This window comes from Thamnophis elegans, chromosome 14 (assembly GCF_009769535.1).
Source record: "Thamnophis elegans isolate rThaEle1 chromosome 14, rThaEle1.pri, whole genome shotgun sequence".
Lineage (NCBI taxonomy): Eukaryota > Metazoa > Chordata > Lepidosauria > Squamata > Colubridae > Thamnophis > Thamnophis elegans.
Window position 1 is genome coordinate 21,374,917 of NC_045554.1, and position 288,358 is coordinate 21,663,274.

The window sequence follows — 288,358 nt, forward strand, 5'->3', positions numbered from 1 at the left end:
AAAATTCTTGAACATTTTCAAATTAAGTTTTAAAATAAAAGGCCACTCAGAAGCCTGAAAAGAATCCAGACCAAGAGTTTTATTCTATCCTCAGGCAGAAAGTCCCGATACATTTGGTATGTTATCTTGTCAAGAAGAGCAGATTTGAAAGGGCAGTTCAATGCTGGAAAAAGCTGCAGACGCAACTAGGTAAAGCATCTTACAGTACATTTCAGGGTAACACGTCACACCTTCCTCACTGGGCTGGGTAAAAGGAAAGGAAAACAAGTAGAAGCCAAAGAATTCTGAGTTTTTCATGAATTAGAATAGAATTTGGAAAGCAACAGTTTCGTGAAATACAGGACTAGTCACAATGGGTATTATACCTCTCAGTATATAAACAAGGGGAAGTCATCTTCTCAAACTTGGCAAGAGCATCCTTTAGTCACAAAATGGGACAACTCAGACATTTGTTAACGTCACCCATTGTTCTTCCAAATAGCAAAGTGCCTGGAATGAATACTTATTACTCTTTACATCAATTCACTGCCCTGCATATTCTAAACCAAACTGTTAACTATCTCAGTTGGTTAATACCAAACTTCAACATTCGGAAGACATAGTTGTTGGGGTACCACTTTGGTTAGTGGTGGTTGGAGGCAAGTCAAGCTACAGGTGAAACTCGAAAAATTAGAATATGTGCAAAAGTTCATTTATTTCAGTAATGCAACTTAAAAGGTGAAACTAATATATGAGATACTCATTGCATGCAAAGCAAGATAGTTCAAGCCGTGATTTGTCATAATTGTGATGATTATGGTTTACAGCTCATGAAAACCCCAAATCCACAATCTCAGAAAATTAGAACATTACATGCAATCAATAAAACAAGGATTGTACAAAGAACAATATCAGACCTTTGAAACGTATAACCATGCATGTACTCAGTACTTGGTTTGGGGCCCTTTTGCAGCAATTACTGCCTCAGTGTGGCGTGGCATGGAAGCTATCAGCCTGTGGCACTGCTGAGGTGTTATAGAAGAGCAGGATGCTTCAATAGCGGCCTTTCGCTCTTCTGCATTGTTCGGTCTCATGTCTCATCTTTCTCTTGGCAATGCCCATAGATTCTCTATGGGGTTCAGGTCAGGAGAGTTTGCTGGACAATCAAGCACAGTAATCCCACGGTCATTGAACCAGGTTTTGGTGCTTTTGGCAGTGTGGGCAGGTGCCAAGTCCTGCTGGAAAATGAAGTCAGCATCCCCATAAAGCTCGTCTGTGGAAGGAAGCATGAAGTGCTCCAAAATCTCCTGGTAGACAGCTACGTTGACCCTGGACTTAATGAAGCACAGTGGACCAACACCAGCAGCTGACATGGCTCCCCAAATCAACACAGACTGGAAACTTCACACTGGACTTCAAGCATCTTGCAGTGAGTGCCTCTCCATTCTTCCTCCATACTCTGGGTCCTTGGTTTCCAAATGAGATGCAAACGTTGCTCTCATCAGAAAAGAGGACTTTGGACCATTGAGCAACAGACCAGGTCTGTTTTTAGGCCAGGTAAGACGCTTCTGACGTTGTTTGCTGTTCAGGGGCGGCTTGACAAGAGGAATACGATATTTGAAGCCCATGTCCAGGATCGGTCTGTTTGTGGTGGCTCTTGATGCACTGACTCCAGCCTCAGTCCACTCCTTGCAAAAGTCCCCAACACTTTTGAATGGCTTTTTCCTGACAATCCTCTCCAGGCTAGGGTCATCCCTGCTGCTTGTGCACCTTTTTCTTCCACACTTTTCCCTTCCATATAACTTTCTATTAATGTGCTTTGATACAGCACTTTGGGAACATCCAACTTCTTTTGCAATTACCTTTTGAGGCTTTCCCTCATTATGGAGGGTGTCAATGATGGTTTTCTGCACAACTGTCAGGTCAGCAGTCTTTCCCCATGATTGTGATCCCTACTGAAGCAGACTCAGAGACCATTTAAAGGCTCAGGAACCCTTTGCAGGTGTTATGGCTTAATTAGCTGATTAGAGTGGGACACTCTGAGCTGGAATATTGCACCTTTTCACAATATTCTAATTTTCTGAGATTGTGGATTTGGGGTTTTCATGAGCTATAAGCCATAATCATCACAATTATGACAAATCACGGCTTGAACTATCTTGCTTTGCATGTAATGAGTCTCTCATATTAGTTTCACCTTTTAAGTTGCATAACTGAAATAAATGAACTTTTGCACATATTCTAATTTTTCGAATTTCACCTGTAGAATGCTTTTTTCTTCAGCTTAGCTTTGCTCACCCAACAGTGGTGACCCATCCATCCTGAATGCCAAAGCCTATTATAAACTTTAATCCTGAAGGATCATTGTTGAGATGTCAACTCGTGTGTGTTACATGGGGCACCAAGCCCAAGATTCACCAAGAACAAGACAGAACTACACTCTTCCTGGGGTATAAGAATGGCAAGTGATTTTAGAGTACTTGTGACCCACTTCAAAAAACCAGATGGCGTCTTATTAAATAAGGGCAACCTGAATGGGTCTATTCAGGAATGCTGTTTTCTGTGGATAGGAGGAAAAGATTTCCTTTTCTCTGTGATGGAGCAACAGAAAAGGCAATTTGCTTAAATTAAACCATTTTCTGGGTTGACAAAATGAAGCTAAGCACGTTGCTTCACCCATAACATGCTAAACTTCAAAAGCTTTTAATCAAGGTTAAAAGTCACATAATTCTATGAGTGCAGATGTAGTGGCTAAGTCTTTGGCCTGGTAATAGATGTTGAAACCCAGTCATCCTTCATGGAATACTCAATCTTGTTTACATGATCTTTATAAACAGGATGATATCCATTCCATCCTGCTGATGGCAGGGATCAATTTGGGGATCTTTTGCATGCAAAGATGATATAGAGGCAGTCCTCAACTTACAAAAATTTGTTTAGTGACAGTTTGAAGTTACAACAGCACTGCAAAAAGTGACATGATCATGTTTTCAGTTATGACCATTGCAGCATCCCCATGGTCACATAATCAAAATTTGGACGCTCATGACTGCAGTGTCCCAGGGTCATGTGATCACCTTTTGTGACCATCTGATAAGCAGAGTTAATGGGGAAACAAGAGTTACTTAACAAATGTGTTACTAACTTAACTGTGGTGTTTAACTTAAGTCTGGCAAAAAGGTTCTAAATGGGGCAAAGCAACTTTCTCAGTTAGCAAAAAAAAATGTTATCAATTGAGGTAGCAAGTCAAATACTACCTATATTGCCTATGAACTCTGGCCAACTCTCAATGGTGGTTTGTTTGTTAGACCCAAATATGGATAAAAAATACTTCAGGCTGCATTTTGTGGTTCCTGGAACCAGCATAGCTGCTACCAGACAGTCTGCTGCTTCCCCAGTCTCTTACTCTCCTGCTTCACTTTCCTTGCAAGGATTCTGGCCAATTCATCTAGAGTAGCCGCTGTCCTATTTCTGAGCCAAGTAACATTTGGCATAAGTCAGTTTGTTGACCAAGAGCATAAACAAGGTTTCACAACTACTTGATCATCGAATGGCTTGACTGCTGTAATGCAGCGTCTGGGGCTGTCCTTGAAGACCACCTAGAAGCTTCACCTGGTGCCAAAGGCCACAACGGCGCTTAAGGAGCTGGGCTGGTCAGGGCTGCAACTCGCCTCTCCTGACAGGCATCTGGCCAATTCAATCCTGCATGTTAATGCCGTCTGGCCGTCCTGTCCCTCCCCCCAAAAGCGGACCTGCCGCCTGGAGATCCCGATGGCCCGCCTGCCTTGTTCCAGTCTCTTGCTCCGGGCCGTCGGAGAGCGAGAGCCCTTCCTTCCACCCGACTTGCCGTTCGAATAGAGTAACGGAGTCGGAAGGGGCCTTGTGGGTCATCTAGTCCAACCCCCTTCTCACGCAGGAGACCCCGCACCGTCCTTGCCCTCCTTTATCCTTTAATCCTGGGATTAAAGCCGGCAACTCCTCCGATTCGTGTCCCAAAATCGCCGCCGCGGAGCCCCCACCCGGCCCTCCCCCTGCCCACGAGCAGCTACTGAGCGCCGATCGGGGCGGCCGCAGCGCGACGGGACGGAGACGCCGCCGCGGAGCCGGCACCACCCCTTCCAACCTCCCGCCCGCTGGCCGGCCGGAGCGAGGGGCGTGGCCTCGGAGCGTCCCGCGCTGCGGGGTTCAGCTTCGCGCTCTTGGCGCAGGCGCTGTGGTGCAGACGGGTCGCGCCGAGGGACAGGCCGTGCTGACGCGCTCCGTTTTCTGCGAGGGAAAGGCTGGGTTTGAGACAAAAGGGGGGAGGCGGGCAGGGAACATCCGGGTCATTCGCCGCCGCCGCCGCCGCCGCCTGAATCCGGGACACGCGCGGGGGTTGCTGCTGCCGCCGCCGCCGCCTCCGCCGGGGCGCTTCACGGTAAGGCCCGCGGGAGGCCCGGGGGGCATGACGGCCGCTTCGGGGGGCGCCGGGGGGGGCGAGCCGCGCGGCGCCTGTCAAGGTCAGCCGGGGCCTCGGCCTTCCCTCCCGGGGGCCCCGACGCCGCCTTAACCGGCCGCCTTTGTGTCGCAGAGTCCGTCGATCATGTCTGGCATCGCGCTCAGCCGCCTGGCGCAGGAGAGGAAGGCCTGGAGGAAGGACCACCCGTTCGTAAGTGGCGGCGGTGGCGGCGGGGGCGGGCGGCGCGGGGCGGGCGGCGCGGCTAACCTCCGGCTCCTTGCAGGGCTTCGTGGCGGTGCCCACCAAGAACCCCGACGGCACCATGAACCTCATGAACTGGGAGTGCGCGATTCCGGGCAAGAAAGGGGTAAGGAAGCGCCCGGACCGCAGGGCGCCTCAGGGCCCCGGGAGCCTCCGGAAGGGGAAGGAGGAGGAGGGGAGGCGGCGCCCGGAGAGAAAGGCGGCCTGGGCGCTGCGGTTGAAAGGAGCCCGAGGCGGAAAGGGCCCGGAGCCCCCTAAGAGAGCCGGCCTGTGGCGGCCTCCCCCGCAGCCTCGGACGCTTCCCCTGCGGCCCTCGGGAAAGAGGCGCTGCGGGCCAACGGCTCCCTCCTCCCTCTCTTGTGCTTTCCCCGCAGACCCCGTGGGAAGGAGGCTTGTTTAAGTTACGGATGCTTTTTAAGGACGATTATCCCTCCTCGCCTCCGAAATGTAAGTCTGGCAACCCCCGGAGCTGCCGGGTAGAAGCTCAGGACTTTAAAGTAAAGAGATGGAGCAAAGTAGGAGAATTTGCTGCTTCCCTTCTTTTGTATTCCTAGCTTACTAAGTTTTACATGGGCAGAGATTCTGAAATTCACTTTCTGGTAACTCTGAAGCTGTCCCGTCTTCTGTTTGTCTCTTCTGGAGGATTTATTTCTTTCCATTGGATATTTTGATATTTTTCATTTTTATTTTCATTTTGTTAATTGGTGCCAAGTCTAAGTGCTTGAATAAATATTTTGGTGCATGGAACAAATATATTTAGATGCATTTTTAAAAATTGCTGTACTTCAGTTTCAGCTTCTTTCAATCCTTTGGGATTCTTTCCTACCCAACTCTTGTCACCATCTTTAAGTTACTAGTCCTCTTTTAAAAGAAACTTGGTTCAAAGAAACCTCATTCAGACTATTTCAGAGCGTATCGGCTCTAGTCCTTAAGATCTAAGGGACTATAAATAAATTCAATTGGTTTACTTCAGAGAAGGGGGTTCAAACTGAGCATAGAGGCAAAGAGCATATTTTTGCTCCCTACAATTGATTGAAGCCCCACTAGCTTTTAAGTGTTTTGCCAAAGCCTTGTATCTGAACCAAATTTTCCTTTCTCTAGGCAAATTTGAGCCACCCTTATTCCATCCAAATGTCTATCCTTCAGGCACAGTCTGTCTGTCTATCTTAGAAGAGGATAAGGATTGGAGGCCTGCAATCACAATTAAACAAGTATGCATTTTGTTAGAACACGGACGTAATTTATGAATCATACTATATTGACTCAAATGCCTTAATTGTAAGACTTAATGATTTCTTAATATTTTAAACTCACAATTAACAGCTGAGGATTTAATATCTTGAAGAAAATATGTATCTGATTTTAATTCATGGTTTTGCAAGGTGAAAGTCTACTTTACAGTGATACTTCTTCCCTTCTATGCTCTTAGATCTTGTTAGGAATTCAAGAACTCCTAAATGAACCAAATATCCAGGACCCAGCTCAAGCAGAGGCTTACACAATCTACTGGTGAGTTTCCTTTTGACTCCTTTTCTTTTTTAATAGCAAACATAGATCATGGAGTTTGAGATTAAAATTGGTTTCATCTTAGGTCTCTGAACTACAGGTAGTCCTCCACTTACGGTCAACAATTGAGCCCAAAATGTATGTTGCTAAATGAGACATTTGTTAAGTGAAGTTTTGCACCATTTTACGATTTTTCTTGCCATGGATGTTAAGTGAATCACTGCATTTGTTAAGTTAGCAACCTGGTTGTAAAATGAATCTGGCTTCCCCATTAACTTTGCTTGTCAGAAGGTCGCAAAAGAGGATCACATGATCCCAGGACACTGCAACCGTCATAAATATGAGTCAGTTGTCAAGGATCCGAATTTGATCACTTGGCCATGGGAATGCAACAGTCGTGAGTGTGAAAAACAGTCACAAAACACTTTTTTCAGTGCTGTTGTCACTTTGAATGGTCACTAAATGAACTGTTGTAAGTCAAGGACTCCCTGTATCTCATTTCCTTTCCTTTCCACTATTCTTTTAAACATTCAAACAGGTGACGGAACAGATTCATTTTCTGCTGCTCTTGGAATAAGGGCTTCATTTTAAACACGGGCGTACCGGTGCCTACCGGGAGCACCGGCTACCGTTCTGGTACGGTGCTCTGAAGGGCCCACTCGCCATCCTTACCTGCATTTGAGCTCTTCGGGGCTTACGTGCACAGAGTTTATGGCGCCTGAGCAACGTTCTGCCAAACAGCTGGAGCGTTGTGGAGTGTTGCAGACAGTAAATACGCATGCATGCGCTGTGTACATGCGCGTGCTGTGTGCGTTCATGTGGTGGACCCATTGCACCGTACCAGTTGCACCGGGATCCGGAACTCCCCACTGGTGTGTTTCTATCTGTGCATATCTAGGTACATTTTTAAAAAGATTTATCTGAGGTACAAATGTTGCTGGGGAAGTGAGTCAGGCCCAAGAGGGGAAGTTGGCCTCAAAGCAGGAGGTAGGCACTGTTTGTAAGCGAGACCAAAGGGTGTGTGTGTGTGCGTGTGTGCGCACCGTTTGCAGGCGTATTAGTTCATCCCTGCCTCCGATAGAATTTGATTGATTTAAATGGCCACCCACCTTTATAAAACACCAATAATATGATCAGTCTTACAGTTGAAGAGATGAGAAAACTCGAGGCGCCTAATCTGCAACCTCCAGCCTTATTCCTATGCGATCCCCAGGCTCCAGCCATGGCATTTCAGGGCCTGGGGTATGTGTTTGTGCTCTTTATGGCTTTCCAGAAACGTAAAGAGGTGGAGGGAAGCTTGCTTGATCTGGAGAGGAAGAATGTTTACTGGATGGGACTGCTACACAACCGGTGCTCTGCCTCACTCCCACTAGGTGGCAGAATTTAACGGGAGGGACCCAAAGGTTGCCCTGCAGTGAGAAAGGCGCATGGGCTGCCTGATGGAATCAGCATCGCTTTGAATTGCACCCAGGAAGAAACTGAAAGGCAGTGCAGCTTCTGCAACCAAGTTGTCAGATGGGTAAAAGGGGAGATGTCCAGCACTGGTTGAGCTGCTGCATTCTGGGCACCTATGACTTCTGGGCAGTTTCCAAGGGCAGTCCCCGCAGAAGGTACTGCTGCAGTCCCACCAATAAGTGACCAAGCCATGGTTAATCATTAGCAGCAAGGCCTCCTTGCCCCGGAAAGGGTGCAGTTGGCCAGCAAGAGCTACCATTAGAAAAGCCTCTCTAGCTGTGGTTGTTCCCTGAAGCCCCAAACCCAGGAGGACTCCCCTGTCACACAGCAGTTCTGTCAGGGAAGGGCTACCTTAGAGTCAGAGGGGAAGGGGAACAGAGAGCGCAAACCCTGTCTTGCTGAGGTTGAGCTTAGCCGCTTCCTGCCCGCCACAGTTGCCAGGAACTGAGGGAGCACTGCATCAGCTGCCCAGCTGGGGTGAAGATGCCCGACTAAGTATCTTCAGTTCATGTAGATGTTAAAAGAAGTGGGCAGCCCAAACACTGAGGCAGTCCACATTGTTGTGGTTTAGGGCTAGACATCCCCCCCCCACCCCCCAATAGCCACAGAGAAAAGGAGAATCACTGAAAAACAGTGCTTCCCAATCTCTGCAGGTAAGCCAGAGGATGCCTGATCGTGATCTGGCCTAAACTCAGACTGAAAAGGGTGCAGGTGATCCACTTCATTCTGGCCCCTCTGCAGTTGAATGCCAGCCACCCTTTCAATCTCCCTCCCTAGAAAGCGGAAACTGAAGATTGGCTGGGTCCAAGGATGGCCTCTTCTAATAGGGTTGGGCCATTGCCCCCTTCAAGACAGGCAGAACCCCTCCCTCCCTCAAAGCAGCATTCACTTCAGTTGCAGATTTTGACAGAGAAGTTATTGACTGTTAGATTTATACTTACATGCTTCTTACAAGCCAACTCACTGTAGTTTACAGTGCAACAACAAGTGATATTAAACAGGAGCAAAGTTATAAAACAGAAAATAAAGCAAATAAAAATGTGTAAATCCAAAACAGTCGTCATCCCAAATCATAAAAAATATAAGAATGAAATGCTTGTATAAGGAGGTTTTCATTCTTAACTAGGGGAGAAACACGGCCGATTCTGACCGATTCACTAGAACCAGTAGCAAAAAATGCTTTAAAAAGTTGGGGGGGGGGGGAGGTTCTGTGTGCCCCGCAATCGTGGGAACTTTTTTTTCTCACTTTTTAAAGCATTTTTTCCTGCCTCATTGTCTGAAAACACCCCCACCCCCAGCTACTCCCACAGAACTGGTGGCAAAAAAATGTAGATTTCACCTCTAGTCTAACACTCAAAAAGCAAAGAGAAAAATTAGGTCATTCCATAAGAGCAGCCCAAATGGAAGAAGCGTTCTGAGGTTCTTTCCTCCTGTCAATTCACTACAGCTAGTCCTCGACTTACAACCACAATTGAGCCCAAAAAGTAAAACATTTGTTAAGTGAGTTTGCCCCATTTCACTTTCCACGGTTAAGTGAATCCCTACAGCTGTTACATTGGTAACATGGCTGTTAAGTGATCATTTGGTTTCCCCGTTGACTTTGCATGTCAGAAGGTTGCAAAAGGGGATCACGTGACCCCGGGACACTGACCGTCACAAATACGAGTTGGTTGTCAAGCATCCGAATGTAAATCACATGAGCCTGGGGATGCTGCAATGGTCATAAGTGTGAAACATGGTCACAAGTCACTTATTTCAGTGCCACTGTAACTTCGGTCACCTAATGAAGTGTTGTAAATGGAGGATTGCCTGCCCTCTGCTTCCTGGAGCTCTTTAGGGAGGATCCTCTGTGGTATTGCTTATCCAGAATGTGATCCCCCTCCCCCCCAAGAAGTGAGATCCCAAGAGCGGAGCAGGGTCCCTGAGCGGCTCTCTTGTTGCACTGAAGCCCCACTTGGAGAACAGGCGGAAAGAGGATGGGGAGCTTGTTGCCTTTAACCCAGCCAATGTGTTCAATCCCCTGCTTCTCGCCCGGGTTCTTGTGCTCATTCCTATTTTTTTTAAGCAGACATAAATGCAGACATAAGGTGAATGCCTCCCTAATCTGCGCACATGTGGCTAATCAAGAGCCCTTTGTAGTTTCCTAAGGCAACAGATGCTGAGAGCTCCTTTAACACGGGGGGGGGGGGAGAGGGGGAAGCAGGCATTCATGGGCAGAATCCCAAGATTAATATCAAAGATGCAAGTTAGGTAATAAAATATCCAGTCTGTTCCCTGAGGAGAAGCAGAAATGACGTTGCTATTGCAATATGCAAACCTAATCCATTCCTAACAGGTTCCACTGAACTGCAGTCTAGCCAGGATGGTTTAGCAGAATTTCTGAAACAATGTATTTATTTGAAAAAACTTTTTTAAAATTTTGAAAGTTAATTTTGAAGTATTGTTTTATTTTATGAAATTATGAACTACTCTTAAGCATATTTTTTCCGTGAAAAAGCTTCCTGCTAGGTGGATACTGTTAGGTATTCATAATTAAAAAGAGTTGAGGCCCATTTTCTATCTCGTGAATAAAGAGTTTGCTGCTAAAAGCCTTTGGGGCATGAGAAAACACCATTAAGGTCTCTGAGGCATCGATTAAAAATGAAGCAGTTTTTGGTTTGATTTTTGGAGATTCCTCCCCTTTAGAGTTCCTGTGCTTATTATCTTTCCCATTCTTTTAAATTATTTCATTATTATAAATAATTGCATTCAGTCTGATAACTGATTTTGCATCTGAAACCGATAGCATTCATACAAATTCATGCATATCAAAATTCTTAGGAGGTGTCTTCTAAAGTGCTTGTACTTGAGTCCTAGCCTGTAACTCCTGTCTAATTTCCATCTCCAGGGAAAGTGAAAATTAACTTAAAATACCAACAGTTTGATTTTTGTGGGGTTTTGTGCTAGGAAGAATCTGATCTAGAACACTTTATGGATTCTGTTCTTTAAGAATCGTTAGCTTTTTTTTCCTCTACATTTAGCCAAAACAGAGTGGAATATGAAAAGAGGGTTCGAGCACAAGCCAAGAAGTTTGCACCATCATAAGCTCCTGTCATCCACATCTTTAAAGGAAGGGATTAATTGGCAAGAACTTGTTTACAAAACTTTTGCAAATCTAATGTCGCTATGTACAATTAATAGTCATTTAGGGGAAGGGATTATATGTGTGCCATTTTCCATATTCACCACTTGTATACAGTTCTAAACTTGCTGAATTGTCCCCAGTTTTTCATACAGGGTCTCTTCCTTCAGTCTTTTGTATTTTTGATTGTTATGTAAAACTTGCTTTTATTTTAATATTGATGTCAGTATTTCAACTGCTGTAAACTATAAACTTTTATACTTCTATAAATTCACTAGTATCTCTAGTTTCTTTGCTCTCAGATGCAGGCACGCTTTAAAATGTTTTTTGGGGGGTTTTTTTTGTTTTGTTTTGTTTGGGTTTTTTTTTGCCTCTACTTGGCTGGTAAGAAAAAAAAACATGTCCTCCATTCCCTTTTGTTTTCTACCAATAAGGAATTAGATTGTTGCATAAATGCCTTGGATCCAAAGTCAGCTGCATCTTGATTCTGCGTCACCTCCTTTGTGTTTATGGAGTTTTGTCTGTGTTGCTGTTTAGAGTAAATAAACTGTTTCTATAAAGTTTTTTGTCTCGCTTTCTTCAATATTACACCACTGGAGAAACAACTGCTGTATGGTGCAGATAGCACAACCTGATGTGCAGTAGTTTCCATTAAACACCTGGTGAAGGGAAACACTTGCTGACCCTCAGAAGATGAGTTTGTCTGCTGTAGCACCATCCTAGGCGATCTGGGAGTTTTTAAGTATTTTAACTCTGCTTTTCATACATCTGTAAAATGCAGTTAATTTGTTTATGATTGCACTAAAAAGTGCAAAGAAAAAGCAGAAATGTTTGAAAAATTGAGAAATCTTAAAGAAAGCTTACTTAATTCTCTGACAGACTTGTGAGAGTTTACCAAAAAAAATATGGTTCGGTCTGGAACTTATCAAGATAAGCAAGATTTATCATTCTGTGACAGGAACTTTCCAGAGAACTCCAAAATATACCAAGGCTGCTTGGGGTATTTTCCAAGATGAATGATCTGAACATGAAGCACTGGGAGGGTTGGAGATGTGGTTCACCCCTTCTAAACTTTCTTGGTAAAGACCAAGAATCACTTCCAGAGCCCCACTGGATCAGGAAGAAGGTACGATTGGCACAACTCCAGCAATCTAGTCTGACATTGGGCAACCCCAGATAGATGAACATTTCAGTCAAACCTGGTTTTCTGATGGGGATGCCAAAAACTTTCAGGTTTTGAAAACGGACATTCTAGACTTGGAAAAAAGCATCCAATATTCTTGTTTCAACCCGTGTTCCAGGACACCATTGGACTTCCTGGCCATTCCTCAATTGGCTTTTAATTGCTGGGGCAAAAATGTGGGGAAAAGTGGATGGGTCAAAGCAGAAAATGCAGATTTTCTTGATGGATTCAAAAAATCTAAAGCCACATTGATTTACTGCATCAAACTACAAACTGGATTTATTGCTGTCTCTACACCTTTTTTGTGTTGTTTTTCTAGCACAAAAGGAAAAGCCTAAACATAGTAGTCAAAGAGTAGTATTTCTCCTAATCCTGCATTTGTTCATGAATTCCTATTCAATTAAGTAGCATCTCCAGGCAATTAACATACAAACACAAAATACAGGTGAAACTCAAAAAATTAGAATGTCGTGTAAAAGTTCATTTATTTCAGTAATGCAACTTAAAAGGTGAAACTAATATATGAGAGACACATTGCATACAAAGCAAGATAGTTCAAGCTGTGATTTGTCATAATTGTGATGATTATGACTTACAGCTCATGAAAACCCCAAATCCACAATCTCAGAAAATTAGAACATTACATGCAATCAATAAAACAAGGATTGTACAAAGAACAATATCGGACCTCTGAAAAGTATAAGCATGCATATGTACTCAGTACTTGGTTTGGGCCCCTTTTGCAGCAATTACTGCCTCAGTGCGGCGTGGCATGGAAGCTATCAGCCTGTGGCACTGCTGAGGTGTTATGGAAGAGCAGGATGCTTCAATAGCGGCCTTTCGCTCTTCTGCATTGTTCGGTCTCATGTCTCATCTTTCTCTTGGCAATGCCCATAGATTCTCTATGGGGTTCAGGTCAGGAGAGTTTGCTGGCCAATCAAGCACAGTACTCCCACGGTCATTGAACCAGGTTTTGGTACTGTGGTACTGGCCAAATCCTGCTGGAAAATGAGCATCCCCATAAAGCCCGTCTGCAGAAGGAAGCATGAAGTGCTCCAAAATCTGGTAGACCGCTGCGTTGACCCTGGACTTAATGAAGCTAAGTGGACCAACAGCAGCAGCTGACACGGCTCCCCAAATCAACACAGTGGAAACTTCACACTGGACTTCAAGCATCTTGCAGTGTGTGCCTCTCCATTCTTCCTCCATACTCTGGGTCCTTGGTTTCCAAATGAGATGCAAACGTTGCTCTCATCAGAAAAGAGGACTTTGGACCATTGAGCAACAGACCAGGTCTGTTTTTCTTTAGGCCAGGTAAGACACTTCTGACATTGTTGTTCAGGAGTGGCTTGACGAGGAATACGACATTTGAAGCCCATGTCCAGGATCCGTCTGTGTGTGTAGCTCTTGATGCACTGACTCCGGCTTCAGTCCACTCCTTGCGAAAGTCCCCAACACTTTTGAATGGTCTTTTCCTGACAATCCTCTCCAGTCTGTGGTCATCCCTGCTGCTTGTGCATCTTTTTTTTCCACACTTTTCCCTTCCACACAACTTTCTATTAATGTGCTTTGATACAGCACTTTGGGAACATCCAACTTCTTTTGCAATTACCTTTTGAGGCTTTCCCTCTTTATGGAGGGTGTCAATGATGGTTTTCTGCACAACTGTTAGGTGAACAGTCTTTCCCATGATTGTGACCCCTACGAAGCAGACTCAGAGACCATTTAAAGGCTCAGGAACCCTTTGCAGGTGTTATGGCTTAATTAGCTGATTAGAGTGGGACACTTTTGAGCCTAGAATATTGCACCTTTTCACAATATTCTAATTTTCTGAGATTGGGATTTGGGGTTTCATGAGTGTAAAGCCATAATCATCACAATTATGACAAATCACGGCCTTGAACTATCTTGCTTTGCATGTAAGAGTCTCTCATATAGTTTTCACCTTTTAAGTTGCCTAACTGAAATAAATGAACTTTTGCACATATTCTAATTTTTCGAGTTTCACCTGTATATTTCAAAGAAGTTTAGGGGGAAAAACACAGATCAGTGGAGATTTAAAAAATGCGAAATTCAGTCCAAACCACATGGACTCCAGCTATTTGCCTCATTATTCAAAAGCACCAGGAATATAAATTTTTATGCTAAAAATTAATGTTAGTGTGTCACTCTTGGCTCTAACAGCTATTTGCAGGCAGAAAAAACGCTGTTACTGCTTTGCTATCGCAATGCCAATACTTTTTATAGGATTGGTAAGGAACAGCCAGTCTTCCACTTATCCCACACTGTTATGGCCTCCTTTGTTCTGAAGTTTTTTTTTTAATGCTCACGTTCAAATGGAAGCTGCCAATGACACACTGCAGCCTTCTGAAAGATTTCATAGGAAAGCAAAGTGGATTGTTTGCTTGGATGGTGAGTTGCCAATCGTGACGCTGTGAGAATTATTCAGTCTCCAGCTGACTCACGACTTGCAGTTCTGATCCTTTGTGCCTGCTGCTTCCTATTTACATGAAGTTCTTATGGGTGATCATCAGGAGACCCTGATCCATTCATAGGATTTAATTTTGAGGCTGTCCAATGCCACAGTGACACTGGGTGGCTTACAGAAAAGTAAAAGAATAAGCAGTATATCGATGTGCAAGAAGAGACCTAGAGACAACACTTCAAAAATGAAACCCGAAAAAAACAACCCAAGTGGTGGTTCATGTTGTGTCTCAAGCAGTTTGCAGAAAGTCAAAGGGGTCATGGTGATACATTCTCCATTTAACTGAACAAGACACGAAGCATACTAGTAGTTTGCTTTCTGGATTAAGCGCCAATGTTTTTATGACACATTTAGCTACCTGAGACCCTTGCTCTAATAGAACAAGGTAGTACAATCACTTTGAGAAACAACTTTGCTGCGAGCTATAAGTGGAATTGTTTAAAAAAAATTGGTTTGGGTTTAAAATTTGTCCATAATGTGGCAAACGACAAAAGTTTTGGCCTCCATTTCACTGCACTGTACCTTCAGCCAAATTAGGCGCTAGAGCAGAAAGATCCCTCAGAGTATCGTCCTGGAGTCAAGTAAGGTTTATTGTGCAATACAATATTTTAGTTGCTATTTCATATACAGTTTGAGGCCACACAACTCTGGGTGGTTCACAATGAAGTAAAATTAAAATCTTTATCAAGAAGAGACGGATGACTGCAACGCATTGAATTCAAGGCCTGGAGAAGAACCAGGTTTTCAGCAAGTTGTGAAAATCAATAGCTTGGGAACAATATGGACTTCCAGGTATCGATCATTCCAGAGAGCAGGAGCCATCATTGGGCTTTCTGGGTCCTGTGACATTGCTAAGTCTACTCTGACCTCCAATGGGCAATTCGCTCAGGTAGCTGGGCCCTAACTCACAAGGGCTTTCACGAGTGCCTTGAATTGCATTAGAAACCGAACAGTAACCAGTGCAACTCATGAAACAGCAGAGGATGTGCCTATATTGTCATCCACCCATGACTGCCTACACTGCTGTGGGAGTGGACTAGCTGTGATTTCCAAATGGTCTTCAAGGGTGGTCCGATGTAGAGGATATTAGCAATCCAATCATAAGATGACCAAGGCATGAGTCATTTTCTGAAGAACTTATGGACCACAAATAGGCACAACTGGTGGACCAGATGCCCTTTCAGTCACTATTACTCCCTGCTCTTGAGCCCCAATCTGTTCTTCACATCCAGGCCCATCCAGGCTCCAGACACTGGATCAGCACTTTGAGAGTCACTTCAGTATAATTGGGTTCCCTCTGAAGGGGAGACAGAAATGAAGCCTGCATTGCCCCTCCTGTGCTCCATAAATAAGGGACTGTGGTATGACTCACAGAATCCTAGGGCCAAAAGGAATCTTGGCTGGCTGGGGGATTCTGGGAGTTGAAGTCCACAGGACCTAAAGTCGCCAAAGTTGAGAAACACTGCTCTAGGCCAATCCCTTGCCCAAGGCAGAAGTCCTTATACCACTGCAGACAAAATATTGTCTGATTTTTTTCTTGAAAACCTCCAGCAAAATGGAGCACCTACAACTCCAGGAGGCAAGTTGCTCCAGAGATTAACTCTTCTTACTGTCAGGAAATTTCTCATTTCTAGGTTGAATCTCACTCTGGTCAGCCATTCATTGCTACTTCTCCTGCGCTCAGGTCCTGTGGAGAATAATTCAATGCCGTATTTCCTGTGATAGCCTTCAAGTATTGGAAGACTGCTATCACGTCTCTCCTGAGCCTTCACTTCATTTGACTAAACGTACATAGCTGTTTCTTAGCTGTTCATTGTAAGATTTAGCTTTGAGGCCCCATTGCTCTTCTCTGCACTATCTCCAGGGCCTCAGCATCTTTTCTGAATTGTGGTCACCAGAACTGGATTCCAAGTGAGGTCTCATTGGTATAAAGCAGAACTATCACGCCCATGATCGTGATGTTATCCCTTTGCTGAATCAGCCTAGAATGGCATTTTTTTTAGCCGCGGCAGTACACTGCTGACTCACATTTAAAGCAGTCATTCACCGGGATACTTAGGCTTTCTCTCTCTGTTGAGCCAGATGCCTCCTAATCTATATCTATGCATTTGGTTTTTCCTTCTTAAGTGCGGGACCTTACTTTTTTCGTCACTGAACTGCATCTTTATTGGATAGGTCCCAGTGCTCAAGTCTGTCAAGATCCTTCTGAATCTTGCGTCTATCTTCCAAAGCAATTCCCCCAGTTTGGTGTCATCTACAAATTTGATGAGTTTTCCATTATTTTATTTATTTGTTTGTTTTTTAGATTTATTTATGATATTTATATTGCTGCCTATTCACACATGGTGACTCAAGGCGGCTTACAAGAATATAAAAATAAACAAAAACAATAAGAGAAAATCATATATAACAAAATAACCTCACCCCAGCGGCAACACATCATACGAGCCGTTTGATTTTAGCCCCTCATTTAGATCATTTATGAAGATGTTGAAGAGCACCAGGACCAATCGATGACTAAACACTGAATGCGATTGTTCAGCCAACTGTGAATCAATCTGGTGGTAAAAAAGTCTATTCCATATTGTTCTATCTTATAAAGAAGTAGGCCATGGTCTGCTGTGTCGCATGCCTTATTGAAGTCCAAGTATATTATATCCACATGATTTTCCTGATTCACTAATTTAGTCACTTTATCAAAAAGAGCAGTGAGTTTTGTTTGGCTTGATCTATATTTAACAAACCCATACTGGCTTCCAAATAATCACCTTGTTCATTTCTAAATGCTCACAAATTCACTGATCGGTGCTCTTTTCCAGGATTTTCCCAGGTATTGATATCAAGAAGATTGATCTGCAATTTCCCGGATCCAGACCTTTCAAAAACCATGAGAAGCCAGTTTCCACTGTAATTTTTGGTTTAGAGCATTTATTGTCAACTATCCATCCACAACATATTAAGAACTGAAACAACCAAAAGGTAGCGATATCAGATATGAGGAAGTTGCTTCTGGTTTTTCCTCCATCATCTCAAAACAATTCTTAGAATAATAATTAACTGATATGCTAAGTAAAAAAACAAGACCAGGATATGGATGTTGCATTAGTAAAATCTATTTGACAAGCAGTGTATTAATGAAGTTCATCACACAGCTCAATTGACAGACAAGACCCACAGGCTGAATGAAGTATTTCAGACTGGAAGAACATTGTCCAATTTGTATCCTAACTTTAGTAACAAACCTTGTTACTAAACTCAGTGAAACTTCTTCTCTTTGAGAATGCTCTTTTGCCTCCATGCAGCTGACTTACTGGCTCCAGAACAGTCTGTGTTTAGGTCCTCATCGCTGCTGCTGCTGCTGTCCTCAGGGATCTCCTCAGAGGAGCTCTCATCTGCAGCAGCAGCTCTAAACAAATGGAGATCAGGGTTATTCTAGAACAAATGATCTCTAGAGACTCTTCAAGAAATCCTTTAGAAAACTTACTCTGTGGTACGCCGAGGCCCGTTGAGTATAAAAAATTCCTTTCCTGAATCAACATCAAAAGGATCTGGGGGAAAAACATAAGAGACTGTTAAAATAAAAGTCCACATCCATTTGACCTACCAGAAAAGTAAGGTAGCAACTATTAATTTAAATTCCACATTAAATCCACAAATTCCAAACAAATGATAAATCAACAGCTTCTCTGACAGAGGTGGCTTATCATTCGCCAAGTAATTTTCAGGAACGGATCTGAATTTTTCTACATTAGCCTTGCTAGGGATGGGGGTTAAAATGGCCTTTAAGGCAGGGATGGAAACCTGCAGTTGAAGCCACCCAACTATGTAACTTTAAAAAAAAAAAAAGATTTTGTTGGCCCCAATTGTTATATATTACAATGAACTGATGTGAGCGATAAGTAAATTGGACTGAAGATTAAAGAGCAAATAACAGAACTATCTTTAAATGAGATGGATCATATTATAGGCCCACAGAACATAATAATTGAAATGATCCTAATTCATTTGTCTGCCTCACCCCCCCATCCCACGGTGTTGCATTGCTGTGGTGATGGGTTGCTCCTTGGGGTGGGGGGAAGGATAAGCAAATAATATTGGATGCGTATGCCAAGGATATATATTTCCAGAGGCTGCTAAAGCAACCGGGTGCCCACACTGGGCAGCAGCGATAGAGGAACTTGCTGGAGCCAAAAGATCCCTTGAATGAAAATGGCAAAGGTATCCACGGGAGAAGGCAGTGTGGAACCACTCTGGTATTTTCACCAGGAAAGCTACGTGGATAAAAAATATCACATGATTGAGCAAACACTGCTGGACGATGGTCTCTCAGGTCAGATGGCAGTGACAAAAAGGAGCTGGGGATGTTTTGGAGAACAACTGGCGTTTATGACATGGCTGGATTACAGCCTTCAGGATGCCAGGAAAAGAAAAAGTAAAGTTGCAAAGACAGAACTAAAGGGAGCGGGGGGCTGGGGGGGGAGGATGCAGGAAAATTCAACACAGTGAAATATGAATCAAACCAATACAAACTGACATCAGGCATGAAAAACATAGACAGTCCTTAACTTGCAAAATTATGATGGTGTTAAATACAAGGATTGTAAACTGCCCAGGGAGTGCTGTAAAGTAGTAGGTATGGAGTGGTATATAAGTGCTATTGCTATAGAAATCAAATTGATTCTATTATTACTAAAAGAGGTGGAGAAGCTCAATTAGTCTCAAAGAGATGGACAGATGCTGACAATGGAACACATCACACTGTCACAAATCACAAATTGCTTGTGTGCAAGCTCCAAGTTAACCTAAAGAAGAAGAAATTCGGTCAGCTTCCATAATATAACCTTGAATGCCCATCAGAAATTGCTTTGAAACCCTGATCTTCTTTGACAGAGAACTAGAAAAACATGGAATGAATTTAGATAACTTGTTAAGGATGAATGTGAAAAGAGCCTGCTGAAAAGGAAGAAAGCAAACTGGATGTTAGGAACAAACTGGAAATTGCCCAAAAGAGAACAGGAGCCAAAGGCAGGAAAGGTAACAAAAATCTCAGAAAGGAACTCAACATAGGGATTCAGAAAGCTGTTAGAAGAAACAAGCAGCAGCATTTGTAAAGGCACTGAAGAGGGAATCAGACATGGAAAGCAAGGGAAGTCTTTCAAAAGATCTCAGCAGGAGGCTCTGACCTTAAACTAGTGTGACAATGGACTGTAACGTATTCCAAAAAAATACGTTGGGAGGCATATAATGGAATTCTGTGCAGTAGACATGTCAATATCCAAGACTGTTTAAAGGCTCTTCTCTCGCACCCTGCTCGGTTAGTAGGTATCCAACAGAGTGAGTGGGACAGGCCAAGGTAAACTTTACAGAAGCAGAATAGGAAGAGCTTTGGAGCCTTTGAACTTTGGGGTTGGACAAAGCTGCTGAGGATACCGTGGATAGCAAAATAAATAAAATAAAAAATAAATATATTCAATATATCAGTACAGATACAGCATTAATGACATTTATTGTGGCTGCTTGATACCACTAAGAAATCCACTGTTTGTTCACCATTATGATTACTTCTCATGGATTATGGTTGAAAGATTCCTCACTTTTTCTCATTACATCAAAATTTCTTGGAATGTTAATCAGAATAAATAATAATAATTAAAATAAAATAAAAAATAAACCAATGATTCAAATCAATATTCAATGATTTATTTTTATTTTAATTATGTCAGCCTCTGCTTTGCTGTTGCTTCGGCTGCCATGAAACGGGGAGGGAGGGCATGGTATTTGGGAGGGGTTACTCATTGTGCTGGAGGAAGGTTCTGGAGTTCAGCTGCTGGTCGGACTGCACATGCGTGGGAGATTCCCGCCAGGACTAACGGCACCAACATTCCATCATTCCATCTTCGTGATGCCTTTTGAAGTTATCTCGCACCTGACACTTGAGAGAATTATGATTGGACTGTAACTGTGATGCCAAGGGGGTGGGGAATGAGCTATTCTATATATCAATCGCTTTCCGTCTAAATAATCAGATTTCGCTTCGCTATGCCTTTAATCATTTATAATTAGTAAAAGTACACTTGATTTCCACACATGGAGTCTCGTGGTCTTCTTTCCTAATTATCTAATGGAGAGGTGCTGACAAATTATTTATATTTATTATTTATTTATAATAGAGTTCTTAATCAAGGCACCAATGACCATTTGTCATATTTTGGACATATAAAGATAAAAAGGTAAAGGTTCCCCTTGCACATATATGCTAGTTGTTCCCAACTATAGGGGGCGATGCTCATCTCCATTTCAAAGACGAGCCAGCGCTGTCCAAAAACGTCTCCGTGGCCAGCATGACTAAATGCTGAAGGTGCACGGAACACTGTTACCTTCCCACCAAGGTGGTACGTATTTTTCTACTTGCATTTTTAAATGCTTTCGAACTGCTAGGTTGGCAGACGCTGGGACAAGTAATGGGAGCTCACTCTGTTATGCGGTGCTAGAGATTCGAACCACCAACCTTTCTGATCGACAAGCTCAGCATCTTAGACACTGATTCACTGTGTCCCTTTTATTTTGGACATATGTCCAATTAATGTGGACTATTTATCCCCCATGTATGTTTAAGTGATTTCTTCCTCTCTTTTATCTAGACCCAAATATTTAAGTTTACTTTAAAATTTTGATAAAAGCATCACTAATTTGCCAATTCAATTCCATCTCTTTTTCTCTAAGAAGCTAAAAAAACAAAACAAAAACCTTGGGATGTCATACCTGTTTCATCTTTTTCTTGGGGGTGGTTCAGAAATTCATTCTCAACACTTAAAACTTCCTCTTCACAGCTACATGCTGCATATTTCTCCAGGAGATCTTTGTTCAGATCAAGAAACACTTTTCCCCATTTAAATTTTCCCAAAAGAACTGTGGCTATATCAGAGAGTCCTAAAATAAGGAAAATTATCATTCAGCAATGATCAAACACTCAGTAATTTGCATATCTTACTGGTGAAATATATTTCTCAGTCAAGGTTACTAAAAGAATCTTATATATGAAGCTTTTGAATTTGAGATTTTATCCATGGGCCAAGACTTGTGCTTTGGTAGTCTATGTATCATGGCATTTTATATTTCTTTCTACTTTATATTTATAAACCACCCAGCATCTTGGATGGGATCAGTAATAAACCAATGCAATAAATAAAAAGAAATGATGCTCCACAGAGCAACTTAAATAATTATTATTCTAATCTGAAAGATAAGGAATCCAAACAATATTTATTGCAGCTCACCTACAATGCACAGGGTAGCTGCAAAAGCTTCCACACAAGTAAGTTTGTATGGCCGTCCATAATTCACTGGATTCGCAGCTATCAAGTAGGGTAACAGGCGGAGGTGACTTCCCTTCATCTTGCTAAATGGTGTTTTGTCCAGCTTTGCCCAAGAGCAGTCAATCACCGCAACTCCATTCTGGGATACAACCTCCCTGAAAATACACCTGCCGTTTTAATATGGGATATTTCTGTTTTGCTGCCTTGTCAGGAAATCAGATCAATTTTGCAGGCTGCCAGAAGAAAAGTGGTTGAAAAGCTGCCACCCTGCCATGAAAGCAACATTACAAAAACTCAAATATTTTAAAATCAATAACAAATGTTTAGATTCTGATTGTCAATTCAGAAAGTTTTCAGGAACCTGGAACAAAAAGCCGATTGGCGGAGCCAGCGCAGGGGCTTCCCCGGGGTTTTCAGGCGTGGAGCTGCCAAGGGAGCCGGGACCGCTTGAAGCTTAACCAGCAAAGGGTCCGGGAGGTATCGGTCGTTGGGCCATTAGCCCATCCGCTCCACCGGGCTCCTCTAGCAGGCGAAGAACCCCCCACAGCAGCCAATCGGCGCTCACCTGTCGGCGGGCGAGAGGAAACGGGCGGCGGCGGGGCTGAGCACCAGGCCGCCGAAGCGCTGCCCCAGGCGGAGCGTCCGCACCAGCCCCTTCCGCGCCAGCCGCCGCCCGGTGCACCGCCGCGGGTCGCAGTGGCCCAGGTCCCACATGGCCAGTGGGCACAGGCGGCGCTGCGTTCCGGCCGCGGCCCCCGCCTCTTCTCCTCCGCCGCCTTCGCCATCCTCCAAGGCGCCTGCGGAGAAAAGGAGGCGCGTCAGGGAGCGTTAGGAGACCGCCCGCCCCCGCCGCCCGCCGCGCCCTCACCGCCCAGCGCCTCCGGTAAGGTCTCCAGGGACAGCTCCCCGCCCGCTCGCCTCGCCCGCCGCCGCCCCCGGCCCATCTCCCGCTCTTCCGGTACAGCCAAAGGCTCCGCCCACCGTCGCCAATCGCAGGGAGCGACTCCGGAAGGGAACGCCCGCCGCTTCCGGGGACGCGAAGATGGCGGCCTGGGACCCCGCGGGGAAGAGGCGGCGGCCGCCCCGGCTCCTCTGGTCGTTGCTGCTGCCGCTGCTAGTGGGAGGTGAGGAGGTGCCCGTCCTGCCCCCGAGGCGCTACCGGGGCCTCCGCCGTGGCTGCCCGTCTCTCTCTCTCTCTCTCTCTCTCTCTCTCTCTCTCGCCTTCCAGGACTCGCGGCTGCCGGGAAAATGAAGGTGGTGGAGGAACCCAACAGCTTCGGGTGAGGCGGCCACGGACCTGGGCGGGGCGGCGGCGCTTGGTCCCCGCTCTCCGCGGTTCTGAAGACTTGTCTTTCTGTCTCCCTTTCCCGAGAAGGCTGAACAACCCCTTCCTGCCTCCGTCCAACCGGCTCCAGCCCAAAGCGGCGCCCTCCCCTATCTCAGGTGAGCCGGGCGGGGCGAGGGTCCGGGGCTGCAGGGCCTCCCAACCGCCAGGCGTCATTCCGAGCCCGGCATTTTGCGAAATCCCTGATCGGATATAAACCGCTTTCCTTTTCCAGGGCCCGAGCATCTTTTTAGGCTGGCGGGCAAATGCTTTGGTTACGTGGAATCTACGTAAGTTTGTTTAATTATCGTAGACGTGCATTTTAAAAATCGCTGCCTTCTAAAAACTGGAAATAAAACTGACTTATTTTGAAATTTTAGGTATAAATACGAGTTCTGCCCATTTTATAACATCACCCAACACGAGCAAACTTTCAGGTGGAATGCCTACAGCGGGATTCTTGGGTAAGAAGATCCAGCTCCACGGCCACCTTTCTCTGTTGTGTGTTGAAGGTGATGATCCAAGCTTAAAAATGCCCAGTTTGATGATGATATAATAAATGATAAGATAGTAATATTGCATGGAAATGATGCAGAATAACACCTTAATTTCTACATTTCCTAAGCACATTCTACAGTTTCATCTCATGTGTATTTGCTACCTATAAAAGAATACTTTGTGTTACAGTGAGGCTGAGAGATGGTGATAGTTTTAAGAATCTATGAGATTGACCCGTTTCCCCAAAAATAAGACCTCTCCAGATAATAAGCCCAATCGGACTTTTGAGCGCATGTGCTAAAATAAATCCTCCCTGAAAATATTGCAACACAGCAGCAGCCATGAGGTGACCACGCTTGCCATTTTCTATACCTCAAAAATAATAAGATCTCCACGAAAATAAGGCCAAGCACTTTTTCCAGGGGGGTGTCAAAAGAAATTGAGACCCTGACTTATTTTTGGGGAAACATGGTAGTTAACAGCTGTCTTTTTTTCACTTAAGAATGAATAAGGTATGTGTGCTTTGCCTAAAGAGGAGAAATTAAAGCTACTGGTTGATACTTTACCTTGTAAATTACCAAATATGTACTCACTGCTCATTTACGCATCCAGAGCCCATTCGATGTAATTAAAGCATACCTGAATTAAGTTACATTAAGTACTCACTTCAGAGTAAAGGTCTGTAATTTTTGGAAGAGGTGGGTGGGTTTCAACCTCCAAAGCAGCTGAAGACGAAGAGGAGGCAATGGATGGAAACTAATTAGGGAGAGAAGCAATCTAGAATTAAGGAGAAATTTCCTGACAGTGAAAACAATCAGCTTGCCTTCAGAAATTATGGATGCTCCATCACTGGAGGTTTTTTTAAAGAAGGGATTGGACAACCATTTGTCTAAAACGGTATAGGGTTTCCTGCTTAAACAGAGGTTAGAAGACTTCCAAAGTCCCTTCAAACTCTGTTATTCTGTTCTTAAAATCAGTCATTTTTAGAGATGTAATCAATGGGGTTGTGTAATGTACCCAACTACCAAAACATTCCAGTGGAAGTGAGAGGTAGGAATTGTGGCTGGAAGACAATTTTTGCAAATGTGGTTGCAGCTACAATTGGCAAGTGTTTGGAAAAAGTCAAGAGTTGGAAAGTGGTGGCAGGGCTGAAGATGATGTTTTAAAACAGAGGATGAAAATTAATCAAACCCACTGATTATTATTTCCTCTTTCATGTTGGGGCAAATGATAAACAAAGATCCTGAAAACAATATCAAGAGACTATGAGGAGTTAGGCATGAAAGCCAAAGAGATAGAAGCACAAGTGTTGTTTTCATCTGTACTTCCGACAGAAGGTCAACAGCCAATGAGGAAATGGAGGATTCTAGAAGTAAATCCTCTGGCTTAAGGGATGGTGCCTTCAAGAGAACTTTGGATTTCTAGACTATGGTTTACCTACAGGAAGGACTTCTGTGAAGTACCTCACAGGGACAGGGAAGAATGTTTGGAAAACAACTGGCCAAAAGATGCTGAGGCCATAGAAAGAGTGCAGAGAAGAGTAACAAAAATGATATGCATTTAGAAACTAAATCGTGCAATCACTGGCTAAGGATATGTTTAGCCTAAGAGGTGTAAGCATGGCATATTACCTCTCTTCCAATATTTGAAGGGTTGACAGGGAAGAGGGGGTTGATTTATTCTCTAAAACACTGAAGACAGGACAAGAAACAATGGATGAAAGTTCAGAGAGAGAGAGAGAACCTGGAACTAGGGGGAAACTTCCTGACAGAACAGATAGTCAACCTGCCTCCAGAATTGTGGCTTTCAGGAAAAATATTTTTTTTTAATCTTTCAAAAAAAAAATTGGACAATCATTTGTCCGGGATGGAATAAGGATTCCTGCCTAAGGTAGCGCATTGAATTAGAAGAATTCAAAGGTCTCTTCCAGCCCAAGATTCTATGATTTTAATTAGCTGACTTGATTGCTGTAACATTTCATCATTTGTGAGATTGATAGCTGAAAAATTGATGATATAATTTCTGGAAATCCCTAATTAACTATTTGAAAAGTGGTTTGGGGAGGCAACTAACCCTTTCACCTAAATACAGCATTATATTTACCTATGATTTGACAGTGTATTTACTGTATTGCAATTATTTATATATCCTGTCTCAGGATAAGAGTCCTTCACAGGTTTGGAAACAAATAAAAATATATATTAAGCAACAATTATAGGATCTTTTAAAAACGGCCCTATTTTGGGGGCCATAGGGTTGGGCAGGAAGTCTGGCTTGCAGGAGCCATTTTGGCCTCCCTTCTTTTCCCTCTTCCATTTTAAGTGCATTGCTAATGTTCATAACAGTGAGAATATGTTTTGTGCTCCTTGAACTAAGGGGAGGTTAATCAAGCAAATCTAAGTTGCAGGTCAATTTGGCCCATTATGATTTACATCCATAAATTCAATATTTCTATAGTATGAGTTCTTGTACACTTGTCAATGTGCACTTCGCTTCTGATTCTTGGATTAATGCTAATGTTTCCTGTACAGGTATAAGATAAAAAACTGCAGGACTCTTTAATTTTGCAGATCAAAAGAGTAGCTCTGAGTAGCTCCTTTTTGAGATCAACATCTATGAGTGGAAGTAAACCTTAACAATCCTAAAACGATACCATTGTTTTTAATATCAAAAGTTGCCGAGAGATCCAGAAGAATAAATGAAGACTTAACCCTGATTCATCCTGATATCAGGGTGAACTAAGAGAAGGTTCTAGAATCAGGCTTGAAATCAAACTGCCAGTGGCCTTCTTTGAAATATCTGAAGTATATTATTATTATTTCCTAGAATCTGGCATGAATGGGAAATTGAAAACAACACTTTTGTTGGAATGTGGATGAGAGAAGGAGATTCTTGTGAAGCAAAAAATAGAGAAACAAAGGTAAAGAATTTGACATAATAAAGAAACCAGCACATATCTTTACATTCTATATTATTTATTTATTTGATATTTTTCCCAAATAATTTTTTATTTTTTTCTCTTACATTCCATTTTAAATATACTTTCACACGATTGTTATCTTTACATTTATCATTCTTATACATTTATAATTTCATTTAATAGGTTATAATATACAGTTTGGGTTGCTTTATTTACCATCCCTTCCTCCTTTTGTAACACCACCCTGTTTTCCCTTTCTTTTCTTTCTTTATTTGATTTTTATCCTGCCCTTTTGTAAGCAATTTAAGCAGCATATTAGTGTCACCACCTGCTGTTTTTTTCTTGCAATAATAATCCTGTGGAAGGTAGGGTGAGCTGAGAATGCAGGACTGGCCCGATGAGCTTCTGCAGCCGAGAGTGGATTAGATTCTGAGTCAGCTTGCTCCTAGTTCAATACTTCACTTCCTATTTCAATAAACATTATTTTTGTATAATCTAGTTAGATATACTTTATTTATTTAGGATGTAAATATTCAACACTAAATAGTTTGCAACAGCATAGCTGTAATATCTAGAATGTTTCTCTATATCTGTCAAATATTGTAAATTCATTGAGCAGATTATATTAGGTCTCTTTACTGGTCTGTGATTTAGAGAAATTAGTTAAATTTATGAATTCTATTTATAAGTACTGAAATTTCTGCTTTACAGGTACTTCTTGTATGTGGAAAAAACAATAGATTGGCTCAAGTATCTGAACCAAGTACTTGCGTTTATTCTCTTACATTTGAAACTCCACTTGTTTGTCATCCACATTCTCTTTTAGGTGAGAAAATTCTTTCTTTGGATTAAAAGCAGAAAATTGAAATGATGCAATTTATACTCCAATCTTGACATTGTATATGTTCAATAAGTCAGTTACATGAAACTATTTTTTGTTCCCAAACATTTCTTGCTATGTCATGATCCCAAGAACTAAGGGCTTCTGTAAGTTAGCCTTACTTTTTGATATGAACTTTTCTAACAGACAAGCCCTGCTAAGCTGATAGCAACTGACCCAGTAACACTTGCCGTTCTATAGCCTTCGTTGGTGCCCAGAGTTGCCCCTTTTCACCAGGAAGGGGTGAGGATTGCTGGAAGATACATGCTGATTTATCTTGCTCAAAACCTATTTCAAGGGTCCGGGAACCAGGCCTTGTGAGGAAAGCTTCTATCTAGTTTTCCTAAATAAAAGACAGTTGAGGACTACTATTTTTATAATAGCTAACGCTTAGAAACATAAAACAAAAATGGCCCCAGATTGATTAGAATCTGCTTTAATGTAACCTCTAAAGAATCTGTCAGTAGCAGTCCCTGGACATGGCAGAGTGTGGTGCATCTTCTTTGTCCCTTTAAGTCACTAACGGGCTGTATTGCTGGGTTGAAAGCAGGGGAGACGTTTGAATGGTCGCAAGTGTTCTCCTCTTCCTCTGGGCCCCTTGCAGAGCTTCCAGTGGGAGGATTTCAGGGAATACCTTTTATGGCTCTAACCAACTTTTGCTCTTACTTGGGCTTTTTTTCCTCCTTTTCATGGGCACTTTTAAGCTACAGAATTAAATTGAGTCAAATCAATTTTGCTGTTTATTGGTGAGAATTTCTTCCAGAATATCTGATTAGTTGAGTATTAATCATTTTTTCTGGGTGCTCATAATAAAGATGCCTGAACAGTTGAGGTGCTAATAACAATGATGGTGATGATGGCCAATAGAAACTTCATACCCAATTTATTGTTTACTAATAAAGTAGAAGTAGCAATAATGATTACCAATGCCAAACCATAAAGATGTTTTAGTGACAGTAATGAAAACAATTTTAGTAATTATATAACAGCAAGCTCCTTTATTTCAATAAAGGAGAATATTTGTAGCTCAAGGTTTAATGAGGGATCCTTGGTTTTAGCTTTTCTGTACATTTTTTTTTCATTTTCATTACTTTAAAAAAAAACTTTGTATTAGATTGTAAAATGCAGAGTTGCTGTATCAGCAGCATGGGCAGCATGGAAATGTTTACAATGGTAGCTTGGTACTTCTCATTAATTGGTTCCAGGAGGCACTATTGGTATCAAAATCGATGAATATTAAACAATAAGGAATAATTTAGTGAGTCACAAGACAGCCATCACTGACATGTTCTAGCTTGTGCATTGAGTACCAAACAAATCATCAATACCAGGACAAAATGTTCATGTCAAAACATGTTGAATGCCAAATTTGATGCGTTTTAAAGCAGTACCAAGGTGCCACTGTAACTTTCTTAAGGGGGAATCAATTCTAGAATCATGGACGCACTCTAGATTGATTCTGCTTCTTAAGCAAAACAAAAAACTGGCAGAATCTTATCTTATAGTTATATAAATATAAAGCTTTGCTTAATCAAGTTTTGAAAAATTCTATAGCTTGTTTAGCAAGGCTTAATACTTTTATAGTTTATCCATTTATTAAAGGCATATTGCTGATCCAATTTGTGCATTGTGAATTGCCTGCATTATAGTCGACGCACTAACATTCCCTTCAGAATTCTTACCTTAGGTATTTTGAAAATCTGAACAAATATGTGGTACAATAAAAGAGAATATTAATAGCTAGTTGAACAGTGCAGTCCTTCTTGGTACTCTCTGAGCTCAGTAGTTTTCACTTGATTGCACTGAAGATGTTAGTTAGTTTAGTAATGAAATGTCTGCAAGAAAAAAACCAAGCTCAGAGAGAACTAAGGACCCCACAAATATATGGTAAATCCTTTGCCCAATCCAGATAAATCTCTGAAGTTCTGAATCAGTTGCTATCACTTGAGGTACAAAGGAGTGCCACTTCCTCCCTTGCTATTTGCACTCACCATTGAAACTGTGTCTGTGTGCATGCCTTCAAGTCAATATGGAGAAGTCTGCAGTTTTCTTGGCATGAAAATTGGAAAATGAGACAATACTTCTATAAAAGAATCACAGCTACTAACATATTTCCATCCTTCCGAGGTGGGTAAAATGAGGACCCAGATTGTTGGGGGCAATATGTTGACTGTAAACCCTTAGAGAGGGTTGTAAAGAACCTTAACTGCTATTGCTAGTGCTATTGCCTCGGTTTTTATTTGAAGTTTTGCTAATTCATTTATCTTTGTTACTTAGACAATGGGAAAATTGCTAATATTATACTTTCTATTTAAGTCTAGGATTTGTAAAATTGTATTTAAAAGCATCTCAGAATCAGTTTGAATTTTAAATTTATCTTTTTATTATAAGGCTTGACACATATAAAACATATCATTCTTAGTAGAGGTGGGAACCAACACCTTGGTTAAAATGAAGGCCCCAAAAGAACATCCCAGTGGTAAGGATGTTAAACATTCTACGTTTCTATCAAACACTGTTAAAAGTTTTAAATACAATGACAATCATTTTTCAAGTTTCTTAACCTTAAAGTTTGGGCAAAATGCGAAAAGCTTTAGCTTCTTATTTTACTCTTGTTTCTGTTTTTAGCTATCCAAAATTCCCTATATTAACTAACATTTTATAAAGCAAAGACCAATCAGAAATTATAAATATTAAAGGATTAAGAGTTATTAATTTAAAGTTGATAATTGATTAATCTCTTCAATATATATTTGGCTACTTCATTTATAATTTAAATCTCTTTAATTTAGAAATAAAGGCTCAAACTTTTATTTCACAAACTTTGAAGCAGTGTTATTAAGTCTTTCAGAAAGAAAGTGATTGGCTCAATGTCATGCTGACTTTGTGCCCAAGCCAGGACTAGAACTCATAATTTCCCAGTTTTTAGCTTGCCCCTCTTTTTATTTTTTAAAGCCACCTTTATTATTTTTATAAATAACTTGTGAACTTACCTACTAATTAGCAGGTAGTGAGCTTATCTACTAATCTTTCCTCCTCCTATTTTCTACCCAATAACAACCCTGTGAGAGTTGGGCTGAGAAAGTGTGACTGGCCCAAGGTCACCCAGCCAGCTTTCATCCCTAAGGTAGGACTACAACTCCCTGCCTCTTGGCCTTTTAGACAAAACTGACTGACAATTTAGCATCCATGGATCAAAAACATCCTCTGATTGTTAGAACATTTGTGAGAAAAAGGGAATACAATTGTCCTTATGGTGGTCATATTCCTATGGTTTTCTTGGAGTGGGGTCTGTAAGGTTTGAAAATTGGTAAAGTTATAAATCAAAGAAGAGTATTCACTGCTGCTAAAATGTCCGTATCAATCACTGGAAAGATTAAACTATGATATTAGAGGTCTGTTACCAAAAGGACTGGCCTATCACCGTATCAGAGAAACTGACTTACACTTTTCATTTCTGTACTGGTCAAGCTGAACTCAGTTATTCTGTTAAAGGTAAAGCTTTCAAGCAGTGTGTTTTATTGTATACCTTAAAATAATCAATCCATGAATATATTAACAGGTGGGAAGAATTGTTATAACATTTGTGTCCTTGAGTGAGCATAAGATTCCTCCCTAAACAGGTTCATTTTCCCTCGGCCAGCAAGCATGTGGCTGATAGTGGTACTTAATGGCAGCAAACGAATGGTAAAAGTGCTTGCATTGTAACCCTCTGCCTCTGTGAGTCTTTGAGGAAGTGGAATTCAGAGAGAACTCAAAGTACGATCATTTCTTCTTATAGTCTATCCAATCTTGCCTGAAGCTCTTCAGAGAAAGTGGGATGAAGTTGAACAGCTGCTTTATGATGAATTAATCACAAAACAGGTGTGTGCATTTTATGCTATACTAATACATACATACATACAGACACACACACACACACACACACATACATACATACATACATACATACATCAAGGTAAATAACTAAAAAAGTGACCCCTTGAGTCACATTGGATTTCTGCTCACTAAATGGATGGCTGAAATTTCCTTGATAATAATGTGGGCCTGGTTTTCTACTTACTGCCATCTATTCCTTTGCATTAATTTACCAGTCCAGCCTTAAGCTTTTGGATTTCTTGGTGGGAGCCATCCAAATTTAGCCCTATTAGGCTTCTGATTTTTTTAAAAAGTTGTACACACACACACAGAGTATATATTGTCTCAACTTGTTTAATGTAAGGCATAGAGTCGTCCTCTGAAATCTCTGTTAAAGTGCTGTTGGAGAAAGTCAGAATGAACCCAATAAATACAAATAATCAGAGGGTGGATTCAGCAGGTTCGCACTGGTTCAGGCGAACCGGTTGTTAACTTTTTACCCAGTTCGGAGAATTGGCTAATCCCACCTCTGGCTGGCTGCGCCCCTCCCAGGAGTCCCCCCACACACCCCATTTTGGCTTCCAGGTTGGTGCAAGAGGCCTTCCAGGCCCAAACTCCTGCTCTAGGGTGAGTTGGGAATGGGGATTTTGTATGATGATTTAAGAACCAGTAAAAGAGGAATGGAAAAATCCTTATCTGTAGGTCAGCGTTTTTGAGTCTTGGCAAGTTTAAGATGGGTGAACTTCATGCTGCATGGGAATTCTGGGAATTGAAATCCATGCACCTTAAATTTGCCAAGGTTGAGAAGCATGTGTCTACACTAGAGCTTAGGATTTTCCATTCTTGTTTTATTTAGAGTTTGGTGCAATTAAATAAATTAGTTTTGGTTTCGTTAACAAATAGTGATTAAAGCGGTAAGAACCATTATTGGACTATTTGTGAGAAACTGAAATTAAAAGTTGATCTGGTATTTGATGGTTAAATAAGGGATTATGGAAATAATGTAGACAAATGTTAATCTTAGAGTAAGAGCTTGATATTCTTTTTCAGTTTTTCTTCTTTTCCTCTTTCTTGCGCTTCCACTCTTTTTCTTTCCTGGACCTTTTTTTTTCAAATCTGTTTTTTATTTGTTTATCCCTTAGCTTTGTATTTTTTGATGTATGAAGGATCAAATATCAGCCATTATAATGCTACATTCCTTATTTACAGAAATCATATCAACATTTAGAGTGAAATCCACTGAGAGCCATCTCATATAAGGCAGACTCTGAGTCCCTCTAACCAAAAAGTGTTTATCAATAAAAGAGAATATTTGTAGCTCAGGGTTGAACTATGGGGTCCTTGGTGCTCTCTGACCTTGATGGTTTTCTTGCAGATGTTTCATTACCAAACTAGGTAACATCATCAGTATTAGAAGGGAGTGGAGTTTGCTCTTATTTTCATATACTCATGGCTTACCCTGTCAGTGTTGATTAGTTGCTTCACAAAAAGTGTTTTGATTAGTACCAGGTCTCTACAGCCTCAGGCAGAGAATGGCTACTCTGCACTCCTCCCTCAAATGTTCTTTAAAATGCAGAGTTTCCCAGCATTCCAATGTGCAAACTGCGGTTACTCATCCTAGAATGAATCCTCTTTACCAGGCGCTTCAAAATTTGCTGTTTGCTAGGAAGATGTGTAGTAAACGTCAGTCTACATTTAGTGTACATCTGACTTGGGGGATATTTCTTCATAACCAAACAAAGGTGTATTCTCTGCAGTTCTCACCCCTTGCTCCCTGGATCTGTATGTCACAAAGCAAAGCCCATATTCTATAATTAACCCCCGTGCCCCGTTTTGACTGGCAGAGCTGAGTGCTATCATGCCCCCTGGCCATGCCCACCATGACCATGCCCACTCAGCCGGTCATTAGGGCAGAAAACCGTTTGTTAAATTATTTGAAACCCAACACTGCAAATAATAATTCATATTTGGCTTCCATAAGGGCAGTAAAATACTTCGATTTCTATATCCACCTTATGTCTGCTGATGGTGTCTTGTTTATAGTTACTTATTGCCTGTGTGGGAGGGGCACTTGGGATGGTATGTGAGAAGGTAAAACCAAGAGGCTATGCCAGGCAAAAGGAGAGGCAGCTTAGCCCACAGTGGGAATGTGGGCAGGGGGAATGTTTCAGAAGGAACCCTCCCTAGTTTCTTGGGCTGTAAAGGCAACAGGGGAAATTTTTTCTTTCTGACTTGCAAGACTGTTAATGTAACCGTAGATTATAGAATAGAATGAGTTCATCTGGATTCTTGTCTGGATTACCTTACCAGGATGATAGTTACAGCCTCTGGAACAGCCTCCTCACAGAAATATACATGCCCCCCCCCCCCCCCCTGCTCTCTGAGGGTGCTAGAAGGCTCTTCAGATTTGGCTGTATCCTGAGGTGGGTATGTTTAGAAGAGCCCCTGCTGTGTTTTTCACTGCTGTGGTGGTTTTTCTCCTCTGTTAGGTTCTGTGGTGTTTTTAATATTTAAAAATTGTGTTTGGATATTGTAAGCCACTGAGAGTCCTCTGGAGTGAGACCACATATTGATGAGGACTTGAAAGTGTACATATTTTGCTTTATGAATAGTATCCATTTTCCATCTTAGTACCCCATTATTTGCAACAAATGTTAGACTTTATGACCTAACGAGCATTGATCTGAAAATTAATGTTTTCAAAGGTAATTTTTGTGTTTGACAGGGGAAATGGAATAAACAAATGCATAGCAACATAAACTGAAAACCAAAAAAAAAAAAAGGTCCCAGTTGAATGCTTCAGCCCTTGGCTAACTTTTAACCTTAAGCCACTGTCTTCTTCCAGAATGTTCTTTTCTTTATTAAAAAAAATGAAGGGGGAGGGGGGTAAACCTATAACAATTAAGCCTATAAACCTGGGATTTCTAGATCGTCTCCATCTGACCAGCCCTGCTTAGTTTCTGAGTTCAGCTGGAAATGTCTTCTGTCTCTTAATCTGAGCCTTCCAAAATGAAAAATTAAAGTATTACTTTTGTTTTCAGGGATACAAGAAAAGACTGAGAGAACTGTTTGAAGAAGGCTCCCTTTTAAAATCAACCAGAGAGAAAAAAGAGGACATTCAACTTCGACATTTGGAATTTGAGTCTGTGGAAAAGTGCAGCAAGGTACAGGATCTTTTCAGACAGTCCCTTGTGGTTGGCTGGGTTTCCTTGCTGTTTCAGATGCGGTTATTTTAGGTTGTCCAATTAATTCACATAGGAACATCAGTGAAAATGATCCTAAGGCCCAGAACAGTCTTGCTAATGACGGCTGAATTAAAGATAAATCTTCTTCAGAAAAACTGGAGATGATTTTTTTTTTTTTTGAATTCACAGCTTTTCCTCTTTGCTGTTTTGTAACTCTTGGACTTTGTATAAATCTATTCTGTTTTTGTGGTTAAACAATGTGAAGTTACTCTCCTTTTTTTTCTAGGAATATAAGCGACTTTCCAATGATCTGCAGAAATTGTCAGATTTACTAACCCAGCATGGAATTCCATATGAACCCGTCCTATGTAAGTTTGCAATATTTTTCCTTCTGAAGAACCGCCTTGCTTAATGATTGCCATATTACAACAGCACTGAAAAAGTCACTTTATGACTGGTCCTTTCAAACTTCCTGGCCTCCTTACACTCCTATGATTGAGGTTCAGGATCCTCACAGAGCTCCACAATCACATACAGCTGCCTTTTGCAAGCAGCTGGTTTCCAACAAGCAAAGTTAATGGAGAAGCCAGGGGTAAATAGCAAGCCATGGCCATGTGCTGCCTCACTCAACGAGCCACAGGGGACTCTCTTAATGTCTGTGGGGTAAGTGAGGTTGTAAGTCCATCTGAAGCCAGTTATGGTCATTAAGTGAGGATTACCTGTAAAGCAGTAATACATTTCATTTTCCAAAAGCAGGGAACAAAATATCTGCTAGAATTTTTGAATTCTTAATTCAAAAATTATTTTGAAATAATCTTAAAATTATTTCATGTTGGTTTAAGCACCAGAAACCTGACATTTAAATTTGATGCTGTAATTGAAGTTAATTGTAGAGTTGGAAGAGACCACAAGAATCAATCAGTTGAGCCTTCTGCAATGTGCAGTAAAGCCAATTAATGTATCCATGAATGGGACTATTTTGCCTCTTCTTAAAACTTTCCAGAGATGGAAAACCCACAAACCATAAGCAGATTCTTCCATTGTTGTATAGGACGTTTTTCCTTATACCTGAAACCCAGGTAACTTGAGATTTATATCACAGTTTCTGGTTTCCGTTTCTATGATGATGGGAATAGTAATTTTAGAAAAGATTACAACAATTACAATAAAAATAAATAAGAATAAAAATGTAGAAAGGGAAGAAAAGAAAGGAAAAAGGGAAATAGAAAAGAAAGAAAGAAATAAGAAAATATTTCAACCACCTGCAAATTATCCAGTTCACTCGTCCATGTCAGGCTCTAGAAACCAAAGAAGTATAGAGGTTCTTTTAAGCAGTTTCTTTTCCTTACCTACAGACAGATTTGTTTGCCAAAATGAAGCAGACAACTTCACCATTAAACATATACTCTAAGAAGAAGTTGAGAGAACTTGCTATGTGTTCCTCCTGGAAATCCAGACTATTATTTTATTAACATTTTATTTAAATTAGTAGAACACAATAAAATGTAGACATTAAAAAGTTCTATGTTTACCAATATCTAGGCCCATCATGCAAGCCACAGGTGACACACGGAGCCATTTGTTAGGGCATGCAAAGCGTTGCCCTGTCAGCTACAGCGTGCATGTGCGCGTTGGCCAGCTGACTTTGGCCTTCATTTTCAGCCATTTCTCGCCCTTCGGAGGCTTTCCTTAAGGGCAAAAAACAATCCAACACGCAAATTGGAAGTCCGGGGATGGACTTCCAGTTTGCGTGTTAGGCAGTTTTTCTCCCTCCAGAGGCTTCCCTAGAAGTTAAGGAATGGACTTCTGGTTTACCCATAGGACCATTTTTTGCCCTCTGGAGGCTTCCTGAAGCCTTCAGAGGACCTCCGGGAAAGGCAGGGGAGGCCATTTTCACCCTCCCCAAGCTCCTAGGAAAACTTCTGGAGCTTGGGATGGGCGAAAAAGAGGTCCATCGCGGGTGTTGCATGCATAGAATTATGGGTGTGGGCAAGCCTGTGCACAAATTGCGCTCCCCGTTTTTGGCACACAATGGGAAAAGGGTTAGCCATCATTGTTCTAGGCCATCTAGCCATTGAGGCAGGATTAGGTATACTCACTGTCTTAAGATATATTTATAAAAAAGACAGGATAAAAAACTAATAATAATAAAGTAATAATAGTAATTTCCACATGTTGAATAAGCAATAAGCCTGCCATCAACTTTGCCTTCTGATGTAGTTGAATACATTCTTGCTTGCCTGGCTTATTTCCCATTTTTCCTTTCGTTTCCTCTGAGATGAAGCTTTGCGTTCTCTGGGCATGGGGCCTCCTTGAATAGGGGGCTGCCTATTCAGCCACGTTGGCTCTTTTAGCCACCTCCTAGTTTTCTTCTTCGTTGGTATTGCTTGAGACCCAGCTATCTGTCAACTCGCAAAGCATCCCTGGCCTGCTCTTGAATTGCCATACGCAAGAGGGGGGAAAACTGGCACGGCAGCCACATCAAAAAGCACATTCCACACGTACCTTTCTCAAGGCTGGATCCCAGGTTACCTGCAGCAGCCAGAGCCCACGAAAGTGAATATGATTTATGACACACTGGCGGAGAGGGGGGAAACAGGGTTATAATTGGGCCATAAATTACATGGGGTCAGAGCTGGCTTCACTTGGGTATGTGAATGTTGCTCCTAATAAATAACTGAATTTCTTTTGAAAATTTAATTAGGGCATCTTTCGGAACCCTGACACTATCTTTATTTTCCTTTTAAAGAAGTCTCAGCTGACCCGAACAGATCTTTTACCACAATTTGACTTTTTTGCAATTTAATTTTTTTTCAAAGTTAAAATACAAACTCCCATTTTTTAAAACAGCAACAAACAAAAAACACATACAAAAAGACATTTAAAAAGTTGCATTAAAAAGAAACAAACACTTCTATACATATTATCCCTCCTAGCTAAATACCGATAAATATATTGCAATGATAGACTGCCTGCTGCCAATTACCTCCCAAAGACCCATTAGATCACACAGATTAGGCCTCCTCCGGGTTCCGTCTACTAGCCAATATCATCTGGCCACTACCCGGGGGAGGGCCTTCTCTGTGGCGGCTCTGGCCCTTTGGAATGAGCTCCCCGCAGAGATTCGGACCCTCACCTCTCTCCAGGCCTTCCGAAAAGCCGTTAAAACCTGGCTGTGTCGGCAGGCCTGGGGTCAATGAGTTCCCTTCCCCTCTCGAATCGTGTGGCTGTTGGTTGTTTTAAATGCCCTGTACTTTTTGTTGTAGTTTTTGTGTTTCCCTTCCCCTCCTTGGGTTTGTGCGCCGCCCTGAGTCCCGCCGGGAATAGGGCGGCATATAAATAAAATGAACCTTGAACCTTGATACTAGTTCCCCACACTTTGAAATAGATCCCCCAAAATTTTTACATAAGTTCTATTTTCACATGATTAACTCTGCCGACTGCCAGGAGTTTGATCCTGACAGGTTCAAGATTGACTCACTCTTACATCCTTCCATGGTCGGTAAAATGAAGACCCAGATTGTTGGGGGCAACATGCTGACATTTGTAAACTGCTCAGAGATATAGTTTCCACATACAAATTAAGCATTAAAATATTTTACACTATCTCTTTACTTCACCTTCATCTACTTTTAATTCTATTCACCCTTCATTTAGTCTTTTTTTCATTCACTTTAAATTGTTCTGCATCTTCTCCTGTGTGTTGCTTGGAGAATCCAAGCATGGGTTAACTTTGTCCATTAGCCAGCCTAGAGACTGAGTTATGAAATTGTTGACCATGCCTCCTCTGACTGGAAGAGTTCAGTTTTTTTTAACTCAGTCCAGCCTGAAGGTTTCAAGGTTTCAAGGTTTATTGTCATTTGTATGCCGCCCACTCCCTAGGCTTTCAAAGAAGACAAGGGGACATATAAATTTAAAAATAGACATACAATTTTAAAAAACTACACATCATACAAACTGCTTAGAGTGGGGCTGGATAAAAATCAACAGCCCGAGGCCTGCCGGAACAGCCAGATCTTCGTAGCTTTACGGAAGGCCGGAAGAGTAGTAAGGGTCCGGATCTCTACGGGGAGATCATTCCATAGGACCGGGGCAGCAACAGAGAAGGCCCTCCTGACATTGACCGGCTGATGGCACCCGGAGGAGGCCCAATCTGTGCGATCTTATCGGTCTTTGGGAGGTAAATGGCAGGAGGCGGTCTCTCAGGTAGCCTGGTCCTAAACCATGTAGAGCTTTAAAAGTAATGACTAGCACCTTGAAGCGTGTCCGGAGACCAATGGGGAGCCAGTGCAGCTCGCGGAGGATAGGTGTAATGTGGGTATACCTAGATATACCCATTATCGCTCGCGCGGCTGCATTCTGAACCAGCTGCAGTCTTCGAACACTCTTCAGGGGCAGCCCCATGTAGAGCGTGTTACAGTAGTCCAGTCTTGAGGTGACAAGGGCGTGAGTGACCATCCGAAGGGCCTCCTGGTCCAGATAGGGTCGCAACTGGTGCACCAGGCGAAGCTGGGCAAAGGCCCCCCTGGTCACAGCCGACAGATGATGTTCTAACGTCAGCTGCGGATCCAGGAGGACCCCCAAATTGTGGACCCTCTCTGAGGGGCATATAATTTCACCCCCCAGGCTAAGGGATGGAATGTCTGGACCATCCTTGGCAGGGAGCATCAATAGCCGCTCAGTCTTGTCCGGATTGAGTGCAAGCTTGTTCGCTCCCATCCAGACCCTGACAGCCTTCAGGCACTGGCACATCACTTCTACTGCTTCGCTGAGTTGGCACGGGGCGGACAGATACAGTTGAGTATCGTACACGTATTGGTGGTATTTAATCCCGTGCCGGCGTATGATCTCATGAAGAGATGTAAGTATATTTTCTCTAGGTTAATAGACAATAATTTAACTCAGATTAACAATAAATTTTCTGTTTTGAATTGTTGGTTAAAACTAGCAATTTAAATTTCCTGATTTATTGTATTTGGTGGTTGTAATGTATTATCTCTTGTTGTACTGCGTGAGTGGATTGCTATTCTGATGGACAGCCGCTACTTAAAAGGGCCGGCACCAGGTTGCCTTCCAAGGCTTAGGCACTGGCAAAATGGGTGTTGTTCCTTGAATGAGAATGTCAGTTGATCTTACCTGAACTGCATGTCTCAAAGGTGGCGTGGGAGTAGTCACAGCTGGGTATTAACACAGCCCATTTGCCCAGAGACTGAGGTAAATCTTGAGGCCACACCTCTGCTCCTCCTCCTGACTCCCCCAGATTAACTAACTTCTCATGCCCCTAGGCGCAGGGCGCACCTAACGGGTGGGAAGTGACTACTCCTACGCCACCTTCGAGACATGCAGTTCAGGTAAGACCAACTGATGGTCTCTGAAGTGGGGCGTAGGAGGAGTCACAGCTGGGACATACCAAAGCTAGATGTCCATGGGAGGAATCATTGGGCCTGACTCCCCCGAGAGTCCAGGACTCCCTGCAGAACCCTCCTCCCGAAGGCAGCATCCGCAGAGACGTAGAAATCCAGCTGGTAGTGTCTGATGAATGGCAAGGGCGACAACCAGGCAGCTGCTCTGCAGATCTCCTCAATGGGTGCCTGGGTGGCTCAGGCCGCGGAGGTGGCTGCACTCCTGGTGGAATGCACAGTAAGGCCCTCCGGTACCTGGAACCATCGTGCCTCATAGGCCTTGGAGATCGCCAGTCTGATCCATCTGCTTATGGTGGCCGGAGAGACCTTAGCTCCTTGGGTTAAAGGTTGGAAGGAGACAAAGAGCACCTCCGACCACCTGAAGGCCGCCGTGCGTTTCAGATATATGCGCAGGGCCCTTCTTATGTCCAGGTGGTGCCAGGACGTTTCCCTTCCCCTGGAGGGGTTCGGACAGAAGTCCAGGAGAACTATCTCTTGAGCCCTATGGAATGGAGAGTTGATCTTGGGCATGAAGGCAGGGTCGAGTCTGAGGACGAATCGGTTGTTGTGGAAGGAACAGAGATCTGCCCTGCTGGAAAAAGCGTTAAGATCAGACACCCTCCTGGCCGAGGTGATCGCTACCAGGAAGACCACCTTGAGGGTCAGGAACTGTAGGCTCACTTCCCTCAGGGGCTCGAAAGGTGCCTGGACTGTGGGAAGGTCCCAGGTGGGAAAGCAGTGGACTGCCAGGGGCTGAAGGTTCGCTGCCCCTCTGAGGAATTGCCTTATGATGGGGTGGTGTGACAAGGAACAGAAACCCGTCCCCCACCCCCAAACTGTGGCTAAGTCTGAGACCTGCCTCCTGAGGGTACTGTGGGCGAACCCCTTCTCTAGGCTGTCCTGGAGGAAGTCCAGTACCTGGGGCAAGGAGGCTGAGGTCAGGTCTATCCCCGCAGCCTGGCACCAGGTCGCAAAGGCGGCCCAGGACTTGTAAATGTGGGTGTGGAACTCCTTCTGGAGGCCTCAATGGTCCTGATGACCCTGGCGAAGAAGTGGGCTTCCCTTAGCTGCTCCCGCTCAAGCGCGAGATGGAGCCACTCTGGATCTGGGTGTTCCAGAGTCCCCTGGCGCAGGGCCACCTCCCCCTGTGGGGTAGCTTCAACATGTCAACATGTCTACCAGGTCTGCGAATAGGGGGCTACTAGGATGACCTCTGCCCTCTCTACTACTAGCTCCCTCAGGACCCAGGGAGGAAGAGAAGGGGAGGGAAGGTGTAGAGGAGGCCCGCCAGTCATCTGCAGCATAGGGTGTTGGTGTCCACTGCTCCTTGAGACGGGAACCTTGAGATGAATCTCAGCAGCTGGGTGTTCGATGGGGAGGTGAAGAGATCCATGGACGACCGAATCTCTGGCAGATCTGTTTGAAGATTCTGGGATGAAGCTGTCACTCCCCGTTGTCCACTGTCTCTCTGCTGAGCCAGTTCCCCTGTTGGTTCTCTACCCCGGAGATGTGCTTCGCCTGGATCGATTGGAGGTTCCATTCCACCCAGCTCCCCAGCCGAAGAGCTTCGTTGCACAGCGCTTTGGAGTGTGTGCCTCCCTGCTTGTTCACGAGCGCTTTGGCCACCACGTTGTCCATCAGGACCAGGAAATGTTGACTGAAGACTGTCACCTTGAAGTGCCGAAGGGCTAGGTGGATCGCTCTGAGCTCCAGCCATTGATGTTCTTTCGCAGGTCCGTTGGGGTCCAGTGGCCCTGTGCTAGTTTGGACTCCAGGTGTGCCCCCCAGCCGAACAGAGTTGCATCCATCGTTAGGACCATCCTTTCTGGTTCCCTGAACAGGAATCCCTTGCTCAGAGCCGGCGACAGCCACCAGCGGAGGGAAAGGAGCACCTGGGGTGTCACGGGGACTTTGAAGCTCGCGTCGCACATCCCGTCCCTCTGGTGTGGAAGTAGGAACCACTCTTTGGCATGGAGACGAGCCCAGGGCACGATCCCGATGCAGGATGAGTTTTACGAGAAGCCTGGATAGAAGAGCTATGGGAGCAAAGCGAGTCTTGCAGATCTCCTGAACCAGCTGAACAATACTGTTCCTACGCTCCTGTGAGCGTGGCACGACAAAACCACGCTCGACTAAAGCGCGCCCGATTAAACCACGTCGCTGACGTCATCAACAGGGCGACAACAGTGAGCGCGGAGAAAGAAGGGCGCTTTAAATAGCGCTTTGAAAGCAAGCCGATTCAACTTAAGGTAAGGGTTAGGTTTAGGGTTAGGGTTAGCTTTAGGGTTACGTTAAGGGTTAGGGTTAGGGTTAGGTTTAGGGTTAGGTTAAGGGTTAGGATTAGGTTTAGGTTTAGGGTTAGGTTAAGGGTTAGGGTTAGGTTTAGGATTAGGTTTAGGGGGGTTAGGTTTAGGTTTAGGGGTTAATTTTAGGTTTAGCGTTTACAGCGTGCTTCTGTCTCCGCGCTGTTGTCACCCTGTGATGACGTCAGCTATGCGGTTTCGTCAAGCGCGCTTTAGTCGAACGTGGTTTTGTGGTGGAACCTCCTGTGAGAGGAACACCTCGCAGGTCACTGAGTCAATGATGGTCCCTAAATGTTGGAGCCTGGTGGAGGGAGCCAGATGGCACTTCTTGAGGTTAATCGAGAACCCTAGGAACCTCAGGGTGCTGATTGTGATACCCAGATCCTCCTCGGCCCTGGCAGCCGACTTGGCCAGGATGAGAATATCATCTAGGTAGCAATGTAGCCGGACTGGGATGGAATGGAGGTGCCCTGCTGCTGCGGCCAATACCTTGGTGAAGGTTCTGGGGGCCGATGCTAACCCAAAGGGAAGAGCCCTGTATTGGTAGTGGGTACCCTCGTGGGAGAATCTAAGGAATATGCGGTGCTCGGGGGCGATCATGTGTAGGTAGGCCTCCATGAGGTCTATGGAGGCTAGGAAGTCCCCTTATTGGATACTTTCCAGGATGGACTTGAGGGAGGCCACCTTGAACCTGCGGTAGACCAGTCTGGAGTTCAGTAACTTGAGTTCCAAGATGGCTCTCATCCTCTCCCTCCCCCCCCCCCGCGAACCCTTGGGAACTAAAAACAGGTTTGAATACAATCCTGAACCCTAGCCCTCCCTCCAACCAACTCTACTGCCTTGATATCCAGCAGGTGTTGGATAGCCTTGCGCATGAAGGAGCGCTTGGATGGATTCCTGGAGGAGAAGATCCGGAACTTATTCGGGGGATGTGACCGGAACTCCAGTCTTAGCCCGAGCCTAACAGTCAGGAGAACCCACTCATCCGTGGTGATGTGCTCCCAGGTATCTGCAAACAAGGAGAGATGGATCACTTGGACCTGCGGAAGGGACAGTTTCCCCCCTCCCGCGAAAGGGCCGCTTATCCTGTGGTTGGAACCTGAATCTGTCCCTGGAATACTGCCTATCTCCCTGCCTGTGGAATCTGAGTGCAGAGTACCTTGGTTGTTGGAAGTCCGACTCAGGGGGACAATAGGAGGGCCTCCTGGGATAAGGAGCCGGCCAATGATCGGAGCGCCTGTTCGTGGGTGGGAAGACCTTACGTTTGTTCTTGTCTTCTACGAGGGTGGAGTCCCGCAATGAGCCAAAGAGCTTGTCTCTGGTGTAATCTGCCCCTGTCAGATGCCATTTTACTTGGGACTCGGCCTGCCAATGGCGCAGCCATAGTAAACGTCTGGATGCCACTGAGGAAGATAAAGCTCTGGATAATACTTTACCGCGTCTAGCGTGACGTTGGCTGAAAATTGGGTGGCTGCCATTAACTTCATAATGTCCTGCAGCTGTCTCACATCTGACGCCGGCGTTCTGTCCCGAAGCTCCAGCCATAGCAGGGTGGACCTGTTAAAAAAAATGTGACAACCGCCACCCAGTCGCCCATGTCATGGCCTGGAAAGTCTTGCGCATGACAAGTTCTGCCCTCCTGTCCTCCACCTTGAGGCAGTTGGAGATGTCTCCCGTCACCACCGCGGAGGAAGCCACTGGAGTGTCCACTGAAGGAACCTGTAAAGGTAAACCTGGGTGAAGGTAGCATTAAGATTGTAACACCTGCGGTCATTGCTCCCCGGGGTTGGGAAGGTACCTGGTTTAACCCACTGGGTCTTAAGTACTTCTAGGAAGAGGTCTGGGGTAGGAATCTCTTCCTTCTCTACCTGGGGACTGTGGAAGGGCCCCTTCTTGTTCCCATTTGTGCAAGGAGTGGCAGCGGCTTGGGTGGGCTCTGGGGTTGCTGTCCACATCTGCAGTGGCCCTGGCCTTGCATAAAAAGGAACTAAACAAGGCAGGACAGAAGAGCCCCGTGATATTGGGTACTTCAGGGACCTGGGAGTTCTCGTCTTCTGAGAACTCAATATCCTTCTGTTCTTCTAAACCTGACCCTTCACTGGCGGTGGAGGGTGAAGGAGACCTGGTGTCAGCATTGACTTCATAGTAATCAGGAAAGGAAACCACTGGACTCCATTTGAATTGAAATCAAGTGTACTTTTACTAATTATAAATGAACAGTTGCAAAACAAAGCTGAGTCTGGTTAGTTAGGCGCGAAAGCGGATATCAAGTACAATTCAATCCCCTCCCCTTGGCACCCCTGAACATAGTCCAATTATAATGCACCCAACTGTCAGGTGGGAGATAACTTCAAAAAGTCTCATCAGAATGGAATGCCGGACAGTTAGCCTTGGCGGGAAACTCCCTTCTTCCACATGTGCAGTAAGGTGGTCAGATCAGCGACTAGAAACTTCCTTCAGGACATAATGATTTCCCTCCCAGATACCATGCCCCCCCTCCCCATTTCAATGACAGCCGAAGCAGCAAGCAGAGGCTGACACCTGGACTCTCTGGGGACAGGGGACCCCAGTTGGTCTAGATGTATATAGAGCCGAGGTGGCGCAGTGGTTAGGGTGCAGTACTGCAGGCCACTTCAGCTGACTGTTATCTGCAGTTCAGTGGTTCAAATCTCACCGGCTCAAGGTTGACTCAGCCTTCCATCCTTCCGAGGTGGGTGAAATGAGGACCCAGACTGTGGGAGCGATATGCTGACTCTGTAAACCACTAGAGCTCTGGGACTGGTGCTTCATCCCTGTGGCGATCCCTTGTGCAATGGCTTTGGCTAAAACAGTGTGAAAGCTTTCTGAAAGCTCTGGCTAAACCAAGGGAGGGTCAGGGGGTTACAATGATGTCCCTGGGGCTGGCGATTGAAGTGCTAGATGATGCCTGGTGGGACTAGGGGCTCTGCGGCCGAAAGGATGCCCCTGAGGGGTGTGTAGGCGATAGAGGGGGTGATAGGGAGCTGTGCCCCCTGCCAGACCCTTGGGGAGGTCCCAGGGCTTCATGCTGGGCCTCCACCAGCGTGGAAAGCCTGCAAAGGGAGTGGGATCTGGAAGAAGGGCTGATGGTATCCCTAGCCCTCCTCCTCATAACCCTGGTGGTCCTTGCTGGGGATCTCCCTCCTTGCAGCCTTAAGAGGTGCTCTTCATGGAGACCTCCCCCTGGTGACTGGGAGGAACCCCCCTGAAGGTCCCCTCACCTGTATCCGAATCCCCTGTGGATCTAGGGCCAGCCGCTCCCCCGCTCCTCGTGGCCTCTGCCACAATCCTTACAGTCACGTTCACCACCTCGCTCCTGTTGTGCCGGTCTCGGCTTGGTTGCATGTCCTGCGCCTTTAAGGGTTCCTTGAGCCACGGTGCAATTGCCGGCCAACCGCCAAACAGCTGGACCCTCCCCGGATTACTGGCAGAGCACAGGCCCAAGGAACTCCCTCCCAGGTTCCGGTGGTGGCTTCTGAGCGCCCGTGACCAAGCCTGCCGACCACACGCTCCACTCACATGCTCCTCAAGATGGTCACAGTCCAAGATGGTAACCGCCGAACATGCGGTCTGAATCTGCTCCGATCGGTCATCTTCCACCGTTCCTTGGGCTTCCTGCAATCCTCCGCAGGCTGTGACTCGGAGATCGCATTGAGTGGCCTGGAGCCCCCCCTCCCCGCGATCGCCCAGCTGCTTGGAGGCTCTGCCAGCGCAGCAAGCTCAGCCTGTGCAAAGCTAGCAATCAGAGAGGTGCAAGTGAGGAGAGGAGGTCAGAAGTCGAAACAATGGAAAGGTAAGTAGTCTTCAAATCGAAGGGAGAGTCAGAACAGTACTCCTACTGGGCCAAAGACTGGGTTAATCTGGGGGAGTCAGGAGGAGGAGTAGAGGTGTGGCCTCAAGATTCACCTCAGTCTCCGGGCAAATGGGCCGTGTTAATACCCAGCTGTGACTCCTCCCACACCCTACTTTGGAGACTTCAAGTATAGGCAGTGGAAACCTCAAATTTTCTCTAAAATTCTGAAGAGCTACTGCTAATCAGAATAGAAAAGATGAATGGCTGTAAGAATGAAGTATCTCAGGTCTAGCAAAGAGGAGGACTGATAGCAGAGAAGAGGGGATGGACTTATTCTCCAAAGAACCAGAGGGCAGGCAGAAGTTATGGGTGGAAGATCATTAAAGAGAGATCCAACCTAGAACTATGGGAATTTCCTGACAATGAGGACAATTTAATCAGTGGAACAGCTTGCCTTCAGAAGTTGTGGGTGCTCCATCACTAATCACTGGAGGCTTTCAAGAAGAGACTGGACAGCCATTTGTCTGGAATGGTATGGTCGCCTGCTTGAGCAGGAAGTTGCACTAGAAGACTCCTAGGTCCCTTTCAACTCTATCAATATCCTATGACTTCTAAGATAGATTGACATTGTATAAAGTAGTTTTTTTTCCCCTGTGTTCTAGTTGGAAACAAAGATGGTAATCACATTGCACAAGTACTCGAGATAAAAAAGTCAGATTTTATCACTATTCCAAATGCTGACAAGCATGGAGATGCTGAAACTCGGTACAACGCCTTGTGAGAAAATTAAATTGTCCACTTTCCCAGATTCGGTAAAGTATTTCCATCCACATGCAATTTTTACTAATTTGATTATTAAATCCCTAACAATATTATTTTCTTCAACATTTATTCAGAAATTCTTTTCATTATTATGCTGGAAGGAAAATGGAATTGGAATTAGTTTATTTGTATGCCGCCCTTCTCCCTGAGGGGACTCAGGGCGGCTCACAATTCAGGGGGGAGGGGATAACAAACAAGTTATAGACATAAGACAATACATTATTAAAAGAAAGCACAACAGTCATACCATTCGGGCGGGGTTGGGGTCTTTAGCCCCAGGCCTGCTGGGACAGCCAGATTTTTTTTTTTTTTTAAATATATTTTATTCATTTTTCACATTCCATTTGCAATCATTTATATACAGGGTATTTACTATAAGAAAAGAAAAAAAAGAAAAAGGGAATAAAACGAACAAATAAAAAGGAAATACAACTCATCATTCACAACCCCCCCTAACCCTTCCATCCTCCATACACCCCATCTACCCCCTCCAACTTTCCTTTCTCCCTCTAACACTCCCCTCCTACTTCCCTTTCCCCTCAAACCTTCCTTCTCCCCTTACTCCCAGGACACCCTCCTTACATTCCCCTTACTCCTTCCTTACTCCTCCCTCTTCTTTCCCTCTACCTCCCTCCTTGGTGTATGCCTTTATTCGAGTGTTGTTTGATCTGATAAAATGAACCAAGGAAAAAAAAAAAGAAAAAAAAAGAACCGCCGTATATAAATACATTCTTGTTCTTATTAAGACTATGTTAACACCCCCCCACCCCACCCCCCACAAATCCCCATCCCTAATCCTCCCGACTTCCCAGGGCCCACACCTGGCACTACCTTCTGTCTAAAATATCTTGTATACATATGGATTAAAAAAAATAAAAGTAATATATCAAAAGAAAGAAAAACAGAAAAAAAAGAGAGAAAAGAAAAGAGAAAAGAAAAAAAAAAAGAAACCACTCTTTGTGTTGATCTCAGCCCCCCATCTTTATCTATGCTTAAATAGTATAAATCATTCTATCTGTATTTTATTCTCGTCTCTTACTTCTTTGCTATTTACCCCAACCTTCTGTAGATTCTCCCGTTCCTCTTCCTAAACCTCGTGATCCCTTCCGATAAAATTTAAGCAACGTGGTTCATGCCATATATTCAGATATAACTTTACAGACGAGTAATCAAACTTTCCCTTCTAGTAAAATTTAAACAGCGTAAATGATCTTTCTTAACCCCCTTTTCAAACAGTAATTCAAAATAATCTAGCCAAGCTTCCCCTTCTTAGTAAAATTAAGCAGCGTAGATCAAATATTACTTTACACAGGAATCAATTTCTATCTTAAGATAATTCCAACCGACTTCCTCTTCTAATAGGATTTAAGTAACGTAGTTCATTCCACATGCATTTTACCCTCATCCCTTACTTGTCTGATATTTACCACTATCAAATTTATACTAGCATTTGTTTAAAATGTAGCTCAGAGCGATTTCAACCAACTTTCCCTTCAAATAAAAGTTAAATAGCATGGATCATTCCTTGTATTCAAATAATACTTTCAGCAAGAGTCAGTTAACCTTCTATTTTAAAGTAGTCCCTTCTAACAAAGTTTAAACAACATAAATCATTCCGCATTCTTTTTACACTTATCTTAAGATAATCCCAACCGGCTTTCTGTTCTAATAAGCTTTAAACAACGTAAATTTTACCCTCATCCCTTGCTTGTCTGATGTTTACCACTATCAAATTTATGCTAACGTTAATTTAAAATCTAGCTCAAAGTAGTTTCACCCAGCTTTCCCTTCTGATAAAAATTAGTCCGCTTTTTCTACCGGAGAGAGGTCTCAAACCCCCATTCAGTCCTCAACTTTAGCAAGCATTTTGAAATGTCTAAATTCTCGATCTCCATTTTTCTGCTTCTCCGAGGGAGGAGGGGCTACCCCCTCCATCTTGCAGCCGCATGGCCGGCCGCTTGCCTTCTCCTTCCGCTTGTCTCTCCTCTCTTCCAAGCGCGTCAGGAAGTCCCGCCTTCAGAGTCCTACAATAGAAATCTTGAGCCTCCGAAACAGAGTTAAGACGAAATCTTTGATTCTCAAATGTAACCGTGATACCGGCAGGGGCCTCCCATCTGTATCGAATCTGTTGACTCCTAAGCTCCTTAGTTAAAAAGGTGTAGTCCCTTCTTGCTTTCAGCATCTGAAAAGGAATATCTTTGAAAACAATCAGGTCCTGGCCGTCAACTCGGAGACTGTTATTATGAAACTTTTGTACAATCGCATTTCTAGATTCTTTTGTAGAGAAATGTATAATTATGTCCCTCGGGAGCTGTCGCTGTTCCGCTATCAATGAGTTCTGGCGATAGATTTTCCGAATCTGCCAATCAAAGTTAAGTCCCGGGCTTCCCAGCGCATGGCTGAAGGCTTCAGCAAAGGTCTGTTTCAAATTCTCTTGCTCCTTTTCACGGAGTCCTCTGACTCTTATTGCAAATGCCTTCCTATTAAAATTTATCATCATAAGCTGTTCTTCATTGTCTCTAATTTTTTGTTGTAAAATTTGAATATTGGTAGTCAAATTAAAATTAGCCTTCTCCAGACTTTCCACTTTGTTCTCTATTTCAGCAGAGTAATCTGACAGGGCAGACACGGCTGCAAACGTATTCGCCTTCATTTGATTAACTTTAGACTTTAAATCATCATATAGTTCCAATACAAATTCCTTAATTTCTTGTTTAAAGGCATTAAACATTTTAAAGAGATATTCCTGTGTTAAAAATTCTCCAGTAGAGGGCATAGGAGACAAAGGCTGTGGTTCCAGTAAAAATTCTTTAAATTCTTTAGACACATTTGTAGCAAGACGCTTCTTTGACCTGGGTGCCATAATAAATAAACAAGTAAGCAGCGCTTCGCTCCCCTCTATTTCCAAAGAAGAAGAGTTTATTTTGTTAAGGAGCGGTCTGCAGGAAGATGAAACCGGCTAAGTACATCCACTATCAATCATCCACGGAGAGAAATCGCCATTTTGAAGTCCATTTAGACAAAGAAGTCTCTAAGACAAATGGTGCTGGTATTTAAGATAGTAATAAAAGCATAAATCTCACAGGGGTGGGACCCGCCCGTATCAACTCTAGCTTGAAAAAACTTTGTTTTGTCCTGGGGGGGGCTAGCCTGTCTGGGGCTGCCAAAAAAAAAAAGGCAGCTGAGAAGAACTGGCTGGAGATAAAAGCTCCGCTCCGGCTGGATCTAATCTCTTTCCACAGCCCAAAAAGAGAAAAAGGCTGTGGTTTACGAATAGACCCTAGCCTACGGAACTATCCTCCCTGCCCCTTTCTTAGCCAAAAAGGGGTGCTATCTATGATCTTATTTAGATATACAGACCAGATCTCTGAGGAGCTCGATGGAGCCCTCCTCGGCAACAGGCCACGCCCCCAGGAAGTCCGGGACAGCCAGATTTTAAGGGCGGTGCGGAAGGTCTGAAGGGTGGTGAGGGTACGAATCTCCACGGGGAGTTTGTTCCAGAGGGTCGAAGCAGCCACCGAGAAGGCTCTCCTCCGGGTAGTTGCCAGCCGACATTGGCTGGCTGATGGAATTCGGAGGAGGCCTAATCTATGCGATTTTATCGGTCTAGTGGAGGTAATTGGCAGTAGGCGGTCTCTCAAGTACCCAGATCCAATACCATGAAGGGCTTTATAGGTGACAACCAGCACCTTGAAGCGCACCCGGAGACCAACAGGCAGCCAGTGCAGCTCACGGAGGATAGGTGTTACGTGGGTGAATTGTGGTGCACCCACTATCACTCGCGCGGCCGCATTCTGGACCAGCTGAAGTCGCCGAATACTCTTCAAGGGCAGCCCCATGTAGAGCACATTGCAGTACTCCAGCCTAGAGGTCACAAGGGCACGAGTGACTGTTGTGAGAGCCTCCCGGTTCAGGTAGGGGCGCAACTGGTGCACCAGGCGAACCTGGGCAAATGCCCCCCTGGTCACAGCTGACAAGTGTTGTTCAAAAGTCAGCTGTGGGTCCAGGAGGACTCCCAAGTTGCGGACCCTGTCTGAGGGGCATATCATTTGACCCCCCAGCCTGAGAGATGGAACACTTGGCCAATTAGTGGGAGGGAAGCACAACAGCCACTCGGTCTTATCTGGATTGAGAACAAGCTTGTTAACCCCCATCCAGTCTCTAACAGCCTCAAGGCCCTGGCTCATCACGTCCATTGCTTCATTGAGTTGGCACAGGGCGGACAGATACAACTGTGTATCGTCTGCGTACTGGTGGTATTTTATCCCGTGCCGTCGGATGATCTCGCCCAGCGGTTTCATGTAGATATTGAAAAGAAGGGGGGACAGGACCGAACCCTGCGGCACTCCATACGTAAGGGGCCTAGGGGTCGATCTCTGCCCTCCGACTAACACCGACTGCGACCTGTCCAAGAGGTAAGAGGAGAACCACTGTAAGACAGTGCCTCCCACCCCCACCTCCCGCAGTTGTCGCAGAAGGATACCATGGTCAATGGTATCGAAAGCCACCGAGAGGTCAAGGAGTACCAGGATGGAGGCGTGGCCTCCATCCCTGGCTCTCCAGAGATCATCAGTCAATGCGACCAAAGCGGTTTCAGTGCTGTAGCCAGGCCTGAAGCCTGACTGGAATGGATCAAGATAACTGGCTTCCTCCAAGGACCGCTGGAGCTGAAAGGCCACCACCTTCTCAACAACTTTCCCCACAAAGGGGAGGTTGGAGACTGGACGGTAGTTGTTTAGAACGGCTGGACCCAAGGATGGTTTCTTCAGGAGGGGTCTCACCACCACCGCCTTTAAAGCGGGGGGAAAGACCCCCTCCCGTAGGGAGGCGGTAACAACCGCCTGGATCCAGCCCCGTGTCACCTCCCTGCTGTTAACAACCAGCCAGGAGGGGCACGGGTCCAGTACGCATGTGGAGGCACCTACAGCTCTCATCGCCTTGTCCACGTCCTCAGGGGTAACAGCTTGAAAATCAATCCAGCGATGGTTTACCAGATTATCCCTTAGTGCCTCGGCTGGTTCTGCAGAAGTGGAGTCCAGGTCCGCCCGAAACCGAGCAACTTTGTCCGCGAAGAATTGGACGTAATCCTCAGCCCTTCCCTGCAAAGGATCGCCCATATCCCTCCTATTTAGGAGGGAACGGGTTATCCTGAACAGGGCGGCTGGGCGCGACTCGGCGGAAGCAATCAGAGAGGCAATGTGAGTTCTCTTGGACGTCCTGATTGCGTGGATGTACTCTCTGATGTAAGATGTTAAAAGTGCTCGGTTCGATTCGGATTTACTGGATCTCCACTGGCGCTCTAGGCGTCTCTTTTGGCGCTTCATCTCCCGGAGTTCCTCAGTAAACCAAGGAGCCCTCCTGGATCCACTGCCTCGGAGCGGCCGTAGAGGCGCAATCCGGTTAAGAGACTCCGTCGCTGCCAAATTCCAGGCAGCAACCAGAGTCTCCGCCGGACTGCGGGCGAGAGTATCAGGGATAACCCCAAGCTCCGTCTGGAACCCCAAGGGGACCATAAGTCGCCTGGGGCGGAACCACCTGGTCGGTTCCTCCTCCCTACAGTGGGGGTTTGGTCTCCAAAAGTCAAGCCTCAGTAGGTAGTGGTCCGACCATGACAGGGGTAAGATCTCACTACCCCTCAGACCAAGATCACAACTCCACTGCTCCGAGAGAAATACGAGGTCGAGCATGTGACCCGCTGAGTGAGTTGGTCCCCGGATTACTTGGGTCAAGCCCATGGTTGTCATGGAAGCCATGAACTCCTGCGCTCCATCAGAGTGTTCACCGAGCGAAGGCAAATTGAAGTCCCCCAGAACCATAAGCCTGGGGAACTCAACTGCCAGCTCAGCTACCGACTCGAGGAGCGAGGGGAGGGCTGCTGCAACGCTGTTGGGAGGCAGGTACGTTAGCAGCAAGCCCACTTGACCCTTGAGGTCCAACTTCACCAGCAGGGACTCACACCCGACAAGCTCCGGAGCAGGGATCCTACGAGGTGCTAGAGACTCCCGGATAACAATGGCCACACCCCTACCCCTTCCCTGGGCCCGCGGCTGATGGAGCGCCTGAAAACCCTCTGGGCACATCTCAATGAGGTGGACTCCTCCCTCCGGGCCCAGCCAGGTTTCAGTAATACATGCCAGGTCTGCCCTCTCATCTAAAATTAAGTCCCAGACGAGGGGAGCCTTGTGAACAACAGACCTGGCATTTAGCAACAGCAGCCTGAGACCAGGGCCCTGACTACTCACGCCATCTGGCCTTGGAGTGGGACTAATAGGGCCGGAAGGAGGGATCTCTGTAACATAGCGAACCCTCCTTCCCCGGTAATGGCTCGCCCTAAAGTCCCCGCCATATCTGCCCCTCCCAGTTAAGACCGTAATGCTCCGGCCCACTCCCGTGTCCATAGGTCCCCCATCCTCCCTCAAAGCCGCCGACATCCCCTACAGGCCCTCCGAACCATACATTCTAAGGGTGGAGGTTAAACCAGGCCCCCCTAACACTTCTGCAGAGCACTCAGTGTAGGAGGAACCCGGTTATAGTCCCAGCCTTATCAAACGTACTCAATCATACAAACAAGCAATCCCCACGACAAATTAAAAACACAAATACAGCAATATAAAAATAAAAGTGGGTACAAACATACAGCCTAATCATACCTCAAGCACTCACCATACGTTAAAAAGTACGGAGCACTGCGATAGTGCGCTATCAAACAATGGTGTAAAAATGAAGAGAGAGCTGCTCCGCTCTTCTCCCTCTTCTATGTCCCAGAGAAAAGTCCACGGCTGGAGGACCATAAGTCAATGGTGTACAAGGCAGTCGCACGTGGAGAGGGGCAAGGCAAAAATGCCTGATGTTCACAGATAGAAACCGTTCAGTCTTACCCCCCCTTAAAGTCCCAAAGGAGATCAGCGGACCACGTGGAAGGAAGTCTCTTTCCTGAGATTATATAAGGTCCATAATCCGGTGGGCCAAGGTCTGAGGCTGGCCCCAGCTGCTCAAGAAGGAGGGGGAGAGAGCGCCGATTTTCTCGATACCAAGACCTCGCCCCTGCGGCCGCCATCATCTATCGCTCCTAATAAACGGCTAGGGAGATGGTAAAAAGGCTCCCCAATAGCTGGGGGGGGGGGTGGCGGCAAAGGAGCAATGTCTGAAGGCGGCTGTGATGATAAGGAGGTCAAAAGGTAGAAAAAGGAAGGGGCATCCAGGCCTCTTTTCTCCTCGGAGTCGGGAGCGCAGAATGATGGTAAAGCTGCTCAGGGCTCCGTCCTCCTTTCCACTCGATCACCAACCAGACAGACGAGCGGCCAGATCTTTTTCTCCAGAGGACCACAGGGCAAACAAGGCAGCTGGCAGCAGGGCGAGCAGAGTAGAACGGGGGGGGGGCGTCCAGGGGGGCTACGACGGCGGCAAAAACACAGCCAGCTGCCTGATCCGCCGCTCCCAACGATCTCCAACAAGTTTCCGATAACCCCCACCTTCTAGATCACAGGGGAGATGGGGAGATCAGTGGGCATTTTATGTGGGCAGCTTCCTTAAACCCTGTTTTTTTGTCTCCGTAACAGAGCCTAGTGTGTGAGGGCAGCAAAGGATGCCTTAAGCTGCCAGACTCCGTTCCTTTGTGGAGAATCGCAACTGGAGCCCCATTCAACAGCAAGAGCAAGATTGACAGATGTTTTACCTGTTCAACGCTCACACTGGTGCTGCTGTGGCCCTTCTTTTCTCAGTGGAAGTTGGGTGAATACCTTGGAGCTTTGAATAAAGATAGAGTTATGACCATGCCGCACTTTCTGTGTCCGTTGCTGACTTTGAGGAATAAGTTTCCTTCTTGCCCACAAGAAACAGATTTGCTAGAATTCATTTTGTGTAAAGCTACTTCAGTTTTAATCTGAATTACTGACATGCTTTCCTATACCAAAATGTTTCTTGACTGGATCCAGCCTGTGAACTTCTTTTTGATAAAGAGAAAGGGTGTTGCCAGTTCTGGAAGATGATAAAAAGGCTCCTTATGCTGATGGGGGAGGGGAAGGAGTGGGGATCAATGCCGTCAGCTTCCCAAGGACTGGACCGGACCCGTCCCGTCTGAGGCTTGTTAGGAACCAGGCCACACAGCTGGAGACGAGTGGCAGGCAAGCAAATGAAGCTTCATCTGCATTTGCAGCCACTCCCCAGTGCTACCATCACCGCCTCATAGGAGCGCAAACCCTCCTGCAAACTGCGCCTGTGAGGGATTAGCCGTGGGGGGAGGGAAGAGGCTGGGATGCCTTGAGGAAAGGATGGGGGGTTGGGAGGCAAGCCCTGCCAGCCCAGAAAGCGAAAGGCATCCCTTGAGCAGAAGCTCAGCCAAAAGAAGCCCAGGTGGAGAAGGTGCCAACTGAGGGGTCCATTACGTAAACCAGCGGAGAACCTTTAATTGGACACGGACAACGGGGCCAGGGGAGAAAGTTAGTTGCATCTTTTGTGCCAAGCAGGCCGGTTCCCCTTTGCTCCTCCTGTAGCCACTTTGCTTTCAGTGCATCCTCTTGGAAAGGCAGTGGGATGGAGAACATTAAGCAGAACCTGCCCAGAAATAGCTTCTACCAAGGTTCTGCATATGATGGCCCAACTCTTGTGAAAAAAGCTTTGTGCATGATCCAGGGGATCCTCAACTTTGGCAACCATTCAAAGCTGCAGTGGGCCTCCCCAAAGGCCCTTGCGACCCGGTTCCAAGTTCTGACAGCCAGACCCCCCCCCCCTCCTTTCACATGGTTGCATTTTGGGTGCTGGCATAAAGGCCAGCCTGTGCTTATGGCTGTCTGTAGTGTCCTCCAGTCACATGGCTGTGATTTATATTTTTGATGAAAGGAGGTGTTTACTTCTGGTTTGGGGCAAAAGTGCCCCATAGTGAACAATGGGTTTGTTTAATGTCTGCCACAAAAAAAGGTCATAAAATGAGGTCAGTCACATGATGACCCACTTTACAACTTCACAACTTATTTGGGCAAAAGAGCCGTTTGTCTGAGATGATGTGGGGATTCCCCCTTCCAACCCTGGGATTTTATCACCTCAATAAGAAAATGAGGGGCACCAGAGCTGCCCCCTTTGCCCCACATCAGGGCAGAGGATCCTGAAGGGCAACTCCTCGCTGCCTACAGGATGAGAGTTTTAACAGGCCTGCCTGGTTCACACAAAGGGAGGTCGAGGTTGGCAGCTAGGATCCCACCTGAAAGGGCCTGGAGAAGTAACGGCAGCCCAGGTGCCACCAATTGCTTTGCCTCCCCTCCCCCACTGGGTCCTGCATTGACGGAAAGGTAAGAGGCAAGGAAAGCAAGGCAGCAGGAGGTTTTATTGCCCCCAAATCTCCCCCCTGTGGGAAAAAGTATCAGACCGTTTCCTGTTTTTATATGAATCCCCGAGGCCTCTGGCTACACAAATAGAACCTCCAACCACGGAGCTCCAGAGGGACGGAGAGTCTGGCTTCCATTTCCTGCCGGCCACCTAGTTAAAAAGGGAGCTGCCGACTCCCTCAGAAAACTCTAAACTGGATGCGGGTTTTGCTCTCAACAGTTGAGACAAAAGCAAAAGTGTTTGGTGCTCAGCCCCGAATGCCTCCCGAAACTGGGCTTCAGTAAGGATCCACCCACCTTTGCTGCATTGGCTTTCCCCAGCTCCTGCAAGATCACACCCACCCACCCACCCCCACACAGGTGGAAGTCGACCGCAGGCACGTTTCATGAAAATACCAGGAGATCAGAGGTCTTGGGGACATTGATGTCAGGTTGCTGAGTTTCTTTCTGCCATTTCAAATAAACCATCATAAACGTGAGCTGGGCCTTCATTCGCTTTCAAACGCTTGATTACAGAATGGGGGGTTAGATAAACCAGCAGCCTTCAAGGGAGCCCAAAGCTGCCATCTCGGCTCCTGGGCTGAGAAGAGGCCGAAATGGCTGCAGCTGCTTTGCACCAGAGAGGCTGAGGCAGGGGAACCTTGGTCCTACACGAACTCTGTGAAGTCGTCCACGGAGGAGATCAAGCGCTTCCTCTGTCCAGTTTCGTAGGTGGGGGGCGGGTCCTGGGGGACACGGATGGAGGCTTTGGTGGGGACCGGAGGATGCATGCTGGGGAAACGGGCCTCTTGGAACTGGGTTTCTTCTCGGATCTGGAAGAAAGAGAGGCTGATTGCAAAGGCAAGACTTGTGGCAGCCCCTGCCCAGCTAGCTTCTCCCAAAGACACAGCTGCTGCTCTTTATGAGGTCTTTATGACTCGGGTGCCCTGTTGGTCTTGGGCATCCCGGGCTGTTGCATATAATTTTGGGATCTCTGTCTGCCATCCAGAGCCACTGTCTGAGCTACCCAGGTGAATAACCCTACCCTGAGCTGCCCTTCACTGAGCTCAAAGTGAGCAATCCAGGACTGTGTCGCAAGAGGTCTAGAAAGTGTGTTTCTTGCAGGACATGTTTGCCTTTTGTGGAGAAAGAAGGCTTGAGGGCTCCTTTGCCTGCTTAGATCTCACCAGCTGTTTGGAAGAAGCGAGTGGCTGCTCAAAAGGAGGAAAGAGGCTTCCTTACTCACCCTGTGCCGGAGTCGCTTGATGTGGCGCAGCCGAGCGATCCACTTGGAGGGATAGGTGTCGGTGGGGTTGGAGCGGCTGTGATGGACCAGAGAGGCCATCTGAGTAGAGAGAGGGGAGAAGGGACCTATGGAGCACACCTGAACGGAGGGGCTCTGCTGACTGCGGAATAAGCCAACCCAATCTGACAGTGCAGTGCATATTGGGATGAAAAGAGGCATCCTGGAGGCACAGGCAGGCCCTGGGCCCAGTGGCCCAAGCTGGAGCCGCTCTGCAGGGAGAGCCTGATTCTGCTGGGTCAGCTGCCACAGGGACAGAGCTCCTGGCAGCAACCATAAAGTCTTCCTTGCCTTCCAGCCAAAGGATCCCTCCGCTCATTCAGTGCTGTTTTGAAGCTCGAGAGGGCAGAGGGCCTTGAGTGACAGGAGGAAGAGCTGCTGCCAAAGCAATGGCCACAAAAGAGAAACTTGAGTTTGGGCCAGAAAAAGAGCCTCTCCTTAGTTCACATAAGGCTAAAGAGAGGGAGGGGGAAGCTCATTCAGACCGACAAGATTCAGTTCCTAGAACGTTACAGTCAGTCCTCCTGATCTCCATGGCCTTGGCTTCTGAGTCTGGTCTACCTTGTAGGGCTGGTGGAAGGGGAGAGAAGGCCCACCCAAAGGAGACTTACATTGGCATGAAGCGCCATCTGCCGGGCGACAAAGGGAAGGTTTTTGTCTGAGACAATCTTCACCACACTTGTGTCAATGAGCCCCTCCATGTCTGGGATGGCCGGGAGAGAGGAGATTACAGGGTGAGAGCAGAAACCAAACCCACTCAACCCTCCAGCATCCCTATATCCCTGTGTGAAGCCAACGGCATTTGCAACACTCTCCACTTTTGGCAAACCTGGGTACAGAGAGAGAGAGGCTGGGCATACCTTTACGGCACTGGAGAGTGAGCAGGTTGCAGTTATAATCCAGCGGTTTGATGATGACATGAACAAAGTTGAATTGGCCCTAGAAGGGAAAAGCAGAATCAGCACGGAGGAACTGACCTTAAGGAGGACCACCAAACTTTAGTCGCTTTTCCTTGAATAGCAATCACTTCTCTGGACCACCTGTGTAGGGCAACCTGCTTAGGAAAGAGATTCAGAATCAATCCAGAGTGGGAGTGGGCTTCTTGGGCCACCAAGAGTCCAAATGAAAAAATCCCCCCCCCCCGGACCCTTTCACTGACTTCACTCTTTGTTCAGAAGAGCCCTGATTGGTTGGAGATCTTGCTGTCTCTCAGCCTAGAACAGCAGAGGAAACTTCCCCCCACCCCCATCTCCCGTCCATCGACTGGCAGAAAGCCCCTCCTAGAGGTGGGCCAATCGGAAAACCACCAGCTATCTTGTCCAATCGGTGTCTTCTTCCTTACCTTGATGGTCCCCAGTTTGAAATCTTCCCCAGAATCATTGTAAATTATGGAAACAAAGTCATTCCCCAAATGTCGTTTCTTGTCACAGCAATTTTTATCCGAATCTTTGGTGGGCATCAAAGTGGCAATGTGGAAAATAGCTATAAAACAAGGAGAGAGGAAAATGGATGCAGATAGTAGTTCAGACCTCAAGCAGCAAACGAGGGATCCTCTGGAAATCCCTACTAAGCCGCCCTGAGTCCCCTCAGGGAAAAGGGCGGCATATAAATCCCAATAAACCTCTCTAAACCTCTCTACTTGGGCAGCTAAATTTAAAACAAAGGGTTTTCGGTAGATGGCTGGATGGAGAGCAGCCGTCTCCGTCCATAAAATGCTCCCAGGAGCCCAAGCTCCCTGCTTGGAGAAACTGACAGGACTGAGAAGTGGGGAAGGTTTTGCTCAGCAAAAAACTTTCTCGCTGAGTTGATCAGAAGGAAAAGTTAAGCTGCAGAACGTCCCCCACCATCTCAAGATCCAGTCAGCCAACAAGCCTCCTGCACCGAACGTTCCTCGGCTGGGGTCTCTGTTCCTTCATGCCAGCTCAATGTAGATGCTAACATCTGTCCAGCATGTCACAGCCAGCAGCACGGGCGTGAAGAGGCCTTCAGAGGGACTTCTTAGGCTACTTCCCTGCCTTGACATCAGTACAGTACAGTTACACCCGGCAAGGTTTGAATCCCAGAATCCCAGAATCTGAAGAATCAAATTGTCCTTGGGCTTCAAAAGAGCTCCTGAACAGCTCAGAGGTGGAGGCGGAGCAAACACAGGTCAGAAGCCGCCTCTCATACCTTGCATGATGTCGTCGTGCCAGCAGTAGGTGAACTGCCCGTCCTCTCCACACACGTCCAGGCCGCCCAGATAAACCTTGTCTGGCTGGCAGTCCTTGAGCTCAATGAGCTTGCCCAGGCCACTCAGGAACTCCGTGTACCTGTAGGAGCCGTGCTCATTGGACAGAACGGCCAGCTCGTTGCTGCTCTGCAGGACCAGAAGCAAAGCAGGCCCTCAGAGCAGAGCCAAGGCAAGAGGAGCCCAAGGCCACCCCAAGGGCTCCATCAGTTAGCATGTATTTCGAAACCCACAATGATTGGATTGTCACGCAGGACCGATCACGCGACTCCGGGGAGAGGAGGAGCTATGGTGGAAAAGAGGTCCTCCTCCAATCCAGTTGGGCAACTGGCACTTCCAAGAGAAGAGGGACCAGCTCTTCCAAAGAGGTTCTGCTTACTGTTACCAGACATGGCACATACCTGTCCTTCTCCAACATACAAGACGGCAATCTTGTGGGTGTCATACGGAGGGATCTGATCTAGAAGCTGAATGGAGTTCTCAAAGGTCTATGGATTAAAAGACAAGAGGGTCAAATCCAGCCTCCTGGGCCTTTTAAAAGACTGAAACAAGGTCAAATGCAAACATCCTCTTCACTGCTGAAGGCCTCCCAGGCACCTGGAGAACCTGCACAGGCAACACAACTCCCATGACAACCCAACTGCTTGTCTGAGCACAAGAGATCCTTTTTTTTGCCTTTCTTGCAATTCTCAGGAAGCAGGGAGCCACATGGGTCTAGTAGTCCAAAAGCCCAGAATCCGCTTCCACAGATACAATCCCTGGAGTGCCAGAGAAGCAGATGGGGGGGAGGGGAGCTGGCCAGACCCCTCCATTGGCTAGAAGAGCAGCAGCTGCAAAAACTTCCTTCCCTGCCCTGATGAGGAAAAGAACCAGCTGAGCCTTTTCTTCTTCTTCCTTCTTAACCTGCTACAGCAGCTGAGGGAGATGACAATGCCACAAATAATAAGTACACACACACAGTTGCAGCCTTGTGTGGTTGGTGGCATTTTGTTTCGTTTGCTACAAAACCTGAGCTGCTGCAGTCCCCCAGAAGTCACTGCAGACAGGATGGGGCCCAAAGAGACACGATTCCATCAACCCCCCCACCTGAACAGAAGCCATTAGTAGGCCCCCTCCCCCCACCCCAGGTCTCAAACAAGGGAAGCCACTGGGAAGCCCTGGGCGTCTCCTCCCCAACCTCTCCAACGCAACCTGGGAAATCAAGAAACACCTGGAAGCACCCAAAGCATTTGAGCCTCTCTGGGAAAAGAAGTATTTGCCCCCGAGAAGCATTTCTGGGAACACCCCCCTCCCAAGCAGAGCATTTCCCACCTGGAAATTACATTTTAGCAACCCTCCCTCTGCATCCACTCCACCCCCACTCTCTCTAGTGGCATTTATTGGTTCCACTATTTCACATCTTTCATACCACATGCTCTCTCCCCCTCTCTACGTCCTGCTGCGCTGTTTCATTGTGGCAGTAACAGGGTGTGTGTTTGTGTGTGATGAGGGAAGAAGGCAGAGAGCATGGACTCCTAGCAGGGGGCGCCATATCCCAGCTGCCAGCTACAGCATCTGTGTTGGGCAGCAGTGAGACAGAAAGATGCTGGAAGCAGAGGATCAATTACAGGAAGTCCTCAACTTACAACAGTTCACTTGGTGATGGTATGAAATTACAACAGCACTGAAAAAAGTGACTTATGACCATTTTTCACACTTACGACTGATGCAGCTTCCCCATGGGGACGTGGTTTACATTCGGATGCTTGACAACTGATTCACACTTATGACAGTTGCAGTGTCCCAAGGTCATGCAAAGTCAATGCGGAAGCCAGATTACAAACACCACTTTACCAATTCAACAGCTGTGGTGATTTAATTAAACGTGGCAAGAAAAGTTGTAAAATGGGGGAAAACTCACTTAGCAAATTTCTTTGAGTCGACATTTCTCACTTAGCAACATAAATTTTGGGCTCAATTGTGGTGATAAATTGACGACTACCTGCAATGTCATTAGAGACAATTTAACTAATTTATTTATATCCCACATTGACTTTTACAAATAACTTCAGATGTTGGACGTACCAAATGCCCTTCCTCCTAAATTTCCCCACAACAATCGGTGGTGAGGGAGGGGCTGACAGAGAGGGACCGTCTCTCTCCTCCACCCAGTTTTAATGCCTAAATCACCATTTTCCAGCCTGACGCCTGAACCTCTCGGCCAACTGGCTCTCTCGATGGCGAGAGCAGGAAAAGGCAGCCCTGGACCCTCCTTGTGCTTTCACCAAGAAAACCAGAAGGAGAGAAGAGATCAAATGGCTGATGATGGGTGGATCATCATGGAGAAATCAGCAATGAGTCAGCAATGATTTAATGATACAAAATCAATCAATGAGCCAACATGCTCAAACTTACTTCATTTGGCAGTAAAAGGGGCTTGTTGGATTCATCACCAAAGAAAGGAGAATGATACAACTGCAGGAACACAAAGCTGAAGGGGGGCGGGGAAAGAAGACAAAACCCATTTAGCTGCAGAAGAATTTAGGCTTTCGTGTCACTGTTCACTTATGGAAGACACAATAATCTACGATGAATGCTTTGATGTGAAAAAGGAAATGTCCTTTTTGGTTGCCTGCTCAAAACATTGCAAAGACCATGAAAAAGGGCCAAATGTCCACCCAGGATCCCTCCCATTTCCAGGCTCTTAAAAGCTTGAGCCAGTTTCCTGAGAGAAGGGAGGGGGGACCCTGGTCATTGGTAAAACTGGAGACGTGAGCCATTTTTCAGCTATTCTTCCTGGCATTTAATCTGGACGCACCGTTATTATGGCCAGAAGAGCCCACAAGGCCCCCCGAGCTCTCTGCCCTATTTCACAGAGGAAATGCTGGAAGGGCCTCTGGGGACCAGGCCTCGGCCGGGGAAGCTGCCAGGACCGCCCTCCAGGAAGTGCTGCCCTCCTTATCAACTCTAAGCAAGCAGGCTTGTCTTCTGCAGGCCTTTGATTTGTGACTCCCGATTCTGGGTTCTTGTTTCTTCAGTTCCTCAGAATCCGGGCCACTCTCAGCTCTCTTCAACCCACTGAGGAAAGAGGCTCCATTGCCTACAAGGGCCTGTGGGCTGTGACTGAAGGGAAGCAAAGCGAAACTGGGCCAGACCCCACCCACTGACCTGCTGGCCCAAGACTTTCCCCAGGTGTTCCTACCCATTTCAGGAACTGCTGCTCCTTCACCCCACAGTCTCGGGCAGTTCTCTAAATTCTGCCCTAGATTCCGGGAGAGATTCTGATGGAGGCTTCACAGAGGGGAAGCCCCATTTTTACCCTCACCTTGGGTTGATGCCTGGGACTTTCCCTGCGTTGGAGGCAGCTGCTGCTCTTCCCTTCAAGAGGTCTCTCTCCATCCTTTTGCCCCTCCTGGAGGGGGCCGAGTCAGAGATGGTGTATCCGCGCGGCCGGTGGCCAGTTGGGGAGTGGGGAGAAGAGGCGGGGGCCGCCACAGCCAACCTCATCCCTGCCGAGCCCTGGTCCTCTACCTTCGCCAGAGAGCCCCCCGCGGCCTCTCCTTCCAGCTGATCAGACTGAGACTTGGCTTTGCCTTCTTCGCTTCTGAGTTTCTGGGCTGACTCTTCACCACCTGGATCCTTGAGGACTTCCTGAAGAGTCTGGAGCTCCGGGGAGGAACTGGACTTGCTGAGGGTCTGGGAAGGCTGGAAAGAGAGTGCTTCAAAGGCCCGGCTGTCTTCCAGGTTCCTGGCCCTTTCGATCGGAATGCCAATGGCGGCCAGATCTTCTGCTTTTGGGGCCTTCTCCTCTTGGCTGGAGATCGACGAGGACTGCCAAGGCAAGGGGGAGAAACAAGACAGCTGCTCAGGGAGGACTCAGCAGGAGCACTCCACCCACAGGGCTGCCCGTAGAAGGCAACCCAGCCTCTAGAAGGCCACTTCCTTGCTCTCTCAGAAACGGCCGTTGCAGGGCCCAGCTCCATTTGGGCCACATACAGGAGGAAGCCCTGAAATTGCCTTGAAGGCTCTCCAACTCTCCAACATAACACAAATGCAACCACTCGGGCAGCCAGCAGCTGCCCTGCCTCTAACCAGCCAGGAAAACAAAGGGAGCTGGCCGTTTTTCTAGGCCATCAGTTTCACCATCAAAATATTCTGATCATTCGGATGTTCCTCCGAACAGGCTCCCCAAATCTACCATCTATAACATGGCTTGAACAATCTATAGCGTCTTCCAAGGTGGCTAAGGAAAAGAAATTAGTATTTGGCAATCCCTTCTGTACCTTTTTCAGAATGGGGAAAAATGAACTTGTGATTCATGGGATTGACAATTAAAAAAGGCAGACTGTGGAAAGAAGGAAATTATAGTGTAATCTTAGCAAGAGAACATAGAATAGAAATGCATTTATAACCATTGTCAACAAGAGTAGAAGTCCCTTCTTATACCACTTCCCAATGCTTTACAGCCCTCTCTAAGCACTTTACAGAGTCAGCCTCTGCCCCCCCAACAATCTGGACCCTCATTTTTCCCACCTCGGAAGGATGAGTCAACCTTGAGCCGGTGAGATTTGATCTGCTAATTTGCAGGCAGTTGGCAGTCAGCAGAAGTAGCCTGCAGTACTGCACTCTAACCACTGTGCCACTGTGGCTCTTAATCATCTTTTCTTTTTCTTATCATTTGTCTTTCCCTCTTTTCTTTCTTGTCTATTGACTATTTTTCTTATTTCTTTTCTAAAAAGTGAATTGTTTTTATCTGGTGAAAACTCCTTTAATAAAAATTGTGTTTAAAAAATCCAAAATAATTTACAGTGGCTTCTCTTCTATTTTGGTCTTTCTTCCTTTCTACAGAGCTCTTTACAGTGATTCCCCCTCCCCTGAAATTTCCTGACCATGAGAAGAATTAACCAATGGAACAGCTTGCCTCCTGGGGTTATGGGAGCTCCATCACTGGCCGTTTTCAAGAAAAGATTGAACAACCACTGATCCAGGATTCCAATCAGGAAGCACCCTAAGCAGCTCTGCCTGAGGGGCAAACAGGGCAGGGAGGGGCTGACTTACTCGGCCATAGACTCCTCGGCCAAATCTCTCCTCCCCCAGGCCTTGCCCCAAACAGGTGGCTTCAAAGTCTTCAATCTCTTGAGATTCAGGGTGGAATTCCACTCCTTTTCCATCTTCCTCTGGGGGGCTTCCTTCTTCTAGTACGACTGCAGATTCTGTCAAGAGACACAAAGAGCCAGGAATGACAGGTGGAGAAATATTTCCTGAGAGCAGGATCCTCTCTTCCTGCAACCCTGTTGTTTTGCAAAGTATCTCCCTTCCACTTCACCAGGAGGCTGTTTCTTCAAACAAAAATTAGAACAATCTAATCTACTGTTTTTCAACCTTGGCAACTTTAACTCTGGACTTCAACTCCCAGAATTCCCCAGCCTGTTCCTCCCACCGAGACAAAGGAGCAACTGCAGCAGAAAAATGCAAAGTTAGTCCAATACTGTTAACAACTTGGCCCAAAGTTGTGACATATATGGAATCTTGTTATGATACCGTAGGTACAACAGTCCTACCCCAGAGGCGAAACTCTTTTCCCAGTATTGATGAGGCCAGAAGAGAGGGCAGCTTGCCTACGACCAGCTTCAGATGCTTCATTCATGGCCAAACGGGAGACAAACAAGAAGCTGATGAGTTCCAACTCTGTTCTTGAGTGTTTTGCTCTTTTTAGGAGGCTTTCTTGCAATATGCAGAGATGCGAACAGAAACCAACACAAACCTTATTAAGATGTCACTAGATGTCAATGTTATTGAACCCTTGAATCAACCCTGTAGGACTTGGGGGTGGCTCTGTGGCCTGGATTAGATTGTGGCCTGGCTGCATTATGGGGTGCTGGGCAGGTCCTATTTTTGTTAATATAATTATTAAAACATATTTTAAAATGTTTAGTGATTTAGTATTAAAACCACTTATCCTTACTTGCTAATGTGATCTATTAAACTGTTCAAGCAGAAGACTTCTGGCCAACTTCACAAATGTCCCTGATTAGAATCAGGGGTTATTTTTAAGCAAATGGTCTATTTATCGTATACTTTATCTAATTTTCATAATGAAGTATACCTGGGGCAGGTGAGAAAGTAATGGGAAGGATAAGACTTGTTTTGCCCTGATTTCCTGCTATTATTTTAAAGTAGCAGCAAAGGTTTGACATCAGTGGCTACTTTTGCACTGAACCAGGGCTCCTGGCAGATGCCTCTCTCCCACCTCTTGCGTTCATACTGGAACTCCCTGACATCCAGCGGTTACAGGACGAGCTTTATAGCTTGAGACTGGAGCAGAATCGTATATAATATGTAATAGCATGACCACAAGGAAATGCAACAGAACATGGCAGAAAATAGAAGGGAAATTGAAGTGGCAAGAAAAGGTCAACGGAATTCTTTGGAAGTTTTGAGTTCCCAGGGAGCAGAGGCTCTGCCTGGCCCACCTTTCCTCCCCTTCCTACGTCCAATGATCGGTGAGAAAGAGGGCTAGCTGGAAGGACCAAGAAAAGCCTTAGGTGTGAATCACAGGCATGCTTCCTTCCACACCAAGCTGCCTTTAGAGCCAAACCAAACAGCAAACACCCTCCTTGAAAAGATGCAAATGTACCTGCCCAGGAAATGCTCCTGTACAACCCTCCTTGAGAGCTGGTCAGGCCCATGGCAGAGAAAGAGGCCACTGTGGAGGGAAAACCAAGGAAGGAGCTACATCAAAAGGGAAGAGAGGAGAGATGGAAAGACAGAGAAAGACAGACAACATTGGGGGTGGGGGGAATAACCGCAACCACAAATGAATATGTGAAAGGCTCGGAAGCAGAGATGGAGGAATTGGACCACCTGCAGTGGAAGATTTAGGACATAGGCATCTTTCAAGGTTTTCACTATAAATTGTAATTTCCTGCTGGGAAAGACAGATTTAATTTCCCACCATTTCAAGCTTATCAGACAATTATTTAGCTTTGATTCTAAATGTACTCCTCTCTGAATTCTTTGACTGCTGTAAGGATTGTTTTCCTTGAGAATTAGTTCCTATATAGGCACTTAATGCTTAAATACTGAGTTATAGTTATCATTATGTGAGCTAGCCAATTTGTGAGTATGCAAACATCCATAGATGTAGGGCAAATTGTGACTTTTTAAACATTTTATAATGTTTTGACAAAGCAGATATTAAAGGATTTGTGGAACTTAAAATAAATTCAATTTACCTCATAGACTATAAGTTTTATTATACCACACTGAAAGTACAAATTTAGACCTGATTCACTGTAATTAACTCTTAACTTAGTCACTTTTCTGAACTTGTTTTATTTATGATATATTTTCTGTGGCCTTTTTCTACTATATTAACACAGATGTGCATGCGCGCACACACATTTATGGAGTTTCTTATTACTTTTTAAAAAGCAAGCACAAAATATATTTTCATATGTACATTTTGTATATATTTGAGAAAACAATTTCTTCTCAAACACAATGTGTTTTTACATGCTGCATTTACTACAACTGATGTTCTGGGATGTCATTTCACATACACGTTGTTGGACCTTTAGATGGAAAACCTGCATCTTCGTGTATGGAAAAGTATCGATAGCAAAACATGCAGCATTCCCAGGCAATCGATACGGCTCCAAATAAGTACACCTCAGTTCCGGCTCTGATGTAGGCACAGTGCTTCTCCTGAAGCCCCTCTGAAGAGGGAAGGCGGGGCAGCAGTAGAGGCACTCATGGCCATAGGAGGCTCCCACTGCCCAAGTGCAACTTCTGGACATGAGAGACAGGCTGACTTTTATGGCTAAGGCAGGACTAGAACTCACCATCTCCCAGTTTCTAGCTGAACCAAATTAGCCTTTACATAGAATAAAAAAATAAAGCAGACCTACCCTGGGAAATTCCTGCAAACCTTAGCAAAGAAACAAGCTAGGCACAGAATAATGTTGAATGGCTCTGGTTAGAGGCATTGGAAGAGGAGAGCTGTGCTAATCTATGGTGGTAAAAAAAATCAGGTCTGCAAATCGACTAATTCATTTTTTATTAAAAAGCACACTTTTTAGTTAGAAAGATGCTAAAAGGGTCTTCCTGATATGGAGCAGGCAGCCACGAGCTAAGTAAAAAAAGTTTATTTATGGCCCCTCATTCAGATGAGGCTGCATCTAACCACTCAGATAGGTTGGCAGGAAATTCAGAAGCTGAATTATTTGCTCTAGAATACATTTTGAATGTTGTGATCCCATTGGGAACTGAGACATTGTTTTCCTGCACTTGATAGAATTCCTCAAGCTGCTTTGAGATGATTGCCACTGTCCACAAGCCAGACCAACAGTCTTGTCATCTCCTTTACATGGGAGCATCAGAACCACTGAGTCCCACACCAGACAAGAAGCTGCTCTGGCTGTCAGATTTCATGGTCAAGATCATGCACCACATGGAAAACACATTTACTGAAAGACTAAGAGATTTCCCCCCTATGTTGGAAGCAGCAAAGGATTTGCCAGTGACAACACTGTTGCCCGAGGGATGCCCAGTTAGGAGTCTCTTTTGTGTCCCCACGAAGTTGCCCATCAAAGTGGTACCCAAGTCCACATTCAAACTACTGGGTCGGCAGGAGCTGCAGCATGTGATGGGAGCTCACCCCGCCCAGTAGCAGCAACAGGTCTCGAGCGCAAGCCTGCTGATTTCTAACTTCCATGCCCCCTGACTGGAGATGATACAATGGGAAAAGAGGCATTTGACTGTCAATCCACCAGTAAAGCCACAGAAGGAGGGATACTGAGTGATTGCCATCCAGTGTCTGCTGGAGATAATAAACCAGCACAGCTGCCCATCTCTCAGCTACAGGGATGGGCCAATAAGGGAGAAAGCTCTTTAACTCCAGGAGATTGCTGAAGGGCCAAAGGCATGAAGGAGACACAGGGCTGATTTGTCCTGTGGCTGAAATCGCACACCAGCAGCCGGCACTCCTGTCTTCCTGGAGGAAATGAAGGCGCCTCACTGCAGCCAGTCAAGTCCAGGCTCTCCTACAAAGGAGAGGGCAGGGTCTCTTCTACGACTGAGCCCAGAGGGGAGGCTGAGGTTAATGGCAGCTGCCACGCCTGGGCTGAGCCGCTTGGTTGCCTCAGAGACAGACGGAGCTGGATCTAGAGGACCTGCTTTGGCTTGGCTGAAGACCTGGAGGAAGTGAGCAGGTGGAGCGCAATGGCAGCAGGACAGTGGCTGAGCCCTGCCTGACAAGTATCAGATGCAGGAGCACCAGGCCAATCAGTCACAAAAGTTGAGGCTGCCCTGCCTGGCATCTATAGGGTGAACGATGCACTGGAAGCATCGGGAGGGACTTACTCAGTGGTGGGATTCAAATTTCTTTACTACCGCTTCTGTGGGCGTGGCTTGGTAGGCGTGGCAGGATACTGCAAAATCCCCATTTTCCCCCCGTCAGATGGGACTCGGGAAGCAGAGAATAGCGGGACCACTCAGAGGTGGGATTTACTGGTTCTCCCAACTGCTCATAATTTCCGCTACCGTTTCTCCAGAACTGTCAGAACCTGCTGAATGCCACCTCTGGACTTACTTGTCCTTCTTAAACTTTCTGGTTCTTGAGGCCCAAACATCTCTTCCACTTCTGAACGCAGCTCTTTACTACAGGCCTTGCTACTAGTAGCAGCTCAGGACAAAAATTAATGAATCTACCCAGACCGGGCAGGACTGGCATCTCTAACGCAGCTTCTCAACCTTAGCAAGTTTAAGATTTGTGGACTGCTGGCCCCATAATGCAAGCTGGGGAATTCTGGGACTTGAATTCCACACATCAATTACCGTATATACTCGAGTATAAGCCGAGTTTTTCAGCCCACTTTTTGGGCTGAAAAAAGCCGCCTCGGCTTATACTCGAGTCTACAACTGGATCCGGCAGTGCTGTTGCCTGTTGGAGGAGGAGGAGGCGAACCAGCCTGCCACCGCCGGCCACCGCCAGCCCAGCCGCTCTTCCCGCCCCCTTCCAAGCCCCACAGTCCAGCGGACGCAGCAGAAGCAGCCCCGGGGCTCCGCTGCATTTTCTGGACGGGGTCTCGCAGGAAGGAATCCCCTCTCCAAGGGATCCCCGTCCAGAAAATGCGGGGAGCGGCAGCGGAGCCCTGGGGCTGCTTCTGCTCCGTCCGCTCCTCTCTGCTCTCCTGTCGCCAGCTGGTGGGGCTGACCCTGATCCATAAACACTGCCGAATTCAGCCTCGGATCTTTGTCGGGACCTCTTTCTGGTCCGCCTCTGAAGTCCATATTCTCCATAGTCTCTCGAACTGCTCCCCCCCACCTCCAGTTTCTTCCTAGTTTGATCCCACGCGCTGCTGACCTAGGAACCACATACCTCCCAGCAGTTTTTTCAGGCTGCTCCCAGATGGGAAGGGAGGGGGATTGTAAACCCCTTCCACACCCTGGCTCCTCCTCTTCCAGAGTTCGGGCTCTCTTTCTTTCTTTCTTTGAAAGAGAAGCCCAAATTAGCCAAAGGGGGGAAAGCGAGCGAGCGAGCGAAGCAGTGGGAGGGGGAAAGGTCCCTGTGAAGCCCTGCGGCCAAGGAGCGCTGCCTGCTTTTTAAGAAAACCTGGAAGGGGAAGAGGGTGGGTTTTTTCCCCCTCCCTTTTTCTTTTCGTTCCCGTGGCTCAGCCTCTCCTTTCCTTGGGGCCGTCACGTTTACTGTTTGCAGTTCCTTTCTTCGTATAAAAACCCCTCTGGCTCCAACGGGACCTCTTCCAAGAATACCGGGCGCAAAACTGCGCTCAGTTTCTGAAAGGTGGCCACGATCCCCAGTGGAAAGGCGTTATTCCCCTCAGTTGTGAGGGCAATGCTGCTCGCGACTTTCCCCTAAATGTTGGAGAAAACTTTTCGCCGCTGTCCTCCTCGGCTCATTTGGGAAGGACGATTGTAACAGGTTGAGATTTCCTTTCAAAACAAAACAAAACCAACCCCTCCCCCGGTCCCAATGTTTCAAACAACCCCCTTTCCTGCTGGGAAGAGCCCAGCCAACCCCCCGTCCCTTCCCATTCGAAAGGGAAGCTCGTATCACCTTCTAGAGAAAGTGGCAAATGCCCTCCGTGACTTCCTTGGTTTCTCTCCGGGCTCTGCTCTTCGGCATTGCCCTTGGGGAAAACTGCCGCGGTTTGTTTCCGTGAATATATTAACAGGCGCGCGGAAAGCAACTAAGCCAAGGAGCGTACGTAGTCCAGCCAAGCGAGTCTAGTTTCCTGGGGTCCCTTGCTCACTCGCTTTCCCCCCTTTGGCTAATTTGGGCTTCTCTTTCAAAGAAAGAAAAAAAGAAAGAAAGAAAGAGAGCCTGAACTCTGGAAGAGGAGGAGCCAGGGTGTAGAAGGGGTTTACAATCCCCCTCCCTTCCCATCTGGGAGCAGCCTGAAAAACTGCTGCCGCGCCATGCCTGCGCCCCAAACAGAGCTGGGTCCAATCAGCCTTTTTTCCCCTTTTTATGCCCTGTCTCAGACGTGCGGGCGCGCATGCTGTGAACTTGCCCACTTAGACATCGAGGTTGCCGCGTGCACTCTTGTATTTTCCCCTTCCTCTTACGTGCCCCCCTTGGTGCAGCGGGCTAACGCTGGTGAAAGGAGTGGGGTGGACACAACTGGTAAATTATAAACCACAGATTTTAATCCTATTTAATTTTTAATGGTATCAAATTTAGCTATAAAGAAGAGAGAAAGAAAGAGGGAGTGTGTGCACAGGAGTGTGGATTTTCTAAAAACCCCATTGAATCCAGAGGAGGGAAGAAAGAAAGAAAGAAAGAAGTGTGTGCACAGGAGTGGGGATTTTCTAAAAATCCCATTGAATCCAGAGGAGGGGAGAGAGAGAGAAAGAGGGAGTGTGTGCACAGGAGTGTGGATTTTCTAAAAACCCCATTGAATCCAGAGGAGGGAAGAAAGAAAGAAGAAGTGTGTGCACAGGAGTGGGGATTTTCTAAAAATCCCATTGAATCCAGAGGAGGGAAGAGAGAAAGAAAGAAGGAGTGTGTGCACAGGAGTGGGGATTTTCTAAAAATCCCATTGAATCCAGAGGAGGGAAGAGAGAAAGAAAGAAGGAGTGTATGAGGGTGGGAGATTTCCTAAACCCCATTGAATCCAGAGGAGGGAAGAAAGAAAGAAAGAAAGAGGAAGTGTGTGCACAGGAGTGTGGATTTTCTAAAAATCCCATTGAATCCAGAGGAGGGAAGAGAGAAAGAAAGAGGGAGTGTGTGCACAGGAGTGTGTATGAGAACGACAGCTCTGATGGTGATGACTGCGAACTCAGTGATGATGACAATGTCTATGCTGATAACCTCACACTAGCTAATGCTGAAGCTCTGTTTGGACATACAGATGATGAGGAGAATCCAGTTTTTGAAGGATTTTTAACTCTATGGTTTAGCTTGGTTGCTGAATGAGCTAAGGTTTTTGTACATTTAAAGTTATTGTTGATACCATATGGTTTTTATTGACCCTCTTTTCCACTTACAGAGCTAGTTATTATTTATTTATAAATAAATAATAATGTTATTATTCAAAACATTATTGGTATCTATTTTGATTTTTGAAATTTACCGGTAGCTGCTGCATTTCCACACCTAGGCTTATACTCGAGTCAAATAGTTTTCCAGCTTTTGGGTAAAATTAGGTGCCTCGCTTATATTCGGGTCGGCTTATACTCGAGTATATATGGTACAGGTTTTCAACTCAGGACTGAAGATTTGAACTCTATTCCTGACCTGCCAAAGGCATTCTAGGTGCAGAGGAGAGCCAAACTCCTCCTGAAGACCTGAGCTCTGTTCCTGCAGCTCCGTGTCTGCCTCCACCGAGGGGACATCCTTCAAGGACACCATACTTAAGGATTAAATATGAACTGCCCGTACAATCCTCCAAGAACCTGCACAGCATGTGGGCTGCCCCAGAGACTGAAGAAGCCAAAGTCAGCCAAGGCAGAAGTAGCCATTGGCTGGGCAATTCAATGTGCTTCCTATAGAGCCTCTTGTTGCCATGTGATCCAGCAGAAGAACCACAACTGTCCTCATCTGCCTGGCTAGAGATAATGCAGATTTTAGTTCCATGTTGGGAGAGTAGCAAGAAAGATCTCCTGCAACTTTTTATGGCCCACAGAATAAATCAAGGTAGGCATCCACATCGACTGAATTTACATTTGTATCTTGCATTTCTACATTAAAGGCTTGAACTTATTCAGGAAATGTTTTTGATGGCTTTTTAAAAGAGACTTTCAACATGGTTATTTAGAACTATCCTGAGTGAACCCCGTCTTTCTTTGGGGAAGCCTGAGGCTGCTCCAAAGCAGCTCCTCCGAAGTGAAGGCAGCTTGGGACAAGTCGTGCTTCCCATTGGCTCCACTGGGGTGGCCCCGCAGGCCTCCCGAGCTTGGCCTCACCTGTGTTGGAGCGCTGCAGGAGAAAGGGCTTGGCTGTTCCCATGGACAAGCTGGAGGAGGGGACTGAGAGGGACTTGTACAGGGCTGTCTCACGATGCTCCTTGAAACGCTCGGCTGCCATCAGGGCGTTGGAGAGCTCCTGCAGGGGCATGTTGTTGATGTCAGAAGAGAAGGGGCTCAGCGGATTTTCCAGGCTCATCAGCCAGCTGGTGTTACCTGAGAAAAGAGAAGAAGGGAGCCAGGAGGAGCCCCATCAAGCTGGGCTGCCTTGTCTGGGAAGAGAAGGACAAAACTCCCAACTAAGGTTTTTCCCTCAGAAGCTCCTTTTGGTACAATTGAACAATTCTGACCCATCTTCCCAGAATATCCAGATAGCCCAACTTGGCCAATAGCTAGACTGGCTAAAATCCAACTCCCCAAAGAATCTGAATCCTCCGGCCCTAATCAGGTCTGACGGAAGGCTGCCCTTCTAGGAACCAGGACTTCTTTCCCAGCCCAGCTCCAGACTGGATCCCTTTGAAAGTGCCAACAGGATCATCTTCTGTTCTCCACAATACTCTGGAACACGAATATCAGTAGAGCCCCCTGATGGAGAGCAGACTCCCCCCCCCCCTCTGCCAGCTGTCCCCATTTCCTTGGCAGGCATAGGAAGACACACTCCCGGTACTTAAGTTCTATGGAGATTTTCCATCACCCAGGCCCTAGTTGTCCCAAAGCGGCTTTTTCAAGAGACAACTGGACTTTCTGGTTTTTTTCTTTTTGAAGAAGTTTTGCTTCTCATCCAAGAAACTTCTTCAGCTCTGACTGGATGGTGGTGAATGGAAGGATTTATACTCCTTGCAGACAGCTGGTCATTTGCATGCTTTTGAATGCAAGGAATATACATCCTTCCATTCCCCACCATCCAATCAGAGCTAAAGAAGCTTCTTGGATGAGAAGGGAAACATCTTCAAACAAAAACAAAGGAAGTCCAGTTGCCTTTTGAAAAAAAAGCACCTTTGGGACTCCCGTGCTAGTTACCTGTTCTGACCCCCCTCTTCGCTCATTCACAAACGACAGCCAGACAGAACTTCAAAGGAAATATCTTTATCAGCCCTGGCTCAAGCTGGCTGCGAGCCCAAAATAAACGTAGATAAAGTCTCTGGCAAAAAGTTACACACCAAATGCAAAAACAAAACTCTTACAGCAAACCAGGTTTACAGAAAGCAAATCACTTATCTAAGTGCCTCTTTGAATCAGGTTTACAGAAAGCAAATCACTTATCCAAGTGCCTCTTTGAATCACGGAACTGAACAAACGAACGATGAAGCACAAACGTTGACTTCTGCAACTAAGGCGTGGCACCATCAGTCTTTTATCTGCAGAAGACCCTAACGAGCAACAGCTGCTCATTATCCTGCATCCCGAGAGCATCCTGAAACCACTCACTGATAGCAGCTCCAAAGGCTCCTACCGAGCCACAAGAGTTACCTTAGTGCACCTACCTGTGGGCCTCCGCACTGATATTTCTGCCCAGCCTTGAGTCAGGAGGGGGACATAAGCAGCCAGGTTGGCCTTCTCGGTTTGGGGAGCAGGAGAGAGCTTGGGGCGCCTGGAGTCCCGTGCTGGCTGAGAAGTGAGAGGCAGAGCCGTCCAGAGCACCAACCCGCAAAGCATGGCCTCCTGCAGAAGAGGGGGGCATTTGATTTCAGGCTGAATCAAAGCACAGGAGGAGCAACACAGAAGGGACAAGTCCAGCCTGGGCAACGAAAGGAGAAAGGGCCCACCCCAAGGCCTGGAGTTGGAAATGCATGCACAATTGTACCCCTGCCTTTCTCGGCCAGTATGGCAGGCGGACATATTTCAGCCTAGCCCTCTTTTTCATAACAAGCCACGCACTCACCCACACACCCTGCCAGGCACAGACAACCCCTTTCCCTCCAAGCTCGGAGGAGCTTGGCAACCGGGTTGGACCACGCCCTACCACCAGTCCAGTCCACGGAATGTTTCTGTTCCTCTCCCCTCCAGACAGAAGCCTCAGGGCAGAAGGAGAGAGGGAAGCGGTGCCTGTGAACCCCGGGGCGCACAATCAGGTTCAAGAAAGGCCAGGCCGCTGCTCTTCGCATCCCCTCTGGGGAGCCACCCAGGCCATCTGGCAGAAGCCTTGCCAGGAAAGCCCAGCCGTCTACCTGTGCCCTGCTTAAGGCAGAGGTGGCAACAGGCTCTGAAGTTGGATCCATGCCATTCCGTTTCCCAGATGAAAAGGGGCTGGGGAAGGGGTGGCTCAGCAGGCCCTGTGAAGAGAGTTACTGACTAGGCCGGCTGCTCTTCTGGGGACCCACAGGCCAGGGAGACACCATGATGCAGCTTTTGATAACATGTTGTGAGATCCAGCTGATAAATGAATTCCTCCTATTTAGGGCAGGGACTGGCAACCTGGTTCCTTCTGGACATTCTGGACTACAACTCCCATCAGTCAAAACCATTAGCTACTTTGACTGGGTTTTCATGGGAGTTGTAGCCTAAAGTCTTAGTGGCTGCCATCAAACTTTCGCTTTCAATTCCCAAGCAAGAGGCCAAGTCATTCCATGCCGCTGGCCCTGTGGAGGCCGCCAGCATTGAGGGGCTGGGAAGCTTCTTTTGCTCCTCTTGCTCGGACAAAGCAGGCTCTCCTGCCGGAAGGGACCCTCAGCCACCAGAACCAGAAGCCGAAGCCAGGCAGCACCCACTCTATTGCGGCTGGCAGGATAAAGGGGGGGGGGGGTGTCAGGATTTCACCCCAACATTCCCAGTTTCAGTTATCTCACTGCAGGACATCCTTCAATGGACCAGCAGAGCCTACAAACAACAATCTGATTCTTTGACACCATTAACAACCGCAATTCCAGGTATATTTTCCTGTCCCTAAATTCATTTGGGCGTTTCAGAGACTCAGGGACGCTCCTTACCTGACATGGACCTGACTCGGTTGCGGGTTCGAACCACCTGAGGGCCAGCCTGAGATTCGAGTTTTGCCGGGGCCTCCTTTGACTGTCTCACTTGCAAGCTGTGATCTGAACTGGGAATCCAAAAGGATCTTGATGTCAATTCATTAGGAAATAGGAGGGTCTGTTGGCCTGAATCTTAACCTGGCAGCATTTACAGGATCTACAGAAAGGCTTCGACTCAACCCTGGCAAGACCCCCCCCCCCCAATTTTGGCCCCCAGGCTCAAGCTGGTGTGCAGCTTGGAGTCCTCCTAGAGCTGGTGGTAGCCATGGCTGGGTGCCTGCTTTGCACAGGTTCACCAGGTACACCAATTTTGCTTCTTCCCGGACTGGGCGGCCTTGGTCACTTGTTTGGATTGCTGCAAGGCATTCTACATGGGGCTGCCCTTGAAGATCACCCAGAAACTATAAATGTCCTAGAATCCAGGGGTGCAGACAGTGATGGGAGGCCCTGCATTTGCCCATGGAAGACGACCTTTATTGCCAGATGGCTTCTGCCTAAGGACGTCTGCCCGCCCTACCAGATGAGATCGGGTGGGCACATGCCTAGTCCTTCCCAGTTCATGCCTTGGAAAGTCAGTCTAGCAATCAACTAGCAACTGCCAGTCAAACATGAAATGAGGGGGAAGATGGACTTGAGGGTTATGGGGAGAAAATGCTTCCAATGTCCACATCTGATAGATTATTTGTTGGGCAGTGGCATCATTGACATGCACATTTGTTTGTTTGTGATGTAAAGCAATGATGTAAGCAGATAGATAGAATTAAAATTGGCAGATTTGTTTACGGCACCATTTTCTGTTTCAACTGTGAAGAAGCCCATAATGGTGGCAGAAGATCCTGGAGAACACTGCCAAGACTGATGACTTAAAAGTCCCCAGACCCAGATCATTCTTTCGAGCTCCATCCCTGCCTTGAGATTTAGGCTACCTTTACAGTTGCAAAGCAGTCTTTCTCAGTCTTGGCAAGTTTATATATGCTGGCTGGAGAATTCTGGCAGCTGAAGTCCACGCATCATATTGATCTAAATAATGCCAGTGTTTAAAATCTGGACAAAAACTCCACCTTCCCTTGCAGTTACAACATTGTCGTTAATTTTCTGTACCTCTTAGTTTAAAAAGGATATGAAAAGCGAGCGAGCTGTGGGAAGCTTACCTGGATTCTGCACCATTGTGGAGCTCTCCATGGTCAAGGCCCAGGAGGGACCTGGTTCCTGTCCCAACACTTGTAGTGATTGTAACAAGCTTGTTACCCACTAGCCATGTCTTGGTCCTCCCTCCAGCCAACAGGAACTCACCTACTGGAGACCTAAAAGCCCCCAGAAAACAAGGATAAAGATGCTATTGAAGTCTCTCTGAATAAGGAGATTTCAACATTCACTGAAACTTTTCCAAAGAAAGCTTCTAAATCCTTCTCCCACCTCTGGAAGGAAAATGACCCAAAGAGCCAGGATTCCCAACTGATTTTCCACCCTCCCTGAGCAAACCATTTCTTCAAGCATCATTCTTGATTTGAGGTGCTGATAATCAGACAGAAGTGTTGCCTCCGGGCAGAAACTAGAATTTGCACCAACCCTGGTGCTTAATGCTTCGAGTGCTGGGTCTCGCTCCTGGGAAGAGCCCTGTGCAAACACCAGAGGAAAGCAGCTACTCCAACCTTTTGGGCACAGCTGTGAAGTTGGAAAAGACATATCGGGCCATCATGTCGAGGCAGGTCTCGGTGAGCTCCAAGTGGAGGGTCTTCAGGTTGTCATCTGCCTGAGCCATGGAGTTCTCATCAGCAGAGCCCAGGCTGGAACTGGTGATGGAAGTTTGTATCCGGCTAGAAAAGAGGGGCAGGGAGATTATAATTTGGAAGAACACATCTCCCAAGGGAAGAGGTCCCCCAATTCCATTAAGCATGCAGCAGGTGGAGGTGTGGGCAAATATATCCGATTCGGGGAGGTTTTAACTGACAGGCCTCACACTGGCTTGGGGAGCCTTGAAGCCAAGGGCCAGAAAGCAGATGCAGAGAGAAGAGCAAATGGGTGGCTATTTCATCTGTTCCCAGAAGCAGAGAAGGTTCAGCCGGATGGCATCAGATGGGAACCGGCAACAACTGACTGCGAGTCGTTTTCAGGACTCTTGTTTGTCCTTGATTGAACAGCCAGGGGTTCAGGGGGCTGGTTCAGGATTAAACCAGATAATTATGTATAAAAATGAATTTACTTATAAAAAAACTAAAGGAATCAAGCTGAAATACCTCAGAAAAATGCAAACAGAAAGACTCCCATTGATTCAAAGGTGGGAGCCAGAAATCAGTAAAATTTCTTTCTTCCAACCCACAGCAAGAGCCCTTGCAAGGCCCCCAGATGGCTTCTGGTTGAGATGCTCAACTCCACCCAGTCTGATATTTGGGGGAAACTTTATATTTAATATCAGTATTAAGTATTTAATATTAATTAAAATGTTAGCTTAATAGACTTAAGAACACAACTGAGCCCCAAATTTGGCTGCTAAGCGAGACAGCTGTTAAGTGGGTTTTGTCCCATTTTACTCTCTTTCTTGCCAGAGTTGTTAAGTGAATCACTGTGGTTCTCAACATGGCTGCTAAGTGAATCTGGCTTCCCCATTGACTTTGCTTGTCAGAAGGTCACAAAAGGGCATCCCGTGGCCCTGGGACACCACGGCCGTCCTGATCCCCTTAGGGTTAAATCGAAACAAATGTGCCAATCTTGGCCACAAGAGGCAGGGCCTCTTCCACTCATTCTGGGGATGGAGCCATAACCTGTCGGTGAAAGCCTGAGGGTCAGAGCAGCTTGAAATGAAATGTGCACCCAACACAGGGGTCTCCGCAAGGTCTGCCCCAAATGGAAAAAATGGAGGCTGCCACAGGGCATCAAAGGGATGCAGAGCTGCATTTGCACAATTTTGACTGCCATCTTATTTTACCATACCCTGCAGAAACCCCCACCCCAACAGTCCCCACCCCCCAAGCAGAATTATTTCACAAACAAGTTCTGAAGGTGCAGGACTTTGTTCAAGGCACATCAGCTTTCATATCTGAGTCCTGTTGCCTGCGTTTGTGTTGGCTCTTATGGCTGTCCATTGGTTGCTCTTTAACCTACATCTGACCATTGTTGTCTGCAGAAAAATCCCTCCACTCACGCCTTCTCCCCCAGTTCTTAAATCTCCCCCCCCCCCCAGTTAACTGGAAGAAAGTATGTGAGTTTCCAGACAAGGTCATCTCTGTGATGGGCTCCTCTGCAATTACTCTCTTGCTAACTAGGATTAGCAGCTAGGATTCTCCTCTACTCAGGTTCCCAATGTAGCTGTTGAAGTCCCCTCCTGCCAAACCCAACTGAGAAGCCAGCACAGATAAAATTTTGATGCCTAAGACAAGACTGGAGGCTCGCAAATCCCCTTTCTTTCTCTTCTTCAAAACTGGTTAATGATACAATAAAGCAGGTCAAATTATGGTTATCTTCCAAACTAGTGTCAAACATTGACTGACGGGGATCAGGATTAGCTCTGATAAGGCGGGGTAACCTGATTGAATATGATGCTTCATCAGGGCGAAGGTCAAGGTGAGGCTCAGCCTTCAGATGGCAGGGAATAAGTGGGTTTTTCTTGCAGCGAATGTTACATTTGCCTTGGATATGAAAGAGATGCATTCTATAGCAATAGCAATAGCAGTTAGACTTATATACCACTTCATAGGGCTTTCAGCCCTCTCTAAGCGGTTTACAGAGTCAGCATATTGCCCCCAACAACAATCCGGGTCCTCATTTTACCCACCTCGGAAGGATGGAAGACTGAGTTAACCCTGAGTCGGTGAGATTTGAACAGCCGAACTGCAGAACTGCAGTCAGCTGAAGTAGCCTGCAGTGCTGCATTTAACCACTGCGCCACCTCTGCTCTTCTGGATGCCTTCCTTGTTTTAAACTGCTTAAACCAAACACGGAGCTATGGAAGATTATGAGAGGGCAAACCGTGGTTACAGTTCATTTTCAAAAGATCTCAGGCTTCCACTCCATGGAATCTGCACAGGTTTTGAACTATGATATTATGAAGCACAGAGCCAGCAAACGGGATGTTTTCATTCTGGCCATTTGAAAGGCCATTTAAGCCAGAAGCAACTGCAACCTGTCATACCTTAAGAAATGGTGGTGGTGCATCTGGGCAAAGCACTCAAGCAAAGCCAAGCCAAACGGAGACCGTTAACCTGAAACATGCACCGACATGCGTTCAAAGCTAGTGGGAGGCTGGGCATTAGGAAGCCAAGCAGGAGTCTAACATGCAGCGTCCCAGCCCCCTTGGCACAGACCCCCTTGCTCCTCCTCCCCTGTCCCAGCATCTCTACCTGTGGGCTGCATGGTCAGACACACTGATGCTGCGGGAGCGGAAGGCATCAACGGCCGAGGGATCCTTCAGGGCTCTCACGGAAGGAGACGGATTCAAGTTTGGCCTGGCATTTTTGGCTACTTTAAAGCTACTAAGGGCAAAGCAGCATCAGAACCAGAGGCATGATTGCACAGCAAGGAAATCATTGGAAGGATGGGATGTGAAAGGCCAGAAAAGCCCCAGAAGACGGTGGAGAAAAGAAAGGAAAAGAAGAAAAAACAGAAGACAAAAGGCCAAAAAAAGGAGGGAAGGGAATTAAAAAACAAGAAAAACTTAACAGCATGAACATTTTAAACACAACAAGCCCATTTTGCTGCGGACTGCTCGGTGTTACCCCAACCCAAAATAAAACAGAACACAAACCAACCACACACAACCAGATGAAATTAGCGCAACTTAACACGAAGGCGGACTGAAAGTGGCAGCTGGGATGTTAAGGTGTGTAGCACAAGGGAGCCCCTTACACAGCCGAATGGGCAGAGACTTCAAAGTGCCCTTCACAACTGTGCCCCAAGGGACCCACAAAGTACAAGGCTCATAAGGGAGCCCTCCACTCAACAGGGCTGAAGCAGGACAATCCTAAGACTGAAGGCAGGAATGACGGCATTTCTCCTGCTGCCAAACAAAATGATTTCGCTTCCAAACAAGCAAGTTTTTCTGAGTGGGAATTCCCCTCGTCTAGACCCTAACAGGAAGACCACCCGAGAAAGACATCAGGAGCTGGGAGAATGCATTTCTTACCAGGCGACAAAGACATTCTTCTATCTCCTACCTGAGCTGCTTCTAGGAAGTCACAAGACTGACTACAATTGATTCATAGTTTGGGGTCTCCTGGCGAGTGTTCTGTTTAGAAGCCTTAATCTCTGACCAAGAGGGTCTCTCCTTTGGGGAGGAACAGAGTCCAAGAGGTTTTGGAAATAGTCTGTGGAGACTTTATATCCCAATTCCGACTGACAAATCAACAATATTTCAGCTTGATGAGAATAAAATATTCAGTCAAGTTAGTGGAGAGAGAGAGAGAGCCAAAAGGGGGAATTGTGCCTGTGAGGGAGATTGATTCAAAACATTTCAATGATTCTGATGTAACCTGAGTCCCAAAGACTCAGGGTCTCTGTCTGGCATCCCCTTCTGATGGCTGTCAGAACTGGGAGAGGAACTAAGATGCCTCTAGAGCACCTCAACCCCCTCAAAACGTGGGGAGAAGAGATCAGGCAACACAAGAGGGGGAGTCCGAGTTCCGCACTCGTTCCATGCCCCCAGCCAGCCAGAGCGAGTGAGCCAAGGCCGAGGGAAGCCCTTCTGGCAGAAACTGCCTTCAACTGCTGCCAAAGCCAAGAGAGAAGAGCCTTTCCTGCCCTTAGGACCAACTTACTTCTTGGGTCTCTCATTCAGACTGGTACTCCGAGCCCGGAAACTGTCTTTCTCTGGGGTGTCATCGAAGGAGAGGAGGATGTTCGACCGCAAGCCCTGTCCAAAAGAGGGGGGGGGGGGAGTGTGCAAGTTTGCAAGTTTAATAACATTTATATGCCGCCCAATCCCTTACGACACCGGGCGGCTTACAGTACAGAAATAAATAAATAAAAAATACAGAGAAAAAAAAGATAGATTTAAAAACAGCACACCATGCACTCCGTTCTAAATGGGGCTGGACCGTATTTTGGAGTCAACAGCCCCAGGCCTGCCAGAACAGCCAGGTTTTAATGGCTTTCCGGAAGGCCGAGAGAGTGGGAAGGGTCCGGATCTCTGCGGGTAGATCATTCCACAGGGCCAGGGCAGCTACAGAGAAAGACCTCCCACAAGTAGTTGCCAACTGGCATTGCCCGGTCGACGGTACCCGGAGGAGGCCCAGCCTGTGAGATCTTATGGGTCGTTGGGAGGTATGTGGCAGGAGGCGGTCCCGCAGATATCCAGGTCCCAAGCCATGTAGGGCTTTAAAGGTAATGACCAGCACCTTGAAGCGTGTTCGGAGACCGATGGGAAGCCAGTGCAGCTCGCGGAGGATAGGTGTAACATTGGTGTACCTAGGTACACCCGATATCGCTCGCGCGGCCGCATTCTGGACCAATTGCAGTCTCCAAACACTCTTCAGGGGAAGAGAGGATCCACTGGGTCTCAGCCACCTCCAGCTGAACCCCCCCCCCCAAAGGGCACCTGATGTCGCCCTGCAACATAGACTCTGGACACCATTGCCATGTCCCAAGGGCTGTTTTTATGTAACAGTCAGAAGAACCAAATCGTGCAAATTGGACTGTGCTTCCCCCTCCCTCCCTTCCTCTTCAGGTGAATGAGGGAGAGGCCCCCTTGCCCTGTAGCGGCTTTTCCTCCTGACCTCCAAGGCCAGTCCCTCTGTCCTCTACCCCTGGCTGGGGAATAGCCGGATCAAGCCGCAAAATCAACTCAAGCAAAATCTTCCCAGCCTCACCAACTGTGAGGTATGTCACAATGAGAACAGCCCCCGCCACAAAGGCCACGGCTGCAGGCTGGGAGACCCACTTTGGGAGCTGGAAGCCACATTGCTGAAAGCTGCCAGGATTGAGAAACGGCTGTGGTAGCCGGATTTTTCCTTGGTCTCCCTTAATTATGGAAGACACTCACCTTAGTGATATAGGGAACAAAGTCTTTCCGAAAGGGGAGCCGGCATTTGATAAACCACATGGCTATGACATGATGCGCCAGGCATACAATATACTGGTTAAACCTACAAACAGTTAAGAAAGGACGTTTAGTAGCCCTGATGGTCTGGGCCTATGGGCTCTTTGCCAGACAATCAATCAATTTATAAATCAATTAAACGCAGTCAATCAAATGAATAACCACCGCATGGGACAAGGCAGCCAGGCCAACCTGCAAATGGAAGCGCTACAGAGAAGTCTGTACGTGAAGTTCAGGCCAATAGGCAGGAGATTTGCCTGAGAAGAAAATTCACCACAGCCGATACATTCATCAACCAGCCTCTTCACCATAAGAGCTGCCGTGGCACAGTGGTTAGAGTGCAGTACTGCAGGCTACTTCTGCTGACTGCAATTTGGCAGTTCGAATCCCACCAAGCTCAAGGTTGACTCAGTCTTCCCTCCTGAGGTTGGTAAAATGAGGACCCAGATTGTTGGGAGCAAATACACTGACTCTGTAAACCGCTCAGAGAGGGCTGTAAAGCACTGTGAAGTGGTACAGAAGTCTACATGCTATTGCTATCCCCTTCTGCCTCTTTCAGTCTCCTAAGAGAAGGGGAAGGAGGACAAAGCAGCTGCATGCTTGGGACAACAGGAGGGGGCCATCTAAACCTAACTTCTCTTCTGGGGTGGAAAGCCGTTCTCAAAACAACTGTCAACAGAAAACCAAGGATCCCTTGCTTATGAGTTAACATGAAGCAGCCAGCTTACTTGGAGGGGTTTGTATAGGGCAGAGAGATGGCAAATACACTGGCGTACTGCTCCGCTGCAAAATTCCTGTAGAGATGAGGCAGGCGGGCCAGCGCTGGAAGGGAGAAGAAAATAAGGTCAGGTGAGAGGCCTCATCCTGCTCCATGCACATAAAGGAAATTCACATAGCCTGTTTTGCAAAATTCACACAGATGAAGGTTTCTGACTCAGGGCTGGGATTCTGTATCACCCTAAATCATAAACAGCAGCCTACAAGCGCAAGGCTGGGCCAAGCAGCTTAGCCTGCCCACCATGCTTATCTGGTCTCATGCATGGACAGGCCAGCTGGACTCCCAAGTACCCTTCTTGGCCAGGGAAAGGAAGTGGCATGCTAATGCCTGTTTCGGTGGTCTCTCACTCAAGTCCCAGCTACATCTGAATTTGGGCGCCTGAGCTAGAGTTCTATCACTTGCGGAGATTGAAAATATAACCCCAAATGCAAAGAGTAATTCAATGATCTCCAGAAACTAAAATGGTTTGAACTTTCCTGCACTTTCTCACTGTCAAAGCACCTGAAATTTGCACAAGGGCAACAATTTCAGAGACAGGGCAACTATTCAAGTATCCCACCGTCAAAACTCTTAGGAGTTTCTGAGAGTTCCCAAAGGAGCAGAGACTCGCTGCTTTTTGCTATTCCTCCTGAAGAGACAAGCCGACGCAGGCTCCAGGGGCCCCCACGACTTACTTGAAAGGAATTCCAAGAGAGGGATGGCCATGTTGGCTGTGGCTGAAATATGTGTCAACTTAACTATCAGGACTGGCAAAGCTTTGATGATAATATCCGGCATCTCAACGCTGCAGATCGACAATGCCACCACACACTGGCTGGCACAGCGGAAGATCAGCCCATGCTCCAGGCAATAAACCATCTCCCCCTGGGTGGAGAGAACATGATTATACAGGAGAAGGTACAACGTGGGCTCTAAAACATTCTTTATGTATTGATTATAGACTGTTTGGATGAGGGAGTTGACTATAATGGGTTTAGCATCCAAGATAATTTTTTAAAACTTTTTTTTAAAAGGTTCCTCCAATTAAATATTCTTCCAGGCATCTTTCTATGCTAGACCTTTGGAGGTCTTTGGAGCAACAAAATCACTCGCATTAACTTGGAGGCCGCTTGGGCAAATCCATTTGAAATGACAGGCTCTTGTCTTGGGGAGCAGGGAGTAGCTCTAACCTGTGGCTCTTGAGGACGCAGACTGAGACCCCTGTGGGATTCGCTCCACTGCTTGTGAATTAGGGTCCTGCCTTATGTGGTCAGTCAAAGCCTGCGTGCGTGCGTGTGTGTGTGTGACAGGAGACCGAGTCGGGTGGTAGTAAATATATTGGTAAGTGGTGGTGCTCCTCCTCTTGAAAGAGGGGCTACATCCCCTTCTCAAGAAATCATCCTCAGCTATTCGAGACCATCATCAGTGTGAGAAACGCCATGTCACTTTTTCAGTGCCTTTGCAACTCTGAATGGTTACTACTAAACGTATGTTGTAAGTTGAAGGCTGCCTTAATTCATGCCTTGTCACTAGGCTCTCTAGCAGGCCCATCCCTGCACTGCTCCAGGCGGCCTTGGGGAAAGTGCAGCAGCCCTGGCTGGTCACCCACTGACGCCTCCCACACGGCCAAGAGTTGTAACAATTGCCAGGATGTTCTGGGTATAGCTCAACCCTTTGAAAACCTGACACGACTCAAGGGTCGGAAGTCTCCTGGCCTGCCTTCTCCAAGGGGAATCTGCTGATCCAGTGAGAGATGCTCTTGTGGGATCCTTCCACCAGGGGAATGCTATTGGGAGAACCCCTGATTAAGCCTTTCCCAGTTCACTTCCTGGACGCCAACCACCTCTGGCTGCACTGACCCGGTGCTTCAGACCAGCCTCTGACGATGATTAAGGCCAGCTAGCCCGAATGCTGGAACCCTGGACTGACTGGCTATTGCTTCCTAGGCTGAGTTTGGCTTTTCACCTTCTCCTGTTAATGCTTATAAAGCCTCTGGGAATGAAATGGCAAAAAGCTATAAACAGCTATAAGAGCTATAAATGCAGGAGTCTCAGAAGCCCCCAAAGCAGAAGAAAGAGCACGTTCCCCTCGTCCCGTTGCCCCTCCGGCAATACCTGCTTCGTCTTGTCCAGGTAGCTGTGATAGGAGATCAAAGCAGTCAAGACTGGAACCACTGCCTGGTGCAGGTCGTTCCGGGACAGCCCTTCCGACACATCCTGCAGCCGCTCCGTCATCTTCTTATCGGTCAGCTGGGGCAAAAGAGACACCAACTTGCGCTTTCCAAAAACAATGTCACACGAGGGAAACCATGGACTGGGGGAGGGGGGGCAGCCAAACCTCTGGGCCTCTGAAGCCCTGGTGGTGTGCGTGTGTTTGGGGGGGGGGGGGGAAATAACACTCCTCAAAACCCCTGCTGAATGAAAAATGAACTGCATTCTTCATAGAGGAGGAAGAGAAAACAAATACATGGAGAATGATCAAAGTGAACTACATTTGACTTAAAATGTACTTTGCAACTTTGCAACTTTAATAAGACTTGTATGCTGCCCCTCCCTAGGGACTCTGGGTGGCTCACAACAAAGGTAAAGACATAAAAATATTAAAAATACAATTATTTAAAATAAGATATCATCCATTCAATCACGTGGGGCTGGATTTCCATCAACAGCCCCAGGCCTGCCGAAACAGCCAGGTCTTGGTCGCTTTACGGAAGGCCGGGAGAGTGGTAAGGGTCCGGATCTCTGCGGGTAGCTCGTTCCATAAGGCCGGTGCAGCTAGAGAAGGCCCTCCCTCGGGGAGCTGCCAGCCGGCATTGTCCGGTCGACGGCACCCGGAGGAGGCCCATCCTGTGCGATCTTATTGGTCGTTGGAAGGTGAATGGCAGGAGGCGGTCTCTCAGATAGCCAGGTCCAGTACCATGTAAGGCTTTAAAAGTAACGACTAGCATCTTGAAGCGGGTCCGGAGACCAATGGGGAGCCAGTGCAGCTCGCGGAGGATAGGTGTAACATGGGTGTATCTAGGTACATCCATTATCGCTCACGTGGCTGCATTCTGGACCAACTGCAGTCTTCGAACACTCTTCAGGGGCAGCCCCATGTAGTTTTTTCTTATGCTGGACCCACCCACATACTGTAGAATCTGGCCCTCAGCCTAAAACATGCTCTACAGCCCTGGACACAAACAGCCCAGCCCAAATTCCCAGAGGCCCAGCATATCCTTACCATGGAGCACAGGGCAGAAGACAGCTGATCAATACTGCAAGGGGAGGTTAAATACAGGACTTTATACTGCAGAGATTTGGGCAGCTTGTTCAGGACCTGTTTCAGCACCTTCCAGTCAGTCTCCTGAAAGGGAAGAAGAAGGAGAAGGAGGAGAAGGAGAGGGAGAAGGAGGAGGGGGAAGAAGAAGAAATAATAATAATAATGGAGGAGGAGCCTAGAGAGCAGCAAACAAGGGAGGGTGCTGATGCCCCAGGAAGGATCCTTTTTCTATGTGAATTGAGTTGTTCCTTCTCAGCATCCTAGCCGTTATTGAATCCCTGTATGGGAACATGTAACTGCAAGATACTAACATCCCCCACTCCCACCCCCACCTGACAGAGAAGAAAGAGTGCAAGTGAGGCTATGAAAGTTTGCTGCAAGATAACCGCAATCTGGCGGTTTATTACAACCTGTGTCTAGAAAACAGGGAAATCCAGTGCTGTTGGCAGAAGCTGCCTTGAAGCTCTGGCTCAATACTGAGAACTCAGACCAACTGGCTTTTGTCCCCTTGGATTCCTCACTCACTTGCTTCAAGCACTGCAGAAGAACTCCAAAGAGGAGCGAGTAAGACAGGTGACCTGTGCGGATGGTGGCGTTCTGAGGGGGCGCGCTAGGACTTCCCAAGGGAGGGGACAGAGGGCCGACAAGCTTTTTCTCGGGCTCCCTGCAACACAAGAGAAGACCATCGGTGTGGCCGGTTGTCCAGAGCTCCCGGGAGCTCCCCATTCCCTTCAGAAGACCGTGCTTCTTCCAGACCCTTTCAAATGAGCTTCCGGCTAGGACAAAGGAGAAGCCTTTGGGAGAAGAGGTAGCCGCTGCCCACAAGCTCTGGGAAGGGAAAGGCTGTAACCAAAGGAAACATACACCGAATCGCAGAGGCAGTAGGGGCTGAATCTCACAAGGCCGTCTTTGGTGGGGAGGCCCAGGCGGTGGAGAAGAGCGTCCGCACGAAGTGAGAGCAAGAAATCAAAAACCTAAAAACGGAAAGAACAATCCAATGTAAGAGCAAGGAGGAGAAGAAAAGGGCATTATTTTCAGTCATTCCAAGTGAAAAGAGCTCCTCAGCCAAGCTACCATTTCAGAAAAAAATTATTTCAGAAAGCATTAGATGGGCAGCAGAAAGAAATTGCCCCATCCCTCATGATCACAGGGTCCCTGCCTGCAAAAGTCAATGTCCCACTGCATTGCTGTTAAACCTCATTCCTCTTGTCTCATCATCAGGTTCAAACCTTCACAATGACACCCCGGAGACAGGCAAGGGGGCCGCAGTTAGCCTGGTCTGGGGATTCATCAAGAGAGCTCAGAACTTGTAAAAGCAAGACAGCAGGTTCAGCAGCAATGGCCACGCAAACCCTTTTGCTCCCCCTTTGCTTCCTCCCTCCAGCTTTCCCTGCAAATCTCTGGATCTGGGAAGGGGTGTGAGAGAGCATTTTCACCTGCAGGCGGATGCTGCTGGCAATGGGGAGGCTGTACTTGTGCTTATAGTGGAGCTGAAGGTGATGGACGAGCATCTCGTAGACCCGCATGGCGTGGCTGGCAGGCAAGCTGTACAACTTGGTCTAAGAGGAGGAGGGGGAAAGTTTTTGTCAACCTGGAGTTGTTCTCTTCTACTACAAAAGCACAGAAAGAATGGCTGAGGACCACATTGAATTCTTTAAAATATTCTCCTGGGAAGGGAAAAAGAAAGGGCGGGCAGGAACTTTACCTGGAAAATGACAAGTAAGCCAACGACGGCTGTTTTCACGTCTTCTAAGGAGGTTGAGTAAGAGAGCAGGTCTCTTTCTTCCAGGTCAGCAGGGGGCAGCAAAGTGTGGGAAGCCACCTTTACAGGAAGAGAGCAAGCAGTTTTGCTGAAGACAACAATGGGGACTTAAAGGGGTGGAGATTGGGCAGGCGGGCTTATACTGCAGCGGCACAACGTGTGATCGTGTAGCTCCCAGATCACGGTCAATATCTCTCTCGCTGGACAGTCCTTCTGGACCTAAACCGTCCCGTAGAGATGGTGATAGTGAAGGGCACATCCTGCCAATCCCAGGGACATTGCAAAGTCCCTGGTTGATCCAGGAAAAGCCTTTCTTTCCGGCAGTTGCGAGGCAGCCATGAAAGCTGCTGAAGTTGTGGACAGCTCCGATACAGAAAGAACAGGGGAAAGTGTGTTGTTTTGGTGAGAGGACTTTTATTTACTATTATTTGAGAGAACACCCTAAAAGACTATTATTAAAATTAAAATTGAAGACTTGTGGGAAATTATCCCATAATTGGCTGGGTGAAATTAGCTGGGATCAATAGGATAGGATAGAATATCTGGATCAATATCTATCTGGATCAAAAGGTCCCAGTGAACATTTGCCAAAAGCCATATGGAAAGAACAGTCCTGGGAAAGCTTTTAGATAAGGAAGCCGAATTCATTTCGGGTGTCTATACACAGATACACCAGAGATGAGAGGCCTCTATTATCTGAGATATAAACACACAGAATTAGCCTTGCATCCTTTTGCCGCCTCGTGTAACAAATCAGTCATTCCCATATGCCTAATGTAGCTCTCTGTACAATTCCATACCTCCTCCCTGCCCTTTCTGCCAGAATGTGTATCAAAGAAGTGATTTGTAACATACTGAGAGATGCTTTGTTTGTAATAAACTGCTGACTAGCTTTCTTTGAACTTTCCTAATAAAAAGTGTTCTGGCTTAGCCAGAAGACGCCATTTTCACCCAGTCTGCAGTGTGTGCATGTCTCATTGCCAAAGCAGCCTAGGAATTAGAGATTCGTGAAGTGGTCCATCGGATTGTGAGAGTATGCTTGTATTCCCAATGCAAGCTCCCTCTCGCAAGTGGTGACCTCCGACGTGATCCATTTCACAACGCCAGGAATCAGTCGAGGTGCGACGCAGGAGGCCCGGACAGGTCGAACGGACTCATCGCGTGCCCAACACCCCCATCTCTTACCCAGGCCAATCCGTAAGTATGGGGACAGATTTATCTAAAGAACAGGTGGTTCGCCTTAAGGAAATTGGACATTTGTCTAAAGAACAGATCGCTCACCTTAAGGAAATTAGACAAATAGTTGGAGCTCACAAAATTATATTAAAGGATAACGGAGACACATTCACGCTTTCCAAAAAGCAGGCAGATGAATTAGCATCTTTAAACCCCACTGCCCCTCCCGAGTATGAGGAAATAACAACAAAGGCTATAGGGGGAGAGAAAAGGGAAAGCAAAGAGGAGATTTTAAAGCAAACTCCTCAAGAAGAAAAATCCAACACCCCAGAAAAATCTGATATCCCTCCTAAATATGAAAAAGTAACAACAGAAATTGCAGAGGAAATTAAGGAAACAGAGATCAAACAACAAGTTCCTCAGGCAGAAAAATCTAATATTTATCCAGTTTTAAAAAGTACTGAGTACTCACTCGGTCCCCTCACTGCAGGAATGCAAAAAAAGAGAAGTGGGGAGGACGTGAAACTGAAGGACCTAAAATTAATGGCTGCTTTTCCTGTTGATTTTACAGGACAAAACCCTGTGTTCACTCCCTTGCCATCTAGTGTTTTAAAAGATTTGTCTCCATATGTGCAAGGTTTATTGCAGAGTTTGTCTGAAAATTATGTTTTATTGCCAAATGAATGGTACTCAGCAGCAAAAATACTTTCCACTTGGCAGATCATCACGGAATGTTTAAAAACTCATGAACAAGCCGTGATGGGGGGAACAGACACCCCCCTGCTATATTTGAAAACCTCTTTGCTAAATTCACACTCTCACTCAGAATCCAAGGCTTTCTTTTCCCTTGCATATATGCCCTTGAAGCTTCTCAACGTTACGCTTCTGTCTGTTTCACAGTCGGGAGATTAATTTTGGGGCATTCGGCCAGCCCCACACAAAAGGCTGTCTTTTATTTTCCTTCTCATTTCAATCTCTTGGCAAGTGAATCTGCCTGGCTCTTCCTATTTCTTCCGGTGATTCCGGCTACCTCTATTTCATTTCTTGTCTCAAGGAGTTCTTGTTACTCCCTTTCTTACTGACTCATCTAATTTTTCTTCTGATTACTTTAAGCACACTTTTCTGTCTGAGCACCTGAAACTTTTTCACAGATGTTTCATTTCTCAGAAACCTGCACTCTTTGCAGCTCTAATTACAAAAGCCCGTGTCAGATCTGAATTGGAATGGAGAAAAAATGTTTTTGTGCATGCATGAATGTGTGCCTAAGTTTTTTATGCACCCTCAAGGTAATTGTAGATAAGATGTTTTCAATCCAAAAGACAGGGATTTTAAAGTGTTCAATTTTGTAACAAATTTGCTGACTTTCTGGCCACCATCAGATGAAAATTGTTGCAGCTGTAATAGTTGTCTTTTAAAAGAAAAGTAAGAAATTTAGTAAGTAATGAGGTAAAGCCTGACTGAATGGGAAGACCTAGGTAATTGGACTTGATTACTTTGATGTAATGTCTGTTAAAAACAATTCTTAGGTGTCCATCCCAGGTTCTGTAATTAAGGCACGTACCGGTTGTTTTAAAACTGCATGTTAATTTGTGGGGGAGAGATTTGTTGTCTCAGTTTGGGGCAACCCTAACTTTGAAGTAAGGTAAAGAAAGAGTGAAAAAAGAGAGAAAAGAGAAAGTGAATAAGAGGTAAAGAGAAAGAGGAGAATTGAATTGAATTGATGTTTGAAGTTGTAAATGGGCTTTTGGCTTGAAGCCGTGAGGGTGAGAAGATTAGTTAGGATTTAAACTGCTCTCTGAAATTCCTTGCTGTTTGAAGAATGCATGACTAAGGATTTTGCATGTGAAGTTAATTTACACAAGCAGTTTGATTGCAGTGTTAATATATGTTAAATGGTAAAAGTTGGTATGCACGTACCTTGATTTCTTTCATATAAAGAAACAGTAAGTTGCAAAAGTTGTTTAATGGGATGTGTGTATACTCTTGTGATATCATTTCCAAATTTGTTGAGAGAAAGCATGTTTTAAAGAGCAGGATAGCCGTTTGTAGAATTGTTCAGCCCTGGGCTAACTTAAAGTGATTGCGTGCGTGAGTTCCCCCCCCCCCCCTTTCCCCCTGAGTCATTCCTTGGAGGGAAACAGGAGAAGGGGGGGAGAGAGAAGCTTGTTGAGAGAAAGCAGAGTGAGAACAAAGGAGAGTTTGTGAGAGGTTAGCCCAGCCATTCCCCCCCCTTTTTTCCCCCTGAGCCTTTCCTTGGAAGGAAACAGGAGAGGGGGGGAGACAGAGAAGCGTGTGTATGTAACTGCTTTCAGACCTAGAGGGAGAGAGACAGTAAGAAAATAGAGCTCATTGGCTTACATATAGCTCTTTGAACTGATGGTAATGAATGTTTTGTATTAAGAATAAATGAAATGGACCCTTTAATGAAACTAACATTAAAAAACAATGACCCAATTTGGATTGAACAGTGGCCCCTCCCCATTGTCAAGTTAGAAGCCTTAAAAGAAATTGTGCAACAGTTGTTATTAGATAAAAAAATAGAATTGTCAAATAGCCCTAGCAAAGACCTGGGTAGACAGGATGGTTTCACACGTTCCTATCTCAGCTGCTATTTTCAATACCAAAAACTTGCCTACAGGGTGTTTGCTGCAAACACAACAGAACAAAGTGTTAGTGATTGAATGGATACACTTAGCAAACAGCCCGGGGAGAACAGTTTCAACAAAACCTCTATTGTTATCCCAAATAATTATAAAGCTAAGAGAGAGAGCTCGAGCTACACTTGGAACGGATCCAGAAACCATTTATATCCCATATCCGCTACCTTGGTGGGAAAAATATTTTCAAATCTCAGATGCACTTCAATTGGCCTTAAGTGACTATTTGGGGACAATTAAATACCACTATCCCACAGATTATAGGTTTTTGTTACTGAATTTACAACATTTACAATTGACTTCCTTACAAAGTAAACTGCCAATTAAAAATGCAGTTACAGTTTTTGCTGACGGAACTAAGAACAGGGGTGCATGTGTGTATCAAATCTCAGGACAGTGGATAACTTACCACACGCACCCTCAGAGTTCAGCACAGCGTTCTGAGTTGGCTGCATCCATATTAGCATTTGAGAAATTAAAAGACCAAACATTTAATTTAATTGTGGATTCATTGTATGTTTACCAAGTGATTAATAACTTGTTTGATGCCTATCTTTCACCAGCCCTAGATAAGCAATTGTTAGATATGTTTTTACAGTTACAGCAATTAATAATGGATAGAAAATTTCAATATTTTGTGGCTCATATTAGGAGTCACCAGTCACTTCCTGGTATGCTAACAGAGGGAAATGATTATGCAGACAAAGCCGCTAGGGAAAGTTTTATTGGATTTGCAACTCCATGGGAAAGCCATGAGTATTTTCATCAAAATGCAAAAGCCTTAGTGAAGACGTTTGGAATTTCAAAAACTGAGGCTGTAGCGATTATCCAGCAGTGCTCAACCTGTAGCAGGCAAGAGCCCCCTAGAGATTAAAACAGATAATGGACCCGCATACAGTAGCGCTGCTTTCGCTACCTTTTGTGATCAATGGAAAATTGTCCATAAATTTGGCATCCCATACAATTCCCAAGGACAAGGAATTGTGGAAAGAGCAAATTTAACACTAAAAATGATGCTTGATAAACAGCAAGGCCCCTTTAAGATAGGGTTGCCTGAAATCCAAAACCGTTTCATGAAGCAAAGCCTTATACACACAGAATTTTTTAAATCTTACAGGCTCACCCATAGCTTCTACAGCCGGGGAAAGACATTTTCAGCGTAGTGTAGTTTCTCCCCGCCCTCTTGTTTATTACAGACAATTACCAGACCCTCAGTGGAAGGGCCCAGTGGAGCTCGTTACTTGGGGACGTGGATACGCTGCTGTGTAACTCCCGGACAGAGTGTTGTGGGTTCCTGGAAGATGCATACGACCGTTTCATGAGAGACCAGTGAAGACAGATGATAACAAGGATCCCGAAGCAAGCCTATCCCTTTTGTTTCAAGCCACAGACGACTAACATTGCTCCCTGCGAAGCCTGTTGGTGTTTCCATTGCTTCTCCTGTGAGCTGACTGCAAACTCCAGTGCGACATTGTGGTGATTGAACAGCTTTTTGAAGAATATTTTGATTACACAAATCCTTTCTGCACTACTACTTGCCTTCGCATTACCCTTACTGTGCAACAGGCCCTTGACAGTCATTGGGTTAACAACTATCACGTAAGATCTCTTGACCCCTCTTTTGATATCTAGTACTCAAGATGAAAATCCGTCCGGAACAGGTCATTGGCCGGTCATATGTTCCCAGAGTACGTCAGCCCCGATGCCCATTTTTCAGAGGACCGTCGTCTGGACAGGAAATGGGATTTTGGGATTTTGGGGCTCTTCCGATGTCTTGTAAGCATTTTCTGTTACACCTTTTGCTAATGATGTTGGGAATGGGAATTGTGCTTTTAATTACATGGGGGGCATGTGAATATGGACGCAAAAATAAGAAGGGAATAGTGGAGGATATTCAAGAAATTCCTTTCACACACAACCGCTCAACAAGAGCGATCATTCCACACTCCAATGGGGAAAACTGCAATTCTCAAGGGATATGCATCTACCCTCACAATACATACGGAGAAGCCAATACACAAGTTACCTTAACTTGTTATTTGAAAAATCCAGCTGCAGCATGTTTAATTACATGGCAATTTTTGCCTGCAAAATTCAAAAAGGCAATCCAAAATGTGAGAGGTATTTCACACCCGAAAGAGAATGGCTGCTCTTCACATACTAGAATAAAAATTACAGAGAATTCTATAGGTTGGTATCAATGCACACAATACCAAAAAGGGTTACCTAATAAAATAATAAAAACAGAAGTAACCTCAAGAGCAAGTATAAAATTTCCCCCGGTTAGTGAGTGGTTCTTAACACTATTGAGTTATCAACAAGAGATAGGAGGAGACAACTCTCGCCACCTTACAAAAAGAGAGATAAAAGAGGACATTTGCACAGCCTGTTTACAAAAAACCAAACAAGGCAAAACAATTTCCATGACCTTAATATATTATACTATGAAACCTGAATGCAATGGAACTTTAATACCACCATGCACACATAATAATACACAATACAATCAGTGCTATACACCAAATGGAATACAATGTTACTCCAGTCACTACTGATTGTCAATCCCATCACTGCACACCACTCTGCCTTTCTGCACAGGTAGCAGGTACTTTAGGCACCCGATACTATCATTATGGTATTGGTATAGATAAAGCAGGGAAGGATCCTTATGGATACATCATTGTTAAGACTGAAGCAACAAAATTGACAAATCAACCTGTAAAGTTTTTTTGGAGTTATGAGCAGGAGATTGCTAAACTCAACGATCTACCTACACCTCCAAAAGCAAAAAATATGTTTATTAATTTGGCTCAAGAAGTTGCTACAGAACTTATGTTAAAAAATTGTTTTGTATGTGGAGGAACCACTATGGGAGATCGCTGGCCATGGCATGTACAAGAAGCAAATTATACTGAAATAGCACAATGGAAAGGGAACTTCACCTTTAATAACAACTTCAATGAAACCTGGCAAGTTACCTCTCATATAATAGGTCACATATGTTATACCAGAAATAAAAATAATCAGACTAAAAGAAATAAACCTATGGGATTTTTAAAATGTTCTAATGAATGGGAAAATAACACTTGGGTTTCACAAACTAATATGACCAAACCTGAAAACTCATTGCTGGAAGTAACTAAGTTACGAGGACTTTCAGACCCTGAAAATGATACTATTGTGTGGAATTCACCTGATGGGTTATATTGGATATGTGGTAATTTTGCCTATAATATGTTACCCACGGGTTGGTATGGCTCATGCATCTTAGGGGCGATTCAGCCTTCATTCTTCCTAATGCCTATAGAGAAAAAACAAAAACTGGGAGTCCCTGTATATGATACTCTTGAAAGACGTAAACGTACAATAGATCTTGCTAAAGGGATAAAAATAGGTAACTGGAAGGATGATGAGTGGCCCCCTGAGAGAATTATTGCATACTATGATCCTGCGACGTGGGCACAAGACGGATCATGGGGATATAGAACGCCGATATATATATGATAAATCGCATTATTAGATTACAAGCTGTATTAGAAATAATTACAAATGAAACTGCATTGGCATTAACTAAGCTTGCAAAAGAAAGTGTATTGTCAAGAACTTATATTATGCAAAATCGTTTAGCCTTAGACTATTTGCTCGCTGCCGAAGGCGGAGTGTGTGGTAAATTTAATCTTAGTAATTGTTGTATACAAATTGATGATTCTGGAATTGTGATAGAAAAAATAACTCGAACTATGATACAAACTGCACATGTTCCTGTACAAACTTGGAAAGGCATATTGGACACTGACGGTTGGCTTGGAGGTATTTTTAACAATTGGAAGCAAGGTTTATTTTTTATTGGGATGATATTTTTGGGATTAACTATGTTGCCATGCATAATACCATTATTGAGATCCACTATGCAGAGTATTGCGGACGCTGCTATCCAGAAGCATCACACATTATTAATAAGTGTCAATACATCAGAATTAATAATCCCTGGATATCCAATGGAAGGGGGATTTGTGAGAAAGAAACAACCCATGGCAATTGCTTCCATTTAAAAAATAAAAAAGGAGGAGATGTGGGAAATTATCCCATAATTGGCTGGGTGAAATTAGCTGGGATCAATAGGATAGGATAGAATATCTGGATCAATATCTATCTGGATCAAAAGGTCCCAGTGAACATTTGCCAAAAGCCATATGGAAAGAACAGTCCTGGGAAAGCTTTTAGATAAGGAAGCCGAATTCATTTCGGGTGTCTATACACAGATACACCAGAGATGAGAGGCCTCTATTATCTGAGATATAAACACACAGAATTAGCCTTGCATCCTTTTGCCGCCTCGTGTAACAAATCAGTCATTCCCATATGCCTAATGTAGCTCTCTGTACAATTCCATACCTCCTCCCTGCCCTTTCTGCCAGAATGTGTATCAAAGAAGTGATTTGTAACATACTGAGAGATGCTTTGTTTGTAATAAACTGCTGACTAGCTTTCTTTGAACTTTCCTAATAAAAAGTGTTCTGGCTTAGCCAGAAGACGCCATTTTCACCCAGTCTGCAGTGTGTGCATGTCTCATTGCCAAAGCAGCCTAGGAATTAGAGATTCGTGAAGTGGTCCATCGGATTGTGAGAGTATGCTTGTATTCCCAATGCAAGCTCCCTCTCGCAAAGACTGAAGTGGTAAAGCGGCTAAATTAAATCACAGTCACGTTGAGTGTTTTTTTTCCCTTTTTAATATTGGAATTTGGCTGGATTTCTACAAACATCTTTTATTTTTAAACTGGACTGGGTTCCCCTGCCCCCTGTGAAACACGGAGTCCATACCTTCTCTATGATATCCAGCAAGCTGCTGAAGTGATGGGTATTGCAACCTTCAGCCAAGTCCACCAGCAACTGGGTGGCCAGTTTGCGAACTTGGTGGTCTTTATCTTCCGGGACATGAGACAGCTGGGAGATGACCAGATTGATCAATTCCTCCTGCAATCAGAGATAATTTCCCACTGTAACTAAGGTGGGTGGATAGACAGGTTTCTATGCTGTCAGGCAAAACCATCAGGTTCAGGAGTCTTGGATTTCTAGGTCCTCAAGCAGCCACACGTCATCTGACCTCTAGAACCCACAATCTCTTCAACACACGCAACCATGAATGTGCATTGGGATGTGCAAAAGACGTTGGGGAACGAGGGGAAGAGAGGTTGGGTGCAGAAATTCCTAGTCACTTAGGGGTCAAGAAAAGAAACTAAGGGAAGGATCTGCCCTAAAGGGAAGATTTTATAACTTGCAAGATTGATATCAGCCCTATATTGTACAGGTAGTCCTTGATTTACAACAATTGAACTAAAAATTTCTGTTGCTAAGCTAGACTGTTGTCAAGAAAATTTTGTTCCATTTTATGACCTTTCCTGCCACAGTTGTTAAGTACATGAACGCAGATGTTAAGTTAGTAGCACACTAAATGAATCTGGCTCCCCCAGAAGATCAAGAAATGTGATCACGACCCCAAAACACTGCAAATATGAGTCAGTTGCCAAGCGCCTGAATTTTGATCTTTGCTTCTGCCTTACTTTTTTTGTTTATAAACTATTGCTTTATCTTTCAGCAGTGTTAGTGAGCAATTGTGGCACTTTTACAACTGTTAATATTACTCCTGAGATTTTGAATTCAGCTGATTGCCAAGATCTCTGAGCATTTCACAGTAAAAATGCAGTTTTCTATAATTTTTAAATGCTGAACTAGTCTTTATTGATTGTTGTTTCAATTTGTGATTTTAAAAATTATGTTCTGCTGCTTTTACTGAGTCCCACCTAACATACTAAAAATCAATAGACAAATAAGTAATCATTATAAATTCACCACCTTAAATAGGAATTTGAGAAGTGCAAGCAGTGACAGGTGGGAGAAGAAAGAGAGCAGTGCATATATTCAGGGTTTCCAAAGGATCCAAGGATCACCTGATGGCAGCCAAAGAAGCAACTCACAGATGTTCCATTTCACTGCAGGAAAGCACTGAATCTATGAGACACAGACAAGAAAGAGGCTGTGCAGCTTCCTCAGACAAAAACAGACCTGTCCAGACCAACCAGATCAGAAGATCTGTTTCTAGCTTGGCCAAACACCTGGTCAGTTTGAGCATGAACACCTCTGCTTCTGTACATAGAACAATTTGCACACCAATTGTTTGTGCCTCTCTCCTCTGGCCCATTAACCACAAAACCTGACGACCTCTCTGCACAATCAGAATAAGAGGGAGACTCACCTCATAAAGCTGCCTGTTGACACTCAGCACGAAAGACAAAACATGCAAAACCTTTATGCGAACAGCACCCCGGCTCTCATTTCTAAACAGAAAAGATGGAGAAATAAAGTTGCTTTTCAAAAAGAGACCAAATCTATCCTTGCAACTCAAACTCTTATGGTGGGCAGCGTTGCTCAGCTTGTTAAACTATGAGCTAACTCTGGGAGTCATCTGAGCCTTTAGCAGAAACCAATCTTTGGTTTATTCAGTGCTGATGAGCTTCTGGGCTAATAGGACATGTTCCAATGATTTGTTATCCTAATTATAACATTTAACTTAAAACAATATAATAATTATAGAAATACTGCTACTAATAAAAGCATGCATCAATATAAGTATATGTAGTTTTTTCATCAGAAGTTACTGTATTGCACTTATGAGATGGCTTGATTTTACAGCAATTTTTATGGCGATCATTAAGCAAATCACTGTAGTCATTAAGCAAATCACTGTAGTCATTAAACAAACAATGTGGTCATTAAGCAAATCCAGTTTCTTCAATGGGCATTTTTTACCACTTTTTGCCAAAAAACAGCAAAAAAAAAGGTCATAGGTAGCAATCATGAGATCTCACTTTTACACCTGGCAACCGGTGCACATTTACAATCAATTGCCAAGTGCCCAAATTGTGACCACGTGACTGTAAGGGTAGAACAGGTCAAGTGTGAGTCCAGGTCATGTCACTCTTTCCAAGCCCATTTTAACTTTGGACCGTTGTTAAACGTACTGTGATAAGGTGAGAAGTAACTGTAAATCTTTGGTTTGAATGATTTGGATTTCCTATGCTGTAAACCATGCTTTGCACTTAGTTTCTCTCTGGGATCCAGACAACCACGGCCTCAACGTCCCTACTCTGATGTGGGGACGCAGCCACAGAAATGTAAGCAATGTGACAGAACATTAGGTCCAATGCAAGGTCCACAGACGTATCGGCTGCCCAAGTGTCCCAATCCTTGAGCAGCCACCGTCTCTTTCTAGGCCCTTTAACAAAAGAAGAGGCCACCATCACTAAGTCTCTGTAATTCCACTTTGGAATCATCTGAACCAGGCAGAAATTTCTCCTAATATTTCTTCAGTTATAATACGTTGGTTGGTATCAAATCATTTAGAGCCAAGTGAAAGTAAGTTTGCTACTTTATCTATATATTCGGTATTCAAACGGAGATCAGGTTCAACACCCACCTACCCACCCTGCCACTCCCAGTGAATGGAACTCACAGCTACCCACTCATCCTCCCTCTCGATCCAAGTGAGTGGCCTTCAGCTCCCAGAAGAGAGACGGGACGTTATTGCAATACATAATATCAAAGATCAGAAAGGTATGATTACATGGGCTGGAGTCATAAATAGCTCAAGCCATAAAGCAGTTCACAAACCACAGTGGCTGCATTCAGAAGGCGCAAACCGTTTTGAATGTGGGAGCTCAGTCCCTTCCTGACATGGCCTGCAGCAGCTCTTTGTGACCCTCACCTCAGCATCCCCATCCGGCAAAGCCTGGAGAGAGAAGAGGTGATGTGGAGCCACGTGGCAGTTGTTGGTCCTACCTGAAGAACCTGTCCATTAATCCCTGCAGGTTCTGAATCCAGCCGTCCTTCGCAGGATGGATGGACTGAGCTCGGTAGGTTATGAGGTTCAGAACTGAAGATTCCTTTCAAAAGGAAACAGAGAGGCAGCTGTGAGGGGGTGGGGGAAACGATACTGGAGTTCTGAATAATTTTCATTTTAACTCTCTTTTGCTTCTTATATAATTTTATATATAGTTTTTAGGTTTTAATATTTTACATTTACAGCAGCGAGAGTCCCTCTGTCAGAGATATGGGCAGTTTCTAAATTTGATAAATTAAATAAAAATAGCCTCCTACCTTTTCCCACTAAGATCCAAGCATTCTTGGATCACGTTTTGTTGTGAATCTCACCAAAGATTAACCAAATAACAACAACAACAACAATAATAACAACAACAACAACAACAACAATACTGATAGATTATACCTGCCCCGAAAATCAGGTGGCAGAGGATTATTACAAGTGAAGCAAATAGTTGAAGAAGAAAAACATGCACTGGCTGATTATTTAAAAGAAAGTCAAGAACATCTATTAATCGAAGTAAAGAACAAAAATCTACTGAAGGTCCAACAGACGAAACAAGAATACCGAAAAGATGTGATAAAATCAAGAATGGAGAGTTGGCAGAACAAAGCATTGCATGGCCAATTTCTGGAAAAAATAAAAGATAAAGTGGACAGTAAAAAAACTTGGTTATGGTTAACAGCAGGTACATTAAAGAAAGAAACAGAGTCACTAATCCTGGCTGCGCAAGAACAAGCTATCCGCACAAATGCCATTAAGGCCAAAATCGAAAAATCCTCTGATGATGCCAAATGCAGACTTTGCAAAGAAGTTGATGAAACTGTTGATCACATACTCAGCTGCTGCAAAAAAATCGCACAGACTGATTATAAATTGCGGCACAATTCAATAGCACAAACGATCCATTGGAATTTGTGCAAAAATTATAATATTAAAACAGCAACAAACTGGTGGGAACATAAGCCTGAGAAAGTCACCGAAAATCAGATGGTCAAGATCTTGTGGGATTTTCATATACAAACAGACAAAATACTAGCGCATAATACACCAGACATCACACTGGTTGAGAAAAATAAGGTTACAATCATAGACATCGCAATACCAGGTGATAGCAGGGACGACGAGAAGGAATATGAAAAAAATCACAAAATACCAGGACTTAAAAATCGAAATTAAACTATTATGGCACAAACCAGCAGTGGTAATTCCAGTGATAATCGGCACACTGGGTGCTATTCCAAAAGCACTGGAATTACATTTAAAACAGTTAAAAATTGACAAAATCACCATCAGTCAAATGCAAAAAGCCGCACTGCTTGGATCTGCACACATATTACAAAAATACGTTACGACGTCCTAGGCCCCTGGGTGTGGCCCGACTAGTAACCAATGCCAAATCCGGTGAAACAACTGGCCGCTGTGATACGATTGTATAATAATAATAATAATAATAATAACAACAACAACAACAACTCCGCCATTGCCGGTCCCAAGAACTCCGCCATTGCCGGTCCCAAGAACTCCGCCATTGCCGGTCCCAAGAACTCCGTCATTGCCGGTCCCAAGCCCGGATGAGAAAGGAGGAGGGTTGGGGTCAGGTTGCATCTGGTCCCATAAAAAAACCCCACCAACCCATACAATTTGGTGAAAAAAACGAATAAGAATTCCATACCGCATCGGTCGTTGCGCAGGTTAACAAGGGCCACGGCGGATGTTGGGGTCCCTGGACATCCTTCGACAAGTGGGCTACAAGTGGACCAGCCAACAAAACGACAAAAATATAGTGCAGATGAAAACCGTGCCATAATGGCCTGTTACTACAACTCAGAGCCAGAAAAAAAGAGGCCATTTAAAGCGAATGTATGAATTATGGAAACAACAATATCCAGATTCAAATGTTAGTGAACAACGACTAGCAGATCAAAGGCGATTTACTATACGGAATAAAGTGTTTAGTGAAGTTGAACTAGAGGAAATTCAGGCAAATTGCAAAACCCAAAAAACAATATCACAAGCGGAAATAACTGATATTCAAGACACAACTAAAGACATTATAGTAGAACTCCCAGAAGAAGCTCTCAGGGAGGAAATAACACTACCACCACTAGAACCAGTTATCACTGAACCAACTGATGAACTAACTCAAAAACAAAAAGAATTGAAGGATAAGATCATGGAGCATTTTCTGCTTAATGAGGAAAGGCAACGTTTACCATCACTAAAAACTGTGCCTAAGAAAATTTTGGCCCCTATCATGAAAATGGTTAATGCAGTGTTTTCAACAATTGAATCAGGATCCATCTTGGAAACGAACCAGTTAATGTACAGCGCAGCTGTAATAGTCACTAATGAACTAGGCATTAAAATCAAAGTACCTAGTCACACAACAGAAAAAGCATCAAAGCCAAAGTGGAAAATCCGATTAGAACAAAAAGTCAAAAAATTAAGGGCAGATGCTAGTAACTTAAAGAACATGCATGAGCAACGGCTTAAAAACAACAAAATCATAGATCGGCTAATCAGAAGATATAGATTGGATACAAGAAACATCAATGAAGCTGTAGAGATTGTAAAACAGCAGATAACAGCAACAGCTAGAAAAATTGAAAGATATGAGGCACAAATCATCCAATATAAACAAAATCAACAATTTCGATCAGACCAACGGCGTTTTTATCAAAGTCTTAATGTGAATGGTGACACCAAAAGTGAAAAACCAGAAAAACAGGCCACAGTTGAATTCTGGAAAGAATTGTGGGGAAATGCAAAGGACTACAATAAGGAAGCAAAGTAGGATACATGACTTTGAGAAAAGCATTGGCAACAAACAAATGCAAGTATTAGAAATAACAACTGAGATGGTCAAAAATCGAGTAAAAAAGGTAAAGAATTGGACATCACCTGGAAAGGACCAATTACATGGTTTCTGGCTCAAATATCTGACCAGTTTACATGCAATATTGGCCAGGCAACTGAATGAAATTTTACAAAAAGGCCAAATTGATAAATGGTTGACAACTGGAAAAACATACTTGATTCAGAAAGATGCAACTAAAGGAACAACACCTGAAAACTACAGACCAATAACATGCTTGCCAACAACCTTCAAATTACTCACAGGCATTATTGCAGATAACATGATGGATTATTTAGAAACAAACAACATCTTGCCAGTAGAGCAAAAAGGCAACAAAAGAAGGAGCAGGGGCACAAAAGATCAGCTTCTAATTGATAAAATGATATTAGAAAATTGTAAGAACAGAAAAACGAACTTGAATATGGTCTGGATTGATTACAAAAAGGCATTTGACTCACTGCCACATAGTTGGATCATAAAATGCTTACAAACAACTGGCATTAGCAAAAATATTACATCCTTTACTGAAAAGGCGATGAAACAATGGAGAACTGAGTTGGCAGTAGGGAATGAGATCTACGGAATGGTTAATATCAAGCGAGGAATTTTCCAGGGTGATTCACTTTCACCTCTTCTCTTCATCATCGCAATGATCCCACTATCAGTAATCTTTAAAAAAATGAAATTAGGCTACCAAACAGCCAAAGAAGCTGAAAAAATTTCGCATTTACTATATATGGATGATTTGAAACTCTATGGAAAGTCAGAAATAGAAATCCAATCATTGACAAACACAGTCCGAGTATTCAGCACAGATATTTCAATGCAGTTTGGCATGGAAAAATGTGCCACTGTATCCATAAAAAGGGGCAAAATCACTTCATGTGAGGGAATTGAAATGCCCAATGGCCAACTAATTAAATGCAACGAAAATGAAGCCTACAAATACTTAGGCATTCTGCAGTTGGATAACATCAAGCATGGAGAAGTAAAAACTATTGTCAGGCGAGAGTACACCAACAGAGTTAGGAAAATTTTGAAATCTAAATTGAATGGTGGAAATACAATCAAGGCCATAAATACCTGGGCAATACCAGTTATAAGATACACAGCTGGTATAGTTAACTGGACACAAGCTGATTTGGACATTTTGGACCGAAAAACCAGGAAACTAATGACAATGCACTACAGTTTACATGCAGGTGGTGATACTGATAGACTATATCTGCCCCGAAAATCAGGTGGCAGAGGATTATTACAAGTGAAGCAAACAGCTGAAGAAGAAAAACATGCACTGGCTGATTATTTAAAAGAAAGTCAAGAACATCTATTAATCGAAGTAAAGAACAAAAATCTACTGAAGGCCCAACAGACGAAACAAGAATATAGAAAAGAAGTGATAAAATCAAGAATGGAGAGTTGGCAGAACAAAGCACTGCATGGCCAATTTCTGGAAAAAATAAAGGATAAAGTGGACAGTGAACAAACTTGGTTATGGTTTACCACAGGTACATTAAAGAAAGAAACAGAGTCACTAATCCTGGCTGCGCAAGAACAAGCTATCCGCACAAATGCCATTAAGGCCAAAATCGAAAAATCCTCTGATGATGCCAAATGCAGACTTTGCAAAGAAGCTGATGAAACTGTTGATCACATCCTCAGCTGCTGTAAAAAAATTGCACAGACTGATTATAAATTGCGGCACAATTCAGTAGCGCAAATGATCCATTGGAATTTGTGCAAAAATTATAATATTAAAACAGCAACAAACTGGTGGGAACATAAGCCTGAAAAAGTCACCGAAAATCAGATGGTCAAGATCTTGTGGGATTTCCGTATACAAACGGACAAAATACTGGCGCATAATACACCAGACATCACACTGGTTGAGAAAAATAAGGTCACAATCATAGACATCGAAATACCAGGTGATAGCAGGGTCGCCAAGAAGGAACATGAAAAAATCGCAAGATACCAGGACTTAAAAATCGAAATTAAACGATTATGGCACAAACCAGCAGTAATAATTCCAGTGGTAATTGGCACACTGGGTGCTATACCAAAAGCACTGGAATTACATTTAAAACAGTTAAAAATTGACAAAATCACCATCAGTCAAATGCAAAAAGCCGCACTGCTTGGATCTGCACGCATATTACGAAAATACGTTACAACGTCCTAGGCCCCTGGGTGGGGCCCAACTAGTAACCAATGCCAAATCCGGCGAAACAACTGGCCGCTGTGATACAATTGTATAATAGTAATTTATAGTACTTGGGGATTTTAGAGGCCTCTGACTTAATGCATAATAAAGTCAAGGAATTTACTTCAGCCAAGTACATTCGACGAATTCGCAAGATATTAAAGTCCAAATTGAATGGAGGAAACATCATAAAAGCCATAAACACCTGGGCTATACCTGTGATTCGATACTCTGCGGGAATAATTGACTGGACCCTATAGAGTTGGACAATTTGGACAGAAAAACAAGGAAGCTTATGACAATGAATCATGCTTCGCACCCTAAAAGTGATGTTGACTGATTATATCTACCAACAGCAAAGGGTGGTCGAGGACTCCTACAAGTAAAACAGACTGTGGAAGAAGAAAAACACAGCTTGAATGATTACATCCAGAAAAGTGAAGAACCAATGATTAAGGAAGTAAATAAAGGAGGCCTTTTAAAGACAACTAAGTCAAAAGCTGAATATAAGAAAGAAGTAATTGAGAAGCGAGCTGAAAATTGGACAAATAAAGCTATGCATAGCCAATACTTGAAAAGTATTGAAGGTAAAGCTGACCAAAAGCTAACTTGGAACTGGTTAAGATCAGGAGCCCTGAAAAAAGAAACAGAAGGCTTTGTTTTGGCAGCTTAAGAACAAGCCTTAGCCACAAACTACATGAAGGCAAAAATTCAACATGTTACCACCAGCAGCAAATGTCACCTCTGTAATGAGAAAGACAAAACAGTCGATCACTTGATCTATACACAAATGCACAGAGTATGAGGAATATAAAGGGTGAACTAGAAATTCAAGTAAATAAGAGCAGATACAATATTGTTGCCATTACAAGAACTTGGTAAGATAGAAAAATGTGGGTTAGACAGCATCAACACCAGATCGATTTGTAACTGGCTGACCAACCAGACTCAATATGTAGTGCTCAATGGAACCGCATCTACATGGAGGGAAGTATTCAATGTGGCATCCCATGGCTCTGTTTTAGGCCCAGGACTCTTCAACATCTTCATCCATGATTTGGATGAGAGGATAGATGAGGAAACTCATCAAATCTGCAGATGACACCAAGCTGGCAAGAATAGTCAACACTCTGGAAGATAAGCTTAAGATACAGAATGATCTTGACAGACTTGAACGTTGGGCGCTAACAAAATGAAATTCAGTGGTGACAAAAGTAAGGTTCTACATTTAGGCAAAAGAACCCTAAAACACAAGTATAGTATAGGTGGTAACTGTCAGGGGATCGTTGGAGTCCTAGTAAACAATCACTTAAATATGAGCCAGCCGTGTGCTGCAGCTGCCAAAAAAGCCAACAAAGTTCTAGGCTGCATTAACAGAGAGATGGAATCAAGATCACATGAAGCATTAATACCACTTTATAATGCCTTGGAAAGACCACACCTAGAATATTACATCCAATTGTCATCGACATGATATAAAAAAGATGATGAGATTCTAGAAAGAGTGCAGACAAGAGCACCAAAGATGATTAGAGGACTGGAGGCTAAAACATAACATGCCTTCCATTGGCGAGACATCAGAGTCAGCTCGGGAGTTCATAGCTTCCATGACGGCTATGGACCTAACTCAGTTAATTCAAGACCCCACCCATAATGGGGGACACACGCTTGACCTGATTTTTGTCTCTGGGCAGTGGATGAATGATCTAGATTTAGGGGATATTTCTATCCAACTCTTGTCATGGTCGGATCATTTCCTCATCAGGCTTGACTTCCATACTGCTACACCTCACCGTAGGGAGGCGGAACCGACTAGATGGTTCCGCCCCAGGCACCTGATGGGCCCTGAAAGGTTCTTGATGGAGCTTGGGACTTTTCCTGGATCCCTTGCTCACAACTCGACCGAAGCCCTAGTGGAAGCCTGGGATAGGGTGGCCACTGGGGCTTTGGATCGTGTTGTGCCTTTGCGGCTTCTGACCCGGTGTCGATCCCGGGTAGCTCCCTGGTTTACTGAGGAACTCCAGGAGATGAAACGCCGGAAAAGACACCTAGAGAGTGGTTGGAGGGCCAGCCGGTCCGAATCTGATCGAACACTAGTAGGAATTCATATTAAATCCTACTTAGTGGTGATAAAAGTGGCAAAACGGCAACATTTTTCCGCTCATCGTGTCCGCAGATAACTGCCCAGCTGCCCTGTTTAGGGTGTCCCGCTCCTTACTTAACCAAGGAACTGGGAAAAACCCCTTGCAGGGTAGGGCTGAAGAATTTATTCAGTATCTGCAGGATAAAATCACTCAGATCCAGTCAGGCTTGGACTCTGACTGGGTAGATTCGGGCGAGTCAACAAACACCCTCTTTGAGTTCTATGGTTTCATGAATCAGATAGAGTCAAAACCATCTGGCCCTTAGCAGTTCTTGAAAGTAGGTAAATACAACCTCAGATGAACACCACCACAATTTCACACAATTTTTCTCTGTGTATGGTCTGACTTCGGGGGTTGCTGGAACATCCACTCCTGGAAGACTGGCACTGCCTTGAATGTTTTCCCTTGGTGAATAATCTTCCACTCTGGAGAACGATGGACTTTAAATTATCTGGAAATGGCCTTTATAACCCTTCCGAGATTGATGGGCAGCACCAATTGCTTCTCTGGAAACCTTTTTACTGATGTCTTCCCTCTTTGGCACTGTGTGAACACACAACTCAATGCTGGGGACCAGCAAGTGCCTAAAAGTTTGGCTTTTGTAGAGGTTGTCCCAATTGCTGATGCTCAGTTGATCAAGGGCCCCAGATTAGCAGCTCCTGGCTGCTATGTAGCCTCCACGTACCTATGGAAGTAGTCAGGGTGGACTTAAGTTTTCCACACAGGGCTTCTCCACTTTCTTTTTGTCAAATAAATGATGCCCTGTGTTGTTCTTCATCTGAGGCTGAATTCACCTGTTTTAAAGAACTGCTGAGGACCAGATGATTTGTACCATGTCCTGAGATGTAAAACTACAGAACTTAAAAAAACCTCCATAGAACTCCATGGACATAGAACTCACAGAGGGTCCTCAATTTATGACCATAATGGAGACCAAAATTTATGTTGCTAAGCAAGACATTTGTTTAATAATTTTTGCTCCATTTTACATTACATTACAACATTAAAAATGAAAACCAAAATGTCCCATCCAGAGCCAGTGAACTGTTAAAAGCCTTATTAACTGGGATTCTAGATTGGGTGAGAAAAAAAGTTGTTAGGTTGGTAACACCGCTTCCCCATGGACTTTGCAGGACAAAAAGTGATCATGTGACTCTGGGACCCTGCAACCATCACAAATATGAACCAATTGCCAAGTGTATGAATTTTGATCACCTGGCCATGAGGATGCTCAATGGTCATAGGTGTGAAAAATGGTCATAAGTACTATTAACTCTGAACAGACTACCTGACCGTTTTTTTCTACGTGGCTGTAGCAAAGCATTGCATGCCAATGCCATCCAAGACTCCTCAGCTGGCTTTGACCAGAGGGCCTGGAAGACCGTCTAGAAGTGCATTAAATCAGCAACTGTGTGAAAGAGCACTTTGGGGCCGAATCAAATGACTAGAAGGGATCGCTTGAGGGGGGACATTTCCCACCCGAAGCCTTACAGGCCTTCGGTCAGCACATCGCTCCACAAGTTCGAAGTATCTCTCTTTGGAGCCGTGGAAGTCATTCTGGTCACACAGCTCCTCAACTGTGGTCAGCAAATCGTGGACAATGGACTTCAGTTCCTGGCTTTCCAAAGTCTAGAAGGCAGAAGGAAAAAAACCTCTTATTTCAACACACTGTCTAGCAGCTGCTTCCATTAACCCCGCTGCCTAAGAATGGAGGAAAATGCACATTCTTCCTAGCTACAGTTCATAACCCAAACAGTTAGACTTGAGACTCAGCTGATTTCCCCCAGCAATTATTTAATCAAGAGCCTCTATTTCTGTGAGAGTTCCAGATGCAGAACAGACACCGGTTGCTGGACCTTCCAGAAAAAAGCAAACTTCAAGCTGGAAACCAGGAAACAGACACATTTTCTGACCTAAATTTAGAGCAGTTGCCTTTGAGAGTAAGGATGGTCTCTGGAATCCTTGTGTTGTACCTGTTTACCTTCCTGCCAATAAATATTATTAATCCGAGTTTCTAGTGTTATTCTGTAGATTAACTATTACAAATCTAGACAGCAAGAACAACCTTCAATCCACACACACCAGAAGTTCACAATTTGGTCAGCTGCATAGCAAACTCTGCTCCACCAGGGCACCAACCTGTAGCTGCTCGACCAGCCGCTGCATGATATCCAAAAGGAGGTCCCAGGTGACTGCCTGGAGGTCCTTGCCGTATTTCTTAATCAGCCTTGTTATGGAGAGGACGATTTCGTAAGACACGATGGCATTGGGGGCTGACATGGCCTAAAAGGAAAAGCCCCAGTCAAGGAAAGAGCTGGTGAGTAGAAGCAGCGCTTGCACTCTCCCCAGAATGGCCCCTCTCCTCGTAAATTTTAGCCAGACAGTGGTGGAGGTACTCTTCTGCTGGGGCGAGGGGGAAAACAGAGCAGAAGTGGTTGACTCTACTTAGGGATTTTTATACACGTGCCATTTTTATATTCTATTATTATGTGTAGCTGCTTTCATCAGTATTATTGAAATCCAAAAGCTGCATCATTTTTTGTATTTTTGTTGCCCAAAACCATCTGGGAAGAAAGTGGTAGACATATTTTATAATAAAATTAATAACAAATCTAAATAGTAAACAAATGCTAGTGTTGTGCAAGTAAGACTCCAAGCCAGCAACTAGTCTGAGTAGAACTGGATGTTTGTGAAACATTTCAACCAAGAGAGGAATCCAGATGTTTATAGTTTCCTTAGATTTCTACTCACTCAGCGCTCTTATGAGGCTCCACATCTGGGATGGAAGCCACTAAGAAGAGAACCTTGTGTTTAGGGATCTCTGAATCTATCCCCTGCCCAGGTTCTCTTCTCCAGCATTCATCTAATTGTTCCTCCACCAAGGAGTTCAGAGATCTGTAAAAGACTCCCTTACCCAAATTGTATCCTAGTTGCTGATCTGCAGGTAGGCAAGGCAACCAATCCTCAACCAGAGTGAATATTCGGTGAACTTTACATCTAAGCTGGGACTGGAATATCACTTGCTTTACTATCAAGAACCCACAGCAGCCTTTGCAAGCGGGGAACTTTGGGAAGAGTTGGGTCAACTGCCACAAAGCCTCTGGCTTATGGTTGTGCTGCACTTGGAATTATTTGGAATAAAATCCAATACATCTGGAGGGCCCAAATTTTAGGAGGCAACTCTACACTCCTGTTTCAAACCCTTTTCAGAGTCTCATGTTTACCTTCAGGAAAGAGGGCAGTACGGATGTTGGTGAATTTTTGAGAGACTGCAGTCTGTGTGCACCCCACAAGGCCATCCCCACAAAGAAGACAGCTCCCCTCAGGAGGACAGCATCTGCCATGTAGGTCCTGAAAACAGATAACAGTGGGAAGCATCCCTAATCTTCCTCACAAAAATCTGCACAAGAACAACAGGTCCCAGCTTTTCTACATTTCCTACGTCAAGCTGAAACCACATTTCATTTTTGTGGCGCCCAACCATCTCTCTGCGCTGACAAGGTGGTCCTTCTACGTGCCACAACTAAGGCTTGCTCCCATCCCTGAGAAAGACATACAGCCACATACCTATCCTCCATGATCCGACACATGTTATAAATGGCACTATGACCCAGGTGAGTTCCCAACAGATTCCGCATGAGCTGAAGGACAAATAAGGGCTCTTAAGCGTACGGAATCCCAAGAATTGTACATAGAAAGTACTATACATTTTGCAACAAAGACATGAAGAGAGCACCAAGCCTGATGACAAATTTTCCAACAGAAATTTAATGAAGCTACATTTACATCAATAATGTGCTGTATGGTAGATGACTTGACATAAAAGGTAACGGTAAAGGTTCCCCTCGCACATATGTGCTAGTCGTTTCCGGCTCTAGGGGGCAGTGCTCATCTCCGTTTCAAAGCCAAAGAGCCAGCGCTCTCTAAAAACGTCTCCGTGGTCATGTGGCCTGCATGACTAAACACCAAAGGCGCACAGTACACTGTTACCTTCCTACCAAAGGTGATCCCTATTTTCTACTTGCATTTTTACATGCTTTCAAACTGCTAGGTTGGCAGAAGCTGGGACAAGCAACTGGAGCTCACTCCGTTACGTGGCGCTAGGGATTCGAACCACTGAACTGATCTTTCTGATCGACAAGCTCAGCATCTTAGCCACTGAGCCACTGCGTCCCTTAACTTGGCATACTATCTTCTAAAACATCACCCAAACATTTTCAATGCAAAATTCCTGCTCTTTAAAGCACAGATATGTGAAGTTGAATTTCAGATGTGTTTCTGTTGCAAAGCAGCCAATAAAGGGCTGAACCCCTGATCTATAAGTGATCTGTAAAACCTGGTCTGTAAAACTGATCTGTAAAACCTGGGGGTGGAAACCTGGGGAGGAGTGGTGCTGGAAGAATTATGAGTAAAAGGCAGCTCTTCAGGCCTTCTACCTGCCAACCTGACAGCTCCAAAAAGGACAGAGAGAGATCCACTCTGCATTATCCCAAATATTTTGTATGGAAGTTCTACTAGGGCATTAAGGCAAAAGGAGGCTGTTTGAAACCCATCCCTAGAAAATACCCGTTCCCATCCTAGATCTCAAAGCAACTTTCTCTGGCGAATAGAAGGACCTGGGCATGTTTGCCTGGAGAGAAGAACATTACCAGATCAGAATATTGCTTGGTTCGCAAATCTACATGACTGAATTTGCTGTTTGGGATTGAATTTGCCTTATTCAACTCAACCTACTTATAAAAATAGCACTAATCATAAACAAAGCACATTATGGCTTAGTATAGGACATGAACCAGACCAGTATACCAGGGCTTGCTTAACTATCATAAATAAACTCACAACCCAAACAGATTCTGACCTGGTTGATAGGTAAACCCAGCAGCAGGTTCCTTAAGCCACCACCTCCCCCCCCCAAAAAAAAACCTCCATGCTGCTGAGTTTTTCTCCTGCTGCTCAGCTGCTTCCTGCTCTGAGCCCGGGAGAAACGCCTCACCTTCCAGCAGGGCTCACAGAGCTCCTTCACATTGATGGTCCAGCACAAGGTGATGATGAACATCGGGAGGATTTCGGAAGGCAGGCAATTGTAACACACCACGGCATCCAACACCTGCAGGGAAACCTTGAGGGAAAAGATTGGGGTGAGGAGCTTCAGAGAAACGGGATTTTTGTATTTCATTTCTATTCTATCTCAACAAAAATACAAACGACTAAAGCAAACCAGGCAGGCATTTGATAAAAACAAGCTAATGCCGAGGGAGCAGCAAAGAAACCCAGCATTATCCTCATCTGAGCTAAAGCTGCAGTGCACGCAGTTCAGACATGGGGCCCTTCCCAGACCTCCACCCAAGGACACAAGCTGCCAGCCACAAAGTGACCCAGTGCGTGAAGAGCCCGGTACAAGCAGGCTTCCAACTGCCCCGCCAAGAGACGCTGGTGGGCAGACTGAATTCTGTGGCTAATGGCAGGAGGCGGAGGGATGGGTTGGAAGGTGTCGAGGGAGAAAGAAACAGACTCAAAGTCTCATTGTCCCAGTGCAGACCTCTTCCTATTTTTAAGGGTCCTTTTATCCCACCCACAACATTTATGTCACTGCTCACCTTAATGTCAACTGCAGAAGAAGTCTGAATGCACAAGGCGCAAATCATGCTGAAGGAAAGGAAAATCTGGTTTAGTGATTTGGTTGGTTAGCTTTGTTAACTGAACCTCCTGGGCAGAAATCTTAAATGTACAACTCAAGCCTGCCAGAAACACTCACCCACCTACCCCCAAAATCAGGCTCAGGTATGTGAAGGTTCTTCACTAGTTTATGGCTCATAGTTCCCTTAGGCTGCCATCTCAGTGAACGCAGCACTTGTACTGATACTGATATACTTTCTCCACAACCTAGCCAGCAAAAGGACCTGGCTCTATCACAATGATCGTTTCAGAGCAACCTCCTCCAAATTGAGTTGTCTAGGTACATTGGGGCCACAGAATCCAGAATTCCACAGTAATCATGCTTCCCTATAAGCAAGGGAAGATCTAAAACTTTGCCTTACTTGACCATGCCAGCAATGTAGTCATCCAAGTAGCAGCTGTTGAATTTCACTAAGTTGATCAACACCAACAGAAACTCTGAAGTCAAACCAGCTTTCATCCACTGAAGAACAAATTCAGCTGAAACAAGCAGCAACAAGAAAAGGGAGAAAATGCCAGATGCTGAACTGCAGAAAACATTCTATACAAACGACGGGTCAATACCTCGAGCTTCTAAATGACCCACACAAAAATTCCCCAGAGAGGTCCTTCCTTGTAAGACCAGGAGGAAAAAACCTTGCTGGATCAGACCAGAAACTCAAAACAGATGATGAGCTTTGGTCACCCCCTTCTCAGTACAAAAATTTACTGCTGAAACAAGGGACCTACCTAATTCCTCTTCCAAGTATGTTATGTGTTTTCCATTATCAGTCAGTGCCTTGAATACCTCTAGCCGCTCATGCAGGTCTTCATTGGACGGATAATCTTTAATCACTCTAAAAAAATGAGCTCGGAGAATCCCCAGCCTTTCACCCTTCAGGATAAAAGAAAGGGGTATACATTTTTGAAAAGGATGCTTCCTTCTAATACAGTTGCTTGGGAATGCAACTTACCTGTCCCATAATAATTGCCTGCAACAGATGGAGGACAGCATGCCGGGCCTCAGGTGGTCGATCTGGCTGCAGCATATCAGCTACCGCTTTCCAAATAGCTTCCACTGCATGCTAGAGGGGCACAGAAATATCAAAGATAGTTGGCTCCTTTGGTTTCTTCAGCTAAAATTGCATCAATTATAAATGTAGATCCAACAGCAAACATTTGCCTATTAGGTAACTGTGATATTTGTATCTTAACGTCACAGGGCTAGTTTCTGATTTATTATTTATTATCTGTCCTGTTCTAATCCTACCAGAAACATTCATGCCTTTTTAAAAACACTTTCCATTCTGTTTCAAAGTAAATGGATGCTCTCTCATCAATATATTGTAAGATAGGAACCAAACACTGTAGAATTTCAGATCATGTCTATTCTCAAATTAACAGCTTCTTTCTGACATTCTCTTCCAATGCCATATAACTACCCAAAGCCAGATCATCTTGAGAAGAAATGAATAAAAATATCTACTTTCAAAAGAAAAAAAAATGAGCCAGTTTTGCCTTCCTTTTATTTATTTAAACTCTGAATTTGCTCTCTCCCCTTTTCTACTAGGGAAGGCAAACAGAAATTCTCTGAGTGAGCCATCCAGGGTCCCACCCTCCATTCATTCCAGGCCATCTATAAATGGGGATCCATGTAAGATGTACAGTTCAGCAGCAGTGGAGTGGATCAGGCATTGATTTATCCAAAGAGCAAGCCCTGCATACTCACCTCTTCAAATTTCTTAGTTTTTGCCACCTCACAGATTTGTCCAATTGCTTTTATCCGATTGTTTAAACCACATTCTATGCTCAGTTCCTGAAAGACAAATATAGGCTTAGATCTGCAGAAGCAGCAGCAGGTTCACAGACAGGATAGTGACTCTACAAGTCTGACCACATCAAGCAGTGAAGGGACCTGAACTAGCACTTTCTGGTTAAATAATCTTACACACAAGCAAGGGGAAAACCTGGCCTTCCTTGCTCATGCCCTGTCCTCTGGGGAGAAACTCTGCTCTTACAGGTTAACAAATCCCTGTTTGCTGAGTTAGAGAACGTACAACTATAACAGGAACCAAAACTTCTAGGCCACAGTTGCCAAGCAGTTTCCCGCAGGTACCAACTATCCCACCTGACTTGCATAGTGTGAATGAGCTCCTTTTAGATTGAGATTGAGATTTGTTTTATTTATATGCCGCCCTATTCCCTACAGGGACTCAGGGCGGCGAACAACTCAAACGGGAAAGGGAACACACAAATATAAGACAAGCATTTAAGATAGCCAACAACCACACCTGTCGAGAGGGGAAGGGAGCTCATCAACCCCAGGCCTGCCGACACAGCCAGGTTTTAATGGCTTTTCGGAAGGCCAGGAGAGAGGTGAGGGTCCGAATCTCTGCGGGGAGTTCGTTCCAAAGGGCCGGAGCTGCCACAGAGAAGGCCCTCCCCCAGGTCGTAGGCCGATGGCATTGGCTGGTAGACGGAACCTGGAGGAGGCCGACCCTGTGAGATCTAATTGGTCTTTGGGAGGTAATTGGCAGTAGGCGGTCTCTCAAGTACCCAGGTCCAATACCATGAAGGGCTTTATAAGTTATAACTAGCACCTTGAAGCGTATCCGGAGACCGATTGGAAGCCAGTGCAGCTCGCGGAGGATAGGTGTAACGTGGGTGTATCGAGGTACACCCAGAATCGCTCGCGCGGCTGCATTCTGGACAAATTGAAGTCTCCAAATGCTCTTCGAGGGCTGCTCCATGTAGAGCGCATTGCAGTAGTCCAATCTTGAGGTCACAAGGGCATGAGTGACTGTTGCGAGTGCCTCCCGGTTCAGGTAGGGACGCAACTGGTGCACCAGGCGAACCTGGGCAAATGCCCCCCTGGTCACAGCCGACAAATGATGTTCTAAAGTCAGCTGTGGGTCCAGGAGAACTCCCAAGTTGTGAGCCCTATCTGAGGGGCGTAGAATTTTAGCCCCCAGCCTGAGTGATGGAATGCTAACCAAATTTTTGGGAGGGAAACACAACAGCCACTCGGTCTTGTCTGGATTGAGCGCAAGCTTGTTAACCCCCATCCAGACCCTGACAGCCTCCAGGCACTGGCACATCACGTCGACCGCTTCACTGAGTTGGCACGGGGCGGACAGATACAACTGGGTTTCGTCCGCGTATTGATGGTATTTTATCCCGTGCTGTCGAATGATCTCACCCAGTGGCTTCATGTAGATGTTAAACAGGAGGGGGGACAGGACCGAACCCTGAGGAACCCCATATTTCAGGGGCCTAGAGGTCGACCTCTGCCCCCCAACCAACACCGACTGCGACCTGTCCAAGAGGTAGGAGAACCACCAAAAAACGGTGCCTCCCACCCCCACCTCTCGCAACCGTCGCAGAAGGCTACCATGGTCGATGGTATTGAAGGCCACTGAGAGGTCAAGGAGCACTAGGATGGAGGGATGACCTCCATCCCTGGCTCTCCAGAGATTATCGGTCAGTGCGACCAAAGCGGTTTCCGTGCTGTAGCCAGGCCTGAATCCAGACTGAAAGGAGTCCAGATAATCGGCTTCATGCAAGGATCGTCGGAGTTGAGAGGCCACCACTTTCTCAACAACCTTCCCAATAAAGGGGAGGTTGGAGACTGGACGGTAGTTGTTCAAAATGGCTGGATCCAGCGATGGCTTCTTCAGGAAGGGTCTCACCACCGCTATCTTCAATGCCGGTGGGAAGAAGCCCTCCCGAAGAGAGGCATTCACCATCGCCTGGATCCAGCTCCGTGTCACCTCCTTGCTGTTCGCGACCAGCCAGGAGGGGCACGGGTCCAGTATACATGTGGCAGCACTCACCGCTCCCATGGCCTTGTCCACTTCATCAGGGGCAACAGGTTGAAAGTCAGTCCAGAGATGTCGTTCAAGACCTTCCCCCGGTACCCCGGCTGGTTCTGCACAATTGGAGTCCAGGTCCATCCAAAGCTGAGCAACTTTGTCCGCGAGGAACTGGACATATTCCTCTGCTCTACCCTTTAAGGGGTTATCCGCAACCCTCGTGTTTAGGAGGGAGCGGGTCACCCTAAACAAGGCGGCAGGGCGGGACTCGGCGGACGCTATCAGAGCGGCAATATAGTTGTTCTTGGTTGTCCGTATTGCCGAGAGGTATGCTCCGATGCAAACTTTTAAGAGTGCTCGGTCTGACTCAGATTTACTGGACCTCCAGCGGCGCTCTAGGCGTCTCTTTTGGCGCTTCATCTCCCGGAGGTCCTCGGTAAACCAAGGGGCCCTCCTGGATCCACTGCTGCGGATCGGCCGTAAAGGCGCAATCCGGTGGAGAGCCTCAGCCGCCACCGAGTTCCAAGTAGTGACTAAGGTCTCCACCGAGCTGCGGGAGAGAGTATCAGGCATAACTCCAAGCGCCGTCTGGAAACCCTGGGGATCCATAAGACGCCTGGGGTGGAACCACCTAATCGGTTCCTCCTCCCTACAGCAGGGGATTGGTCTCCGAAAGTCGAGCCTCAGTAGGAAGTGGTCCAACCATGACAGGGGCAAGGTCTCACTACCCCTCAGACCAAGATCACAACTCCACTGCTCCGAGAGAAATACGAGGTCGAGTGTGTGACCCGCCGAGTGAGTCGGACCCTGGATTACTTGGGTCAAGCCCATGGCTGTCATGGAAGCCATGAACTCCTGTGCTCCATCAGAGTGTTCGCCGAGCGAGGGCAGATTGAAGTCCCCCAGTATCATAAGTCTGGGGAACTCAACTGCCAGCTCAGCTACTGACTCGAGGAGCAAGGGGAGGGCTGTTGTCACGCTGTTGGGAGGCAGGTATATTAACAACAAGCCCACTTGACCCGCAAGGTCCATTTTAGTTTTAAGTATGATTCTGGTCCCTCTAAGTTTCTCAGAAAATAAAAATGAAGCCCAGCTGCAGCACTGCTTGTACCCAGAATAAGAAAAAAAAGGTGGGGGGGGGAGATGACTTAAGTATTATCCTGAGGGAATAGGAAGTTTAAGATGCAATGGACAGCAGTCTAGTGAACAGAGCTTAGAAACTGCTTGTTTTTCATATACTGGTAACATTTTGTATGGATTGGAAACTCCCTACAGCAGCCACGAAGTTCAATGTGTTCTCAAAACTCTAAAGGCACGCATCAGCCTCAAAGATTGGGGGCCATTGGTGAAAGAATTACCTCTCCAATACGGTATCCTTCCCATCACAATCACAGCCCACCCCCAGCAAACAACAGTTCAGGATGTCCAGTTGTCAATATATTCTTTCTTTCCTTTCTCTTTCTTCCTTCCTTCCCCTCCCTTTCTTAAAATTGTTTGCCACCCAGCTCTCCACAAGACAACACTGGACAGCTTACAATATTAAAATGAAACTACAAATATATGTATAGATATATAAAATCACATTAAAAATTACAATAGACTACAAGTTTTAACTAAAAATGGGGGAGGGAGAATATTCAGGAGGGAAGGTGGGAATTGGGGCCCCATGCCAACTGCAGAGCCAGGTCTTCAGGCTCTTAGGGAAAGTCAAGATGATGGGAGCCCACCTCATGGGGCAAGAGGTTCCAAAGGGCTTTGGGGTTTAAGACACTCGTAAATCAAAGCTAGTTAACTCTGGTTAGTTACATAAAGCAATTCCATCAGGATGGTGTCACTGCATCCCCTCAGCTGCACAGTAATAGGGAGAAAGGGTTATCTTTTAAAGTAGAATACCCTTTAAATATAAAGGGGATTTAAACATATGTTTGTGTGTGTGTGTGTGTGTGTGTTGTATTTGTGCTGATAAATAAATAAAGGGAGACTATATCTATATCTATCTATATCTATATCTATATATATGTATCTATGTATGTATCTATGTATGTATCTATGTATGTATCTATGTATCTATGTATGTATATGCATATGCATATATGTATATATATGATATATATATATATGTATATACATATATATCTATATACGTTATGCATTTGTGCTGATAAATAAATAAAGGGAGACTGGTATAGATCTATTTCAAGCTATTTAGCTCTCATCAGCTAACTATACCCTTACTGGGATTCGAACCTGGGCTATATTACAGAGAAAGGAAGCAGTATGCTTCCTCCCATATTTGGGCATACCAGGGGTTGTGACACAATACACACACACACACACACACACACATATGTTATATATATTCATATCATGACTATCAGGATTTTATGCTTAGAGCATATAGTACACAGATATTGTCTTGCATCTGAAGACGATATGACTACTGGTAATTCATTTCACTAAACCAAAATCTATTAAATTGAGGATTTAATTTATTCACAAATTCTTGAGGAATCCCAATCAAAAGGCAATTTAAAGAATCTAAAAAATCTTTGAAATTAAAATCTGTATATTAATTTTCTTTTCTGGCATCTATTACAATTCTTGGCTCTTAATATAAGTTCCAGGTTTGGAATATTTCTGAATGTTACCTTGAGTATTTCTGCAGTGATGATGAATTCTGTCTGTTTTCCTTCAGATGACTTAGAATTGGGCCTGGATGACAGTCCTAGGAGGCTCTTAAACTTCTCCTTTAGCCCAGGATCTTTACTTGGTGGTTTTGCCATTGTTAACTAAGACAGCATCCAGGAAACTGTATGGAGAGAAGATTGCTTCATCAAGGGAAAATAGTTGAGATTTTCTCAATGTAACCCTCCTGAGATAGAAGCTTAAGAGAGACAAAGAAAAGTAGGCAATCCACTCTATGCATGCTTAAACATGGCATACAGGTAAGCTGCTTTATGGAATACAACATATATCCAACTTAGTCAGGAATTCTTCCCCTTTATTTTAAAAAAGCTACCACTGAAACAACCACCAAATTCTGTGCATAAAATGTTATCAATTTATATGAGGAGAACCAGTGTGGTGCTCTAGTTAAGAAAATGTATGGAAGAGCCTCAACTCCCTTTTAGTCCTGAGGCCATTGGCTGAGCCAAAGAGCCAAACTCTGAACCAAACTGGCCTTGCAGAATTATGATACCAGAAAGTTTATAGTGGGGAACTGAATACCTCTCGGTGGTCCCTCAGTTCCTTGGACTATAGTTTTTAAACAAGAAGAAAAAAAAACAAAGCCTTCCTCTTGAAATGGAACAAGGCAGTTTCATAAACGAGAACCTGAAAATAATTACATTCAGACCAACAAGTTTTCTTTTCACCATACTGAAAGGCATGACCATACAAATTCAAGGTATTTTAGTTTTAAAAAGATAATTACTACAGGTCTGTAGGTATTAGCATGCTGGTTATTTATTAAGATAAGTTGATGTTATAAATCTACCTTGTTTTCCGATTCTCAAAGTTCTAGAAATAGTCACACTGTTCTTCCCAAACACTAATGGTAGTTAATCATTACAATAAATCTTATTTTTCAGTCTGGATAGAGCACTTCAAACTTTATTATTCAACAACTAGTTAGTGGATTAATATTAATATGTGGAGTAATAATATGTATTCCACTAGTACTTATAAAAGCTTTTTGAGCTGAAATAATTGTATTGAGAGCATGAAAGATTGGTTTATTGATCTCATATTTATTGCTGGTTGTAAATAGCTTGTTAGTATTTTTAGAAATTATTATTTCTAGAATATTTCCAGTGTAGAAAACACAAAATGGCTCATAAGAATATGGTGTTACTGTAACAAAAAGAGAGCATTTTGGAAGTAACATGTCTCATAATTTTTACTCTATCACCTTTTCATTAATCAAGCTATGCTTCAGTGAGCTACTGTTTTAATTAGGTTTAAGAGTTATTCATGCATTCATTTCAGGAACGGAGCCCTTAAGCCATTCAGCATCGCAGGCACAGGAAGAGAGCCAGGTTTCTAGAGCCCCAGGAAAGTCCAAGGGCCATTCTCCTGTCCAAGGGAGGATGCTCCATGGCCGAAGCTACCCTTTGCTCCCTGCCAGCTGACTCTCCCGGCTGATGGGCTTTGCAGGAGACCCTCCTGCTCAGCTCGCTTTCATGGGACTAGATCCCCCCCCCCCTTATCCCTTCTGGGAACATACTCGGTGCTCAGCCCTCCTCTTTCCCTTCCCGCAGGCACCCAGGGAGGATGGCTGGGCCGAGAGGGCATGGACCAAATCTGAACGGCCCCCCGGCCCCCCACCAATCTCTAGCCCGGCGCCTGTTTCAGCCCTCGGCCATCTCCTGGCTCGCCTGGCTGCGAAGGCTTCGCGGGCGGCGAAAGGGACCACGAGCAGGAAACCCTTTATCCGCTGCCCTCCGCCGGCCCCCGCCCTCTCCTTCAGCCGCCGGAGGGCCTTTGCCAGCCGCGCTCCCCCCCCTCAGGCCGGGCCCTGAAAGGCAGCTGTGCCGAGGGAGAAGCCCGAGAGAGGCCGCCCAGCCCCTCCAGGCACGCGGGCCACGGCCTGCCTCTCCAGGGGCTCCTCGGGGCAGCAGCGGCCACCGACCCGCTTCCCTCCGGCTCTGCGCCGATTCTTCGGGTCGTACACGGCTGCCGAAGACCAGCGCGGCCGGTGCTCTCGATCCGAAGGGCGGCCCCGCTGCCACCCTCGGCCTTCTCCGGGAGTTGCAGCCCGATTTGCCGAGCGAGCCCCGAAGAGGATCCGCCGCCTGCCCCGCCTCCTCCCGGGCAACTCAGCGGCCGCACCGACCCCCCGCCCGGGCCGCTCCTGGCCTCCCCCCGCCTTTGCCTCCCCCCGGCGTTCCCGCGGCCGCCTCCCACCTCAGCCCTGCGGGAGAAGCCGGGGAGCCACCGGGGCGCCGCCGACTGACCGGCCTGCCTGAGGAGAGTCGCGGCGCTCCGACTGCAAATCCCGTAAACAGCCCCGCCCCCCCGCCAGCCGAAGGGCCGCTGAGCTTCCGGCGTGGGGCTCAGGCGGCGGCGGAAGAAGGCTCTGGCCGCGGTGCACTGTGGGGGCTGTAGTCCCGGGTGGGCGGGCCATGTGCGCGGGGCGCAGCTTCGCAGCCCGGCGGCGGCTGAGCAGAGCCCAAGGTGAGGCGGGGGAGGGGTTGCCCGGGGTCCCCCTCTGCTCCTCGCTGGAAAGGGGGGCCACGGGGGCTAAGGCGGAGCGGGGGCCTTATGCCGGGCACTCCCTCCGCCCCCCCCCAGCCGACCTCCGCCTAAGGGAAGGGGGCGACCGGTGGCTGGAGGGCATCGCCACTCTCGGGCTCCCCGCAGCCGCTTCCCCTTTTCTTGTTTGGGGCGCGGAGCGGCTGCGGGAGGCTCCGGCGCTCTGCCGCTTGGAGAAAAGCCGGCTGCCCTTGTGGGTGGGTGGGGGAGGCTGGGCGCCTTCTGGGGAGGGACCTCCGGAGCCCCACAGGACGGAGCTGACGCCCCTCCGCCGCCGCCAACCAGGCTTCCCAGTGGCAAAAGCCGCACCGGTGCCATCTCCGGAGGGTCCTCGGTTGGAAGGAGGCTCCGCTGGGCTTGGGCAGGCGAGGCTCTTTCCTCTGCTTGGCTTGGTTGTCCCAAAGGGCCTTTTTTTTTTCCTCAAGAGGCAACCGGACTTTCTTGTTTGTCTTTAAAGACGTTTCACTTCTCATCCATGAAGCTTCTTCGGCTCTTCAGAGAGCTTCTGAGGAAGCTTCTTGGATGAGAAGCGAAACATCTTCAGAGAACAACAAGGAAGTCCAGTTGCCTCTTGGGGAAAAAAAGCCCCTTTGGGACAACCAGGGCCTGGGTGACGGAGAATCTCCATAGACGTTAAGCACCGGGAGTGGGCCTTCCTATTCCTGTCAAGGGAAGGGGGACAGCTGGGGGGGGGGGAGGTCCGGGAGGACTGAGAATTTCCGCAGACATTGAGGATTAGGGGTGCTTGCCACCTTGAGTTATTTTATAAAAATAATAGGGAGAGGATACAAATAAATAAAACTCCAGTCATTGACAAATACTGTCAGAATTTTGAGAAGAGATAATAGCAATGGAATTTAATCTAGATAAATATGCTACACTAGCAGTAGTTTGGGGTGAAATCATATCCATTAATAGAATTAAAATGTTGAATAGCTAAACGATCAGGAGCCGTTAGGATGAAGCTTACAAGTACTTAGGCATTTTCTAGTTGGATTACATCAAGCATAAATTGGGCACAAATGTGATAAGGAATGCATTCAAGGAATGAGAAAAGTGCTAAAAACAAACATGAATGGTGGAAACACAACAAAATCATCAATGGTGGAAACAATAGCAAAGCACATACGCTATATTGCCAAAAGTATTTGCTCACCCACCCACATAATCAGACTCAGTTGTAAGCGAATACTTTTGGCAGTATAGTGTATCTGTGATATAATATACAGTTGCACTCATTAACTAGACCAGGGGTCCCCAAACCACAGTTTGTGGCCTAACGCTGGGCCATGCAAACAAGCAAAGAAGCCCCATCCATGGGATGCAGGCAACATGTGAAACCATGCCCCCTCCTCTCCATGGAACCGGTCCCTGGGGCCAAAAGGTGGGCCGCTGAACTGGCAATTTGGACCAAAAAAGAATGCACAAGGCATCACCTCTCCTTGGTGATATTGATACATTAGGCCTGCCTTGCAAGAAATGGATGCAGAGATTTACTTTGTCAAGCAAAATGTTTGTGGGAAAGAGCCAAGGACAAGCTTTGATGCAAGTCTTTTTCCTCATGAGCTTCTCAGAGCCTTCACGAGTGAGGGAGGAAGAAGGAGAGGATCGCAGTCGCAGTAGCTGGCCTCCCAGTTGCTACCCTGGTGTTCACCTTTGACTCTTCCTGATTCAATGTCTTCTCTTTCCTTTGGCCAAGTTTGAAAATTTCATCCTATCTTGTAGCTCTTGGATGAAATGAACCAAGAGCTTTTCTGACTCTCCCATTGCTTATTTGAGTGTGTCTGTGTGTTCCATTATGTGTCACAGCACCAACAGAAATCTGCATAAGAAATCTCCGGAGGGGGAGGAAAGTCGGCATTGCCTACGAACCCTCAGAGGGAAACGGGGCAGCAGAGACCCCTGAGCCCAAGAAGCAGAAATGGGAACCGGTCAACTGGGAGCAGCAGCTGGCCAACATCCGGGAGATGCGGAGGGAGAGGAATGCCCCAGTCGACCAGATGGGAGCTGGGGCATGCTTTGATAGGGAGGCTACTCCGGAGGTGAGCAGGGCAGCCAGGAAGCGGAGGAGGGCCTAGGCCTAGGGGAACCCCAAGCCAACCAGAAACACAGAGTCCCCCTGCCTCTCTCCCTTCTGCTTGGCAGGTGAAGCGCTACCAGATTCTGCTGTCACTGATGCTTTCCAGCCAAACAAAGGACCAGGTGACCTCCGCGGCCATGATGCGCCTGCGGGAGCACGGCCTGACGGTGGACCGGATTCTGGAGACTGACGAGGAGGTGCTGGGCCGGCTCATTTACCCCGTCGGCTTTTGGAGGGTGAGTGATTTGCTACGTGCTGAATGGAAGAGCCAGGGAAGCACGGTTAATTTGTACGTTAATCTACTCTCTGATTTCCATGGAGAACTTCTGCCACCCACTCACCCCATCCCAACCCTGTGAGGTCGGCTGATGGGGCTCAAAGCTTTACAAGCTTTGGAGCTTCACAATCCGTCTTAACAGCTTTGCCAAAAGAGGCCCTGGCCAATTGTGTGTGAGTGTGGCTGTTACATTCCTTACCAAATTACTTGGCATCCTCAGTGCGCTACAACTTGTTCCATCTTCTGCCTGCACAGAGCAGCCCAAGTAACCTCCTGCTGATTAGGAGATGCTGCTCTGCACATCCCAGGATGGCAAGGAGACCTGCTGGCAGAGGGTAAGGGTCTGCCTCTCTGTCCCCTTCGGTGTCCCCTTTGATTTCCTGGCCAAGCTTCACAATGCAGGCTTTTGTGTTTATAACTTTGCTTCACAAAGGAAAATTTAAGGGCAAAAAAAAATTCTACCAAAACATATTCTAATAAAAATATCTAAAATAAAAAAGTATGTATAAGAGCCATGGTGACACAATGGTTAGAATGCAATATTGCAGGCTAACTCATTGCTCACTCCGGCAGTTCAATTCTCACAGTTGACTCAGCCTTCCCTCCTTTCGAGGTCAGTAAAATGAGGACCCAGATTGTTGGGGCAACAGGCTGACTCTGTAAAACTGTGATTCCCTCTTTCACCTAGTTTCTTCTTCGCTCTCACATTGACAACAATCGGAAGCGGGGATGGATGGTATATCCGGGAGGGAATGGAATGCCAACCTGCAAATTATGAGGCCCTGCTGCTAACCCCAAGGTCACGCAGCACTGGTGTTTAAAAGATCGGACTGTTCCTATAACAAAATAAACGGATTTAATTGGGCAACGCAATGAACTGAGTGGGATGGCCAAGGGGGAAAAGCAAGTCCGACTATGTAGACTTCCACGTGGGAAACCCAGAGCTGGTTTTGCTTCTTCTGTGCCAATGTAGTGTATTCAATAAAGTTTTCCTTTTGTCCAAGGAATTCTCTAGCTGGACAGCTGACACTTAGAGAGGAATGTGAAGCACTTTTGTGTAATATCTAAGTCTAAGTGCTATTGCTGAGTGCTATGGCACATTCTGAACCTGTGAAATACATTGCCCTAATGTGGTGATGGTGACCACCAGCCTGGATGGCTCTAAGCTAAGGCAGGTTAGATAAAGAATGGAAAAGGATAATCTTTGGAGGGCTGCTGGTCTTGGACGGCTTTTCAAAGGGTTTAGAGAAGTCTATGGAGGATTATAGTCTTGAGACTTCCATGTTACTTCTAGACAGCTGTCTCCAAATACTATTTGAAGGGGAACAGTGGTGGAACAGAGAAAAAGAAGGTCTTTTTTTTGAGTTGCAAGAACTAAGTTCCCTTGGGGCCAGCTGGTTAGGACACAGTAGGAAAAGGATTAGCCTTGGTCTGATCTGGCAGGGCTGTTCCTCCTCCTGAGTTAGCTCATTGACTGACCTTTTCATGGGCTGCAGAACAAGGTGCGATATATCCAGCAAACCACAGCAATCCTGAAGCGGGACTATGCTGGCGACATCCCACAAACTGTTGCAGAATTAGTGAAGTTGCCTGGGGTCGGTCCGAAGATGGCCCACCTGGTGATGGACATTGCCTGGAATAATGTCTCGGGGATCGGTATGTCTCTTGTCATAGTGTCTCTGTCTTTTGGGGGAACAAGCATTCAGCTAATTCTCGCACATTTAGATTTCACGTATCCACTTCATATTCACTAATGTTCCCGTCTTCCAATCCTTCATCTTCCAATTTCTGTTCAGCTGGCATATTTACATCTGGATTGCCCAAACTTCAAAACTCAGATTTAGTTATTTATTCATTCGTTCATTCATTTACAAGCCCTCACTTTATGACCAGTCGCTTAGCAACCATTCAAAGTTACACAGCCCCGCTCCCCTTGGTTGCTTATGATCCTCTCCTGAAGTTATGACAGCCACTGCTGCCCCCACTGCCTCCCCCCTCGGCCAGCAGTCACAGGATGCCTCGGCCGTTGCTCTGCATTTATGGGCATTTGCAGCTTTAAATCCACAGCATTCACTTAATGACTGCCACAACAAAGTCATAAAATCGAATGGGTGATGTGATTTATGACCCTCACAACTTACAAGATGATGAGTGGTCTCCATTGTGGTTCTAAGTTGAAGACCACCTGTGTGTTTCAGTCAATTTACATGATCTTGTTCTTGAAACAGTTCCCTGGGCAGCCCCTGCTGAATTAAAACTTGGTCACAGTAATGCATGTAATGGGAGCCAAGGACCAGAACTGTCCCTACCAATCACATCCATCTCAGGAACTTCACACATCTCCTCCTAGGGAAACAGGCGTGTTTTTGAAAGTTTTCTGAAATGCCAGGAAGATCAGAGCCAGAGTGTGGCCTCAGCTGGGACACTATGCCTCCTCTTCACAGCCTGTTTTCCTTCTTACCTTCTGGGAGGGGCTTCCTGGTATCCGAAGCAGAACATCCAGATTCAGTCAGAATTTGTTCCCTGTAGCATCAACTTTGTGAACTCTTAAGTTTCCTCTTTCTACTACGTATTCAAAATGGGCAGTGAAATCTATCTATCTTTCTGGGGGTTGGCATGAAAGCTGCCTGCCGGCCACTTTTTTAGCCAGCCCAAATTTCAGACGGGAATAAATAAAAAGGGATGGATCTTAAAGGATGGTCACAAGCCATGGGGGGAGGGGGAGGCCGGAGGGGGGACATCTTGACTGGCATCCAGCTGCAAAAGCTTGTCCTACGGGATTGGGCAGCATATAAATTTATTAAAAGTTAAAGTTTGCGGCTCAGTAGCTCTGCTTGGAGTCTCTCTGCCACATGATGGAATTCTCCAGCAGGGGGCACTGCGGTGCCTTCTTGGCTCTTTATTCTGCCCTGCTTTCCTGAATGCTGATGAGCGATGGGGGGGGCGGGGGGGGGCTTTCATTTGAGGGAAATACAGCTTGTTGATTCCTGATGAAGGGCTCCTCGGCTGTGAGGGTAGTTGAGAAGGAGTTGTAGGGCAAAGCAGCCATTAAACAGATCAGCAGGGATGTTGGAAATGGTCTCCAGTTCGATTTCCTATTGACGATGAATATGCCATGGACAGTCCTGCTACTCCTGGGAGCCCCTTTTGGAGCCTTTCCTATCCAGGCAACTGATGTTCTCCTCCTTCCAGGGTCTCCAGTCGTGGTGGGAACTGGTAGAGAAAGCTTGGGATCAGAAAGTCTTCAGGTTTCTGCTTGTTTCTCCATCCGCTTCTTACTGCAGGAGCTTCATGTAGCCCTTGGCTGAATAAAAGGCCTTCAGCCTGTGACTGCAGGTTTTGTTCATGAGAGGGAGGAGAATCAGGGGGCTGAGTTGGGAAAGCGCCAGAAGGCCCTCTGCTTCAAGGCAGCGGCTAAGGTGTCTCCCCACACTGAGAGCCACAGACCAAATTGCAGGCTTGGATCATCTGACCCGGCCCTCTAGAAAACCAAACCCTTGTCAAATGTCTAGTCAGCCTTTGTTGAACTCTCCAGTAAATCCATGGCCTCCATTCTAAGATCTCCTTCTGTGGGCCAAACCGGGATTTCTCTACACTTAAACAAAGGCCATTTTGCAGTCTCAGCTGATTGATTGGGCTGCAACTGTCCTCCCAAGGGGATCAAATGCCCCCATTCAAGGAGCTGGGGATGCATCTGATTGCAGCAGGGAGGGGCTTCGCCCAGTCCTTGTTTAGGAAAGCCGCCTCTTTCTGATTTTGAACTACAGGTGTGGACACGCACGTGCACCGGATTTGCAACAGGTTAAAGTGGGCAAAAAAGCAAACAAAACTTCCAGAGGAAACGAGGCAAACCCTGGAAGAATGGCTGCCCAGGTGAGCCTGTCCAAACTGGCCCTAAACATTTCACTTCTCTCCCTCTCCCTTAGTCTCCGTGTGGGATCCCAGCTCCCATGATTCTTGTGCAAGGACATTGAATTAAGAAACTCCCACAATACCATTCCTTATTAAGCGGATGAGATGGAAGCAAAGGCCCTTCAAAACTGGTCTCCAGTTGACCTTTCCTTCCGGTATTGCCTCTTTAAGGGGGTGGGGGTGGGTTCTGTTTTTCAAGGCTCATCACATTTTCCTCTCCGGAACTGGGATCAACCGTGGAAAAGCTCAGGTTTCTCTGCAAAAAAATGGGGGTGGGGCTTTGAGCCAGTTTTGACTCCTGGTGAGTCCCCTGCAGTTTTCTTACCAACATTTTCAGGAGCAACCGCCTACGTGCTTTGAGATGGGACTAGAATTTGTGGACTCTCAGTTTCAAGTCTGGTGCCGTAACCACAGTGCCAAAGCAGCCTTCAATCCCGTTCTCTGGAATACAGGCTAAAAAATGCTCGCCTTAAGGTCTGCATTCCATATGTATCCACCAGCAGCACTGCTCCTTCCAATGGGACCGGCACACTTTCTCACTCGGAAGAGGGCAAGGCCCCTTTTCCACCATACTCCATCTTCCCATTTATTTCAGTGTTGTAGCAAAGGGTTGACTTTGGACCTACAACAACAGAATTTGAGTGTTCTCCTGTAGGAAATTTCTCACAGTTGTAGGACTTTGGTCAAAGCATTCTCTCTCCCATCACAATGGAGGGGGCAGACCTCAGTGCACCAGCCAACACCTCACTTGTTAATGAGAGTTAAAGAGCAGCTCCAGACTTGCCAGGTGTCCCCGAGGAATCCACCTAACCCTGGGGATTATTCATGGAAGGTGGCTCTAAAATGCCTCCTCCAACCCAGGACAAAGAGAAGAGTTCTGGTGGGGCAGGGAGCAGCCTCTGTGCTTGCACTTCGATAAATGGGGTGTGGTGGCAATTTCACTTCCCTTTAGTGTCGGAGACCAACTCACCCTTATTGCTTGACCCTCCAGAATTGTAGTTATTTCCTGGTGTGATGTCCCCTTGGGTCTCACCGGCTGGGAATTGTCTTCCTGCGACATCTGAGGGTGGGCTGCTTCAGGCATCGCTGGATATCAAAGTTGTGCTACTTTTTCTACCACACTAAAATGTTTTTTTCCTCTCCCTGCTCTGCTGCTTGCAGGACTCTCTGGAGTGAGTTAAACTGGCTCCTGGTTGGCTTCGGGCAACAGATTTGCTTGCCTATCCGTCCACGCTGCAGTGAGTGCCTCAATAGGAACATCTGTCCGGGATCCACAAAGTGCTGAGGAACAGCCCACCCCCACCCCCAGCCTCTTTGTCTCAGGGCTTCCGTTGCTTGGGAGAAGCTGTTTTCCACTAGGCCGAAACTTGGAGCCCGTCCCAGGAACTGCAGTGCCTCCTTGGACAAGGAGGAGGTCTCCCTGTCCGCCATCTCTGGGCACGGAAGTGCCAGACTGGGATTTCATGCTGCCTCTTGAGCCTCCATGAAAAGGCTGCTATCTGGGAAGGATGGACTTTACCCAGCAAGCACTTTTAATAAATAAAGTATGTGGGAAGAGACTTAGGCTGGCTTAATTCAAGAGGGGTGTCTGGAAGGAGAAGGAATGACTGTATAGATCTGGGGCAGGCAAGGGCCTCCAAGGTGTTTATTTATATTTATATTATATTAAATATAGCTGGTTTCCTCACTTAAGGAACAAAATCTCTGCAAATGAAATGAAAATAAACTATCCGGTAAAATGCTTGAAGCAGCAACAATGACACCACAATCCTAGAGAGCAATAGGGACAGATTGGGACAGCAGGGAGGGACAGATTGGGACAGCAGGGAGGCCCAGGCAGCGGGTGCCCAGCCCGGCATTCTTCAGAGAAAGACTGGTGCCCAAAGCAAGCGAAATTGGTGCAACCCAGATGCTGGAGGAGCCAAAGCCAGCCCATTGCAGAACTGCAGTCCCCTGGGCTTCTAACACCCCACCCCACCCCGCTGTTGATGAATCTAAGAGTTGGAAGGGACTCAAGAGGTCATCAAAATCAACTCTGCACACTGCAGGTTTCACTACACCAGTGTAGTGGACTTCAACTCCACAAGTTGAAGTCCACAAGTCTTAAAGTTGCCAAGTTTGGGAACCACTGCACTACACCATCCCCAGTACATGATGAATAGAATCTTAAGGGTTGGAAGAGGTCATTGTAATTGTCAGAGATGCTGGGAACTGCCAAGTCTGCCTCTTGCCCCAAAAGCCAACTCAAGCGGGCAACAGAGTTTAAGGATGTGATAGCGTTTAAGAGACCAAGGGAGCATGCTTGCTCAGCTCTTGACTAGTTTGTGCAGATGCAACTCTACAGACAAAGGGGCCTCATGGTTGAACTAGGACCAGAGGGGCATCTGTTCAAAGCCATGGAGAATTGGTAGGTTTCTTAAGCAAGGAAACCAGCCATACCAGCAACTCAACATCGGGAGGGGGGGGGGGGTTTGAAGGAAGAAGTGCTCCAACTCCTGACGCAGAGGGGATGTAGGTCTTACCATAAGGAACCCAGCAGAATCCCAATGAGGTGGCTGCAGGTTGCAGAGTGGCCTTTCCAGCCTTGCCTCGGCTTTGAGGGTTTTGGTTTCTCTGTCGCATACCAGACTGGTTCCCATTCCCCCCCCCCCTCAACCTCCTACCTGCCTGGAATCTGCATTTCCAATACTCTTCACTTGATGCCAGCAACTCAGTCATCTGGTCCGACATGCAGTCTCAGGAGCCCGCACCAAGGTGGCTCAGACTTGGAAGCAGTTACGACCATTCTGAGGAGAAGCCGATTGAAGTCTGATTCTGGGCAGAAAAGGCCATGTCTCGATGGGAGGGGGGGAGGTTTTGATGCATTCACACCCTACTACACCAACAGCTGAATGGACATAATAGGATCCTAAATGAATTGTCAGTCTACATTTTCACATTTTAAAACAAGCAAAAGCATCCGTTGTTACTTCCCAGCCACATTTGGTCTTTGGCAAGGTTGAGCGATGAGACTTCCTGCACAAAAAGATAAATCTAGACCCAAACTAAGTTTTGTCTGCTATCATTTACATTAGTTCATCAGCAATGAATGCAGGTGATGCTGCTTATTTTTCTAAACATTTTCTTGTGCTACATTGAAAACTAAAACTTAGCAACATTAAATGTTGCTAATTAGTTAATGCTAACATTAACTAAGGGTGGCCGCAATGCAGTGGGGTCATGACGCAATTAAGGCCCCTCCCTGTTTACCTGTGCCACATGTGCAACCCAAAAGGGGCTTCAATCCCACAGTGGTGGTGGTCTTCGTGCCACACAGAAGCCTGACCGACATCAGCAGTCAGGAAAGGCTCAGAGGAGAGAGGACGTTTGTGATTCTGCGAATCTTGAGAATTGTCAGAAAATGTGTTTGGAAGACAAGTTCAGGAAGGGGAAAAAATGGAAAGAAAACAATAACCAACACAACAAAACTTGCTATCCATGAGAAACCAGTTTTATTATTGACATTGTAGTATACTTTTTTAAACACAATGCAATTAAAATAGTTCTTTTTGTCAGTTTTTGTGTGAGAGAGAATTTCTAAAATGTGCAGAAATCAAGTTACAGAGCTGGCAGGATGGCAGAAGAAGAAACCCAGCATCATTCCAGGAAGCAGAGGGAAGTCCCTTTGGGAATAACGCAGGTGACAAGTCAGGATGATCGCTGGACTCATTTGGGGCCTTCATCCCACCCACCATCCAGGGAGCCTTCAGTCTGGAAAACTTACAAAGCCCCTGCTTAGGTTGGCACCTGCATACTTGTCCTCTGGAGAAAAAGGCCACAGGGCTGGGGCCCACCTTTTGCCCCAGCGTCTCTTAATGTGAAAACAATTCCATAAAACGATGAAACAGAAAAGGTGACTCAAAAAACACTTTCAATGCAAGCCATGAGAACTACCTGAAGAATTTCCACCTTAATACCAGTCTCCCCACACATTTTAAAAATGCACACCTCCCCCAGAAGATGCTTCTTCCACATTGGCATCCATCAACCTCCCCAGCTGCCTGTTGTGGTGGCTCCAGTTCCTCCAATGAAGAGCATCCCCTCCCCCATTAGATCAGCTGGACATCTCCAAGCCTGGGGCTCTGAGCCCACCAATTCTCACTAGGGGGAACAGAGCAGAAACGGGCAAAGGGGGACTCCTGCAACCGTGAAATGGAAGGGGGTGGGATTTCCATTTCTGTAGCCTTGCATTATGCACATTATCATGCCACATTTTTATGCTTCCATCACTTACAGCAGGACAGCTATTAAAATAATTTGGAATCTGGTGGTGAATCATTGCAGAGAAAGTGAAAACTGCAGTGACATTTTTCTCCCTGCTCATAAGTTGGTTCCGGGGCACCAGTTGGGGGGCAGGAAAGAGAAACCGAAGATGGCAGGAACAGCTGTGCACTGGAAGCCCTACCTCCTTTGCACATGGGTCTCCCATGGAAAGGGGAGGGGCTTTGGCTGCCATCTTGACTTTATGGAAAACACCCTGTGGGCACTGCTACATTTAAAAAAAACACCTTTAAATTTTTTTTTTAATCCATTATAACAGTGATGTTTGAGGAGCCAGCTTCTGTGATCTGTATCAATCCTTGACATCCTGCATGGACAATGGTGAAGTCAAAGATTAATGGAATCATTAATCTGAAATTTAGTTTTCTAAATCCAAAATTCTTGTTTAATATCTCCAAATTGGGACTTTCCACAGACAAGGAGACATGCACTGCTACTTGTTCTCAACCAAGATGGCATTAAGGACACTCTAGCCCCAGCACCTCTGGAGAGCCTCAAGGTGTAAAAGCTGGAGAGACAGACTTTCAAAAATGACAAGCATTGCTTGCTGCCTAACTGACAGGCACCTACCAGCCCCAAAGGGTGGACAGGACCACTGCCAAGCCTTCCCTCTCTCTGCCGGGATATCCCCTTTCTACAAAGACAAGACAAAGTTCCAGAGAACCAGACACTCGTGGCTTTTACTTGTCCTTTCAAACACAATCACATCTTCTACAATCAGATTCACTGGAAAGAAAACAAGAAAGGGTGAGGTGTGAATTGCAGCTTATGGTCTCCCCACTCCTAAAAAGTTCTCACTGGAAGCTTCTTAGTTTCTTTAACAGGAGAGCCAAATCTGGAATTTGATTCTCTTGCAATACGAAGCTTTTCTCAGCCCAGAGATTCTGTGGTTGAAGCCCGACTCCTAGGGGTATAATTAAGCAGTGGAGCCTCGCATAAGGGATGCAAATGCATCGTAAACTCATATATGATATATCGGAAGCCTCTTCAGAGCATCAGAGCCCTCTGTCAGGTCCCTGATTTTTAAGTCAACCCAGGCAGCGCCTCAACAAAAGGCCCCTCTGGGAAGAAATGCAAGAAATTGCTCAACCACTACCTTTTTTTCAAAGGAAGAACAAACTAAGCAAACGTCAAGTCCACCATTTGCAAAATATTCATAAAGCACCAAACATCACTCCCCCCCCCCCTTTCAGGAGTGCCAGGGAACAGTTTGTATACAAAAAAAGGCAGGGCTTTCATTGCACCATTGCAGCCAGCTCCTGGACTTAGGGGACCCCAGGAGAGCAATATTTAATCTCTGCCATCATTAAAAGGCAACTCCTTGTTTACATGCCCTCTGCTTTTTTTAAAAAAAGAAAGAAAAACTGCACCCCATTCAGCTAGCTTCTTAAAACTTTTTTTTTAAAGTAAAAAGGGTTGTTCCTTTTCCTGGGGAAGGCACAGAGAGCCCTTTTCCTTCCCTCATTAGCAAAGCTGCGAGGAGGCCCCTCCCTTCCTGCTCAGGGACTTGTTCTCTGGTGGGCATTTTTTCCATGCCAAAGACCACATTCAGCCTTTAAGAGTAGGGTAGGGTTCATTCATTAACTCAATTAGGTTTATATTTAGATTTAATAAATACTCCATATGGTTAAGATTATTTCTGACTTGCCACATATCCCTCCTGCCAAATTAATCGTTCCAATTTGGCAGCTCCTCTGAAGGTGTCTGGGGCATCACCAAAATGTTGGGAGCTGTACTTCTGTCCAGAGTGACCTCCACTTTGTGTCCACAACTCTTAGTGCCATTTTTATGGACAAGAGAGTTCTGCAGAAATTACTTGGAAATATTTGCCTTGGTTTTATGCTGTTCAGAAACACTAGAAACCACATTCCCACCAAAAGAGAATCAATTTGGTGGGAAATTCCAAATTTGCCTGCTCTGTCCTGACCTGGATCCAAGGCACGTTGGCATTTGCAGCCGAAATTTCCCATAGCAGGTGCCTCGCCAGGAATAAAGATGGAGTAAAAATACTCCTTGCCTAGAGGGCTTAGATGTAAGAGTTTCCCTGTGGGTTCCATTCCCTGGCTCCCTTGGAATGGTCAGTGGCCAATGACGACCACCAGAAACAACACCCTCCCCCCGTTGCCCACTGTCTCTGGATGTTGAGTCTTCACCGAGTCAGGCACAAAGGGACCACTCTGGAGCAGGTGGGCCACAATGATCTTTGGGGATCAGCAGACCCACTGGTATCTAGCATTCACGCTTTCCCCAAGAGCAACCATGGAAGAGCTAGAGAGCTTCACACCAAATTCACAATCATGTTTACCATCTGTGTGAAGATTAGTCCCACCTGAGACCAAACCCTGTCAACATCTTGGGGACGGAAACTTTAGGTTGCAAGCTGAAAGGGATGCTGACTGCCTCACAGCTCCTGAAAGATCAGCAAAACTAAAGAATTGTAAGTTTTTTTTAATGTCCTAAAAATAATAGAAATTCACCTTGAGATGTTTCTTGCTTACCAGCAAGAACTTCATTCTTGAGGGAACATTTTTTTATAAGTTTCTCAAGTCTCATTAAAAAGTATATTCCATTTCTTTACTTATTAAATTTATAGGCCATCCATTTCATTATTGAGCGACTCTGTTATAACAAAAATGAATTCAGATTACAATCCCTTAATCAATGACAGGTTGGCTTGACTGCTTATGATCTCTGTCCTTGTAATCGTGTGTTGTATTTTGTAACAAAAATCTTGTACTTGTTAAGTTATGAGCCTGAAAAAGGACTGGACAGAAAAGGATCCGCTATGCTAAAAACAAGGGATTTTCAAATGCTAACTGAATAAAGTACTGAAAAAAATAAAGTACTGAAGATAAAGTATGACAAAAATAAAACTCCAAACTCAGAACAGAAAGAGTCACAATGAAGGAATAGTTGGCTAATCCATTTCTGAAGCTGTTAACATTGCAGTCCATAGTGGTATAAACTCTAGCTTTCAGCTAAATGGAAAGGAAAGGTGCTGATTTGGAATGTAAAAATATTTTAAAATATCTAAACACAAATAGGGAAGAAAAGCAACTCAAACAATTCCTTATATAAAAATGGTCCTATAAATATTATATTCTAATATTGCCAGTTAAATGATCCATAATACAAACTGCAAGAGGTTTTATCTCCCTCCCGCCTTCTTCGCATTCCCTTTCACTCGCCGCGATCAGGAAGAATCCGTTTTGCCTGTGGAAAAATGTGGAGCATGAATTGCGTTGTCCATCGGGGTGGGACACAAGTTGTGCACCTTGCAAATGTCTTCGTGCAGGAAGAGCCGGGAGGGAAAGAGAGCCCCTTGGTGGGCTCAGAAGTTGCTGAAAATCTCCCGCTTCTTGTTCCAGTCCATCTGAGGCGCCCTCTTGTTCACCCGCTTGGCACGCACTCTCTCTTTGGCTTCCGCTGCGGTGGGACTCAAGTTCAACCCGCTTTCTTCAAAGGGATCTTTCTTTTTTGCCTCTCTCACCTAGGAGGAAACCAAGGAGCTTCAACAGGGGCAGTTCTTTGGCTAAACTACTGCTCTGCTTCAAACTATTTTGACAGGTTCTGAAAACCCAGCACAAACTTTGCATGACTTACAAGATCAAGACAAGGCTGCAAAAATATGTTGGGGTAGAAATTAGTCACCTGAACATCTTACTTCTGGAGTGGGAAAAAGTCCTCTGAGTTTGGGCCATTGCAGATGCAATAGCAATAGCAGTTAGACTTATATACCGCTTCATAGGCTTTCAGCCCTCTCTAAGCGGTTTACAGAGTAGCATATTGCCCCCAACAATCCAGGTCCTCATTTTACCCACCTCGGAAGAATGGAAGGCTGAGTCAACCCTGAGCCGGTGAGATTTGAACAGCCGAACTGCAGAACTGCAGTCAGCTGAAGTAAGCTGCAGTGCTGCATTTAACCACTGCGCCACCTCAGCTCTGATGCGCTAACATGATTATAATTTCTGATGTTCCTTGCCAGCTTGCCAAAAGCAAAGTCAATGGGGAAACCAGCAGGAAGTCAGAAGTTGCAGGCCCTCATTTTATGCCAACAGCCAGAGTTGCCCTAGCTAAGTGGCATGGTCACGTGATGTCATACTCTGTGACCAAGTCACTTAGTGATGGAAGTTCTGGACCCCATTGCTAACACTAGGCGAGGATAACCAGTAAATACATCCTTTTAGTCATTTGCAGGTTGCTGTCAACAGAACTTGACGCTGACTGGATTCACACAATATGCCTAACCCTGAAACTAAGAACACAATTGCTGTGTTCATACTGCGCAACCAACTGACCTCTAGGATGGCTTAAAGCGATGCTAAAGTTTACACCATATGCTGAGACAAGGGAGTGGTTTCCCACAACAGTTTGACCTAAATGCCATCCAAGTGTATTTCACCCTAAACTAACGGTCCAGCCATTTTAATAGGCTGTGGTCTATTGTAATCAGCAGCTCCAAAGGAAGCTGAGAGTTCCAGCACTTTTCGTAGATGAACCACAGTTCGTGTGATGGCCTTCTCGGACGCTTCCCCAGACGCCTCTGTGAGTGCCAGCTCGAAAGAAGATGAGCTGGTCCCGGGCACATCAGAGGTTTCTAGGACAACTTGCCGTGGCCAGGTCTCCACACTAACTCACTGAGGAGTAAAGTTCAAACGCAATTACGCAGAAGCAGTTTTGGCTCCGCAGGAGTACACGCCAGAATATTGATCCTAATAAATGAATGGATTGCTTTTGAACTTTGTCTTGAGGCTCATAAATTAATTAGGTCATCTTCTGGGAACTTCACAGAGAGCCAAAACTGACTTTTAAAAATCTATCAAGATTTCCGGGTTTCCTTAATCCCGGGCTCTCCGAGCACTCCCCCAATATTTGGGGTGCTTGGAGGGAAAATCAACAGGAGGTATGCAGCAATGCCAAGCAGCGATGCCTTTCCCAGCAGCAGAAGCAAGAAAGGATGAGTACTTGTGGAAATTAGCCCCTAAGGCAGCTGAAGTAGAATTCCTTCACCCTAGACCCCAGATACAGGGGAGGGTCTCAAGCAAACTGGTAAGGGTGGACTGGAGGTGGGACTCGACGCAAGCCAGGCTTTCAAAGCCCCAGATGGAATCCCTGGAGAGTGAAATAGAGCAACAGAGGGAGGAACTTGACCGGACCACCCTTGCTGATGAAGGGCCATCATGCGGGGAGGGACATCTGATCCTGTTGAGGGGAAGAGATGCAGACTGGAGTACAGCCCCCCACCCATAGGAGAAGGAGCCCAAAACTAGAATCAGTGCCTCTCCCACGCAGTAGGCTGGACAGGGCAGACAAACTCCTCCCTCCCTACAAACTAGAGGTGAGGAAGAGGGCCAGCCATATCAGGCGCAAGCATACAGAGGCGAACAGGAGGTTGGTGGAGTAGGGCTGAATGACCCGCCCCAATTCAGGGGAAATTTTGACGGGGACTCAGACCAACTAGCTCTATTCCTCGATTCAGCTGATATCCACCTAGAACACTATGGGCACCTCTACTCATCCCATGGTGAATACCATCACATAGGGGCTAGAAGGAGAAGCAAGGGAATGGTTAGCAGCCCTCCACAAGAGGAGAGTCCCACAACTGCAAGACATAGATGACTTCCTGCAATTTGCTTTTTCAGGCAACCGTATACTGCGACATCCCAAATCAACTCTCTGAGTGGTTCCAAGTAGCAACAAAAGTCAGCAGCGGGCTGTACGCCAATGACATGAGAGAGCAACTGGACACAAAAGAAAGAGGTCAACCTGACCTGAAACCACCCAGGCGACGAGGAACCACAGCACCACAGCAGGCCCTGAGATCAGCCCCCCCTCGAAGTCCGCTGAAATGCTATCAATGTGGGGGGATGGGCCACATGGCAGCTGCATGCCCAACCCCAGCCCCAAAACCAAAGCCAGACCCATCGCCCAGGGCACGACCAGAACAAGGCCCCAAAAGGACCACCAACACGTCCGGCAAAGCCCTCCAGGCTGCAGAGGCCCCTTCCCCCTCAAGCAAAAGTGGTGGAACCCCAGGCAACAACAATCAGTCGCCCAAGTCATATGACAGCGAGAATGATGGAGAAACTGACCCAATGGTGAGTGAACCAATTCACCCTTTCCTTTTTCCAATAAGCCTCACAGCCCCAAAAACAGGAAACCAGGGGGATTTTCAAGCCCTAATAGACTCAGGCTGCACAAGGTGCTTGATCAACCTAACCACAGTCCTAAAACTGGGGATCAGAGCAAAAAGACTGGCTCACCCGATCCGGTTCAAGCAGGTTGACAGGTCCCTAATGGGAGGAGCCTATGCCACCCACCTGACTGAACCAGTGAGGCTAGAGCTAGCAGATCACTGGGAAGTAATTTGATTCATAATAGCCCCCAAAATGACAGACGCAGTCATACTGGGACTTTCCTGGCTAGACAAATGGAGACCGACCATCTGGTGGCAAGGGGGTACCCGCAGACTTAGGAGATCAAGGGGCGCCCAACCCCTCACACACCAGCTAGCAGAAACACCACCCACACAAGAACCCCCCAAAAGAGCCCACAAGAACAACTGGCAACCACATCCGACAAAACCCCAGAGGCCGAACTGATTCCGATGGAATATCAGGACCTCGCAGAGGTATTTAGCGAGGCTGAGTGCGATGGCACAGACTGTGCCATCGAAATCATCCCTGGGGCAAAACTACCCAAACCCAAACTGGAGGCGCTTAGGACCCCATGGAAACTATCACCCAAACAAGTCCGACAGGCTCAATACTTCAACCGTTTTGATTTTGTGTTAAAGCACATTCCAGGGGGGGGGGACTTTCTAGCTGACGCCCTCTCCCGCATGCCTCAGTACAAATGCGAACGGGAACATGTAGTGGATGCCATCATTCCCTCTACTTAAACAGCTGCCCAAGTGACCACCAGATGGCAACTCCATGACTGACAAGACCAACTCGCAAGCGACCTAACCACAAGGCTAAAAACTGAACTACTAGCAGACCCCTGGTCCCAAAACAACCAACACATCTTGACAAAAAGAGATGACTTTGCATGGAAGGGGACGAAACTCTATGTCCCAGAATCCCTACACACCCTATTTATCCAGAGGAGCCACGATGCCAAACCGGCAGGCCACTTTGGGTTCCTAAAGACTTTACACTTAGCCCAAAGATAATTCTGGTGGCCTGGCATAAAGAAAGATGTGGATAGTTACACAAAAAGTTGCACCATCTGCGCCACAATGAAGAGATGACCGGGAACACCACCACCACCACCACCCGGACTGCAAACAGTAGCAGAGCCAACGAGGCCTTGGAAGGAGATCGCAATGGACTTTATAGTAGAATTGCCAAAAAGTGGGGGAAACAGTGATTTGGACTGTAATAGACCTGTTCTCCAAACAGGCACACTTCATACCCTGCAGCGGACTACCCTCGGCTCACAAGCTGGCTAAACTCTTCCTGAAGCACATCTACTGACTGCATGCAGTACCTCGAAGAATTATTTCAGACAGAGGGGTCCAGTTCAGGGCTAAGTTCTGGAGGGAGTTCCTGCGGTCCATTGGGTCATCTCAGGATCTTAGTTCAGCTTTTCATCTGAGCACCAAAGGGGCAGCAGAGAGACGCCATGGTAAAGCAGTACCTGAGGTGCTACGTGAACTATCAGTAATCCAATTGGGCAGACCTTTTATCTTTTGCTGAGGTTGCGTACAATAATGCTGTTCACAGTAGCACAGGACTCACACCGTTCAAAAGTGGTATGGACTTCGGTATGGACTTCATCCCAATGCCTGAGTATCCAAGGGATTCCCCTCTCCTCAGTCAGCTTGACTGATTGACTGAAGCAGTTTTGGCTCCGCAGGAGTACATGCCAGAATGTTGATCCTAATAAATGAATGGATTTCTTTTGAACTTTGTCTTGAGGCTTGTAAATTAATTAGGTCATCTTCTGGGAACTCCACATCAAAGAAATGGTGAAACAGAATCATTAAAAAAAAAGATGCCAAAGGAAAATATGACAAAATTTAAAATATTTTAAAAATTATTTTAGACGATTAAACTGAATTATTGAATTGTCATGCAACAAGTTGTCCCATGGCGAGCTGGCTGTGGAAAGTTGTACCATGGCAAGTTGGCTGTGGTGGGTTGGCCATAGCAAATTGTACAGGCTGAGTTGGCTGTGGCGAGTTGTCCCATTCCCCTTGGGGTGAGGGGGGTGGCAGCATGCCCAGAAGCGGACAGTGGCCCTGAGCTGGCAATCAGCAAGATCAAACGTGGTGGAATGGCTGCAGGGGGGCAACCAGACGAGCAGCCGGCTATGCGTGAGATGGTCGAGAGACAGCCCCACGGCCTCAGGAGCAGCATGCGTGCAGCTGCAGCCAGCCAATGTGGATGAGAAGGAAGTGCCTCCTCCGCCTGATCCGAGAGTCTGCAGAGCGGAGAAGAGGCAGGAGCAATGGCGGTCATCCCGGCTACTTTGAGGCAGCAGCCTCATCCCTCTTGATGGGCTGCACTGAGCAATAGCACTAGTAAAGCACTTACATTTATATACCGCTCAACAGTGCTTTCCAGCCTTCTCTAAGTGGTTTACAGAGTCAGCCTATGGTCCCCAACAATCTAGATCCTCATTTTACCGACCTCAGAATGATGGAAATCTGAGTCAACCTTGAGCCTGGTAAGAATCGAACTGCCAAATTGCAGGCAACCGAAAGGTAGCAGAAGTAGCCTGAAGTACTGCATTCTAACCACTGTGCCACCACAGCTCTTGTGATGCAGCGAGAAGAAAGGAACAACGCTGGCAACACCACATTCAGTTTGATGCCTAGCATTTGTCCGTTTCTTTGTTGATCTTCCTGGCCTGGACGGTGGACTTAGAGCCTTGACTCTACTTCTCAGACTTGCCTTTGCCTTGGACCTTGATGGTGGACTTTGGTGTGGAGGTGCTTTGCTTTGCTTCTGCCTTGTCCTTGCCTTGTGGACTGCTCCAGCTCCTTGGATTCGTTGTGGGAGTCATTTAAGAACTGAATTGGGAAACTCATTGGGGGTGGCTTGTTGCTGGACTGGGATTCCCTGGGGAATGCTTTGGGGGAGCTTGGAAAGGCTCAGTAAACCCCTTGAATCCTTTGTGGTATATGTGCGTGAGAGCGGGAATAGGACAATTAGGATCTCAAGGCCTGCTTTTAATAAGCAGCCAAGAAACCAACATCAAAGGTTCTGAAAGCCAATTTTGGTCGCTTCCTATAACCAACAACCTAATTGCCGCAATACAAATATTTCTGTGATGTTCCCTCAACTCATTAAAAAAAATGCTGGAAGAGTTTTGAAGTTTCTCAATGTTCTTCAAGGGGCAACCTCATGTGGAGCACATAAGGCCTGAGTAATTACGTCAGTCTGGAAAATAATGCCACTGGGACACAAGACAAAGTCCTGGCTGGCTTTTCACTGAACAGCAGCTGCAAGTCCATGAGGACCCTCAGGTTGTGCACTGGTTCTGTTTTGTGGCAGTGCACAACCTGAACAACCAGAACAAGAGACGGCAAATTCTTGGGTCCAGAGGCTCTAAAGCCTAAAGACTTGCTAGGAATAAACTGAAACGTATTCTTCCTCCTGCAGCCCCCGACATCCTCCAAGGCCGTCTACTGAAATACTTGTTGGCCAGGAGCAAGAATGTAGGGCTGGGTATCATCAGCACATCGCTGATGGTTTCTCCCAGAACCTCCATGTAGATGCAGGGTGAGGAGAGTGTTCAGCCCTAAGGCATCCCACTATGCCAGAGTTGTGGGCTCCATCTCTCCCCTGCATTGCCACCAACTGGAATGGGTCCAGAGCAGAGGTGGTATTCAGCAGGTGCTGACCAGTTCTGGAGAACCGGCAGCGGAAATTTCCAGTAGTTTGGAGAACCGGTAAATACCCCCTCTGACTGGCCCCACCCCCATCTATTCTCTGCCTGCCAAATCCCAGCTGATTGGGAAGGAATGAGGATTTTGCAGTAACTTTCCCCTGCCATGCCCACCAAGCCACACAGACAGAACCAGTAGCAAAAAATTTGAATCCCAAATTCTTGAATCCCAAACCACAGGTCCAGAGGAAGGAGGAGAGACAGGGTAACACCATGCCTCCCTCTCCCAACTCTCAGAGATGGTCCAGAAGATACCATGGTCCTGAGAAGGCAGGCTGGTCCATAATATTAGGAGCATTGTGGTGGCGCAATGGTCAGAGTAGAGTACTGCAGGGCTACTTCTGCTGACTGCCAGATGCCTGCAATTTGGCAGTTCAAATCCCACCAAGCTCAAGGTTGACTCAGCCTTCCGTCCTTCCGAGGTTGGTAAAATGAGGACCCAGCTTGTTGGGGGTAAAAGGCTGACTCTGTAAACCGCTTAGAGAGGGTTTACAGAGAAGCACTGTGAAGCGGTATATAAGTCTATGTCCTAATGCTATTGCGGCACCTTCCTGGTGGGCTTATCCCCCCTCCCCCTGTTCCATGCAGTAGTGAGCAACTGTAATAGTCTTCCCGGAGATGTTATTGGATGGTACAATTCTGAGCAAAGGAAATACTCTTGAAGCTACTTTAGCAAAAAAGATGGCTGGAAAACGTCCCCATGATCTTATTGGTAGCATTTGTAGGGGGACCACGGGCACATGGGCTCAAACGTCACCCCAACTCCACTTCCTGCTTCCCTTCTCCAGTTCTTGGCACTCTGACAAAAAAGCACACACACACACACACCGCATTTTCCAAGAAGCCACATTCCCCACTCCTCTTTCTACACCCAAAGCAGAAGGAATCCTTCAAGCGGAACCAACTGTGAGTAGAGGTAGCCCTCGATTTACGACTGGTTGATGAGCAAGCTTTCAAAGTTACAATGGCCTTCAAAACAGCTCCTGACAGCCGGTCTTCAGAGTTATGATTGCTGCACCCTTCCCCGCAGTCGTCTTATTGCCTCTTCCGGTGCTTGGCAACTGGCTCACATTGGCGACTGGTAGCAGTGTCTCATGGCCCCCTAGCTGCAATTTGCAACGATTTTTGCCATTTTCCAGCAGAATGGCAAAAACCACCATACCAGATTCGTTTAACAACTATGTGATTTGCTTAATGACTGCTATGACTCACTTTATGACTTTGCAAACATGGTTGTAAAATAGTCTGGCCATGTGATGCCTTGATTTATGACTACAATGAATTACAACCAAAATTCCAGGCTCCACATGGTTGTAAGTCGAGGACTAACTGTACAGCAGAATGACTCGGCAGGGGGGCAGCAGTGGGGAGTAACTGAGGGACCCTTCTTCTCTCTCAGCTGTGCCACAGGAGCGGCCAAGAGGGGCAGCCAGAGGGAGATGGGGGAGGGATGGGGGGACTGCCCCTGGAACCAAAGCAGCTTGAAGACCGAGAGGCCCACCCTGGACACGAGGGTCCAAAGAGGGACAAGAGCCACTCCCTCTGTGCCGGCTGAGCCTCCCCCTTCCATCCCAACAAGATCCCACACAAAGGACCCACCCGATCCCGTTCCTCTCCCCAGACTGGCAAAAGCCTACTGAGACCAGCAGAGCCTTCTCCCCACTCCCTCCCCTCTGCTGGCCCCCCAAGTGTGGAAAGAATGCGGAGCTGGAGGACCTCAAGCCAAGATCCAGCGGCTCCCTCACAAGCGCCTGAGCGGATCCTTCCTAATCAAAGCCACACAGTTTCGCTCTTCAAGAAAGAGCAGCGAAGAAGCTGAGTTGCATGGAAATATTTTCTTTCACATTTGAATGCAATTAAGGGAGTCAATTGCAGGGCTCGGCAAGGGCAGCCTGTGCATTGCTCCACGCTGGATGTCAGATGTCACAGAGTGGAAAAAATCCGAATCCCTTTTGCGTTTACACGGCCTGCCCGTTTGTGGCGTCTCTGTGGATCAGCAGAGCCTTTTGGGACGAGGAGAAAAGCGGCTTGAGTGCGGCCGCCTCTGGGAAGGGGCCAGCAAATGTTGAACCGCTTAGGTAGCAAGGAGGGAGGGAAGACTCAGAGTGGGGAGAAGAGGACGGGAAACACTGGCTGTGGAAGGCATAAAGTGGGAGGGAAACTTCACCAGCTGCTCGGAAGAAAGATGAGGAAAGGGGGAGAAAAGGCTAAAAGCTGGAGGGGAAAACTTGTCACGCAAAGGGCTGGAAGCTAAAAAGCAATGCTGGAAGGAAGAGCTACCCATGGTGGGAAGAGTTCAGAATGTCATATAAAGAAGACAAGATAAAAAAGACAAAGGCTAATAAAAAAGGGAAGAAGGAGAAGGGGAAAGGGCCAAGAAGGCTGCAGCCACCATGGGAGAGCAGGCGGAGAATCCTGACTTGGGCTAGATAACTTCCAGGGGCCCTTTCAGCCCCAGGAGTCTATGAGAACAGTGAGATCTTGGTGGTTTGCAAGTCAGTACTTGGCATGGGTGAGGAAAAAGGCTGCTTCTTTACCTCGGCCTCCTCAGGACTTTGGCAATCGCTGTGGGACGAAGACATGGATCCACCATTCAGCTGTGAGGGATGGGAAAAGGGGGCACATTTATCACAAGACATGGAGAGAGGCTGGGAAAGACCCTCCCCCCTTTGTTGGCTGGAGAAAGCAGCGGGAGGCCTCTGCCAAGGCAGATACCCTGCTTGATTAAAGAAAACAAAATTGAGAATCTTTGGGCAGATGAAGAGAAAGGGAAAAGAGGCCAGGACCTTCTTCTGGAGACCTGGTTTGGGCCACATACCAAGCCATGGTTTTTTGAACAAAGCTTAGCAGGCTGGCTTGTCACATCGCACTAGGACATTGGGCAAAGTTGAGAGGGTAGGCTTAGGTATCCCGATTGTGCAAAGGCAGAGCGGACGTGCATTATGATGACTCAAGGCCATGAGGTTGAACTGGAAGAATCTGGGGTCCCTAACAGCCCCCACAGGCAACGGTGCTCCGATCTCAGCCAAATGCCAACTATTAGCAATGGCCAGAGAGTTCCTATCAAAGGTCTAGAGGTGGAAAGCAATCTTGGATCCGTTTCAAAGGATCGCTTATGGCCCTCTGGCCTCAGGGCCAAAATCCCTGCTTCCTGCAGTGAGAGAAGGGGAGGTCAAATGCCCAAACCTGCTGGCTGGAGAAGATGAGTAGGAAAGAATGGTCCCCAAAATGCTCGCCCAAGAAGAACAGCCAACGCTCAACTCCGCTTACCTGTGTTTGCGCTGACCCATTCGTCATAGGTGGAGGAATTCCCCCTGCAGAAAATGTAGAAACAACTCCAGTGAGGAACCGTTCCCGTGAACTCCCTAAACCCCTGCAGAGGATTGGCCCCTCTGGGCCGGAGAGCCATCCATTCTGCAGCTTCCCGGGGGTGGGGGAGGGAGAGGGCCCAGCCTGTCAGTGGCAGCTTGTGTAGAAGAGTTCCACCTTGGATCACAGCACAGGACAGCCCAGGGTTAATGAGAACAGGGCACAGTGGTTAGTGCAGGGATAGAGACCCAGCAGGAAACCACTGGTCACCTAGGCTGGGAAGTGACCACCAAGCAGCCCAGAAAGAGGCCTGGAGAAATGCCTCTGCCTGGTCTCCAAGGAACAAGGTGGCTCGGTCCATACAGTCACTGCTCTTGGAATCAACTTGGGGCAGACTTTACTTTTGACACACACACACACACACACACACACACACACAGAGACAGACAGACAGACAGACAGACAGACTCTCTCTCTCTCTCTCTCTCTCTCTCTCTCTCTCTCTCTCTCTCTCTCTCTCTCTCTCTCTCTCTCTCTCTCTCCTGGCAACTCCTGCGAGGGCCCAGCCAGCCCCCCCCCCCGCGGCCCCTTGCCCAGAAGAAAGAAGGGCAATATTTGAACCTGGCCTGCGGCATTTGGAAAGCCAGTCTGGGCATTAGCGCCTGGTTTTGGCGCTGCTGCTGCTTGCAAAGAAAACTGGGGGGGGGGGCTCCTTCTATGTGGAGCCAAGAAGAAAGTATCTCCGCTTCGTCTCTTGGTTGTTCCTGAGCTCAACATCTGACACCAGCCGCTTCCCTCCCTCCCCTCCCCCCACTGCAAAAATCTCCAAATTATTCCAAGTTGTCCTTTTGGAGTCTTTCTTTCCACTGAGAGCCAGAGAAGAAAAGAGGGCAGGCAGCTTCAATAGGAAACAGCTGTGCTAAGAACACAGAGCGCTCCATTCAGCCTGGCTAAGGGGAGGGAGGGGGGCTGGCGGTGGAACTATGTAGGCTGGGTGGAAGGCATGGTCTCCTCCACCGCACCCCAGGCAAGAAGAGCAGGGAGTCTCTCCAGCAGCTGGGATCCAGGCCTTGCTCTGTTTGAGACCTGGGTCTTTCAAGTCCAACCTGCTGAAGGACAACTGGACACCCACTGCAGCCCCAGGCAGTGGCAGGGTCAGCCAGAGGCCTCCTGAGACACTTCTAAGTGTGAGGAAGGAAAGTGGTTTCTGGGCCTGTTGCCGCCAGGCCAACTCTCAAAATTGAAAGATTGACGTTTTGTCCTCCTAGCTGGGCAGCAGGGACATCTGCCCAAGGGGGAGGTCAAAAAAGTCATAATCATACCAAGTTCCCTTTCTTTTTTAAGGTCTGTTTGATACCTCACCCACCCACCCCTCTCTTTCCCCAGTCAAATGGGTATGTTGCCTATTGTAGCCTAAGATAATTGGCCACGGATGCTTTTAAAATCTGTTCACTTCACTTGCGACTGCCAAGAGACTTTGCGGAAAATTTGGTTCCACTTCCATCCATGGAAGGGATCAGGTGCTCTGCCCTTCCGCCAGCATCTAGTTATGACATTCTTTATTTCCTTCAGCTGCTTTACAACAGCTTTTCTGCTCAAAAGTGGGAAGGGGTGGGTTGAATTTACCTATAAAAACAGTTGATAGTTCCCTCTTTGGGCATCAGCTGCAGTTCTGGAAATGACATGGCCGTTTAGAGTCTGCAAGTGCTTTTCAAACATGGCAATTTTAAGTTGTGTGGACTTCAACTCCCAGAAATCATTGCTGGGTGAGAATTCTGGGAGCTGAACTCCACACATCTTAAAATTGCCAAGTTTTCAAAGCATTGGATTATACCTTGCAATTTCATTTCTCACTTTTTTGGGGCTGAGCAAGAGATTTTTTTTTTTATTAAGCATTTATAGGCCGCCCTTTTCCCTGAGGGGACTCAGGGCGGCTTACAATAATAGGGGGGGGGGGGGGAGTGCAGGACAAAACACAAAAAGAAAATGTGAATAAAAATAATTAGCAGTAAAAACCCAACATTCATTCAACATTCGGGAGGGGCGAGAGTAAAGTCTTATCCCCAGGCCTGACGGGATAGCCAGATCTTGAGGGCTGTGCGGAAGGCCTGGACGGTGGTGAGGGTACGGATCTCCACGGGGAGATTGTTCCATAGCGTTGGAGCTGCAACTGAGAAGGCTCTCCTCCGCGTAGTCGCCAGTCGGCACTGACTGGCGGATGGAATTCGGAGGAGGCCTACTCTATGTGATCTGATGGGACGGAGGGAGGTAATCGGCAGAAGGCGGTCTCTCAAATAGCCAGATCCACTACCATGGAGCGCTTTATGAATGGTAAGTAGGACCTTGAAGTGCACCCGGAGATCAACAGGTAGCCAATGCAGCTCACGGAGGATCGGTGTTATGTAGGCGAACCGTGGTGCGCCCACAATCACTCGCGCGGCTGCATTTTGGACTAGCTGAAGTCGCCGGATGCTCTTCAAGGGCAGCCCCATGTAGAGCACATTGCAGTATTCCAGCCTAGAGATCACAAGGGCTCGAGTGACTGTTGTGAGGGCCTCCCGGTTCAGGTAGGGCCGCAACTGGCGCACCAGGCGAACCTGGGCAAATGCCCCCCTGGTCACAGCTGATAAGTGATGGTCGAAACTCAGCTGTGGGTCCAGGAGGACTCCCAAGTTGCGGACCCTGTCTGAGGGGTATAAATTTTGACCCCCCAGCCTGAGTGATGGAACGTCGGCCAAATTGTTGGGAGGAAAACACAACAGCCACTCGGTCTTGTCCGGGTTGAGTACCAGTTTGTTAGCTCTCATCCAGTCTTTAACAGCCTCAAGACCCCGGTTCATCACGTCCACCGCTTCATTGAGTTGGCACGGGGCGGACAGATACAACTGTGTATCGTCCGCGTATTGATGGTATTTTATCCCGTGCCTCCGAATGATCTCGCCCAGCGGTTTCATGTATATGTTAAACAGCAGGGGGGATAAGACCGAACCCTGCGGCACCCCATAAGTTAGGGGCCTCGGGGACGATCTCTGCCCCCCCACCGACACCGACTGCGACCTGTCCGAGAGGTAGGAGGAGAACCACTGCAGAACAGTGCCACCCACCCCCACCTCCCGCAGTCGTCGCAGAAGGATACCATGGTCGATGGTATTGAAAGCCGCTGAGAGGTCAAGGAGAACCAGGATGGACGCGTGGCCTCCATCACTGGCTCTCCAGAGATCATCGGTCAATGCGACCAAAGCGGTTTCTGTGCTGTAACCGGGCCTGAAGCCTGACTGGAAGGGGTCAAGATAGTTAGCTTCCTCCAAGGTACGCTGAAGCTGGAAGGCCACCACCTTCTCAACAACCTTCCCCACGAAGGGGAGGTTGGAGACTGGACGGTAGTTATTAAGAACGGCTGGATCCAAGGACGGTTTCTTCAGGAGGGGTCTCACCACCGCCGTCTTGAGCGCGGTGGGGAAGTGCCCCTCCCGAAGAGAGGCGGTAACAACCGCCTGGATCCAGCCTCGTGTCACCTCACTGCTGTTGGCAACCAGCCAGGAGGGACACGGGTCCAGTATACAGGTGGAGGCACTCACAGCTCGCATAGCCTTGTCCACATCCCCGGAGGCAACATCCTGAAACTCAACCCAGAGGTGGTCTACCAAGTCATTCCCTTGTGTCTCGGCTGGATCTGCAGGAGTGGAGTCCAGGTCCGACCGAAACCGAGCAACTTTGTCCGCCAAGAACTGAACATACTCCTCAGCCCTACCCTGTAAGGGGTCCCCCGTCTCCCTCCTATTTAGGAGGGAGCAGGTTATCCTAAACAGGGCGGCTGGGCGGGACTCGGCGGACGCTACCAAGGTGGCAATGTGTGTTCTCTTAGCTGTTCTTAACGCCCGGATGTATTCCTTGGTGCATGCTGTCAAAAGTGCTCGGTTCGGTTCGGACCTATCGGATCTCCACTGGTGCTCTAGGCGTCTCCTCCGGCGCTTTATCTCCCGGAGCTCCTCAGTGAACCAAGGAGGCCTCCGGGAGCCGCTGACCCAGAGGGGCCGTAATGGCGCAATCCGGTCCAGAGACTCTGACGCTGCCGAGTGCCAGGCAGCAGCAAGAGTCTCCGCCGAACTGTGGGCGAGAGTATCAGGAATAACCCCAAGCTCCGTCTGGAACCTTACACGGTCCATAAGTCGCCTGGGGCGGAACCACCTGGTCGGTTCCTCCTCCCTACGGCGGGGGTTTGGCCTCCGGAAGTCTAGCCTCAGTAGGCAGTGGTCTGACCACAACAGGGGTATGATCTCATTACCCCTCAGACCAAGATCATAACTCCACTGCTCCGAGAGGAATACGAGGTCGAGTGTGTGACCCGCTGAGTGAGTTGGGCCTCGAATTATCTGGGTCAAGCCCATGGCTGTCATGGAAGCCATGAACTCCTGCGCTCCATCAGAGCGTTCACCGAGCGAAGGCAAGTTAAAGTCCCCCAGAACCATAAGCCTGGGGAACTCAACTGCCAGCTCGGCTATTGACTCGAGGAGCGAGGGGAGGGCTGCTGCAACACAGTTGGAAGGCAGGTACGTTAGCAGCAGACCCACTTGACCCTTGAGGTCCAGCCTCACCAGTAGGGTCTCACACCCGACAAGCTCCGGAGCAGGGATCCTACGAGGTGCTAAAGACTCCCGGACTACAATAGCCACACCGCCACCCCTTCCCTGGGCTCTCGGCTGATGAAGCACCTGAAATCCATCTGGGCACATCTCTACGAGGGGGACTCCTCCCTCCGTGCCCAGCCATGTCTCAGTAATACATGCCAGGTCTGCCCCCTCATCTAAAATTAAGTCCCGGACGAGGGTAGCCTTATGAACAACAGACCTGGCATTTAGCGATACCAGCCTGAGACCAGGGTCCTGATTACTCGCGCCATCTGACCTTGGAGTGGGACTCCTAGGGCCGGAAGGAGGGATCTCTGTAATATAGCGAGCCCTCCTTCCCCGGTAATGGCCTGCCCTAAAGTCCCTGCCGTATCTGCCTCTCCCTGTTATGACCGCAATGCCCCGACCCTCTCCCATGGATGTAGTTCCTCCAACCACAGATTTGGCGGTGGAGGTCAACCAAGATTAACCTACAAGAGAGCCGAGGGGCCTTTCTCGTGAGCAGGCTCTGCTCCTTTCCTGGTGGAATTCCTCACCTCGAATGTGTTCCTCAGCAGGGGCAACACCAAGTTTCTTGAAATGCTCATCTGTGGCAGGGTCCACTACCAGCAACCTCGTTTCGTTTTCCTTAGACTTGATGTGGGCCACAACTTCTGAATGCTTCATGCCTTCCACATTGATCCCATTGACCTGCAGAGCAGCCAAACCAAAAAGGAAGAAGCTGGTAAGAAATGCACATGAGGGCACCCAGGGGCTTTGCACCAGGGCCCCAATCCCTGCAGAACCAAAAAAGGGCAGCCACACCAGAGAAGGTATGGTGGGAGGAGGAGAAGCAAAATCAGGCCAGCAAGGCTCTAGTATTCTAGCCACACTCAAATCAAGTTGAGTTCCGCCCATCCCACGGGGTGTGTTTACGGATCTGGTCTACCTCACAGGGCTGACATTGGTATTACCACACGATGCACATGATCAAAAACAGCAAATGCTGAATAAGGTATAATACGTAACATGCTGTGAGGGGGGGAATAGAGGACGGAAGAGTTGTTAAAGGAAGCCGAGCAGTTCCTGCAGTCTCCATCCCCGGGCAAGGCTGCACCTGTTGAATGCCCACCACCTCTTCTTTGGGAGTTGATGGGAACACAGGTCCTGGAGTTGCAAATCTCCACAAGATTCATTGCTCATTGTGCTGATTCCAGCAAGCTTTCTTTCTCCTGGCCAACCCTCCCAGTCAGCCTCTAACGGCTGCCCGGGATCCCTTCCTCCCCTTTAAGTAATCAGTGGGGAAGGGGGGGCAGGACCTCTGCAGGTGCCCAGAGAGCTCTCCAGACGTAGCCCTGGAGATGCTGCCAACCCTTCTCCCCTTCCGACAACCTTCTGCTTGCAGTGTTTGAACAGGTGGCCTGGTGGGGGCTGCAGGGAGCTGAAGGGAGCTCAAAGGGGCCAAAAGAGCAAATAAGACAAAGCCACCCCTCCCCGCCCCCCCCCCCCAGCCAAACGCTCCCAAAGGGAGGAGGAGCCCATCAAACATTGATGCCAGTCCCAAAGAGCAGGAGGCGCCTGGATCAGGTGGCGACTCCACAGGTCACCAAGTCCGTTTATATGCCTGGGAAATGCGCCAGGCATGCTAAATTAATTATCAGAGGCAATGGGGGAAGTATTGAGCGGCAGGAAAGCAGGACTTCTCTTTCTCTTCCCTCTCCAAAGCCCATGCAGAAGTCCGCTCGGAGACCAGGAAAGAGTCCGACAGAGCCTTTTCTGGGATGCCCCGCAAGGATCGCCCCAGAGAAGGGCGCAAATGGAAGAGGGTCTCTGCCGCTCAGGACTGAACTGAGGGCTCTTGGGGCTCTCTGAGTGTCTTGTGGTTCGCTTTCAGATGTTTCCTTACCTGACCCGGTTCCAAAGTTCTGACGGTCGCTCCCCCTTCCTCACCCAGAGTGACATGACTGCACTTTAGGCACTCGGCAATGGAGGCCCCCCCCCCACACACAATCAGGTGACCATAGTTTACTAGAGTCCTTGACTTACAACCATTCATTTCACAACTGTTTGAAGTGACCACACTATGACACTGAAAAAAGTGACGTGGCCATTCTTCACGCTTACGGCCACTGCAGTGTCCCCACATGTGTCATGTGATCAAGGTCCGGGTGCTTGGCAAAGGTGGGCATTTATGACGGTTGCAGCGATTCCCGTTTCTAACCTCCCCAACCAGCTTCTGACAAACAAAGTCAACGAGGGAATCCAGACTTCTTTAACAACTGCAGTGACTTGCTTAACAACTGTAGTAATAAAGGTAATAAAATGAGGCATAAGTCACTTAACAGCTGTCTTGCTTAGCGGTGGAAATTTGGGGCTCAATTATGGTCATAAGTAGAGGACTACCTGAAACTTCTGTTTTTTGGCAAAATTGTGCCACAGCAAAGAATGGGTTTGCCTAGCAGGCATTTTGCACCCCTGTTCGCTTACCTCCACAAGTGAACCGGGCAGCTCAAAGGGCGCCCGGGGGCCCCCAGGAAAGGCGGCCCCAGCCCAGGCTCTCCTGCTTGGGCTCCTCTCTCAGAGACTGGAGGGCCTTCCTTCTGCCTCTTTTTTAACTATTGAACATTCTCATTGCAACCTTGTTCTTCATGCTGTGTTTGTGTTTGTTTTTTAATTATGCTTTTTATACCACTGTATGTTTTTCTTCTAAACCGCCCAGAGTCCCTGAGGTGAGATGGGCTGTGTGGAAATTTGATAAAGAAACAAAATGCTGAAACCCGTAAAGCCAAAGTTTTCCCCTGAGGCCAACTCTGGCCTTGGCCTCCTTTGCCTTCCTTCCACTTGCTGAGGATGATGTTGCATAAACAGAGGGAGAAATAAAACATCTTGCCACCTCGGAGGGGCAGTAACGTCGGGTAGATTCTCCTCCAAGAGGTAGGATCCTTCTCCTGCTTCCCGGATCCCCTCATTACCTCCACAAGTCTGTCTTGTGGCCGGAGACCCGCCGTGAATGCTGGGGAATCTGGATCCACTGAGCGGATGAACTGGCCAGGCCTGGACTTCTCGCTGTGCAGGTTGAACCCGTAGCCATTGGGCCCTTTCTTGAGGTGGCAAAGTCGGGGCCCCAAAGGCTCCTTGGCCTGCCCATTCACATCCTGGATTGGGGGGGGAGAGAAAAAGGCATTGTTTTTTCTTCTTTGGTAACAATAAGGAGCCCCGAGGACGCGCCAAGCGAGACCTGCTCCCCAAAGGCCAGGAGGAGGAGAGGGTATAAATAGACTCAATGGGAGGAAACATCTTGGATAAAATCAATTGTTCAGTCCCATCCTGAGAGAAGACATCGGAGGGGCTCACTGAATGGCAAGAGGGTAACATTAGGTAGGCCTGATCAGCTCAAGAGCAACTTATTCCTGCGCATTACGTGGAAGAGGAACCCCAAGAGATGAAGGCAGAGGCTCTCCCCGGAGCAAAATAGGGAAACAGGGAAGGCATCTTTGATCCATCAGAGGAAGGGGAAAGGCCTCCCTTCACTAGGCTGGTTTATTTACAGGCACAGACCAAACTTCCACAGAACAATGACATGCATAGAAAAACTGAAGTACAAAAAGCTACATATATTTGCCTTATAACATGAAAAATAATATACCTTATTTTGTTTATCCTGTAAGGCTCGCTACAGCTCGCTCACAACTAAACACTGTTGCGCAATTTGTTTGATTCTGCAGATTTTTCCGCTAATAAGACAGAGGCCTCATCTTTTTCCATAGAGCAGCCACAGCGACCAGCAAGGAAGGGGGATCCTGATTGAGAGCACCATCATGGAACCACCAACAATGCAGCAAAGCCTCCCCCCCCCCCCCCCCGGTGATTCAAGGACACCCTTCACATGGAGTGGATCTGATCCTAGACAGCTCTTCCAGAACCGCCACAGATGGAGCACTCAACCCAGGAAGCATAAATGTTTTGCAAGGAGCAGGGAGGATGCTAGAGAAACACCCAAGGTCAGAAATGGGTCTTTGGAATCGAGAACTTTGCCTGCTCTGGGTCTCCACTTTTTGGGGGCTCCAGTTCTCCTCCTCCTACCCTGCAGTGAGCAAACAGCCATCTGGTGAAGTCCTAGGCAAGACTCTGCAGGTGACTCAGTGTAGCTTTCTCCCACTTTCATTCAGACTGTAGTTTATTAAAATATAGTTTTTTAAAAAATAAAGAAAATACCTAAAGCTCCCCCTACAAGAAAAGCAAGAAAAATAGAAAATCCACGTCCATTGCAAAAACGAACATACTGTGTAACTCTTGGCCTGGCAGAAAAGAGGCAGCCAGTCCTCTGACATAAGTCTTAATTATCTAAGTGTCAGGCGAACAGATTAGATCCACACATGAAGGTTCAATTAAATTGATTTATTGGCTAACCCTCTGCACAGAAACCTCCTTAACTAAAGTCAGCACCTGCTTAGAGTTAGATAAAGGTCAACAGCATTCAAGGGGGAGCCGGGCTTAGTTTGCTTGTAGCTACATAGGTGTTCCAGGCTGACCCACTTTTCACTTACACCCGGGTTTTGCTATTCTCTCTCCTAAGCTAAGTTTGAAAAATAAATAACGCAAAACTAAGCTGGCTCAGCCTGGTTGAGATTTAGAGAGGAGACCACCAGGAGATTCCAGGACAGGCAAGTTGAAACAAAATCACAAGAGAACACTGCCAAAGAAAACCAAACGGACATGTCCAATTAAGATACCAGGAGTTAATGCAGGCTGAAAAGACACCACTGAAGAAGCTGATCTTTCTGGGCCAGTTGGGATTTGGAGGTAAGGTCATTCATAGAAGATAGAATAATGGAGTTGGAAGGGACTTTGGAGGTCTTCTAGTACAGCTCAAGTATAAGACCCTATATATCATTTCAGACAAATCGTTGCCCAGCCTCTTTCCGAAAGCCTCCAGTGATGGAGAACCCGCAATTTCTGAAGTCCAGCTATTCCACTGGTTGATTGTTCTCACTGTTAGGAAATTTTTCCAGAGGAGGGGGAGGGAGTGGTCACGTGTGGGTTTTCTCTTAGCCTGATTGGTCCAAAGACTGAGAGCAAAGCTTTAAATACTGGTGCCTTCCAATCCTGAGATTCTCTCAGTCTTTGGTCCAAGCACTGTTAGAGAAATACTTAGGTAGGATTTATTGTTGTTTCCAATCTGGTTTCTATTTGGCTAAATTGGGCATTTAAAACTTTTCCAAAAATTCTAAATTGTGCAGCTGTGGCCCCAAGGGCGTTTGGCCTCCCCCCCGCGGGCCTGGAGCCTCAGCCCTATCCCCGGGAGTGCGGGGGTGCCTGGCTCCAGTCTTCAGGTGCTTGAGGAGCAGCTTTCCTGCGGCAGCAGTGGCTTCAGCGCCTCGTGGAGCGCTCGAGCCGCCCGCGGAACAGCTGATCGCCCCGGGCGGCTGCCGTGCCGCCAGATTTGTAATTGCTGCTGTGGGGGCCGAGCGGGGGTGAGGAGAGCGTGCCTGGGTGCCGTGCGGCTCTCCCCGACTCAATTCAGCGCGGCGCCGTCTCCAGGGAGCCCGGCTGAGCCGCTGGAGTGTTTGCCGGCCTTTTCGCCTGCACACGGAGTTCCGGTGGCCATTTTAAAGGTCGCCACGTATGCAGGGCCTTGTTTCGGCCTGCCTCATGGGTGAGGCCTAGCACGAAGCTTTGGGCCTAGTTCCCCCACAGATCTTTAGGCCCTGGTCCCGGTGGGGCTTTCGGAGGCCTGTGTTCCTGCTCCTTTCGTCGGACACGTAGGTTGGCTATGGACGAGGGAGTGGAGATTCCCTAGGGCCAGGTGGTGGGCCTGACTGGGGGTGAAGAAGCCCTGGATCAGGAGGTGGGGCGGGGGGCTCCCCCCCAGGGATCCTTGGTTGCCTGGCGCCCTTCTAGGTCCTCCACTAGGGAGGAAGCCAGGCAGCATAGGGCGCTGGAGAAGACTTTTGCAAGGGCAGAAAGGCAGGCCCAGTCGGCCAGGCCTTCATCCCAGGACAGGTCCAGGTCCCCCCTCGGGCCTGTTTCCAGCAGATCTTCCCCTAGGGGGTTTAGCCCTGCTTCTTCATCGAGCTCTCCCAGCAGGTCTCGGGCCTACTCCAGGAGGAGGCATTCCCCCTCCCCTGCAGGTGATCCTCTGGAGGGTACGTCCAGGGGCCCCTGCTCCTCTCACAGGTTGGCACCTCAGGGGCCTGGTTCTGCTTATGGGGATGTGGAGGATCTGGATAATCTTCCTGAAGGAATTAAAAGACTTATTTCTGCAGCCATCTCACGGGGCATTGCCCAACGAGACAGGGGCTCCCTTTCTTCTAGGCATGGGGGGCTAGGCAGAGCCCAGTATCGAGCTTCCTCTCCTTCCATGTTTAGTGAGGCTTCGTTCTTGGGGGGGGGGAGAACCTCCAGGACATGGGCTTCTCGGATGATGAGAATGCGGGCCTTTCAGACGAGCCCTCTTCTAAGTGTCTCTTTGTTCCTGCCATGTTCAAGATTCTCTTAGACAAGGCACGGCAGACCACTAAGGTAGGGACGGGGGATCCTTCAGTGCCCCCTCCTAGGGATCCTGACATGGCCATGTTTTCTGCTACGGCCACCAACAAGGAGGAGATTCCTGCTCCTCCCCTGTTTTTGGAGGTCTTGACCAATCAGTGGGCTCGCCCCTCCAATTTCTTGGCTCCCCGCAGTAATGACCGCCGGCACTATAACGTGGAGCAGACCTTTGCTCAAGCCATTCAGCTGCCAGCCATTGGCAACCCGGTGGCCGCCCTTGTTTCCTCCTCTCCGGTGGTTTCGGGCGATGCGGCAGATAAGATGAAGCCGGAGGATAAGTGTGCAGAGCTTACCTTGCGGAAGAATTTTAACGCCACGGCATGGGCTATTAAGTCCGCAGCCTCGGCTTCCTATTTTAACCGCGCCACGGTCATGTGGCTTAAGAAGTTTCAGGAGCGCATTCCTATCCAGGACGAGCGGCTCCACCAAGATCTGTTTCAGATCATGGCGGCCTGCCAGTTCTCTGCTGATGCGACCCTGGATACGGTCAAGTTTGCTTCCAGTGCCTTGGCCACCTCTGTCACCTCTCGTAGGCTTCTTTGGTTGCGTCACTGGCAGATGGATAACAAGGCGAAATGGGATTTGGCAGCCGCTCCCTTCAAGGGGCCAATCTTTTCGGGGAGGCCCTTGTCCCCATCCTGGTAGAGGATAAGGACAAGAAGAAGGTTCTTCCTTCTAATGCTAAGAAGCCCGAGGCTAAGTCACGTCCTTTCCGTAGGCAAAGTTATAGGGCTGCAGATTACGGCTATAACTAGCGTTTTTCTTCTTTCCCAGCTGATAGGCAGTTCTCCGGGCCGTCCTTTCAGGACAGGAGTCGTTTCCAGGGTCAGACCAGGCGGCCCTTTAGTGGTGGAGGCGGCCGTCCCTACCGCAGGGGGAAGTGACTCGAACCCAAGTCATCCCATCGGCGGCCGCCTCTCCCTCTATGCGGATCAATGGGACGAGATCACGTTGAACGCTTGGGTCTGAGCCACGGTTCGTCACGGTCTCAGGTTAGAATTTCTCTCCACTCCTCCAAACCTCTTCCGGTCGTTCCCTCCGTCTCGGGGTTGGGAGCGCCACCGCCTGATGGATCAGGCGATTGCCCACCTTCTCGACATTTGGGCGGTGGAGGCAGTTCCTCTAGGGGAATGAGGCCTGGGCCCTACTCCAACCTCTTCGTGGTTCCGAAGAGTACGGGGGGCTGGAGGGCGATTCTAGACCTGAACATGTTTCTGGTGTACAGGCGCTTCAAAATGTCCTCCCTCAAATCTATCCTTAAGGGCATCAGGAAAGTGGACTTCCTGGCCTCCGTGGACCTCACGGAGGCCTATCTTCACATTCCTATCCTGCCCGCTCACCGCCGGTTCTTGAGGTTTTTGCACGGGTCCCGCCACTACCAGTACAGGGCTCTCCCCTTCGGGCTGGCCTCAGCTCCCTGGACCGTCACGAAGGTTCTGGCGGCCCTGACAGCTCATCTACGGTCTGTTCCAGTGTGGCTCCAATGTTATTTGAACGATGTCTTGGTTCAGGTGGGGTCCCTTCCTCAGGCCATCTCGGATCTTCGGCTCACCATTCAGAGCCTTCAAAGCCTGGGCTTTTCGGTGAACTTCGCCAAGAGCCATCTTTCCCTCTCCACTCGCATTCTCCACCTGGGGACAGTCATAGATTCCATGTCGGGGGTGGTGAATCTGTCTCAGGAACGGCAGAACAGCCTTCGTCAACTAGCAGAAAGCGTTCGCGGAAGGCGGTTCACTTCCATCCTCTCTCTGTCACAGTTATTGGGCAAGATGGTCTCTTGCATCGGGATTGTCCCATGGGCCAGGCTTCATCTCAGGCCCCTCCAGTGGGAGCTCATCCCCTTTCAGAGGGGGCGGTTGAGCAATTCTCTTTGGACTCTCCGTCTCCCGGCGGGGGTCCGTGTCTCTCTGGCGTGGTGGCTTTCCCCGGCCATTCAGTGGGGCTGCTGCTTCTGGGAGCTGGACAGGGTGACCGTCACCACAGAAGCGAGTCTGTTCGGGGGGGGGGCCTTGGTGGGCTCTCAGATGGCGCAGGGCAGGTGGATGGCCTCGGACCTCCGCCACAACATAAATTGGCTGGAGTTGAAGGCCGCGCGCCTGGCTCTGCGTCACTTTCAGTCCTCGGTGGAGGGGCGTCATGTGCTCCTCCTGACGGACAATGTGGCCACCAAGGCTCACATCAACCATCAAGGGGGGACCCACTCGCGCCCCGGTTGAGCCTCTCCGGTCCATTCATTTATGTTTCTTGTTGTTGAAAGTGGCCTTCCTGGTGGCGGTTACATCTGCCTGTCGTATTTCAGAGCTGGGTGCCCTGTCTTCTAGGGACGACCTTTGTCACTTTCAGCAGAACAGGGTGGTGCTTCGCCTTGACCTGGCCTTCGTCCCAAAGGTGAATACCCCCTTTCATAGGGCTCAGGAGATCTTCCTGCCCGACTTTTGCCCAGGTCCATCCAATGACAGGGAACGACTCTGGCATCGGTTGGATGTCCGCCGCACTCTGCGGATCTACCTCCGGCGGACCCAGGGGGTCCGTAGGTCGGAGGCCTTGTTTGTTTCCTTCCAGCCGGGGGCGCAGGAGTCAAGGGTGTCTTCGGCTACCATTGGCCGTTGGCTGCATCAGGCCATTGTGGAGGCTTATGGGGCTTCGGGTCGGCCGGCCCTGTCGGGGATCACGGCCCATTCTACTAGGAGTGCCACGACCATGGCGGCGTGGGCCACAAGGGCCCCGCTTGAGGACATCTGTCATGCGGCCACTTGGGCTTCCCCGACGTCTTTCATCCGACATTATTGTCTGGATGCCTTCGCGTCTGCAGACGCGTCCTTCAGTCGGAGAGTCTTGCAGGGGGTGGCGGCTGAGGCTCCCCTTGGGCCCTAGTGGTTCTTGTTCTCCCTCCCTGGGACCTTAGCTTGGGTATGTCCCACACGTGACCACTCCCTCCCCCTCCTCTGGGAAAAGGACGTTGGTCTTACCTGAACGTCTATTTTCAGAGTGGGGGAGGGAGTGGTCATGACCCGCCCTGAGTTGTGTTCCGTTGGTGCCAAGGGGAGGGCCCGGGCGTTCCCGGGGTTTGTTGTGGTTGTTTTTTTGTTGTTTCAGTTGTACTGTTCGGCTTCGAGAATCTGGGCCAGGATTGGAAGGCACAAGTATTTAAAGCTTTGCTCTCAGTCTTTGGACCAATCAGGCTAAGAGAAAACCCACACGTGACCACTCCCTCCCCCACTCTGAGAATAGACGTTCAGGTAAGACCAACGTCCTTTCTCCTTAGTTCTAGGCTGCTTCTCTCCGTGGATAGTTTCCAACCAATTTATACACTTTCTGCCACAAGGACAGCATAAGGAGGCTCCTCCTAAGCCACCAGTGACCAGAAAATGCTTCCTGGCATCCCTCCCACCCACCCCAACTCTGTCCCCTCCAGCTGATCTGGCATCCTTCAGGCCATCCTGTCAAGTCAACTGCTGGGCCTGGAGCCATCACCTCTAAAAGCAAGGCCCTGCTGCAAAATTGGTTTGGCAGAATGAAGGCTCTCCCTCCCTTCCCCTCCCCTCTCAGAAAGAGACAGAAACACAGAGACAAACAGAGACTATATACTTGTCTTGACAAGCATGGGAATTATGAAAAGAGGCGTGCATGGCTTATTGGGGTCTCTAACAGACAACCCAGATCAGGTCTCATTTAATATACAAATTTGGTCTTATTCCATTCAGTTCCTGTTTTCTATTAACTCAGGATTACTTTTTTCTGACTGTATTTCTTTCAACGTTTCAAACTGGGACTGCAAAGACCCAGGATAGAAGAACAGAGAGCTTGCAGTAAGAAAAGACAGGAGCACCTCAGATAATTTTGCTAACATCTGACAGTGGAAAAGGTCAGAGAGCTCCAAAACAAATTCTGTTTTTGCTTTATTGATCATCCAAAGGCTTTTTGCAGGCCTTTAAACTCTGGGTGCCCAGGGCTGCTACCTTACCTGCCTCCTGAAAGAGCTGCATGACTACAGGAAGCAACTCAACTCGTAAAATGGAATAAGAAGCAGAAATTAGGATTAAACCGCTGGGAAAACTTCAGCAGGCTCAGAGATGCTGACGATGCCACTTGGATGGCTGGAAGCGAGGCAGTTTCTTCCTTTGTCTGCTTAAGGATGAAAAAGGGGGGGCCAAAGCCGGCCTGTGGCTCAGTATTTAAAAAGGCCTCAGCTTCTCTCAACAGGCAATGCCGACTCCATGCAAATGGACAGAGAGTGGCAGATTTTGTCTTCCTGGGGTGAAAGCTTCACTGGGGTGGCGAATGGAATAAGGAGAGGTCTCTTCCTTGGGAGAAAGACTATGGCTACTCTGGTAAGACCAACTAAAGTGCAGAAGCCTCAGACTGCAACCAAAACCCTGCAAGGCTGCAAGCCAGCCAGGTGACTTCTTTCCGGAGAAGTAACAAAAGGTTTGAATATAAGTTGGGGATGGAGGGTTGGCTGAGGGGGTGTACTTTGTCCACACAGATTCCTCCTAACCAAGCGGTTTCAGATTGTAGAAAGTAGCTCTCTGTGGGAGATTTGCCTCTTTCAAAGCACATTATGTCAGGATATTGTTCTATACAAGCAAAGGTTCAGGCAAGTACTCCTATGGCATTGCTCCAAGCTGTCGCCAGCATGCCTTCATGCAGCAAAGAAGACAAATGTCCCCCACCAAGCAAGCGCTTCTACCCCACAAACCCCTCTGACCTGGGCCATTGCTTGAAACCAAAACCTCTAACCAAGGGCTCCTGCAAAGCAACAGGTTCATGTAAACGGTCTGCATCCTGGTTCAAATTAGCCCCAGGTGGCCATGGAAAAATAAAGAGCCACATGAAAGCAGGAACTGAGGCACAGTAACAACAAGGGTGCAAACTGAGGGGAAAAACCTGCTATAGCAAAGATGAAAAGGCATTCAAGTTATTTTTCGTTTTTATTTGACTTGCATAAAATGTTGTTTATTTTAAGCCCCATTTCCCCTTCTTTCTTTTTTTAGATAGGACTCATGTTGGGTGCCTTAAGCAGAAGGTCAGAAGAAAACAAAGGGGCAGCTCACAAAAACTTCTGTCTTTAATAGTTTGTTAAACAGAAAAGGTGTGTCACTCATGGGTACTTTTAACCAGGGGTGGGTTCCTGCCAGTTCTAACCTCTTCTATAGAAGAGGTCCCACAAATCTACAGTGCCATTTAGAACCAGTTCCAGCTCCCTCCCCCATCCGCATATCATCAAGATGAAGAGCGAGAGGAGGAATTCTGGTAGTTGAAGTCTACAAGTCTTAAAGCTGTCAAGTTTGAACACCCCTGGGGTTTTTTTCTAAAGGGTTAGGGGTACGAGGGTCTTGTACTTGACAGCTTTAAGACTTGCGTGCTTCAAATGCCAGTTTCTGAGCCAACATTTTGGTTGCTAAGCAAGAGAGTTTCACCACATTTTACAAGTTGGCCACACCCACCCAGTCACATGACTGCCAAGCCACTCCCACAAAGCAGGCCACACCTACAGAAGAGGTTCTAAAAAAATTTGAAACCCACCACTGCTTTTAACCTGCCAGAAAGGAAAGCGACAACCAAGCAGCTTCTTCCTGTTGTCCATTACAGTATGGAACTGCAAACATCAACATCGCTTTTCTTGCAAAGGCAGAAGAAGACCGACAAGCACTGAATATGCTTGCAGAGTTCGCATCATCACCTTTCTCCGTTTTTTCCCCCACAGGCGTTTTGGCTACATCCTTTATCCCCCACCCTTTCTTCTTTTAAGGGAAGTCTGATATATGGATAGTGCTTCATGGACATTTTTATAACATGTCAAGATAGATTTAATTTTAATTTGTTTTCTATTATCCAATGTTGTGTCATCTGCACATTTGATCTCTCCACCTCCAAGTCATTTCAAAAAGTGTTGAAAACTTTTGACTTACTTTGTCTCAAACCTAATAAGGATTCAGGCTAAATTCCAGGTGCAATTTTCCAGCCCACTTAATTGCTATGCCATCCAGCTCAAATTCAACTAGCTTGTCAATCAAATAGATTAAAAGACTGAAATCAAGATATTTATGCTTGTATCATTCCCAAACCTATTTAGAAGTTACCCATCAAAACAGGAAAAGGGAAGAGTTGATCTTAGCAAATCCAGGCTGACCTCTGGTGCTGCCTAATTATCTGGGTCCTTACAGTCAATTTCTCCATGATTACTTTCCAGTAATTGGTCAGACTAATTATCCACTGCTCCTTGAAACCTTAAAATAAAGAAAAGAGGCAACATTTGCCTATCTCTAGTCATTCAAGAGTCCATAACGGTTAACGTAACAGGCTTTCAGCAAGTCCTTCTGGATCCTAAGATACAATTAATCTTTTCCTGGAGATTTAGCTCATGTAAAGAAAGTATTCCCTGGCCATATTGCCATCCCATTTCATTTTTCAAACTTGCCACTTCATTCCATACTTCCAAAACTGCAACACATCTTTTTGAAATCTGGCATCTACATTTCTTGTTTCTTCTCCACATCTGCCCCCCAAAATAGTCCCTGCAATGCAGATGGTCCTTAGTAGACTGCTGGTGAAAAGCTATCCCCACATGCTTTGGGGGAACCAACCACCTTCCATTTCTTACAGGGCCTCAAAGACCGAAAAGGTTCCTTGTCAAAGACAAACTCTCGAACTGAGAGCAAGGCTTCAGACGAGCCTCTGTCGTTTTGACTCTTCATTGAAGAGAATTTGTCTGGTTAATTGGTCTGGCAAGTATCTTTCTGTCTAAAAGGCTGAGAATGCTACTGGCACCAAATAAATTGTTTAAGGACATATGATCTTTGTCCCACCTTGGCAGAGTCTTTGGGAGAGGGGGTGTGTGCTGTGACTGGAAGGGCTGGCTTTGCACTTTGGGTGTTGGACATAATTCAGAACAGACAAAAAAGAAGATTTAAGGAGGAGAAAAGAAAGGAAGGAAGGAAGGAAGGAAGGAAGGGGCTCTGGGGTCTGGAAAACTGGAGCCAGTGGCTTGGGTTTACGGCCTGCAGTGGGATAAACTTATTTTGCCACTAGATGTTTTAAGGGACATTTTGGTAGGATTTTGTTTGATTTTTAGACAGTGGGATCCTACCCCGAATCTTAAAGATATCTTGTTTCTGGCTCTGTTAATTAGTGCCCGGCAGAGAAATTGTCCTGCATTTGTTCTTACTATTTTTCATTTAGTTTGATGGAAGAGAATCTGAATAGAAGGTTCTGGTGATATCTGGGATTCCTGCACTTAGCAACGAGGTGGGCAAGGGCTGGACTTGCATGTCTGGAGATTCCCCTCCCCCAGCTGTTCACAGTTTCCAAAAATCCCAAGGAAAGCTGGGGGGAGTGGGGGGAGGAGGCTGCCAGGAGGCCTTTTCTCCTGCACTCTACTACTCTCTGCTGCTGCTGCTGCTGCTAATGCTAAAGAAGAGGAGCAGACTGTGATTTTTTTCCCTGGACAATGGATACATTTAGTGCTTTAATTCAAAGGAAGAGAACTTCAGAGATGTTGTTTCCCCAATTTCTTTCCTATAATTTTGGTGGAGAATTTTGCTTAATTTAAATGATCGGTTAACTTCCTTTAGGAAACATCAACCCCAAAGAAAATTAAAATCCAGGTCTAAGGCAGCCATTTTCTGCTATTTCTCCCTTTGGCCAATATTGGACTAGAAGGTATTTACTTGTCTATGCAGCCCATTGGGTGGTTGAAGCCCGACTTCCAGAGTTTCTGGATTCCAGATTCCCAAATCTGGGCTAGTTGTGTGTTATGTAAGCTGCACACAACTCACATCCCATGGACACTAGGTACAGAATGCTTTCTAGATCTGATTATCAATCGCAATGTCTACTCTCCTCAATAAAGCGGGAAGGCCTCTGTAAGGCAGCCAAGTTTGAGCCATCTAGCTAGCGCAGGAGCCAAGCAGACAGGATGACCATGGGACCATCTCCTTATATATAAATGCAATAAACCTTTAACCTTTAACCTTTACTCTGAGGGACAAAACTTCACCTTCAGGTTTTGTAGTCCACCACGAAAACCTCTGGCCTTGCAGGGACTCGCCTCTTCCCCAGGATGACTGCTGGTACTCATCCTATTCTGCAGCACATGCAAAATTGCAGCACAAGATCACAAAGATGGCTTCAGATAATCCGTTTGTTCCCCGAGAGAAAAGCCATCATGTGAACAGGGGGATCTTTCCTTGCTTTTTCCCTGTCAGACTCGCAGCCTGGCAAATACTAGCAAAGGATTTCTTGCTACCATCCCACCAGCCTGACCTATCTTAATCACATTTGAGACTGGGTGTAAATCTCCAGATTTACACTTGCAAATGTCTGCCTCTGAAATCCAGCCAACTTTCCTGACAGTTCCGATTTCTACACCCTCAACTCCTGATTGAAAGGCTGAGTGATGACAGCCAGGAGATAATCCCATGGTGAGATAGCAGAGGGATCTTGTCCCGCATATCCACGTTGGTTGGCACCAGATCGTTTACCCATTCACTGCTCGAGCCTCTTCTTGACAGCCAGGGCTTCCGAGGGGGAGGGCAAAGAGTTCTCGAGGAGAGTTCTCAAGAACTCTTTCTGGGATCTGGGTATCAGCAGGATCTTTGCGCCCACTCCCACAAAATCCACTTCAGGGTGGAGCTAATCTTGAAAGCAGCCATTTCTGAACTGTGGCAACCTTAGAGGGTGGACGCCCAGGTCCACCTACATTAAACCTGTCAAGATTGACCGAGGCTGCTGCAAGGCAGCCCTCAAGATAGATCCTGTATGGAAATGATCCGATTCATGAAGAACCCAAGGAATGAGCAGAAAAAACACCTTCTGGCTGTTCTGCACCCACCCCTCTTGGAGATTCCAGAGGGTCTACCTATGCAGGTGTGCTGGCCCAAGGCCAGATACTTATTCGAGCCAACAAAAGATTCTTTCTATTTGTCTAGGATCAGGATTGAGTCATGCAACTTTTTAAAAACAATTTTGTATTTGTTCAACTCAGGAGGCACCCAGAAAAGCCTGCAGTTATAAGTGGAGAGCAAATCTGCATAATAAAATGATAAATACAACCATTGAATAATGCTGCAATGGGGCCATTATGCTCTTCTGCTCAACCAGACCGTTTGTTTTGGGGTCAAATTGCTATTTCTAAATATTTCCCTACAACACAAGGGAAAGTGTTTCTCCTACTCCTCACCAAGTTTCTCCTCTCAGCATAACTGCTGACAACTTGCAAGACCATTTCCTCTTATGTTGCAGTATCAAAACTCAAAAAGATGTAATATCAGCTCTAAGATAGGTGCAGCCACATTAAAAAAATCATTTTCTTCTTCCCATTCTATGAGCCCACCCACTCCTGGTCTCCCCACCCCAAAAAGTACAAAGGCAGCCCTCCCCCCCCCTGAAAAACTGACAGCAGAACACCTGGAGAGCTGTGGGGGGGGGGGCAGCCCTTTCGCTTTCTTTCCCCCACTGGGCTGCCCCCCCCACCAGAGAGAGGCCCTCCACCTGCAAGGTGATCTCACCGGCCAGAGAAAAGCTCACCATTGGATCCTGCCGACCACATAGAGCCAAGACGGGCTGGTCCCCAGATTGCTGAGTAGGACCATGGAGCCGGCTCTGACAACTCGCCTTCCTTGGCACTCTGTGCGCCTCAGGCAGAGAAAATAAAATAATAACCACCTGGTGACATCTCTCCTCCTTCCTGGAAGAGAGGCAGCTGGTAAACAATCCAATTATGCAGCCTGTACTGAATGGCTCCCTAGCCAGGAAGCTGGGCGGGTGGCTGGGACATCTGAATTGCTACTACGCTTCTTCTCTGCAGTGGGAGACCAGAAGAGCTGCCAAATCTTCCTAAGGTGCCTATATATACATACACCTATACATATACATATACATACACACACACACACACACACATATATATATAAAGAGAGATACATACATACACACATACACACACACACACACACACACACATACATACATCTTCACCGCTTCAAGTTCAAAAGAGGGCGGGGGGGGGGCAAATCCAAAAATACACTAGGCCTACATTTATACAGTCTCTGGAACCATGCCATTCTATGCCATGGAATCCAGCTTGACAATTTTCTCCTACCAGTTTTTTCCAGAAATGCTACTTTTGCAGAATTCCTGTACAGCCCGATATCATAGCACATTTATATGAATCAGTTGAGTCTGGTTGTGATAACTCCTGAAGGGTGTCAGCTGACTAACACCCCTCCCCCCCCCAACATTCTTCCTGCATTGACTTTAGCACATTGCACTCCACTGCCTCAGGTAAGCCTATCAGAAGGCCATGAGATGGCAGGAGGCAGTTTTATCTCTTTGCTGCCATCTAGTGATCCCGCAAGTCTATGCAACCTGAGTAAGACATGTTGCACTGGCCCATTATTAGAGTGCCAGCCTTACTGGATAGACCAGATGGGAAAACAACGAGATGAAGTAATTCTACTTTATTGTAAAGCTATATTGGCAGAATCTTGCAAACTGAAAGTACAATTCTCTCACTGTCCCCCTACAACCAGAGAAACAAGGGAGGGTCCTTGCCCCATCCACTCTCCAGCTGCGGGCTCTGCCCTCTCTTATCAGACCGTTCCCCATGCAGCATCTCTTCACCCCAGCTCCACATTTTTCCCACATAGGATTTCAGAGAGAGAGAAAGGGAGATGAAAAGTGAGCTGTGCATCACACACTCTCTCTCTGGAGGCCAGGGAGCACAGAGCACCGATTGGCCACAGAGGTCTCACCTGCTGCTGGTTTAAGAGCTCACAATACCAAGTAGCCTTACACACTCTTTCCTTGTGCAAAGACTAAAGGAATGTGAGACACTCCCTGGAGAAAGAGACAACTTTCAGATTAGTGGGACTGTGTGTCCTGCCATGAGATTGACTGGGGGTTGAAGAGCAGAGGCTACAGCTAATGTGAAGCTCCCAGATCGAGCTGGTCTCATGGACAGCTTCCTTGGGGAACCCATTGTTTCTTTCCCCCTGCAGAAAAAAAGAGGTTTTGAGCAAGAGAAGGCAGCTTTGTAAGCCCAAGGTTAGAGAATCTGTGCAAGGCAGCTCCGTCTCCTCTAGAGCAGTCAAGTCAGCAAGCTCAATTGTCTTTCGTAACTTCTATCACACAATGTGACGCTGCACACTGTCACAAGCGTGCACAGCTGGCTCCTCTTCCCTGGCAAGTGTAACAAATCAGGATATTTCCCAGGCCTTCAGGCCAGCACGTTCTTGAGGCACCACAAATATTTTCAGCCTGCCTCAGAAAATTCTTCCAAATCTTCAGAAAACAGGAAATGATTCAACTGGTTGAATAATAAGAGCGCTGAGCTTTCCTAACTCAAAGTACGCACAGGCAGAAAAACCTATTAAAACTTGTATTTGTAAAATTAATGACTAATGGACACCTTCAGATTGTCATTAAGATTCATGCTTAGATTTATTACAAATGTATTACATTTGTCTTCCAAAGTACAAGAGTTCACAGTGCTCTGCAAACTAAGGAGCAACTGGATTGGTGCTGATGATAATATCAAATCAACAATTGGCTTTGTTAACCCAGAATCGCAGTATGTTGTCTGAACCCAGCCCTTCTCATCGGGATTCTTTGGGAATTAAGGCAAAATAGGAAAGATACTCTAAGCTGCAAGTTTTGTTACAGTTTTCTCCACAAATCACACTGCCAACAATCTGTATGATGACAATTTTACAAATCTATCTTTGGGGGCTTCTGGAGCAGCTGTGGACCACATCCGCCTGCAAGCCATCAGTGTTCTGACCCTGGCTTCCTTTGAAAGAAAGAAACAAAGGTCTTGGTCCCGACAAAACCTCTTTTATTTACATGACTCTGATATCCTTTCATTCACAGTCAGCAAGGCTTTAGCAAACAGTCTTTCAGAGGAATGTTTATCCACACATACCTTATCTCGTTTAGAGCGCTAAACTTTGCAAAAACTTTGCACAGAGTCTCTTATAATCACAAACAGAACTTTCCTGACCGAATGAATGGTTTCCTGCAAAAGCCCACTCCGCGTTTGTTCCTCTTTGTTTCCTATGGGAGGGGTCAATCATCTCCAACGTGTGGCTTTACTCTTAAGTCGACTCTGCTTTCTTAGTTGTTCTTGTCTTCTGGCAGCTCTGCACATGCATATATTGGGAACAGTCTCCAGCTGTTCTTCTGCCTCACTGCTGTCTAACTCCCTCTCTGCCTCTGACGCAGAGCCCTCATCTGAGCTTTCCTCAGCCCCCACGACTGGCCCATGTTCCTCCCCAACCTCTCATTGTCCGACTCTGCTGGCCACCACCAGCATTCCAATCTAAGAATTATCCAAGGAACATGGATCCAACAGGGTGGTTGGTGTTTTTTTTGTTTTTTGTTTTGCAAATGCAGTTGATATAGCCAAAATGGTTATTGTAAAAATGTATTTACTTTGTTATTCCGTATAATGCTCCATTAACTATAAGAATGATTTTGTAAAAGCTTTTTCATCATCCACCCATTTGATCCTTAGATTTCTACATTTTGTTTTTGCCCCCCCCCCCCCCAAATTCTGTACTTTGGCCCTATTGTCTCTCTGGCATTGCCAAATCTACAAAAATTATTCTTTCCTTTTCAATTATTTATTTATTAGATTTGTTTGCTGCCCATCTCACCTAGAGGACACTCTGGGTGGCTTGCAAAGATCAATAGCCAATAAAACATTCAAACAATAAATAATCATAATAATTGTTCGTTGTAATCCCCAAATAGGCATCTTAGGTGCGATCCCAAAACACCTGGGCATGATTTGAACCTTATCAGCCTTGACAAAATCCCCATCAGTCAATTGCAAAAGGCAGCTTGACTCGGACAGCTTCCATTCTGAAATGATACGATCCTATAATCCCTTAATTTGGGCTTGAGTTAGAGCAATCTGATGGAGCTGAGCATTTACTGGCCAGATGCCCTTCCTGACACCTAAATGGAGCTCCCAGTAGATAATTTCTCTTTCTGCCCTAAGAGAGAAACTTTGGCTGCTACCTAGGATTGACCTCTCAACCTTTTGAGTGGGAGGCAAGCATCTTCACTTCCACATCATCTAACTAACTCTAATTAACACCACAAAACATCAACATCTGCTTATCCCAGCTCCTTGGAAAGGACTCCATAGGTGGATAAAAAAGCCAAATCCAGTCTGAATATCTGGACATCTGTGTAATGAACCATATAGTAATAATTTACAATTAAAAGACTGGGAGGAAGATAGCTGCTCTTCTCTTAATCTGCCAGCCACCTCCAGCATGATACACCCCTGTTGGGGCCCCAAGCCAACTACTGTTATATCTGTAGTGTTGTGTTCCAGATGGCAATCAATTTGTATGCCAAAGTCCCCTAAACTGTTAACCTCTTCATTTGCAATAATTTTTTTCAATGTTGTGTTCATTCCACATTTGGTAAAGTTGAGAGTTGAGTTTCTGTATAAATTTCAAGGGGTCATAGTGGTTGATAGTTTGGTTGATTTAATTGATCCACCCACACACAAGTGATTCACAGTAGCTTACAAGATTAAAGACAAATTTCCCTTCCCCTTGGCATCACACACACACACACACACTCATTGCCCTAGGAAAAATGCTGAACTATGAACCACCCAGAATAGTGGGGCTCATCTCCTGAGCCAAACACCTGAGGTTACTCTGAGCAATTTCTTGCATTCACGAGCCACACCAGCCTTGGTTTCATCCAACTTTCTTTATAACCGCTGCATTGCTCTTTGATCCATGTTGAATCCTTGCTTGCATTGTGTTTTTTTCAATGCTTGTTTTCAGCTGCAAAAAAGAACCTTTGTTTCCTTCTTGAAAGTGCCAACCATTATCAATTCCTGGTCCTGCCCACTTTATTCTCAATTTCTTTTATGTATTAGCCATGTAATGTAATTATTTCCTCCATGTTTTTTTCTTCAATCCTTTTACTGTCAGTAAACCATGACCTCCAATATTCCATGGTACATGTAGTCAATAAACATCACCATGGATTGTGAACTATGACGCACTAGCATCAGTTTTGGGTTTTCCAATTTAAATTGTTTTATTCAAGCTGTATCCCGTTTTCTCCGTCAGCAATATATCTTATTACAGGATTGATACACCCATTATTCATGGCTGTACAGTAATTGTATTTCCACCATTTAACTTTCCATGTAGAACTTTTTAAATATGCTAAGTGTTTTTAATTTCACTATGCAAGATGTTTTCTGATCCAAGTATTCCTAGATATTTTGTAGTTTTCTTCTATAGGCAACTGCATTATTTTGATCATTTTTTCCTTTCTTTATGCTGACCATTGCACATTTGGTAAATTCAAATTCCACACTGAAATCATTACTATATATCCTTATAATATTAAGGATTCATTTTTGGTTTTTGATTTTCCATAGACTTTCAATCAACTATGTATAAAAGGTACACTATTTTTCCATTTTCTTTTGATAGTTCATATCCAGGTTTTGTTTTTATTCAGGACATTAGTGAAGGGTATGACTGAGACAGTGAAAAGCAAAATAATGAATCTCCTTGGAAAATTCCTATCCTGAAGTTTACATTTCCCATCAAAGTTATTTTCCATTTTTTCATAGCTTCTTTTACAAAATTTGGGTTTTATACACTAATGCCAAACATTTGCAAGCATTCCTATATGCAACTAAGTGAAGAGGATCAAATATTCTTTTATAATAATTCCTAACTAAGTTAATTTTTCTTCACTTGTAGTTTTAAAATATCATTTTGTCAACCAACAACTGGCCTTTTGCTCTTTGTGGATTTTTAGCAAATCTTTTGTTCAAATGAACATAAAATGTTTGAACAGTGCACATCAGTTAGCAGTCTGAACTTTCTTGGCAAACAAAAACTGTTCCACAGTTGCTTGCAAATACACTTTTGTCTGTTTTTTATTACTAAAAGTGTTCTATCAGTTGCCATTCATTGAAGAATGAAGTTTCCAGTCTGAAAGATGACATTAAATTGAATAGTCCACCTTTTATCAAGTGTCATCAGATGCTTGAGCCAAAATTTGGGTCCTTCCTCTTTTCCTGCTGCAATCCAGTTCTTAACCTGCTTTGCCTGGTTTTTAATTTCTGATGTAATAGCCATTTGGACTCAGCAAAAGCTTTTCTTAGTCTCTTTTCTCCGTTTTGAAACTTTACATTCTATTGAGTTATCTTGAGTATCACTCTAATATGTGAATGTATCACTGTTATCAGGGCAAGCATATATATTTTTGTAGAATTTCTCAGCAAAATTTGTTAAAAAAGAAATTTTGGCTTGTTCAAAACTGTGATTTATTCTACCTTCATATCATTGTTTCTTTGAAATATGTGAGACTCAATGCTTTAATTCTTCTGAGACTTCTTTAATCAACCTAGCACTTTTATGTCTATATTTTTTTCTTCAAATTCTTCCCATTATGCTCAAGAACTGAATAGACCAGCAATTGTCAGCAGCCAAACAACTAGTCTGTACTAACATTGTAGTCTCCTGCCTAATGTAACATCCCTATATGCTATACATATTCCCATCACTGACATCAGCTCAGAATTTATCCATTTTTCTTTCCGATCAAAAGTTCCTTTTTGGTGTCTGATGTTATTGCTCTTGTTTTATTTCACTGTATTTCATTTCTTATGTTAACACTGCATGATGGATAATGATGATGATGATGGACTAAACAATTGTATCAATATTCTGCCTTGTCCCCAACAAATCACTGTGATTCATATGGGTACGGCCCAAATTTTATTTCTTATATATCTTACCTTTCAATCAGGAGCTCAGTGAAGTCCCCACAGAACAACCACTCTGTGAGGCTGAGGAAGGACGAGAGGTCTAAAGTCACACAGTAGGGAATTGTGTTGACCGGACTCAACACAACACTTGGGACTGAGGCCACAAGGTCCACTCAGTGGGGAATGAAAGTGGGCAGGTGGGGATGAGTGAACGGAAACCACATACTTTTCATCAAGATGTAGGTTCCAATGGTGTTGATTGAAGCTCCATCCTTTTTTTCCTGCAATGCCTCCTAAATCAGTATTTCTCAACCTTGGCTGGAAAATTCTGGGATTCAAAGTCCATGCATCTTAAAGGGGCCAAAATTAAGATACACTGGCCTACACCAATGTGGGTGTCATCTTAACTTTTTTGGCCACAGGCCTGGGGAAGACCAGTAGATGGTCCTCCAAGCCAGATTTGGGGTCAGAGGAGGGCTCCTTTGGTAACCTCCAGCTTTAGGGATCGGAGAGAAAGAGAAGCGTTTCTAGCTGGGTGAAGTCTACAGAGCAGTTCAGCTCGACTGCCAGCTCTGCTTTCTCTCCTGTCCCAGACAAGAGCAGCCCCGAAACTCCCACTCAGCTTGCCTGGAACGGCTGGTGACTCTGGCCTCATCAGAAGGAAAGTGCTGGCAGTGAGGAAGAGATGGCAGGAGGGAGGTCCGGGAATGCATGGGAAGGCAAAATGTTTTCTGGGCCACTCATTTTTGCAGCTGGTTTATTTGTTCATTCATTCATTTGTATTACACCTAAAGTGCTCCAAGGCAGCGGCCCTCTAGGTGTGTCAGAATGATGTCTGTGACTTTGAGGAGCGGGAGTCGCACATCTGGGGAGCAGCAGATTGGAGAAGACTGCTGTGACAACGAAGGAAAATAAATTACCATTTTTTCTCGAGAACATTTCTACAAATCATCTCTCAGACAAGGGACAGCATAGGATGCAATTGTCACCTGCTGCAAGTATATATCTGTGCTTATTTGAAGATTCTCTCTGCTCCCCAACAGACCGCCCTCCCCTCAATCCCTGCATCTCGGTCATGGTGGGGCTCCTGTGGGGCTGCCCTAAACTATGAAATTTGCTGCCTCGGGAAGTTGAGCAGAAATTTATGCTGAATGCCTTTGGCTTAATGACCTCTTAGACACCTTTACTTTACAGATAGTCCTCAACTTACAATCATTTATTTAGTGACTTATAACGGCACTGAAAAAAGTTGCTTACAATGGGTCTTCGCACTTATGACCGTTGCACCGTCCCCACTGTCCTGTGATTAAAATCCTGGCATTTGGTGAGCGGAATGTATTTACAACAGTTGCCATGTCTGGGACCAGGGCAAAGGCCACTGGCAGCCCTCAAGGCTGCTTCCAATAAGTGAAGTCAATGGGGAAAGCTGAATTTGGTCAACAACCACATGATTCACTTTGCAACTGCAGTGATTCACTTAACAGTCACAGCAAAAAAGGCCATAAAACTGGGCACAACTGACAACAACCTCCTTGCTTGGCAATAGAAATTCTGGTCCCAATTGTTGTCATAAATGGAGAATTTTCTGTTTTTATATCCTTGCTTAAGGATATAAGGCTGAATTTGCCTGTTAGAGCTTATTTTCTTCACTCTTTGCAAAACATTGTATGTTGATATTGTTTTATTGCTGTTTCCACTGGTGTTAGCCATCCTAAGTGGGGCTTTACAGACCAGACTAATGGATTATAAAAGTTGTGCCCAAATAAATAAGTAGTAAGGTCTGAAACTTTGTATTTTAACAAATAAATATTTGCCCTTGGAAACAAATCTCTACCTGCAATAGACAGTTTTAGGAGGCCCTCAAGAGTACCTTGTTTAAGATCTTTCCAGAATTGCCCTTACTTTATATCCGGGCGAGAGCTCTACAGACTGTGCAGCAGCCCTCCGCAAAATATCAGAACCAGAATCGAGCTTAGAGGTCTTCTAGTCCAGACCCCTGCTCAAGCAGGAGACCCATGTCCAGTCTCTTCTTAAAAACCTCCAGTGATGAAGCACCCACAATTTCTGGAGGCAGCTGTTCCACTGATAGATTGTTCTCACTGTCAGGAAATTTCTCCTTAATTCCAGCTTGCTTTTGTCCTTGATTAATTTCTATCTGTTGCTTCTTGTCCTGCTTTCGGGGGCTTTGGAAAATAAGTTGACCCCCTCTTCTTTGTGGCAGCCCCTCAAACAATAGAATACTGCCATCATGTCACCCATAGTCCTCCTTTTTCTACTGACCAAATGTTGCAAGCATTCTTCATATGTTTTAATCTTAATTACCTTAGTTGCTCTTCTCTGCTCTTTTTCCAAAGTCCAACATCTTTTTTGTAATGTGGCGACCAAAACTGGATGCAGTATTCCAGGTGCGACCTTACTAAGGATTTATAAAGTGGTATTAATACTTCACATTCTACGCCTCTATTTATAAACCAAAGATTGTATTAGCTTTTGTGGCTGCTGCCACACACGGCTGACTCATGTTAAGGTTCCTCTCACAGTTCCTGTTTCTGAACCAGGTTTTGCCTAATCTGTACTTGTACTTTTGGTTTTTCCCACCTAAATGTAAAACTTTGCTTTTCTCCACTTTCTCCAGATGCTTTGGATTTTAGCCCTTGTGACCCCTTTGGACGCCCGGCTGCTCAAGCTGGTCTGCAGGAGCGGAAAGCCAGCGTAGTGGGAGGGGGCCAAGGGCAGAAGGCCAGAGCCTCCTCTGTGACCTGGCTGAGGACGCCATCCCTGGGGTTGTGGAAATTACAGACAGATGACAGACCTGACAGACACGGACAGACAGAGCATAAGACACAGTTCCTGTTACCTGGAACCTGAGGCTTCGGTGTAATTTGAGAAAAAACAACAGATGATGCCCCTCTGAGTGCAGAGAAGGAACCTGCTTTCTGCCAGCCGACTCTCAGCACGCCCATATAAAACTCAGAGGCCTCCAGACGGGCTTGGGAGAGCAGAGATGAAGCCCTCGAATGCCCACAGAATCCCACCTTCCCCATCCCTGTTTGGCAGATCAGGCTTGCAGGCTGTCCAGCAAGAGACCCTGATGAAGTTTAAGAATGGGGCATAGATCGTGAAAGACGGTCATCCCTTATTGAAACTTTCCTGCAGAACTTTATATCTACACACCTGGCAGCCAAGATACATATTTCTTCTTGTTGTTCAACATTTTTCCCCTTTCTTTTTCTATTTTTGTCTTCTTCCAGGCCAAAACAGGCCAAACTTTTTAAAAACCATGGTGTGTTTTTAGAAGACTCGTTACTCTGCAGGGTGGTGAAAGCATCTGTTGAAGCACCCCAAAATCTTGGCAATTATCTGCCTAGGAAGACAACTGGCTGGGGGCTGCTTGGAAGAGCCATGCCAATTGAGCTGCAGTTCAGCATGCAGGCCTAGGTAGTCTAAACACCCCCTCCCTATTTCAAATAACAAGAAAAAGACACTGCCCAGCATATCTACCTGCCCCAATAAAGACTGCAGGTAATCAAAGGCAGGAAGCAGTCAAGGCACCTCCTGCCAGAGGCACCTATAACAGGTTATGTTCTTGGTGGTGGCTCTTTTGCAAAAGCACCCACAACCCATGGATTTTTTATGTTGTGTAGCAGAGAAGATGTTTGAGTCAAAACAGAGGAGCCCAGTTTTTATATCTAGAAGCTCCCTGGGGACTCGAGGTCAATTCTTCCCTACCTCACAGGGCTGGTGTGGCGCAGAAGGCTGGGAGGGGTGTGCTCTGCATCCAGCCTTCAATTTCTGAATGACATTTCTAACAATTTAAAAAATAAATAAACATTCTTGAAGTTGAAAGTTGGTAGCCTGAAACACCCAGGAACCTTGTTGCCTGGCCATTAATTGTTGAGAGATTTGCAGAGGTCTGTACTGAATGTAGATTAAACAAATTCCAAAGCATTTTCCTTTTATGAACTTTTACTCCAAATAAATTTAGCCTTTCATTTTAAAAAGTACAAAGGCAACCTGCCATCCTTTCTGCCCCACCAACTGCCTGGCATGAAAGCTAGTTTTGCAGAACCCACCCAGGGCACCAGGCTGGGCTTCTGAAGAGAGGAGCCATAGCCTTCTCCTCCTTTAGAGCCAAGGTGGCGCAGTGGTTAAATGCAGCACTGCAGGCTACTGCTAGATCAGCAGTTCAGCGGTTCAAATCTCACCGGCTCAGGGTTGACTCAGCCTTCCATCCTTCCGAGGTGGGTAAAATGAGGACCCAGATTGTTGGGGGCAATATGCTGACTCTCTGTAAACCGCTTAGAGAGGGCTGAAAGCCCTATGAAGCGGTATATAAGTCTACTGCTATTGCTATTGCTATTTCACACAGGCTGCCTGTCCTCCAGAGGGTATGACGAGTAGAGGCCCTGCCCCCCTCCTAGTACTACTGCTTGATACTAGGACGACTCCCTGGGACTCCTAAAAGCAGAAGGGAGGGTCTCCACTATTGAAGGGAGACCCCAATGCCAATGCCAGGCTTAGTTTGGACCACACAGACAACCCAAAATGGCTGAACTTCACCAATGGTGCTTCTTCCGTATGATGTGCAAACAACCTGTAACACCCACCTTATTTGAAAACCTCATTTTCTTTTATTTTGGGCTGTATATTTATCAAAGACAGACACCCTCAATTTAAGATTATTTCCTCCTCTAAGAAGATTAGGCAACCACCATCTCCTTAGCCTGTTTCCATTCTGAGTGGATGACACCCTTTTTCAAGGAGGTAAATTATTTGGGACAAAGAGTAAAAGCTTGCAGGAGTGAGGGTCCAGTTTGCTGCAATTTTTATGTAATCTGGGCTCAGAGTCTTTCCATGGAAGAAGGAGCAGAAAAATGCCTTAAATAAACAAGCACGCAAACACACTGCTACTGATGAGAGCAAGAGCAGGTCAGACTGGTTCTGCGTTTATAGGCATTACATACATTCTCCAGATGGTGAGGAGGCCAAAGACAATGCTAACTGCCTGCAAACCAGCCTTGCCAAAGCTGGATAGACTTCAGCTCCCCATCCAGCAGGGCCAAAGGGGAGAATCCTGCAAGATGATCCCAAATCTGGAGGTGCCTGGTTGGGGAAAGCTGTTTCTTTTACAGCAAAGGGCAGATCTCCCACCCAGGTTTGAGAGCTGTCACCCAGATCCAGCCCATTATTCAACCTTGAACACATTCAGACTTGAACCTATCCAACAAAATGAAAATTAATGTAGATAAAAGTAAGGTTTTACACTTAAAACAAGGGAAACCAACTGTACAGGTACAGACTAGGTGAAACGTAGCTTAATGCCAGTAATTGTGAGAGGGATCTTGGATAATTGCTTAAATATGAGCCAATAATATGCAGCGGCAGCCTACAAAGCCAATGTGATCCTAGACCATATTAATAGAGGGATAGAATCACGTGAAGTATTAGTACCACTTTATAAAGCCTTAGTAAGACCACACTTGGAATACTGCATCCAGTTTTGGTCACAATATAAAAAAGGATGATTGGGAGCTGGAGGCTAAAACATGAACGGTTGCAGGAACTGTGTTGTAGACTAGAGATGGATAATGTTGTATCCTTCCCCTCTACTGAGAGAGGGCTGTTCTGTTTTGACATAGTAAAAACAAAGCAATATGGTGTATATTGCAGTAAAATGCCTCAAATTACCCCTTCACAGTCCTTGTGAAACATACTGTGAACAACAGATGTGCTACGCTTATTTCAAATTTCCTGATGAATTCACCTACATTCCCATGTGCATTTTTGTAAAAGTGGCTTATTTATCCCAGCTAGCCCACAGCGCTGGGACTCCCAGATCCTAACTTAGCTTCCAAGCACGAAGTCAGGCTGCGTGTCGCCAACTGAAGCCAAAGCAGTGGACTGAATTAGGGCCGCTCCTAATATGGGCCAGGGCCAGCAGCTCTGAGCCAGGATCAAGGAAAGACCTACAACATGCCAGAGGCTCCAACTCATGGAACCAAAGGGTGCAAATTGCTCCTCAGCTTCAAATAGCTAAATGTCTTCAGCTCTGGTTATGCAAGGAGCAATTGGACCAGCACGGTCATTGCTGACAATGAAGTTGTAAAGCATGACATAACGTGGCTGTATTGCTTAGTGACACCAGTCCCAGTGGCCAGAGTAACAGCGGGACTGCACAAGTTCTTAAGTGGGACAAGGCGGGAGTCCCAGCAAGCAGGTGCCCCCAGCAGGCGCTCTGGAGCACAGGTGGGTAAAGAATGGCAGGAGTGGGAGTGGTTTCCAACTTCCTGCCAGCTTATCCGTTGGCTTTGCTTGTGGGGACTCATCAGGGAACGTTGCAAATCGTGATTGCTTGACTGTGGAGACCCCAGACCTCTGAGGATCAATTGCAAGGCTGCCTCATCCAGCACTGTTGAACAGGTGGTCCTATCTCAAGGACTCCCGGTAATGCAAATGATATTAACTCGGCAAGACTGAACCCTCTGGATAAAAGGTGGGGTAAACAAGCTTTAATAAAGAGAGACAGAGACCCGTCTTTCTATTCTTATGAGTGCCTGTTGTTGACATAATGAAGGACGTGAAAGCTACCTGCAGTTCCAAAGAGAGAACGCTGCAGTCTCACTGACAATAAAATATTTATGTCCATGGCCAACGTGCCAGATAAAAAGGTAATGTGTTCACACAAAGGACAGAAATCAATCTCTCTTCAGCACTGAAATTTTCTACCTCATTTCACCCACACACACAAAATCCTCCAAGAAACTAGGCCAACGTCTCTAGCTTTAGACACAGATAAGCACCAACATACTTTCTTAAATGTCTGCAAATGTTTGGGATCATAAGGGATCTATTTCCCCCCCTTTAAAACCCTGAGAAGCCTAAGAATTCCCCCCCACACACACACACAGACACACAATGAACCTGCCCACTCCAGGGGTTCATATTGCATGTCCTACAGTCAGAAGAGATCACACTCCTGATGTTGTCCACCCTCTACTAAGTCAAACTGCTGAACATCATGCAAGGCTAGTCACCGGAATCCATAAAACATTATTTCTGGCTTAGTACTTTTAAATATTGCGATCAGTTAGTAAACCATGGCTAAATAAATTATGATTTAGCATCAGCTCTCATAGACATATTTACACATCTCTCCAATGTAGCATTATCTGAATGAGATTACTTTATCAAGTTTTAATGGCAGAAAATTATCATTATTTGCTAAATGTATATGCGGTCCATCTCACTATCCAAAGCGACTCTAGGCAGCTTGCAATACAATAAAAGCATGTTAAAACATTAAAATTTAAGAATTATCGGTACATGTGGCTATCCCACTTGTAATTTTGTTGAATTTGCAGTCAGAGAAAAATCACAGAGAATATTGGTAAAAAACAATCTGTATGATTATCACATTAGTCCAGTGCAGGGATCCAGACTGAAGCATCCTGAAGAGGTGGACATCCAGCCTCCTCCTGGAGATCCCCAACAGCTGGGAGCCCAGCTCCTCCCTGGGGCATTCGGCTGCTCTTATGGTGAAAACGTTTTTGGCTCCTTGGGAGACCCCAGGAAAGCTCTGAACTAAACTAAGTGGAAGATAAATGAGCAAACCAGATCTATACTGTTGCCAAGACAACTCCAGGGTATACTGTAGTTATTAAGACTCAGGCCCAGCTTGAGAGAGATTTATGCTTTTGAATAGTCTGGGAATCTTTTAAAAGAGAAATAAAAGATTAAAAGATTTTCCTTTGGAGGAAGAGTAAAGAAAATTGAGCCTTGCCACAATTCAATCTCCCTGATTTTTTTACAGCAGTTTTACTCTGTCTGTAACCAAAAATAATTCTATTGGGGGGAGGAATCTGTTTGGGAAGCAAAATCTCTCCTAACTAGAGCAACCTATAACAGAGTGAAGCAGTCCACGGTCAATACAGGTAGTCCTCGACTTACCATTCATTTAGTGACAGTTTGAAATCACCACAGCATTCAAAAAAGTGATTGATGACTATTTTTCAGAGTTACAACCTTGCAGTCAGATGATCAAAATTGGGCACTTGGCAACTAACATGTACTTGTGACAGTTTCAGTGTCCTGGGGTCATGTGATCGCCTTTTGCAACTTTCTGACAAGCAAAGCCAAATTTCTTTAAGAACTGGGTTTAAGAACTATGGCAAGAAAGGTTGTAAAATGGGGCAAAACTCACTTAACTGTCTTTGTTAGCAATAGCAATAGCAATAGCAGTAGACTTATATACCGCTTCATAGGCCTTTCAGGCCTCTCTAAGCGGTTTACAGAGAGTCAGCATATTGCCCCCAACAATCTGGGTCCTCATTTTACCCACCTCGGAAGGATGGAAGGCTGAGTCAACCCTGAGCCGGTGAGATTTGAACCGCTGACCTGCTGATCTAGCAGTAGCCTGCAGTGCTGCATTTAACCACTGCGCCACCACTGCGCAGTGGAAATTATGGGCTCAATTGTGGTCCTAAGTCAAGGATTATCTGTAGATGCCATGCTGGTCCCTGCCTGAGTTTGTGGCCTGTGTTGGATGAGAAGACCACATCTTTCTCCTTCTGTCCCGGCCACTTTTTACAGAGGCACAAATGAGTGTTTTTTAACAAACTGCATCCCTACTTGGTTTGGTGGCAGCAACACCTCAGCTAGTAAGTCCCTACAGAGAGTGGTGAGGACAGTGGAGATTATAGGAAGTTTGCTTCCCATCATTCAGGATACTTATAAACACTGTGATTAAAACTCAAAGCATTGTTAGAGACACCCACACACACACACACACACTTCAGGCAGTTTCTGTTGTTCCCCTCTGGGAGAAAGTTTTGAAGTATTTCTAGCAGGAATGATTCAAAGGGCTTTGTTCCCCAGGCCATTCCTCTGGTAAACTCACAAGGTTCATTTCTCTCGCCATGTACATGTATACATCTGGACTAGACTGTGTTGTTTCTCTGTGTTACATGCATAATATTTATGTATTTATTTAGTCATGTGTATGTAGTGTATATTGGAGGAGGGTGACTCTTTGAGAGCTGCATGCCACGAAATGTCCTTTTATTGTAGGCCGATTACATTCAGAGGGGCCCTAAAGTGATTCCATTCCAGAAAGACAAGAGCTTCACGTTCAGGAGGCTCAACTCTTGTTCTCTTGCGGGCGCTTCCTTTGCCTTCTTCAGAACAGGAACCAAAGGCCACCTCCGCACAAAAGGCAGCCCGCCTCTCCCTGACGTCGCTTCTCCTGCCGCGGCCCCGGGAGAAAAACGGGGACGGAAAGAAAGAGGCGCCGCAGCCCCTCCCGGGCAACCCTCGGCCCACGCCGCCCTCCTGCACCCCGTGACAGGTTCAAAAACTCGGGGCGGATCTCAGGAGGAAGAGCGGCCGTGGCAACAACCTTTCACCAAAACGGAGCCCCTTCCTCTTGGCCGGCAATGCCGCCGAGGGGCGCCGACCGCCCCCCCCCCTTCAAGCTCCCCAGAGCCCCGCAACGCTTTAGGTGCTGCAGCCGAAAGCCGGCCAGCCAGCCAGGCCGGGTGACATCCGGCCCGGGACTCGCCCTCGATCGCGCCAAGCTTGGCGAGATGGGAAAAGGCTCCCTTATCGGCCGGAGCAGAATTCCTCCGGGCGGCCGTACAACAGCAACCAGAGCCGCTGGCCCAGCCGCCAGTCGACATTCCTACCGCTTCGGGGCCGCTTATCGGTCCGCGTAGCTGGACAAAGAGCGCACGAAGTGCTTCAGAGAGAGAGGGAGAGGGAGGGAGGGAGATCCCCTCCCCCCAAGGCCTGGAGGGGGAAGGACGCTCTCTAGGTTGCTGTCCTGGGGAGAGGAAGGTGAGGCCCAGGGAGGGGCAGGGTTGTCAAGGGCCTCCCCCAAAAGGTGGCAGAAAAGATCAGCTGAACCAAGCAAAGGGAAAGAGTCAGAAATCAGCGGGTCAATCAGCTGCTTTGGAGAATGAATGGAGGTGTCTTCTTGAAGTATTGGAGGACAGCTATCATGTCACCCCAATTCTTCTCTTCAATAGGTTACACATACCTAGTTCTCTCCACCTTGTTTATTGTATAGTTCAGCCTTCAGACCCCTTCTCATCTTTTGCTCTTCTCCCTCTGTACTGCTTCTAGCATGGTGACCAGAAATGAATGAGGAACAGCCTCCCTTTGGGGGGAGGGGAGGCCTCAAAGCCATTGGCTCCCAGTCCTGCCCTTTCTCAACATCTGAACTGGACTGGGAAGACCCCACAGACACAGAAGGATCATTTTAGACTTACAAAGGGAGAGGAAATGACTTGTTTATAAAGATAAACAAGGATAGGAAGTGCACTTAATTCACTTAAATTTAAGAAAACAGAAAGCAAGTTAACCTGGCATTAATCCTCATCCCACCCACTCCTTTGTCCTTGCTCCACGAATTCTTTGGAGTCAGACCCACCAAAACAGGCCAAATGCCAGGGGCATCCACAGGTGACACCGGGCAGTCAAGAAGGCCCAGATGGAGGCCGCAGCCACATGATCAACCTACCGGCTTGTAGCTACCATATTGACTTTTTTGAGCCTTGTGTACACCCCTCCCATCTGTGGCCTTCATCCCAACAGTCGTGCTGCCATAATTCAAAGCAGCAAGCTTGAAATGATGGTAGGGAAGAAGGCTTTCATCCTTTGCCAATATAATTTCTTATGTGCGGATGAGGCTCCTGATGACAACAGAATACTTGATTTGGCCAAGTATAATTAGACACACCAAGAATTTCTCTCTGGTGCAGAACTCTCAATGTACATGCAAAGCAACAAAGTAATAATAATGGCAATATGATACGAATAAGGGAATAGTAGAGAAGATGAAGGGGATAATAATAATACAACAACCTTACATCATGGGCAAATATACCTAGACATAAAACAGTACTCTCAGGATTAAGTGTTCAGCTGACTGATGGCATGAGGGAAAAAACTGTCTAATTGTTTACAATTGTTTACATACAAATTAAATAAAACCTCAAACCTCATAACCTAATTGTTTACGCCTGCCATGCCCTGTAGTGCCATCCCGAGCAGAGGAGTTAAAACAGTGAATGTTCAGGATGTGAGGGGTCTGTAGATATTTTTCTTCTGACTCAATATACAGATCTTCTATGTTGTCAAGCAACTCCAGAGATGTGGTCAATGGCCCTGCCTTCTTCTGGCACGTTTTTCCCAATCCAGACGTATCTGGGATGTTTTCTTGGCAATCCTATGCAAGTGACCTGCCTCTAGCCCTTCCAAGGGCACTTAAATGCTTTGCACAATCAACATACAGTTGACCTCGTCAGAGGAGCCCTGTCCATGGCCCGGGACTTCCCACTTGGGCCATGCAGAGGCTTCTTTGCCAACCAGATGGTAGGAAAGTGGAAAACTGCTGCCTTAACAGCATTGGGTTCCTTGGCTTCTCTTGTGAAGCGAAACCCCCTTTGCTTGGTTCTGTACATTTCATCTCAATTGCACATATCCAAAGGTTACTACTACATATTCTTCTCTTTAGAAAAGAGAAGAATTTCTGCTGCTTTCTTCCTCATGAAGTTGGTTCCTGGACTTACTGTCTTCCTCTAAATGTTTCTATCATGCTAAATTCTGTTTGTGAATGTTGCCCTTCTCCTCAGTTCTTTATACTAAAGCTTTTCCACACACTCCTCCTCCTTCCAGTTTTCTTGGGATTTCTCTTATCTTCTTAATCTCCTGCTTTGGCACCTTTTCCCTCTTTTCTAGCTAGAGAGGTTTCCAGTCTCTTGTCAAAGATTTTTGAGGCCCAAGGTTTCCAATGACATCCATCTGCTGATTTGTTTATGTTGCATAAGACAGATGCTTAATGAATGCAATAATGAACAAAACTCTTTTCAATCCAAATCTACCTATAATTCCAGATAATTTTGCCAATTATCTATTACTAGGCAATGCACTTTCCAAGTGGTGCATTTAGCACAGCTTGTTATTTGCTACATTTTTGTCGAATGTGTCTGTAGCAGGCACATCACAGTACATAACTGTTGATGTCCATCAATAATAAAAAGTTCATGCTTTTCAAGTCGCTTTGATTCCTAGTGACTCCTTGGGCTAGTCCCTAAAGTTTTCTTGACAAGGTTTTTGGAAGTGCTTCGTCAATACCTGCTTCCTAAAGCTGACAGAGGGCATTCCGTTGGCATCATGCCTCAGGCAAGACTAGAATGCCTGCTCTCCCAGTTACTTACACTCTATTTTATGGAAATCCATGATTTGTGGAATGGATTAGAAGGTTCATTTGTTAACTGTCCCCTTTCAGTCTGTACTTGCTGGAGAACGGAACCCCAGAATCTCTATTGATCATACTTTAACTCTCCCAAAGATGGCCAAGGCTATCCACAAACTCTTGGCTTTCTTTGTCACAAGATGGGTCTTGTGTCTATGTTGATGCAGCCATGTAACAACCAGTTGATGCTCAATTGTTGATGTAAACAAAGCCCACACTTTTCTCACAATGTCTATTGAAAATGGAGGTGGACAACCTTTCAGTGGTTCAGGATATACTAAAAATATTGAGAGGTCTGAGTTGTCTTCGTTGTTGTTTTTGGGTGCGGACTTTTCTTTTTAAAACTCGGTTAACCTATTTTAGGACTTCCTTAGAAAGGCAGGAAACAATGTCACTAGTTTTCAGCAGTTGTAGTTAGAGAAAATTCCAGAGCCTTGAAAAAACAGGTGTGTGGTCTGGCAGTTGACCATCCCTGTTTTAAATAAACCAAATTTTTCTTACCTGGAGTAGGGGACCTGCACTGGAATTATTTCCCGAACCAAAATGTTCCGTGATCTCAGAGAAAAATCTCCTCGCTTCGTATAGTATCTCAATAGGACAAACCATCTAAACCAACTGATTCCCAGGTTCTCCAACATACAATGGCTCAATTCAACAATGGCAGGCATTGATTCTCTGCCCTTAATTCAGAGCATCAGGACTAAGACAAAGCATGGAAGGCCCTCATCCATTGGAACTAATCATGGAAGATTACTAACTGTACATACATCTTTTACTCCATGCCTTGGAGATCCCATCTCAATCTCATTTTCAGAAGCGCTCTTATGATTTCTTCTACCATCAGCTCCATTCAGCCTCCTCTAGAGAACCTTAAAAGTCCCCCCGAGTGGTTGTTTTAGGAAAGCAGGGAAAGGCTGGATTTGCAGACACGCCAATCAATCAAAAGCAGAGAAATTTTTCAGCAGAATGTATCTGGAGAAATGCTGCCTGAGGCCAGCATGCCAACCAGCTGAATCAAGAACATTGCCATCGGATGGTCTCAATGGACTGGGTTGGTCTGAAGTGAAACACATGACAGTTTTGTTAGACTCGCATCTGTGGCATTTTTGATTCCTTTGGAATATTCTGCAGTTGTAACATTCTTTTTGCTTCGATCAGGAAAGGCATTTAATGCAACTTTCACCAAAGGCAGCCACTTTACTTAGCTAATATCTTTTTTATAGTTACCTACAAAACCGTCCTCCATTCTGACATAATATATTGCTAATATAAAAGAAGGATGTGAGATTCAAACTGTTATTAATTAAAGTAAAACTGTTAATTTCAATACTGAAGAAGTTACCTAAAGTCTTCTAACCAGAGTTTTTCCCTCCAAATATAATGCAACTAGTGGGATATTCACAAGAATCTTTGGCAAAACTCTGCCAGGTACATAGAATTCAGAAATATGCTGTCTCGGAGCACACAGAGACTATTCTTAGCCATTGTTGACAGAAACTGTTTATAGTCGGGCAGGCCATGGACTTAAACTAAGCTGTATTTTCACAAAATCATGCAGAGTAGCTTTTCTTGAGCAGGTAGGAAACTCCCAAATGATCCTTGGGGAGGGGGGGCAAAGGAGACACACAGAAGACAGACACAAAGGAGAAACATTCCCCACAAATGGGGGGGGGAATCTTAGAATTTCAAGAACAAGGATTCTAAACTAGTTTTCTTTTTGATGTGCTCTTTACCATGGATTAGTGACTAAAAACACAATTCCCTACCTAAAGCTTGAAATGATAGTTTATAACAACTACCAAATGACAATTCCTGCTAAATGTTTTGCAAGGTATTTGTGGTTATACATTCCATAAGTCTCACTACACTGTAAGAATTTCTTTGGTTTCCTTTGAATATTCTGCCAAGTCAACCTATTTAATCTTCCCATTTCTAGAATGCTGTTGGATTCTGGAAAAACTCATACTACACATTCTTCTTAAAATGTTCACGTGTCATCACCATAGCTCACCATACCATCATACTACATCTCTCAGCCACCATTAGCTATCTTCCTACAAAGCACTTAATGGAGTTGAGATGGGGCCACTAAAAAAAAATTAAACTCAACCAAAAGTTGACCAGACATGCAGAGAGTTAAGTAATTCCACTCAAGCCATCACAACATGAGAATACCTAAAACAAGTGATGATTTTGCTTTACTGATCTAATCCCCCAAGAACAAGAGTTGGAGAGAAAGACTGGCCCCCAAAACAAGTCTCCCATTGCATAGCCCATTCCCGCTGGGGTCTCAAATGATGTTTGGCTGCAGTGCCCATCTACTACTTCCTGGGTGGCCAATGGGGAAGGGCATGCTATGCTCCCGAACCTGGTGAATACTCTTGGAATACTGGATGCGCCTAAAAACACAGACTGACTATTCTGCCTTCTGAAATGGTGATTTCTGACCCAGCTCATGATTTTAATGCAATCAGTACTATATGCAGAAAATAAGACTGGGTTAAGAGCTGATTGGCTTAAATATATCTTGGAAACTATTGTTTGTCATTTTCTCTTCTTTTTTCTCTCGTTCCCATTTTCACCCTTATTTGCTTTGGCTTCTTTTCCCCCTGTTTTTGGCCCAGCTCCTCCTTCTCACAAAATACTTATTTTGGGAAAACAAAGGTTTTTTTTTATAAAAAGGCCTAGGAAACATGCAAAGAAACTGACCTGGACATAAAAAACCTGCAGCCTAGAGCCAAGGCAGGAAGTCCTTTTCAATATATGAAATGCAAGCCATTGTTCTTGCTATTATTGTAATTCTTCCAGGAGTGGTGAGAAATGTTTCTAGGGTTTTGTGCTTCAGAATATGCTAAAATGACTTGGCTCCTATGCATCTTGAGTTGAAAACCAGGAGCCTCTTTGAGAGATGAAGGAAAAATATATAATAAAGTCTACATTGGATTTTGGTAGTGTTAGAACTGAAGAGGATGGTCCAAAGTCCAGTTGGTTTATTGTGGACCCCTAAATCTCCACTGCTGCTGTGTTTCTCACTCCATGATCAAAAATCCTATCCAATACCTTTAGAGCAGTGTTTCTCAACCTTGACAAGTCTAAGACTTCAACTCCCAGAATCCCCCAGCCAGCATTGCTGGGAGTTGAAGTCCCCTCTGTCTTAAGGTTGAGAAACACAATGTTAGAGGAAGTACTTCCCCATCATTGTTTGGTTATATTTAAAGGACTGTGATGTTCCTGCTCCATATTTATGTCCAAGGGAAGTGTGGTCTCCATCAGGAGCCCAAGAGGCTTTTAATCATTCACAATCAAGGGGATGTTGGATGCCTTCAAGCAAGCATTCTAATGTACACCAGTCTCTTGAATAAAAGGGGCAGCAAACAGAACCTCTTTGCACACTGAAGCTTCTGTTCGCAATAATTTGTGCTAATCCAGAAGAAGCAGAGAAGTTAAATTTGGGACATTACTGAAGAGGATGCAAGCATTTGTCATATCACACAAACAGCAATTGGAGAAGAGGGCTTAGCAGTATTTAGCTCATTCTTTGCCAAAGTCCAGCAGATGGGCGTAGCAGAAGCCCCCTCAAACTATTTTTCCATGACCCAATTTAATGCACATTCTCTTCCTCTCACGCCCCAGGAGGCTACCTTTTAGGACACACGGGCAAATCTGAAATTTGGCTATATATAAACATGAAATAAAAGAGATGCAGTGGCTCAGTGACTAAGATGCTGAGCTTGTCGATCAGAACGGTCAGCGGTTCAAATCCCTAGTGCCGTGTAACAAAGTGAGCTCCTGTTACTTGTCCCAGCTTCTGCCAACCTAGCAGTTCGAAAGCATGTAAAAATGCAAATAGAAAAAATAGGGACCATCTTTGGTGGGAAGGTAACAATGTTCCATGCGCCAGCCATGTTTAGTCATGCCAGCCACATGACACGGAGACGTCTTTGGACAGCGCTGGCTTTTCAGCTTTGAAACAGAGATGAGCACCGCCCCCTAGAGTTGGGAACAACTAGCAAATAGGTGCGAGGGGAACTTTTACCTTTACCTAAACATGAAATAGAGACCATAAGCTGTAGTGATTAAGGTGCTGCATGAGAAAGCAGGAGACCAGGCGTTCTAGTTCTCCCTTAGGCAGAGAGGCAGCTGGGTAACATTAGCACAACCCACCTTGCCTTGTTCAACCCACCTTTTACAAGGTTATTGTTGACAAGAAAACAGCAGGCAGGATCATATGTATGACATCTTGAGTTATGCAGAAATAAAAACAGGACAATAACGATAATCACACTGACAAAATAGATGAGATGGCAGACTTGTGTGTTTACAAAATAGCTGACTTAGCTAATCACTAAAAATCAACAATTGATCTCTACCAGCCCAAAGACATAACTGCAAATAATTACAATACTTGGAAGCTGGTCTTTTAACAGCTTCTTTCAAAAAACAGGTCCAGGTGGGACATGCAAGCTGGTGAGCTCCAAAGAAATTGTCTCCCCTATGAGAGCAGCCATGAAACCAACAATGCTGTAGTTGCCTTTACAATAGTAAGTTAACATTTTTTCTAACTGACTGGCAAGACAGCTTTTCTCTGAGAAATAACCAATTATTGTGTCCGATTGTTTTGGGGCCATAGATAGGTACAGATGGACAATTTAAGTCTCTGTTGCTAGACAGGGATGAGTACATAGGATTTATATTCTGTTCTGTAACAAGATAAACCAAAGTATCAGAATAATAACAGAGTTGGAACAGACCTTGAAGGTCATCTAGTCCAACCCCCAGCCAAAGCAGGAGACCCAATCCATTTCTGACAGAGGGCAATCCAGTCTCTTCTTCAAAGCTTCCAGTGATGAAGCTTCCACAACTTCTGAAGGCCACATCAGTTCCATTGGTTGATTGTTCTCACTGTTAGAAAATTTATCCTTATTTCTAGGATGAATCTCTCCTTGATCAGTTTCCATATGTTGTTCCTTGCGTAGCCTTTGGTGCTTTAAAAAACAGGTTGACCCCCCTCCTCCCTGTGCTCAAATATTGGAAGACTGCTATCATGTCTCCCCTGGTCCTTCTCTTCACTAGACTAGCCATGCCCAGTTCCTGCAACCGTTCTTCATATGTATTAGCCTTTACTCCCCTAATCATCCTGGTTGCTCTTCTCTGCACTCATTCTAGAGTCTCAACATCTTTTTTATAGTGTGGTGACGAAAACTGGATGCAGGATTCTAGGTGTGGCCTTACTGAGACTTTATAGAGTGGTATTAGTACCTCACCTGATCTTGATTCTATTCCTGTGTTAATGCAGCCTAGAACTGTGCTTGCTTTTTTGACAGCTACAGCACACGGCTGGCTCATATTTAAGTGATTGTTCACTAGGACTCCCACGATCCCTGTCACAGTTACTGCTCTTAAGCCTGGTTTCACCCAATCTATAAGTGTACTTTTGGTTTTTCTTGCCTCTTTACTTTTCTCTACGTTGAATTTCATTTTGTTAGGTGGGGCCCAGCGTTCAAGTCTGTTGAGATCCATCTGTATCTTGAGCCTACCATTTAGGGCCATGATGGTGCACCTATGGCACACGTGCCTGAAGTGGCACACGGAGCCATGTTGCCTGGCATGCGTGGCATCACTTGTTCCTCTTCAGGGTTTCTGGTGTGCATGCGTGCGCAGTGATCTGCTGGACTTCGTGTGTGTCGTAGTGCCGGAAATTGGAAGAACATGCATGCACACGCCAAAAACCAGAAGTTCATTTTCCGGTGTGCGCATGCCTCTGGGCAGCTCTTCTTCTGGGTTGCGGCCCAGAGGAGTTGTGTGCGGACTCGCGCTCCCTTTTCAGCACGGTGCTGCAAAAGGTTCGCCATCACTGATTTAGGGTGTTAAGTGATTCCTGCCAGCTTAATATCATCTGCAAATTTGATAAGTTTCCTTTGTATTCATCTAAGTTGTTTAAGAAGACTTTGAAGAGTGCTGGGCCTCAGATGGTACTTTGTAGGACCCCACCTCTTACTTCTCTCCACATAGATGAAGTACCATTGAGTACGGTTTGCCAGCCAGTTACAAATCCAACTGATGGTGATGCTATTTATCCTGTTTTTTCTAGTTTACCAAGAAATAGGTTATGCTCTACTTTGTCAAATGCCTTGTTGAAGTATACTATGTATACTATGTGAAGTATACTATGTGAAGTATACTATGTGAAGCATACTATGTGGAATATGTGAAGTATACTATGTGATCTACTTTGTCAAATGCCTTGTTGAAGTATACTATACTAAGTATGTCCACAGCATTTTACTGGTCTCCTAATTTAGTCACTTTGTCGAAGAATGAAATAAAATTGATTTGGCATGATCTGTTTTTAACAAACCTGTGCTGACTTCTAGTTATTACTTTATTTGTTTTTAGATATTCACGGATCTGATTTTTGATTATCTTTTCCAGTATCTTTCCAGATATTGATGTAAGGCTGATTGGTCGATAGTTTCCTGGCTCTGTTTTTTTCCTTTTTGAAGATGGGAAATACATCAGCTCTTTTCCAGTCCTCAGGTAGATTCCCGGTGGGCCAGGATTTTTGAAAGATGTGGTCCAGTGGTTCTGAGATGACATCTGCCAGCTCCCTTAGAACTCTGGGATGTAATCTGTGAGGTCCTGGTGATCTTGATTCATCATGATCAAATAGGTGTTCTCTTATAATTTTCTTGCTTATTTTAACTTTTCTTTCTAGTCTGTCTTTTACAGTTATGTTTTTGGTAGTTTATTTTTGCGTCAAGACCGATGCAAAGAATGAGTTAAACAGCTTTGCTTTCTCTCTACTGCCTGTTACTTGCTTGCCATCTTCTTTCTTTAGTCGACTGTTTCCTTGAATTTTTTCTTGTTATTTATATGTTATCAGCTAGGTTGGTCAGGAACCTATTCAATTTCTCACTTGATGCAGAATTAGTCTTCCAGTTGATGTTAGAGTAATTGAAGTCCCCCATTACTATTGTTGTGGGTTTCCTACATATATTTGTTAATTGGTTACCAAAAAGTGCATCTATTTTTTCTGCTTGGCTAGGTGGCCTATAGTATACACATATGGCAATGTCATTTTTTTTCTTTTATACTGACCCATATGCATTCATATTGTATTTTTATATGCAGTATTTATTTATATACAGTATACAGTATTGTTTTAATACTGTATCAATACAGTATTAAGAGCCTTTGATGCAGCATTCATTATTCCACCCTCCTCAGCCTGGACCTTTGGTCCTGCCAGTTGGAACATCTGGAGCAGCAATTTTACTCTCTGTAACTGAAGAACTGCCATCATCTGAAGGCATCTGATGCAAGAGTGCTACAGAAGCCAAAGACAACTGGGCAGGAATGATGCTTAAAGAAATCCCACGTGGGAACACCGTTGGCAGAACCATTCGGACCCCTCTTGCTTAAATGGAGTTGCTGTGAATCCCAGTCCATCCTGATAATCTTCACATGGCCAGAACCAGCTTGCAAAAGAGCCTAACAAAGCGGAGGTTGCTTTAAATGTGTCAATTTAAATGTGTAAGCAGGTAAGACAGGAAGCCAACAGATTCCTGGGGAGGCAGAAGGGACAGAATAACAGAGTTGGAATGGACCTTGGAGGTTTCTTGTCCAAACCTTGCTCAAGCAGGACACCCAGAGGTGGGTTTCTACTGGTTCACACCAGTTTGGTAGAATTCGGTAGGAATTTGGAAAAAATGCATGCACACTGAACGGGCAGTAATGCCGGCAGAAACCCACTCCTGAAGAGACCCTATATGATTCCAGATAAATGACTGTCTGGTCTCTTAAAAACCTCCAGTGATGAAGCACCCACAACTTCTGAAGACAAACCATTTCACTGATTAATTGTTCTCAATGTCAGGAAATTTCTCTTTAGTTCTAGTTGGATCTTTCTTTGTTAAGCTTCCATTTATTACTTCCTGTCCTGTCCTAAGGTGCTTTGGAGAATAAGTTGACCCACTCTTCTTTGTGGCGGCCCCTCAAGTACTGGAGGACTGCTATCATATCTCCCCAAGTCCTTCTCTTCATTAGAATAGACATTCCTAGTTTCTCAATTGTTCATCCTGAGGGTTAGCCTCCAGTCCCCTAATCATCTTTGTTGGTCTTCTCTGCACTCTTTCTAGGGTCTCAACATCTTTTTTATAATGTGAACTGGCTCCAAATGTGTCACCAGCGCAGTAGATGGGGTACTATACTGAACAATGGAAGATTTCCCCCAAAGCCAAGGAGTAAGAGCATGCAGCATATGGCAGGGCTTACAGGTTTGCAAACCCTTTTGAATCTTCAATATTTCTGCATCAATCCATGATGACCTCTAGCTTTGTTTGAAAGTACAGTATAAAACTCAAGCCAGAGAAGATCCATGTGCCGCCTGCCCTGGTTAACTGATCTCAGATGTTCTTTTAGGGAAGAAAAACGCATGGAGAATCAATTGCCTGACTTCAGCTCCTGCTCTCATGACCTTCTCCAAGACAGACCTAAGCAATGGGCTGCCTGGATACAATGGGGCCAACAGACAGCTACTGATGCCTATCAAGCTCATAGTCCTGGTTTTGTAATCCAACAAGAATAAAAGCCTTGGGTTCCCTTGGTAAGGGGGCTCCCCTCTCCTGGAAAATAGCCAGAGAGAATCAGGAAGAGGACTCGGAACAATCTTCAAACTGCCTTGGAATTTGCTATTCACTTGGGAGCTTTTAAAACTCACCAAGTGCATCAGAAAACTAGTCTGATCTTTTCTGAGGACTTTCCATCTCTGAAGCTCCCTGGTCAGAAACGGATCCCTTTACCTATCTATACTCATTGTATGGGCCTTATGGGCTGCTTCTCACAAACACAGTGCTGAGTGGTACACAATTCCAGTTCCAAAGCACCTCGCCGAGAGGGCGATTGAGCTCCACCAAGCAGTTAATGGTGTTAAAACACCCTCAGAGGAATGTGAAATCCAGAGCCGAGAGTGGTTCAAATGCTCTCCACGGAAGCCACAAGTAAATGATTGGGCGGGAGGGGAGCCTGATCTGCTGGACTCCAGCCAGGATTAGAAAAGTCAATACCCCAGAAGGGAAGAGCCCGTTTGGTCTACAGGCATTTCATATTCTTAGGAGTCCCTGAAAGAGAGAGGAAAGTTCTCCTCTTAAGACCCAGAATAAAAGAAGCTACATTGGAAAAACAAAACAAAACAGATTATATTCCAGCACACATTATATAAGCAGCGAGCAGGGAAGTTGCATGGCTGTTAAAGGGGGGGGGGGTCCCCATAAACACCACACCACAACTCCATATGAGGAGCTACTACAGTCCTATAGAACTTCCTGCCACCTACTCTGCTTCAGCACTGCAGCCTCTGTGGTTATTTTTCAATGATGGGCAAGGGGAGACAATTCAGTCAGAAATAAACCAAGGTTTTCAATTATTCCAGGTTGAGCAATCTAAAGGATGCTGTCATTGTGTTAGAAATTCTGGGAGGGTGAAATGTCTTTTCAGACACACAACAGCTACTTTTACATTAAGCTATGATATAATAGATTGTGTAGATATTGTCACAGACATTATGGCATATTGTGTTCTGCAAACTCAGTTATGATTTATTGAATGAACCATGGTTAAACAAAGCATGGGTGAGCAGAGGTCACACTCTTCGTTTTGCCTGTCCTACTGCTGCCTCCATTTCAGTGCTATCTGATCCAGGCAACCTCCAAATGGGTAGACTTCGCCTCCCAGACTTCTCCTGCCCCATGAACATTGCTGAGAATTCTGGGAGTTGAAGTCCACATATCTGGAAGCTGCCAAGATGGCAAATCATGCTCAAAATCATGCCCCCACCACAAAACCCCTCTTTAATAGAGCTTATGGATTTGGGCTAGAAATATTCTTTCATCCTGCCAATAACCTTCTGCCGCTCCTTGGTATCATCTCTACATCTCGCAGAAAACATGAGGCCCAGCAACATAATTGTGTGGGCTTTGCCTCCAAAGCCTCAACTCCTCCATCTTTGAAGTCTGGAGCAAAATGCCTTTGCCTGGCAAAGTCCCCACCTGCCCTGCTGGGAATCTGCCGCTTCTTTGGTCCAGAAAACCACGGCACTTCACACTCAGGTCCCCGGGAACAAAAACAGGCCCGGAGCAGCCCATCCTGATTTAATCTCCTTCCGACCTCCTGTTCCTTTCCACATGCTTTGTGTTTCACTAAAAATACCACTGCAGAGGAAATCTCTGTTCTGGGGTGGATCCCTTCCTTCTCAGGAGGGGTTTCCTGCCAACACCCCAATTCAAAGACAAGCAGGCGACCCAAGTTCCCAGGCCAGACCGGAGAAAACAGGGGGAAGGGCAGAGAAGGATGCTCTGGAGTAACACAGAGAGCATGGAGGGCGTGCACAACCCACGGCCTGACCTTTGCAAACCATGGTTTGTTGAGCTAGCTGTACCGTTCTGATTCACACAGCATCCTAGAGCAGAACTATAGTTCACATTAGACATTAAACTCACACCAAAACAGCCACATTAAATTTCACCATGGAGGATGAGCCTAAGTAGTTTTAAAATAAGGGTTAGGACAAATGTGATGTGTAAAGCAGGACATTACATTGTTGCTTATTCTACAGACCATGGTCAAAATAATACACAGTTTAACCTGATGGTTCGCAAGTGTTAACATTATACAGACTAGATTACCATGGCTTCTTCTGTAAACTATGGTTAAAACAAAGTACAACCTGGAAGGCTATATGAAGCATCAGATGACTGGACCATCTCACTCCATTTATTTATTCAGATTCTCAACCGCTCTGCACGTCAAACCATAATTCCGCGATAAAACAAACCCCCCAAGAGGTCACCCTTCCCATCCTCAGTAAAGAGGAGCTAGGACAGCCTACCGTAATTCAAAACCCACCCATTATCATCAGGGATCCATTTAAAGATTGGGTCAAACATATTCCAAACTGTTGGGGCTGCCATACGGAAGCTTTGCCTCCTGCTCACATTCCTTACTTCTTGAGGAGGTGGGATCTTAAGCAGACCCACCTAGACATCTAAACAGTTGGGCAAGGCAACATGCTGTGCAGGGCTTTAGGATAACCAGCACCCTGAATTGAGCCAAGAAGTCTACAGATGCAATTCTACAACAGCGGCTTTCCCCAGCTAGCTGATGGCTTGCTACCTTCTGTCCTAATGAAGCTTCCAAATTACCTTCAAAGGCAGCCCTAAGTAGAATGCACGGCAATGGTCCACCTACACAGGAGTCAAGGAATGAGTTAGTGTCACCAAGACCCCCTGATCTTGATAAGGCAGGGCTGCAACTAATGCATCAAGCAAAGCCATCACCCCAATATGGATGGGAGGGCATAATGAAATAATAGCAGCATTTGTTGATGTTCTTCCAAGAACATTGAGAGATGGGTTCTGGACGGAGGCAGAGGGCATCTCCCCTCTCCCCAGAGAAGCATGAGTCACTTCTCATTCCCAGCAGCTGGCCTTATGACCGAACCAAGAGGGGCAAGAACCTAATATGAGTATTTTCTATTATTTTCCAGTATGCTTGAAAAACCATGGGGAGACAAGCCTGATTGATCCTTGGAGAGAAGACCACCAGAAAATGCCCAGTCTGGGGGCTACCCCGGGAGTTCCAAAAAACACCTCTGCAGGCAACAGTGGGATGCCATATCTCTCTTCTTCCTCCCATGGGGCGGAATCCCTTGGCACAGAGAGAAAGGGGAAAAGACAAACAAAGATGCTCATAAACATTGTCTAGAATGTGAAAAACACAATTCTACCCACCCCCCACCAAAAAAAAGATAAATGCAAACATATGCAAATGTCTGATTCCAGAAATCAATTTTCCTCAGAAGCAAATCTGTAAGTCAACTGAAGAGGTAATTGTTTGCGCTTTAACCCCCAAAGCTTATCTGGGCAACATGCAAACAGAACTTCTCCAGGAGGGGAGAAAAGTTTGCAATGCTGAAAGGAGGCCTGGCAAAAGCATCAGAGACTTCGTTTGCAATGTCTGGGTCTTGCCTGGGCCATGAAGACCCTCAGGCTGGACCCAGCAACACTGGCAAAGTCTTTGGGGAGGCAAAGCTCCTTCAAATATGCTTTTCATTTTTAAAAAGGGACTTTCTTTGCAGCCTCCCGCAAACCAGACGAGGGCGACACCCAAGTGCCCCTTTTGTATGCCAGTCATTGTCTTCCTCAGCTGACACAAGGCAAACAATGCAGCACTGTTTCTACTGGACTGAGAAGAGGATCGCAAGGTGCCAGGCGGTCAGAGGTCCCAGCGAGGTAAGGCTGATTCACTCAGTGCCCTGTCTCCATTCATGCATCAGCCTTAACCATTGTTCCATTCCTGGCCATGAGATAAAGCTGGATTTTAAGTGCTTTAGTGCCACCAAGCTCTTGGGCGACCCAGATTATCAGGGTAATTCTGTCCTTTTATCACCTACACTTGCATTTTAGCAGACAATCTGAGGCAGGCAGCAAAAATTCACCCTACCACCAGCTGGTAGCAAAGAGTTTGTATCTTCTCGGTCTTTTGGCATCTGCTGCTTGTCCATATTTTTGCAGCCCTGACCTGATAACCAAAACGCAATGTCTGATTCAGTTAATTTCAGAATCCCTTCCAGTCCATTTTTTGCAGAAAATTACTTGATTACATCTGCTTCTCTCAAATGCACAAGTTCCCTAACAAATAAAAGTGCTTGGACAGCAACATTTAGCTCTGCAGTGCATCCGAACCTCAGTTGCCTGAAAGTTGCATCTAAGGACAATGAGGAAAATATGGGGCAGCTTGCGCAAAGGGCCATCAGCTGATACAATGTCCGCTTAACGGAGGCTCTACCATCTGCCATAAACGTTGGACCAGCCTTTACCAAAGGCTTTGCCAGCATGATCGTCCCGCTGTCTGAAGTTGACCCTCTCGAGCACAGCAGGGTGGACGGTGCACCAAAGCTTAAAATGTCAAAGATAAACTTGGAAGCAGGTGGACAGTTCCTACCAAGCTCTGAAATGACAGCATGCCTTCCTTCCATCTGTTCATTTGCCCCCCTCCCATTACTAGCAAACATAGAAGGATGTGACAATCTGATACCCTAATGCGCTTTGCACCGCTTCATACAGGTGACAGAAGTGAGCTGCCATACAACTGCAAAGCCAGTAATGGGGTTTGACCACAACTGTATCAAGAGCATCATTTTGCAACAGCTGTTAGTTCAGAGATGCATATTTCCTCCTCCACTCCCGGGACATTCTTTTCTCCAGTTTGTTTGGAGTTCAGCAGATCGAGATTTGAGCCCCCCCTCCTCCTCCAGAAAAAAGTGCAACCTCCTTCTGGAGCTCAAAATCTTACTGGATCTCCCCACCCCCACCCTGGTGCTGCATTCCCAGCAGATGTCATTGAAGTTTCCTAAAGCTCACCCGGCAGTGTCCGTTCTCTGCTATTCCACTTTGTTTTCCTAAGGGAGAAGCCAACCAAGAGCGGAAAGGAATCTGCAGAGGAGTCAATCATGCTGACATTTGCAGGACCCGTTTTAATCAAAGTTCCTGGTTCGGGAATCCCTGTGCTACAGCAATGAACCTAAAAGGCGTTTACCCATCCAGGCTGCATTAACAGGGAGACAGACAAGCTGTCCCAAACATTTGCATAAAATATAGAGCTACGGCTCAATCGCTCTGCTAATTTGTTATTTTGCAGTGTTAAAGGGGGAAAAAATCTTCAGGAAACTATCCACCAGGTTCATCCAAATGGAAATGAAATTGAGCACATCGTTTCAGCAAGCAAGATCAAACAGTGCAAAATTAGGATTCCAAACATTTGTAGACTAATGCTATTAAATGAATAGATATTGTCACCACTTAACGTCAATACTTACAATGACTTACAACCAGTTGTTTAAAGACAGTTCAAAGTAAAAGTGATTTACAACCTGTTGTCAAAATTACAACTGTCACACAACCTTCATGGTCAGGTGATCAAATTTGGGAGCTTGGCAACTGGTTCACCTTTACCGCTGGCTGCAGTGTCTTGCGATCGCATGATGGGGATTTGTAACCTTTCCAGTCTGTTTCCACCCAGCAACATCAACTGGGGAAGCTAGACTCACTTAGCAACTGCAAGATTCACTTAATAACCATGTGATTTGCTTAACAACCACTGAAAAAACTGTCATAAAATCCAGTTTTGTTATGTGATGACTCATTTAACAACCATATTACTTAGGGACCAAAGTCCAAGTCCCAATTGTGGTCATAAGTTGAGTAACTGACTTTAGAGGTGGCGCAGTGGTTAGAGTGCAGTACTGCAGGCCACTTCAGCTGACTGCTATCTGCAGTTCGGCGGTTCAAATCTCACCGGCTCAAGGTTGACTCAACCTTCCATCCTTCCGAGGTGGGTGAAATGAGGACCCAGACTGTGGGGGCAAGTTGCTGACTCTGTAAACCGCTTAGAGAGGGCTGAAAGCCCTATGAAGCGGTATATAAGTCTAACTGCTATTGCTATTGCTATTGCTAGACAATCTCCAAAGCTGAATCTTATGAATGCCTGGATGGGAGATCCTGCAAAACCCCAGGGCTCCAGGCTAGACATAGGAATGGGGAATAGCTCCCTGGGAAGGGCAGTAGGAAAGCACTTCCGTACTGCTTCCAAAGCCTGGACACGGATACCCCCAAGAAGTCACCAGGTACCCAGCAAGAGTCCTGGAAGTCTTCTCTTGATATCGGTCTGGCTCTTTGGAGAAGGGCAGGGGGAGAAGGCTCAGCTGCCTGGTATCCAAGCAGAGCTATGATCCCTCCCAGAACTTGCCTCAGCAGCCACGGGCAGGGCCAGTCGAGCATCAGAATCAGCCACTGTGGACCTAGCTGTGCTTCTGTCATAACATGGGCATGCATTGACTTCCTCTGCATAACAGCTTCTCCTCCCTGTTGCCACTGGCATTCTCTTGCCCTCTGCCCTCCTGAACCCCCACGCAGAACGGCTTCCCTGCTGGGCTCAAAACCTTCCACTCCACCTGCTCTCCATGGCAATTGCCCACACAGAACTCCTTCGCCCCTTGGCCTCCCCAATCATCCTCCGGCTCTTGTTCTCTGCACAAGGGGGAGAAATTGAGGTAAGGGAGGGGAACGGTTGGAATTCACCCTGGAAAGCAAAACAAACTGACTCTGCATCGGTTGAGGTCCTATTCAAAATGCCGTTGGGTTTACTAAACCCATCAACAGAGTTTGCACATTGTAAAAAAAGCAATCACAGAAACTCACTCCTAATTATGAAACGAAGGTCCAGAAATGTTTGAAAAAAAACAGATAATATTAGGCAAAACTGCCAGCAACCTTTGTTATGTTTGGAGAAATCAGCTGGCATGTCATTTGAAATGGAAACTTTAAAAAAAAAGATTTCTCAAATTCAACAAAGCAAATCTGATACATTCACAAAATTGACTATCTCAGAAAAACTGAATTTGACAGATTTGGAGAAATGAGAAATTGATATTTAGACCTTTCACCACTGCTAGGTTCCTCCAATGTCCGATGGCCCAACAAGGAAAGGCCAGCCCAGCAACATGCAGGTTCAATGCTCGGAAAGTGGCTGCAGCCCAAATATTGATCTGGGGGAGAGACAAGGCGCCTTGCAAGGAATGGCATAAAGAACCTTGGACTACCCTGAGGCTAGGTCAGGCTAAGGAGTGCCCCGCCCAGCCTCTGGGGTCTCTCCGCCAGATGCACATGGTAGCATCCAAGATGGAGAAGACAGGCCTCTTCTGAGGGTCTTCAAGGCCCTGGGGCCTCGCCTGCACTCTCGGTAAGCTCTGCAGACGGTGACAGAGGAAGCCTTTCCCGCTGCACTTCCCCTCCATCTCCGGAACAGCCAGCCAGCCTTACCTTCTTCCCACTCTCCGAACCTAAACTGTGCTTGTGCCTTTTCAGGCTCCTGCTGCTCAGCTCGGCCAGAGCCTTCCAGGAGTCTCCATTACTGGAATGGGGCCCCTTGACTGGCAGTGCTTCAGGGTTTGCCACCATGATTGGCCGACCAGCCTCCTCGGAGCAGGTCAGACAGAGACTCCGGAAATGCTCATCAGTCTCTTTGTCCACCACCAGCAACTGGGTCTCGGCTTCAATTGCTTTGATGCGCTGCACAACCTGAGGAAGGACAGATGGGCAAGGGGAGAAGAAGAAAGCATCAGAAAGACCCCCAAAAGAACAGGAATTTGCTAAATAGGAAAAAAAAATCTCCTGAGTGGCATTTATAGGAGCAGAAATACAATCCCTGTAGCTCCACATAGAAGGCAGTGATGGGCATGCTCCGATATGCTACCCTCCACAGCTGCCCTCCACAGCATCTGCCCAGCCCACTCAGGAACCGTGCAGGGTCAGCACGCTCCAGGTTCCTTTAATCAGGCAATGCTGCCTATTGAGACCCCTCCTCTGGGCCAGTGCCCACCCTTTGGGACAGGCAGACCTGAATAACCCACTCCCTGCAGGTGTTTGGAAGCAGACTGAGGCTTGGAGACCTGGCCTCTTCACCTGGGTCCTTTAAGAGGCTTTTAATCCAGAAAATAGTGGCTTTCTTTTGTTTCCACCCAGTTTGTTCTCCTGTCATTTCGTTCCTCCTTTTTGTTTCCTGCCGTTTACCTTGCTTTCCAAGGGAGAAAAACATTTTGATGAAATTCCCTGAGTGGAGCAAGACATTTCTGCTCCCCCCTCCATCGCCTAATGTCAAGGTGGTTATGTGGACGCCCTTCCCTTCCCTGCATGAAGCCCTCCCTAGGGCTCTGAAGCTTCCCCTTCCTCCAGTCCCACACCTGGCACAAGGGGGCTTTTTTAGTGGCAACTAAATGCTGATGTTTGGAAAAAAGATCCCACTCAACTTCTCAACTTGATGGAGAAATTCTAAAGTTGAACAAGCTGGCCGGGAAGAACCTGGAAAAGCTCCTTGGTGACCATCCTCACTGCTTTCCTGCAGAACCTCCAGAAATGGAGCCTCTACTTCAAGATGCCCACTTAGGAAGCACCCCAATTCTCCGTAAGAGCCTCCGTCTTATTATCAGTAGGTGCTCCACTGACTCAGATCCACAAGGAATTGTGGATTAGAATCTGCACATTTTGAAATCGGGATTTGAAGAAATGGTTCAGGGACAGATCCTCCAACCATAGTTGGTTGCACTTCACTTCTTAATAAGCATGCCTGGAATTGCCCTGAAGACAAGGAAAGAGCCTTGTGGTTTGGAGTCCAAAATGTCAACTGAAAAGACAGACACAAACACACATGCCCAGAAAGAAACATGTGAAACATGCAAAACATTTGAGCTGAAAGCTGACTGATTAGTGCTGTGAGGAAATGTTCATTTAGCAGTATCAAAGGAGGAGATCGTGGCTCTATGATTCCACGATTCAAGGAGCGATGCTAGCCCAAGAAGTCTCACAGCCAGAACAGAGGTTGGTGGGGATTCTGGAGCTTGTAGTCCTAATGCATCTGTGGGACAGTGTGACACACGTTGGGTACAAGAACATCCATATAGCTCAATTGGCCTACCGAGATTTACTCAGGCACAACTGCGGAGGTCCACCTGGCACATTAAGCAGGAAATCAGGGTACGCAAATTATAGTTGCCAGGCTTTACAATGCAATTATACAAAACAGAGACACCTCTTACTTCTCTAATACAGAGATATCACACCCAGCAATATTATCATGCAAATGCAGCCATTCAGTCCTTGAATCCCCTCTACATCCAATGCAACAATGTAAGTCACAACAGCGTTTGCATAATGACATGGGAGGAAAGGGATCTTGGGGGTCTTCTAATCCTACCCCGCTCCTCAAGGCAGAAGCAGAATTCCTGATAAATCAAATGATTTATTTCCGCACCCCTCTCTCTTCACACACCTATGTCTTGGAATGCATCTCTTATTCTCCCCGGTGTGATAATTCTGCTGTAGGATCCATTGGTTGTGTTTTCAAAGTCCCAAACCCAGATTAAGAAAGCCAAATGGAATCCAGTTTCCACAATACACTGACTGACAAGCTTCTCAAAGGCATTTTAGCTTCATCTGGGGTGTCTTCAAATATTGTGGTGTTCCAACCTGCACATCAGTCCTCAGCACTAGCCCATAAGAACATGCTTTAGCCACCTGCTTATACATTGACAGCTAGGAAAAAGAAAGGAGGCTTCCCCACCTGGTCACCCAGTTGTTGTTGTTGTTGTTGTTGAGCTGTTGTTCACTCCAAGGTAGACAAGTCCCTCCAACTGTGTGGCTGTTAGCAGAAGGCAGCTCCTGCCCCAGGCAGTTCTGCCCCCCCCCCCCCCCCGTGCTTATCAGCAGGCACCCGGAGGCATCCTTTTCTGAGGAACAACCAGGAAGTCTTGATTCCTCTCCTGTTTGGCTGGTGGGCATGACCACAGGTCTGGCACTGCCCTCTCAGGTACATTCAATGGGAGGGAGAAACAGATGGGAACGTGAAGCAGTCCACCCCAGTTGACCTGTCCTTGCCCAAATAAAAGGCCTGAAAAATTTCCAGGGCGGATTTCAACATGCTGGATTCTCCCCATTGGGCTGATCTCCAACCTCAGCCACTCAGCAAACAAGTTTCGGTTAAGCAGAGGTTGCGGAAAGGAGTTTGCAGGGATGCCAGAGGCGCTGCCAAAAGGCAAGAAGAAAGCCTGGAGCCAAGGAAAGCAGAGCGAGGGAGGTGAGACGGTGAGAAGCGATCCAGAGGCCCACCACAGCTCTCCTGGGGAGTGACCACCTGAAACACAGTTAGTGCCCCCTTGCTGGAAAGAGCTGCACTATGGACTTAGGAAAGCAGGGCAAGCTGGCTCTCTGCAGCCTCCGGGCCAAAAAGCAGAATATCATTCAGACACAATCCTCCTCCACGCAGACAAGGCCGGCAGCCGCCGCTGTCTTTTGCCTCCTTCCTTCCACCTGCCCATTTCTCCCTTGTTTGGCCGGCTTCCAGCCCAGGCTCCTGCTCATGAGAACTTCATTAACCTCACCCCTTTCATTATAAAAGCACCTTCTTGGTCCCCTTGGTGCCCTGCAGCGGGGAGCTCGGCTCCCTGTGATTCTGCCTCAAAGGAGGAGGGGAAAGGACCTTCCTCTCAGCCCAGCCTGCCTGGCAGGGAAAAAGTTAGAAACGCCATGACAGAAGAAGCAACGGCAGGACTTGACTAAGTCAAGATAAAGGTTGAAGCTGCACAGCCTGCTCCTCATTCAGGACACTGGTTGGATGAATGGATGGATGCATTTGGCCCTCCGGTCTTATCATTGCTCTCCTGACTGAAACATCTCAATTACAACCAAAGAGCTGCTATGGGATGCCTTATTTTGGGATATTATTATATTATTATGGGATAGCTTATTTATTCTCCATTTTTGAGGCCAAATGGCAGGAACCTCAGCCTCAGACACCCGTTTTCCCTCTGAACCCAACAGAGCCAGGCCATTCCTGGTGCAGCAGCCAAATGCTGCTCTTCGCAGAGCCCCAAATGAGACCCCTCCCTGCCTGCCCTTTGAAACCAGCTTGGGGCTGAGCCGTGAGCCCCCTCCCCCAGCAGATGCAGAAAATGAGACTCTGCTCCCCCCACCAATACTCTCACAAGGAAAGACACACAAGCGTGGCAGATCTAAGATGTCCATCAAGCAAAGGAGGTTTTACCCTCTCTGGAGGGGTGGCAAGGAAGCCTCCACGGAGGTCTCTCCTCATTTTAATCTTATTAGACCAGCCAAACTCTCTAATGAGCTCCCATGAGAGTATGGTCCCTCTCCCCAGTTGGGATCAGCGCTTTCTCTTTATTCTGGGCCCAACACCCAGGACTCTCCAGCCTGCGAATCCTCTCCGTTTTCTCCAGCCTTTGGATGGCCCACTTGAGTGCACTCCTGCAAGCACAAGGCTTGCCTTGTTTACACAGCAGGGGAAGGGAGGACTCAGTTTACAGAGTAAACTTTCCTGCTGCAAGTCCTCTGAAGCAGCTGGAAGGGAAGGGGCTCCCTCACTTCTCCAGGCTTCAATATTGAAAGCAAGCCATGAACAAGCTGTTTCTCCCCCCCCCCCACACCAAGTTGCTGCAGGGTCTCTAGCAACCAAAACCCCCCTGCACCAAAGCGAGCAGAAGAAAAGGGGAGAACCGTCCAGCAGGCTGACATGTTGTTTCTTCCTTCCCTGCGCATGGGTAGTTTCCAAGGAAATCCTCCTTAAACCACAGCTGTACATACACTGCCAAGTTTCCTGAGCTCCATCACTGCAACAGCCACTGGGACCCTGGCACCTCTAGGGATGTTGGGACCGATTTTCCAGAATTCCCAGCCAGGCTAGTCCTGGTGAGAATTCTGGGAAGGTGCCAGTTGGGCGGGGACCACTCCAAAACCACCTGCCACCTCAGGCTTAACCTGGCATCCACCTCGAGGCTCCTCCCAGAAGCAGCCCCTCTGCCCTGATTTAAAGGTGGAAACAGTCCAGATGTGCAATAGGGAGATGGCCTTTGTGGAGGGGGGGAGGCTCTAGTTCGGCTCCTGACCTCCCCACCAGGCAGGTCCCTGGCTTGCCTGTCCTGATAAACCAGGGAGGAGCCCGGCAAGACCCTTATCTGGCGGACCAGCCGGCCAGGCCATGCGGGCATCTTCCCCGCCCCAAGTCCTCCAGAGACCCCTTCCGTCGGGGGCCATACTGTCCCGAAGGGCGGCTGATTCGGGGCGGGTCTGGGGGCGTTTGGGTACGGGGGTGGGGGAAGGCCCGGGAGACTCAGGGCTGAGGGAACTCGGAACCCCTCATGCCGCCTACGCCGCCGCGCTTTTAAGGGCTCCGGCTTTTCCAGGTAGACTGCGCCGCCCGGGGAGGCTCGTCTGCCCGGCCGGCGGACCCACCTGGTGGTGCGTCTCTTTCTCCACGTTGACCGCCGTTGACTTCGAGCAGGCGGTCCCCGGCGCGCAGCCCCGCTGCCTCGGCGGGCGAGCCAGGCTCGACCTTGCGGATGAACTGGCCGCTTTTGCCCTTCTCGCCGTGCAGGTGGAAGCCGTAGCCCTGCTCGCCGCGGAGCATCTGGCAGAGGCGCGGTTGGCGGCGGGGCGCGCCCTGCTCCATGGCCGGCCGCCGCTCCTGGCTCCGCTCCGCTTCCGACGGCCCGGCCGGACGAGCAGCAGCAGCCAGCCAGCCAGCGGGGCGGCGCTCGGCGCGGGGGCGTCTCCGGGCCGCCCCCGCCCCGCGCTCCGCAACGGCGCCCCCAGCGCCCGCAGGCGGCCAGCAGCCAGGGCGGCCCGCACCTCCCCGGCTCCGGCGGGGCTGCGCGACCCTCTCCCCGCCCCCTGCGCCAGATCCCTCCCGCCGCCCGGCCAGGCGGGGAGCGGGAGGCGGGCCGGGCCGTGGCAGAGCGTCTCTGGGCGCGTGCAGAGCGCGGAACGACGGCCGAGCGAGCGAGCGCGGGCAGGGGCGGAACTCCGGTCCGGGCCCTCCCGCCAGGGACCGGCTGGGAGGAAAAGGGAGTTGCGGCGGCCGAACTCCGCGGCGCATCCTCCGTGCAGTTGGGAGCGGAGCCCGAGCCACCTCCTGCTCTTTCGGGGAAGTCCGGATGGTGAGGAGGCGGACGGGGCCTCGGTCCTGTCGGGGACTGGAAGTTGCCGGGACATTTCCGCGGGACGGCCGCGTCTCCCAGCCTCCTCTCCAGAGCGGCTAGGTTCTTGCGCAGACCCAGCAATGCCGGCTTGCTCAACAAACCGTGGTTAAGCAAAGCGGGACTTGAAAGAGTTCGGGGAAGAGGCTCCTTAGTTTGACCCGCCCTCGTGGCTGGGGCACAGCCTGATGGGCCTCGGAGCCGCCATTCCGGGGCAGCTGAGGAAGTTCAAGCAGCTGCTGTGCTTTCAAAACCCACCCCCGTTGCCCCCCCTCCCCAGTCGGGGCTACCTGCAGGAAATGTGCTTTTGTCCATTAAGAGAAGAGAACCGCCTCCAAAGGCACGCTTGGGCAGAGGCCCCGCCGTTAGTGGGAGCTGCTTTGATGCCAGCAAAATACCCTGAGACGCTTTTCAAGTCCGCCCCCGCCCCGGTTTTATGCTGCTGTTCTTTGCCACACAGAGCAGAGCAGCCAAAAAAAAAACAAAAGTGGGGGGGGGGGTGTTCAGGCTCATTGTGGAGCAGCCTATTCGAAGCTAATTGGGCGTGGGCTCCTCGGTGCTCTCTTGTGGCTTTCAGGCCGCCTCCTGGTCTCATTCATGCATCCAACTTAACTAAATGTCGCAGGGGGCTTCGGATGGCTGGGAACAGCCAGGACCCAGATTGGGAGCTGCTCCCTTGTAGCAGCTGAAAGAGGAGAGATCAGAGGCTGGCGGCTTTGCTGCTATTTTCATGCCCTGAAAGCAAGCAGGTCTTTAAAATAATACTGTGCCCAAAATCTGCATTGCGGTTTCGTTTGTTTGCCCCTACAGATGTGGCATAGGAGGTGATGCCATAGCCTTATCTTCAATTCCTCTTAGTGGGCTTTTCAACCTACTTTCCTTGGTTGGGGATGATGGAGGGTGAGAGAGGATGGAGCCAAAGGCCGAACCGGATTATCCACCTGCAAACAGCTGAGCTGTTCAATCACTTAATAGGTTCCAAAGCATCCTCAGATTTTCAATTACATTTTGTTCTTGGTCAAAATAAATTTGATAAGCAAATTCTCTTTCATCAGGCTGATTAAAAACTGGCAGAAAAATAGGAGCATTTTTCTGCATGATACTAACAGAATGCAGATTTATGGTTACTCAGATGGATACCACCAGGATGGATTCGTAACTGGCTGACCAACCGCACTCAATGTGCAGTCCTCAATGGAATGGCATCTTCATGGAGGGAAGTATGCAGTGGGGTACCCCAAGGCTCTGTTTTAGGCCCAGAACTCTTCACATCTTCATCAATGATTTGGATGAGGGATAAATGGGAACTCATCAAATTTGCAGATGACACCAAGCTGGCAGGAATAGCCACCACTCCAGAAGATAGGCTTAAGATACAGAAGGATATTGACAAACTTGAACATTGGGCACTATCTAATAAAATGAAATGCAATGGTGAAAAGAGTAAGGTTCTACATTTAGGCAAGAAAAACGAAATGCACAGGTACAGTATAGGTGGTGTCTTGCTCAACAGTAGTAACTGTGAGAGGGATCTTGGAGTCCCAGTGGACAACCATTTAAAATGAGCCAGCTGTGTGCAGCAGCTGCCAAAAAAGCCAACACAGTTCTAGGCTGCATAAACAGAGGGATAGAATCAAGATCACGTGAAGTGTTAATACCACTTTATAAGGCCTTGGTAAGGCCACACTTGGAATACTGCATTCAGTTTTGGTCACCACAGTGTAGAAAAGATGCGGAGACTCTAGAAAGAGTGCAGAGAAGAGCAACAAAGATGATTAGGGGACTGGAGACTAAAACATATGAAGAATGGTTGCAGGAACTGGGTATGTGTAGTTTAATAGAAAGACTAGGGGAGACATGATAGCAGTCTTCCAATATCTCAGGGGTTGCCACAAAGAAGAGGGAATCAAACTAATTTTCCAAGGCACCTGAGGGTAGAACAAGAAGCAGTGGGTGGAAACTAATCAAGGAGAGAAGCAACTTAGCACTGAGGAGAAATTTCCTGGAAGTCTTTAAGAAGATGTTGGGTAGCCATTTGTCTGAAACGGTATAGGGTTTCCTGCCTAGGCAGGGGATTGGACTAGAAGACCTCCAAGGTCCTTCTAACTCTGCTATTGTATTGTATTGTATTATTCTATATGCCCGAAGGAATTTCCCTGCCAGGGCTGGATGGCTTGCTCCATATTTATTTCATTATTGTTTCATTACGCTTTCCCCCTCCCTATTTTTTGAGAAGAGAGCACCCCCTCTTTCTTGGGAGCATCCCCTAATTTTATCCCAGTGAGATCAGGTTGCCAAGTTCAAAGGAGGTCTCGGGTCTCTGCTCCCCAGTCAGGCACATTAATCACTCATGTGTGCTAGTGGCATCTCCTGCTTGGGCCTCCCTTTGGGCTCGCCCGGTGGTGCCATGGGGTTGACTGCCACCTTTCTCACAAAACCAGGCGGGCTTCCCTTCTTTCCCTGGAAGCAAAAGTCGGGCTGAGCCAAGCCAAGCCAAGGTTATCAGCTGCCCTGAGCTGTGTATCCAGGTCTTTCCCACCCAGGGCAGGTAGCCGGTGGCAAGACGGAAATTTCCAAGCCAGCTTCTTAGAGGAAAGCTGGGTTAATCTTTTCCCACGACTGCTGGGAAATTCTGCAGCAACCAGTTCCTGCCAGATTCCAATACCTGGTCTGTGTTCCTGCTGGCAGCAGAATGTAAATGGATATTTACCTTGTCCCCCCCCTCCTCCTCCTCATGGTGACATCATTATCCAAAAATACATGGCTGAAATTGTGTAAGTAGCTATGACAAGGGCAGCATTCATTCACCTTGGACACGCCCAGTCCCTCATGAGCGGAGAGATGGACCCAGACAGGCATTCAGCCTCCTCAGATCTTGATCGTGCCTTGGGCTTCTGATGCTCCAAGCTGGCAGTGCCAAGGAGATGCTTCTGGGTGGCTGGCAAAAAGTGAGGGCAGCTATGATTGGGCTGATGCAGCTCCTCTCTGGCTGCATCAGCTGGAAGATGACAGAAGATGCATCATTAAAACTGGTCCAACTGGCCCTCAGGCTTGCTCCTTCCAAATTCTACTTGGGATGGAGAGAGAGAGGAAAAGAGATAGGTAGACAGACTGGCTGGCTGGCTGACTTGTTGAAATTGAAATTGGTGGGAAAGGAGATCACTGAGCATTCAGAGCATGGACTCAAGTGCAGAGATGTGGGATCAGCTCAGCAGGGATACCCACTGTGTGAATTGGGGGCTGTATTTTTTTACTGCATTTATAGCTCAACTAAAGATTTAAGGCAATATATGTGGAGATCTATTACAACCCCAAAGCAGCCCCATAAGATAGCAGGAGTTAAGAGAGCATAACTGACCCAAGTAGCCAGAGAGCCATAAACTATCATATTTTTCAGAGTATAAGACGCATCGGAGTATAAGACCCACCAAGGTTTTGAAGAGGCAAATTAAAAAAAAAAGTTTTTGTACTCTGCAAACTTCCCAAAATCAGCCCATTTTTTTAAAAAAAAGGCATGCATAGCCTTTAGGAGGCTTATAGAGTGCTCCTGGGGGCTGAGGGGGCGAAAAGGAGCAAAAAAACGGCCCTGTTTTTCACTCATTTCTGCCCTCCCCAGCCCCCAGGAGCACTGGCAGCCTAAAGGCTATGCATGGCCATTTTTGCAAAGGGGGTGGGCTTTTGGAGGCAAAAAATGCTGTATTCAGTGTATAAGACACACCCAGATTTTCAGCTCTTTTTGAGGAAAAAAGGTGTGTCTTATACTCCGAGAAATACGGATATATGGGGGATTTAAACCCCATACCTCAGAATTTTAACCACTAGCAGGATGAGTTTGAAGCTAGAATGAGGAAAGTTGAGAGACTCATTGCTCACAAGTGACTTGTAAACAATCTAAACAATATTGGAAGGAATTAGTAATTGGTAATACAAAACTGTTGAATATTAATGTACAGTTTTGACCAGAAAAACCTTTGATGGTTTTGGAAAACTAACTTACTGCTTTGTTGTTATATATAATAACAGCAACACAGTGGTGGGTTTCTGCCAGTTCGCACCGGTGGTGAAATTTACTGATCCGGTGAGAGGTTCGACCGGTGGACCCGGAAGTAACTTCCAGAACGCCTGCCCCAGCCCTGTCGCTCGCTCACCCCTGGACATCCCATTGCAGCTCGCTTGCTTCCCTCCCATCCGCACGAAACTAGCCCAGCCTGCCGCTCACTGATTGGCTGGAGTCCAGCCAAATCAGTGAGCGGGCTGGAAGCAACCCGTTTAAAAGCATTGCGCCAGACTCTTTCTCGTCCCGAGCAGCTGTCGCATTGCGCTTGCTGATCGATCCTCCCTTTGCTTCGATTCGCCTTCCAGCAACTGGCTGCTTCCGTCAGGTAAGCAACTAAGCGCAAGGGGGGGCAGCGGGAGGCTAGCTTACACCAGCTCGCGGCTGGTTGAATACCTTGGTGGTAGAATACCTTGAAGTGGTTACCAGTATAAATTATTGTGTGCAGAATACTTAACATTGGTTTTTAAGGATTTCTTTATAGAATATCTTTTTAAAATTATTTTTAGGGAATTTTTATTTTTAATTGTTTTAAAATATATTTACTACAAGAAATGTTATTCCTTTTTGCAAATGTTTTCTTTGTGATGCAATATATTGCTTTTAAGTGTTCAGAACCAGGTTTATGTGTCTCAAAGTGGCTGCTTTTCTATGGGCAGGCCAGGTTGGTGCAAGGCAGCTTTGCCAGATTTAGTGTGTTTCACCCTGGTTGTTTAGTAATTCTGAGGTGGTTGCTGGTTCTGTGAGCTTCCTGGCACTGTCATTTATAATTTCCCACAATGCCTTGATGGTTTTTATTTCAGTGGCTTTGTCTTTCCTGTCCTTAGGGTTAGGGAAAAAAACTGGTTTCATTTGCAGTCTTGGGGGGGGGATTCTTATTTTTTTGGTGTTTTCCTGGCATTGTCATAGATTGTGTGGGTGTAGATGTGTAATGTCCCACAGTTATCTACACATTTAGGTTATGGTTTAGGTTTATTGGATTTATATGCCGCCCTTTCTTAGGCCTTCTACCACTACCCTGTTTTATCCCTGTCATCCGAAGTATAATCCAGTCCACAGTGGAGGGCATGGTACAGAAAAAGAGTATCAACATGGCTTTAACAGGCCTTGATGCGCAGCAACAAAAAGCACTGTTGACAGCCTGTCAGATGAAGAGGCAGACGAAGAGGAAAAGTCTTTTGACAAAAAAGAAAAAGTAGGAGATGTTGTCATATAACTCCTTGTGTAGGTGGGCGGTCACCCGTGGCCCAGTGCATAACAGGGCATGCGCAGCCACGCTGAACCACACAGAAAAAAACAAACTCCATAACATCCTGATAGTTCATAACATAACATCCTGACCAGGATTTGACCATATATAGACAGAACTTCCCTGAGCAGTAGATTAGCAATTGTAGTTTGACAGGCTGTCTTAAATCACATGCTGATTGCTCCTCCTGCCTTTGTCCTATCTCAATAAAAGGGGCTCCCAGGGTCCAATCTGGGTCGCCTCATCCCGAGAAAACTCGTGTCCGTGTCTTTTCTCAACATTGGCCTCATGAGCGAAACCACGGGTACTTCACATTCCCAAGGACTCAGTGCAGCGTACAACATAAAAGAAAACACATATTACAAAAATTAAAAGGCACATTAAATAAAGTATCCAAAAACCCCCAATTGATATTTACAATAAATATTTAGAAATTAAATTTAAATTAATAACCCAAATTAATCCTATATTAATTCAATTCAGGCCAGGCCGGCTTGCTGGAAAAGCCAACTTTTTAGGGCGCGTCGGAAGGACCGGAGGTCGGGGATTATGCGAAGCTCCAGGGGCAGGTCATTCCAGAGGGAAGGCGCTCCCACAAAGAAGGCTCTCCCCCAACACTGTCTGGCGACGGCATCCTGAGAGGCCAACTCTGTGGGATCGCACTGGACGGTGGGAGGCTACTGGTGGCAGTAGGTGGCCTTGCAGGTATCCTGGGCCTAAGCCATGGAGCGCTTTAAAGGTCATAATTAGTACCTTGAATCGCACCCGGAACCAGTGCAGGCCGCCCTAAAAGGGGTGTGGCATGGGAGCACCTAGGTGCCCCATGATAACCCGCGCAGCCGCATTCTGGACCAGTTGAAGCTTCCAGGTGCTCTTCAAGGGCAGCCCCATGTAGACAGCGTTACAGTAGTCCAGGCGAGAAAGGACAAGGGCATGAGTGACTGTGCACCAGAGCATCCCGATCCAGAAAGGGGCAAAAAGACCTCCTGGTCACGGCCGTCAGGTATTCTTCTAAACTAAGGCGCGTATCCAGGAGGACTCCCAAATTGCGACTCTCTCTGACGTGGGTAGGTTTCTCCCCCTATCATCAAAGATGAAACAAGATGCACAAATCGGGATGATGGAAACCAGAGCCACTCAGTCTTGGAGGGATTGAGCCTGAACCTGTTCCTCCCCATCCAGATCCGCACAGCCTCCAGACATCGGGACATCACATCCAGGGTATCGTTTGGTGGTATGAGGTAGAAATGAAAAGTTGGGTATCATCAGCAATATTAATAATGATCAAGAACTAATAATATTTCCTTATACATTTTAATGACCTTCCTTACATAATTGGTGTTTTCGTTCATACTTTGGATTTTTAATTTCTGTTTCTGTTAGTTAGCAATTTCTAAAACAAATCCCATGTGAAAAAGTATTCAAAGCCTTCTTGATTTTTTTTTTTTTTAAACAGAACTTTTTTATTTTTCTTTAAAAAAAACACAAATATGTCATTTGTCAATCATTAAAACAGTTGAAGTACAATTTTTTTTTTGTTGTGTGTACCCCTCCCCTCCCTCCACCCCCCCCACCCCCCCTCCTCCTTCCCCCCCCCCCCGACTTCCCAGAACCCGTACCCGGTATGGATTTTAACTAACACAGTCTAAAATCTATTGAGAAAAAGGAAATAAAGAAATTAATGACATTCTAGATTGACCTTAGCTTCTTCTACTGAACTAACTTTTAAACAGTTTAAATCATTTCTGATCTTAAGCATAGGCTAACTGGAATTTCTTAGTCCCGTATTTATTTTGTATAGTCAATCCATTTTTTCCAGTCTCGTTTATATCTCTCATTTGAATGATCTTTGACGATATGCCGATATTTTAGCCATTTCAGCTAAGTTTGTTACTTTCAATGTCCATTCTTGGATTGTAGGCAAGTCTTCCTTCTTCCAATATTGCGCCACCAACAGTCTTGCTGCAGTTATCAGGTGCAAAGTCAAATTGGTCTCTACCACTGTAAAGTCAGTACATATACCTAGTAAAAATAACTGAGGACTAAACTTTATCCTTCTTTAAAAACATTTTGCATGACCCACCATATTTTTATCCAAAATGCCTTAACCTTTTGGCAAGTCCACCATATATGATAATATGTAGCATCGAGAGAAACCACACCTCCAACATTTAGGCTGTACATTCGGATACATAGAAGCCAACTTTTAGGATCTAAATGCCATCTATAGAACATCTTGTAAAAATTTTCTCTCAGATTTTGAGCTTGTGTAAATTTCACATTTCTTAACCCAGATTCTTCCCATGTATCCAACATTATTGGTTCCTCAATATTTTGAGCCCATTTTATCATACAATGCTTAACTACTTCTGTTTCTGAATCCATCTGTATTAATACATTATATATCCTCTTTATATGCATTAAGCTTTGATCTCTTATTTGTTTAAACAGATTATCCTCAACTTGAATAAAACCAATTTTTTGATCTATTTTCCACCTAGCCTGTAATTGCCCATACTGGAACCATGTTTGAACTACCTTCTCCTCTTTTAATACCTCTAAAGATTTTAATTGTAATACCCCCCTTTCCGAGGTAAGAAGCTGTCTGTAAGTAATTCTGTCCTGTTTTTGTGCTGTATTCATATTTTCAATTGCGTGTCTAGGAATTGCCCACATGGGTATCTTGTCATTTAATTTATATTGGTATTTCTTCCAGACCCGCAATAAAGCATTTCTTAAAATATGACTTTTAAAGTTCTTATCCAATTTTTGTTGAATAACAGGTAAGCATGCCAACCAAATAGCAGATCGTGTCCCTCAATGTTCAATATTCTATCATTGGTTAAGTGAATCCAATCACTAATTACAGATAATGCCACTGCATCATAATATAGTTTTAAATTAGGTAGTTTCAATCCTCCTCTCTCACGTGCATCTTGCATTATTTTCATCTTTACCCTCGGCTTCTTTCCTGCCCACACCAATTTGTTAATACCCTTCTGCCATTCTAAAAGGTTCGCATCTTTTTTAGTATAGGTAACATTTGGAAGAGAAATAAAAATTTTGGTAGAATGTTCATTTTCACTGCCGCTATCCTACCCAGCAAAGATAGGTGCAATTTCTCCCATTTTTTCATCTCTGTCTGTATGCTATGCCAAAGTGGTTCATAATTATGCTTATATAATTTCCCATTTGAAGTTAAAATGTTAACTCCAAGATATTTGACTTTTTTAACTACCTCACATCCTAGCATCACTCCTAATTCTTCCTTTTGTTTAATATTCATATTTATAGCTAATATTTTGGTTTTTCCTAAGTTTATTTTAAAGCCCGACACTTGACCATATTGATTAATCATATTCATTAAAACCATACTGGATTCCTGCGGTTGTTCCAATATTATAACCAAATCATCCGCAAAAGCGCGGACTCTATATTCTTGCTGCCTAATCTTGATCCCTTTTAAACCATCCAAGCCCCGTATTTTATTCAACAATACTTCCAAAGTTATAATAAACAATAATGGGGACAAAGGACAGCCCTGTCTTGTACCTTTTCCAATTTGAAAAGAGTCTGTTAGACTTCCATTGACTATGATTTGTGCTGTTTGCTGTTGGTATATTGCTTTAATTGACTGTAAAAAATTATCTCCTATCTGCATTTTTTGCAATATCATCAACAGAAATTGCCAGTTAACTCGATCAAAGGCCTTCTCAGCATCCAAAAATATAAACGCAGCAGGGATCTGGTTGTTCTTTCCCAAATATTCTAATGCATTAATAATTAATCTAACATTACTTTTCATCTGTCTCCCTTGTATAAAACCTGTTTGGTCCGTATGTATCAATTGTTGAGTGACCAACATTAACCTATTTGCTAATATTTTAGTAAAAATTTTATAATCTACATTCAGTAATGAAATAGGTCTATAATTTTTGGGTTGAGTAGTATCCTGATCTTCTTTGGGTATCAAAGATATAAACGCTGTCTTCCAAGATGGAGGGACTTTACCTTCCGTTTGAATCATATTAAATAATTCTCTAAGAGGTTCTACCATTTCTAACTGTAAGTTTTTATAGTAAACCGCTGTCAAGCCATCTGTACCTGGTGCTTTCCCTGACTTTAATTGCTTAATTACCTGCAGGATTTCCCCCGAGGTTATTGGTTGATTCAATTTTTGCCTGTGTTCTTCTCTAACTGAAGGTATTTTCTCTTTGTCTAAATATTTATCTATGTCTAAACCATTAATTTTATCCCCTTTATACAGTTCTGTAAAAAATTCCCAGAAAGCCTTTTGAATCTCTTCCTGTTGAAACACCTCCTTCCCTCTGTAAATCAGTTTAGATATATTTCGAGTTTTCCTTTTTTTCCTAATCTGATAAGCTAACCATCTGCCAGGTTTGTTTGCATTACAAAAAGTATTGTGTTTTGCATATAATAGATTAGTAGCCACCTGGTCAGAGATCAACATGTCAAATTGAGATTTTAATATGTTAATAGCTTCCTTAACCTTTGTATCATCTGGGTTCATTGTTAACTCCAGCTCTTTTCTCTTAATTTCCTCTTCCAGTTCTGTTCGTTTTAACCCTTGCTTATTTCTATGTGTTTTATTTATATTCATCAAAACTCCTCTCATATACGCTTTGCTTGCGTCCCATACAAATTCCATAGATGTACCCTTATTCATATTCAAAACAAAATATTCAGATAGTAATTTTTTACAATCATTAATATACTTTTCATATCTAAATAAGTTTTCATTCAATCTCCAAGACCTTCTTGCCTGCACTACCCTTCCCAACTCCATCCAAACTGGGTTGTGGTCCGAAAGGACCCTAGCTGCAATCTTTGTTTTCTTGACCCTAGAAAGCAAATCATTAGTGGTTAGGATAAAATCAATCCTTGAAAGGGATTGATGCCTGTCCGAGAAGAAAGTGAAGTCATATTCCTCTGCATTTCTTTCTCGCCAAATGTCTCTCAATTCAAAATCATCCATAATGTCAAAGAAAGATTTGGGTAACTTTGCTCGCATCTTGGTATTTAGGCGGGAAATCTTCTTATCTCTCTTAGTATCTATCACTCCATTCCAGTCACCCAATAGTATACAGGAACTATAGTCCCACTGTACTAATTTAGCATGAAGATTTCTATAGAATCTATCTTGCTGTTGATTGGGAGCATAAATTCCCAAAAGTAATGTCTTTTTCCCTTCTAAGATTAAGTCTAAAGCAATATATCTTCCGAAGGGATCTGCTTCTATTAATTCAGCTTTCATATCTTTTCTTAAGTATGCAACTATACCATTCTTCTTTTCCATAGCAGAAGCTGCAAAATGTTGACCAAGTTTTGAGTTGATCAAATATTTTTGATCAGTTGACTTGATATGAGTTTCTTGCAAACAAATTACATCGTTCTTAAACTGTTTGAGATAATGAAATATTTTCTTCCTCTTCTGTGGAGAGTTCAGTCCGTTGACATTCCATGTTAAAATCTTAGTTGTCATCTTTGGTTGGTTGAAGCATTTTTAGAGCTTCCTGCACAGCCTGTTTAACCTTAGGTCTAGCTCCTCCCATTGCTTCCAGATTTGTTGTTGTAGATCCTTGATCGATGGCCGATGATTGTTGATGCTGTTGCTTTTTAGCTTGTTTCTCCATACGTCTAGTAGTCATGCGGCTAGGTCTTGGTTCCATAGCACCTTGCACTTCTAGAGAAGAGAGATGCTCCATCTTGTCTGGTGGTTGTGTAGTTTGCTGTCTATCCTGTCCTTCTTGTGGTCTTTCTCTAGGTCCAGATGGTGCAGGGTGTCCGGCCTTCAATATATTATAATAAAAATCTTGGGCTTTCCATACAGAGTTGAGGCGGTATCTTTGCTTATCAAATGTAAATATGATGCCAAATGGTGCATCCCATCTATACTGTATCTGACGATTTCTGAGTTCTTCGACCAAAAAAGTGTAGTCCCTCCTGGCTCTTAACATTTGAGGTGGTATCTCTTTCAAAACAGCCAGGTCTTGACCGCCAATTTGAAGCTTAGTATTATAAGATGCTTGCAGTACCATATTTCTAAACTCTCTTGTAGTAAAATATATAACGATGTCTCGAGGAAGCTGCTTCTGCTTTGCCAGCCAGGAGTTAACGCGGTAAGCTTTGTCAATTCGCCAGTCTTGATTGGTCCCTGGTCTTCCCATCAGGCGGTCAAAGGCTTCCGATAGGATCTGTTACAGGTTCTCCTGTTCTCCTCACGCAGCCCCCTTACTCTTAATGCGAACTCCATTTGTCGGTACTGTATCATAATAATTTCTTTTTCAGCTTTTCCACTTTTGTTCCACCACCTCTGTTTTCAATGTCAAGTTAGCATTGGCATCATTAAGAACCTCTAGAGTATCTTCCACTCCAGAAATATGTTCTGTTAATACAGTTACAAGACTCAGCACGTCATCTCTAATTTTATCAATCTTAGCATCAAATTTCTCATACAGCTCCTGTTTAAGTCCATTTATTTCACTTTTAATTTCTTCTTTCATTTCTTTCATTTCCTCTTTTCTCTCCTGCTTTACCACCTCTCTATTATCTCTAAACTTATCTTCCATTTTAATTGTCTGTGCATTGAGAGCCTCGCTTAGATTACTCAGGAAAAATTCTTTCGTTAACACATCCCCAGCAGGGGGTGTAGGAAGCGGAGGCTGCAGCTTTGTGCCAGGCACTGAGGATGTGCCCCTGGAAGTAGAGGGTGACGACTTCAAGTTAATATTTGGTTTTGAAGCCATTTCAAAATTTATCTGCCTGCAGTTAATAAAACTCTATTGCCTGAGTTTGCAGCTTTAAGTAAAGAGGCTTTTATTTTGAAGTTTAAGGCTTGGCAAAACTTTCAGTGAGTAAACATTGTAACAAGACCATTCAACAGATTCATCACCATTTAACTTCCAAATAAGCAAGGTTAATGAAGGAGTAAAATTCTTCTATGTGAAAACCAAAACAAATGATAAGCAATCTCTTTTGTTTTGAATTTTTGTGAGAGTTAGCAAAAGTGTTCGTTATTACCGAAGAGGCCAGCCTGCTCGGCGCCATTTTAGAAGCCTCTGAGTAAATAATTTTTCAGAGGAGAAAAAGAAAAGAAGCTAAAATGTTGATAAGCAATTATTGTCCACAGTAAACGGATCCAGCTCGTGATACGAATAAATCAAACAAAGCTTAGAGCAGAGTGGGAGAGACCTACTTTGTCCTGCACAAGGCAGTTTGAAGTTCCCAGCACGGACAGCCGTTCTGCCTTGGGCTAGCCCCCCTTTCCTGCAAGCACAAAAGCTGCAAAAAGTCGAAGAGCATTTGCCAGCAAAACAGTTTTCTTCTTCCTTCTTGCCTGAGGATAAGAAAACCTGATAAGACGTCAGATGGAAGATCCTCTAAACAGGTACGTAGCCAGGAATTCGGAGGCAGCTGATTTTTTGCTGCCCCCACCAGTAGGCTCCTCCCAGGAAGCCGAAAGCCTTCTTGATTTTAATTGTCAATTTATTTATTCCTGCACATTGTAATATTTATTCATTTTCATATCTCTGTTTTTCCACTGTTGTGCAAACACAATTCCAGCAGCTGTTAACATGTGTAAAATTAAATATATATTGTACTCTCTTTCAAATAGCCAACAAAATATTTCTGGTTTTAATTCCATATCTTGCTTTACCATTGCTTCTAACCACTAACTTCTGAATAGCTACTTGCACCGACCTAAGTACTGAACCTAATTCATATATTCCTGTTTTTTGGAACTGAGAACTAAATTTCAGAAAAAGGAAATCTGTATTGCTCTGGAAATCTACCTATGACATTCATTCTTGAACTAACTTCTTGGATGAAAGACTGTTGTGTTAATTAAATGCCATAACTTATCTTTGGCTCGGAGTATGTGTTGGTGTGGGATGAGGGGGGTCAGAACAAAATACTATATTTTTCCTGTTTGTTTTTATTCTTTCCTGTTTCTCATCCTTCCTGAAAAGACTGTACATTGTTGGTTGAAAGCAGAGGTCCCTTCTGTTACCTGTTGTCCTCAGCTTACAACCACAATTGAGTCCAATATTGTTTTATTTCTTTTGCAGTTAGTATTATTTATTTTGTACTTATTTTAATCTTATTGTAGTTCATCCATTGGGGCAAAGAATTCAGTGACATCGTCTTGGCCACGTCCCACCCAGTCACATGACTGGGCAAGCCACTCCACCCAGTCACGATGGGCAGCAAGCCACTCCCACAAAGCAGGCCACACCCACAGAGTAGGTTCTAAAAAAATTTGAAACCCATCACTGCAGCAGCCTGACTTTTGTATGCTCAGCGTTGAATAGATCCTACACAGCATCCACCATAGAAGAATGGCTAATAAAGATGACAGAACTAGCCATGATGGCCAAGTTAATGGCTTTTGTGAGAGAAAAATCCCTGAAGAAAGTACAGAAACAGTATGCACACATCACGTGATCTCAATGCTGTTCCTCTGTTGGTGCAACCTAAGACTGCATTGGCCTTTTGGCAGCTGCCGCACTCGGCTAGCTCATACTTAAGTGATTGTCCACTAGGACTCCTCCTCACAGTTCAGCCTGGTACCACCTATTCGATACCTGTGCATTTGGCTTTTCTTGCCTAATGGTGAGACCTTGCTTTTCTCACCACTGAATTGCATTTTATTGAATAGGGTCCAAGTCTGCCAAGATCCTTCTGAATCTTGAGTCCATCTTGAGCCGGTCTAAATTCATATATCACTGGAAGCCCTTTGTGGAGAAGAAGATAAAGAAAGATCAAATTTTGACATGGATTAGATGATTATTAAATTTTAAAAAGAGGATTTTTAAAAATTTCCTCTTTTGGGGGGGTGTAAATGGACATATTGTCTTTAACTAAGTAAATAATCAAACTAATAATTATATCATTTGAATTACAGCTTGACTTACGACAGTTCATTTAGTGAAAGTTACAATGACACTGAAAAACAGTCACTATTTATGACCATTTTTAACACGTATGACCGTTGCAGCATTCCAAAAATGTCATGTGATCAAAATTTGGGCAATGACTCATATTTATGACGGTTGCAGTGTCCAGGGTCATGTGATCTTCTTTTGCAACCTTCTGATCAGCAAAGTCAATGGGATGCCAGATTCACTTAACAACTGTGTTAGTAACTTAGCAATTGCAATGATTCATTAACAACTACGGCAAGTAAGATTATAAATGGGGCAAAACTCATTAATAAATGTAGGCTCAGTTGGTGGTTGTAGGGGAGGACTATCTGTATTAGTACTGCTATATACTCCTTTGCTAAGACCACACTTGGAATTCTGCATCCAATTCTGGTCACGACGTATAAGAAGACGTTGAAACTAGAAAGAGTGCGGAGAAGAACAGGAAAGAGGATTAGGGGGCTGGAGGGCCAAAACTACAAATGAACAGTTGTAGGAACTGGGTAGTCTACTTTAACAAAGAAAAAGGACCAGGGTGACATGATAGCAGTCTTCCAATATTTGAGGGGCTGTCATAGAGAAGAGGGGTCAACCTATTCTCCAAACCACTTGAGGACAAGTAACAGATGGAAGTTTAACAATGAGAGATGCAACCTAGAATTAAGGAGAAATTTCCTGACAGTAAGAACAATTAATCAGTGGAACAGGTCGTCTCTTGTAGTTGTGGGTGCTCCATAACTGAAGGTATTTAAGAACTTGTCTGCAATGGTATAAGATCTCCTGCTTGGAGGAAGTAATTCGAAAAACAATGGCATGTGCTGAAATGAGTAAATTGACATTTGAAATTAGAGAACAAGAAGATGAACAATTCCTTAAGATTTGGGACTTGTTTTATCAATGGATACAATTATCATAATTTTGAATTGTAATAATAGAATGTGATAGGAGATACTATAAAGACATATTACTTTTATATAGATTTTATAGATTTATAACAATGTATGGTATATTTATGAATTGAATATATATTCTATAGATTCATAACAAAGTAATGGATTATTGGTATATATATGAATTTTATATTTAGAATATTTTGTTTAAAATGAAGAAACAAAAATTGTAGTTGAATATATGAGATATAATGATAAAGATGTATTTATATACATTTGATAGATATTTTATGATTTTACATATAATTGAAAGTAATGTTACACAAATATAAAATGTTGGTGAACCTTTTCTTTATATACTGAAAGAAATACCAGTATAAGATTGATGATACCATAAAGACATGTTATTAAATAGACTTACAATGATGTAACAGATAGTTAGCATACATATGAATTAAATCTTTAGAATACATGTTTAAAAGGAAGAAATTATAAGAGTAAACTGAATATGTGATTTACAAAGATATTCAATGTATTAACGTTGGGTTGATAACTATTGATTTTATTTGTTACTGTAAGCGGTGATGTACGAATGTTTGTGACCAAATGACATGCTACATAGATTTGTAACTGATGATATGTTTTATGTTATAGGTATGTTTTTGTTTGTTTTAAAATATTTTTTTTTAAAAATTATCCTGCTTGAGCAGATGGTTGGAGTAGAAGACCTCCAAGGGTACCTTCCAGCTCTGTTATTCTGTATTCTATAAGAGTTTGAATATAAGCATTGCTTTATATCCTTGGAAAAAGAAGCTGGAAGTTATTCTTTATATATGTTTATTTTCCTTATACTTTCTATACTTTTATGCTTTTTATACTTTTTCATACTTCTGTCCCTATTCTCTTTTACTCTTATCATTTCCCTTAATGTTAGCTTGTTTATGTCTTATGTTTTGTAAAATATAATGAAATTATTATGAACATGTAGTGTGAGAGACTCGCGCTCTTTCCTACCTCTTAGAAGAAAGGTAATATTTATAAAATTGAAGCACTGCATTAAAAAACACCTGCGCAAGGGAAGCTAGAGATCAGACTAAGTGATGTAGAAAGAGAGAGCAGTGGAATATTAAGATGGGAGATGGATAGGTCTGAATTTTTCTTAAGATTTCAAAACATAGAAGAAGAAAAAGGAGAGGACTTAGTTCAGATAATTTCAAATATTTTGATAGATGTTCTGGGGATGTCCCAGGACAAAATAATAGAAATTATTGACGAGAGTTTTAGAGTATACACAAGATATGCAATGAGAAATGCTCTCCCAAGGGAAGTGCATGTAAGATTTACTAAGAAAACAATTAAATCACAAATTTTACAGAAATTGAGAGATAGAAATTAGAATATAAAGGTAAGGAGATTGTAGTTCTCAAACAAATTCCGAGAGAGGTGAGAGAGAGGAGAAGAGAATATCAATTTCTGACTAAAGTATTGATAAAAAAAGGTGTTAACTACAGATGGCTCATACCGGAAGGTTACTATGTACTTGGCAAGGACAAAGACACAGGATAGATACAATTGAGAAGGCAGAAGCTTTCTACGAAGAATACTTTAGAGAAATGGCTGAGAAAGCTGGGAAAGACGATTCAGCGGTACAAATACTGGAACCACCTGCAACCGCGACCGAAAAAATAGAAGAGCAGTAGGTGGAAGTGAGAAAGAAGGGGCGACAGGGGAATGGAAGCCGTAAAGAAAAACGAGACCCAGATCTACTAGAACGATAAATCCTGTATATAAAGTATAAACATGGAAGAAAGAAAAATGATTACATTAACATTAATGGACTTAATTTGGCAATTAAAGGAAGAAAATATTCCATAAATTAGAGAAATTACAACTTGACATAATTGTCTGCAAGAAGTACATATCCAAAAGAAATATGAACATTTATTAACTCAACCAAGCTTGGGAAAATGTTTTCATCATGGCAAACTGCAAAAAAGAGGGAGTGGTCTTTTATATTAAAGGCAACATCCAGCAAAAGTAGTCTATGCAGAGGAAGAGGGAAGAATTTTGATGGTGGAAATTATGGATACCAAAAAGACACTCCTAATTGGAATCTACGCCCCCAATGAAAAACAATATGAATTTTACAAAAAACTACACAAAAAAGTTTTGGAACTAGACTATGCTGATATTTGTATGATGGGAGATTTTAATGGCATTGTGAATCAAATATGGACTATAAAACACATAAAACCAAAAAATTAAATAGGAAGCCTCTGCCGAAATCTTTTTTTAGGATGACAGATGAAGTAAATCTAAAAGATATGGAGAGAAAGAAATGCTAAAAAAGAACAATATACTTCTACTCAACAGACATTCTTCATTCTCTAGAATAGATATGATATGGGTCTCAGCGGAGTTGAGCTCCAACATAAAAGAAATTGAGATTGAAGCAAGTACCTGGGCAGACCACAATCCAGTTTTAATTAAATGGAAAGGCCAAAGGGCAAGACCTAGATGGACACTAAATAACACTATATTGAAAGAAAAAGAGTTTGTACAAAAAATGGAAAAAGAGCTAGTCCTTTTCCTTAAAGAAAATAGGAAAGAAGATACGTCGTTGCAGAATCTCTGGGATACAATGAAGGCTGTTATCAGAGGAAGAGACTACACAAGGAAGAGACTACACAAGGAAGAGAAACTCAAAGAAAAGACAAATGCATAAAGCTCTAGACAATGACTATAAAATACTTGAAAGAGAACTACAGAGAGCACCACAACAAAAAGATGTCAAAATAAAAATGGACATAATTAAACACAAAATGGATCTATTAGAAAAGGAAGAACTGGCACAAAAAATTAGAGATGCCAAACAGAATTATTTTGAAAATGCGAACAAGCCAGGCAGGTGGTTGGCATATAAGATGAAAAAGAGAGAGAAACAAGAAAATACTTCAACTAAGAGATAAACAAGGAGAAATTCAGTATGGAAATACTGAAAAAAATATATTATACAAGACTATTATGCTAAACTCTATGAACAAGAGAAGGTGGAGGAGGGACGAGTTAAAAAGTACCTATAAGATGCCAATCTCCCCTAGGTACCAGACAAAACTAGAATAATGTTAGAAAGTAAAATAACAATGATGGAGCTAACAGAGGCACTTAAAAAACAAAACAATGGGAAAGCTCCAGGACCAGGTGGACTACCTGTGGAATTCTACAGAACATTTGAAGAAATATTGACCCTCCCACTCCTACAAGTCATGAATGAAGTGATGTCTGAGAGCAAAATACCGAAGTCATGGTCAGAAGCATATATCACACTACTACCCAAGGAAGAGACTGATTTAACACAAATCAAGAATTATAGACCAATCTCTTTATTAAATTCAGACTACAAGCTATTTGCATCTATACTAGCTGAGAGACTTAAAAAATATTTAAATGGCTTCATCCACTCAGATCAAAATGGCTTTTTACCTAAAAGACAAATTAAAGACAATATGAGAATGATTTTGAATACCTTGGAATACTATGAGGCCCATCCTGAAAAACAATTGGCACTGATGTTCCTCGATGCGCAGAAGGCCTTTGACAATGTGAATTGGCAATTTATGTTTTTGCAACTGGAGCAGATGAATTTTGGCAAGAAATTCACTCAAACTATACGAATGATATACCAGAAACAAGCAGCAAAGATAATGGTAAATGGAGAACTAACAGATCCGATTGAAATAAAGAGAGGCACAAGACAAGGCTGCCCACTATCACACTACTCTTTGTCCTAACACTAGAGTCTTAAACAGAAAGATCAGAGAAGAAGAAGAAATAAGAGGAATGAAAATTAGAGAGAAGAGTATAAATTGCAAGCGTTCGCAGACGACTTAGTTTTATTCTTGAAGATCCATTAGAAACAGCATCCAAATTGCTGGAAAGAATAGAGGAATATGGAGAAGTAGCAGGCTTGAAAATAAACAAGATAAAACAAAGATCATGACAAAGAATATCCCAGCAACACAAAAGGAAGAGTTGTCAGAAATGTTGCAGATTCAAAACACAAGTAAGGTTAAATATTTGGGGATATATTTATCACCTAGATGTAGCACTCTTAAGAGGATAACTATACCAGATTAAAATGACAAATAGCAATTGACTTGGAGAAATGGGAAAATTTGCATTTATCAATGATGGGAAGAATCACTACAATTAAAATGGAACATTCTACCTAGAATTCTATATCTGTTTCAGACAATCCCAATCAGATTGGGTAAGGATTTTTTTCAAGATTTAAATAAAATAGTTTTGAAATTTATTTGGCAAGGGAAAAAAGCTAGAATAAAACTTAAATTACTACAAGATGTTAGATTGAGAGGAGGATTTGGGTTACCCGATTGGGAGCTATACTATCAGGCAACAAACTTGATGTGGATTAAGGAATGGATATTATTAAAAAAACTCTAGATTATTGAATGTAGAAGGTCACGACTTGCTGTTGGGATGGCATGCTTTCCTATGGTATAAGGGTACTAAATCACATGGTTACTTTGGAAGACATTATATAAGGGAGGCGTTGTTGTTAAATTGGGAAAAGGTTAAAAGACTACATTATTTAAAATTCCAGTCTGGATATCACAATTGAAGCATTTTCATATCCGATAATATATAAAAAGGAACAAACAGTTAGATATACAGAATTATTGAATACAGAGGGTGAGCTCAATCTAGTCAAGAGTTGAAACAAGAAGGATGGAAATGAACTGGTATTCATATGTACAGATACAATCTAGATATAATGAAGATAGAAAAACTAAAGGTCTTTATAATAAAATGACTGAGTTAGACAAAATTCTAATAGGTACTGATGAAAAAGTAATTTAAAAACTATATGGATATTTATTGGAGTTTAAATTGCATGAAGAACAAGTTAAAGAAACTATGATTGCTTGAGGAAAAAACTTTAGGTATGGGATTGATTTAGAGAATTGGCAGAAATTGTGGTCTCAAAATTACAAAATGACAATGTCTACTGCATATAGAGAAAACTTGTATAAGATGTTTTACAGGTGGCACCTACCCCCGACCAGAATCGCAAGAATGTTCAAGAATAAATCAGAAAAATGTTGGAAATGTCACCAGATACCTGGCTCATACTACCACATGTGGTGGACTTGCACTGAAGCTAAAAGATACTGGACTAAAATCCACATGTGGTTGGAGAAAATGACACACAAACAAATAGACTTTAAACCAGAGGTCTTTTTATTGGGGATCATACCAGAAACCTACAACAAAGACTTAAAATATCTGATTGTAAATGTGCTAACAGCAGCCAGAATTGTTTTCGCAAAAAACTGGAAAAACGAAACAATACCAAAACAGGAAGAAGTTATCCGAAAAATAATGGACTGTGTTGAAATGAGTAAATTGACATTTGAAATTAGAGAGCAAGAGGATGAACAATTTTATAAGATATGGGATTTGTTTTATCGGTGGCTAGGGGGAAAAAAAACTTTGGAAATGAAAAATGATATACTTATGCCTTAATTGAAAAAAGTAAATGATGATATAATTATGCTGTGAAATAATCTAATAATGACACAATGAAGTATTAATATAAGGTCTGGGGATATAATGTATAAGGTTAAGAACATTATAATGATATGTCGCTGCTGAAAAAGCAATTCTAATAGGGGAACAAATGAAAACTGGTATATATATGCAGCGATGCTTTGTTGAACAATGAAGGAATAAGATCTTTGTTTGAAGGTATGAAATGCAAGGTTAACAATAAATAGAAGTATACTCTCTGGGGGAAAATAATGCAAATGTTAACTAAATATATATTGTAGAATGAAAATAAGGTCTTTAGTTATATTAGATGAAATATCTGAGACGGTAAATATTATTTGAAGATGCAGAGGTTAAAACAACTGTAACCAAACAACATGCTGCATGTGATGATGGGGTTTTTTTTGTCTTTTTTGTCTCCCCCCTCCCCCCCTTTTTTTAAAACCCTAGGTTATTGTGGTGTTTATTAAATATACAACAGAGAGATACGGGATGTATAAACGTAGTAGGGATGCACCTGTGATCAAATGACATATTGTATGTGATGATGGGTTTTTTTTTCTTTCCCCCCTTTTTTTCCCTCTCCTTTTCCCATTGTTTTTTTTCTATTGTTATGTGATGTTGTCTATGTAATAAAAAATAAAATTATATATAATAATTAAAAAAAACACCTGCGCAATGGATGAAAAAGTGTGCAAAACTGGATTATTCTCCACAGTGAGGGGGGAGGAGTATCCAGACTGGGTTGACCTTGTCCTCTCATTGATTGGATTGAGTCAGATAAACTCTCTGGGACACGCCCCTGGCCACCAGGTATTCCCCAGTTATCGACTCAATCCACTCATTGGAGGGTTCACCATTCTGGATCTCCAGCAAATCGCAAGGAATTAAAAGGAAAAAATATTTGGACCTGCGAATTTTGCCTCCCTCTACCACGCACACACCCCTCCTGCAAGGACTGGACTGCCACAAGCCCCCTGGGCGGCACGCTACCCTGTCCACTGAGTGAGACCGGAGTCACTCCGTGAGGACCTTTGCCAGGCAAGCAGGAGGAGAGGGCACAAGCCTCCTGGAGGCAAGCCCTGCCGCGGCGGCTCTACAGGTGCAGGAGCGCTCCGCCACTCCCCTCAGGGGTCAAGCGGCAAACCGCGGCTTCCCAAATGCTGCGGAGTGCCTGTGCTGCCTCCACATGGCCAGAAGACTGGGAAGGAGCCGAAGAGAAATTCCCTGGCCACAGTGGCGTCGGAAAGAGGCAGGAAGCAAGGAGTCCAGCTGCAGGGGCACGTGGCAGCTCCTTGGAGCACAAGCCGCCTTGTGAGTACTTTTAAAATTTGTGCCCTTCGTTTCCAGCTGCGCGGCATCATTTTGAAGCCGGGAGGATCCACGAGATCCAAGATGGTGGACCCAGCAGCTCCCAGGATGAAAGGACCCAGGCAGCTGCAAGCATGGCCAGCAGCCCCACTGGAGGGGCAGAGGAGCATCTACCCAGGTCAGTGGCCTTCCCAGAGACTGCCCGGGGGGGGGGGGTGAGGAAAGGCTAAATCCAAAAGGAAGCACCTCTCCCCCAGGGCAGATCCAGAAGAAGGAGGGTCACAAGCCTTCCAAGTCTCCTTCTAAGTACGAGAGGCGAAGGCACAAGACATTGGAGAGGCTCTGCAAGAAGGCTAGCAGCCATCAGACCACCCTGGGCCCGGGCATAGAGGGGAAAACTCCAGGCACTCCCTTACCCAGTGGAGCCATGGAGGAGAATCCAGCAAGGATCCCTATAGACACCTCAGGCCTGTGCGGCTTTACTCAGGGGTGGCAATCCTGGATTTGAAATGCCTGAACCATTCCATCCAATATAGGAGGTTCAAGATGCACTCTCTGCACTCCATTTTGGAGGGGGTTAGACAGGGAGACTTTCTCACCTCTATAGACCTCACAGAGGCATACCTGCACATTCCCATTGCCCAGGAACACTGCAAGTACCTCAGATTTTGCTACCTGGGGCACCACTTTCAGTAACGGGCCCTGCCCTTTGGGTTGTCTTCGGCCCCGAGGGTATTCACTAAGGTAATGGCTGCTCTGGAAGCACACCTGAAGCAGGTTCCGGTGCGCATCCAATGTTACCTAGATGACCTGTTATTGCAGTCATCCTCCTTTAAGGGTGTCCTACAGAATCTAGACATCACCATGACAGTCCTGAGAGAACACGGGTTTACGGTGAATCTGGCCAAGAGCCACCTCCACCTCTCTACTAGTCTGATCCTCCTAGGAGCCCGAATAGATACCCAGGTAGGCACGGTTTATCTGTTACCTGAAAGACAGTTAGTTCTTAGGCAGCTAGCATCCTTGGTAGCCAGGAAGTGTAGAGTGTCCTTAGCCACGCTGTCTAAACTGCTGGGCACCATGGTCTCCACCATTGGCATTGTCCCGTGGGCTTGTCTCCACACCAGAGACCTCCAATGGTTCCTCTTGCCTTTCCAGTGAAGACACACAAGCTGCTCGCAGGCCAAAGTACTTCTTCCTGCAGAAGTCTCCTGCTCCCTGACTTGGTGGATGTCCCCGGCGATTACGAAGGGCGAAGCCTTCTGGACACCAGATCGCATGACGATAACAACGGCGCCAGTCTGAGCGGGTGGGGCGCCCATCTTCAGGCTCAGATGGCGCAAGGACAATGGACTCAGGCGGAAGGGGCTCACAACATAAACTGGTTGGAGCTCAGGGCGGTCCACCTGGCTCTGCTATACTTCCAGCGCTCCTCACAGACAATATCACCACCAAGGCCCATATAAACAGATGTGGAGACCAGATCGAGGGCCCTCATGAAGGAGGCTATATGTCTGGGACAGTGGGCCGAAAGGAATCTCTGGTCTTTGAGGGCAGAATACATAGCGGGGATGGACAACACCAGAGCTGACTGGTTCAGCCAGGCCAAGGTGGACAACTCAGAGTGGAGGCTGCAGCCGGCGATCTTCGAGGAGGTGGTGGAGCACTTCGGAAGCCCAGAGGTCGGCTTATTCGCCACCCCCCTCAATGCCCAGCTCCCGAGGTTCTTCTCCAGGTACCAGACATGGGGGCAGAAGGGACAGATGCTCTGCAGAGCCCCTGGCCCAGGGATCTTCTGTATGCCTTTCCACCCTTACCCCTGATCTCCAGGGTCATACAGAAAATCCTTCGGGAGGGGGCGGAAGTGGTTCTGTTGGCCCTTCACTGGCCCTGGAGGCCGTGGTTTGCGGATCTCCAGTCACTTTCAGTGGAGAGGCCCTGGAGAATCCCCCAGGAGAGGATATCCCTCAGTCACTGGAGCACCCAGACCCTCAATGGCTCCAGTTGACCGCTTGGCGCTTGAGCGGAGTATCCTGAGGAAAGACCTCTTCTCCCCCAAGGTGATACAGACTATCCAGGCTGCCTGCAGACCCTCCACGGAGCGCATCTACGGCTCTACGTGGTGGGCCTTTCCACATGGTGTAACTCTGGGGGCCCCGATCCCATCCAGGCCACGGTGCCACAGATTTTGGACTTCCTCCAGGTGGGCCTGGACAGAGGGTTAGCTCCCAACATGATTAGGAGATGGGTTTCAGCCATCTCATCAGTTCTCCTGTGTGGCAGGAGCCAGAGTTTGACTCACCACCCCATGGTCAGGCAATTCCTCAAGTGGGCTCCCAATCTCAAACCGCCCACGGTACATAGGTACCCTTCCTGGGACTTACACAGAGTATTGGACGCTCTAACAGGCACTCCGTTTGAGCCTTTATGAACGGTTTCTCTTAAGCTCCCTGTCAGCGTTCCAAATACCATGTAGAATTAAATCAGAGTCGAAGGCAAAACTATGATTAAAGTTCCAATTTAATAAAGCAGGCATGTTGGCACATAGCTGTGGGGATTCTGAAGTTACATCAGAATCCCACTCAGTTAAAAGTTCAGGATCTTGTCCTCACACCCACAGTCCATCACATGGTCCAATCTCCTTCTTCCACACTGGCGTCCATGCCCAGCTTGTTCCGGTCAGGTGTACTGGTGTGGAGACAAAGGATGACCTTACTTCTAGTAAAGAATGAAAAACAATACATTCCAAAATCCTACTCCTTCTATTCCCCCCTCCCATTGACTATACTTAAAGAAACAGCATAATGAAATTAGAGAAAGTGTGGCAGGCCAAAATTCTAAAAGGAATATAAATGCAGGCCTGACACTCCTAATGCTTAAGGTGGCTTTCCTGGTGACCATCACCTCCGCCAGGCAGATATCCGAGCTGCAAGTGCTGTCCACCAGGGAGGATCTCTGCATGTTCCGCCAAGACAGAGTGGTGTTATGGCTGGATCTGTCTTTCATCCCCAAGGTGTGCTCCTGCTTTCATCGAGCACAGGAACTGATCTTGCCCGACTTCTGACCAGACCCTTCTCACCTGTTAGAGAAGAAGTGGCACACTCTGGACATAAGGAGGGCTCTGAGGATCTACCTCAAGAGAACCAGGCCAAGCAGGAAATCTGAAGCCTTGTTTGTCTCCTTCCAACCAGAGTCTCTGGGAAACGAGGTAACTTCCACCACCAGAGGCAGGTGGTTGCGAAGCTGCATTGCCACTGCTTACCAATCACAGGGTCTGCAGACACCAAGTCATGTCACAGCTCATTCCACGCGGAGCGCAGCCACCTCCACGGCCTGGGCCACGCAGGCCTCCTTGGCTGAAATCTTCAGGGCAGCCACATTGGCTTCCCCCTCACCCTTTGTTAGGAACTATAAATTGGACACTTTTGCCTCAGCAGAAGTCTCGTTCGGCCACAGGTGTTACAGGCGGTCCACAGGACGGGGGCCACACCTCACCAGGCATGAGTTGGAGGCATGATGCCTCAGGGGTCTCCCTCCGTAGGGATGTGCGGGCTTTGATACATCCCAGTCTGGATACTCCTACCCCCGCACTATGGAGAAAGGGCATTAGTACTTACCTGATACGCCTCTTCTCATAGTGGGGGGAGGAGTATCCAGCCCCTCCCTGACAGTGTTTATAACTAAGTGTTATGTTTGTTGTTTAAAGAAGGTATATATATATATATATGTTGATGTTTAAACCAATAAAAGCTAATAACTGGAATAAGAGTCTGGAGGGAATGGTGCAACGAGTCAGATAGAGTTCTTCGCCGATAACTGGGGAATACCTGGTGGCCAGGGGCGTTCCCAAAGAGCTTATCTGACTCAATCCAATCAGTGAGAGGACAAGGTCAACCCAGTCTGATACTCCTCCCCCCCACTATGAGAAGAGGCGTATCAGGTAAGTACGCCCCTTTTCCTGTGGATTCTGTGTTTCCTTGCTGAATCTTAACCGTGTGGCAAAATGACTCCATGCTGCCATCTCTGGAGCAGCAGCCGCCAGTTTATGTCTAACCTCCCGCATGCCCACCGTATCCTTTTTGGAAGAAAGGTTGTGTGTGCTTTACCTGGAAACCAAGGGCTGCAGTTGGGGGGAGGGAGGGGGGGTTAAGATTTTGCTTTCCTTTTTTCTGGGAGGTTTTGGGAGATGAATTTTCTATAAGCACATGAGATGCTTCAAGTAGATAGTCTTGCCTTTTGCACATCATTAGAAGCTGGATTATTGCGTCCCATTATTCATTTCTGGGGGGGTTCAGTGTGCTGTATGACCCTCCCCAACCTATTTGATTCATGTTTGAAGGATTATGTGAATGCAGAAATTGGGCTAATTCAATAAATAGGTAAAAATGAGAACAGAGTCATTGCATCTTAAGCCTTTTGCAAGTCTTAATATCTGATATTTCCTGCTTTTCACACTGAAGATCAGTGGAAAATTGCACCAGTGATGTCCAGGATAGCAGCAGGGAAGGGAAGAATCTCATGGATTAAACTCCTTAGCTCTTTTGCTGCTGCCCTTCTTGAACCTGCCATCAGGGGTTGTAGTCCCAAAGGTTCTTTTTCAGGAGGCAACTGGTTTTTCTTTGTTTTTTTTTCTTTGAAGAGCTTTCGCTGCAGATCCAAGAAGCTTCTTTGGCTCTGATTGGCTGGTTGGGGAATGGAAGGGTTTATATTCCGTGCAGACAGCTGGTCATTTGCACCTTTTAGATGGTTGTTGAGGCCACTTGGAGGTTTTATTTGTGTCCTCAGGGTTACCTGAGAGATGCTTCTGGTTCCTGTAGTCTGCAATTTTTTCTCTTTGGAAATCCATTCCTACTCCCACACCATTCCAAGGGTCTTCATCCCAAATTGTATAGCTAAAAGTCTGTAGAGATTCTCAGCCATCCCAAAGGTGCTTTTTTCAGGAGGCAATTGGACTTTCTTGGTTTTTTTCAGGAGTTGCACTTCATCCACATTTGGAAAACTGAGCCTTTAATCCCACACCTCCCACCTGTCGGTGTTAGTTGGGGAGCAGAGATCGACCCCTAGGCCCCTAACGTATGGGGTGCCGCAGGGTTCGGTCCTGTCCCCCCTTCTTTTCAACATCTACATGAAACCGCTGGGTGAGATCATTCGACGGCACGGGATAAAATACCACCAATATGCGGACGATACTCAGTTGTATCTGTCCGCCCCGTGCCAACTCAACGAAGCGATGGATGTGATGAGCCAGGGTCTGGAGGCTGTTAAAGACTGGATGGGGGTCAACAAGCTTGTGCTCAATCCAGAAAAGACCGAGTGGCTGCTGTGTTTCCCTCCCGCGAATTGGCCAAGTGTTCCATCTCTCAGGCTGGGGGGTCAAATTTTACGCCCCTCAGACAGGGTTCGCAACTTGGGAGTCCTCCTGGACCCACAGCTGACCTTCGAACACCATTTGTCAGCTGTGACCAGGGGGACATTTGCCCAGGTTCGCCTGGTACACCAGTTGCGTCCCTACCTGAACCGGGAGGCCCTCACAACAGTCACTCGTGCCCTTGTGACCTCTAGGCTGGAATACTGCAATGTGCTCTACATGGGGCTGCCCTTGAAGAGCATTCGGCGACTTCAGCTAGTCCAGAATGCGGCCGCGTGAGCGATTGTGGGTGCACCTCGCTTCACCCACGTAACACCTATCCTCCGCGAGCTGCACTGGCTGCCTGTTGATCTCCGGGTGCGCTTCAAGGTGCTTCTTATCACCTACAAAGCCCTTCATGGTAGTGGGCCTGGGTACTTGAGAGACCGCCTACTGCCAATTACCTCCACTAGACCGATACGATCGCATCGATTAGGCCTCCTCCGAATCCCATCTTCCAGCCAGTGCAAACTGGCAACTACCCGGAGGAGAGCCTTCTCGGTGGCTGCTCCGACCCTCTGGAACGAACTCCCCGTGGAGATTCGGACCCTCACCACCCTCCAGTCCTTCCGCGCCGCTTTGAAGATCTGGCTGTCCCGGCTGGCCTGGGGTTAAGATTCTATCCCCACCCGAATTGTGTGACTGTTGTGCACTCTTTTTAATATGTTGTATTGTCTCCATTTTGGAATATTGTTTGTCTTCCCCCCCCCTTTTTGAACTGTGAGCCGCCCTGAGTCCCCCCAGGGAAAAGGGCGGCATACAAATAAAGGGAAAACTAAAACTAAACCTCCGCAAAATATGGCAGCAGTTCCAGATATGGCCGGTAGGTGGTACTACCGCCATTCCAGTGAATGCATTTCTGACAAATTTGCCTCAGTTCCAGGCAGCTTCTTTCCCCTACTTGTTAGGCTATTTCCCAGCCTGGAATTTTTTTTTGGGGGGGGGGATACGAAACCCCCGAGGAAGATTAATCTTATGGATTAATGCAACAGGTAATTAGGGCAAAAGGTACTGATAGGAATACATAAAATTGTGAGCATTTGAAACCCCAGAAACACAAGACTGAGGACCAAATCCAGCTTCCGGCTCAACCGAAGAATCCTAATTAACTTTCATGAGGAGAGGACCTTCTCTTTCGGTCTTTGTACCCACTGTCAAACTTTTCCAACATTCAGGAAGATTTCCTTCCTGTCTTTAAACTACCAGGCCATCCGGCTCCCATTTAAATGGCTTGGTAAACAGCATGCGGATTCTTTATGGAATGCTTTGGTGAAGTCAAGATACCTATAACTTCATAGCATCTTCCTACACCAGGGTGTTTCAAGGCGGTCAATATTAACCCAATATTAAGCTCAATGGGACTATCCATTAATATTGTGGTGGTTGTTTTGTGTAGTACCATTAAAGTGATATGTATCATTTTCATATAATAACTCTTTAATAAACTGAAACTTCACGGAGGGATTGATGGGAGGGAGCTAGATATTTTTACATCTCACCTTTTTTTGTTGTTAGTTGCAAAGTCATGTCCGACCCATCACGACCCCATGGACAACGGTTCCTCCAAGCCTTCCTGTCCTCTGCCATCCTCTGGAGTCCATTTAAGCTCATGCCGACTGCTCCAGTGACTCCATCCAGCCACCTCATTTTCTGTCAACCCATTGTTCTTTTGCCCTCCATTGTTCCCAGCATGAGGCTCTTCTCCAGGGAGTCCTTCCTTCTCATTAGGTGGCCAAAGTATTGGAGTTTCATCTTCAGGATCTGGCCTTCTAAAGAGCAGCCAGGATTGATCTCCTCTAGGACTGACCAGTTTGATCACCTTGCAGTCCAAGAAACTCGCAGGAGTCTTCTCCAGCACCAGAGTTCAAAGGACCCCATTCTTTGGCGCTCAGCCTTCCTTATGGTCCAACTTCACAGCCATACTTTGCAACTGGGAAAACCATAGCCTTGGCTGTATGCATTTTTGTAGGCAGGGTGATGTCTCTGCTTTTTAGTATGTTGTCTAGATTTGCCATATCTTTCCTCCCCAGGAACAAGCTTCTTTTAATTTCTTGGCTGCAGTTCTCATCTGTGGTGATCTTGGAGCCCAGGAAAATAAAATCTGTCACTATCTCCATTTCTTACCCATCTATTTGCCAGGAATTGAGAGGGCCAGATGCCATTATCTGAGTTTTCTTAATTTTGAGTTTCAAGCCAAATTTTACACTCTCCTCCTTCACCCGCATCAAGAGGCTCTTTAGTCCTCTTCACTTTCTGCCATTAGAGTGGTATCATCTGCATATCTGAATTGTTGATATTTCTCCCGGTAATCTTAATTCCGACTTTTGATTCATCTAGCCCTACCTTTCCCATGATGTGCTCTGCATATAAATTAAATAGGCAGGGTGACAGTATACATCCTTGGCGGACTCCTTTCCCAATTTTGAACCAATCAGTGGTTCCGTGTCCAGTTCTCACTGTTGCTTCTGACCCGCATATAGGTTTCTCAAGAGACAAATAAGTTGGTCTGGTACTCCCATCTCTTTAAGAACTTGCCACAATTTGTTGTGATTCACACTCTCAAAGGCTTTAGCATAGTCAATGAAGCAGAAGTAGATGTTTTTCTGGAACTCCCTAGCTTTCTCCATGATCCAGCGTATGTTGGCAATTTGATCTCTAGTTCCTCTACCTCTTCGAAATCCTGCCTGTACTTCTGGTAGTTCTCAATCCACATACTGCCGGAACCTAGCTTGTAGTATTTTGAGCATAATTTTACTAGCATGTGAAATGAGTGAATTGTGTGATAGGTTGAATATTATTTGACATTTCCTTTCTTTGGAATTGGAATGTAAACTGACCTTTTCCAATCCTATGGCCACTGTTGAGTTTTTCAAATTTGCTGGCAAATTGAGTGTAGTGTTGCAGGAAATTAAGGGACTCAGATATCGGAATCAAAAGAAGTTGTTTTATTGATACCAAGGTTCAGAGCAAGTTAAGGCAAGACAGTCATTTGAACATCTGAACAACAACTTATAGAAAAGACAGCCTTTATATATTTTTCAAAAGCAGCAGAATACGCGAATATAACATACTTGCATTGATGGGTTCGTGGTTCCTGTTACTACATATCTTGCCTAACTTGTTCCAGGAAGTTCTTGTGGCTAGCTTGTACTTCTTGAGTCATATGTGTGAACTGTAGCTGAACCTGCAGTTTTGGCATTCACAGTTCCTGTTCTTCCGCAAGCTTCAAACTCCATCTTTTACATTATAATAACAAGATGAAAGGTACCCCAAGAGGCTATCCAGCCTGACTCCATATGATCACTCTTAATGTCCAAATCTCACTTTACATCCTACTTTAGCTGCACTTTTACTACATTGTCTTTTAAGATTTTGAATAGCTCAGCTGGAATGTTGTCACCTGCACTAGCTTTGTTGTTGCTTAGATTTCTTAAGGCCCATTTGACTTCACAGTCTAGGATGTCTGGCTCGAGGTCAGTGACCACCCCATCATGGTTATTTGGGACATTAAGCTCGTTCTTGTATAGTTCTTTTGTGTAATTTTGCCACCTCTTCTTAATCTCTTCTGCCTCTGTTAGGTGTCTGCCATTTTGATCCTTTATCATGCCCATCTTTGCATGAAACGTTCCCTTCTTATCTCCAATTTTCTTGAAGAGAGCTCTGGTCCTCCCTATTCTATTGTTTTCTTCTATTTCTTTGCATTGTTCATTTAAGAAGGCATTCTTATCTCTTCTAGCTATTCTCTGGAATTCTGCATTCAATTGGGTGCATCTCTCTCTTTCTCCATTGTCTTTCACTTCCCTTCTTTCCTCAGTTATTTGCAAAGCTTCCACAGACAGCCATGTTGCTTTTTTGCATTTCTTTTTCTTTGGGATGGTTTTAGTTGCTACCTCTTGTACAATGTTGCAAACCTCCGTCCATAGTTCTTCAGGCTATCAAAGTTCTCTGTCTATCAAATCTAATTCCTTAAATCTATTTGTCCCTTTACTGTGTATTCGTCAGGAATATGATTTAGTTCATACCTAAGTGGCCTAGTGCGTTTTCCTACTTTCTTCAATTTAAGCCTAAATTTTGCAAGGAGAAGCTCATGATCTGAGCCACAGTCAGCTCCTGGTCTTGTTTTTACTGACTGTATAGAGCTGCTCCATCTTTGGCTGCAGAGCACATGGTCAATCTCATGTCTGTTGAACATCTGGTGGTGTCCATGTGTAGAGTTGTCTCTTGGGTTGTTGGAAAAGAGTGTTTGCTATGACCATCGTATTCTCTTGACAAAATTCTATTAGCCTGTGCCCTCCTTCATTTTGTACTTTGAGATCAAACTTGCCTGTTATTCTGATTATCTTTTGGCTTCCTACTTTAGCATTCCAATCCCCCATGATGATAAGGACATCATTTTTGGTGTTAATTCTATAATGTGCTGTTGGGCTTCATAGAACTGGTCAATTTCATCCTCTTCAGCACCGGTGGTCGGGGCATGGACCTGGACTACTGTGATGTTGAATGGTTTGCCTTGGATTCGAATTGAGATCATTCCGTAATTTTGGGGATTGTATCCCAGTATTGCTTTTCCTATTCTTTTATTGACTATGAAGGCTACTCCATTTCTTCTGAGGGATTCTTGCCCGCAGTAGTATACCTGATGGTCATCTGAATTAAATTCACCCATTCCTGTCCATTTTAGATTGCTGATTCCTAAGATGTCGATGTTCAGTCTTATCATCTCTTTGACCAGTTTGCCTTGATTCATGGATCTTACATTCCAGGTTCCTATGGAATATAGGTCTTTACAGATACATCCACACCTGAGCATCCTTTCAGCTTTTGCCCAGCCGTTTCACTCTTTCTGGCACTACTAGTGCTAGCCCTCTGCTCTTCCCCAGTAGCATATTGGACACCTTCCGACCTGAGGGGCTCATCTTCCAGCGTCCCTTTTTTTTTGCCTATTGGTACAGTCCATGGGGTTTTCATGGCAGAGATCCTGGAGTGGGTTGCTATTTGCTTCTCCAGTAGATCACATTTTGTCAGAGCTCTCTGCTATGATCTGTCCGTCTCGGGTGGCCTTGCGCAGCATAGCTCATAGCTTCATTGAGCTACACAAGCCCCTTTGCCACAGCAAGTAATCCATGAAGGGGAATTTTAGCCTTTTATAAATCACTTAAAGTGGTGAATGTTACTAATACTCCTTCCGCCTCCTAGTTTCTTCACAACAACCCTGTAAGGTGGGTTGGGCTATGAGAGGGACTGACCCAAAATCATCCAGGCAGCTTCCATGTCTAAGGTGGTACTAGAATGCCTAATCTCCTGGTCTCCTGGCCTGAGGTCTTAATCACTAGACCAGGGGTGTCAAACTCACGTCACCACATCATCTTCATGTGACATATCAGAACTTTTTCCCCTTTTACTAAACTGGGGGTGGGCGTGGCCAGCACGTGGCACATCCAGCCTGTGGCTCAGGAGTTTGATACCCCTGCACCAGACTAAACTGGCTTTCTCTGATAAATAGATATCATATACCGTATCTCATATCATCATACAGATGATGAATGGGGGGTGGAGGTGGTCGTTATCTTCCACCTTCCCTTAGGTTGTGACAGAGAGGAGAGAAATATATCTTGTGTATTCTATGTTTTCCATTAGTTTGGCCACCAGGGAGCAGTGTGGGAGTCCCAAAATAGGATGAAAGGGAAGGAATCCTTGGTGCTGTCTGAGTTGGCTGTTTTCTTGCAGGTTTCATTAGCCAAACTTGTAAACAGCATCAGTGCTAGAAGGGAATGAGTGAGTGCTAGAACAGAGAACAAGCCCCATTCCCTTCTAGCACTGAGGATGTTTTACCTAGTTTGGCTAATGAAACATCTGCAAGAAAACAACCAAGCTCAGACAGCACCAAGGACCCCTTCTTTCAACCCTGAGCTACAAATTTCTTTTTTAAAGATAAAGTTGGTCACATATTGCCTCTTGCTGTCAAAATCAGATAAAACAGCATCTGTTAATTCATCTCCCCATCAGTCCCCAAAATGTAGCTCTCAGTGGTTTGGCCAGATGTTTTTGACAAAACCACCTTGTCTCTTCATATTGTATTGTTTCAAATTGTTTCAAAGAGGTTGAGACTTTGGAAAAAGTTCAAAGAAGAGCAATTAAGCTGATTAAAGACCTGGAGACTAAAACATGTGAAGAGTGGTTGCAGGAACTGTCTACAGTCTACAGAAAAGAAGGACTGGGTGGAGATAGTATGTGAGAGGTTGCCACAAAGAGGTGGGGGTCAGTTTATTTTCCAAAACACCAGAAGATTGGAAAAGAAACAATGGATAGAAACTAACCAAGGAGAGAAGCAACCTAGAATTAAGGAGAAACTTCCTAATAGTGAGGACAATTAACCAGTGGAACAATTTACCTTCAGAAGTTGTAGGTGCTTCATCAGTGGAGGTTTCTAAGACGAGACTGGACAATCACTTGTCTGAAGTGGGATAGGGTCTTCTGGTTGAGAAGACATTGAAAGTCCTTTCCAGCTCTATTCTGATTGAAGTTGCTTACTGGAGAGGGAAGAGGAAGTGGCCTTGAACATGGGGAAGAGCTGGCAACTACGCGGAGGAGAGCCTTTTCGGTAGCAGCTCCGACCCTCTGGAACGATCTCCCCGTGGAGATTCGTACCCTCACCACCCTTCAGACCTTCCGCACAGCCCTCAAGATCTGGCTATCCCGCCAGGCCTGGGGGGTAAGACTATAATTCACCCCCACCCGAATGTTGAATGAATGTTGCTTGATTTTAATTTTACATTGTGTTTTTATGTTATTGTATGTCTTCCCTTCCCATACAAGTTGTTAGCCGCCCTGAGTCCCCTCAGGGAAAAGGGCGGCCTATAAATAAACTCAACTACAACTACTACTACTACTGTTACCAAGATAAGAGAGGCTGGCTCTCTGGCCAGGATAGTAATTTGAGAAAACATTTCAGACAAGCCCCTCCCTAGTTCACAATGTTGCAGAAAATGACAGGCGTTAGACTTCTCAGGATACAGGAAAAGTTTATTTGGCAGCCAGGTTCAGAAAGCTAGCCCATGGCTAGCATTGCAAGTTCTGAACAACCTTAATTATCAAAGCACACATTCTTATACATTCTCAAAAGCATTGCAACACGGAAATACTTAACACATTTCTTAGTGGTTACCTTGAGAAGAAAGCCTTATAAGGAGATGGGATCTTACTTCTCCTTTTGTTTATGGAGTACGTGTCATTAATGAACTTTAATTGAACCTAGGACTTTTAACATAAGCTTTCGACATAGGCTTTTTTGGCATAGACATCTTGTGGTTAGGCACAGGCTTCCTGTTCTATTGCAAGTTCCAACTCTGTCTATGTGGCTTTTAATATAGAAGTATAGGGTCTCTAAGAGGCTGTCCAGCCTGACCCAGTAGGTTTCACACTTAATGTCCAAAACTCACTTTACCTGCTGCTTTAACAAGAAGATAAAGTGACCTGCAATATTCAGCTATTATTACTTTGCAATAAAAGAAGTCCTGTCCTTGGTTTCCCCATCTGGTCTCCCTTGGCAGATTCATCTGTTTATGATCTCCTGGATATCAGTGTCCAACTGACACAGCTGTAATTTGCTGGAGGTAAGGGGCACGTTTGCTCTTCTCAGTCAGTTTCCTCACCCCTGCTCCTTCCTTGAATCAAGGCCTCCTGGCGCTGAGGTCATGGACCTCAGGGTAGCAGAAGCATTTGCCCGTCACGTCTGCCCATATTTATTTCAATTTCCTAGTCTTGCCTACAGCCAGAGTCTTCCATTATTCCAAGCTTTTATTTTTTGCTTCCAGACTAACCAAGGTCAGCTAAATGCAATGTGTACTGAAGCCTTGGGTAGTATGAATCTCAAATTTTCAAAAGTGGCTGGGGAGCATTAAGTGGGTGTATTATTATTTTACTTGTTCCGAGAGATCCTCTGTGCCAATGAAGAATAAAATGGGAAAGCCACATCCGGTAGTTGCTGCTGGAGTTCATGGTGTCCCCTTGCCTTCTCTCCCCATTGTACCCTCTCTGTAAAGATCTGCCATCCTACCCACATTGTCTGGGTGGCTGCTGGGCGCCAGAGAAGCCACTGCAATGCCAGGCAAGGCCTGGTCTTTGGAGAGCCCTTTGCTGAGCGAGAGGCCCTTCAGGATGAAAGCCCTGGAGTTTCTCATCCCATAATTGACACATCCAAGGGCTCCCTTCAGCTCCGCCACAATTTGCAGCCAGGGCTGAATCACCTTAATGCAGCCAATTAAGCCGCGCAAATGGGTTTTCATCTCCCTCTTCTGCTCAGCCCTCTCCCCACTTCCGATGATAGCCCACTTGTTATCTCGGCCTGGCGGACGATAAGATGGGACTGTTTTCCTGACAGCCTTTCCTGAGAGGCAGGTTAGCTGCAGAAGCCGGGGCAAATGCCTGACGCTCGGGGCTTAATGGTTCATTTCCAGCAGGTGCCATCCAAGAGCACTGTCAAGGGCCACTTGTGGCCTGACGCTTTGCAGACACTGAGAGTGAGCAGGAAAGGGAGCAATCTGCCCATCCCTAGCTGGTCCCCAGAGGCAGCTGGGGGTTTGGGGAGCAGGGATGCCAGCTTTCCACGTTCCCCTTCTCCAGGAGGTGAAGAACAAAAGCATTCCCTCACCAGGCAGAAGCCCAGGAGAAATGAAAAGGGCAAACTAGTTTACACCTTGTGCTAATTATGCTAGGTTGCATGTGTCTGTGTTTTTAAAATAAACCACAATTGGCTAGATTGGTATTCAGCCATGGCTTATGAACTTCAATGACTGGATTCACACAACAGATGAAGCTGTGACGTGTGTGTGTTTGTGTGTGTGTTGGGGTATCACACAATCCATTTATTGGGTCTCAGCATGATGCACAAAGAGGGTCGTTTTAACTCCAGATTTGGTGCTATGCTGTCCTATGACAGCAAAGCCAAAATGTCCTGGAGCTGCTCTGGAGGCCTGGCTCTCTGCTGTCAAGGGAGCCATGCACATCCTGCTGGGGCTTCTGCCCCTGATCTTGCAGGGTTTGCTGTTTCTCGGCATTGGCCACTGGAAGACATGTGGACTTCAACTCCCAGAATTCCCCAGCCAACTATGCTCCCCATCATCTTTGTTGCTCTTCTCTACACCCTTTCTAGAGTCTCAGCTTCTTTTTTGCATTGTGGCGACGCAGCGTTCCAAGCAGAATCTGACCAAAGCAGTACAAAGTGGGAGGAACCCTTCACGTGATGCTACCCCTCTGTTGATGCATCCCATTGGCTTTGCATTGGCTTCTTTGGCAGCTGCTGCATATTGTTAGTTTGGCACATGATATGAGCAAAGCTATGCATGTGGGAGCAAGTATAAAGTCAAGGTTGGGCCCAGCAGAATGGCAAGCTGTCTGTGGACATCGATGTGTGGCCCTGCAGAGCCACAGGAGGTGGGCATTGCTGTGGGAAAGGCTCAGTGCCCTCTGGCCAGTCCTTGGATCAAGACCCCACTCTCCTTGTGACTGGCAGCACAAGGTCCAAGAATGAGGCAATTCACCCTTGCAAGAAGCATGTCTCCTCCAGGAGGGAATTTCAGCCATTTCCTTATTTAAGAAGCTGCTGGGAAGGTGAAGATTTGGGGGCTGACAACCATTTCCCCACCCCCTGGCCAGCCCAGAGGCCAACGAGCTTGTGCTTCCTACAACTGCTGTTTTACTCCAGGCCACAGAAAGGAATGATGCAGAGTGAACTGGTGCACTGGATCCACCTCCCGTTCTTCTAGAGGACTGGCGCATTTGTCTTTGTCAGAAGATCCGGTGCCATTTGACTTGGCATTGGGATCTTCTGAGGCTCCCTGGCTGTAACGTCTTGACACCTGTGAGCCCTGATCTCCTGCCCTGAAGCAGGGGGTCTTCTTCCTAAAATCCAGCCACTGCAGCACAGCTGAGGCTCACCCTGTGGAGCCTTTCCAAGTGGGAAGGCAGAACCCATGGGGCAAACTGAGGGTGTGGGGTAGTCGAGCAGTGTAGTGGCTCTGTATGTGCCCAGGTCCCAGAAGGGAGGCTGCTGAAGGCTGCAAGTGCTTCTCTTGCAGCTGAGACCCACAGAAAGCCTCGGACCCAGATGTGGCTCTCTTGGCAGGTTACTCTGGCTTCTGGAGGCCTCGGGGTTTTGCAGCTTTCTGAATTGGCTGCTTACAGGTTCTCTTGGCCTGCCCACATTTGCTGTTGTCAATTAACTTTATTAAATCTTTGTGTGTCCGTCGCCAATAAAAAATATTCTATAATGTTTCCACATTATAAACCACTCAGGGAATGCTGCAAAGCAGAGCGTTCCAACATTGGCAACTTTAAGACTTGTGGATTATCCCAGAATTCCCCAGCCAACAGTGGTATCATCAGTTACAGCATCCTGCAGTCAAATGATTGTGATTTACAATACCTTTTTTCTCTCAAACCTACTTCAAACAGTGGTTGAAGGGGAATGCACCTAATGAATGAATCAGAGGTATTTACCTGGCTAAGCAGCCTGGAAAAGGAACAAAAAGAAAAGAAAAGCCTTTCTCCGGGTGCTTTTGAAGCAGAAGTGAAACTGAACGTTCTGCGATGCCTCTGGAAGCGATAGCAACGTATTGGCATTGTAACCCCAAAGCAACGTGTGTGGGAGGCTTTCACATTGGCAGCAAGTGCAAGACGCAAGGAAATCCCTGTGCCACTCGTTCTCCGGACAGGAAGAGCTCCTCAACAACTAGGGAATGGACAAGCCAGCAGGCTGAACCGGACCTCTAGGGCCTCAAGGAGCAGGTGGGATTTCTGCTTCTACTGGCAAGAGGACAAAGGGGAGGCTGTAGGAAGGTCCTGGTTTCATATTAAGAGGAACAGAAAGTAATATAGTTAGGCCTTGACTTACAACTATTCGTTTAGAAACCCCTCAAAGTTACAATGGGAGTGGGGGAAAAAGATGACTTATGACTGGACCTCGCACTTCCCACCATCATGGCATCCCCAGGGGCATGTGATTAGAATTTGGGTCCCTGGCAACTGGCATTTGTTTGCACTAGGTGCAGAGTCCCAAGGTCACATGATCATTTGCGACTCCCCAGCAAGCAAAGTCAACAGAGGAAGCTGGATTCACATATCCGCCACGTCATTCACTGAACAACTGCAGTGGTTTGCTTAACAACTGTGGCAAAAAAAGATCAAAAATTGGGCAGGATTCACTTAAGAGCTGCCTTGCTTAGCAACAGATATTCTGGCCCCAACTGTGGTCAGAAGATTGCCTACATGAACTTCTCCCCCTGGGCCTGCTTGCAAAGGGCCTCTCTGGAACGGAGACCTAGAGGGATGTGCTGCTTCCTGTCTCCTCTCTGGTGCGTTTTGGTTCTCGAAGCGCTGAAAAGAGATGTCGGGGGAGAGGGTGGTGGGAGCAGAGATGAAGAAGGAGGCTTACAAATGAAGGGCTTTTGCAGATGCCTTGGTGCTGCTTTCAGAAGAACCTTTAAAGGGAACTGAGACAAGAATGAGAAATCTAATCGAATGTAGTGAATTACAATTTTAAGATTGAGAAGAAAATTGAATATCTGCTTATCACTGTGACAAATACTGTATGAATTGTATGTCATTTCAAAATAACTATGTTAAAACAAGAATGAATGAAATTTTAAAAGATATGTTAAGATGGGAGAAACTACAATCGACTATCATGGTTGACTCGCTACACAGCCTGCTCACAACCAGACAACAAAAATGGAGGCGGAGGGAAGGCACTGGAGTGCGAGGGTCGCTTGGGAGGGAAGCTCTGGAATGCAAGCGGGCCATCTGGGAGATGGGGACAACACACACACACTCATGGTCACCAATTCGGACAATGTCCGAGGCAAACAGATTGTTCTCAACAGGCCTGAGGAGAGGGGGGTACATTGTTCTGGAACCCATGGAGCTCAAAGGGGGTCCATGAAGGGGGAATTTTTTTAAAAAAAATTACATAACCAATTTTTTAAAAGCAAGAAAACAATACTGGAGATATAATTCATACTCTTCAGTTTGCATGTATAACTGCCTTGCAGCCTTGTTTGACATAACCTTTATGGGTGTGTGACCCCCTCATGCCCCGTTTTGGGCCTAGTAGGCCTACTAGGCCTCCCTGCAGTACAATTATGACATAATTGACTTACCTTTCCATGTGTAAGTGAGGAGCCCATATTAGTCTTGTTCCAGCGCTTCATAATCGTCTCAACAGCCCTGGTGCCCAAAACAACCCGGGTGCAACGGATTGATAGACAAAGGACCATGTGGGGGTGGGGGGGTGGAAACAGGGAATGTGTCAGCATCCCTCCATTATATAATTAGGAAAGAAAGACCAAGAGATTCCATGTGTTGGAAATCAAAAGTACTTTTACTAATTACAAATGGTTAGCGAGCAGTTGCGAAGCGAAGTCTGTTTAATTAGGCGCGAAAGCAATTGATATATAGAATAGTCCATTCCCCACCCCTTGGGATCATAGCCTCAGGCCAATCATAAGTCCTTCAAGTGTCAGGTGTGAGATAACTTCAAAAGGCATCACGAAGATGGAATGTCGGGGCCGTTGGTCCAGGCGGGAAGCACCCACACATGCGTAGTCCAACCATCCAGTAAATACTAGAACATTCCTCCAGCACATCGAATAACCCCTCCCAAATACCAAACCCTCCCTCCCCGTTTCATGACAGCTGAAGCAGTAGCAAGGCAGAAGCTGACATCCGGCCGTCCCCCGGAAAAATGCTGTCAGGCCTAGAAAAAAAAAAAACAACGAACAGACAAACAACAAAACAGAAAAAGAAGAAGGGAGGGGGGAGAAAAAGTTAAGGCTTGTTAGGGTATGCAGCATAAAACTTCTGAAGCAGTCTGGGAGCACGAATATGGGATTTATCAACCCATTCCGTGTGGGAGGGAGGAAAATGCTTCCAAGCCACCAGGTATTGAATGCGATTACGGCGCTTGCGGGAATCAAGAATTTCACAAACTTCAAAGTGACGTTCCCCATCGACGAGCAAAGGAGCAGGCGGAGGGTCATCAGGGGGACGCAAGTGGGAAACACGAACAGGTTTTATGAGGTTAATGTGGAACACCGGGTGGACCCGGTTGAGGTGTTTGGGCAATTGTAAACGAACAGAGACAGGATTGATGACCTTCACTATGGGGAACGGCCCCACATATTTGGGCCCCAACTTCTTTGACCTCTGCATCGTGTGCAGGAACTTTGTCGACAAATAAACCAAATCACCAGTCCGGTATTCATACGGCTGAGAGCGTTTCTTATCCACCTGTTTCTTATGGGCCCGATGTGCAGCGTCCAAAGTGGAGAGGGTCAATGGCCAAACACGACTGAGACGCTCACTCCAGTCCGCAACTGACGGAACTTGCGGCTGGTCCTGAGGCAATTCAGGGATAGGAACAAAATCTTGACCATAAACGACCCGGAAAGGGGTGAAACCCGTGTTGAAATGGACAGAGTTGTTGTAGGCCACCTCAGCGTGTGGTAACAAGTCTACCCAATCATCATGTTGATAATTGATGAAACAACGTAAATATTGTTCAAGAACAGAATTAGTCCGTTCACAGCCACCATTAGTCTGAGGATGGTAGGCGGAGCTAAGGCCCTGGGCGGAGCCAATACGTTTGAGAAATTCTTTCCAGAAAACAGATGTGAATTGGACACCACAATCGGAGATGATGCGATCGGGAACTCCATGCAAGCGGTAAATGTGGGAAATGAAGAGTTTAGCCAGCGCCTTAGCGGAAGGAATTTTGTGGCAAGGCACGAAATGAACTTGCTTGGAAAACAAGTCCGTGACAACCCATATGACAGTGTGCCCCTGGCTTTCGGGGAGCTCAACAATAAAATCCATGGAAATCTCCTTCCAAGGGGCAACCAGGCGAGCGACAGACTGGAGCAGCCCTTGTGGTTTCCCTGGTGCCCGTTTAGCGGTCGCACAAACCGGGCAACTGGCCACATAAAGTTCAATGTCCTTCTTTAAAGAGGGCCACCAGAAGTGCCTCTTTACTAGATGCAAAGTTTTCATGAATCCAAAATGACCCGCCAATCTGGAGTCATGTGCGCGACGAAGGACCACCAGGCGTAGGGAGGCGGGGATGTACAATTTGGCGCCGATCCACGGCAGATCATCCCTCATAGTGCACTCGTCCCGATGGTTCAGAAACCAATCGTCATGAGGAAGCGCTAGCTTGAGGTCAGAAAGAAGATCTTGAGGCACATCCTTCTTGCCGCGGGCCTGTTGGCGCGTGACCACTGGAGCCGCTAGGAGCGGTTGGACGATGCTCAGTTTAGAGCAATTATATTGAGGCAGTCTGGACAAGGCATCTGCCATGAAATTCTTCCCACCCGGGATATATTTAAGTGTGAAATTGAAACGGTTGAAATATTGGGCCCACCGCATTTGTTTGGGGGAGAGACAGCGAGGCGTTCTCAAAGCTTCCAAATTCTTGTGGTCAGTCCACACCTCAAACGGGTGCTTAGTGCCCTCCAGGAAATGGCGCCACGTGGTCAGGGCCCAACGGACCGCGAAAGCCTCTTTCTCCCAAACTGCCCAACGTCTCTCTGTGTCTGTGAGCTTCCAGGAGGTGTACGCGCAAGGCTGTAGGTTACCTTGGTCGTTGGCTTGCAACAAGATGGCCCCAACGGCGACATCGCTGGCGTCAGCCTGGACGACGAAAGGCCTGTCCAGGTCAGGATGCTTTAGCACCGGCTCAGCGGCAAACAGACGTTTAAGCTTTTCGAAAGCCGCCTGGCATTCCATGGTCCAGTCCAGAGGCTTGTTAGGCTTAGGTTTCGGCTCCCCCTTGGATTTGAGCAAATTAGTTATAGGAAGCGCAATTTTAGCAAAAGAAGGAATGAACTGATGGTAGAAATTAGCAAAGCCCAAAAATTTTTGTAACTGTTTACGAGTTTTGGGCGCGTCCCATTCAGTGACCGCCCTCACCTTCTCAGGGTCCATCTCAATGCCGGCAGGAGAGATGCGATATCCAAGGTAGTCAATTTTAGTTTGGTGAAATTTACATTTAGACAACTTGGCATAAAGATCAGCGGCACGGAGTTTTTTCAAAACAGTGCGCACAAGAGCGACGTGTTGGTCATAAGTGCGAGTGTAGATAAGGATATCGTCCAAATATACGATAACTCCTTTGTAGAGATGGTCATGCAAGATCTCATTGATTAATTGCATGAAGACTGCAGGGGCCCCCTGCAGGCCAAAAGGCATGACCCGGAACTGGAAGCAACCAAGAGGGCAGTTGAAAGCAGTCTTCCATTCGTCTCCCTCCTTTATGCGGACCCTATAATAAGCCTCCCTGAGGTCCAGTTTAGTAAAAATGCGGCCCTTCCCCAGCTGGGCCAACATGTCTTTCATCAACGGAAGTGGGTAGACATTCTGAGCTGATATCGCGTTCAAGTTTTTAAAATTCACACATAATCTCAGAGAGCCATCTTTCTTTTCACGGAAAAGCACAGGGGCAGCCACTTTGGGGCGAGCAGGTTCAATGAATCCACGTTCCAAATTTTTATCAATGAAAGTCCGCATTTCCTCCATTTCCCTGGGTGACATGGAATAAATTTGGGGTTTTGGTAGCTTAACCCCGGGTAAGATGTCAATGGAGCAGTCAGTAGGCCTGTGGGGTGGCAGTTTGTCGGAAGATTTTTCACTGAAAACCTCCTTAAGGTCCCAATACTCTTTAGGAATTTTTTCCTCTCCATCAATCCTCTCCTGCCCTCTAGCGGCCACTTCAGGAGTGTGAGTCATAGTTTGGCCAGGAGTGCCCTCCCCCTCCGGAGGCTCCTTTGTGCGAATGCGCAAGCGGCCTGTTCGCCAATTTATGTGAGGGTTCCACTTCCGGAGCCAAGGGAGGCCTAAAATCAGTGGCCTGTCCATGCCAGGCGCAACGACAAAAGAAATTAGTTCAGTGTGGGAACCCATCTTCATCTCCAAGGGCTCCGTAAAAAAATGGGCGCCCCCCCCCGCAATGGATCCATCTATCTGGCAAAACACAATGGGGGTTTTCAAAGTACGCAATTTGAGACCCAATTTTTCCACCATAGCCGGGTTGATCATGGATTGGGAGCAACCCGAATCGAGCAAGGCGTGAAAGGTTGCTGGTTGCCCCTCAGGGGGAACTTTTAACTCTATGGGGATTAGCAGGGGCCCTTTGTTTGAACTCACCCAGTGAGGCGATGTTTCGTCATCGGAGTCCTCAGAAGAGGAGGAGTGGGTGGCTGCGTCTGCATCTCCCTCCAAAGCCTGGCCGAAAAGGGGGGGGCCTGGAGTCCACAGCGAAGGCAGCTTCTTTCTTCCTTTTGTCGGAGGCTCTGCCAGACTTCTCCTCTCGCTTGGGCGGTGATGGGCAATTTAGCACGGCAGTTGGGGGCGCGATGCCCCAATTTCCCGCAACGGAAGCATGTTACGGGTCTGGAGTTCACTGAAGGGGCCCCTCTCCCCTCGCCCCTCCCTCTGAACTGGGCTTTGCGGCCTGGAGGGGGGGTGCTTTTTGCAGCTTTCTCCTTCTTTTTCTTTCTTTCCTCTTTGGCACAACGAAGCCTGTTTAAGTCGAGTTCAGCGTCAGCTGCGTGTTCAAACCAAGTGGTCAAACGTCTGGGCAGATTGCGATTGACACACTGCTGATAAATGTCTTCATCTAAACCCAAAGCAAATTTGTCCAAAAGGGCGTCCTCGCCCCACCCTCTCATGTATTGGGACAGGCGCTGAAAGTCCTGGATATATTGGGCTACAGGCCTATCGTCCTGCTCGAGGGTTATAAATTTCAATTTGCTTCGCTTCTCAGTCAAGGGGTCATCAAAGCGCCGTCGGAAAGCCTCCATAAACCGATTGAAATTCCTCAGGAGGGGGGAAGCAGACATATGCAATGCAGTGGACCAGGTAGCCGCTTCGCCGTCTAAGGATAGGAGAACCATCCTCACCCTCATAGTATCCGTCTCAAAATCACGGCCATAAATCTCCATGTAATTGAAGACTTGCATAATAAAAGAGGCCAGGCTGGCAGAATCTCCATTGTATCTCACAGGCAGGGGAGGGATTTTGGCCATCCTGTGCCTTCGGGGAGGTGGGGCCCCCGGTCCGGCAAAACCCCCAGCCGCAGGGGGTGAAGCAGGCCGAGGGGGGGGTGAAGCAGCGCGTGGGTACTGTCGCTCCCAGCCCCTCCAGTCTTCCTCATCTTCCCCACCTCTTTCCCCAAAGTACCTTTGTCCCCCGTAATCAGGCAAATCACTCCTCTGGGGTTTTCTTACGGCTCCCGTCTCCAGCGGTCGTTGTCGGGGTTGCCTTCGGGTAACCCCTGCATCCCAGCTTGCCTCTTCCTCTCTTTGTCCTACCGAAGTGGACCATCGGGGGGGGGGGGTCAGGCTGGCTTGATATCTGCAGTTGAAACAAATCTTCATGAACCAAGAGGTCGGGAGGTCCGGCCTCGTGAAGCGAAAGTTCGGGAGGGCCGGCCTCGCTGGGATCCACATCACAAGCGGCCTCCTCTTCTTCTTTAACCGGCGAAGACATTTACTCCCTTCACGGTAGACGTAGGTCTCCTGGAAAGGGTTTTAGAGAGACTTCGCTTCTTGTCAGCATCCCTCCATTATATAATTAGGAAAGAAAGACCAAGAGATTCCACGTGTTGGAAATCAAAAGTACTTTTACTAATTACAAATGGTTAGCAAGCAGTTGCGAAGCGAAGTCTGTTTAATTAGGCGCGAAAGCAATTGATATATAGAATAGTCCATTCCCCACCCCTTGGGATCATAGCCTCAGGCCAATCATAAGTCCTTCAAGTGTCAGGTGTGAGATAACTTCAAAAGGCATCACGAAGATGGAATGTCGGGGCCGTTGGTCCAGGCGGGAAGCACCCACGCATGCGTAGTCCAACCATCCAGTAAATACTAGAACATTCCTCCAGCACATCGAATAACCCCTCCCAAATACCAAACCCTCCCTCCCCGTTTCATGACAGCTGAAGCAGTAGCAAGGCAGAAGCTGACAGAATGTCTCTTATGCTTTCATGCGCAAAGTGTTAGAACTGGCTTTTTATTGAAGTCTGGACGGATAGACGACAGGTAACCGGAACAGCGTTTATTAACAAAGAACAGCACACAAGGTAACTACAAACAACTTCAGCACCTTGCTCTGCTTATACAGGAGCTGTCAAGCAGAGCAACCAATAGAAAAAAAGCGAAAGCCCACTTCTAGCCAGGCGCGTCTTAGCCAATAGGCGCAAGCCTTTGGTTGCCGGGCGGTCAGTCATAAGTCGAGGACGTTACACTTTCCCAACTTCTGTACCCACACGGCTTTTCAGTAAAGTTATATTCTTGGAGGAAAAGAGGATTCTCAGGGATTTCTTTTGCTGGCTAGCATATAGGAACAGTTGACGTTGTCATTGCTGGGAAGAATTTTGGGATACAATGAATGCCCTGCCTAGAATGAGGGTTTTGTTTCAGACAATAACTCTTTTGACAGCTGATGTACCATTTCAACAGTGGCAGGAGGATACACCTAAATTTGTGTGGCAGGGGAAAAACCGCGAGTTAAATCTAAGGGGTTACAAGATGCAAAGGCAAGAGCAGAACAAAGTTTACCTGACTGGAAATGGTATTTTGCAGCTTCCTCTTTGGCTTCTATGAAAGAGCGAATGTTGCTGAGAAACAAAAGCCTCTCGGGGTTCGAAGGGCAGGACCTGAGATTTGAGGAAGCATGAAAGTCAAGAAGTGTCTCCTACCAACCCCCTATGTGATTTAATCTGTGTATGTGTGTGACACACACACACACCAAAATTCATGCAAAAAGGGGGTGGTGTTCCCATTGGGTCCTCATGCCATCTTGACTTTTTTGGTCCCCTTGGCAACACCCTGCAAACCAACAAGGAAGGTTAACTCAGGAAGTAGAAAAAGTAGAAGCAGATCATCGTTTACTTTAATTTAGACAGGCCTGTCAGGAAGAGCAGGCAAAACCGACTCTGCAACGGTGCCTTTCCTGACATGGCTTTATAACTCCATACTTTATGCCCCAGAAAATTGGGGAGGGCAGCCATTCTCACTTCTTCCTTTCCTGGGCTGGAGACATATTTTTGTTTTCACAACTGTTTCAACATATGAGCTCCAAGGCCCTTTGTGTGGTTCTTCACATTGCCACAATGTATGAATCCCACCACAGCCTTCTTGGCACTGCCATCTTGTACCCTCCACCACCCCACCCCCTTCTCTTGGCATCAATGCACAATATTTTCTCATACTGAAGCTGTTTATTCTGGCTGCATCACTCAATTTCTCTTTGATTTTTGTTTTGGGTTACAAATGTTTGCTTCCTGTACATTGGCAGAGGTACCTGAGGATTAAAAGATGGATCATCAGTGTTCCAATAAAAATAGTATTAAGCTTCAGTTCAGACTGCCAGCCACTGAGATTGGCTCAGCCGTCAGCCCCATTGAGTTTGATGGTGCTTAATTCCTGGAAAGACTAATCATGGCTACAGCTCTGACTCGCTTAGCCATTATTCCTCATTTATTCATTTATCCATCAATTACAATTTGAATATGCATGAAGCTTTTTAATTATAAACTTCAAGAACAACAAATTTTCGCTTCATTCGTTCACTCATTCATTCATTCATTCATTCATTCAATTTATATAGGTTCCCATCACATGGGACTCTGGGCAGCCCACAATTAAAATATAAACAGTGCAAAATCATAAACAATACAAAACCTTAAAACACTTATAAACAACACAGTATAATACATAAAAAGTTTAATAAGAAAGTTATTTAATAAAAACAACTGTCTTAAATAAGCTGACCAGATCTAACACTTCAGGTGGGATCCATGGTGTTTATTTCTTGGGAGAGATTAGGACAGAAACCCAAGCAATATATTTCCTTAATAAATGTTGTTTGTTGTAAATGAAGATAATTTTTATAATTAAACAGGTTACTTCAACATGAGATATTAATAGAAGGAAACATGACTTTCTAAACTGGAGAAAGGCCCAACCAGACAGGAAGGTCAGAATCTGAGATCCCAAGGTTTTGTGATCTCCCAAACTCATCAAAGTTTGCATCCAATTAGCAGCTCTGTTTAATCTGAGAAGGGGAAATTATTAGTGACATGATTATTACTGATATGAATCAGTCTATCAATCAAATCTGGTGCTTGTTCTGACTTTGCTCTGAATCATGGAAGAAAACCCTTACATTTTCTTGGTCTAGTATCTTGTTTTCACTTGCTTTGTGCCAGCCTTTCTCCCCCTGCGGCTGCAGAACAACTTTCCTGAGGAGAGGGAGGGTGTTTTTCTCCCTGACAATAATAGTCTTCTCGGGAGTAATCTAAGCCTGACTGTTGGAAACCAAAGGTGGCTGAATCAGAGAGAACCTGTTTGGACAGAATGGCACCTCCAGTTGCTGGCCCAGCACACCACCTTTTATGGTCATCCGGAGGGATGATGGGCTTCATGAACTGTAGAGCGAATCCTTGATCTAAGCTCACACAGAAGAACATGGAAGTGCAACAGCATCCTAGGAGGGCCTAAAACAAACATGTGCCAAGGGGTAGAAGATCCAAAGAAGGATGACTGATGGATCAAGCACCAGGAATCAGGACCTAAACTTCCATGATCAAGAATCCCAGTCCCCAAAATAGTCTCTTGTAAAGTGTAACGATTTCTCACAACAAAATGAATTCCTTTCTCTGGAACACGTGTAGGGTGTGAGGTAAGCAAGCAGGGAGAAAAGAGTCTGCTGGGAGAAGTGTGTGAAAGGTATATAATGCAGCGTGTAAGAGTCTCTCCACTTTATAGCTTGCTATTTCCTTTGCTGCTGTCACTTCTCGCTCTCTTTTTCACAATGAGACATCTGGGAAAGGAGCTGCAAGAAAACTTTGGGTAATGTTCTGATTACTAATTTAGAGGAGCCTCTGCTTACATTGGGAACTTCATGGGGATCAGTGATGTGTAGCTCTAATTAGTTGTGCTGGATCTGAGAACAGGAGGAGGAGGATAAGCGCATCCAAGCTCAGATTCAAAACCGTGCAATTGTGAACTGTTTGCAATTGGTGGCAAGGGGGGCGGCAGTTGGACTTAAACCGTGAGGCGATGGTGTGAGCAGCCGAAGTGAAGAGTAACTTTGAACTTTTTGGCACCTGCTCGGGAACTGGCACATAGAATGGCTGTGGGAGGAGCTGCAGCTGGGGGTTTCAAAAAGTTTGCCCTGGGTCAGCCCACTCATATGGAGCATCGGCAACCTTGTCCTGTTTCTCACAGTTGTTTGATGTATACAATGAACAGCTCCCAATGGAAGGGCGGCATGTGATTTCTTGCACCTAGTCTGCCCACTGAAGGAACGTGCAATCTTAGGCAGCCAACAGCAACAACATTGTAGGTTTCTTGGCTTTTAACAGACCAGACATACACTCAAAACAACAAAACAAACAGCTCCCAATGGACGGCAATCATGAGATTCTTGTACCTTCTTTTGAGATCAAATATTTATATTTTATCTTGCCAGGTGGTTGTAAGGTAGGTTGTAAGGTACTGGACTTTTGGTTCTTGCGTTAGAAGGTATTGATGGGGTATAGAGGCACCTCAAACCTATATTCAACACCCCACTGCCCAGGGTGAGAGAGGGGTTTGGTGGGGATGGTGTAACATCATGTTTGGGAAGGCCAGCTGATGACTGCATGGTGGCCCATCAGTTAGAATGCAGCCCTTCAGGCTACTTCTGCGGACCGCCAGCTGCCAGCAGTTCAATTCTCCACTGGCTGAAGGTTGACTCAGCCTTACATTCTTCCAAGATCGATGAAATGAGGACCGAGATTGTTGGGAGCAGCCAATATACTGACTCTGTAACCTCTTAGAGAGGGCTGTAAAGCACTGTGATGCGGTATATAAATGTGTTATTGCTATTGTATGTGGTTTGGGGGCATCTGATGATACTGGAAGCTCACATATGAACACTGTTTATGGCAGCTGCAGGTGCCATTGAAGGTGCTGGCAAAATGCTCAGTAAGGGCCTGGCAATTTGTGGACTTTGCCTGCAAATGTTTTTGCTCATCTCCCTGGGTGGGCCTGTGCTGGGGCTGTTCCATTCATTATACAATGCCATCTTGTAGGGCTAACTCTATGGCAAAGCTCCCCATGGAGCTGTAGATGGATGCCACCCCATTGGGAGCTTTATCTTCCAGACCCTTTTTTATACCATCCAAGTTGCCCACCACAACCACAATTCCTCTGATTTTACTCTGGGCTGCCCACAAATGGCTTCCCTTCCCTCACTCCCAAATCCAGCAACATCTGACAAGCCCCAGGGAAATCAGGAAACCCAGGCAGTTCAAATGAATATTTAGGTTTATTTAGTTTAAACGCTTTAGAAGAATCTGAACTACTAACAGTCAAAGCAAATTGGCAAGAGATAAGAATCAGTGGAATCAGAGTGGGCTGGACTTAGATCTCTTGTGGTGGCGAAGGGACTCGAGACTGATGATGCATTTAACCCCTCCCTCAGGCCCAGCCTGGTCATCTCCTACATTAGCTGCCCCCAATCTTTGGGCCACCAAGGATCGGTTCTGTGGAGAGATTTTCCATGGACAGGAGGTTTCCATGTTTTTATGTGCTGTCTGCATCCCACGGATGGGACTTCTTTGCGCAGCCTGGTCCATATCAAAGTCAATGAAGCTAATTGGCTCTACAAAGTCTGTACATTGCAGATTTACACAACATCCCACTAACATTGCACCCATCCTGATCTTCGTGCCTCTTGAGCATCTCTTCCTTGTCTTCCTTGGTTCTGAGCTGAAGAATCCCAACTGTTGGGATCCTGCTCAAGGAGCAGCTGTTGTGGAATCATAGAACTACAGGTTTGGAAGAGTCCTTGGAGGCCTTCTAGTCTCTTGCTTGCCCAAGGCAGGAGTCCTTATACCATCCTGGACAAATGGTTATGCAATCTTTTCTTTAAACCTCCAGTGAGGGAGCACCAAGAACTCTGAGAAGCAAGCTGTTCCATTGTCATTTGTCTGGTTCTATAGGGTCTCTTGCTTGAGCAGGGGGTTGAACTAGCTGACCTCCAAGGTCCCTTCCAATTCTGTTATTCTGTTATAATTCCCCCTTATTTCCACAACAGATCTCCCTCTGACAAGCTTCCACTCATTGTTTCTTGACTTATCCTCAGGTGCTTTGGAGAATAGGTTGACTCATCTCTGTGGTTGCCCCTCCTGTACCAGAAGACATTAACCATTCATCATATGGTTAGTCTCTAGACCCCCTTATCATCTTCAGGTATAAGAGGTCACAAATCATTGTGAATGCCCCTTTTTTCCAGTTTCAGAGTATCCTCTATGGCTTCTGAAGCAACCAGAACTGGAGCCAATTCTTTTCCTTCTGGTGGGTTAGTATAGTATTGTACTGTTTTCAACCCACTTCCTAATAATTCCAAGTGTGGGAATTCCAGCCGCTGCCTCTATGCACTGGGGGGGTGAGACTGGACACAGGGACATTTCATTAAAATGTTCAGCATGACTTTAAGATCTCTTTCCTGTTCAGATACTGACAATTCAGTTCCCATTGAGATAGACGTTTGCTTCTGCACATAACATGAATCATATTGTGATTTTTTAAACTGAGCTGCACTTGAGATTATTTCAACTTTGATTGTAAACCATTCTGAGATTTTAATGAAAAGCAGAATACAAAATACCCATTGAACTGCACTTACCATTTCTGAAGCCTGTTCAATCTAGAGAAGCTTTTGAGGCCCTTGAATTTTTTCCAGATTGATGATCTGTTATAATCTTACTGCAGAGTTCCAACTGTGCACCTCGGCTCTTGCTGGGTTTGAGGGAAGGGGGTTTCTGGTGAGGCTACAACTCCAGCGCTTCTCAACCTTAGCAACTTTAAGACCATGTGGACAGCAAGCTGCCTGGGAAATCTGAGAGTTAAAGTCCACCTATCCTAAAGTTGCCCAAGATTGGGAAACCACTAAAATCCTTTGAAAATAATCAGAGTAGTGCTTGTGTGAACCCAGCATGTTGTTCTAAATTAAAAGATAACAGATTAACAGAGTTGGAAGGGACCTTATAGTCATCTAGTCAACCCCCTGCTCAAGCAGTAGGCCCTACACCATTTCTGACAAATGGCAGTCCAATCTCTTATTGAAAGTCTCAAGTGATGAAATTACCACAGCTGCAAAGGCAACTCTGATCCATTGGTTGATTGTTCTCATTGTCAGAAAATGTATCCTATTTCTAGGTTGAATCTCTCCTTGGTCAGTTTCCATCCATATTCTTTGTCGGCCTCAGTTGCTTTGAAAAATAGCTTGACCTTACAACTCTCTGTGGCAGCCCCTCAAATATGGAAGACTGCTATCCTGTCTCCCCCATAGTCCTTCTATTCACTAGACTAGCCATGCCCAGTTCCTGCAAGCATTCTTTGTATGTTTTAATCTCCAATCCCCTAATCATCCTGGTTGCTCTTCTCTGCACTCGTTCTAGAGTCTCAACATCTTTTTTATAGTTTCATAGACCAAACTGGATGCAGTACTCTAGGTGTGGTCTTACTAGGGCTTATAAAGTGGTATTATAAGTGGTATTATAATTTATAGAGTGGTATTTATAAGGCTGTATAGTACTAATGGTATTAATACCTCACTTGATCTTGATTGTATACCTCTGTTAATGCAATTTAGGATTGCATTGGCTTTTTTGGCTGCCACTGCACACTGCTAGCTTATATTTAGCTGGTGTCCACTAAGATTCCAAGATCCCTCTCACAGGCTGGTATCTTAAAGCCTCCTGCAGAAACCTGTGGTAACTGCAACTGTTTTAACAGTTGTGTTAACTTTGAGTGGGTTCCTTTAAAAAAATCAAGCACTGTGGAAGTTTAGAAAACAATTAATCATTGTAATGAGTAGTAGAAATGCCCTAGATTCACACCAGTCCCATGGCCTGTCTTATATTTCTCAAAGCAAATCCCGATTTACATTTTTCTTCCATTCCTTCGAACTCCTATTTTGGTCCTCCCCTGTTTGGTATCACCAGCTGCCCTTGCTGAGACCCATCCTCCTCCTCCTCCTTCAATGTTTATCTAATCTTTTATTATGACTTCAAAGCGGGTTGATTACATTTGAGTTTTAATTATTACAGTATCCCAGAGGGGGAAAAAAACAAGAGTACACATCATATAGCAAAAAGCCATTAGCGACATCTGAAAAGCAATAATGAACTTCATGTATTTCTTTCTTTTTTCTCCACCTAAGATGTCAGCATGAGGTTGGCTAGAAGCAGGAGTTTCTTGCCTACATCCCAAGAGTTGAAGAGCAGAAAAGAATCAAACAGGAGCCTCAATTCCAAGGACCCCAAGACTCTGTTTGTGGTCTCCAGCAAGTCCAGGGAGGTTCAAGGCAAGCGGGATGGGGGTGGCGAGATGGTTTCCAGGAGTGGGGTAGAAGACGCAGCACCAGAGGCTTTGCTCACACTCTGCTTCCCAAATCAGTTTCCGTGGCCCTCCGGTGGCATTTCTCAGGCCGTTCCTCCCACAGGACATGTGGCTTCATGTGAAATCACATCTCAGGTGCAAAAATACTGAAAGGGATGAAAAGAGAAGCTGGTGAATTCTCCCCAAAGGAATTCTCTTGGGCTCTTCCTGAGGGGGGGGGGGCAAAGAAGTCAGGAAGGAGGCTGAGAGCAGGCGCTTAAACCCTTTCCTCCCCAACATCACACCCCGCATCTTAGAAAGCTTTTTTATCAAGCTGTCAGCCACCTAGAGCTTTTTAAAACTTCGCCTGCAGATGCTCCTGCATTGATAAAAACTTTTAAAACTATTCCCCTTTCTGGAGGGGAACTCACTCAACATTACAATAAATTATTGCAAAAATGGCAGCCTTGTGACACACCCATCACCAATCCATGAGGTGTTATTGGAAACTCTCTCTTTTTAACAATGTTATAGGAGCAGCCATCTCGCACACATGAAAACGGAGAGTCATCACATTCACACAATGCATCGGACTAAAACGGGGCTCATTTCTGAATGGTGGTTCGACATCCTAAATCTGCTTAACCAAACATAACAGCCGTCTTAGTGGAACTGATTTTCTTCCTAGTGTTTTACTGCAAGTGCAAGAGCGTGCTTTTGTTTGGTTCCATCTGTTGGGACAGGCACTGACCAACTGGCTTGTTGTCCAAGCTGGACATTAAGGGCTGAGAAAGAGGGATCAAGGCACCGGGCAGCTTTCACAGCTCAGAATTGTGCTCTGGGGTTTCTAGTCTGGTACCTTAACTACGAAACCAAACGGAATAAGTTCTAGCCAGCAAACTGTACAAGTTAGTCTGTTCCATGGGGGGACTCCAGCTCCCAGAATCCCAAAAGGAGGGGGAGACATTTGCTTTCCCCTCTATGGGGGGAGGAAAGGGAGGCGACATATCCAGCCGCCGTCTTGGAGGAGCTTTCCGGAAGCGAAGCCCAGTTTGCGCGGGTCCATTTCCAGGCCCACCTGGAAATCTCCCCTCCACACACCTCGGGTCAGGCAAAGGGGCGGAAGGCGCGGCTGGGAAAGCGCGGAGGTGGAAGCGCCCCTCCTCCTCTCCCCGCTGCCCTCCAGTCCGGCCAAGGCCAGCGCCGCACGGAGCCCCCCGCCCAGCCTCTCGTGGCTCTTGGGTCGCCCCGGGTTCCAAGCTCTCGCCCGTCGCCGCTCGCATCGATTGGCGAGCCCCCCCACGGGGAAGTCGCCGGGAGGCCGCTCTGCTCGCCCGCCTTTCCGTCGCTTCCAGCAGCAGGAGCGGAACTGGACGGCGGGTGGCCCGAAGGGGGGGAAGCAGCTCCGCCGGAGCGCCTCCTGCCCCCGCCGCCCCAGGACCCCTCGACGGCTCCAGGCCCGCTTCTGGGCCGCTCCCCACGGAAAAGGCTCCCCTTGCCGCGGGGGCCGAGACGCTTTCCCGGGCAGAGTCGCCCCGCCGTCCGCCCGCCCCGCCTGGCGGTTACCTGTCGGGCGGCGGGTCCCGCTGTTCGTCGGGCGGCGTCTGCTTCCGCAGGGCCCGCTGGAGAGCCAGCCCGGTCCAGGCGTCATCGGGCGGAAGGCAAGGCGGCCGGAGGGCGGCCGCTTCCCCCGTCCGGCCGGGCAGCTTCTCCAGCGCCTCGCGGCCCCAGCGACCGTCGGAACGGGGCGGCTCCGGCCAGGGCTGCGGGTGCGGCCGCAGCCACCGCGGGGGCGCGTCGGGCGGGGAGCTGCCGCGGGGCTCCGGCCCGGCTTCCTCCCGGCGCCACAAGTAGGGAGAGCGGCGGACGCCCATCAGAAGCCCCGACGCCCGGCCCACCGTGTGGTAGCGCGGGCTGGCCACGTGCTTGTACCAGGCGCCGGCCGGGCCCGGCAGCAGCAGCAGTAGCAGCAGCACGACGACGCCCGGCCCGGGCAGCCTTCTGTACCCCGACGCCATGGGGCAGCCGAGCCCCGCGCCAGACCCGCCGCTCGCACCCGCAGCCGCCCAACAGAGCTGCCCCCTCCTCGCCCGACCCGGCATATAAGCCCGACGGGGAGGGGGCGGAGGCGGCGTGGGCCCGACTCGGGCGGCTCCACCCTTTTCCCGACAGGGGGAGCAGAGCCGGAGCGCCATAGCAAACCGCGCCAGGCGGTCGGCTCGTCCTCCGAAAGGGCCGTCGGGGGAGCGCTCGGCCAGCGCCCAGATGCTCCCTCAGCGGTGTGGCCGCGCGGAGCTCGGGACGGACGGGGCGCCCATCGGATTTTCTTTCCAGCTTCGTCCCCTCTTCGTTCGCTGTTGCTTCCCGGCGCCCCGCGGCCGCATCTGCGAGGTGGGTAAAGAAAGAGACTCTCTGGCTCCTTCCGCCCCCGTCGCTTCCCTGCGAGAGCCGACTCTGCCCTCTTCCCCTTCCTTTCCGATGTGGAGCCTCGCTTGCTGGCTTCTGCAAGCCGTGGCTGCCTCACACACCGGGCAAAAGCAATGCCAGGTTAACAAAAACGGCAGGTTCCACGACCCCCTGGCAACGGCCTGGTTTCTGCAGCATCCTGAAATACAAGGTCCCCAAATCCATTTTAGCCTGGCTAGCAGGTCTGAGAATCCAGCTGTGGAGGTTTGGGGTCCTTGCTGTGAACAACAGCTGGGCTACCTCAGAATATCCCGTGGTCCTGGGAACCTTGTGCTGTTTAGCCCAGGTACAAACTGATAGCCAGTGTTTCCTGGCCTTGGCACAATGATAAGACGTGGATGTATGGCTGGGGAATTCTGGGAGTGGAAGGCCGCCTGCCTTATGGTTGCCAAGGCTGAGAAACCCTTGTTAGCTGTGTACACAGATTCGGCCCAGCAGTTGCTTGACTCCTGCCATTCTAACCATTGGGTTCCATAATTCCCAACCCACATAGATGTTACCTACCTTGGTAATCCAGTTTGGATTGCAGCATCTGTTCGCATTTGCGTTTCTTTCACTGAAGAGGCCACTGAAAGAATCATAACAGTACACAGCCTACCCCCCTGGCTGGATCAGGACCCCTGAGGTCTTGGGTCCATACCCTGATTTCTAAGAGCTTTAAGCATTTTGCAAAGAAGATAAAGTGGTGAAGGCACCAGGCTAGAAAACAGGAGCCCGAGTTTTCTAGTTTCACTTTAGGAATGAAAGCCAGCTGACTTTGGGCCAGTCGGTCTCTCACCACATAGGAAAATAGGTATGCTCACCACCTTGAGTTATTTTTAAAAATAATAAAAGCAGGATATAAATATAGATGAAAGTGATACTTTGTCTTTCTTACAACCTACAGTGGGTGAACAACTTCTGAATAAGAAGGGTGCATTTAGGTTTTATAACTCTTGATCAGGGGTGAAATCCAGCAGGTTCTGAGCAGTTCTGGAGAACCAATAGTGTAAAATTTGAGTAGTTCAGAGAACCGGTAAATACCACCTCTGACTGGCCCCGCCCCCATCTCTGCCTCCCGAGTCCCAGCTGAGGGGAGGGAATGGGGATTTTACAGTAACCTTTCCCTGCCATGCCTGCCAAGCCAAGCCACGCCCACCAATCCACGCCCACAGAACCGGTAGTAAAAATTGATTTTCACCAATGCTGTTGATAGTTCTCCCTCCACCCCTCCCCTTCCCCAACAATGTGCCTTGTGCTGTTTTGATCCATGGAAGCTCTCACTAGTTAGTGAGAGTTAGTGGGGAGGGGTCTGAAGCCCCGTGGCATGACAAAACCGCGCTAGTCAAAATCGCGGTGATAAAATCGCGGTGCTAAAGCTGCGACGTCATCACCGCGCTTCATCACCGCCGCGACAACAGCGCGGCAACAGAAGGGTGCTTTAAAACGGCGCCACAGCAGAAAGCCGACTTCAATTAAGGTAAGAGTTAGGATTAGGTTTAGGGGTTTGTTTTAGGGTTAGGTTTAGGGTTAGGTTTAGCGTTAGGTTTAGCGTTAGGTTTAGCGTTAAGTTTAGGGTTAGGGTTAGGTTTAGGGTACTGAGTGCTTGGGAATGCGCGATTTTGCCCTCCGCGATTATGTCATCGCGGTAGGGTCGCGTTTTTCCTTAGCGCTTAGAACGGCGCGAATTAGTCTTCGCGCTTATGTCTCCGCGGATAAGGGCTTCGTGGATTTGTGGTGGAACCCTGAAGCCCCCGCTTCACCAACTACGATTTGTATGTAAAAACAATCAAGAGGTTTCCTCTGAATTGTGCTTCACCACCAGTGACTTCAAGGAGGCAATTTTCTTGTCAGAACATCTGCAGGGGGAATGCCCCTCTTTGGTGTTGATGAAAGAAATGTCCTTCTGGGTTCAGCTCCAAGTGGGGAAAAAGACACTGGAGACATGGAGGCTGCTTGAAAAGATGGTTTATTGTTGGACAGGGCCACATGGCTTGAGCCCTGAACAGAAAAGAGGATCACATGCTTCAATGTTGGTGGAGAAGAAGTGAAGGGCTTGCTAGGCTTTTTATAACCTATTTAGTCCCACCTCTCTGTTTCCTGTTCCTGTGTAAGAAATGTATTCTGATTGGTTGTCAGACTCCCATAGGGCCATGCAGGGGCAACTCTCTGGGCTGTGTTTTGAATCCAGGTTTAGTTGAGTTCTCAAATGCCATATGGTCAGTTGAGTAAAGGGCAATATTATCATGTCTTTACTCCCATCCCCCCTGGGGCTGCAGTGGAGAAGTCTTTATTATGTAAAGGGGACTAGCTTGGCCTTCTTAATGGCACATTAACAGTGGGGATGGGCAGGAAGCTACAGGCAACTATTATGTCTTTTAAAACATGTTTCTTTCTTTTCATATCCAGAGAAATATTCTGCTTTTTCAATATTTCCTAGGATATTTCATTTTTCTGGGAGAGGGCTGGATGATAACTTCCCACAGTGTGTGTAACACTTATAACACACAGTGTGTGTGTGTGTGTGTGTGTGTGTGTGTGTGTGTGAGATATACTATAAGAAAAATAGGTCAGGCTTCAGTCACAAGGTCATGACCATTTTCACACACACCATCCCTGCAGTAACATTCGAGTGATTTACTACTTGTTCTCCAGAATATTTGTTTTGACTTCCCAGTCCGGCTGTCAGCCAGACCAAAACCAGAGCAAGAAGCCTCACAGCCAGATCCTGGAGATCCCAGCTCTTGATAATGCAGTTTTATTGCAGCAGCTGGAAAAGACTCTAATGGAAACCACTTTCTACCAACTGCAAGACCATCCCTCCCCCGCACCCCTCCCTCTCTTTGGCCCACTGGGCTCCCTGCTTTCCTTCCTCTGGCAGCACAAGGGACAGAGAGCCTCCTCTTCCTGAGTGGGAGGAGAAGTTGATGCCTCCTTGTAGGGAACCAGCCTTAGAGCTGGTAAAGCGAAACCCTGCAAGAATATATTAGAGGAGGTTTAGAGGTTTATTCAACTTGTATGCCGCCCTATTCCCGAGGGACTCAGGGCGGCTCACAAACCTGGAGGGAAGGGACATCATACAAAAGGGAAAGAACAAAGACAAACAACAATACAAAACAGTTTAAAAAGGTCTCAACTAGCACTCCAGTTCGAGAGGGGATGGAACTCAGCAGCCCCAGGCCTGCTGGAACAGCCAGGTCTTAACGGTGATACGGAAAGCCTGAAGGATAGTGAGGGTCCGAATCTCCACGGGGAGATCGTTCCAGAGGGCCGGAGCAGCGACAGAGAAGGCCCTCCTCCAGGTGGTTGACAGCCGGCATTGGCCGGTCGATGGAATGTGGAGGAGGCCTAGTCTGTGGGATCTAATGGGTCTTTGGGAGGTAATCGGCAGAAGGCTGTCTCTCAAGTACCCAGGTCCAATACCATGTAGGGCTTTATAAGTGACGACTAGCACCTTGAAGTATATCCGGAGACCAATAGGCAGCCAGTGCAGCTCGCAGAGGATAGATGTAACATGGGTGTACTGAGGTGCACCCACTATCGCTCGCGCGGCTGCATTCTGGACAAGCTGAAGTCTCCGAACACTCTTCAAGGGCTGCCCCATGTAAAGTGCATTGCAGTAGTCCAGTCTTGAGGTCACAAGGGCGTGAGTGACTGTTGTGAGAGCCTCCCAGTTCAGGTAGGGGCGCAATTGGTGCACCAGGCGAACCTGGGCAAATGCCCCCCTGGTCACAGCCGACAAATGGTGGTCTAAAGTCAGCTGTGGGTCCAGGAGGACTCCCAAGTTACGAACCCTGTCTGAGGGGCGTATAATTTCACCCCCCAGCCTGAGAGTTGGAATACATGGCCAATTATTGGGAGGGAAAAACACAAGCCACTCGGTCTTGTCAGGATTGAGAGCAAGTTTGTTTTCTCAACCTTTCTGGGTAAAGAGCTGGAGGCAAATTTCATTGGCCCCCCTGTGAAGGGGGCTCATCCAGGGCCACTTCTCTAATTTATGCTGTTGTGAGGACTTTGTGATGACTCCACCCCAGTCTGCCTTTGTACCCTCCCGTGTAAGTACTGATCACATCTGACTGTTCTTGGCTTCTGTGTCCAGAGCCCAGAATAAGAGAGAATAAGCCCTCTCTAATTTTGGAAACCTCTTTTCCCTAAGACCCCAAACCCCCAAAATCATTTGAGCTTTTCCATTCTGACCTCTGAAATTTCAGTGGCTTTTTTCTATAGTATTTCTAGCTCAGTGTGACTTTCACGTGAAAATTGTTTCAATGAGATCACCCCTGATCATTGTACCCAATTCCTCTGGCTCTCTCAAGATTCCCACTGCCCCTTCCATCCTTCCTGTGTGGACATAATTCCACCTTCTGACAGCTGAAAGAGAAACAAGACAATCACTCAAATGTGATCATTCCCTTAAATTGCACTGTAACTTCGACACAAACCCACCCAGATACCCCAAAAGCATGTGTGGCACCCATTTCCCACTTCTGGGGCTGTGATGCACAAAGAGGATGATCCCCTGCTGATCAAGGCATTCTTATGCAGGAACCCCAGGGCCCCATTAATTATGTGTGATTCAACAATCGAGAATGACTTGAGCTTTGCTCATCCATGACAGGGGTGCATGTCATGTTCCTTCTTCCTTAGAAGTGGGGGGGGGGAAGAGGCCAGATGGGAACAAATGGCTGAGAGAGCCCAGTTCTGAACCAAGAGGGAAGGGAGAGAAGCAGCTCAGGGTGAACAGCAGCTGTAGTTATGACAACAAGGCACTAATTGATTTAATTATGTCCCGCTCTTCCTCACCCAGGAGCCCCAACTCAGCTCCATCACTCTTGGGCTCTGGTGTGTGGGTGAACTGAGGCCCTGCCTGGGGTATCCCAAGAGAGGGAAGGGGTGAGTTGCCTCATCCTCTCTCCTTCCCCACAACTGCCTTCACTCTAGCTTCATCCTCCCTGCCCCCCTGCTGCCTTGTGGCTGCATTCTTGCCAGAAGGAGTCCTGCCACCTGGAGGGGGCCAGGAGCAACCCAGAGATGAAACCATGTTCATCCATGGGACTCTCGAGAGCCAAACTTGCTCTTCCTAGGAGCCCTTTCTCACTTGGTTCACCAAGATTAGAAAAGACTTTGCTGACTGGGCTGCATTAAACATCTCCAGTGAACACAGCAAGGCTAGAAGTGGCTGGGCTGAGCTTTCCAGGCCTTTCTAGGCTCTTCTAGGCATGGGCCTGGGCCTGGGTTGAAGCGAACGACAGGAAACCAGGCTGCCAATGTTCAGCAAGCCTACCACAAAATTAAGTGGTGCAGTCCGATATTTGAGGGTATCTGGTTGTAGACCCGAGTCCCCTGGGCTCAGCTCTTGCAGAGCTTCACCAAAAAAGCTGAAAGCAAAAAAAAAAAAAAAAGAGTGGAGTGAAGGAAAACTGGATATTCTGATACGCAAACCCAGCCCCAAAATGATTGGATCAATCCAACTAAAGTTCAGCTCTTTATTTGCTCACACCAACAGACAGAATCATGAAAACTAAGATCTCAGATTTACTCTCAGATTATAGGGCAGACCAGGACATTTTATGATCCGTGAGCTGTATGCAGCCCCCAGGTAGTCGGAGTCCTGCCTTCAGTGTCAGCAGTATTGTTGAGGACAAGGCAGTGGGAGGGGGGGACCAGCACACGGAGGAGTGTGTGTGTGTGTAATGGCAGTCGTCCACAACAGTCCCAGTTTCTCATATGGCTCCTTGGGAAAATTAATTGCTCACCCCTGTTGTATTGGGCAAGGTTATTTTAACTCCCTTCCTATGCTTTGAAAAATAAAATCTGTAGCTTTTTCTGTAGAGTAATGAGAAGTTTTTTTTAAAATCTGGCAGCCTTAATTTATCTCAATAATAAAATTATGTGTCAGTCACTGACTTTTCCTATTGATCAATATGGCAGCATTTTTCTTCTTTCATCTGTTACCTGAGAGTCAGGAATATAATAGGTCCAGTATGTAGTTGGTCTTCATTTGGAAAGGAGGTAGAGTCCTGAAAGGATCTGCCTTTGTCCCCTTCCTTCACATGAGCTATTATTTGCAAATTGTCCATGTCCTTGGTGCTCTCTGAGCTTGCTTGTTTTCTTGCAGACATTTCATTACCCTCACTAGGTAACATCATCAGTGCTAGTAAGGACCTCCTTCAGTGCTATTGGTGGCTCTTTGGCTGTTTCTTGATTGGGGTGTTGCTTACTTGATTGTTGGTCTGAAGTTAACCTTGGAGTTCATCTATGCTGAGCTGGGTGCTGATTGCTGGTAGAGAGGTGCTGGAGTCTAGGGTTGTCACATTTTCCCAATGGAAACTATAATTAAATCTGTCCATATATCGTGAAATTAAAGAATTTTTGCCCTTGACTGTCAGTTGGTGTTCATGGATGCCTTCTGCCAGTCTAGAACCCTAGAAGAAAAAACAGGAGTCATCTACAACATACAGTGTAAGGGCTGCCACAACTAGTGTGTAGGACAGGCAGGCAGAAGGCTGGCAGAATGCATCCATGAACACCAACTGGCAGTCAGAAGGCATGATGAAAAAATTTCTTGGGAAATGTTGGGTAACAGTCTTGGGAGAGCAACAGTGGCATCTGCAGGAAATGGCTTTACAGGAAGGGTATGGGGAGACAGAATAGACAGAAGTTTTTCACCTTGCTGGTCAGCCCCACTTTCCATCACTAACAGGATTGTGTTGCTTGACAAACTCTGGGAATCATTGAGAATGTTGAGTACAGTCGGAAGCAGATTCCAACAGAAGTTTTCAGAACCTTGGATAGTTCCAAACAGAGCAATTGCTTGAAAAGGCCTGGAAACTCCAAGGAGTTTCATCATCCTCAAATATACCTTTCGACTTCATTGAATTTGCCCATCTGAAGTACTTGCAAGCTTAATGGGGGCCTGAATGGATGCTGAGACTGACGGAGAAAAGTTTTCTTCCCCAGAGGAAGCAGCTGCCGCACAGCTTATTGGCAAACATTGGCTTACCTAGCGGCACAGTTCAGGATGTTAGGAGGATTTATTGGATTTTATTGGGTTTGTATGCCGCCCTATTCCCGAGGGACTCAGGGCAGCTCACAATAAAAAGGGAAGGGATACAATAAAATAAAATAAAATAAACAACAATTTAAAATTATACAACAGCCGTAACCTCGAATGGGGCTGGATGGCTCAACAGCCCCAGGCCTGCCGGAACAGCCAGGTCTTAACTGCTTTGCGGAAGGCCAGGAGGGTAGTAAGGGTCCGGATCTCCATGGGGAGATCGTTCCAGTGGGCCGGAGCAGCCACAGAGAAGGCCCTCCCCCGAGGAGTCGCCAGCCGACATTGGCTGGCAGATGGAATTCGGAGGAGGCCTAGTCTGTGGGATCTGATAGGTCTTTGGGAGGTGACTGGCAGGAGGCGGTCTCTCAAGTAGCCAGGTTCGATACCATGTAGGGCTTTAAAAGTAACGACTAGCACCTTGAAGCGTGTCCGGAGACCAATGGGCAGCCAGTGCAGCTTGCGGAGGATAGGTGTAACGTGGGTGTACCGAGGTGCACCCACAATCGCTCGCGTGGCTGCATTCTGGACAAGCTGAAGTCTTCGAACACTCTTCAAGGGCAGCCCCATGTAGAGCGCGTTACAGTAGTCCAGTCTTGAGGTGACGAGGGCATGAGTGACTATCCAAAGAGCCTCCTGGTATTTCAGTATTTTTTCAGTATTTTATTGTCACTTATAGGCCGCCCTTTTCCCTGAGGGGACTCAGGGCGGCTTACAACTCATGGGAAGGGGGTGCAAGACAAAACATAAAAATGGTCCAGGTAGGGTCCAGGTAGGGTCGCAATTGGTCCTGGTCCAGGTAGGATCACAATTGGTGCACCACGTGAACCTGGGCAAAGGCCCCCCTGGTCACAGCCGACAAATGATGTTCTAGAGTCAGCTGCAGATCCAGGAGGACTCCCAAATTGCGAACCCTCTCTGAGGGGCGTATAATTTCACCCCCCAGGCTGAGAGATGGAATAACTGGACCATCTTTGGGAGGGAGCATCAATAGCCACTCGGTCTTGTCAGGATTGAGTGCAAGCTTGTTCGCTGCCATCCAGACCCTAACAGTCTCCAGGCACTGGCACTTCACTTCTACCGCTTCACTGAGTTGGCACAGGGCGGACAGATACAGCTGTGTATCGTCCATGTATTGATGATATTTAATCCCGTGCCGGCGTATGATCTCACCCAGCGGCTTCATGTAGATGTCAAATAGGAGGGGGGACAGGACCGAACCCTGTGGCACCCCATAATTGAGGGGCCAAGGGTCGACCTCTGCCCTCTGACCAACACTGACTGCGACCTGTCCGAGAGGTAGGAGGAGAACCACCGAAGAACGGTGCCTCCCACTCCCATCTCCCACAACCATTGCAGAAAGATACCATGGTCGATGGTATCGAAGGCCGCTGAGAGGTCAAGAAGCACAAGGATAGAGGAGTGACCCCTATCCCTGGCTCGCCAGAGATCATCGATCAGCGCGACCAAAGCAGTTTCCATGCTGTAACCAGGCCTGAAACCGGACTGAAAGGAATCCAGATAATCGGTTTCATCCAAGGACCGTCGGAGTTGAAAGGCCACCACCTTCTTGACAAACTTCCCAACAAAGGGGAGGTTGGAGACTGGACGATAGTTGCTCAAAATGGCTGGATCCAGAGAAGGCTTCTTCAGGAGGGGTCTCACCACCGCTTCCTTTAGGAGGAGCGGGAAGGATCCCTCCCGGAGAGAGAATCCAGCCACGTGTCACCTCCCTGCTGGTCGAGACCAGCCAGGAGGGGCACGGGTCCAGTATACAGGTGGAGGCACTCACCGCTCCCATGACCTTATCCACTTCCTCAGGCACGACAAGTTGAAACTCACTCCATAAGCTCTGCTCAAGACCTCCCCCCGGTACCTCGGCTGGTACCGTGCAATTGGAGTCCAGGTCTGTCCGAATCCGAGCAACTTTATCCACTAGAAACTGAACAAATTCCTCAGCTCTACCCTGTAAAGAGTCATCCGCATCCCTCCCTTTCAAGAGGGAGCGGGTTATTCTAAACAAGGTGGCTGGGCACGATTTGGCGGATGCAATAAGAGTGGCAAAATGCGCACATTTCGCTGCCTGTATTGCCACGAGATAAGCTCTGATATAGGCTCTCATCAGTGCTCGGTCTGACTCAGAGTTACTGGCCCTCCAGCGGCGCTCTAGGCATCTCTTTTGGCGCTTCATCTCACGGAGTTCCTCAGTAAACCAAGGGGCTCTCATGGATCTGCTACCTCGGAGAGGCCGTAAAGGTGCAATCCGGTTTAGAGCCCCCGCCGCCACTGTATTCCAAGCCGCGACTAAGGACTCTGCCAGATTGTGGAGTGTCAGGTATTTCTCCAAGCGCCGTCTGAAATCCCATAGGGTCCATCAGGCGCCTGGGGCAGAACCACCTAATCGGTTCTCCTCCCTACAGTGGGGGATTGGTCTCCGAAAGTCAAGCCTCAGTAGGCAGTGATCAGACCATGACAAGGGCAAGATCTTAATGCCCCTTAAATCTAGATCACGTCTCCACTGCTCCGAGAGGAATACAAGGTCGAGTGTGTGCCCCGCTGAGTGAGTCGGGCCCTGGATTACTTGGGTCAAGTCCATGGCTGTCATGGAAGCCATGAACTCCTGCGCCCCATCAGAGTGTCCACCGAGCGAAGGCAAGTTGAAATTCCCCAGTACTATAAGCCTGGGGAACTCTACTGCCAGCTCGGCTACTGACTCGAGGAGTGAGGAGAGGGCTGTTGCAACGCTCCTAACAGCAGCAGATGACACTGAGATTGAGATTTGTTTTATTTATATGCCGCCCTATTCCCTGCGGGACTCAGGGCAGCGAACAACTCAAGCGGGAAAGGGAACACACAAGTACAAGACAAGCATTTAAAATAGCCAACAGCCACACAAGTCGAGAGGGGAAGGGAGCTCATCAACCCCAGGCCTGCCGACACAGCCAGGTTTTAATGGCTTTTCGGAAGGCCTGGAGAGAGGTGAGGGTCCGAATCTCTGCGGGGAGTTCGTTCCAAAGGGCCGGAGCTGCCACAGAGAAGGCCCTCCCCCGGGTCGTAGCCAGATGGCATTGGCTGGTAGACGGAACCCGGAGGAGGCCAACCCTGTGCGATCTAATGGGTCTTTGGGAGGTAATTGGCAGCAGGCGGTCTCTCAAGTACCCAGGTCCAATACCATGAAGGGCTTTATAAGTGATAACTAGCACCTTGAAGCGTATCCGGAGACCGATCGGAAGCCAGTGCAGCTCACGGAGGATAGGTGTAACGTGGGTGTATCGAGGTACACCCACAATCGCTCGCGCGGCTGCATTCTGGATGAGTTGAAGTCTCCGAATGCTCTTCAAGGGCTGCCCCATGTAGAGCGCATTGCAGTAGTCCAGTCTTGAGGTCACGAGGGCGTGAGTAACTGTTGCGAGTGCCTCCCGGTTCAGGTAGGGACGCAACTGGTGCACCAGGCGAACCTGGGCAAATGCCCTCCTGGTCACAGACGACAAATGATGTTCTAAAGTCAGCTGTGGGTCCAGGAGGACTCCCAAGTTGCGAGCCCTGTCTGAAGGGCGTAGAATTTCACCCCCCAGCCTGAGTGATGGAATACTAACCAAATTTTTGGGAGGGAAACACAACAGCCACTCGGTCTTTTCTGGATTGAGCACAAGCTTGTTAACCCCCATCCAGACCTTGACAGCCTCCAGGCACTGGCACATCACATCGACCGCTTCACTGAGTTGCCACAGGGCGGAAAGATACAACTGAGTATCGTCCGCGTATTGATGGTATTTTATCCCGTGCTGTCGAATGATCTCACCCAGTGGCTTCATGTAGATGTTAAACAGGAGGGGGGATAGGACCGAACCCTGAGGAACCCCATATTTCAGGGGCCTAGGGGTCGACCTCTGTCCCCCGACCAACACCGACTGCGACCTGTCCGAGAGGTAGGAGGAGAACCACCGAAAAACGATGCCTCCCACCCCCACCTCTCGTAACCATCGCAGAAGGATACCATGGTCGATGGTATCGAAGGCCGCTGAGAGGTTAAGAAGCACTAGGATGGAGGGATGGCCTCCATCCCTGGCTCTCCAGAGATCATCGGTCAGTGCGACCAAAGCAGTTTCCATGCTGTAGCCAGGCCTGAATCCAGACTGAAAGGAGTCCAGATAATCGGCTTCATCCAAGGACCGTCGGAGATGAGAGGCTACCATTTTCTCAACAACCTTCCCAATAAAGGGGAGGTTGGAGACTGGACGGTAGTTGTTCAAAATGGCTGGATCCAGCGATGGCTTCTTCAGGAGGGGTCTCACCACCGCTATCTTCAATGCCGGTGGGAAGAAGCCCTCCCGAAGAGAGGCATTCACCATTGCCTGGATCCAGGTCCGTGTCACCTCCTTGCTGTTCGCGACCAGCCAGGAGGGGCACGGCTCCAGTATACACATGGCAGCACTCACCGCTCCCATGGCCTTGTCCACTTCATCAGGGGCAACAGGTTGAAAGTCAGTCCAGAGATGTCGTTCAAGACCTTCCCCCGGTACCCCGGCTGGCTCTGCGCAATTGGAGTCCAGGTCCATCCGAAGCCGAGCAACTTTGTCCGTGAGGAACTGGACATATTCCTCTGCTCTACCCTGTAAGGGGTTATCCGCAACCCTCGTGTTTAGGAGGGAGCGGGTCACCCTAAACAAGGCGGCAGGGCGGGACTTGGCGGACGCTATCAGAGCGGCAATATAGTTGTTCTTGGTTGTCCGTATTGCCGAGAGGTATGCTCCAGTGCAAGCTTTTAATAGTGCTCGGTCTGACTCGGATTTACTGGACCTCCAGCGGCGCTCTAGGCGTCTCTTTTGGCGCTTCATCTCCTGGAGGTCCTTGGTAAACCAAGGGGCCCTCCTGGATCCACTGCTGCGGATCGGCCGTAAAGGCGCAATCCGGTGGAGAGCATCAGACGCCACCGAGTTCCAAGTAGCAACTAAGGTCTCCACCGGGATGCGGGCGAGAGTATCAGGCATAACTCCAAGCGCCGTCTGGAAACCCTGGGGATCCTTAAGATGCCTGGGGTGGAACCACCTAATTGGTTCCTCCTCCCTACAGCGGGGGATTGGTCTCCGAAAGTCGAGCCTCAGTAGGAAGTGGTCCGACCATGACAGGGGCAAGATCTCACTACCCCTCAGACCAAGATCACAACTCCACTGCTCCGAGAGAAATACGAGGTTGAGTGTGTGACCCACTGAGTGAGTCGGACCCTGGATTACTTGGGTCAAGCCCATGGCTGTCATGGAAGCCATGAACTCCTGTGCTCCATCAGAGTGTTCGCCGAGCGAAGGCAGATTGAAGTCCCCCAGTATCATAAGTCTGGGGAACTCAACTGCCAGCTCAGCTACTGACTCGAGGAGCAAGGGGAGGGCTGTTGTCACGCTGTTGGGAGGCAGGTACGTTAACAACAAGCCCACTTGACCCGCAAGGTCCATCTTCACCAGCAAGGACTCACACCCGACAAGCTCCAGAGCAGGGATCCTATGAGGAGCTATGGACTGCCGGATAATAATGGCCACTCCCCCGCCCCTTCCTTAGGGTCACGGTTGATGAAGCACCTGAAAACCCTCTGGGCACATTTCGGTGAGGGGGACTCCTCCCTCTGGGCCCAGCCAGGTTTCAGTAATACATGCCAGGTCTGCCCCCTCGTCTATAATTAGGTCCTGGACGAGGGGAGCCTTGTGAACCACAGACCTGGCATTTAGCAACAGCAACCTGAGACCAGGATCCTGACTACTCGCGCCATCTGGCCTTGGAGTGGAACTCACAGGGCCGGAAGGAGGGATCCCTCTGACATAGGGAGCCCTCCTTCCCCGGTAATGGCTCGCCCTGAAGTTCCCGCCATATCTGCCCTTCCCCAATATGACCCCAATATTCCGGCCCACTCCTGCATCTGTGGTCCCTCCGCCCTCTCCCCCTGCCGCCGAATTCACCGGCAGGCCCTTTGACACACACATCCAAGGGCCAGAACCGGGCCTGGGTCCCCCTGACACTTCTGCCAGAGCACTCAGTGCAGGAGGCACCCAGCTAAACTCCCGGCCCACCAAACATACCCATACATACAATCAATCAATCCCCACAATACAAGTTAAAAACAGAAAAACAGCAATATCATGATAAAAGTAGGAACATTCAATCAATCACAATCATACCACACATTCCCCATACATTAAAATTATAAAAAATTGTGACAATTACCAATATATAAAAATTGTAAATCTGTGCAATATCGCCAGTTATATAGTCCGAAGAGGCTAAAAAGAGGGTGGTATCCAAGCCTCCCATACAACTGGCCGCAACAGAAGGCCAGTCGCCGAGCTCTCGGGGTCACAGTCCCAGCAGGCAGAAAGAAGAGCGACGTGAAGCCCCGCAGGGGCAACGGCAAGATAGAGAAAAAGCCGCGCCAAGAGGGAAGGAGTGGGGAGTCAGCAGAACTGCGATGGGGGTGATGGAGGCAGCAAAACAGTCCCCCAGGCCAGATGAACATTTCTGTAGGGCTCCCCACCCCCTCTTCGGGGCACAAACTGACATGTCGGCACCGCTCAGCGCAAGACCAACACCTCCCAGGGCAGCGAGGCCGAGACCGTTGCCGCCCGTGCAAAGTCGTCTCCGCTGCAGCCGCCGACCAGCTGTAGCTCAAGAATGTAAAGAGGCTGCCAAGAGAGGCGACGCTATCCAAGAGCCGCCCGAAGGCAGCCCCCCCACAGGTAGTTACCTCCCCAGCTAGTCCAGACATTGGTCTCTTGCAGGACCCTCTCCGTCATCATGTCCGAGGTCCTGGTCACCAAGAATATTTTGTTGCAATTTTCCAGTAGCCGGAGCGAAGAGGCTCAGCAGCCATTTCCCATTCTCACGCATGCGCAAAAGGCCAGACCCCACCCTGCTTTATAATTTGCCAGGTGGAGGGTGGTGTCTATTTCTTCGCCCAGGATGCTCCTTTAGAACCCATAAGGGGGGCAAGTAAGGGGGGCTTCCAAGTACTGCTGCAATATCCATTTCTTTGCCAGCTGCATTTTGCCAGCAGCCATAGGTTTAAGCCAGAGGTGAGGAACTGCAATCCCAATCAGTACATGGAAGGATAAGAGATATGCCAGGAGCTCTAATTCATGGACCTTGGAATGATAAACTCCTCGTCTCATTGAAGGTCTCTTCCTGCTGCATACCAAAAAGAATAGAATAGAATAGAATAGAACAGAACAGAACAACCTTGGAGGTCTTCTAGTTCAGCTCCCTGCTCAAGCAGGAGAACCTATACAATCTCAGACAAGTGACTGTCCAGTCTCTTCTTAAAAATCACAGGAACATTTCTTCCTATTTTTTATTTAATTTTCACTCTCCTCTAATATGATTCCTGCTTTGAAATACAACTTTCCTCCCAGCCAAGAGAGTCATCATACCTGGAGTGGGTAATCCTGGGTAAGACTCTTGTCCATCAACAAGGAGAAGTTATAGAAGTTAGAATGATTTATACTATTTAAGCATAGATAAAGATGGGGGGCTGAGATCAACACAAAGAGTGGTTTTTTTTTTTTTTCTTTTCTTTTTTCTTTTGTCTCTTTTTTTTATGTTTTTGTTTCTTTTGTTTTATTACTTTTATTTTTTTTAATCCATATGTATACAAGATATTTTAGACAGAAGGTAGTGCCAGGTGTGGGCCCTGGGAAGTCGGGAGGATTAGGGATGGGGATTTGTGGGGGGTGGGGTGGGGGGGTGTTAACATAGTCTTAATAAGAACAAGAATGTATTTATATACGGCGGTTCTTTTTTTTTCTTTTTTTTTTTCCTTGGTTCATTTTATCAGATCAAACAACACTCGAATAAAGGCATACACCAAGGAGGGAGGTAGAGGGAAAGAAGAGGGAGGAGTAAGGAAGGAGTAAGGGGAATGTAAGGAGGGTGTCCTGGGAGTAAGGGGAGAAGGAAGGTTTGAGGGGAAAGGGAAGTAGGAGGGGAGTGTTAGAGGGAGAAAGGAAAGTTGGAGGGGGTAGATGGGGTGTATGGAGGATGAAAGGGTTAGGGGGGGTTGTGAATGATGAGTTGTATTTCCTTTTTATTTGTTCGTTTTATTCCCTTTTTCTTTTTTTTCTTTTCTTATAGTAAATACCCTGTATATAAGTGATTGCAAATGGAATGTGAAAAATGAATAAAATATATTTAAAAAAAAAAAAAAAAAACAAGGAGAAGTTATTGACTTCCTTTCATTATTCTCTCAGAAAAAAATGTCTTATATTAGCAGTTACAGAGAAGTCTCCTTTATAAAGCAATGGCTTTATTTGTGAGAGGTGGCTATCTTTTTCAGCTTTTTTAAAATTCTTGCACACGTAAATTGCAATATTCATATTGGTGTGTCGATAAAATGAAACACATTTTAATGGAATGTATTTCATTTCTTAAACATAAGAAAGCAAATATTTCTGTGATCTGGAAGCTGGGGAGGGGGGAGAGATCAAATCTCTCACAGATCTTGCACAGCTCGTTATGGACAGACTAGCCATGAGTGTCCAAATTAAGCATATCAAACCCACCCCAAATGGTCATCTAATGGCAGCTTTTCTCTGTGAGTCCACAATGACCCAAGGAGCATGGCCTGAGTCCCAGAACTGCTGCAACCAGACAGCCACCTACTTCACTGGTGGGTTTTGTGAAGGTCAAAGTGAACCAAAATTGGATCTGATTCCCAGCCAGTTCATGTGTGGGAATTGAATTGAACATGGCAGCTATTGTAAGAAGAAGAGAGTCAAACTAGGCTCTGGCAGCCAAACAGTAAGAGGAGCCTGGTGGCACCTTGGCTCAGCTTTCATGACCTTCTACATAGATTGTTGGAAATAGTTCTATCAGACACCTTTGGATTTCTGGCTAATAATTGGTCATAAGAGCCTAAGAGAAGCCCTTCTTTGGCCAGCTTCCATGTGGCAGACCACTGTCCCCTTGTGTGTGCCTGACTCCATCATTCAATATTTGTATTTATTGGTTTTTCAAACATGTACAAGATAGCAGGTATAAATATAAACATGGACATGAACGAAAGAAACGAATACAAATAAATGGGGACAGTAGCACAGGGACGATGGTTCACTTATACATGCCCCCTTTACTGACCTCTTAGGAATGGGATGAGGTTCATAGTAGACAGTTTAAGGTTGAAGCCGTGAGGTTTAGCGGATGTAACAATGGAGTCAGGTAGAGCATTCCAGGCATTGACCATTCTGTTGCTGAAGTCATGTTTTCTGCAATCGAGTTTGGAAAGGTTTACTTTAAGTTTGTATTGATTGTTTGCCCATGTATTATTGAAGTTGAAGCTGAAGAAGTCATTGACAGGTAAGACGTTGTAACAGACAATTTTGTGTACTGTGCTTAGATCATACTGCAGGTGGCGCAGTTCCAGATTGTCCAAGGCCAAAATTTTGAGCCTGGGGGCATAGGGAATTCTGTTGTGAGTAGAGGAGTGGCATACTCTTCTCGTGAACTACCTTTGAACCCGTTCAATCGTATTAATGTCTGATATACAGTGTGGATTCCAGGCAGACAAGCTGTTACAATGTTACCGGAAAATAAGCTTTGCAAAATTAGGTTAACAACTCTTAATGCCTTTTTGGCAATTCTGTTCCAGTGAGCTCTGGGGCTTAGATCGTTTGAGATGAGCACTCCTAGGTCCTTGACAGAGGGTGGGTCGTCTACGAGCTCGTTTCCACCCAACTTGTGTTTGGTGTTCTGGTTTTTATTGCCAATGTGTAGGACAGAGCATTTATTAGTCAAAATTTGGAGTTGTCAATTGTGTGACCATTCAGACACATGATCAAGGTCGCTTTGTAGGGTACAGCATTGTCAGTGTGTTGAATAATTTTACATCATCAGCAAAAAGGACACAGTTGTTTTTAATATGATCGCTTAGGTCATTAATGTAAAGCAGAAAGAGTGTGGGTCCTAGAACGCTGCCTTGCGGGACGCTGCTGTTAACTGATGCCACATTTGATAGGGCCCTCGTTATTTTGACTACTTGTTGCCTGTTTGACAGGAACACAGCTATCCATTTGTGTAGGGATCCAGAAATGCCGTAAGAACTTAGTTTTAACAGTAGTTTGCCGTGCACCACTGAATCAAAGGCTTTGCAGAAGTCTATGTAAATAGTTTCTATTGCTTTACCCTGGTGAAGATGTGTGGTACAAATGTTTCTGCAGTGTAGGAGTTGCAAATTACAGGACAATTTTTTTCTGAAACCAAATTGCTTGTTAGAGAGCCGGTTGTTTGTCTCTAGGTGGAGGGTGATGGATTGGTTTATGATGGATTTCATGACTTTACAGGTGACGCAGCACAAGGAGATTGTTCTGTAATTTTCTACTAGACTAGGGTCTCCTTTAAAAAAAAATTATATAAGCAATCCATGTTCCATTAACCAGTGTGTCATCTGGGTATACATATTTTGTACCAACATTCAAATATACAATCTTATTCATAATTTAATCTCATCGTAGATTAATTTCCAATACCTTAAGTATCTAATATTATAACAGTCACATTGTAATTTGTTTAAATCTATTAGTTTTATTGATTATTAATACATTTTCTATACGTTAACTTATTTTACTATTAATTCTTATGTCTGTTCTGTAGCCACCGGTAAAAAGATTCTCAAATCACATAGTAATCTGTTTATTCTTTCTCTTTTATAGCCAGTGTCATCTGTTCATTTCTGCACATTCTAATATTTTCCTAATCACATTCTCCTCTGTAGGAATCTCTTGACTTTTTCAATTTTGTGCAAATACAATCCTAGCTGCTGTTATAACATGAATAATCAAATATACATTTTCTTTACTATAATTTTCTGGTAAAATCCCCAGCAAAAATATTTCGGGTTTTAAATCAATATGTTCTTGTATCATTTTTTCCAGCCACATATGTATTTTAGTCCAATTTTTTTTTTTGATTCTGCGCAGGTCCACCACATGTGATAGTACGAACCTGGTGTCTGGTGGCATTTCCAACATTTAGCTGATTTATCTTTAAACATCTTTGCCAGTCTTGCTAATGGCCAATGTCATCTACAAAACAACTTATACAAATTCTTTTTATATGCAGTTGACATTGTTAATTTATAATTTCTGTCCTATAGTTGCTGCCATTTAGCTAGTTCTATCGTATAACCAAAGTTTTTAGCCCAAGCTATTGTTTCTTTCACTTGTTCTTCTTCTAATTTAATGCTCAGTAGGTAGCTATACAGTTTTTTATCATTCTCTCTTCTGTTCCTGTTAATATCTTATCTAATTCTGTCAATTCTGTATAAAAACTATATAATTTGGCATCTTTTTCATGCCTAGATTGTATTTGCAATTGTCTATACCAATCCATATTAATCCCTTGTTTTTCTAGATCTTGTTTAGTTTTAAACTCCCCTTTTTCAGCCAGTATATCATTATATCTCACAATGTTAATGTCAGCGTTCCAAATACCATGCAGAATTAAATCAGCGTCAAAGGCAAAACTATCCTTAAAATTCCAATTTAATAAGACAGGCATGTTGGCATCGTGCTATGGAAATGACATCAGAATTCCACCCAGTTAAAAGTTCATGATCTTGTCCCCACATCCATCACATGGTCCAATCTTCTTCTTCCACGCTGGCGTCTCCACCCAGCTGCTTCCGGTCAGGTGTGAAAGTGCGGAGACAAAGGATGACCTCGGCTTCTAGTAAAGAATGAAAAACAATACATTCCACAATCCTACTCCTTCTATTCCCCCCCCCCCCCAATCGACTATACTAATGAAACAGCATAATGAAATAAGAGAAAGTGTGGCAGGCCAAAATTCTAAAAGGAATATAAATGCAGGCCTGACAGTTTCCCCTATTCATAATATTTGGATGTATTAATGCTTCCATTGTTGAAAGCCAGACTGGTATCTTTAAGTAATGTTGTTCTCTAACTTTCTCCCAAATAAACAGTAAAGCGTTTCTTATATAATGTCTTTGAAAGTACCCATGTATTTTATTTTTCCCATACCATAAAAAGGCATTCCAACCCAATTGCAAATCATATCCCTCCAATGTCAATAATTTTGTATTTTTCAACCCATTAATACTGCTGCCTGGTAATATAGTTCCCAATTTGGTAGTCCAAAGACTCCTCTCATTTTTGCATCCTGAAAGATTTTAAACTTAATTCTTGCTTTTTTCCCTTGCCAGATATATTTTATAATTAGCTTATTCAGGTCTTCAAAGTATTAATAATAGCTTATTAAAAACCTCCAGCATTAAATTACCTATGGTGTCTTGCAGTGTTTTGTATAGTTCTGCTGGTAATCCATCTGGACCTGGTGTTTTGCCACTCTTATTTTTTAAAGATAGATATGACCGTGGCTAATGACCATAGGTCGGGGCAAGGAGCTGGTTCTGAAAGATACCTCATAGATTGTGCATAGAGATTCACCTATGGCAGTGGCAATTTTTTTAAGAAGTAGGCACATAATTCACCTGGGCCAATAGATTACGTAGTCAATATATAGTAAATCATTACAATAGGTTGTGGTACGACTAGGGAATGTAGGGTAGCAGCCATTGCTGTCGACGAAGTCTGAGCTGAAGAATGTATTGAAGAGGTTGGCATTAACAGCTTCATTGGTATGGTCTTCCCTGTTAGGTCCTTTTAGGGGTGGGATAGTTTTCGAGTCTTTTAAGTTTGGCATTTACAAAGTTATAGAAGGCTCGGGTGGATTTTGAGTGTAACAGCTCTTCTTCCTATTTGCAATGGTGATTGGTACATTCTGCCTTTATCTGGCAGCATAGGGCTTTATAGTGTTTTTTCAAGTTAACTAGTAGCCAGTTTTGTTTTTTCACCAAAGAGATTTTTTCTTGGATTGTAGCTTTCTTATTATTATGGGTAATTTTTTTTTTGGCTTTAGGGGTTATTATTGGTATGTATAGGCTGATGACTCCATTGACTTCAAGCAAAAAAGTGTTATAATGGTCTTCTGCAGTAGTGCGACCTATGAACAATCAAGAGATGCAAGGTCAGAGTTTGCTTTTTTAAAGTTATGATTTGGAGTCCCATTATTATGATCCTCTTTGCAAGGACACAAATTGAAATGGAAGTCAGTCATGTTGTGGTCACTGTTTGAAAAAGGTTCTTTCACTTGTATGCCATAAATTGAGTTTAGACTGTTACAGAAGGTGAGATCTAAGCAGTTTTTGAGCCTCGTGTTATTCATTGCCAATTGTTTCAGCCCCAGAGTCGTAATAGCCTTGTACAAGGTTGCATGTATAGGTTCAGCTGTACATTCATTTAGGGTCCAATTAATAAAAGGCAAATTGGGGTCACCAAGAAAGATAAGAGGAAGCTGCCCATGTTAGTACTGCAGTTAGCTTATTCGGATGGCCAAGGCTGTAATCAGGGGCTCTGTAACATAGCAAGAGATGGACTTGGTATTTATGCCTTGAAATTTGGTTGATGGCTTGAAATTGTTGATGATGTTGCGAACCTTTGTGATGTCATCAGATTTGTTGGTGTCCTCCAGTCCAAATAAGATAGTGTTGGGACTCTCCTGTTCACGTTCAGTCATGTCTTTGACAAGGATAGAGATGTTGTTCGCAGAGTTAGTGGTTTTCTGCAGCTGAGGTAGTTGGGTTGTTTCAAGGTGTTAGAGTTTCTCTTTTCTGTGTTTTTTCTTTGTCTTCCAGTGATGCTAATCGGGCTTCTATGGTGTCAACCCATTCTAGTAGAACAATTAATTTGTCCAGTCTAGGCTTGCAGGATGGGCAGAATAGTGGAAATGCAAACTGAGTGGTTTTAAGTGATGCAGATTGTAGGAATTGGGCTACGCTTTTGATTCTTCCCAAGCATTTATGGTGAGCACACATGACGCATAGGGAGCACTTTATGGTACTTTCATTCTCCTCGAATGCTTCTGTACAGATGAAGCACTTGCATGGGTTGTATGGGTCATCAGTAATGACTGTCTTTTTTAGGGTGGGGGTTTGGCAGTAGGGTGCTTGCCTGGCATGGTAGGTTTGCATGGTGTTTCTTGCTGGTTCAACCCTCTTGTTTGTTGGATTCTGTATGCAGCCTGTGGGGCATCTTCTTCCACTAGCATGTCTTATTGGACTTTGGGAGATTGATCTCCCTTCATTGTGGCCAGCCTGGTTTGCTCCCTGCTGTTCTCCCTCCACCCCGGAGTGATAGGAAATGCTGGTTCTGTGCTAATTCTCTTGCTGGTCAGAATCGAAGGACATGGCCACCAGTTTTAGACATTTCAGTAGTTTGTGAAATAGTACATCTAACCAATAATGCATGGCAATAAATTTGGTTTCTTTGTCAAGCTTGATTTCTTTGTGAAGAAGGCATTTCCAAAGCTGTAGGGAACATTTCAAGACAGTAATCTCAGCAGAATTCTTTATAATAAACACATTTAATTTAAATTACAAGACTCCAAACAAGTGTCTAGTCATCTTGCTTTGTGATACAAAAAACAAACATATTTTTTGGGTGGGAGGGGGTCTGGATATGACTCCTATTGTCTTGAATGGAAATGTTCGCAGCTGATCCCCAAGCACAATATAATCTTCCTAAATGACACTGTTAAAAAGAATAAAACATGGTGCTAAATAACAGATTACATAAAAATGTTATTAGCGCATTCTCTCTCTTGGCAACAAATATATTAGTACAGCACTTTTTAATTTTGCCTGTAATTCAGCAGAACAATTTATATCATCATTTTTCTGGCAGTATTTAAACTATTTAACAATTTTCAGAGATGACAAACAGCAACAGAATTAAACACAGTGTAACCAGTTTTAAAGCATTGGTATTTACAAAATTCTACAGAAATCCAAACCCAGATGGATTCCTGAGAGATGTCAGAGTCTTTTACCATTTGCTGTTTTGTTTAAACGCTTTAGTTGGTGGGGGTGGGGGTGGGGTGGGAGGGGTGTTTCCAAAAAATCATATCAGGAGGCAGCTGCCTTTTAGGACATGGCTGCCAATGGCCATTCTGGGTTTTAAAAGCAAAATGCTCCTCCATTGTTTGGACTGGAGGCATTTCAGATTTGTATAAAGTGGATACAGCAGAGATCTGAAAGTTCTGTTTATGTTGTGTAAGGTTTGCATCCATTTAATATTTATAAATGTATGTAGATATGTAGCTCCTTGTTACTGTTTTTGTTATCTGTGAAACTGTGTCTAATAAAAAATGAACAAATTAAATGTTTTTTTATCCTAACATCTGCCATTCTCCTCCTCAGGAAATCCAACTTACTTCTTTAAGACTCTGTTTTGATACTTTTATTTCCAAAGTTAAAATATAACTTCAACAGGAAAAAGAGAAACAACAAGCCAAAAACTAAAAACAAAAAAGATAAAAAATAAGTCTACACACATATTGTCCCCTCGTTGAATACTGTTGAATTTCAACAATCATAATTATTTAACCTGAAAGCTGACTTCACAAAACAATGCCAAGCTGCAAAGAAAAAAAAATTAATCCTAACAAAGTTTAGCATATGGTAAAAAGGTCAGTACTAGTTTGTAACTGAGCGTGCTTTCCCCCTTACACACACATGTAACAGTAGTTTAGTGGGTTAATATTCCTCCGCAACTCTCTTTGAAAAACCCCCAGAACTGTCCCAATTCAGTCCGACCACCAGAGACCAATGCAGGTCCACAAAGCAATGGGCAGGGAGTCCCCGAGGCCCTTGGAAGTTTCATAGGTTGGCTGTTGCTTCAGAAGAGAAGCAGCAAGTCCACTTAACAACAAGGGCCTGGAACTTTCCACACCATTTCAAACCCGCAGATTCTTGACTTTACAAAATAAAGTCTAGATTAAGGCAATTTTATAAAATCAGATATTCTGTAATAAAATTTTAAAATTTTCCCAATTGTCTTGGCTGTTACCTCCTTAACAGAAATCTGGCTATGTCAAAATAGTTTTAGAAGAAAAAAGAGACACTTCTCCAAACATTCAAGTTGGTTATACTTTTGGCAATTCATTTAATGCATTACCTTGACTTTGATCAAGTCCCCAAGAGTGTAACTTTTATTTCATCAGGCAGCTAGTTCACATTTAGTTTTTCTTCTTTCTAATATCAACCACATTCAATGAACTTTCTTTTCACATCAACTTTTAGAGACAGAGAGAGAAAGTGTTGTGGTATTAGTAGTATAATTATGACTAAATTAAATTGTTTTTTTTTAGTTCAACACAGAAAAATCCAGGAAAAGACAGATGAGGATCTCTACTACAAATAGGGAAGGAGGTCAAATGAAGTCCTTCCACTGCCATAGACTCAATTAAAGGCAAGATAAACCTGCCCGAATCTTAGCAGTTGCAGTTAAATAGTTAAACTATTGAAAGAGAAATTAGACATCTATGTAAAGCAAACACAAATGTATTCTCATCTTCGTCTATTCACTGAATAAATGGGAGCAAACATGGATTTTCAAAGTTGTCCACTGAATTCATGGTAAAAGAAAGAGAGGGAATGGTTTCACCACATTTCCCCAACTTTACATTTCTCAAAGAAAGGAGTTGCAAACCTTTGCTGCTGAAGAAGAACTTAGGGGAATCCATTGTCAAGACTGACTGGACCTTTCACCTATATTCCACTTTTCTCGCAGCTTCACAAAGCATGGGGTAGGTGGGGGTAGATTGGAATGCAAGGGTAGGGGGGAATGGCCACCAAGCATCATTGGCTCCCATGGACATTGCTCCCCTCAAGGGCACCCTGAGCAGATGCCATAGCATGATTGGCTGGTTCCTGTGGGAATAATTGCAGAGACCTGCTCACACAGGATGTGCCGTAGTGCACACGAAACAATGAAAGTGCATGGGATGTGGAAAACAGGATAAATGACTCATAAAAGTAACTCGCCATAGCCAGCTCTGGCCCTAAGTGATAACATTGTATGCTAATGAGTGTAATAAGAATAAAAGGGAGTTTCGGACTCTGTTCTGAGTTCTCATCCCGAGACATCTTGCCTGCGTGTCTTATTCCTCATGAGAGACCACCACACGTGGTGACCCCGATGTGATCCTGTGCCGATGGATACGTCCCTGCTAACTCTCTGCTTACTGCCTGGAATAGGTTTGGTGCACCCGACGACGTCGCTGGCGACTGTCTCTAATTCGTAAGTATGGGGGGGGGGGTGAAATGTCTGCAGCTCAGAAAGTTCATGCTGAAGAGCTTAGGCAATTAGGCAGGAAAAAATATTTAAGCACCCAAGACCAAAAACTACCAAGACTCTCTCTAAATCAGAGGCTGTCAAATTGCTTGCTTACGTTTGGGCTAACTGTCCATCTTATCCGGAACATGGCTCCTTAAAAGCCGACACATGGAGGAAAATTGGTGCAGTCCTCCACCAAGTTCCGAGGGCTCCCCCAGATGTTCTTTGTCTGTGGAAAATTGCCTATACATTGATTCAGATACATGCTGAATCCCCTCTTCAGCCGTTGTTGAATCCACCTCCTTATCAAACAACGTCTGTTATGTTAAAAACTCTTGCTCCAGACTTACGGGTTTGCCAACCCATGGCTCCTGAGGGTTTTTCCCAACCCACGTGCTGTCAGACTACTGCTGAAAGCCCCTCTGCCAGGAATTATTAGAGGAGCTTATCAAAAAGCAATAAAAGAAGGAGGTTTAGACGCCTCCGATTTGCAGGATACTGAGTTGTTTCCAGTCACATACCAAAATACACAAGCAGGTATTGTTTTGACTGGGAACCCATGCCTCTGGTAATGATTGAAGAATTAAAAACTGTGGTAAAGGATTATGGAATTACCAGTCACTACTCCAGAAGACTTCTTAATTCTCTAGCGGGTGCCTATCAACTGCTACCGCAGGATTGGAAAGATTTGGCTCGGATGTTGCTTAATGGAACCCAGTATGTGGTGTTTGAGTCCGAGTACAAAAGGGAATGCTTAATAACCCTACTATGTGTCAGGCTTTTGTGGATTTTGCATTGCAACCTTTCCGTAAATCTCATCCTACTTTTGTGGTTTACCATTATATGGATGACGTTTTGGTTGTGGCTCCTGGCCCAAAGGGTACAGTACAACTTGTGCTATCGGAGCTTGTTACATTATTGGCCACGTTTGGTCTTCAAGTAGCCTCAGACAAGATTCAGACCCAGAAACCTTTTTCCTACTTAGGCCATAAGGTCTTGGCCTCGTACTCATCTCCAGTAGTACCCTTCATCAAAATACCCTCACCTTTGACTTTGGTTGCCTTGCAGCAAATTTTAGGCACCATAAATTTTGTAAGACCCTTTTTGGCTCTTACCACCAGGCAATTAGCCCCGTAATTTATGGCATTAAAGGGACCTTTAGGCCCCTCTTCTATTGTAATTCTTACTCCGGCTCAGGAGCAAGTGTTTAGTTTAATAAATGAGGCAATGACCACTCGTTGGGTGGATCGAGCTCTACCAGACCACCCACTCTCATTAGCAATTTTTGCTACTCCTCCGTTACCCACTGGGGCGCTTATACAATGCCATGACAAAAAAGTTTATGTTGTAGAATGGTTACACCTTCCTCATACCCCACGTAAGTCCATCAGTTCCCAGCCTCATTTAATGGCTCTTTCAATAAATAAGGCCCGCTTTTGAGCTAAATGCCTTATTGGTTTTGATCTTGCTGGTTTGTATGTCCCCATTTCTCTTACTGTTTGGGAACCCCTCTTGGGCACATCTGATGTCTTACAACTTTCCTTGGCTGATTGGTCGGGTTTCGTGTCTTGTCATTAACTTCTGATCCCTGTTTTCAACTTTTCCTCAACGTTCCCCTTTCCCTGTCCACTTCCTTGGTAACCTCCCCTCTCTCGGATACATTGACGCTTTTTGTGGATGGGGGAAAAACATATGGTTCTTGTGTATGGCAACAGGATGGATCTTGGCACACAAAAATCACCCCGCCTCAATCCTCTGCTCAACATGCTGAACTTGCCGCTACAATTTTGGCTTTTCAGACTTTTCCCCATTTACCCTTTAATTTGATTTTGGATAGCCTTTATGTGTATCGTGTTCTTATTTCTTTGCCTAATT

At 46.1% G+C, this 288,358-nt stretch overlaps 6 protein-coding genes across 9 annotated transcripts; 3 read left to right on the forward strand and 3 right to left on the reverse strand.

Annotated features, from left to right (window-relative positions):
- Positions 1-4,206: 4,206 nt before the first annotated feature.
- Positions 4,207-11,030, forward strand: UBE2I (ubiquitin conjugating enzyme E2 I). Its single transcript, XM_032230789.1, has 7 exons — positions 4,207-4,396; positions 4,550-4,627; positions 4,701-4,784; positions 5,053-5,125; positions 5,780-5,889; positions 6,108-6,187; positions 10,660-11,030. The coding sequence occupies exons 2-7, from the start codon at positions 4,562-4,564 to the stop codon at positions 10,721-10,723; spliced, it is 477 nt and encodes a 158-aa protein (XP_032086680.1). The 5' UTR covers positions 4,207-4,396; positions 4,550-4,561; the 3' UTR covers positions 10,724-11,030.
- Positions 11,031-17,336: 6,306 nt separating this feature from the next.
- TSR3 (TSR3 ribosome maturation factor) lies at positions 17,337-22,721 on the reverse strand. Its single transcript, XM_032230157.1, has 6 exons — positions 22,613-22,721; positions 22,310-22,541; positions 21,706-21,899; positions 21,191-21,358; positions 17,913-17,976; positions 17,337-17,834 (listed from the first exon to the last, which is right to left on the reverse strand). Exons 1-6 carry the CDS (start codon positions 22,686-22,688, stop codon positions 17,684-17,686), a joined length of 885 nt encoding a protein of 294 aa, XP_032086048.1. The 5' UTR covers positions 22,689-22,721; the 3' UTR covers positions 17,337-17,683.
- A 23-nt stretch (positions 22,722-22,744) lies between these two features.
- On the forward strand, positions 22,745-54,527 carry GNPTG (N-acetylglucosamine-1-phosphate transferase subunit gamma). 3 transcript variants are annotated; one of them, XM_032230154.1, is made up of 12 exons: positions 22,746-22,868; positions 22,973-23,024; positions 23,120-23,187; positions 23,304-23,358; positions 23,449-23,532; positions 26,393-26,486; positions 27,198-27,312; positions 31,148-31,230; positions 34,266-34,388; positions 34,696-34,777; positions 46,588-46,737; positions 54,307-54,527. In XM_032230154.1, exons 1-11 carry the CDS (start codon positions 22,787-22,789, stop codon positions 46,704-46,706), a joined length of 957 nt encoding a protein of 318 aa, XP_032086045.1. In that variant the 5' UTR covers positions 22,746-22,786; the 3' UTR covers positions 46,707-46,737; positions 54,307-54,527. The 3 variants fall into 3 exon arrangements, with proteins under 3 accessions (XP_032086046.1, XP_032086045.1, XP_032086047.1); XM_032230155.1 differs by lacking the exons at positions 46,588-46,737; positions 54,307-54,527 and adding an exon at positions 42,966-44,313 and having other exon boundaries at positions 22,745-22,868; XM_032230156.1 differs by lacking the exon at positions 46,588-46,737.
- Positions 54,528-56,046: 1,519 nt separating this feature from the next.
- On the reverse strand, positions 56,047-122,149 carry TSC2 (TSC complex subunit 2). Its single transcript, XM_032230153.1, is given in 42 exon segments — positions 56,047-56,879; positions 57,293-57,391; positions 57,961-58,052; positions 58,210-58,288; positions 58,692-58,831; positions 59,519-59,705; positions 59,978-60,064; positions 61,971-62,046; positions 62,881-63,386; positions 64,614-64,768; positions 72,984-73,199; positions 74,468-74,582; positions 74,584-74,645; positions 75,911-76,020; positions 77,104-77,256; positions 77,605-77,769; positions 80,290-80,418; positions 81,703-81,797; positions 82,926-83,028; positions 83,711-83,804; positions 84,435-84,624; positions 85,854-85,988; positions 86,962-87,084; positions 87,526-87,664; positions 87,865-87,974; positions 88,437-88,559; positions 88,706-88,822; positions 97,416-97,568; positions 98,848-98,929; positions 100,431-100,534; positions 109,172-109,309; positions 109,820-109,963; positions 110,905-111,031; positions 111,248-111,321; positions 112,674-112,799; positions 113,278-113,326; positions 113,719-113,836; positions 114,086-114,230; positions 114,310-114,420; positions 115,065-115,151; positions 119,796-119,956; positions 122,053-122,149. Coding segments are annotated over 41 exon segments (5,358 nt in total). The 5' UTR covers positions 119,931-119,956; positions 122,053-122,149; the 3' UTR covers positions 56,047-56,714.
- Positions 122,150-122,215: 66 nt separating this feature from the next.
- NTHL1 (nth like DNA glycosylase 1) lies at positions 122,216-130,228 on the forward strand. 2 transcript variants are annotated; one of them, XM_032230160.1, is made up of 6 exons: positions 122,216-122,322; positions 124,210-124,442; positions 124,513-124,716; positions 126,254-126,413; positions 128,525-128,630; positions 129,831-130,228. In XM_032230160.1, exons 1-6 carry the CDS (start codon positions 122,271-122,273, stop codon positions 129,952-129,954), a joined length of 879 nt encoding a protein of 292 aa, XP_032086051.1. In that variant the 5' UTR covers positions 122,216-122,270; the 3' UTR covers positions 129,955-130,228. The 2 variants fall into 2 exon arrangements, with proteins under 2 accessions (XP_032086051.1, XP_032086052.1); XM_032230161.1 differs by having other exon boundaries at positions 124,546-124,716.
- A 1,913-nt stretch (positions 130,229-132,141) lies between these two features.
- SLC9A3R2 (SLC9A3 regulator 2) lies at positions 132,142-206,559 on the reverse strand. The gene is given in 8 exon segments (XM_032230236.1): positions 132,142-136,479; positions 145,424-145,483; positions 146,157-146,200; positions 151,360-151,513; positions 153,775-153,957; positions 201,243-201,500; positions 206,223-206,252; positions 206,254-206,559. Coding segments are annotated over 8 exon segments (1,074 nt in total). The 5' UTR covers positions 206,440-206,559; the 3' UTR covers positions 132,142-136,320.
- Positions 206,560-288,358: the final 81,799 nt, after the last annotated feature.

Coding starts and splice junctions, on each gene's coding strand:
- NTHL1 (XM_032230160.1), top strand. CDS start 122,271: ATGTGCGCGGGGCGCAGCTTCGCAGCCCGGCGGCGGCTGAGCAGAGCC. Junction 122,323..124,209: donor GCGGCTGAGCAGAGCCCAAG/GTGAGGCGGGGG, acceptor TATGTGTCACAG/CACCAACAGAAATCTGCATA. Junction 126,414..128,524: donor GAATAATGTCTCGGGGATCG/GTATGTCTCTTG, acceptor TTTGAACTACAG/GTGTGGACACGCACGTGCAC.
- TSR3 (XM_032230157.1), bottom strand. CDS start 22,688: ATGGGCCGGGGGCGGCGGCGGGCGAGGCGAGCGGGCGGGGAGCTGTCC. Junction 21,359..21,705: donor AGCTACCCTGTGCATTGTAG/GTGAGCTGCAAT, acceptor TCCTTATTTTAG/GACTCTCTGATATAGCCACA. Junction 17,977..21,190: donor CCAAGAAAAAGATGAAACAG/GTATGACATCCC, acceptor TTTTTCCCCCAG/ATCCTTTTGATGTTGATTCA.
- GNPTG (XM_032230154.1), top strand. CDS start 22,787: ATGGCGGCCTGGGACCCCGCGGGGAAGAGGCGGCGGCCGCCCCGGCTC. Junction 22,869..22,972: donor GCTGCCGCTGCTAGTGGGAG/GTGAGGAGGTGC, acceptor CTCGCCTTCCAG/GACTCGCGGCTGCCGGGAAA. Junction 26,487..27,197: donor CAAAAAATAGAGAAACAAAG/GTAAAGAATTTG, acceptor TCTGCTTTACAG/GTACTTCTTGTATGTGGAAA.
- UBE2I (XM_032230789.1), top strand. CDS start 4,562: ATGTCTGGCATCGCGCTCAGCCGCCTGGCGCAGGAGAGGAAGGCCTGG. Junction 4,628..4,700: donor GGAGGAAGGACCACCCGTTC/GTAAGTGGCGGC, acceptor GGCTCCTTGCAG/GGCTTCGTGGCGGTGCCCAC. Junction 5,890..6,107: donor CTGCAATCACAATTAAACAA/GTATGCATTTTG, acceptor CTATGCTCTTAG/ATCTTGTTAGGAATTCAAGA.